The 288,358-nt window shown below is 43.3% G+C and overlaps 1 protein-coding gene across 3 annotated transcripts; it reads right to left on the bottom strand.

The window, feature by feature from the left end:
• Positions 1-107,041: 107,041 nt before the first annotated feature.
• On the bottom strand, positions 107,042-212,815 carry Tox3 (TOX high mobility group box family member 3). Of its 3 annotated transcripts, none has more exons than XM_041650771.1 (7): positions 212,559-212,815; positions 134,972-135,034; positions 130,566-130,817; positions 118,790-119,059; positions 114,511-114,738; positions 112,781-112,861; positions 107,042-109,106 (listed from the first exon to the last, which is right to left on the bottom strand). In XM_041650771.1, the coding sequence occupies exons 2-7, from the start codon at positions 135,014-135,016 to the stop codon at positions 108,354-108,356; spliced, it is 1,629 nt and encodes a 542-aa protein (XP_041506705.1). In that variant the 5' UTR covers positions 135,017-135,034; positions 212,559-212,815; the 3' UTR covers positions 107,042-108,353. The 3 variants fall into 3 exon arrangements, with proteins under 3 accessions (XP_041506705.1, XP_041506703.1, XP_041506704.1); XM_041650769.1 differs by lacking the exon at positions 212,559-212,815 and adding an exon at positions 211,574-212,087 and having other exon boundaries at positions 130,566-130,820; XM_041650770.1 differs by lacking the exon at positions 212,559-212,815 and adding an exon at positions 211,574-212,087.
• Between the last annotated feature and the right edge of the window lie 75,543 nt (positions 212,816-288,358).

Raw genomic sequence — 288,358 nt, 5'->3', positions numbered from 1 at the left:
CACCCAGGTAATAACATAAAGGATTTGGGGACTTTCCATCGCCAGCTCATAGGCGTGTCTGTTACTGCACTATAAGGACGGACAAAAAAAAAAAAAAAAAAAGACAGACGTTGAAAATTAGAACAAAATCTTTAGAAAAGATCTCAAAGTTACATGACTTTAACGTGGGCTTTTTAGTTAGAAGCCTGTGAGTGAACTGTGAGTCTCCAAAAATACAGTCCCTACTTGATTCTTCTCGAGTTCCATCTAGTTGTCATTCTGATTAAAGAAAGTGAAATAAATATCCTAGCTAATGTACAAAGCTGCATGGCTTAATGAAACCCTAATTGGAGAAGCCATAATTGATGAAAAGGCTCTGGTCCAGAGTGAAACCAGAGAAACAGAGCTCATGCATGTGAGCTTGGGAACAGGCCGGGTTTAGGGAAAAGGAAGACCTAAGTTCTCTAGGAATCTGCCGGTTTATGATTTCAGAATTTCCCATTTTTTTCAATTATCTGAAAAACTTAAGAGAGCTTTCTACAGCCAATTAACCCAAGAAAGTCCGTGTGTCTGTTTACTCAGTGAAGTTCCCTGCAATGCTGCCTTTGTACAGTGAGCTACCCATCTGATCATATTTCCACCCAGAACCTGCCCCAGCTTGCTTTCTGTTGCTGTGATAAACACCCTGGCCAGAAGCAACTGAGCCAAGCGTGTCCGTTTCTAGATAACAAGCCACTCATCACAGGAAGCCAAGGCAGGAACTTGGGGCAGAGACCTCAGAGGAACACTGTTTATTGCTTTCCGAGTAACCTTTCTTATAGAACCCAGCTGCCACCACCCACGGTGAGCCGGTCCTTCCTACATCTATTATAGTCAGTAAAGTGTCCCCAACAGACATTCCGCAGACCAATCTATGGTGGCAATTTTTCGGAGGAGGTTCTCTCTTCCCAGGTTCAACTTGACACGCAAGGTTAGCCATCTGAATAATTTTTCCCATCCTCTTTTCCATCTAGTAACAAAGAATTAAGTGGTGGAGGGGGTAAGGATTGTTACTAAGGAAATTTCTCTAGTACTAGAAATGCCTATTAAAGAACCGGTATTATATATGATGTTCTTGTTTTAATTATTTTCCATATGCGGGAATTAGGGTCAGCATATTATATACTTTTATTTCCTTATTCTTTTAGACATTATCCCCATTTTACAGTCAGGTTCCCAGATTTGAAATGTGTGTGTTCTTCAATGCAGGATTACTTAAAATAACTCTTTTGAAATAATTATGTTCCTGTTTCCATTTTATGAGAATAACAACATCATAATTTATCATCTTAAAGTATTTGTTTTTTTTCATATTTATATATTCAGGTGGTAAGATAAATCCAGATAGGGTATAGAGCAATGACTTGCCTTGGTCCTACAGCTGGGATCTCCTTCGGCTGAGAGTTTCTGGTGCCTTTGAGGTGACCTGATGGTTGAAGTGAAACCTGAAATCAACTACAGATATCTTCACTTTAGTCTGACAGCTCCTGATGGTTGCTAGCTGGGCCCTGGGGTGAGGTTGTTGACCTTCGAGCCTATTCAAGGTATTGTGAGCTTCCCACAACATGGAAATCTCAGGTTGTCGGAACTGCCTATTGGCAGCTGTAGACTCCCAAGTTACTTCTAGCCAATTCTTTTGGTTTTAACCGGTTCTCAAATCTTCCCAGATTCCAAAAGGATGTGGATGACGAAGAGACATGGGCCATTCCTTTCGCTGCGAGGAGAGTCAGCTGTTGACATTCACAATTCGAAATCACCACAAGCTAGAAGGGAGCAAGCTCCTTGACTCCTGTGATGGTTTGAATCTGAAATATCCCCCACAGGTTCATAACTTGAGCGCTTGCGTTATTTTGGGAGTGTGGAATCTTTAGAGATGGGAGCCTGGCTGCTAACAGTCAACGCTCAGCCCAGACCTTTGCAGCTCATACGTGGCCCCTAGTCCATGTCTTGCTTTCTACTTTCTCGTCTGCTGCAATATGAACAGTCTCTGCCTCTCGCTCCTGCCCTCAGGAACTTGTCTGCTCCACCATGCCTTCCCTACCCTTATGGCTTGAAATTGTGAAGTGGAATATGACTTTTCCTCCCTAAGTTGTTTGGAGATATCAGGGTCACAACAACATAGAAGTAACTAACGCCTGTAGGTTACCATAAAAAGAAAAACACTGTAAGTGAAAAACACATTTAACATATTTGACTGAGAGGTGGTGCTAGGAATGCATGTGAAAGAGATGATGTGGTATTTGCCTCTTATGCCACTGAGTGTGATCACTTCTAGCTCTTTCCTTTTACCTGCCAATTTCATTTCTCTTTCTAGCTGAGTTATATTCCATTGCACATATACACCACATTTTTAGTATCCACTCATGGTTGAAGAGCACTTAGGTTGTTCCCATTTCCTAGCTGTTGTGAACAGAGTAGTGATGACCATGGCCGAGCAAGTAAGTGTCTGGAGAGTAGGATGTTGAATTCTTTGGGCATTTGCCAAGGCGTGGTAGAGCTGAATCATATGGCAGATTATTTTTAGTTTTCTGAAGATTCCATATACTGATATCCATGGCAATATCTGTGGGCTTGTTAACACGGAAAAGGGGAAATTTTGCAGGGTTCCAGCCCTAGACAAAGAACCACAGGCAACTACCAATGTCTGGGAGAATGAGAATTAGCCTCTCCCACTTGAAGCATGATTAATAAAAACCCAGAGAGAGAAATTGGGCTTCAACCTGAAGATCCAAAAAGCAAATTAGCCAGCCATCGGCTCTTACCTCAACCTCAGTCTGAAATGATGATTATGTCTCTTGGAATCTCAGAATGAGACTGTGTCTGAGAACTGTTTCTTCCTAGCTCTAGAGAGGGGATTAAAGGCATGCTGGCCAGGTTTCTATAGCAACTAGTGTGGCTACTGGGATTAAAGGTGTGTGTTACTACTGCCTGACTGTAAGGCACACCAGTATGGCTGCTTTACTCTACCAATCCGTAGGCAAGCTTTATTTATTAAAATACAATTTAAATTCCTTTTAAATTAAAGGGGAAATAAATAAATTCTAAAATAAAAAAGGCTATAACTAATATAAGAAAAACTATATATAATAAGTACAAACTATATACAATATATATAGGCAATAAATGCATCAACAGTGCCTAGTCTATTTGCATATGACAAATTCAGAGAAAATACGCCGTATCTATCCTCTCTTGGTGAGTCCAAAGTATTGTACCTAATTTACTTTCTATCATAACTTGCATTACCACCCAAAACTATCTTTTGATATCTCTCAACCTCATATACTTTCCATTTCTTTTCTGAGTTTCGTAAACAATGGAGACAAAAACTATAACTATCTAGTCCTCAACTCCCTCAGAGACCCAAGGAAAAAAAAAAAAAACAGTATTAACTGAGTAAATAGGGAATGCAAGCAAGCAACTTCCCAAAAAATGTGAGTAATGACACAAGCAGCTGGCTGCCTGGACAGTCACCCAAAGAGTCTCTGCAATGTTGGGGTATCCTATTTAGACAAGCAGGACACAAAATATCCTGCTTCACAGAAAAGTCTGTCGAATATGCTAGGCCTGTAGGCCAAAGATGAGGGTGAGAACCAGGCTCAAAAGAGCAGGCAGGGATTGATTGAGGAGGATAGTAGACTCTCCTAGCCTCTGCACATGTGCACAGGCTCACATACCCACACATACAAATGCACATACACTCACACAGATAGGCACACATAAACAAAATATTTTTTAAAAGGAGATTGCAAACTCCAAACAATGCACAGGCCATATAGCTGATATAAACAGATAAAAGGTATCAAGAATGCTAAAAGGAAGATTTTTTTTAATCAAAAAGAATCTGAACAAGCTGAATTTTTATGTGCACTCACTTAACAAGTGTAAACAGGAAGGATACTGCACACCAGTTTGCTCTTTCTGTAACCGACAGCTGCTTGATTATCAGATGGAAATTCATTAACATGATGACCACATCTATGGAACTTTCCTAGCCCTCATAGTTAGTGATAGGCCCACTCCATGTCTGTAAGGATTGATGCAATTTAAAATTCCCCATACAATAAGTAAAATTCCCTGGGTTAGGCGAAAATGGGTTATTCCTTTTCAAATATTTTATTAATTCTTTTTTATTTGTTTGTGTTTTGAGACAGGGTTTCTCTGTGTTGCTTTGGAATCTATCCTGAAACACCCTCTGTAGCCAGGCTGGCCTTGAACTTACAGAGATCTGCCTGTCTCTGCCTCCTGAGTGCTGGGATTAAAGGCATACACTACCATCACCCTGCTATTAATCCTTAAAAACAAAAATTCAATTAAAATTAAGTTTAAAATACCACCCTCCCACCATCAACGGCTGAGGCAGGTAGAAGAGCTGGCCGTGAGATCATAACAGCAGCAGGAGAGCTGTCCCTGCCCCTCATCAGTTGCAGTGCTTTGGAGAGTGGCCCCTTCACCTCCCCTGGACAACTCAGTAGAGCTGGCCCAGCAAGAGTGTGGGAGAGCTGATCTGGAGGATGTGAAAGCAAGAGAACTGTCCCCCCCCCCCCCACCCCTTTGCTCATAGCTGCAAGGGGTGGACTAGCCAGGGCAATGCTGGAGAGCTCACCCTGACGGTGAAGACAGGTGAGAGCTGGCAGACTGACCAACCCTGGTGATTACCCAGGCCCAGAATCAGGGTTATGTGTTGGCCTACCCCAACATCCACCCCATCTGGGATCTGCTGGAGCACAGGGATGGGGGTGTGTCAGCCCTGTGGACCTGGGTCTGCAGGATCTTCATGACACAGGGCAGTAATAGGATGCCCAAGGAAAGTACGAGTGAGAGCCCAGCATCGATGGTGTAGCAGAGACCAAGGACCTTGAGCCAGACCAATGTATAAAAATGTATGGATACATTTTTCATATGGATAATATAAACTAAAGGCTCAAGACCGTGATGTCCCCACAGAATCAGCTAGTGGTTCTGACCCAGCTAGTGGGAGCTCACTGACTCCAGACTGACACCTGGGGAACCTGCATGAGACCGAACTAGGCTCCCTGAATGCAGGTGACAATGGTGTGGCTTGCGCAGTTTGTGGAGCCACAGGTAGTGGGATCAGAACCTAACCCTAAAGCGTGAACTGACTGTGTGGAGCCCATTCTCTATAGAAAGATACCATAGTCAGCCTAGGCAGGAGCGGGGTGGGATGCGGTGGGGTGGGGTGGGGTGGGGTGGGGGTGGGGGCTTGGGCCTGCCTCAATGAGGCGATAGGACAAACTTAACTGACTTCCCAGGGGAGGCCTTACCCTCTCTGAGTAGCAGATGGGAGGTGGGGTGGAGAGAAGGTGGGGAGAGTGGGTGGAGAAGAGGGAGGGGCAACTGGGATTGGTATGGAAAAAAATGAATAAATAAATAAAATGTATGAATGAAGGGAGTTTACTGCATGACTCACTATGTCACACTGCAGCTTCCATTAGGAGATGTTCCCTTTCTTTTTTATTTTTCCTTTTAAATTTTATTTCGTTTTATTCTGGGGCGGGGGGAGGCAGATAGGGGAGATCAGGAAACATGATGTGAAAGACACAAAGAATAAATAAAAGGAAAGTTAAAAAATAAAGAAGTGATGATTCAAATTCATTTAAAAAGGTGTGTGTGTGTGTGTGTGTGTGTGTGTGTGTGTGTGTGTGTTTTGTCTGCATGGATATAAGTACCCATGCAGAGGGCACTGGATCCCTTGGAACTGGACGTGCACATGGTTGTGAACTGCCATGCAAGTACTGGGAATTGAACCAACATCCTCAAGAAGGGCAGCAAGTGTTCTTAACCACTGAGCCATCTCTCCAGCCCTTGAGATGGGCTTATTTTTATTTTGAGCATCACCTGATCAGAATAGAAACAACTGTCCCTCTGTCCTAGGACTTTACATATTCATTGTTCTGTTACTACCATGAATGATCTATCGTCAGCCATTGTCCTGTAGCCTGGGGATATCTTTCACAGACTTCATGGTAAGTTTAACACTCGGAGCTCTGAAAGACGAATCAGGATTCCCATACTTAATTGCCGCATGGACATGTTAACACTTCAGATCATCTTTAAATTGAAATGTTCTTTATCTTTTGTAACAGATGTGAATGATTATGCCATTACTGTGCTACGTCATCCCAAGAGATCTGAACCCCAAGTGGATCACCAAATGATTAGGGATCTCTATAGCTATGACGAGTCAATCATTAAGTATAATCTTCAGGACACTGCTTTCCAGGCACAATAGAGCAATGGGTATCTTTGTTCCTATTTTTCCATATTTTTCAGGAGGTTGGATGTTTGTCAATAAGGATGGTTGTCCCTGGAAGGTGGGAAACAAGTAGAGTCTCCAAGTTAGCCTGGCTTACTCCACTGATAAAATTCTGAGCCTGGAGAACAAAAGCCGGAAACTCTGGTAGAACTGGGTAGATTCCCTGATGGAGAATATAGATGCCCCAGTCCAAGAAAGGAACACAGCAGAGTTCACAGAGCAAGACACCAAAGGAGTTAGACAGAGGTCCTTCTAAAATATTCATCATGTCGCTGGTTAACAGTTTGTTTTTTAATTGTTTTTTTTTTTAATAATTTTTTTATTAAGAAAAGAAGAAAAAAAACATAAACAAAAAACAAGTTTCCACCTCCTCCCAGCCTCCCATTTCCCTCCCCCTCCTCCCACCCTTCTCCCCCTCCTCCCACCCTTGTACCCCTCCCCCCACTCCTCTCCCCCTCCCTCTCCAGTCCACAGAGCAGTCCAGGTTCCCTGCCCTGTGGTAAGTCCTAGGTCCTCCCCCCTCCGTCCATATCTAGGAAGGTGAACATCCAAACTGGCTAGGCTTCCACAAAGCCAGCACATTAAGTAGGATCAAAACCCCGTGCCATTGTCCTTGGCGTCTCATCAGCCCTCATTGTTCGCCATGTTCAGAGAGTCCGGTTTTATCCCATGCTTTTTCGGTCACAGTCCAGCTGGCCTTGGTGAGCTCCCAGTAGATCAGCTCCACTGTCTCAGTGGGTGGGTGCACGCCTCGTGGTCCCGACTTCTTTGCTCATGTTCTCCCTCCTTCTGCTCCTCATTGGGACCTTGGGAGCTCAGTCCAGTGCTCCAGTGTGGGTCTCTGTCTCTGTCTCCATCCATCACCAGATGAAGGTTCTATGATGATATGCAAGATATTCGTCAGTATTGCTCTGGGATAGGGTCATTTCAGGTTCCCAATCCTCAGCTACCCAAGGAACTAACTGGGAACCTCATGTTGGGCACTTGGGAGCCCCTCTAGGGTCAAATCTCTTGCTCACCCTAAAGTGGTTCCCTTAACTAAGAATTGTGGTTCCGTGCTCCCCTATCCACCTTTCCTTTATCCCAATTCTCCTGATTCCCCAAATCCCCCCTCCTTCCCTTCTACCTTTTCTCTCCCCATCTCCCCTTACCCCCATCCCACCCCACCCCCAAGATCCTAATTTTCTCCCCGGCAATTGGGTCTACTTCCCTTAGCCAAGAGGATAACTATATGTTTTTCCTTGGGTTCACCTTCTTACTTAGCTTCTTTAGGTTCACCTATTGTAGACTCCGTGGCCCTAATTTATGGCTAGAAACCAATTATGAGCGAGTACATCCCATGTTCATCTTTTTGGGTCTGGGACACCTCACTCAGGATAGTGTTTTCTATTTCCATCCATTTGCCTGCAAAATTCGAGAAGTCATTGTTTTTTACCGCAGCGTAGTACTCTAGCGTGTATATATTCCATACTTTCTTCATCCATTCTTCCATTGAAGGGCATCTAGGTTGTTTCCAGGTTCTGGCTATTACAAATAATACTGCTATGAACATAGTTGAACAAATGCTTTTGTCATATGATAGAGCATCTCTTGGGTATATTCCCAGGAGTGGTATTGCTGGGTCCAGGGGTAAGTTGATCCCGAATTTCCTGAGAAACCGAAACACTGACTTCCACAGTGGTTGCACAAGATGGCATTCCCACCAGCAATGGATGAGGGTACCCGTTCCTCCACAGCCTCTCCAGCAAAGGTTATCCTTGGTGTTTTTGACTTTAGCCATTCTGACAGGTGTAAGATGATATCTCAAAGTTGTTTTGATTTGCATTTCCCTGATTGCTAAGGAAGTTGAGCACGACTTTAAGTGTCTTTTGGCCATTTGAACTTCTTCTGCTGAGAATTCTCTGTTCAGTTCAGTGCCCCATTTTTTAATTGGGTTAATTAGCATTTTAAAGTCTAGTTTCTTGAGTTCTTTATATATTTTGGAGATCAGACCTTTGTCTGTTGTGGGGTTGGTGAAGATCTTCTCCCAATCAGTAGGTTGCCTTTGTGTCTTATTGACTATGTCCTTTGCTTTACAGAAGCTTCTCAGTTTAAGTAGGTCCCATTTATTCAATGTTGCCCTTAATGTCTGTGCTTCTGGGGTTATACATAGGAAGCGATCTCCTGTGCCCAGCTCCTGTAGGGTACTTCCCACTTTCTCTTCTATCAGGTTCAGTGTGTTCGGGCTGATATTGAGGTCTTTAATCCATTTGGACTTGAGTTTTGTGCACGGTGATAGATAAGGGTCTATTTTCATTCTTCTACAAGATGACATCCAGTTGTGCCAGCACCATTTGTTGAAGATGCTTTCTTTCTTCCATTTTATACTTTTAGCTCCTTTACCGAAAATCAGGTGTTCATAGGTTTGTGGGATAAAATCCGGGTCTTCTATACGATTCCATTGGTCGACTTCTCTGTTTTTATGCCAGTACCACACTGTTTTCATTACTGTAGCTCTGTAATAGAGTTTGAAGTCAGGGATGGTAATGCCTCCAGAAGATCCTTTATTGTATAGGATTGTTTTGGCTATCCTGGGTTTTTTGTTTTTCCATATAAAGTTGATTATTGTCCTCTCCAGATCTGTGAAGAATTTTGATGCGATCTTGATGGGGATTGCATTGAATCTATAAATAGCCTTTGGTAGAATTGCCATTTTTACTATGTTGATCCTCCCAATCCAAGAGCAAGGGAGGTCCATCCATTTTTTGGTATCCTCTTCAATTTCTTTCTTCAATGCCTTAAAGTTCTTGTCAAATAGATCTTTCACTTCCTTGGTTAGATGTACCCCAAGATATTTTATGCTGTTTTTGGCTATTGTGAATGGTGAAGCTTCTCTGATTTCCCTCTCTGCTTCCATATCCTTTGTGTATAAGAGGGCGACTGATTTTTTGGAGTTGATCTTGTATCCTGCCACATTACTAAAGCTGTTTATCAGCTGTAGGAGTTCTTTGGTGGAGTTATTGGGGTCGCTTATGTACACTATCATATCATCTGCAAATAACGAAAGTTTAACTTCTTCCTTTCCAATTCGAATCCCCTTGATTCCATTGTTTTGTCTTATTGCTATTGCTAGAACTTCAAGCACTATATTGAAGAGGTATGGGGAGAGTGGACAGCCTTGTCGTGTTCCTGAGTTAAGTGGGATGGCTTTGAGTTTCTCTCCGTTTAATTTGATGTTAGCTGTCGGCTTGCTGTATATAGCTTTTATTATATTTAGGTATGACCCTTGTATCCCTAATCTCTCCAAGACTTTTAACATAAATGGATGTTGAATTTTGTCAAATGCTTTTTCAGCATCTAATGAAATGATCATATGGTTTTTTTCTTTCAGTTTATTTATATGCTGGATTACATTGATAGATTTTCGTATGTTGAACCAGCCCTGCATCTCAGGAATGAAGCCTACTTGATCATAATGGATAATTTTTCGGATGTGTTCTTGGATTCGATTTGCCAGTATTTTGTTGAGGATTTTTGCGTCGATATTCATGAGTGAGATTGGCCTGTAGTTCTCTTTCCTGGTTGAGTCTTTGAGTGGTTTTGGTATCAGAGTAATTGTGGCTTCATAAAAGGAGTTTGGTAATGACCCTTCTGTTTCTATCTTGTGGAATACATTAAGGAGTATAGGTATTAGATCTTCTTGGAAGATCTGGTAGAATTCCGCATTGAAACCATCTGGTCCTGGGCTTTTTTTGGTAGGGAGGTTTTTGATAACCTCTTCTAATTCTTCGCGACTAACAGGTCTATTTAGATTGTTCACCAGGTCCTGATTTAACTTTGGTATATGATATTTATCTAAAAAAGTATCCATTTCCTTTACATTTTCCAGTTTTGTGGCATATAGGCTTTTGTAGTAAGATCTAATGATTCTCTGAATTTCCTCTGTGTCTGTGGTTATGTCCCCCTTTTCATTTCTGATCTTATTAATTTGCAAATTCTCTCTCTGCCGTTTGATTAGCTTGGATAGTGGTTTGTCAATCTTGTTGATTTTCTCCAGGAACCAGCTTTTTGTTTCATTGATTTTTTGTATTGTTTTCTGTGTTTCTATTTTGTTGATTTCAGCCCTCATTTTGATTATTTCCAGTCTTCTACTCCTCCTAGGTGAGTCTGCTTCTTTTTTTTCTAGAGCTTTCAGGTGGGCTGTTAAGTCTCCAATGTGAGCTTTCTCTGTTTTCTTTAAGTGGGCACTTAGTGCTATGAACTTTCCTCTTAGGACTGCTTTCATAGTGTCCCATAAGTTTGAGTATGTTGTTTCTTTATTTTCATTGAATTCAAGGAAGACTTTAATTTCTTTCTTTATTTCTTCCTTAATCCAGCTATGGTTCAATAGTTGACTGTTCAGTTTCCATGACTTTGTATGCTTTCTGGGGGTAGCATTATTGTTGAATTCTAACTTTAATCCATGGTGATCTGATAAGACACAGGTGGTTACTAATATTTTTTTGTAACTGTGGATGTTTGCTTTGTTACCGACTATGTGGTCGATTTTCGAGAAGGTTCCATGAGCTGCAGAGAAGAAGGTATATTCTTTCCTATTTGGATGGAATGTTCTAAAGATGTCTGTTAAGTCCATTTGATTCATTACCTCCACTAATTCTCTTATTTCTCTGTTAGGTTCCTGTCTGATTGACCTGTCCATTGGTGAGAGAGGAGTGTTGAAGTCTCCTACTATTAGTGTGTGCGGTTTGATGGCTGCCTTGAATTTTAGCAATGTTTCTTTTATGTACGTGGGTGCTTTTATATTAGGGGCATAGATGTTCAGGATTGAGACTTCATCCTGATGAACTGTTCCTGTTATGAGTATAAAATGCCCCTCTCCATCTCTTCTGATTGATTTAAGTTTAAAGTCAACTTTGTTAGAGATTAGTATGGCCACACCTGCCTGTTTCTTAGGTCCATTTGCTTGATAGGCCTTTTCCCAGCCCTTTACTCTGAGTAGGTGCCTGTCTTTGTGGTTGAGGTGTGTTTCTTGTAAACAGCAGAATGTTGGATCCTGTTTTCTTATCCAATCTCTTAGCCTGTGCCTTTTTATAGGTGAGTTGAGTCCATTGACATTAAGTGATATTAATGACCAGTGGTTGTTAACTCCGGTCATTTTTTTTAGTCGTAGAGTTTGTGTGTTTCCCTTCTTTGTTTTGTGTTGGTGAAGGGTCTCTAGATGTCTGAGTTATTGTGGTCATTGTTGGACTCCTTGGTTAGTGATTTTCCTTCAATTACTTTCTGTAAGGCTGGATTTGTGGCTGCGTATTGTTTAAATTTGTTTTTATCCTGGAAAATTTTATTTTCTCCATTTATAGTGAATGAAAGCTTGGCTGGGTATAGTAATCTGGGCTTGCACCCATGGTCTCTCAGTTTCTGCAGTACATCTATCCAGGACCTTCTGGCTTTCATGGTTTCCATGGAGAAGTCAGGTGTAAGTCTGATAGGTTTACCTTTATAAGTAATTTGGCCTTTTTCCTTTGCAGCTCTTAATATTCTTTCCTTATTCTGTATGCTTTGTGTTTTGATAATTATATGGCGAGGGGATGTTTTTTTTTGATCCAGCCTATTCGGTGTTCTGTATGCTTCTTGCACCTTCATAGGAAAATCTTTCCTTAGGTTGGGAAAGTTTTCTTCTATAATTTTATTAAATAGATTTTCTGGACCATTGAGCTGCCCTTCTTCTCCTTCTTCTACTCCTATTATTCTTAGGTTTGGTCTTTTTATTGTGTCCCATATTTCCTGAATGTTTTGTGATGAGAGTTTGTTGGACTTGCTGTTTTCTTTGATCAGTGTGTTTATTTTCTCTATGGTATCTTCAGAATCCGAGAGTCTTTCTTCTATCTCTTGTATTCTGCTGGTTATGCTTGTTTCTGTAGTCTCTATTCGTTTACCTAGATTTTCCATGTCCAGACGGCCCTCTGTTTGTGTTTTCTTCTTTGCCTCCATTTCAGTTTTCAGGTCTTGAACTGTTTCCATTATCTGTTTGATTGTTTTTCCTTGGTTTTCTAGGGTATCATTCACTGATTTATTCAATTCTTCAAACTTTCTGTTATATTTCTCATCCATTTCTATAAGGGCGTTTTTTACATGCTGTTTAAGGGTGTCAATCACTTTCATGAAGTCAATCTTTTCTCCTTCCTCTTGATTAAGGGGTTCTTGTCCTCCCGTTGAGAGGTCGCTTGTTTCTGGTAGCTTCATGTTGCTTTTCAGCTTGTTGGGCGAATTCTTGCCTTGACGTCGGCCCATCTCTTCTTTCAAATGCTCCCTATGGATCTTCTTTTACCGGATTAGGTCTCCTTGCCTTCCAAACGCTGTCTCTCCCCAATGTTGGCTCTCCCAATGCTGGGTCTCCCCAATGCTGGGTCTCCTGGCACCGAAAGATCAGGCCTCCGTGCTGGTTGGGCAGCTCGCAGACAAAGCGCCTACCCCGCTTGGTGCAGGCAGGCCACAGAAACAAAGGAACTGCTGCCCGCCCGGGAGCCCCGGGTACTTGGACCCAGCGCCCAGATAGGCTGCGCTGGGCGATGCCACGCGCCAAAAGAGGGCAGTGGGGGCGAAGTGGGGAGGGCTCTGGACGGAAGCTGGATGGGCCAGGAAGAAAGAGGCAGCACCCGGGGAGTAGAGGCCCTGCAGAGAGCCCAAGCAGGACAGGGGGCCAAGAAACCCCCGAGCTCCCCGTCCCAGGCTGGCGCCGTGGGCCAGAAACTCACCCCAATGCTGGGTCTCCTGGCGCCGAAAGATCAGGCCTCCGTGCTGGTTGGGCAGCTCGCAGACAAAGCGCCTACCCCGCCCAATGCTGGGTCTCCTGGCGCCGAAAGATCAGGCCTCCGTGCTGGTTGGGCAGCTCGCAGACAAAGCGCCTACCCCGCTTGGTGCAGGCAGGCCACAGAGACAAAGGAACTGCTGCCCGCCCGGGAGCCCCGGGTACTCCTAATTGTTTTTTTTTTAAGCCACACATATAGCCAGTAAGATGGCTCAGCAAGTTAAAGTACGTACTGCCAAGCTTGAGGACTTGAGTTCGAGCCCCAGGACCCACATGGTAGGAAGAGAGAACTGGCTCCTACAAGTTGTCATCCATACAAGCACCATAGAGCATTCTCCACTCTCCCAAATTAATAAATATAATTTAATTTTTTTCAGACACACAAATAAATGGAAAAAATGGCTGAAAGAAGTTAAATTGTCTCTGGTGTTAGAATGAATAGAAAGGGTTTCAACATTCTTATGATTTCATTAGATATTCAAAAAATAAATAAATATAAAAAAGATAGGCATCTTAAAAAAAAAAGCAATGGGGACCATTAAAATCTCTGTATAAGTGAAGCATACAATAAAAACAGCACAAAGACCGAAGGCTTGAGATAAAAATGTAGTTGCTACAGTTTGAATGCATTTCCACACTAGGTCGAAGTAGAGTCTTACTGGGCAGAGTGATCCCTGGGGTTGGACCTTGAAGTTTTATATGACCCAGCTGCGTGCTGTGTTTGTTCTCTGCTTAGAGGCTGCTGATACAATGTGATAGTCCAGCCTCCGGTTCCTGATGCCATCCCTTCCACCCGCCCCCACCCATGATGGACTGTATCCCTCCGAACTGTGAACCAGAACATGCTATTTCTCCCTGAAATAGTTTTTGTTAGTATATTTTATTACAGCAGCAGAAGAGAAAATAAGATAACAGTATAAGATTTCTGTAGTATATATGAAGTGATAACACTTGAGGGTCAATACAGATATGTTAAAGTATATACTAAGGTTTGAAGCAAACCATTAAGACACTAGAACAAGGAATTTGAGTCAATCCTCCAGCAAGGAGATAAAATAGAGCCAATAGAAAAACAAAAAGAAGCAAAAAAAAAATGAGTGAAATAATAAAAAATAAGTAAAGACAGGAAGGAATAAATGTAGTCACATTGATAAATCAAATATAAACGATCTAAATTTCTATAAAAGAAGCATTATCAGATTAGATTTTTAAAAAGTAAGATCTAAGCCTTGCTGTTTGTAACAGAAAATAGGAATATGTAAAAAAGCTACAAAGTAAAAGAATAGATTAACATGTTATCCTAATAAAAGTCAAAGAAACCTAAAGTTGCTGTACTAACTTCCAGCAAGATGTCAGAGCATAGATGCTGCAAAGGATAAGTTTATACACAATGAGAAAAATCAATTCAAGAAAAGGATATAACATCCTTAAATATTTATAAACATATCAACTAAGTTTCAAAATACAGGAAGTAAAAAAAAGAAAGGTCTCAAAACTCCAAGAAGAGAGAAGCAAACCCACAGCCTCAGTTAGAAGCTGCACCCCTTCTTCTTCCAGTGTCAAAGGAAAAGCAATTAGAGAGTCAGCGAGGGTGGAAAGGGTGCAACTGCCCAGCAGAGGGTCAGCAAGGGTGGAGAGGGCACAGTTGGCATCAGCCAGCCTAACTGGACTTACATTTTCGTGGTACTGAGGGAAACAGCAGCAAAATTGCATTTTTTCCAACCTCACACAGAGTTTACTGTTGGCCATAAAAAATACACGACTTATAAAGGATTCAAGCCAATGTATGTCCTCAGATTCCAATAGTGTTAAATAAGAAAATTAATAACAGACTAACATAAGAAAAACTCCAAAAACTTAGAAACTAATGCATTGCTAAATAACCTGAGGTCAAAAATTAAAGCATGTATTAGAATATATTTCAAAATTAATGAAAATAAAACCACACATTTTAAAATTTAATGTGATGCCAATAAAGCATTGCTTAAGAAAAAATTAATAGTTCCAAATGGCTATATTGGACAAAAAATGTCTTGAATCAATAACCTTACATTTTTACCTTAGGCAAGTAAAAGAGAATTACAAAAAGAAGCCCAAAATAAGAAAATAAAGATAAAAGTGAGAATCAATGTCACAGAAAAAAGATAAAAATGGAAAAATCAATGAAACCAAAAGCCAGTACTTTGTGAAGATCAATAAAACTGAGCAATCTCTTTCCGGATTGATCAAGTAAAAGAGAAGACACAGATTACCAATAGCAGTTATAAAAATGACATCATTATTGAGTCTACAGATTTTAAGAGAATTATAAGGGCTTTGCATAAATAATTACATGCTAATAATGTCACAATTTAAATGAAATGGAGAAAATCCCCCAAAGACATCAATCCACAAAGCTCAAGGAACTGGATATCCTGACTGCTGTTCACATAGGCATTTGTGGTCCACTGTGCATCCAGACTGTAGCTAACAACCACACCAAGGAAAGGTCAAGCCCAAGGACTTTGTTGGAGAATTTACCAAACGTTTAATGGGAAAAAAAATTGACACAAGCTCTTCTTCTGACGAGACACACCTTCCAACCTGCTCCAGGACTGGCGTTTCTCACGCACCAAAATCCAGACAACGACGTATGAGGAGAGAAAACCACACAGCAGACTTTTTCTTGAACACAGACACAAAACATTTTTACTAAATTTTACCAAGCAGAGTTAAATAGTACATGAAAAGTGACCATTGCATCATGATTCTGGAGAGGCAATCCCAGGCATACCTTTTGGGTTTCTGCATGGAAAACAATGACTGTAATTCACCATGTTTATGATGATGAAGATGTATAGCTGCCGATAATCATCTTAAGATATTGCAAGAAAAAAGTGACAAAAACCACATAGTCAGTCCTAATTAAAATCACATAGTAAGTCCTGATTAAAATCATATAGTCATTCCTAATTAAAACCACATAGTCAGTCCTAATTTAAAATGCTCAGCACATTAGTCATAGACAGGAAATGCATCATTTGGATAAAGTCAGCTTTTCCTCTTTACTAACAAGAGTCAGTAAGAGACTGAAAATGGAAAAATAGCATTTACAATAACATCATAAAGATTAAACATGTGCATATAAATATAAAATGAAAGACTTGTCATATTTTAAAAAGTCATAAAACATGATTGTAGTTGTTTTTGTTTTATTTTTCTTTTTACTCTTTTACTCTGTTCTTTTGGAAGCTTTGCCACCCAGTTCCCAAATAAATTACACATGGAGTCTTATTCTTACTAATGAATGCCCAGCCTTAGCTTGGCTTGTTGCTAGCCTACTTTTCTTAAGTTAAATTACCCCATCTACCTTTTGCCTCTGCACTTTTTCCTTTTCTTACTTCTGTATATCGGTCTCACTTTCGCTCTTACTCGGTGGCTGGGTGTCTGGGTGTCTGGGTGTCTGGGTGTCTGGGTGCCTGGGTGGCTGGGTGGCTGGTGTCTGCCTCCCCCACTCCCCACCCCGTGTCCTTCTTTCCTCTTTCTCCTTTCTCTTCTCCTCCCATATTTTTCCTATTTATTCACTTTGCCTGCCAGTCCTGCCTTTCCTTGCTCCTGCCTCGCTATTGGCCATTCAACTCTTTATTAGACCATCAGGTGTTTTAGACAGGCAAAGTAAGACAACTTCACAGAGTTAAACTAATGCAACATGAAAGGAAGTAATACATCTTTGCATCGTTCAACAGATATTCCACAGCATGAACAAATGTAGCACATCTTAAAATAATATTCTACAATATGTGATCGAGAAACATTAAGGAAGGCCTGAATGAATGGAGAAAGTGCTCAGTGTTCATGGATCGGAAGAATCCATCAACAGGTTAAAGTGAAAAATCTCATCAACTTCTGTTTAAAAAAAAAAAAAAAAAAAAAACGTCCAAAATGATACAATGACAACGTAACAAGAATTCTAGAACCTTAAAAACTGATTGTAAATTATTTTTTTTGAAAATGAAGAAGCAGTTGAGGCATCCAGGCCACCCATTTCAAGTACTTTTCATTAAGATGGTGTCATCAGGACAGCATGCATCACACAAAGACATAAGTCATTGCGCAGAAGAAAAAAATCCAAAGTCCTTGCTTGTGTATGGGCAACTGACTTTCAAGAAGGTGACAGCAATAATAAATAAAGGTTCATTTCCAGTAAATAGTATCCGGCAGTCAGATACCCAAATGCACAACAAATAGCCTCAATCCAAAATACACAACATGCATAAGATTAGCTATGGATGTCTCACAGAGTACAATGTGAACCCTAAACCTAGAGGCTGTATATATATATATGGGATTCGGGTGAGAATTCCTTAGACACACACTAAAAGCATGGTCCAGGAAAAGTTGATAAATTAGACCGCCTCAAAATAGAAACCTTTGTTCTTCAAAGAAAGGTAAGAGTAGAAAAACAGGCGATGAACGAAGGAAAAGTGATCAGTAGTCGTGTGTGATGTAAGATTTTTATCTAGAATACAGGGCTCTCAGAACAGCATTTTTAAGATAACAATCATAACAATATCACATCCACATCTCCTCCTTGCCTCTCTATCCCCACTCTCCTCTTGAGAGTGCTCACCATGTCTCACCAAGAGTGATGGCCTCAGCTGTGCTTGGTATCTTCAGAGCCCATGTGTAGAGGTCTTTGGGGTGTGCTTTTCACAAGGACTCTGTTCTCATAAATGGGGTCGATGTCCTCATAAAAGATGCGGAAGAGGACACCCCGGTTTTCTTCTTCCCTTCTGCCAGGTGAGGACGCAGCAATTGACAGCCTCTTGTAGGCAGAGGTTACTCTCAGACACGGGTCGGTGCCTTGGGCTCTGCAGCCTCTGCAGCTGTGTTGTTACACACCTGCCGACTCCACATGAAGAAAGAAGAGGTGACTGGAGGAAAAGAGAGGGAGGAAAAGACATAGGATGGGGTAGGATGGATACAATCAAAACACAGTATATTCTGGTATACAAATGTGGATATGAAAACCACTGAAAATTCATAATTAATATGCTTTAATATTTTAAGGGGCTGGGAAAGTAGCTGAGTGGTAGAGAATTTACCTAGTTTGTGTAAGGCCTTGGGTTCGAGTCTCAGTACTGAAAGAAATTATGGGGAAAATAGAAAATAAATGAATTAAAACAAATAAATACATTTCCCAGTCACAAGGAAAATTCTTTTTCTTACCTGCAAGAGCAGAACAGACAGTTCCCAATAGTCTTCTTGACTGGGGTTATCCCTCAAAAATCTATGCTCCAAACAGTAACCAACAAGACCATTTGTTTATACATTAAGTAGGGTGATGTCAAGCCTGGGCTGGTGAGCCTGCCTGAGCCTCCACATTCTTTCTCCAACTTCCTCTCACTCTGCCTTCCCCCTCTCTGGCTGCTCTACAGTCGCTCTGGTCTTCCTTCCCCCTTTCAGACATGTCGAGCTCGTCTTTTGGAAATCTGCTCTCTGAAGGGCCCCATCCACGCCTCACCTACTGACCCTTTCTGTTAGATTCTCATATAACCCAGTCGAGAGAGCCTGTCTGTTCCATGACCTGTTTCACTGAGCAGAGCAGTGGATTGTCACTGAACATTTGTTTGCCTATTTGTTTCTATTCATTAGTGTCTTCATCCTAAGATGTAAGGTCCAGGAGCCAAGGACCAAGGAATCAAGGACCAAGCTGGACAATGCTACATTGTCCAGCAGCCACTTGGGAGCCTGCCCAAGACAGATGCTCAGCTGCCATTGGTACAAGAGAGAAATGCAAGTCCCCTGCAGTGAACAATCTCCATGGAAATACAAACTTTGGGTCTGTCCATCGATGTCTGTTACAGGACTGTGAGAAGGAGTTTTCAAGCTCCCAACTTCCTTTCAAAGAAGCCTCTCAGGTGCCTCAAGTCCACCCGGCACCATGGTGACATGAGCTGAAAAGCCTGTTGGGAGTGGGGGAAAGCACACAGGACATCCGCGAGAGAAACGGCCCTGTGCTTTCCCTTGTAGAGATAGGGATTTTCTTCCATAGGTCCACACAGTGGCTCATTTGCTGGTGTTTACCACAGAAGCACAGAGGCCTCATTTCAGGGTCCTCAGAGCCATGTGAAAAGGTGGGTGCACTATAATCCTGGGGAGGTGGGAGTGGAGAATCCTTGGGGCTGGCTCTCCAGCCATTCTAGTCAAATATTAAGTTCCATGTTCAATGAGAAGCCTTGTTTCAAAAAATAAGGTGGAAAGCGATTATAGTAGTCATCTGACATTTACCATGGCCCCTCTACACACACACACACACACACACACACACACACACACACACACACACAAATGCACAAACAGAAAAAAAGAGACAGGGAGAGAGAATAACTGTACACTATCCAACAAGAGTCAAGATCACTTTCCTAAGATGTCTATGACATTCACGAACATGCTATGCAATTTCATATATGGAGTGTGGAGGTGTCATGTTTGAAATTGTGGGTCCACTTTAGACCTCCTAGGATTAAATGACAGCCATCCTGTCCTGATTGACAAACTACAGAGGCCGATCAAATGGGATGCATGGGCCATCAACAATGCGTGTAAAACTTATCACAGATTCCAGGCTATAGTTCAGTGTCCAAGAGATAATAATAACAATGATTCAAGGTATAATTACTAAGATGAAAATTATGAGAGATGCCAACACCTTTTTGTTTCTTCTACTGACTCTGCCTCTCTTGGGGCTGGGGATTACAGGGTATGTAAACTAATACACAGTGCTTGTATTTATGGTTTTCAGTTTAGGGCGTGGAAAGGTACATGTGTGTGTGAAGGAATTATGGAGTGGATATTCACAAGTGTGGTTCTGTCCTCCAAACATTCTTTCTGTTTGTCACAGGAAGGGAAGCTCACCTGGCACAGGTACCAGCATACGTTTGAGCCAGACAGGCATCTCACTGCTTTGCCCCTGCTCTTCCTTTTTGCCTGTCCTGACGAAAGGACTGCACACCAGATGAAAACCTACCCGCCCCTATGAGGTACCTAGAACAAGGTACCTGAATCACTCTTCCGAGAGCGGTGCCAGGACCCTCCTGTAACTCTGGATCTCTCCGTGTGACCTGAGTATGAGCATTGTCTTTCCTCTGCGCCAGAAAAGCAGCATGCCCGAGCCCCCAAAGCTTTCTCATGGCACGAGAAGAAAGGGAAGCGGTCCACTTAAGTAGCTCAGCACAGCAAGTTCAGCCAGCACACAGCCCCTTCGTTCAAGTAACATGAGACCTGGGAGCAGAGGAAAAGAGAAAGGCTAGAGCCCGGTCAGGGTTTTGTCTTCTTTTTTTTGCCAACGCTCTTATGGGGTGTGGGGGGAGTGAGAAAGAAAAGGGAGTTATTACCCAACATAAAAACGATGACGCAGAACCAATGCCAAGCTGGTAACTTAGAATGGCTGAGCTGAATTGGGGAGGGCGAGAGCCTCTTCCCAGTAGAAGAGGGAAAAGTTCTCCCGCAAAGCCCATTCCTCAGCAGAGCACTCCATGACGAATGGCTGGCTGCCTGGGTCGCGTGTGTTTGCTGCGTTGAGACAGGGGACTAGTAATGAAATTCTCAAATGGAAAAGAAACACTAAGGGCGTAAAAAACAGCTGGCAGAAAAGAAGTGAGCTCGCCGTTCAGCAGCTGGAAGGGCTTTTCCTGGAGTGGACTGTACTAGCAAGCAGTGTATGGCTCCGGGCTGCCGCACGTGGAAGGTCTGTAGGACAACGCTGAACTCAGAAGCGGGTTTAACGCCTTTGCACAGGAAGTGGGCACAATGCATAACTGGACAGGGCTATGGGAAGGGGACAAGGGCCCTAAGGGAGGCAAAGGCGTAGGACAAGCAGTGGCCATTGTCTATTTTAAGGTTTTACAGCTACTATGCACATTTAAGCTGACATTTGAAGCTGCTAGCACCTCTTGCCTCTCAGACTCGAACAAGATCTTAACAGTACAGGCATGGGGAGCCGAGTTTTCAGTGGTCAAGGGCACGGAGCACACTCATGTCCCAGAAACAGAAAGAAAGTTAGGTCAGATGTGATGTGTGGATATGGGGAAGGCCACTAAGGCCAGTGCCCCACCCCCAAAGAAGCTTCAGTCTGCCTCCTTTTCCTTTGCCTCCGACCCTGCCCACATGAGCAGATCCCCTTCCATCTGCATGGGGGGGGGGGGGGGCGGGTTTCACTGATTTTATTTAAATCTAAAAAACAAAATGATTCCACTAAAAATTTTTAAGTCAAATTGATTATCACACGGAGCAAAATTTAGTTACACACACCGAGGGATAGGAGAGAAACATATGTGTGCACGCACACAACCTTGTAATCTCAGGAAGCCAAACCAAAGAAAGGGTGTTTGGGAAGTAATTTCAGCACTGATTATACTCAGGAAATCAAATATCATAGGCCTCACCTCCCATCTGTGGCTCTCTATGGGTCACGTCATTCTCTCCTACCACCTAGAGAGCTTTCCTTTAGTCTTCCATGTTGGTTTCAGGACAAACATGATTTGCCTAAAGCAACAAAATACACTTAGGAATAGGAAAAATATTAGAGGATATTATATTATTAACTGTATTCCTGGAGTCTGATATCCAACTTTCTGATTGTCATCCATGAGAAGCTACTGATCCATCCTGGGAGCCAAGAGGAGGTAAGCTTAGAAGACATTCAGTCTAAGCAAAGCCAAGCTTAGAGACACACATGGAGACCACATGCTGCTCCCCACATGGGACAATCGCCAGGTACTATTTTTTTCTACATAAATCTACTCCCACAGTTTTACCTCTCCATCGCAAAACCAGATTAGAACACTCCGTCAAGGAGGTCATAGAATTAGGGGAATCTGAACACTGTTGCTTAGAAAATCAATGTGTCAAACTGCCTTCTAAATATTTATGTTCTCACCCTTACCCCGAGAAGATTCTCTTTCCAATGAAGCAGAGACCCATGATTGCACAGAGTTCCAAGAATAAGTGACAGATGGGTTCTCATCCCTGAATGTCCTCTTTGAGACTCAGGGAGCATTGCGAAAGAATGAGTAGAAGGAATGTAAGAGCATGTATCTGTGTGTGGGTGTGCTGTGTCACACATGAAGGAACTGGTTCTCTTTCCACTATGTGGACCCCAGGGATTGAACTCAGATGATCAGGCTTGGCAGCAAGCGCCCTCACAGGCTGAGTCATTTAACCTACCCTGAGGGTACTTACAAATGCATGTGTCTCATCATGACAACTGAACCATTTCCATGGAGACCTAGGTGATGGGTTCCATGTGCTTATCATTCTCTGCTACACGTAGTACCAAACACCAAATGACTCCTGACACAAACAGTGTTGGCAACATCTCTATGAGAAAGTAAGAGGCAGTTGTCCCCTCTGAAAAATGACATGGGCTCAGCCATAAAGGCAGTTAGCATTCTCTGTGTGAGGAATGGTTTTCTATGGTAGTTAGCCCAATAAGGGTGCATAATTCCTGAACTTCCCCCTTCCTCTTTGTGCAAATTAGCCAATTACTTTAGACCATAAAGCCACACTCCCATCAATGGGATGAGATGCAGTTACCACAAACATCATGGGTAAAAGACAGAGACCATAGACTGTACTTGCTAGTCCTGTTTGGGTTCTGGCTCACTCTTTTTTGAAAACATCAAGTGCCTTGCCAAATCACTATCACTTTGCAAAACACTAAGATAATGCTTTCCAACACCTATAAAGAGAAAATGTTGTTAACGCACTAGAAATTACAGACTATTAATGCCACAAAACCCTGCATACAAACTTCACGCAGCAGCTAGTTAAGTTCACTTTCTGGATCATTAAGAAGTGTCATCTAGGACGTGGACTCCAGGCTGAAGGAAAGATCTAGTCTTGCCTAAGGCTCTGATTTTTGGACTTCATGTGCTGACTCAGAAGCTCCCACCAATGCCTCTTTGTTTACCAAGTGAAGAGTCAAGATTTCAACTCTCACCAAAGTTTTTCCCAGTCGTCTCTCTGGAAGATAGCAAGATATTCATCGCTATTTCCCTTAAGCCAAGATGGCTTCCTCTGTTCTGTGTTTTATTTTAGAGAATCCTAAGGGGCTCTGTCCCCAGTGCAGTAGCCAATCAACAGCTTTGGGATGGGGTGAGCATGGAGCAGGAAGGAAGCAGTATTTCCAGGCCACAAAGGTCTTTCTTAGTCCCACAGTTTGCTCTCTCTGCTCCAAACCATTTGCCATTATTGCTAATGTCTAAGCGTGATGATTTGCATTGAAGTTTCAGTGAGGTAAGAACTATTGTGCTAATTTTTCATCGAGAACATTGAAACACCTGGAGATTATATAATATGTTGAAGATCACAGAGGTAGCAAGTAATAAGCCCAGGTCCTGTGCTAGACAATGGTGAATTTAATAGCAATATGTCTCAGTATGATATTCGTCACTTTGTACTTGTCCATATCTGCCCAGCTATGCTAGGGGTGGAAGAGACGTCTTCTCTTCTTCCTGCACTGCACATCTTAGCTTTGGTCATGCTCTGCTTCAGGGCCAAGGATGCCAAGGCACCAGGTGAGATGCGATCCGAGTGCCTGCCAAGGAAGGAACAGATGGTTCTGCTAAGTGGTGAGATCAAGTCCTTGCCACAGTAATGGCAATAGGCATCCCACATAAAATAATTACTTCCAGTTTGCCTGGCAGGTTGGATGAAGTCCGAGGGAAAGCTCATTCTTCTCTCACAGCTTTGAGCTTTCAAGCTGTGTTTTCCCCCATTGAAAAGGATCTCTTTGCTGTGATTCTTTGCAAGATCCATTTAGTCACGACAGAACAACCTCCATGACTGACACAGTCTATTTGGAGTTCCTCTGCTGGATGGGGACCAAGATTGGGGGGTGATTAAGTTTCAGGGAGATTTAAATCTACAGCCAAGGTCCTGGGACAGTCAGAAAAAATACAGTTCTGCCTGTGGAGGTCAGGACATGTTACTAGAAGTCTTTTTTTCTCCTCGCATCACGTGGAACATGGGTAGTGGTTAGGCTTGGCAGGAAACACTTTTATCCATAAACCATTTCTCAGCCCTAAGAATACTTTAAAAAAAAAGATTTCTTTGTTTATTGTATATACAGTGTTCTGTCTGTCTGTATGTCTGCAGGCTAGAAGAAGGTACCAGATCTCATTACGGGTGGTTGTGGGCCACCATGGGGTTGCTGGGAATTGAACTCAGGATCTCTGGAAGAACAGCCAGTGCTTTTACCCACTGAGCCATCTCTCTAGTCCCCTATGAGTACTTTTAAAGGTGTATTCCTCATCACAATAACAGAGTCACCTCCACAGAGACGTCTGTGACATATGTTTTTTTTTTTTTTTAATTTGGAACACCTAGAGGCCTTGTGACCTGGTCAAGTTCTTTAAGTTGGTTAGCTACAACCTATAAAATTATGCAGGGATTTTCCCATCTGTGGAATGGTGAGAATCATGTGTGGCTGATCTGCCGAAGGAATGCAAGAAACATTAAAGGAGACAGAGAACACAGAACACAGAGGAAATGTTCACAACAGAATGAGGCACCAATGGACTCCCTCAACTTATGTTCATTTGCAGAGTCACCTGTTGTCCCAACTTGTTAAGGCTTCTGTCCTTTGTCTTCACCTGTCTTCAGAGGCCCTGGCTCCTCCCTGGCCCCATGGTTAGTTTTCTTGGTTGTGGGACTCAGAAGAAACAATTGCCGTGCCTGTCTGTCTCTCATCTCTGTATATGTGTATGTTCAGTAAACAAATATTTACATTGAATGGTGAAAGTTTATTATGATGCAACTTTGATATCATGACTATGAAAATTTAACCCAACTCAATTCAATCTTCCTTTCTAAGATTCTTGACTTCCTATGGCAGTTCCAAAGAGAGTGCAGGGATCTCATACCCCCCAAGATGCCTTCTCTGATGCCCCCAAAGAAAAATTCCTTCCTGTCATTCCCATCCCTTGCTTATTCAGCCTGGATCAGAAACTATACCCCAGTAGGGACAGAGAAGGCCATGTACCATGATGACAAGTGAAGCATACACTGTTAAACGCTGTGAGATTTGTCAGGGATGGAAGGCATCCAAAACTCATTCTAAAAAAGTAGCAAAGCTGTCATAATAGGAAAAGAAATAAAGAGGAGAGCTGTTTTAATGACTCTACCCCTTATATTCTCCGAGGGCACATCTCATCTCCCGGTAGCTGCCCTCGGTCGGGGAGCTGTATGTTCTGTGCATGGCTCCTGTCCTCTGGGCCATGGAGTTTGCTGCATATAGAATTTATAGCTGAAATTTCCTTTATTTCTGTATTGGAGACAGGTGCCATCATTCTGACCTCCACTGGCTCGATGGAAAATCCACTGGTTTTCAACTTGACCAACCCACAGAAGAATGCCTTGCATCTCTGGGGCTGCTTTCAAGGTTTTTCTCAACAACTAGTTTTAAGACATGAACTCTGACGTGCCTGTCTAGGGACTCCTTTGTATTTATTCCGTTTAGCAGGCAGCTGGGCTCACCACTCTCCCACCAACGCAGTGTTCACCTAGTTGATAATTAGTTTAGCTTCTTGAATATCTTGACTTCCAATGTCTACCCAATGTGGAAGGTCTTCAGACATTTTTCCCCAAAATGCTTCTTCTGTATCGCCTTCTGGTACCCCAAAGATGCAAATGTTTGCTGTTTTGTTATCACGGTACAGGTTGTCTTTTTAAAAGCTTGTGTGGGCTCCATTGCTTGCAATGGTCAGTCCTCAAGCATATGTCATCCTATCTACTCTGTAATTAACCTAGTTAGGGAGTTTCTCAGTTATGACATTCTGATTCTATAATTTCCGTTTTATTCTTCCTACAGCCTTATTTTGATGAGATCTATTGCTTTTTCCTCTGTTTTAAGAAAAACCATGATTACGTTCTAAAACCTTTTTAAGAAGTCTGCTCTAAAACCCAACATTTCATTCATTGTGGTTTTGACATCCGTTGATAGTCTTTTTCACTCGACTTGTAAGTTTCCATATCATGGCGAATGATGAATTTCTTGTATTTCAGACATCTTCATCAGACTCCATGGGGCTCAGGAACCTATTTTCTCATCTATCTTTTAAAATCTGAGACACGTGCTGCATTACACACGTGGAGGTCGGAGCACAACTTTCAGGAGGCCGTTCTCTTGCCCCACTATGTAAGTTCTGAAGATCAAACTCAGGTGGGCAGGCTTAGCAGCAAGTGCCTTTACCCCCTGAGCCATTCTACTAGCCTGTATTTTACTATCTTTTTTAAAGCAAGACAGTCTTTTTCTGTGCTATAGTGCAAGAACTGGCTAAGTGTGTTTGTTTGACTTCCTATTGGATGCCCCTGCCATCACCCCAGATACATGACACAGGACTTCCACTGCCTCGTTACAGATGAGCAGGACTGAATTTCAATCTGCCCAGTCCTTGAGCTTTCTAGAAAAAAAATAGGCTCCAACTAAGTCTCTAAGTTCAAGTATAAGCTCAGATCCTCATGGGGCTAAGAAGAGGTAGAGGCAGAGAGTTCACATTACTTTGTGATAACTGAATAAGGCTAAATGCTCAGCTACCTACTTGCCCCTTCTCGGGAGGGTGAAGCCTGCTCTGTCCACTAGTTCCTCTGTGTGTCACTCTGTGTCACCCATTCATCTTGTTGATGTGAATTGGTGGCAGAGACTCAACAGAAAGGACCAGAAACTCTAGGGCTGACTTGTTCTGGTTTGCATTGCCTTACTTAGTCTTCTTTCCTACTTGAGAATGGGGGTTTGCCTCTCCTCTGTATCCCACTGAGCAGTTGGGGAAAGTAGAAGGGAGATGCTAACTGACTTCTGTTCATGCTACCTGTTCAGCCTCAACAACACTGGCTGTGAATGGTTAGGCTCAGTGCTGTGCTTAGTGACCATTACTCAAGAAAGAACTAACAATCCTCAAGAACTGATTATGGGTCTTTTGTAGGAACAACTGAGAAATACAGGATGATTGAAAGAAATACTTGCTTGAAACGTATGGGGATGCCATCTAGGGATTAGAGAGTATAGGTTCGTGTATACAGTAAGCACATTGAGTGCTATAATTAACTGTATTTAGCTGTGACCAATATGCTTGAAAGAACATTCAAACTCACAGTTTGGGATGCTGGCCCCATACACATGAGCAGAGCATCTTTGTAGTGGGAATGTATAGTGAAGGTTGCTCATCAATTCTTGGCAAATAAAAAGCAGAGAGAAGGGTAAACAAGAGGAGGCCATGACAAGACATATCCCCAAGCATATGTACTCAATAGCCAACTTCCTTCAAATAGGCAAGGAGATCTACCACCTCCCAATAATTGATTAAACTTTCTAATTTGTCAGTGATTTAAACAGTACCTTAGATCAGGTCCCTAATTATATCTAGGATCGTCCTCATAGACACACACAGAGGTGTGTGTGTGTGTGTGTGTGTGTGTCACAGATCTTTAAGGTATATCTTAATCCAATCAAGCTAAAAAATCAAGACCAGCCACCACAGTGATTCATAGGTGCACACTACTCCTCGCTCAGGTCTGAGCTTTGGGCTCAAATAATTCTCTACTCAGTGGAAAAGATGAGTGCAAACTTGTGTCAGGCAGGTAAAGAAGTTCTATCAGAGCTACACCTGTTGCGAGATCTCCCTACACAGAGAAAATGATGAGTAGCCGTATAAGCAGTGTTTGCTCTAGTACAGAGATGAGCACAGGAGGACCGATTGCATTCTCATAGTGCACCGTCCTAGAGCACGGTATTCACTCTTCTTCATCCATCTCTCCAGGGATTCCTGTATCAAACACACTTTCCCATGGGGCTGAGAGCCTCTGTCCACAGAATAACAACCATGGCTCTCAGTGACGCTCAGTGTCTTTCCTTCTTCCGAGCCAGTCTCCTCCTGACTCTTTAAAAAATGATCCCAGTGGAACCTGGGCTTGAGGAGCCAAAGATATAAGGAATTATTGATAACAGCATCAGTATTGCACTTAAGCACTCACAGGAAGGGTTTTTAAAGCAGTTATGGAAAGGAATGCTGACAGATTAATGGTTCTACGTATTCACATCTGCAGTAAAACCTACCCCTGCCTGCCAGGATGTCAGGACCAAGCAGAGAGACTCTGCAATAAGTTTATTGGCAGAAACCATGTTGAAAAATCTCTTCTAGATTCTAATTGTCAGCATGACTCACAATAATGACCATGTGTGGCCCTCTATCTCACGGTCTTGTCAAACTGCTTCATTCTCTATTTGTTACAGAAATTAATACATCTAAATGGTGTTTGTATTTATGTCAATGATTATTCAGTTGTCAAGGTGCTTATTTTTCTTTTATTTTAACACTGAATAATCTATTTGTTGAGTGTGACAACAGTTTAGTCCTGTTTCTGTTCCATCCCAACATGCCCTTCTATCCCTTAGAAAATTACTTCTCAGATGGAAGACTTATGCCTCCAAGTAGATATTTTGCAATGACTGACTAGTAACATTTCCAATTGTCACGGCCTGTGGTGGGGCTGATTCTATTGGCATCCACATGTGCAAGTAATGGATGCATCTAAATATAATACAGCATCACCCAAGAGCCTCCTCACCTCAACAATGAAGTGTCTGGTCTAAAATTTCTATAGTGTTGCATTTGAGAACCTTTTCCTAAAGGACACAAAGCAGAATTCTACTTACAGTTCACAGGGGATCAGAAGTGAGATTTGTGCAACCTTCAGTTGTATATTTCTCTTGTAAATACATAGGCAAAGGGGTTCAGTTCTCTGCCATAGAGTGACCCCAGTCCTAGCGTTCATGCCTAGCTTCCTGGCGTCAAGTGTTAAACAGTTCATCAAGCTCCTGCTGGCTGGTTTCCATTCCGCACATGATTGGCTTATTCTTTGTCCCTTTCCTGACAACTGTGTTCAATCTTGCTTTGATGCCCCATGTAGAAATTTTTGCAAGTAACTTAATTCCCAATAATAACTCTTTTTTTTTGCTCCAACTAGTTAATCTATACTGTTTACAATCAAGATATCAACATAATTCAGCAATTATTTGAAGAGAACCAATCTTCAGTAAAATGGAATATGGGAATGGTAAGTCTGAAGTCAGAGCCGACCACTGAACACGAGGAGCTAGGACCCTTAGATGGGTTTTGAAGATAAGCTGGCTGCATCTCTACAGCATCAAGATGTGCAAAGAATTAAAAGACTTGAAATGGTTTATTCAGCATGTTGGATTAAAGGTGGCCCAAAACTGTTTGTCACTATCTACCTACCCCCGACACACACACACACACACCTGAACCTGAGTTTTTCTTTTGTTCTTACTCAATGAATAGAAATGTAGCTGATTCTATATAACTTCAGAAACTGCATCTAAGAAATCTAGTTTCCAACTTTGCCTCTTGGAATGTTTCTTTTTGGTATCCAAGCACTATGGTGTGAAGAAACCCAAGAAGCTATGTTCAGGAGCTAAATCACAAGATCAGTATTAGTCTGGGTTCTCTAAAAAATTTTCCAATAGAATGAATATTTTATATATTTTATATATATACACACATAGACACACCATATACAAAGAAGACCTTTTAGAATGGCTTCCAGGTTTTGGTTCAGATGATCCAAGAATGGTTGTCTCTTGATTGAAAGGAAGCCAAGATCTGGTAGTGGTTCAGTCCCCAAGGCTGGGAGTCTCAGTGTCCCAATCTGGTGCAGGAGTCCTGGAGGATTCCTAGAGACCCGCTGGGCTTTAGTCTCTTTTGGAATCCTGAAGAAACAGATTGCAATGTCAGTGAAGGAATGCCTCATTAACAGAATCAATAAACTTGCCCACAACAGTAAAGACATAAAGCCAAAAAACAAAAGCTTCCTTATCCCAAGTCTTTTATGTGAGCTGCTACCAGAAGGTGTGGCCTAGATTGAGGGTGTGTGTCTTCCTCTTTCAGATAATCCAATCAAGAAAATCGCTTACAGGCATGTCCAGCTACTTGCACTGAAGTTGATTCCAGATTAGTCAAGTTGGCCACCAAGGTAAGTAATCTTAGTGCCCTTGGCTGACAACCCAACTTGAATATTTAACTGTTGATTGCCTGGTGGGCTACTTAGTCTAGGGTTAGTAACCCACCTAGCAGTTCAGTTATTCCAGGGTCACGGAGAGGCACCACCTGGAAGATAATGGGCTAGGAAAGCGGAAGGAGGCTAAGCGAGAATTCTTGTCAAAGCCTCAGTTTATTAGAGACGGGGTACAACTTTTATAGGGTAAAGAGTTGGGGGGTGGGCATAGGGGCCTGGGCTCTTGCCGCGTGGTTCACGTTGGTCACATGGTCCGAGTTGGTCACGTAGGCAGGAGGTTGTCTTCGGTCAGGTCACTGTAGGCCAAGAAGTCGCGAGTTAACACACCTAGATCCCTAGATAGTTTGGAATGTGGGGTAGGTTCCGCTAACAGATAGCTCTCATTAACAGCCAATTTGGGTGTGGGGTAGGCTCTGTCAATAGAACTATTCCTAACACAATTAAGGGTGTGGGGTTCTCTGTAGACTCCCCAGGGTGATGGTTCCTGTAATGATTTTAGGAGGAAATTGGCTCCTAACATTTAACCAACATCCAGAGGTAACTGTCATACCTCTGCATATTTTCATCTGTCTTAAACAACCGAGGCCCTGCTATCCTTGGATAATTGTAGTCTTCAGCAGTGACCTAGAAAGCTTGTCAATATATTTGTGTGTGATGGTAATAGTTACTGTTTTAAGTCACTACTTTTCAGGTAGCAATACATAACTAAAACAACCCAGTCACTGCAGTGGCAAGCTTAGGAGCTAGCATGCTAAGAACTGGGCAAGGCGGCTAGTACCCTAGCTCTCCGGAGGCTGAGGCAGGAAGAACATGAGTTGTGAGAAGTCTGAGCTACATGGAGAAACCCAGTATAAAGCAAAACAAATAAAAACAATAAAATCCATACAAGGTCAATTAAAACTTTTCTTTCCAAGGTATAGTCAGAAACATTCAAGAGTTTTTGTCATTATTCTGAAAGAGTGTGGCTATAAAAATAAGATTCTGAGTCTAACCCTGTGGTTTGCTTAAATGAATAACCCAATCAGATCTTTTGAATGCCAGTTGGAGAACTAGATAGGAAGAAATAGCATGCTGAGAATTGTGGGAAGTGAATATACTACTATATGAGTCCATGTCAAGGATGTTATGGCCTCAGACTCATGAAAATGGCAAGACCTTCCCCTGGTCCAAGTATGGATGCTGATGTATAGACCCCTGCTTCCTAGTCCCTCATGACTGTAATACTGCAGCCCCCAGAGACTGCTCTTCTGCAAGACTCTCCACTGAGATTATCTCACCCACTTCTTCTTTCACGTTGTAGATAATAATTGTGCGGAGTATCTGGCTTGCTGGTGCAAAGTGCACAGCTCAGCCGAGCACACAAAACCAGAGTCAGAACTCAACATGCTACAGGGCACAGCTGTAGAGAACCTGGAAACCAGGAACACACTAAAAGAGCTGAAAGTGTTCACTAAATTAAGTCAATGAAACTAGGGAACATATTTGAGAAAATCATGGATCAAAACATGGACGCAATACAACTCTGAATGAAAATAAACTCAGTGATGTTCCCCAGAGATTCTAACATGGATGGGTTCAAGAAGCTGAGACTTGTTCTAAATGGATGATGGGAACCTGGACTCAGTAGGGGCTCTTGTAAATACATTCCATAGGGACGCAATTCAAAGATTCAGGGGTTCCATTAGACTTGTCATTACTATGGGATGACAAGAGACTATCCAAGGGAAAGTAATTTGAAAGGTGGAAAAAAAAATATTTGTTTTAGCTCACACTTTCAGAGGATGGCTAGCTGCCTTTCACACTCCACGGCCAGCTTCACTGTTATGAGGTAGAGTCATGGTAGGCTGGCAGTCAGAACGAAGTTTCTTACCTCCTGGTGGCCCCGAAGCAGAGGATGTAGGGAGCACAAAGAGCAAGGGACTAGGACAAGACACATTCCTCAGAGTCACTCTCCCAGTCACTTACTCCATGGTGTCAACCTCAGCCAGACTGTATCTTTCACCATCTTCCCTAAAGGTGCCCTTCACACACTCGAGAGTGCTTCTCTGGTCTCCATGTCATGGGAATGTCCAATCCAATGGGGCTGGCAATCAAGATGAACCACTGCAGAGATGAAGGGTTTGAGCAAGTTGATTCTCCCCTATCACACCCTCTTCACCAAAACACTGAGACTTTAATGAGAGAAGCTTGAACGTTAAAAAGCATCATATTCACTGCACTCTGTAAGCTAAACCTAATCATGCAAGATGCTGCAGGGGTGGCAGAAGAGTCCACGCGAAGGTGGAGCGAGTACAGTCGCAGGCACGATGGTTGGCTGATTCACAGGAATCGCTGGTAATGGCTAACAGATCATAGGGTCCTTAAGGTAGCTCACAAACGCCAACCTGACCTGCATCAAAACAATTGCTAGAGTTATAAATAGCAGCTTAATTTGTGTCCGTGTTACAAATTCACAGTTCTTATCCAATTCTGAGACTCTATTTGGTTCACACAATGAGAACCCCTTGCCTAACCGAAACTCAGATCGTTCAAAGAAAGAGCCTGCAATTACATTGCAAGAATTACTGCTAGGTTCTTTCTTCCTATTCACCTCCAAAGAAAATTATAACCCCATGCATGGTAACTATGCACTGGGGGAAAAAAGATATGTGGACTTTGAGGGTGTCGTTGGGCTACATGACTCCGAGTTATCAACAATTTCTGGGAGATGACAACACAGTTGTGAACCAACGGTTAGATGGGCCTAATAAATGAGATACAGCATGAGCCATGTAGGTACAGTTCTCCATCTGGGTTATTTTTCTAGTTCCCAAGTTCATGATAGAAGACACATTCTCCAAATACCTCTAAGTGAGAGACTTCCAGGAGTAATACCAAAGGGGAAATTCCTGCAGCTTTCTTCCATACAGAAACAACAAATTAAATCAAAACAAACAATCAAATGGCAGAGCAAACCCCAAACAATACTAATCCCTGTAGAAATAAAGATGTTGCAGCTAAATTTAGGTAACTCTGTCCTATCCCATTTGCTTTGGTAGGCTAATCTGTGCACAAGAAGGCTGGGTGCATCGTAGAGTCATAGTGAGTATTCTAAGCATAATCAAGGGTTGATTTCAATTATAGCTACCATTCCAGATGTAGACTGTGTCAGTAAGTCTCCTCCAGGAAAACAAACACAGTAGATGACGTTGTGACTGTGGCCTTACAGTATTTAAGCTATGAGGCATTAGCCAAGAAGGGTGCGTGTCACTCAGCAACTTCATTTCCCTATTGGAGAAGAGATTGATGCACTCAAAGCAGTACACATGCTAGTTGCCTGAAGTTGCCTTTCTGTGGCCGCCTTCTCCTGGGGAGACGCAACAGGCACACATCTGTCCACTCTGCTAAAGGAACTCACACCAGACCAAACTAACGATGGTGACAATGTCTGACTTGGTGAGCCAGTGAGGTTTGATTGGGGTGGTTGACAGGACTATGGGTGAAGGATTATTTATTAGGAGCAGAAATGACTCAAAAGCAGCTACTTTAAAAATCACCCCTGAACGCTGGTGGTAGCTCATGTAAGCAGCAACCCTGGAGCTCTGTGCACTTTGTAGACCATTCTGAGAGGCAGTATCGCAATGTTCTCCTTTGCAGCATGACTCATCAGAATTTCCTGTACCCTGACAGTGGTTTTCTCTTTTGACTGAAGCCAGGAAGGGGCCTTTGAGACTCTTTGAAGTATCTGTTCTCCCTGACATGCGATCTTCGGTTCACTTCCTGAGTCTTACCCTCCCTCCTGAAGGGGAGGTTCCCATCAGAGGAACCGCCCACAACATATGCAGATGGTGACTTTGCTATTTGTATGTAGTGATCGAGCACTGTTTAAGAGACAAGCAAGTGCCACGTTGACAAGTGGTGGGCCAGATTAACTTCATGTATCATTTTGATTGTATCACCTGATGTCCCCATAGTTAAGCATTGCTTCTGAGTGGATCTGACTGTTTCCAAAAGAGCCTAACATTGGACTTGGTATATTGAGTAAAACAGATTATCCTCCAGAGGGGCAGCATCATCTGATCAGTTGGAAGTCTGAGTGGAACAGAAGGTTAAAGTAGGGAAGCTTCTCTACCTGGCTTCTTGAGCTGGGCGTCAGTTTCCTCCTGTCGTTGATACTGTTGGTCCTCAGGCCTTCAGACTGAACATGGTGTGACATCACTCTCCATTCAGATCACAGGCCTTTATGCTCTATATACAATCGACCTTCCTGGGTCCCTAGTCTACAGAGGACAAGTCCTGATATTTCCTCAGCAATAATTCAAAGAAAAGACGTGTTGCTAGGGGTTTTTTGGTATATGTGCATGTATATATGCATACACACATACATATTATAGAGAGATGGTGTAGGAGGTACTTCTGTCTATGTGTTGCTTTTATTGATTAATGAATAAAGAAACTGCTTTGGACCTACAGCAGGGCAGAACTGGAGAGAAGCCATGGAGTCGCCAGAGTCAGACATGCCAAACTTTAGCCAGTAAGCCACAGCCTTGTGGCAATACACAGATTAATAGAAATGGGTTAAATTAAGATATGAGTTAGCTAATAGAAAGCTACAGTTAATGGGACAAGCAGTGATTTAATTAATACACGGCTTGTTTGCTATTATAAGCTCCCAACTGGAGAGGCATTTTGCCTGACAATAAATTGTGTAGCAAGTTTCATCTGTACTTGAGTAATATAGCAGTTCAATGGGACTCTGGATTAACAGCCAGATGGAGTGCTAGAGCAGGATACCTATCGGGGTGTGTCAAGATAAAATGGGTCTATTTTTCACGTAATAAAGATTGAACTCTAAAAGACCAATGGTAAAATGTTATAAATTATGTATTTTTTTCCTTTTCTTCCAACCACTTCATGTAAAATGTGACCTCAGGTAGAATAACGTTATGATGAGAGTCTTAGAAGGTAATTACGTTGAGATGATGTCATGAGATCCATCCACGTGGTAAGAAAGCAATTAGGATGCCTACTGTGAACCATGTGTGTAGACCTCATCTCTCGAGATGAACAATGAAGAGGTGAATGTCTGCAAGCCAGAAATCAAGCTTTCACCAGACACTAATCCGAGAGCACCTGACCTTGGATTTCTCAACCTCCAGGAGGATGACTAACAAGTGTTTGCTCTGTAAGCCACCAGCTCTTGGGTATGTTTGTTATAGCAGACTAAAGTAAGAAGGACTCTTTTCAATGGGATGAATCAATACAGACCCTGGCACCTAATGTACAGATATTGATTTATCTAATGCATTTTGCTTCATTGCAATCATCTAAAACACAAGGAGAAGTGACTACGTCTCCCATAAAGCAGTCAGTTTAGAAGGATACCTGGGAGCAAGTGGAGGCTCTTGGGCTGATCCAGCTCAAAATCAGTTGGCCTTTTTGATCCCTTTGATCCCGGATGCCTGATGGTGTTTGGTTGCCGTTCATCAGAGTACTACAGGAGAATCAAGAAAAGAGGAAATCGGGGGAATCCCAGTTCCAATCCCTAAGGATTAGTAATAAAGCCAAGTCCTCCTCAGAAGTTAGACAATCTCCCTTGAAGAAGCAGCTCATTCTCAGCACACCCAAGTACCAAGTAGTTGTGCAAACTGAGTTGCTGTTCAGAAAGTGCCATGTGTTGGACCCACTAATTCAGTGTCAGAAAGCCCCCAACACCATCTCTTTATGTGGATGAAGTATGTATAGAATCGGGCTCAAGGAGCTCCTTCACACTTAGGTTGTTGGCAGGAGCCCCACACTCCCAGCATAAAGACCAGCACGTTGATTGACAAGGAAGTTCAAGGCTGACATACTGTGTCCATCACTATTGCAGCCTCATTCAAGGATGGCCTTGCAAAGACAGTAGGGGAAAAAGAGAGTTGTTCCCTGGGTAAGAGTCTAAGCTTTTGTTCTCATTATGCAAGTTCGGGAATTTAAGAAGTAGGATTAGAGGATTAGTAACAAAGAGGATCCAGAACACCAAGGCTGTTGTGTCCCATGGGAGTGTTCAACAAAAGACCCCATCGTCTAGAAAATTCTCAGGATCTTGTGCAAATCGTGTCTGTGAGTGCCCATTGTTATTACCTAGACACGTGCCCCGGTGAATGAGTTTGTGGACAGTGAGGCCACTGTAGCCTTTCCTGTGTCTATGTGTCTGTTGCCCGCCGGCATAGCCCACGTGGCGCGTGCCCTCCCGCTGGTGGGAAACTGTAGCCGCTTGTCGCATGGCGGGTGCCAGGGGATCTTGCAGGTACAGACAACTGTTTCTTCGGGGCTAGCAGCTGCACCGCAAACATCTTAGAAACATCTTTAGGAATAAGAGTCATAGCATCTCACACAACACTGCCTGCTGGGAAATAGTGTTTTAAGGTGTGCTACTTTTGTTCATGGTGTGGAACAGTTGTAAAACCATGTAACCATGTGTTGCTTTTGTTTATGCTGCATTTGTTTAACTCTGTGAATCTGTGATTCTTTTCCTGTCTAAACCACCTGATGGTCCTAATAAAGAGCTGAATGTTCAGAAGCAAGGCAGGAGCAAGGATAGGCGGGGCTAGCAGGCGGAGAGTATAGAGAAAAGGAGAAATGAGGAAGAAGAGGAGGAGGAAAGAACAAAGAGAGGACGATGCTGGGGGTCAGCTAATCAGCCAGCCACAGAATAAGAGTGAAAGTAAGATACATGGAAGGAAGAAAAGGAAAAAGTCCAGAGGCAAAAGGCAGACAGAATAATTTAAGAAAAGCTGGCTAGAAACAAGCCAAGCTAAGTCGGGGCATTTGTAAGTAATAATAAGTCTGTCCATGTGTGATTTATTTGGGTGCTGGATGGTAGGCCCCCAAAAGAGCAAAAGAGTCAAAAGAATAAAGGGAAAACCAACAACTGCCTCTTCTTTAAATGGCAAAAGTAGAAAGGTTGAATCTACTGCTCATAATATTACCTTACCGCTCTGTGTACCTAATAACTTAGAAGTTATTCACCTTGCAAAACAATGGAGTGGCCTACCAGAAGAATATCAGCAGCCAGAAACAGCATCTTGAAAAAGTAGGTAACTGTCCTATCTGCACACACCAAAGACTGATACGGTGATGGCATTTCTCTCGGGCAGTTTGCAAGGGAGCTAGGGAAAAAAGAACAAGGAGAGAACTTTGCTTACCAGCACAACTAGTAGCCTAAAAGCCTTTCCTCCATACTTCGGTATTCTGGGCTTTGCTTGGCTGAGGAATGCTGATACACAGAGAGGAACGCATTCCTCTACAAAGGACACAATCAATCCATTGAATACCAGGTGAGACTTCCTTTTGCAACTTAAAAGAAAGAAGTCTTTGGTCTTTTATAAATGCTAAAGAAAAAATGGTAAATGACCGAAACCTAAACTGGTTATAGCAGAAACGTGTAGTTGTGAAAGGCCACCCAATGGGCCCCATGAGCTGGTTTCTGACGGAGGCCGGAGACTAGCATCTGAGAGGTGGAAGAAAATGTCATGAACCATTATCGAAGCGAAGATTGAAGATGCTACCTAATGCTACTTCTTACTCAAGTATGTAGATGTCTATTTATGTCAACTAGCTTCATTTTCTTTTCTATATTATATATTGCCTGTCCGAAGCTCATGGTAATTTTCTTTGCAATTATGCTATAGATGTCTGGGGTGGAATTCAGTGTAGAGTGCTTGCTAAGAGTGTACAAACCCTTGGGATCAATCCCTAGTGTACATACACACATACACATATTTATACAATTTCACCAAAATAAAATTAAAACCGCATGAATATATTTTGGAGATGGATATAATGACTTGAGGGTGAACCTTCTATTTGGAAGGGAGGGCTAGCTAGTCAGCACTGCCAGCTTGTTATTTATTTACGTTGTATTTGATTCTGGGGGGTGGAGAGGAAGCACGCTATAGTGCACTTGTGGAGTTGAGAGAACAACTTGCCAAGCTGGTTCTCTACCTTCACCATACAGGTTCTAGGGATTGAACTCAGGTCATCAGGCCTGGCAGCAAGTGCCCTCACCTGCTGAGCCCTCTCATGGACTCATTTTTAGTTTTTTAAGAAGGAGGTTCTATTTTATTAAGCAAAATCATATTATTAATGCCATTCTTTTCTTCTGGGTTTAAGTAAAACACCAGGAGTAGGGATGGTGTTGTATGACTTACAGGGTAGAATGTCTCAATGCGCGCACACACACATACCACACAAATGCAGAATGGCTCACCGTCTACTGTGAGGAAAGAATTCCTCACAAAGCTAGGGGCAGCATTCCTCACACCCTGCAGCTCTTATGATCCTAAGAGGAATCGTGTTCCATTGAGGAACTCCATACACCCATCTGCATTAAACTGAATTTGATGAATGAGCAAACATTACATGGTTCTCCTGGCAAGCACAAGGTAGGCATGGCTCTCTTTTGTGGTAATTTTATCAACGTTTATCTTGTTTGTTCCCTAGCTCCATGGGTACTGAGATAAAAATCAGTGACAGAAGCAGAGTTCCAGCTGGGACAAAAATGCAGCCATAAGACATTTGTCCTATTGTACAGCATCCATGCTTGGCTTTCCAGATCTTCCAGATGTTAAATAAACATCGTGTCATATACCGTACCAGAGTGGATTCATTGTCAGCTGCTGAAGCGCCCATCTGTGGGTGGAGAAGGGCAAACACTCAAATGCGAACTTTGAGCTGAGCTGTAATCCCTCTTTGGTAATCCCTTCCTGTTCTCTTGTTCACTCCCCTTCTGCTTCTTCCTCAAACTCTATCATTTTCGTCACCATAATATTTAATGTTCTTGATCTATTTCCTCCTCTCCTGGTAGAATATTCTAGCCACAACCTCCTATAATCTGCCTGTGCTGTTTCCTGGAAAACTGGTCCTCTCCCTCTCGGTCCATGAAGTCTCCACATGTGGCCCACGCCTGGCCAATGGGCAGATTCCACAGCAAGGACGAGAGTAATTAGATGAGGAGTGGCCCGCGATACAAAATTGGACCAATGAGAATATGTTGGGGACTCTGAGTTTAAAATCATTACTAACATGGTGTTCTTGCCCTTTGTCTGCTAAGTGACAGAATGTAAGCCTGCCCTAGCTTGCCTTTGCCAGTGTCACCTGAGGAACAGTTAACTGAGAAGGAGAGCAGCTGAAGACAGGGTCCAGAGATGGAGAAAAGTTGAGCCATTTTGACAATACGATCTCTGCACACCATGAGAAACAAATCAGTACGACCAATGTTGACGTCACCTAAAGTCACACCATTTGCAGGTGATCTTGGTCTTCATGTCAGCATGTTTTCATGGGTGTTCTTTCCTAAGTACATACATGGACAGTTTTCCCTCAGTCGAATAATGCATACTGATTTATTATGAACATTTTCTTTGTTTTCTATGATTGAATTTTACTAACATCCTTCTTCGCTTCTCTTTCTCTCCCCACATTTTCTTTTTCCATTCCATACACAAGCAGGAAAAAATTACGGGTTGAGTGTTTCTATTTCTACCCATTTCTTCATGATCAAGCAAATGTGTACAGCCAGCAACATACTACTTAGAATTACATTGCAGTTGGTAGTTATAGAAACAGCATCCCACTGCGTCTCTATCCCAGTGTACACAGCAGTTTTTCTCACAACATTGGAGCAGTGTACACTGTGGCAATCTTCTAAAGAGAAATGATAAAAATTTAATTCATTTCCTTCACTGACTGTAAAACTTTATAGGCTATGGATCCATTAGGTCTCATCTAGACATCCCTTCATTCCTTGCTATTCAGTTGACTTTGTTTCTTTGGTATTCTTTGCTATTCTGCCTCAATGTCAACCACGCTAGAGTAAAGGTAATATTGGACGCTGCTGCATTTTTTTTTTAAATCATCAGATTCCTAAGAAATGAAGTTAGGGATCAAAACATCCATGGTTGACTCAAAATGAGTGTTACCACATTGCTTTCCAAAGGCTGAGATGATTTCCGGCTCCTACAGCAGTGCCTGAGCCCCCTCCCCTCGCTCTTGGCATTTTACCAGCTCTGAGTGCTAATGTGCTCACAAGCTTTCATTTGGTGTTGAGTTGGAAATACTCCTGACAAGCACGGGTGTCAGGCATTTTTCATATGCTTCTTGACCGCTCAGAGTCTCCTTCACTAAGTAGGATACGATGCATTCTTTTCTATGTATTTTTAGTATGAATTTGATCATGTACAATATACAGTCAAAAATCACACAATAAATGTTATTTTAAGAAAACCTGCAATAACCATGCATGTGTGTGATAAGTGGTTGATTTCTGTAACAGGATAGGACGAGCTCATGTTTACAGACTTTTGCCCTCAGACAATAGAGCAAGGCATTGTGAAGACGGAAAAGCCTGTCGGTTTGCTAGACATTGTGATGGTTGATTTTCATTATGAGTTTGACAGGATTTAAAATTGCCATGGAAATACACATATGGGGTGTCTGTGATAGTGTTTGCAAGAATGTTTGTCTGAATGGGGACATCCAGGATCCACAAGAAGTCCTGGTGTTGCTGGTACCACCCCATGCCTTAGGGTCTCAGTGAATAAAAGGAAAGAGAGCCAAACTTCAGAATTCAGCACCTCTGCTTTCCGTCTACTCCACGCTTCTCCTGCCACGCCTTCTCCTGCATGGTGGACTGGCCCCATAAACTGTAAGTTCAAACAAACCCTTCTGGCCTTAGCTTGTTTTTTGTTGGATGTTGGTAGCAGCATTAAAAAGTTAACTAATTTAGAAATTTGTAGCTCTTGCCTCCACACATAGCATATCTGAAATGAATTATCCCCCTCGAAAAAGAAAGGAAGAGGAAAGGAACGTGGGGAAAACTACCAGAGACGATGAAGTGTTGTTCATTCCAAACATAATGAGGGAAAAGGAAGCCTGTGCCTTTAACTAATAGTGAGGTGGGCGTGAATCTGCCTGATGAAGGTTGCCATCACCCTCCTCTTCTGTGTTTCCATTTCAGTCATGGCTTTTAGCCATGATGTAGGCATCTCATTACCCGTACCATGCAGAGGTCTGGTCTTTAACCCCTGGGAGATACAGTGCCTTTGTGGTCTGTACAGAGGGAAAGAAGACCAGGGACACGGGAACTGATTGCAATGGCTGTGAGAGCCTAGCCCACTCCCTGCCGCAACAGTCAAGCAGTGGCCATTATCAGTCTGTCTTGTATTGTTCAGTTGCCATAACAACCTGCTATTCTTAAATGATCACCGTACTCATGCACACACTAAAAGAATGCTTCAGCCTGTTTCTTGCATCTAGAATGGGTCTGTGATACATAACCAGAGGACATTTGGTAACGCCAAAACTCAGAAAAGGAATGATTGTTATACCTGGGTGTGCATATTCGTTCTTCTCCCATCCTTGTCAGACATCCCCAATCAGCCATAGAAATCTTTGATTTTGAGCCTGGGCACAACTTCTAATTTTCCAGCATTAATTGCCTTTTAAGGATGAATTCAAGCTGATAATTGAGATGAATGCAATATGATGTCTGTAAGTCTCTTCATTTAGAGATGGAAAAGATGAATCCCCGAGGACGAGTCCGATTGTCTAATACAAAAGAAGTCAACGACAGAGTCCAGGAGCATGAGGCAGGGAGAGTCTGGAAAAGTGATGACACTCAGTTGAGGCCCCGTGTTACCTGGGGTGCTGCGCCTTCTGCTTTCCACACCGTTGTCTCAGAACCGAACCCAGATCTCCTGAGTGCTTTGCCGCAGAAATCCCTTTGCCAGTTCCCTTTATGGACAACAGCTCTGCTTATACAAAATAGCCAACATGACTCCAGCTGTGGCCGGAGTCTGAGTGATGCTAAGCAGGCCCCGTGACCCTCATGATGAAAGCCACAGACTCATTCTCCTTACCTTTATCTTCTCATCAGCTGCTTCCACTGAAGCCTCACTTAAGAACGGGGACGATGATCATTGTAAGGGCAGCTGTTAGGCAGTCTTATTGAATGATTCTCTCTGCCATGTTTGGGAACCTGTTTTCTGTACCCCAAGAAAGCTTGCTCCAAGGCCATGAACTGGGATGGCAGGATTGGGTGCATACAGATGGTACCCCATGATATCTATGAGCTGATTTGCAATTTGCCAACTTTTCATGGTGCGACGCATGGCAAATAGAAACAACATCTTTGGATCTGGATATTTTCAGGGCATTCATGACACTGGGCAGTGGCAGGGAGCCAAGGCTCCCGGGCAGCTATGAGATCCCAAAGGGTACAAGAGATGCAACATGCTAGCGTGCTGTGTGGCTAAGCTGTGATGTTCAGCAGGGAGGAGAGTTCAATAACGTTCTCAACTGCCAAAATACTAGCCGCTTAGTATGTCCTCCACCAGGCACAGGCTGGTTCTCCCCGGGTGTACTCCATCCCCCGCATCACTACGGCTGGCACTCAGGGAGATGGTGGTGGAGATGGGAGGTGACCTTGCTGCTGATGAGGGCATTCAACTTCTCTACTGCACATGATGCTGCTCCTTCCCTGTTCCACGCACTTCAATCAGCCTCTGCCATATGCTCGGGGCTGTCAGAGAGAAAGACTGGAGGGTGCAAATTCAACAGCTTGTCTCCAGGAGAGCTTCGTGTAACACACCTTGGACCCAGAGGTCAGGTAGACCAGATGCGAGTTCGTGTCCTGGCTCAGCCACTTAATTGTGTTACCTTGAACAAATTACTGAAGATCTCTGAGCCCATGTTCCTTCGGCTGTGGAATAAACTCCAGACAATACTGAGAGGCTAGAGAGGAACTATTTAACTCGCTTGACACATGACAAGCTCTTAATAAATGCTTGTTATTAGATATTATAATACTAAGAGCTGTAAGTAATAGATAGGAATAATATCTCTCAGGCCTCTGCCAATAGAGGTCCATGCATCTTCCTTAGCCCACTGGCTTTCCACCCCCTTCTTCTCATGCACCCTGCAAAGCCCCCCCCTCACAAAAGCTTTAAATCCGTTTTCAGTTCTCAGTAGAAAACCTTGCCTATTTACTTACCTGAGAGATTTGTCTACCAGGCCACACTAAATGCCTCTTCCGGGAAGTCGGCTGTCCTCTCTTGGAGTCATCTGTCCTGGACTGGCTGTCCTGTGCACCATGGCATCCATCCATTCCAGTCGGCCTATGTATATGTCCTGCTTCCATTATACCCGCTTTTCCTAGCACTCCTTCTTGTCCCACATGACTGCATTTGAGTTTCATATCTCTCAGTTCCCCTCATCGTCCCTGCTTCCCCCACAACTACACAGAACCAGATGCTTTTCTCTCATAGAGGTCAGGACCCAGCACTGTGCCTGCAGAGCCATCTTCCCCCTATTAGGCCCTTCCGGTAGCACCCCATCTCCCACCAGTTCATTTTCATCTGTTTTCTTAATTATTTATTCATTTTCCTATATCCCTCTCCTACTGGTAGGCGAACGCCATCCCAACAAGGATCTGCCTATCTGAATTCAATGCTGTACCCACAGGACATAGACCAGTACTTAGCAAATAAGTGCTCAGTAAATGCTGAGTGAATAATGCTTCCCCTTTCCTCCGATGATACTGAGATGATACCAGAAGCTTCTGGTTAATACCTTTCAGAGTAGACATTCATTCACAGTCACTTTATTGTGCCTGAGACAGTGATTACTCAGAGATCGAACACAGCAGCTGGTTACTCAAAGGGTATTGATATTGGAAGGTGTGTCCTCGTTTCGTCTTTTCTGGATGGTAAGCTGCTTTGGGGTAAGAGCTGCCTCTCTTTCAGGGTTGCGCTTCCTGCAGTGCCATGCAAGCACCAGGAGATGCCTACACACGACAAGAGCTTAGCTATGGGGAACGGAATTTAACAGACTCACGTGGCTGGCTGCTGCAACGTTCAAAGGTGGGCAAGAAGAAACAATAAAACTGCAGACTCACAGCTTGCTTGTTCCTCTGCAGCCTCGGCTGGGATCTTAGAAAAGCATTGTGTACATAGTTAGGCTTTTGTTCTTTTTCCACCAGAGGATGAGAAAGGAGATTTGACTTGCTGCGTGGCTGGGGATGCAAGAAAGAAACCACAGTCTGAAACGGAGCAAAGATGCTTCGAGACTCCATTTTATCGTGTGAATTCTGATGAAATGGCCAGTCTGAGAATATTCTTTCTTCAACAGACTATCTACTCTACACTAGCTCCAACATACCTGCCCAAGGCTGGGTTGGTGATGAGAGATGTGTTCCTGTCTGGGAAGCACGGTGGCTCATCTGTGGTTAAGAACTCTCTCTTCATTGGTTTGTATTCTAACCAGGGTGAGGGTGGCCAGCATTCATTGAATGCATGTGACATGGTCACTGTCAGTAGGATATGATGTGGGTCATTTGCACTATGTTATGTGGTCCCTAAACTCTAGGAGTAGTTAGTCGTAGTTCATATGTGTGTTGTCTGAAAGGCCACAATAGAGGCTACCAAAATCTGAACTCGGCTCACCGTTTTCTGGGTAATGTGGTAATGCCATGCTGGTTTGTGATTGCAATAATACATTATTATACACAGATACCATTGCTGAGGAAGCCAGGGAGAAACCTAGTTTTGATAACTACTTTTGGAGGGGGTGGGGTGTGGAACTAAGGTCTTGCCACCTGACCCAAGCTGACCTTGAATTCCCAATCCTCCTTCCTCAGCCTCCCTAGTGCTAGCATCATAGATGGACACCATACACAGACTGATGATGTTCAGAGAGTTTTAAGCTATACCCCAGTGAAGTTCTTGGTTGGTTGGTTGGTTTGATGGCTGAGGAGCTTGCCTACATCACACGTGTTTTGAATATGGAGGCATCAGCTTGAAGCTTTGTTCACTGCTTGCTTGAACAAACACATGTATTGTGTTTAACCTCTCACTCTTCCTGACTCAGATATGAACACGTTAGCTCTGTGTTGCCCTCCCTTTGACTGCCAGGAAACTCCGGGCCAGGTGGTACCAAGCCACAGTGTTTGTTGAGTGTTACCAGGATATCTGTTTTCTTGGATCAGTTTCCCCTTTGCCTCTATGGACCTTGGACTTTCTTAGGTTCATTTTCTCTTTTATCTAAACTTTTTTTTTAATCTTTTGATGAGTCGCTCAAGTTCTTTCCGAAAGGAAAGGATCCCAGGTTACAATTAAGGTTAAGGCTCTCCTCTGCCCCCACCCAAGTCTAAAAGCAAGCTTGCTTACTCTGAACCAAGAGATGATCCCTTGTTCTCCGTGCAGCTGCAGCGGTGATCCTGGCTGGGGACATTGGAGCCCCAGTGCCTGGGTTCAAAGCAATGGTTCTCAGGTTACAGAGGTGACAGTACTCGCCTGTCTTCATTTCATTTTCTGAAAATTAAATACTTGGCAGGCTCTTCCTTGAGCTAATTAGCATCCCTTCTTAACATTTTAAGTAACTGCTCATTTAGAGCAGTGAATGATTGCTCTGAGCTTAGCGTGCAGGAAGCGCTTCTGTTGGGAATAATCTACTTACTCGGCTGTTTGTTTGAAGCAGGGATATAAACAGATTTTTTTTTCTTTTCAACATGTCAGGCGTAAGTGAGAACAGGGCGATTATTGAAACTGCTGCTTCTCACCAATAAAGTTTTGACTTTAGATACAAGCTTCTTCCTTTTAAACCCGTAGGAAACAAAGGAAAACAACCCACTCCCGTTCGAGAGGCCGTTTCAATCTGTTACACTGCGGAGTATTTTGGGTTCTTAAAATGGTCTAGGTAATTTTTCATTGGCTCTCCTGGGAATGCCACTTTGTGCTGTTATTTATAATCTACTGAAATTAATTACGCTGCTAATTAACAGCTTGCAAACACATTATTGCTCAAGGAGTTATTTATTCAGTTATGAAAGCACAACTTCAGGGTTCTCTGTGATTCTTCATGACAGCTCTTTTGTCTCTTGCTCTTGTTGCTGGGTTTTTACGCAGCTAAGTTTCCTTGAAACCCTGCGTGGAGGAGTGGTGATTATTCAGAATCTCAGAGGCCTTGGAGTGCATCAGCTGCTCTCCTGGGGACAGGAGGAAGTCAAGGAGGCACGGCATCGTCGGTGTGTGCCTGGGAGTGGTTAAAGAAATTCCTGGGGCAAGTTACAGATCTTGATGAGCAGAGCCCCTGCTAGCACACATGCTCCAGGTGCCCGCCCCAGCACTGCCAGAAACTGGATGTGGTAGTGTTTGCCTGTAATCCCAGCCAGAGGGAGGTGGAGGTGAAAGGATCCGAAGTTTAATATCATCCTCAGGAACATAAGTATCTGCCTGACCAAAAAAGAAATAAAGAAAGAGAGAGAGAGGGAGGGAGGGAGGGAGGGAGGGAGGAAGGAAGGAAGGAAGGAAGGAAGGAAGACAGGTGGAAAGGAAGGAAGGAAAGAAGGAAGGAAGGGAAGGAGGGAGGAAGGAAGGAAGGAGTTTCTTACTGTGCAGTAGGCCTTACAATAGCCACACAAGTCTTCAAATATGGACTTTTGTATCTCTAAGACTCTTAGGAGCACCCTGAAGCCAATATTGTCATCAAAGAGGAAGGCAGGACTGGAAACCCTCCTGGGCTCTGCCTCTACATACCCATGCCGGGGGCAGACAGCAACAGTGGAACACAGTCTCCTGGCTTCTGAATCCATCTCAACACAGCCATCTGAGGCACTGGAAACTGATACCCTCCAGGAGAAGAAGGCTAACCACGTGGTTGTTTTGATATTCCCACTTCATACAATCTGCCATTCCTAACCATCCACTGGGCCAGGCCAATATGATGGGAAGAGCTGTAGATTAAAATCTAAAGCAAGTAAGCAAACAAACCCCACATTTTGTAGGGCTTTGTAGAGATAGGTTGGTAGAGCTAAAGGTGGGGCAGGGTCTAGTCACCTGTCTCTGGATGCCTGTGTGTCATTTGATTGTCATAGGACCTAAGTAAGTAGCGTTCCTCTCTAGTCTTCAGTCCTCTGTTTTCTGAGTGAGGGAAGTAGCTCAGGGCCTCTAAGATCTTCTAGCTTTGATAACCTCAATGCTGCTGCAGATCTGGGTACGCATGGAATCACCCAAGTCTCTGTCAACAGGCCAACTCTAGTGCTTTGCCTAGGGTGATGGCTCAGAGTACTTGTCACCCAAGCAAGGAAGCCTACACTTGGATCTCTAACACCCATGCATGCCAAACTGGGCGTGGTGAAATACATCTATAATTGCAGCCCTGGGGAGGCAGAGACAGGAAGATCCCTAGGGCTTGTTAGCTAGTTGGCATCGCTGAATGTGAAAGCTACAGGTTCGGTGAGAGGCTGTGTCTCAAATAAAAGGGGGGGGCTAAAGACACCTCCAATTGATGATTGATACCCCACCACACACACATCTATGGACTCACTAAGCTAGTCCCATACTTTGCTAATGGTGGCATGCTGGCTACAAGGGCAAACCCAAGGATTCAGGAGAGAGTAACAGAAAGAAGCAAGTATGACGGGTGCTTTGATGGTAGGCATACACTACTCAGCATCACTCCCAAGTTCAAAGGAAGCCAGCCCACCTTGTGCTACTGGAGACATCCCTTCCCTCAATCTGCTTCCATTCAGCAACCCCACTGCTTGTACCATGGCTGCCTTTGCCTCTACAGCCAAATGTAGTTTTTAACTAAGTTTCTATCATTCTATTCCACCAATAAAGATTCAGAAATCCGATATTTGGGATGAAAACCTGCTAGGTCAGAGAGGCAGAGGAGCAACCAGTTGACCTTCCTTTTTAGCTGACATCCACCAAGAGAAAGCTCATCTGCCATCCCAAACAAACAAACAAAAAAGCAAAGCAAACGAACAAAAAAAAAACCATTTTAGAGACAACACTCACAGACATGAAACAACAAACCCTAGGTTACAAAGTCAGGAGGTAGCAAAGCTGAACCTTGGTCCTATAAGATGACTCCCCCTACATAACGTCACACTTGCCTGGAGCTAAGAAGGTCATGGCAGTCTAATTTGATGGGGCATCCATGAATCTACCCCTCCCATCTCTCCCTAAGCGGGGAACTCCTCATCCAGAAAGCCATTTGGCCTGGCAAGAAGCTAAAAACAGCAAAGAAAATAACATGACAAATTTCTGAGTTCTGACCCTCACCTAAGACACCCCTAAAACCAGAAGAGTCCTATAAAAGTCTGGTCAGATTTTTGCTAATTTGATGCAAGCTAGAGGGATCTGGAACAAGGGAACCATAGTTGAAGAAACACCTCCATATGATTTATCTGTCAATAAGTCTGTCAAGCTTCTTTCTCAATTAATGATTGATATGAGAGGGCGCAGCTCATTGTGGGTGACTCCATCCTTGTGCAGGTAGTCCACGGATTGTATGAAAAAGCTGTGGGGACCAAGGTAGGAAACAGTAACCTCCGTGTCTACTTCAATTCCTGCCTTGGGCTACTCAGCTAAGGTGAAATAAACCCTTTCCTCCCCAAGTTGCTTCGGATCACGGTGTTTATCACATCCACAGTAGAAAGCAAAGCAGAATAGAAGAGACCACATGGGATCACTAATGTCATGCAACGTCATTCATGCCACATTCTACTGGTCAGAAGTCAGAATGCCAATTTGGCTTTAAGGGTAGTGAGCCTTGATTCTACAGATTTCTGGAAATCTGAGCAATAACTTGACAGCCATCTTGCCCACCACTTGCCTAGGTGACTAGCCCAGGAGCAACTGTGTCCCAAGTTTTTCTTTGAGGAATTAGCCATAGTCATTACCAGGGTAAAATCTTGAGACAGCCCTGTGGGAAGGACTTTCAAAAGACACTTCATTTATTTTCTTTGCACACAGTTTTTCACTTTTATTAACCTGGACTCTTCTAAAGTTAGTTGATCCCAGGTCCTCTGTTCATTCCCAGAGTGGCCAGAGCCTTTGTGTAGCCATTCTGAGAAATGATTGTTCTGAATGAAGGAGATTTCTGAGATCAGAGTTACTTAAAACAGAGTCCAAATGGCAGCTATCCGATGTTCCTTGGAGAAAAAGTTCTCTGCAAAAGTCAGAAAAAGAGGTAAACACAGTGAGACAGCGGACTTGACACAGCCCAGGCCTGAGCCAGGGAAGGAGGACCAGAGAGATCTGGGCTATGTCATTTGTTTGGGCTCCCCAGACCTTTCCCATTTCTGTGTTAATTCTTCTTGCCTAGGAATGACAAACCAGAGAACTTAATTTGCATCTAAAATAAAAAAATTTGCAAGTAAAATGCCATCAACCTGGATTAGTACAGCCACCTGGACAATTATTAGAGACGAACTGCTGTGACCATCACGACTGACCAAAATGCCCCTCTTGAACACCATCGAGCATCCAGCAGACAGGCTGTGATGTTCGGCAGCCTGGGCGGCCATGTTACAATTGAGTTACAGGAGGGAAAACAGCTCTGAGCTGACTTCATAATTATCATGATCTACTATTATGATCCATCGCAGAGCAAGCAGTCAGCAGAGCAACAATAAATCACTGTTATTTACATCGCAACAAATCATGAGGAGCTATCATTGGGAATCATAACTCACACGAGCCTCGGTTCATAATTACCCATCTATGACTGTTTAGGTACATCACAAAGGTATCTCAGAAGGGAAAAAAATTGCACGCTGCATCCTCATGAAGACTTGGCTTCTCCAGACAGGCTTCCAAGCTTTACAAAGGTAAAAAATGCCAAGTCTAACTGCGTCTCCCTTAGTGTCTGACAGAAGTGGCTGAGCCTTGGGGGTCCGCCTGTAGAATGACTTCAGTTAACCAGACAGCCCAGGAACCTTCGCTCTGCCGTGGGGTGGATAGGCTGGAGCCTCGCAGGTTAGTCCACTACTCTAACACTATAGAGAGGTGAGTGAATCCCCAGGGCACCGAACTCATTGGTGGATGAACCCATGATGAGTTCACGGCTGAATGGGTCGCTAGTCAGTGAGGACGGAAGTGACTAGAGGCATGCCTTCTTAGGGGGATCCATCTCTGCCCCCTAGCCGCTGAGAGACAAGCAGCTTTGCTCTCCCGACATGGCCTATCCCACCGCAGACTCAGAAGCGCAGAGGAAGTAACCAGGGAGAGAAAACTCTGACAGAAATCTTTCCTCAGCGATTGTTCTAGGGCATCTGGTCTCAACCATTGAAGAGCTGACGAATGGAAAGCTGTCTATGTGGGAACCAGCTTACCTAGGACAAAGTAAGACTCCAGGAAATGAAACAGTCAAGGACTGTCTCGCAGCTGTTCTACCTCAAGACAATCCCCGCCCTGACCCCTGTGGGCAGAGGCCAGGCACTCGTGTGGCTCCGGCAGGACAGCGGTAATAGATGGACGTTTGATTAAAGTAGACATTTCCAATTGTCCTTTAGGCATCAAATTCTTAGGACCAACGTTGTGCCAACCATTTTGGGGAATGAAGACAAAAAAAAAATGTTCTTGTCTTTATTTAAAATTGTGTTATGTTGTTCATCAAAGCGCTCTGTCAGAGGGGAGCGGGTCAGGGATCGGATAAGTCGGTGTGACTGGCAGCCTCCTGACCAGTACACATAAACTGCTCATTTAAGACACTAAGTTCCAATTTATCTGGGATCCAAACCCCAGCTCCTATTTCCTGACATTTTCATTCAAATAGGAACCAAGGGGAACCTTTCAATTGAAGAACCTACTGCGGGTGCAGAGGCTTCCTCTAACTTGGGATCTGGATGGAATAGCTCGTACCTTGCTCCACTCCCCAGTATTTTGTGACACCCTCCTCTCTCTTTATAAATTAGTGCATGATAATTTATAAGGAATTTCTCTTTGATGTACACAGTGGTGATTATTCTTTAAAAATAAAGAGAATCTGGGTCTGGAGAGGACATGGGAAGCCCGGTCTCATAAATTGTAAATAGTCTCATTTGTTAATACAAGGGCTTTAAAGCAAGATGCTTCAATAATTAAAGCAAGCAAAGAGGAGTGGAGCTAAGTGGGGCAGGATTGGGCAGAGGAGCTTCTGTGGGATCACAGGTAACAAGAAATAGAAAGGGTTTAATCAGGTAGAAGATGGTTGTTAAGCACCGATGAGCATCCTCAAGAATTTTAAAAAGAAACTGTGGTTTACACAGCAGCCTGCCATATTCAAACTCTATGGGAACCAGAAACTAACGGGTACCCAGAGCCTCTGTCCTCAAGGAATTCATAGTCATAGTGTAGGATAGCATGGAGAGGAACTGTAACATCAGTGGAGGGCCTTGTATAGCATTGGAGCCCTTGCTCAGAGCACGTGAGGCCCAGGGTACTGGAAAGCAAGCAAGACAGCAAGAGGGCTGAGTCTGGAGAGACGATGCGGTGGGTGAAAAGCATTCACTCTTGCCGAGTACCCGGGCTTCATTTCCACACTCACATGGTCGTTCACAACCAGTTCCAGAGATCCAACGCCCTCTTCTGGCCTCCAGGGCACTAAATGCATGTGGTACATAGTCATACATGTACACAAAATACCCGCACACACAAAAATAAAATATTGAGAGAGAAGGAGAGAGAGAGAGAGAGAGAGAGAGAGAAGAAAAGACTAAGGAAGAGAAGGTATTCAATTGTTGCAAGAGTGAGATGAAGGTGAGGTCAAAATGAGTATAGAAAAGATTCCTGTGGGAGAGTTACTGAAAACCCCACCCAGCAAGGCTGCCATGTGACAGACAGCACATGAGTAACTGTTGGATAATGTGTTCTATGCAAATGACCTGTAGAGGTCCCTGTCTGCTGAGAACGGAAGCCCCTGAGCTTTCAACCCCCTTCAGCTCTGGCCCACTTACACCCCGGTGCTTTTCGCTCATTAGAAACTATCCCTATTTCCACTCTACCCATAAATGTCTTTGTCCAGTTCCTTGTTTTGGGATATAAGAACCTGGGCATAAGGAGGTGTCCACAGAACTCCCATGCTCGCCTACAGCACAGTTAAACCTAATGTAATAGGATGGAATCGGGACATCTCTGGTCCAGCTGTCTCTGCATTCCATCACAGTCCAACAGAGGCTTCTAGAATCATACTAATTCAAGATCACTTCATTGCCCATCCAAAGGCCACAACGGCAGTAAGTACGCCAGAAGGTCAATGTTTTCTAAGTATGTGGTAGATCGCACAAAGTCACAGGGAGGACAGTAGATAGTCAGAGTTGTGGTAAACTTCTTCCTCGGATTCGTTGAGAAAATGAAGGAAACTCAAAAAATAAGTGTATGCCCAAAGCATGGAGTCACTTGCCCTCTTTCCTGAGGATGCCCCTGACCCACACATTCCTGGAAGCTCTTTTACCATGGAGCTTACAGCTGGAGTTCCATTGACTGGGAACAATGCTTTCCATGCATTTTATCCTCACAGAGATCCATACAACAAAGACAGGGAGCGGAAAACACTCCAGAGTTCATAGGTAGCGGGTGTGTCTACATCCACAGGAACCTCATTGGAAACAGCAAAAGAGGAAAGTGACCCCTCCTCTCCCTCCCAGGCATACCCAGTAAAGTAGCCCCAAGTGTCAAATACAAGGAGCCTGTTACCCACTTCACCTCCATAACTGAGGGAGGAAACACACATCTACAAACCTACACACCTCCTACGATTAGGACATTTACACGTTGTGAACATCTCTTTAACCTAAACCTAGACTTTGTCCACACACGCATCCCTCTCATTAAGTAGGAGTAGCTTTCAAATGTGAAGCTCTCCCCTCCTCAAGTTCTCTACCCTGCTATCCAGATCCTCCCTGAGCGATGCTAGTCACCTGGCAGATCATTCCAGAGCTCCACCTGCCCACTAGAAAGGCTCTTCCCCGGTGCTGAGACCCAGAGCCAACACTGCACCGGCAGAGAGGAGAGCAGCTCATGTTCCTGACCATTGATCTACCATCAATTTTTTCCAGGCCTGAGGCATGCGATTATCTGCGAAGCTGACTTACAAGATAAAATCCCCAGGCCTCTCCCCGTCTCCCTCCCCTTTCAACAAGCAGACATTGATTTTACACAGAATGTGCATGGCTTTGATGGTGTTATTGCAATCAACATGAAAAATACCACCAGAGCCTTATCCGGATGTCTCTCCCTTGTTTTGCCTCATAGCGCAAGTGATTGTTTAAAGAGGCTTGACACTGCTGGAGTCTTTTGTTTTATGGATTTTGCAAAGCAGGGCTCTTTGTCTCCTGGGCTGGCAGAGGAGAAAGCTCCTTTTTCAAGGCAATGGGCAGTGCTTTAGAAAAAAGGATCCAAGGTGTGGGCTGTTTGGAGTTCTTCAGTTCCCACGTTTTTAAATCTGCGCTTTCTCCAGGAGAGGTTACAGATACCTTACTGGCCTGGGCTTTCCATTCCCCTCCTCTCTGCCATCTGAGCTCCCCAAATATGTGGTCCATGAGGTTCTACTACCCCAAAGTTCATGCTGTTTCGAAGTAGCTATTCTGCCCCCCTCAATTCTACCTCCATCCCTCTGTCACAGATAGATGGCTAAGTGCTTGCCATAGCAAGAATCACAATGAAATACGACATGCTCACTCTTCGTGTGCTACCACTCCAAGGTAAGACGCCAGAAGCCTAGATGCTCCCAGCTCCTCCTCCTTTGTCTGTATGGCAGTCCCTTGTGCAATCCAGTTTACCTAACTCCCCGATCAGAATGGGAGACCATTCTGAATGTTCAACACGTTTGCTGTTAGCTCTGTGTTTGGATTATTTTGAAAAATGGGAGGGACACAGAGACTGAACGGGGTGAGACCACACGCTTGAACGCTAGGGATAAATTCTCAAGGGTGTTGTTTCCAGGCGGGCATTAGCATCATCTGACATTTGGCAATTCAGATAAATTTTTATCGGGGAAGTTGTCCTGTTCATTGTAGATTGTTTAGCAATATCCAAATATACTTTCAGGTGTCAACTCTCCCCTGGAGGGGGGTGGGTGTCACAGTGACCCCTGTTGAAAGATAGTCTCCAAAGCATTGTAGGTTATAAAATGATCAATAATTAGCAACACATGCATAGGGAGGCCAGCCTCAAAGGGCAAGCTTTGAACATGGGCCCAGTTAACACCCTGCCTTCCCCATGTCTAGGCCCCACGTCTACCTCATGATTTCAGCAATGTAGAGAAGGTTTTACTCTCCCAAGTATCCATCCAAAGCTGAACATTCCTGTCGACTCATCAGGCCTGATGCCTCTCAAATGGGGTTCCTGGATTGATGAGTCTATGTTCAATCCCAACTTAAATTGTCACTTGCCTAGAGTAAGTGACATTTCTGGATGACTGTCTTCCAAATGCTTGTTCTCAACATTAGGGCAAACATATGGGTTTGTAGCCCAGATCTGCCACCAGACATTGAGCAACTCTACACCCTAACACAGAAATGTTTCTTGGCTGAACTTTCATTCCATCGAAAACAGCAGAAAAAGTCAAGGCCAGGCCATGGATCTTCTAACTCAGCAATTCTCAACCTTCCTTATTCTGAGACCTTTGACTACAGTTCCTCATGTTGTAGTGACCCCCAAGCATAAAATTATTTTGTTGCTACTTCATATCTGTAACTTTTTTGCTGGTATGAGTCATAATGTAAATATCTGATATGCAGATGGTCTTAGGTGACCCCTGTGAAAGGGTCATTTGACCCCCCCCTCCAAAAGAGGTGACAACCCACTGGTTGAGAACCATTATTCTGACTGTTACATGGATCCCCAGAGTTTGATAGCTGTATCTCAGCAACTACCAGAGGAAACAGTAATGAGGGATTTCAGGCTGCCCCCAAGATGCTAAAGCAGACTAAAGGAATTTTCGTCCAACCTTCTATGTACTGTATGTATTATGTGTTATGGGCAGCATGGTATTATGTGTTGAATTTCTTCCCCATCCAAAATAATGTTTTAAAATCAAACAAATATGTGTATGCACATCACCCACTTATATATATGTACACAAGAACATGTATATATGTACATAAATATGCATGCATGTAAATATATAATATACAAACACACATACTTGCTATTATCATAGTTAAGTTTTTAAACCCCAGTGAACTCTCCTATTCCTAACAGCTTAAAACAATCTCCCACACAGAAGTAACTTTATGAACAAAAATATTTCAAAGGCCATTGGGAGTGAGACTTAGAGAGGACAATAGTTTGACCCATTCCTCCTTCACCTCACCTGTAGTCACAGAATCCCCAGGAGTCCCCACAGAGAGAGTCCCAGATAGGGCGCACTTTAGAAAGCCCAGATTCAAAGGATCAGCAAGTGTTAGCAAGGGGAAGAACAGAGGGCTGGTTTTCCTTTCTCCATGCAACCTCCTTTCTGTCAGCCCCTTGCCTCAGCACCTGGAGCTCCTATCTCCTGGTGCTGCCGCCATTTCCACTAACTTGGCCACTTGGAGCTTTTCACAGCAGGCCAGCCCCACAGGCTTGGTTCTGGAACATTCTCCTCAGCCCCATACAACTGCTTTCGCACACATCAGGGAGAGAAGCAGGCTGAGAGGCAGCCCCAAAGATGCTACCTCCCAACGCATGACCTTTGATCACAGCAGAGGTTTGCAGCAGGATAGCATATAATCCTAAATTTAAATCCCTCTGAATTTCAGAGGTCCCAGTATTAAAATCCTTTTAGAATTTTTTCCCAACATGTATAAGTATAATCTATTCAGAATTTTTTAAAAATCTCCAACACATTCTTCTTCCAAAATAGGCCCACTTCCACACTTAACTTTCCTTTAGAAAGTACGAAATGTCTATTTTAATGAACTACCTGTGTTGTTTATTTGACTAAGGGGCAGTTGTCTCTAAGCCATGCAGTGGGACAGTCTTTCTGAAATAAGGCACAACATCTTTCAATGACTGCAAATAAACCCAGAAAAGCCATTTATTTAAAAAAGGATTAATGAGGGAGGGGAGACACTACAGCAAGAAGAAACAATTGGAGGTACACAAGAAAGCCCATTTCCCTAACCTCACCACAAGGCTGGCGGCTTATTATAATATAGATTAGAGGGTGGAGAACACGTGTTCTTTTAAGCCCAGGGGGTGGTGGGTGGGAGGGAGGAAGGAGGGGAGAGACAGAGTGAAGATAGAAGAGCCTAGGAGGATGGGAAGGTGTCAGAGCAAGCTAGGTATCTGAGCACAGCTTGCTCCCCCCTCCCTCTGGCGAAGACCTGGGATCTTTGCAGGGCTTGAATAAAGGTCGAAGTGAGAGAAAGGTCCCCAAAGACAGCCTAAGGTAGAGCTTTCCTTGGGGTGGCCGTGCCTCACAGACAAGTTTTCCATGTGATTTCCATTCCATTCTCATCATCTGTTATAACGTAAAATTTCATCAACTGTAAATGTCAGTTCTTCCCTTTATTATTTGCTAATGTCATAAAAATCTGAATTGTTTGCTTTGTTAAAGGGCTTGCTGGGCATTGACTTTTCCTTATTTGTACTTTACTACCCCAAATGTGTGGGGTTTATTTATTTTTATTTTTTTTAAATAACATCCCTTTTGAAATGGGATTTAAATAACAGAGCAAGGTTTGCCATTATCATAAATGTGTAAAGTGCTTTGCGAGTAATAAAATGGATCATGGATTCAGGATAATTCAAACTGAAATGTTATGTTCAGTATCAAGATTAGATTACATTAATGCAGTTCATTTTAAATGGTTTAAAGGCCATCAGATGCATGTGAAAAGAAGCTGTATCATAACTTAGAATAAATAGACTGAGACATTTGTTTATAATGTCAGTGCTAAACAAATCTATTACTGCATTTCTGCATGTAGTGTTATGTTACCACTGCTATTAAACAAACAGAGCATGAAGATAAATTATAGCTTTAATTATAAACATTACCTTTGCGTATTTATTAATTTAAAATGGAACAATGTTCAATAACCTTAGGTTATTTATATCAGCTAACATTTTAATTAACTTTGTTGTATTTATGTGACTTGGTAATTGTTGCTACCAGGCGCATGTAGCTCCTTGAATAATGGAGACCATCGGACCTATCCCTGTGCACATTACCAGTTAAATGAGATGGTGGCTTTGTCACTCCTGACAGAGACGGTATGCGGCACAGGCTCCCTAAGTGAGGATCCCAAGGTTCCCAGATTACCTTTCTCCTGGGGATCCTCCAGTAGGGCATGCCTGAATTCTTGGACAGACTTCTTTTTAATTAAGAAGTAGTGTCGCTCAAAGTGTCTGAGCTAGAGACTCGTAGCTGAGCACATGACCAGAGGCTATGGCCCTTTCTCAACAGTGATCTGCATAAAATGCACACAGTTCATCACTTAAGATGCTTCAACGTGAAGGTTTCTGACTTCGCGATCAGACAAGGTTATACTCACAAGAGGACAGTGCTTTGCAGTTTCAAAACAGGGTTCAACGCTTCCTAATTGTGCCTACTTTTGAGCTCGCATGATGCTCCGAGCTGCTTTAAGGTAATAAGCTATGCAGATTTAAGTGTACTCAGAATTCCCCGTGTATGGTGACTTTGGATAGCCCCACTGTAAACTGAGGAGCACCTGTGTGCACCCCAGGGGCTTGAGCCTCGGTTGTGAAGCAGACAGGCAACACCTACCACAAGACTCCATATTGTCATTTGTTCATCAGATTACTATTATTAAGCAACCTCTGTTGCATGAGGTTGGTGGGAAAACCCTTCTATCTTTGTTGGGATTATACCACAGTTCAGAATAGAGACCAGAAAGAGGACCGAGCTCTGACTCCGCCCACTATGTTGTCTGCTCAAAAGCTGTTTCCCATTGGTTTCTTAGAACCTAGTGTCTTCCAACTTTTACTCCATGAGAAAGGTCTGGGCAGGTTGGGCAATGCCTGTGAACTCCCTCCTTGCTACTTAAGAGTTGTGGCCTTTGCTCTGAGGCCTAGCCCCTTCAGGAGGCTAGGCCGAAGCAGTACTGAGAGAAACCTTCTCAGGGCACTCACAGGCTCTCCCTCCTCCGCACAAACCACAGGAATCTTGAGATCTTTCCTCCTGCATCCCCATAGCTTTCTTCTCCCTTTTCTACACTACCATTTACTTTTATCGATTTTGTGATAGACTGTTAACCCATTTTACCCAAATGCTAAAATATTCAAAACACAAACAAGTGTCCCCCTCTTGGGTGGCCAAGGGGACTTAATCTTCATATGCTATCTCAAACTTGAAGACATTACAGAGAAGCGTGACTCTGACAGGTCAGAGTCCTGAAAACAGGGATATTTCAAACCTGGCTCTCTTATATTCATGTGCTCATTGTATAGTTTCCTCTCCCACCAGGTATCACTCTGTTGATAGGGTCCCTACATTAAGAGGGACCTTCTTTCTCAAGAGTCTGCCCACCTGTAGACACACACATAGCTAAGCAAAATGAAAAGTTATAAACTCAAGTGCTGAAAACTCCAAGGGACAAGAAGGAATAATGTTTGACACCAAAACATATCAATGCAAAAAAGGAAGAAGAAGAAGAAGAAGAAGAAGAAGAAGAAGAAGAAGAAGAAGAAGGAAGAAGAAGAGAATAGATGTTTCTCCAAAGAAGATACACAGGAGAAGCATGAAGTTGAATACAACAGGGTATCTTCCCATAGCCATTAGGATGGCCACTCTCTCAAAAACACCCAGGGAATGGTGCATTATAAAGACCCTGGAACCATGGTAACCATTGAGGAGCTTTGTAAGATGATGCCACCAACCACCAGTTCCACAAATCCTTACAACCAGTCTTGCCTCAGATGCAGTCATGGGGTAACATGCCCCAGAGAACCGAAAGCAGGGTTTAGAGGAAATAATAAGCCCCGAGTTTTATAATAGCTTTTTTCCCCACAAAAACCAAAATAAGAGAGCAACCATGATAGATGAATAGACAAGCAAAATGCAGTCTACAATGACAACGGAATAGTCTTCCTTTAAAAGAGAAGGAATTCAGAAACATGGCTACAGTAAGCCTATTGCAAAGGCAAATCCCATATGATCCCACATATATGGGAAAATTAGAGTAGTCAAGTTTATGGACACAGAAAGCAGAATGAGATGACCAGGGACTGGAGGGATAGGGAATGGGAAGGTATTGTCTCAAGAATATGGAGTTTCAGTTTTATAAAATGCAAATGGCTCTGAAAACAAATGGTTCCACAATGTACTTAATAACTATGTATCATTATACATAACTATGTATCATTAAATGGTTACTATTGTTTTTATGTGTATTTGTGGTGTGTGTGTGTGCATGCATATATGTGTGTGTGTGTGTGTGTGTGTGTGTGTGTGTGTAAAGAAGTCTAAAATAGATATCCACCAACCTTGTTAATATAATATGCTTTGCACTAGGTCATTGTCTCCACATTCAGGAAGCAAAGTGGGTCAATCCTAAGACTTGGGACCCTCTCCAGAACTTTCCTGGTCCTCACAATAATCCTGATGTTGCAATAAGGTCAGAGAGGCCCAAATGTCCAAATTTCTATTACAAAACTGTGAAGGAAACAAATGAGAATTTGTTTATAATAAACACACAAAACAGTCCCCTAGATGAGCTTTCTTCTTTCTTCCTTTATTCATTGCCTTTCATCACCTTCTTACAAAAATCATAGTCAAATAATAAACTTATACATACCCCATTTTATACTTCTGGGCCTTCTTCCCCTTCTGGCTCTCATACTATCACCTCCGTCCCAAAGATCTGGGTTCCTCTCTTGCCCCCTTCAGGCAGTTGAAGAACTGTTGAGCCACTTCTGGTCTCTAAAATTCTACTTCCTTACCCAGAACACAGGTCAACGGTTTTGTCATCAAATGTGGTGGTTTGAGCACTAAGTGTCTCCCATAGGCTCACGTATTTTAACACTAGCTTCTCAGCTGGTGGAACTCTTTGGGAGGGTTATGGAACCTTTAGGAGTTCCAGTGTGTAGGTTGCTAGAGGAGGAACATCTTAGGCACAGGCTTTTAGGTTTTATAGCCTGACCCCACTTCCTGTTTTCTCTTGCGTGTGCTTCCTGTGTATGATCTTCCTGTTCCTGCCACCATGCCTCCCCTGTTTGTTGCCCTGTCTTCCAGGACATGGTAGACTCAATCCCTTTAGAACTCTAAGCCAAAATTAGCCCCTTTTTCCTTGAACTGTTTTTGGTCTGAGTATTCTACCACCTTTACCATCCTCACAGACTTCACCAGAATAATCAACAGCACAGTGCACTGAAGACACTGGGGAAGAAATAATGTCTCACCTGAGTAAAGGGATCCATTTTATTTAAAAGAAAACTACTGTTTTCAAATTTGCAAAGGATGATGGATGACAAGAGAGACCGATGGGGTCTTTTATATTCTACATTATTAGGATACATTTAGACTCCATATTGAGTAAGATATCTACACACATTATAAGCATCTCAACCCATACACACAGTCAACATTTTCATTGTTTTGAATTAACCACCTAGACCAGATAGTAACCTGAAACCACATAGGAATGATACTGGTAGACACAGACAGACACTAGCCAAAGCCAGCTGTCCAGAGAAACAATAATAAGAAAGACATGCAGGAGATGATGACGATAGAGGCACCAACACAGTGAATCTCAGGGACAAAGAGATCACCTGACAAGAGGACAGGGCTGAGATCTGGAAGGACTGGCTGCCTTTGTTTCCCTGTCCCCCATAAACCTATTGGTTAGGGACAAGGTGTCAAGCTGTTTTCTAAGCTGTGGCTTACTGCCTTCTCAGATTGACAGGTCTCTCAATAAACTAGAACTAACAGGTTCACTTCCTGTCTCTGCTTACTCGTGTTTAAGGTGAGAGGCATCATGACCTCCACCGTTCCAGTTCCGGTGACATCTCTAGCAGTGGTCACATCTGTCTCTAGGGAGCTTCATGCCCCTTAGACAGCTCCAGCTCAAGACTTTGGCACTGCCACCTGTTCTTGCCTCCTCCTGCCCAGGCAGAACTGGTATTTTTCTGTTGTTTCCACTTCCTAGGTTGCCTAAATGTCCCGTTTGACTTTGTAGTTCTTCCAGCCCCATTATAAGCAGTCACCCTTCCGGACTCCTTCAGTTTATCCAATGGGCCCTGTATCTACTTTCTAAGTAAAACTTTATGTCAATCTCTCTGCCAAGTGTTGTGTTACGGAGCGGCGGGCTGTGTCCCGCCACCCGGCTAGCTTTACCTGAAATAATTACACGGAAACTGTATTCTTTTAAACACTGCCTGACCCATTAGTTTCGGTTTCTTATTGGCTAGCTTTTACATATTGATCTAACCCATTTCTATTAATCTGTGTAGCCCACGAGCTGGCTTACCAGGAATGATCTTAACCTGCGTCTGTCTGGAGTGGGAGAATCATGGCGACTCCCTGACTCAGCTTCTTTTTCCCAGCATTCCGTTCTGTTTACTCCGCCTACCTAAGGGTTGGCCTATCAAATGGGTCTAGGCAGTTTCTTTATTAATAAGAAATCACTCCCACATCATTTCCCCTTTTTCTGTTTAAACAAAAAAGAAAGGCTTTAACTTTAACATAGTAAAATTACATATAGCAAAACAGTTATCAAACAAGAATTACAGTTACAATATTTATATCTATTTTATCTTTTATCATAACTAAGGAAAACTATAACTATCTATTCATTCTTCAACTCCATCAAAGACTCCAGAAGGATATAATACTACCTAAGTAAACAAGAAATAAGAAAACTCTAGAAATGACAGAGACATCTCGCTGCCTGGACAGTCACCCAAAGTTCTTTTGTACGGTTGGGGCATCCATCTTCAGCCTTCAGGCCCATAGTATCCAGCAGACATTTCCATGAAGCAGGAAATTTTAAAGACAGTTCAGTCACTATCTGCTGTGTCCTGCAGAATGTTTCGCAGACTCTTTCATGAGTCATGAACCCCAAAAGACCATCTCACCTTTAGGCAAGTTCAGCAGTCCTCTCTCTGCGGGTTCTCTGTGTCCATTTTATGCAACAGTCCAGGCAAGAGCAGTTTCTTGCCCAAATGGCTATCCAACTCCATAAGGATCCTCTTCGATGCCCATCTTCCTCTCGAAGTAGATTGGTGTCACCAGGAGCAGATATGTCTCATTGTCATGAAAAGTCCTAAGTTATTAAAACATTAAATGCCATATTCTGCAGTCTTTGAAAGATATGAAGAATGTCTATCTAACTGAAATGTATCTCTATATATCTAGAAAATCTAACTAACATGACTACAAGCTTGACTATTATTGATGATTAACCATTAACCTATATTTCTTAATTATACATTACATTTTTAAATGAACTACACAATCACACCTTATTCAAGATCAAAAATACATATACATATAACAAAATTGACCTTAAAATCCATACCAATGCAAATTATTCATACCTATATCATATCCCCCTTTAAATGTAAAAGAACATTTATAAACAATATTTTGGGAACATGGGCGCAGTTTTTTCTCTCCAAACTGCTTCCTGCTGAATGGGGGCGCTGTTAATCAGATCGTTTAGGGTGTAACCTGTGTGTCAGGTTCATCTCAGTTGGCAGTTGAGTGAAGTAATTTTGTGAAGATGTTCACAGCAACTTTTCAGGAGGTCGTGGTCTATCATACCAAATTGGGATAGAAGAAATCCACAGGGTCTGGTCCTCTGTGAAAACAAAAGACCCTTTCCAAAGTATCATATCCTTAGACCCAAATTTTGAAATCGTAATACCTTTATATCCATTATGGTTTAGCTTGGCAGCCCATGTAATGAAATGTCTGTCTGTACTTAGCTCCTTTACAGTCAAAAATTTTAAAGAAAACACAATGTACATAATCCAGACTCTCTGTGAATTTTTCATTTTTACGTGGCTTATTTTTTATTTCTTTTAATCTCTTAACTATCTGTACTCTGTCTCTTTAAAGACTTTACCCTTTTTTTAAGACATTTGTTTTATTCTCTATATTTTTATTCTTCTCTCTCTCAAGCCTATGTACATTCATCCAACGCTGTGATCCACTGAGGTCTGTTATGTCTGAATCTGTTTTATTGTGAATCTGTAATATTTTTACTATCCAGGAGCATTTCTTAAAATGTTAAGCACTTCTTAAAAACTTAAGTTGCACCATGTACAGGTAATACGGTACCACCTGTGTCCTGCCCAGTCTAAACCTTAACTGTGCTGTTATTATGGTAATTACGGTAGTTCCTTCCAACCAGCACAGTTCAGCAAGGAGCAGCCACTCCTGCCTCAGATCCATTTGGTGCCCCTGAGCTGTGCACAGTTCCAGGCACACAGCAAGTCCTCATTGGAGCCGCACTCAGTAGTTTAATTTTGAGACTGAGCATGCAGCACAGAAACTCTTTTTATCCAAGTTACAACCAAATCTGACACGCAGAGCACTGCGCAGTCTGAAAACACGTCTCTTTCACCATGCTCTTCCGCCTGCCTAAGCCTGATTCTGCCATCTGCCCAGGTGCAGGCGGGGAGCGCTGAGAGCACTCTCCTTCCAATCCCAAGCGGGAACACAAACATCCAGTCCCATAAAATCCATTGAAATGCTTTAAAGCCAGAGTTTGCACTGGCGGCACAGTCCCAAGAAGCCACACTTTAAAATGACGCAGCTTTTTTTTCTGTTGCTGTTGCCGAATCAGGAAATCTCTCTACAGCACGCCACCAACAAACAGCAAAAATCTGTGTTAAAGTCTCTCCCTTATTTTTAAGCCTTCTCAGGTTTTTAAGTGGATTTAGTCCATCACATCGGGCGCCATTCTGTTGTGTTACGGAGCGGCGGGCTGTGTCCCGCCACCCGGCTAGCTTTACCTGAAATAATTACACGGAAACTGTATTCTTTTAAACACTGCCTGACCCATTAGTTTCGGTTTCTTATTGGCTAGCTTTTACATATTGATCTAACCCATTTCTATTAATCTGTGTAGCCCACGAGCTGGCTTACCAGGAATGATCTTAACCTGCGTCTGTCTGGTGTGGGAGAATCATGGCGACTCCCTGACTCAGCTTCTTTTTCCCAGCATTCCGTTCTGTTTACTCCGCCTACCTAAGGGTTGGCCTATCAAATGGGTCTAGGCAGTTTCTTTATTAATAAGAAATCACTCCCACATCAGCCAAGCAAGAAGTTGAGAGCACAATCCTGGGGTGTCTGTGACCAAGGCTTAGAATAAAAAGAATCTTGGAAGAAAATGAAAAAGTGTTCCCAGGAAGGCAGGAAAATTAAAACAAAACAAACAACAGCAAAACCAATTCCATCCAACGTGTCTGTGATCCCTCTTCTTTTTCCTCAGAACAGATTTATGTTCAAATCAGATCATCCAAGAAAAGTAATGTTTAGGAGATGTGATGGGTGATCTTGATTGGCAGCTTGACAGAATGGTAAATCACCTGTGGACATACCGCTGGGTACACCTGAGAGTGTTTCTAGGCAAGGAGAATTGAGGTGGGAAGACCCACCATGAATGTCAGAGGCATATTCCATAGGGTCCTGGACTGAATGAAAATGAGAAACAAGTAGGGCCCCTCTTTCTGAGTTCTTCCTGAAGGCACAGGGTGCCTAGGTGCCCCACATTCTGCTGCCTTATATCTGGTTTTTCTTTTCTTTCCTTTTTTTTTTCAAAGAAATTTGTCTTTTTGTTTTGTTTTTGTTCTTTTGATTGTTTTGTTTTTTGTTTTTTGAAACAGGGTTTCTCTATGTAGCTTTGGTGCCTATCCTGGAACTAGCTCTGATAGACCAGCCTGGCCTTGAGCTCACAGAGATCTGCCTGCCTCTGCCTCCCTGAGTGCTGGGATTAAAGATATGCGCCACCACCTGCTGGTTTTTCTTCTTATGTGTCTATGTATCTGTGTGGATATGTGCATGAGAGTATAGGTGCCTGCAGTGGCCAGAAGGGGGCATAAGGCACTGTTACAGACAACAGTGAGCCACTCAACAAGTGCTTTTAACTGCTGAGCCAACTCTCCAGCCCCTGGCCATCATATTCCCCATGTCATGAAGGGCCATGTCCTGAGAGGCAAAACGAGCCCTTCCTTCCTGCAGCTGCTTTCATCAGTTATCCTTTTCTTACAGCACTGAGTAAAGTAACCATTGTAGGTAGCAAAGATGTGCACAGCTGGGCGGAAAGTAGGGATCTAAAGACGTCTCTCAAAGGCCTTTCCAGGAACATGGTTGTCTGCCAGCAACCCAAGCACTTGCTTTCGCTTGGAAATGGCAGGGTGAGGGACATCAGAGAGAACACTTCACCCAGCGGCTGGAGGGGCTGTGTTTGTAATCTTCCTGGCACGCCAGCTTAATCAAGCTAGTCTCACTATTTAACTATCATTTAATTGCCTGTGGTTTATATCTTGCATATCCAGTGGCTATGTGATTGAAAATTTAATGATTGAAACACTTAAGTAAAGAAAAAAAGTCAAATATTAATATGCATTGCATGAGAAAGTCAGACTAAATGGAGTAATTTTGCATTTCATCAGATTTTCTTTTGCTCGGGCATACACAACGGGGAGAATTCTCGCCCTCTGCAGACTGAGCCATTTTTCTCTCCCATTGATAAATCCACATAGCCGTACTTAGAACATTCTCTAAGTGTGCCTCATTAACCTATATTTGCCTGCTTTAAGCACCTAGTGATCGCTGGTATTTTGGAATTGACTCCCTCCAGGTGTGTCTCAGAGAACCCTGAGCTGAGGAGATTTTAATGGATCCATTGACATTTTCAAAGGATTTTAAACTCCACTCCTTCTTTCCTGACCACTCTTTCCCATCCATTTTCTTTGCTCCTATGGTCATTTCAAATCACTTTACCTTTGCCCCCAAGCAGAAGTTGTGACCTAACCCTTGACCTCCCCAGAACTTCTGCAGCCCATCGAAGTGGTGTAGTGGTCCCGGTGACAGATGACACTTAACAGCAATGAGGAAGTGAGGGGAAATTAATTGTGTTTTCAGAAGTGGGGTCTCTGAAGGGTGAGGAGTGGACCACAGCAGTACAGTCCACAGGGCAAACAGCACTCCAGGGCCCCCGGGGCTTCCTGAGGTCAGGCACCCCATGCTCCTCCTCACAGTTACACAGAAATCACTTACTGAATGAAGTCTAGCGTCATTGACCTAGCGTGCTGATCCCTCCCAGTCAAGTCTGAGACTCAGGCAATACGATGGACGCTTAGTAGAAGAACAAACAGCACTTGCAGCAGATCACAAAGCAAGCTTAGGATCCAGGGCTCCACTTCTGTTGCATCCAGAATCACAAACCTGGAAGGGCCCTAGAGAGTGACCAGCTATGCCCTCTCCTGTATAATGTCCCTTGCTGGTATCCGACATCCACACATATACAGGGAAGCCAAGGGTGATGAGCACATCATTTCCTTGAAACGAAGGAAATGACGACAAGTATTCCAGCTCAGACGAACCTTGAGGACTCTGGGCGAAGAGCATCACCGAGTCACCGTCTGGCTGCACCTGTATATGTGCACAAGCTTTCATAGATGCAGACATTAGAGTACACACTGCCAGGAGCCTGGCGAGGGAAGTCATTTCTTAGTGAGTGTGATACTTCATTTTGAAAAGATGAACGATATGAAGTGTTGATTTTCCACCCCCAGCACTACAGTGTGTGGTGGGGGATGAGCGCCTACCAATAAACAGCTACATTTCTACATTTCGGTTGGCGTTAAGAGATTGGATGAAATGGAAGAGGACACCAGACACCCCACATATACTGACCCATGGGTCCTTAAGAAACATGAGCGGCAGGAGCCTTTTCTGATAATAATAAACCAGCAGTCCACTGAGCCACAACCACAGTCCCACCAGTGAAAGCCATAGAGTGACTTCCTTCTCCCTGTGTGGGCTGGTTTTTATCATTCCTGGTCCGCAGCTATGCAGGGGCAACAGCGGGATCAACCGGCAACCATTTTCCCTTGTTTATCCTGATAGGTTGTTTCTCAGGCAGGTACAGAACAGGCAACCTCTGCTGAGACCTTTTACAGGGACCGAGTCTCACATGCACCATCTCTTCATTGTGAGTCTCGGTTATGATCTTTCCACCAGCAAGTCAAATACGAAACCAGGAGTGCTAATCTTAGCACTAGAGGAAGGAGAGAGGAATTTAAGGCTAGCCTGGGCTACCTCACAGGATCTTGTTTCTGTCATAAAGAAAACAAAAATAGATACAATGCCCTATTTAATTGAAATCTTTTTAAAACTAAAAGAGTTGCTATGGTAGGAAATGTTATGGTTTTCTTTTAATAATTTTTTAAAAGTGTTTATTTTAATTTGTATGAAAATTTTGTCTGCATGGATGTATGTGTATCACACATGTGCTTGGTACCCACAGAGCTCAGAAGGGAACACGATCTCTGGAACTGGAGTTACAAAGGTTGTGAACCTCCTTGTGAGTGCTGAGAACTGAGCCCAGGTCCTCTGCAAGAGCAGCCAGTGCTCTTAACCACCGAACCATCTCTCCAGCCCCCAAAAGAAAAGAATTTATTTTTACTCTATGCATCTGACTGTTAACCTGCATGTATGTATGTGCACCAGGGGAATGCACTGCCCATGGAGGCCAGAAGAGGGCATCAGAGTTAGAGTTAAAGGTGGTTGTGAACAGCTCATGAGTGTGGGAAACTGGACTCTGGTTCTCAGAGCTGCTGGTACTTTTAACTGCTAAGCCATCTCTCCTGTCCCTTTCTGGCTTTCATGTAAGCACCTTGCATATTAACTTCTTGATGCTTATTATCTTTTCTAATCTTGGTTATTTCAACTACTTTGCCATTTTGTAAAATACAAGATGATATTCATATTTGACTGATATTTTTACTGCCCTGTTATTGGTATTAATATTTTTAATTGCTTTATTTTTGTACTTTTTAATAAAAGTAGTCATAATTGAGGTGATGACCGTAGTCTCCCAAATATTTATACCTCATGTTTTGTTGTTCCTTGCCTTGTTTGACCATGAAGGCTCCCCAATACTGAACGTCAATGATGACAGTAAACAGAATTTCTTATTCTTCACACTAATAGAGCTATCTAGTATCAAGCTGTGGAAGCATTTTTATTATTTAAATTTATTGTTAAATTGATGGGGAAAAATGAAAATTGTAGCCAAGAGTGAGACACAATCTGAGGTGATCTATGTGCATATTGTATAAGGTTTAAACTGAGTTTGAAATATCTGTGTCTTCATTTCTTTGTGGGAAAAGTCCTTCTACCATTCTGAGATGTGCAGCGTGTTATATCATCTGTAAGAACACTGCTGTGCATCCCACTCCTCCCTCTTACCTAACACACACAGAGCTGCTGGCCACCCTTTCTCCATCCCCTACGCCTCCCATCATAAGCTTTTGAAAGCAAACATTCTATTTTTCACTTCCATGAAATGAAATCTTCCATTCTATGTGTGGATGAGATTGTATGGTACTTACCTTTCTTCCTCCAGATTGTCTCCTGTAACATGATCACCTCCAGTCAGGACTTCATTCTTTTTGTGGTGGCATCCTAGTATCACGTCATCTACATGCACCATTTTCTTCCCCTCTTCTTCCTTCCCTTCCTTTTTCTCTTTCTCCTCTTCCTATCCCCCTTCTCCTCCCTTTCCTTCTCCATTTTCTGGGAAAGATTAGTACAAACCCCTGCCTCAATATCCTTAGTGATAAGAGTATAGACATATGTTACCATACCTGGCCTTGTATCTATTTTCCATATTCATACATAAGCTGATATAGGCAGGCTATTTCTGACTCCTGATTATTGGGAGAGGAATGTGAAACACAGAAGTGCTGGTATCGAGATTATTCTCTTTCTTTTGGCTTGGCTTGCTTTATTTATTATTTATTTATCTGTTATTTTAGGGCTTCTACTGTTGTGAAGAGATGCCTTGACCATGGCAACTTCTATAAAGGAAAACATTTAATTGGGGTTGGCTTACAGTTCAGAGGTTTAGTCCATTATCGTCATGCTGAGAAGCATGGCATTATGCCAGCAGACATAGTGCTGGAGAAGGAGCTGAGAGTTCTACATCTTGATCCACAGGCAGCAGAAGGAGACTGTGTGTCACACTGGGCATAGCTTGAGCATATTGACATCTCAAAGCCTGCCTCCACAGTGACACACTTCCTCCAAGAAGGTCATACCAACTCCAACAAAGCCACACCTCCTAATAGTGCCACTCTCTATGAGCCAAGCACTCAAACACAGTAGTGTATGGGAGCCATACCTATTCAAACCACCACATCTATTATTACGATGCTGGGAATAAGACATAGAATACACGTGGAATACTTGTACACACTGACTGAGCATTTTACCGCTCAGTGGCATTCCAAGTCCTATAGATACCTATGGGTAAATTTTGATCTGATACTGATATTCCCTCTTTTCTCTCTTTCCACTCCCTTCTCTCCTTTTTTCCTTCCATGAATCCACTCTTCCTTTAGTTAAAATCAGAATCTCATGATGTAGTCCAGTTGGCCTTGAATGCATGATCCTCCTGCCTCAGCATCTTAGGTACTAGAATTATAGACATATGCTACCATGCCTCACCTCATCTTTGTTTCTCATAAATGTGCTTCCCTGAGTGAAGACTGTGAATCTAAAGACTTTCTAAAGATCTCACTGTGGATTGCCCAACTGTACGAACATGGAATAGCCCTGTGAGACTCATTTCCAAAGGGCACATGGATACGAGGCTCCTACATTTGATAAAGTGTAAAAGCAGCTTTACACGCCTTTGAAAACTTTTTCAAATATAAAAATTGAAAAGCAAAGAGATTTTTCACATTATCTTTATTTAAATCGGAAATTAAAAGTACGCAGAATTAGCCAGCTGCTGATGCTACCAATAAAGACAGAATTGTGTCCTTGAGCAAATTACCCAGATTCTCTGAATGGGAATATTTTCACAATTGACAATAAGGACTATTACCCACCTCCTATGATTGTTTTTAAGATTAAGTGAAATGTAAGACATCTGTTATAATTCCTAGTACAATGCAAAACACTCAATACATCTTCATTCTCTTCTTTTCCTTTAGTCAAACTCCATGTACATAATAAGCACTCTATGAATATGTATGGAGAGAAACAGGATTTACCATTCAATACATTTACCCTTAACTTCCCTTCTTTAATAGAATCTAATCACGTACCATCCTCTTTTTTTTTTCTACAAATGATTTGGACAGAGCGCCCACTTTTCTGAGCAGCTGTTATATTCCAGCTACACTGTGCTAGGCCATTTCCCACGTGTTCCCCAGGAACACAATGACAGGAGATTTCAGACTATACCTTCAGAATGCTCTGCTTGCTGCCTTCGGTGCTCTGCTCGGCACTGCCCCATCCACAGTGGAGCAATCAATATCTTTTTGACTTAGGATGCCCAGTTAGGAGGCTCGGAGAACCCAAGTTTACAAGAACTAAAGCAAAGCCTTGAGAGAAATTAAGATTGTGAATGAGCTATTTTTTAAGTGCGCCTATTTTTTCACATAAAAATATATTAAGCATGTGTTATATTTTGGTTATTAAATGCCTCTCTAAAGCACATATATTGAAAGCTGGGTTCCCAGCTCATGGCACTATTCTAGAAGGTGGTAAAAACTATAGGGCAGAGGGCCCAGTTGGGAGAAGTAGGTCATGGGGGGCCTGTCTTTGGGTGTTATACCTCCTCCCCTTCCCTTTCCTTCCTGAGCAAACCCCCTTAGCCCAAATCCCATGCTTCTGCCACCTCCTCGTGTCCCAAAGAAGGATAGACCCTACCAATCATGGACTGAGACCATGAGCCAAGACAAATCCTCCTTCCTTTAAACTGTCCCCTCAGGTGTTTGTCACAATGGTGGAAACAGTATGACATTTGTTATGTGCCTGGCAATGTCTAGACACTGGACACGTAGCATTAATTAAGACTGACATGGTGTCTGCTTTCACAGAGCTCGGTTCTTATACAAGAGACGTTAAAAGCTGCCTAAAGAATGAAACAAGACAATGTAGATAGTAGTTTTGAAGGACACGAAATGGGTTTGTGGTGAAGGGTACCTAAGCATGCGAGGATGCTTTCTGTGGTCCAGCGCGTCCTCTGAAAGGTGAGCCCTGAGAAGAGGCCATAGGAAAGTAACCCCTGAAGCACTGGAAGAAAATCTGACTCAAGGATGAGAAGTAGACCCTAATGGGCCCGGAGAGATCTCAGCAGTTAACAGGATCAGAGTTGAGTCCCAGCACTCCTGTCTGGAAGATCACCGCTTCCTATGACTCCAGTTCCCAGGAACCTGACACCCTTCTGGCCTCAGAGAGCACCTGAATGCAGCAGTGTGTGTCTACACACAGGCGCATACACATACTTAAAACTGGAATATATAAAAAGAAAAGAGAAAAATAAATTATAGGGGTGGAAAGACGCAAGCATCAGAATATATAAAGAGGGCTGGAGAAACAGGTCAGTGGTTAAGAGCACTGACTGCTCGCTCTTCCAGAGGACCCAGTTTTGATTCCCAGCACCCCTGTTAGGTAGCTCACAACCATCTATAACTACAGTTCCAGAGTACCTGAACCTTTTCCTGGTCTCTGAAGGCACCATAAATGCATGTGACGCACAGACACGCATGCAGACAAAACACCCATATACCCGAAATTTTAAAGACTGTATAAAGGGCTGGTGCATCCTTGAGAAGAACGCCAAGCTGTGAGTGGTTTGGGGCTAGACTCGGTCAGGCTTTGCTCAAAGCCCTGAAGAGCATCTTCTTCCACACAGTGTAAAGACCGCAGGTCCTTCAGACTCTCCGCATGACTTGCTCCCTGCTCTCTTCCCCACCTCTCATTCTCTGGGTTTGCCCTCCTGATCACAGTACAGAAGCCACACTACTTCTTTCTGCTTTTTTAAGGCATCCGACAAGCATCCACCGGAAGGGCTTCGCACTCTCTGCCCTTGACATCTGGAAATCCTCTCGAGATACCGATTTGGTTCCCTCTTTGTCTCCTGTAGGTCTCTACCCAGAAATGACACCTCTGAGAGATCTTTCTATTTCAACTCCAGGCGCTTATGTCTGAATCCAGTCTTAGTCAACAGGCACAACTTCTGCAGCATGGCATTTTGTTCCTTTTAAACCTAGAGGCAGCCCAAACTCTTGCTATGAAGGACTTCCAGCCTCGGGCAATACCACTCTCTGACCTGGGGGCCCTGAGGAAGCTCACTGTTGATCCTTTCACCTTGGTTTGCAGCAGCTGTCTGCATAACACAGTTTCATTGCTCCAGCATAATACTGTGCTGTCTTTCATGTGGGATGTTGATAACGCCAAATGAACACCATGAAAGCACGTGTGCCAGCTTTCTGTTGCTATGATAAAATCCCACGACCCAGGCAACCTAGAGAAGAAAAAAATTGGCTTGTGATTCTAGAGGGACAAAATTCTGTCATGGAAGGGAGGCATGACGGCAGGCAGGTATGACAGCCAGAGACGGAAGCTGAGAGTTCACATCTTCCACCTCATGCAGGAGGCAGAGACAGCAAACAGGAAGTGGTACAACTCTCAAAGCATGCTTCCTGCAACAAGGCCACACCCCTTAAATCTCCCAGAATAACACCACCAACCAGGACCAAGGGTTCTAACATCTGAGTCTATGAAGGATATTTTCATTCAAACTACAACATGTGGATTGGGGAGGCAGGTTATTAAGCGTAGAGCAGGCTAGTCCTATGGCAATCCTGGGTGACGTCACAAAGAGCTTATCCACACTCTTCAGAAAAATATTTTTAACCGACAATGTTATCACCATCTGCATGGTACTTAAGTCCTAGGCCTCTATCTCAAATTTTGGGGACTTTTATCAGTTTATCAAGCTGCTTCTTTGGTATTTCCACTTGAGTATTTTGAAATTGCCTCAGTCTGAACTCACCCAGAAGCTCCCTCCTCGTTCCTCCTCTGTGTCAATAAAAAATTAGTCCCACAGTATAGTGGGTAGGGGCGAAAGCTAGGAATTACTGTTGTTTTCTCTTTTTTTCTAATCCAATTCAGTCCATCACCAAGTCTGTCATGGTGAGTTACACTTAAAGGTGTCACAAACTCACACACTTCTTTCCTGGCCTTTGCTGCCACCAGGCTGACATATTTCATAGAAAGAGAAGCCTTACCTATTCCCTTCCTGTTGTGTTGGCTGGGTGGGTCTGCACTCAACACAGCAACTGGTGGTGATAAACAAAGCCAACACAACAATTCCAGCTTCTTGCTGGAAACCCTTCTGTGGCTTCATATCTACAACCATATTAAAATTCACATCCTTACCTTACCCAGTCTAGACTCCCTCTGCCTTCATCCCTCCCCATGCTCTGTACCCTCTGACCCTCTTAATTCCCATGGCATCCCCCAAAACAAGCAAGCCTACTCCTTCTTTTTTGGTCTTTCTGTCAGTCAGGCCCTCTGTATTTTGTTCCTATTCTGTATCTGTGTGGCTTCCCTTTGCATTCAGATGCCAGCTTTTACAATCGTTCCTTTAGAAGTTTTCCCTGACCATCCAGTAGCCAATTCATTTGCGTCAACCCCCTCATTTACACGAATTTTCTTCCATAGAGGGAATGACACAATTATATAAACTCATTTGTTTGAGTTTGGCGTCCACTGCCCTGCACCCCAGATCAGATCCTTGAGGACCGAAAACTTGCCTCTCTTGTTTAATCCATGCTCATCTTGGAGGACATCAGTCATATGCAAACTCTCAACAAATGTCAATGATAAAAAGCACTTACCAGTTTACAGGTTCCCAACTGGTCTGAAAGAGTGCCAGTTGAACCAGGCCAAAGTATGTTAAGACAGACCAGTGTATTTTAGTCCCCTCCTAACTACCATTCTAGGGATTATATTTTGAAGAGAGAACAAAATGATATTACTCTCCAGAGTTTGTTAGCTCCCGGATCATTGCATGCTTTACTCTATGCTAGTAAGCTGTTTAGTAATCTGTTTCCCTTTTGTTGATTTTCTTTACACATGCTCAATGAAAGGAGGTCAATGGGATGGCTCAGAGGTTCAGAGTACTCAGTGCTCATGCGAGAGGACCTGGGTTCAGTTCCCAGCACCCACACAGCAGCTCACATCTGGCACCGCTCTCTGACTTCCAGAAGCTCCTGGACACACATGCGGCACATACTCACACACTCAGGCACACACGCACACACATGCACACCCGTAAAAGAAATAAGCACATATTTTAAAATACTTTGATTTTTTAAAAGATATGAAATTCTAAACTCTCAGAGACTAAAAGAAAAACAAAAACTGTCAGAACACAAGAACATTTTTAATAAAGTAATCTAACCTTCCTTCCCTTCCCCACTTCCCAGAAGTAACCTCTGACAGAAGCTTGATGAGTCTCTTTCCTTCCTTTATGCTATGACTTTATGTAGAAATATATTCCAATACATACATAATTTTAAGTCAAAACTATAAAGTGTAATGTGTTCAATTTTCATATGATTTACTTAACACCCTTTCTGAGTTCAGGAATAATGTGGAGGTACCTAATGTTATTACTTATATTTAACATCATGATGAAGGTCCAAGATAAGAAAATCAGAGGTACGAAGACTAAAAAGGAAAATATAAAAAGTTATTATTCATTCATGACATGCTTTCATATAAGAAAAGTTCAACGATATCTACAAAATGTTACAATTAATTATTGAATTGAGGCCACGTATTGTAGGGCACATTTTTAATCCCAGCACTCAGGAAACAGAGGTAGGCAGATCTTTGTGAGTTAAGACCACCCTGGCCCACAGAGTGAGTTCCAGACTAGTCAGAGCTACATAGTAAGAACCTTTCTCAAAGATTATTAAAATATTAGATTGAACAAAAGTTGCTAGGATATATCTAAAGTGCACAAATTAGTTGTATTAACATAGGTCAGCCATAGAAACAAAAAATTAATTTAAATAAATATTGGAGATATCAAACACTTAGAGGAAATGGAATTAAAAATAAGAGTTTCGTAATGAAAACTGTGTAACATTGAAGGAACTTAAAAAATAATCTAAAGCGAATTTCTTTTCCCTAGATTTTCTTTTAAGGTTTATAGACGCTTGCCTGAATTACATCTGTGTACCACAAAGTACCTGGTGCCCACAGATGCCAGAAGACTTCAGAGCATCCTATACCTGGAGTTATAGATGGTTGAGTGCCACCATATGGGTACTGGGAATCACACTTCAGTCTTCAGTGGAAGGGCAGCCACTGTTCTTAACTGCTGAGCCATCTCTCCAGCCTAAAAGCAATTTCTTAATAAGCACTGTTGTATTCATAGACCCTTCAGTTACTAAGGCTAAGAGGACAGGGATACATAAACGCCGAGCTTGCAATGGGAGGATAACTGCTGTTTCTCAGAATCCCTTGCAAACGGATGGGATGCAGCCAATGTGAAAAGAATTACAGGCAAGAGTTACAAGGCCACAAGTTTGAAAATCACGTTTGGCCCAATCAAAGACCATGGGAAGGCTTCTTGAACGGGAAAAGTAGAAAAGCTAAAACAGATGAAAAGGAGCATTTTTGCAAAGATTTTTATGTGAACAGGAAGTATGGGTTTTAAGTGAACCTGCCACTCTTGGTATTGATGTCTTCTTAGGTTATGTGGCTAATTGTCCACCAAAGAGGCTGCAAAAATTCTTGTCTCTTAGACAATCTTTGGGATTTTCAAGCACAGTATCCTAGTTAGCATCTCTGTTGCTGTGACAAAACTCTGGTTAAAAGCATTTAGGCAGTCCCTTGAGTAGGGGTGGTGCTGGCTTATAGGTTAAGGTCCATCATCGAGGAATGCCAAGGCAGAAACTCAAGTCAGGAGCTTAAAGCAGAAATCATAGAGGATTGTTGCCTACTGCCTACTCCCAGGCTCATAGTCAGCTACCATGCCTAGAGATGACACCACCTACCATGAGCTGGGGCCATCTACAACTAGTCAGAAAACGATGCCTAATAGAATTATCAATGGCTATTTGATGGAGTTAGTTCTTGGCCCTCTTCCTGAGTACATTTAGCTGGTATGAAGTCTACCAGTACTACATGAAGCCTACATAGATGTCAGGAGCTCTGCATGGTCTCCATAAATCTGACATGGATGCTCCAGGACACTGGACTAAGTCAAGTAACTTGATTTGGCCTATTGTATGATACTGATTGTTGGTACAAACAGAGATCATTGCTGTACACTGGAGTTCTCTCCAGCTTGCTACAGTTGGAATCTTGGGACCACTTTTTAAAGCAGTCTCAGGTTAGCCCACTAGCACATGAGAGACTGTGTAGGCTAGTAATGAGGTAGACCAGCTGGAGTTTCTCTCAATCATTCAGCTGTTCAACTACTAGATACACAAAGAAGGCTCTCCTAGACCATGAATCTAGAAACCCAAATACCACGAGCTTCGGATGTAAGAGAGCCAGACAGACCAGCCAAACTCTCTCAGAGGGAAAGAAGCCCCAACTGAAATGGTTAGTGTTTAAACCACTACATTGGCAGTCATTCTTAAGCAGGCCAAACTAAGGCAGGCAGGCAGATGGTGGCAGGTTTCTGGTCCCACCGCAGGGTTTTAGAAAATGACTTTGTACACTTGCCTGGCAGCAAGCCTCTTGGGATTGGCCCAATTATCATTAAGACTGCTAGGAAGTTGTGCAGGGGAAACTGAGACCAAGCTAAATTAAACTGAAATATTAAACTTCGAGGTGCAGGAGGAGCTCTTTGGAATTAGTAACTAATCCTTCAAATTCTGATTCAAGTCATTAAAACCACAATCTTTTTTATCCTATTAATAGAGAAGAGACAGTACTTTTTTTTTCAAAGTCAAAAATCAAAAGACTTTCAAATTCAGGTTTGGGGGTTATATCTAGCCTGTATATATTTTTTTCCTTCTCCTTGCTCTTTAATCTCAACAACAAACTAGAACAAAAAAAAGTTCTTGCAAAAGAGACCCCTGAGAAAGAAGGAAGGGTTTCCATACAGAGATATTGCTGTCTCTAGGGAAGCACACTTTTAACGACCTCACCAGTCCACGATCATGATGAGTTAAACAAAAGCTGCATACTCCCTACAGCAGGGAACAGTAAAGTTTGTTTATTTGCCTAGTTTGGTGAATTATGAAACTATCATTTTCCCAGAACTTGGAAAGAGAGTTCGGCAGACAATATGAATTCCAGGAAAATATTTTTGCCATTAATTATGTCATAAGCAAAAGAGTAAAATAAACTGTTTATTATCACATGTAAAATGCTTTTGATCAGTCAACTGAAAAACTAATTTCATTTTCTCATTACACTGCCTCCGGCATCCTTTAATGTCAATTTTTATTATAGTAAAAGCAAGGAAATTAAAATGATCAGTTACAGGGCAGAGGGAAACATTTGCTATAGAATTTTTAAAAGTAAGCATAATAAAGCGCCGAACCTCTTTATCATTCATAATAATCACAACTTATCTGCTGATGGGAGGGGCTCTGCTTCAAGGACCCAGAGTGCCTTTCCACGTACACCGTCTCCTTTAGCCCGCTGACCCCTCAGAGCTGGTCAGTACCATAGCGAGACATGCTAGGGGTTCTGCTCCTGTGCCTGGAAGAATGTTAAATTTGATCTCAATGGGGTCAAAATTCCACAGCTAGGTCAGCACAGAGTTGTGTATCTGCCAAGGGAAACCAAAGGAGAAAACTATACAGTGGGGAAAGAAGGAGGGTTGAACTTGATCTCACTCTTCCGACTCAGTGGTTTATATGATGGAGAGGAAATTTATTTCAAAATCAAAAATCTGGTGATGTTTCTGCCAAGGACGGCCCCACCCATGACAAACTCTGTGATCACAGTTCCCTGTGATGGCTAAGCTTCCCGATTATTGGACTGGATGTAGAAGCTCTGTAGACGCTTGGCACTCGAGTGTCTATAAGGCTGCTTTGCTGAAGAGAGAACTCAAGGTTAGAAGTTCACCCTAAATGTGAGAAGTACCATACCACGAACTGGAGACTTAAGACTGAGTCAGAAGGAAAAGGGGAATTGGGCACAGTCATATCTCTCTCTATCTCTCTCTCTCTCTCTCTCTCTCTCTCTCTCCTTTCTCTCTCTGTCTCTCTCTCTGTCTCTCTCTCTCTCTCTATCACACACACACACACACATACACACACACACACACACACACACACACACACACACACACTACAGGCAGGGTTCAGAGAACATGGAGAAAGGAGAGGCATAAAGAACCTGAGAGCAGAATGGGGAAGAATACCATGAAATCCTACCCTCTGGACAAGAGATGGTGTTTGCACACATGACCTGACAGCAGCTGTGGTTACCTGCATGAGATGAAGCCAGTTCATTTCAGCATAGAAGCAACAAGCCTCACCGTACCTGAGGAGCTACTGGCAGTTGTTGGTTGCTGGGATAGAGTTGCTTCTCTTTGAGGGGTGGTGATGATTGGTGGGTTGCCCTTGCCTCAGTAGGTCATCCCATGCCTGTGTAACTCCAGAGAGCACTAACTGAAATCATAAGATAATAAAACAGCAGAAAAGAAGACATGAAGTTGAGAGAGAGACGTGTTACAGCTACCCAAGGTGAAGTGGAGGAAGTGGTCAGTATTCTGACTTTCCTTCTCTCAAGAGTGAGTAGGATGGTTAACAAGAACTCCAGTCTCATGTCTGCCTATGATCCAAATAATCTTCTCATGGTTTACACACCAGTCCTAGAACTGAGTCTCTTGGCCTTTGTGGTGTTAGAAAGAGAATGGCTCCAATAGGCTCATATGTTTGAATGTTTGGTCCCCAGTTGGTGGAACTGTTTAGGAAGGATTAGGGGGTATTGCTTTGTTAAAGGAGGTATTGTCACTTTTGATGTTTCAAAAGCCCACACCATTCCCAGTTATCTCTCTCTCTCTCTCTCTCTCTCTGTATCCAGCTCTGTCTCTCTCTGTGCTTTCCATTTTTAGGTCAGATGTAAACTTTTAGTTACTACTCCAGTGCCTGTATGCCTGCTTGTCTACCTGCCTGCTGACATGCTTTCTACCATTGATGGTCAAGAACTTACCCTCTTGAAACAGTCCATTGGTTTCTTCTATGAGATGCCTGGATCATGTTGTCTCCTCACAACAATAGAGAAGCAACTAAGATAAGATGATTTGACTTGGGTCATGTACCCACCGGAACCAGCGGTTTACTCGGGATAATTTTTTTTAATTAATTAATTTATTTATTAAAGATTTCTGCCTCCTCCCCGTCACCGCCTCCCATTTCCATCCCCCTCCCCCGATCAAGCCCCCTCCCTCATCAGCTCGAAGAGCAATCAGGGTTCCCTGACATGTGGGAAGTCCAAGGACCACCCATCTCCATCCAGGTCTAGTAAGGTGAGCATCCAAACTGCCTAGGCTCCCCCAAAGCCAGTACGTGCAGTAGGATCACCCATTGCCATTGTTCTTGAGTTCTCAGTAGTCCTCATTGTCCGCTATGTTCAGCAAGTCCAGTTTTATCCCATGCTTTTTCAGACCCAGGCCAGCTGGCCTTACTGGGTTCCTGATAGAACATCCCCATTGTCTCAGTGTGTGGGTGCACCCCTCGCGTACTCGGGATAATCTTATCTGAGCATTTGTGTATAGCAGGATATCTATTGGGAGTCCAGAAACTAGTGTCTCAAAAATATAGAGGGATGTCTGTTCGCTCATTGGCCATGTTTGGGTCATATGACATTTTCTGGTACCTCCAGATAGACATGGACTAACATGGTGAGCAAGAATGTGAGGAAAATAGGTGTCTTTACTAGAAAGAGATGATGCAAAAGCAAAACTCAACAGATGGTTCTATAAGCAACATCATCTAGGTTTAATGCTTTCCAAGATCTCAACAGGGATGGGTTGGGAAGAGGGATGAGATCTGAGAGCAGGGCCCAGGACTTGCATACCTGTGGGGTTCGGCAGGCACACACAGGTACTGGGTGAGCATAAGACAACCTTGTTTTCGTCCAGCCAAGATCACCCAGCCTGATGAAAAGGACGATTAATCGGCCTGCCTTTCAGTAATCCTCCAGCCCATTTGGTAGCCATCTGTATCCCTCATTCCACAAGGCAGCCCAAATTAAAGAGGTCTGTATTTGTTTTTTCTGGAAAATATTATGATTTTTCAAGTAAACAGTAGAAACTTCATAAAGCCACGAGATTTATTGAAACTGCCAAACTGTCTGGACTTGATCAAACTGGTTTATGCTGGTCCCAGCGTGTGCTCTCTTCTCTCCGTTCCACTACTATAAATACTGTTTTTATTTGTTTGCACAGGGCTCGAAAACCTTCACTTTCTATCGATCATTCAGTATTCCTCCTGCAACTGCTCCCCATTTACGGGTGGGGTCACTGGTCACCTAAGTGCCCAAGGGTCCCAGCAGGGCTATTGTTGCATGTGGGGTTGTGAGCCTAGCCATTCCAGTTGAAGACTATGTTCATCCTGGTGGTGTGTGCCTTGGCTCAACTTACACTATGGATCTCCTACCCTGTTACCTAATCTGTCATGGCTCCTTTGTTAAAAGGTGAAAGATTTATACTATCTGAAGAGAAACCAGAAAATACCACTTCATCATTAAAAAACACAATAAATGAAAGAATTATTTAGCTCCCTTCCCTGCTTATGATTTGTACCTACTATATGACTGGCCAAATCAGTATCAATTCTATTCAACTTACACACTTCCTGTATCTATTGGAAAAGAAAACAGATTTAAAACCCCCAAACTGCCTTAGAAACTCCAGAAATACACATAAATGAATAAGGAATGTTCCTTTATCTTCAAAATCTAGATGTATAGTTATGAACAGAAAAAATTCATAAAGGAAGTTTATTAAAATTTAGATAGATGGATGAATGGATAGATAGATACATACATACATAGATGTATAGATACATAGACACATATATAGATAGTTTTATAGATACATACATAATTACATAGATGCATAAATAGATAGATAGCTAGATACATACATGCATAGTTACAAAGATAGATAGATAGATAGATAGATAGATAGATAGATAGATGACAGACAGAGAGACAGATGAAAGAGCTTAAGTTAAAATAAAGGAAAACATGGCCCTATACTGCCTGTTCTAGAACTTTACATAATCTGTACATTATGCGAATCGATGGAAAGATAGTATCTGATAGAGCATTCTTTAACAGCCTGCCTTCCCAGTCTCTTCTGGTTTGGTTCAGGGTTTTCTCTAAGAGGGGTCAAGACAAGCATCCTCCTGGGCCATTATAAACTCTACCCTTTAAGCCATTGTGGATAGTTAGATGTCGTTATTAAGAAGTTAAATCATGATGTTCTGAAACTTTCTAAAATTCATAACTGCACAGGCTTGCTCTGCCATAACTTGCTCACCGGGGCAGAAACTTTGCTCTCTGCCTTTTTGTTCCCACCCTTTTCTTGCCCATCAAAAGTCTGGATCCTCAGCAAAAGCTGACTACAAGACCGGTAGTGAAACAAATCTATTTTCACTAATAGACCCTACATACACAGCTGATCTAACCACGCGGGGTTCGGGGGAAACTTTTCCTTCCCTAAGGTCACAATGAAGCATGGAAATGGGCAGGGAACTCAGACTACAGGGGAACTAGGATCCCATCAGATCAGGCTCCAGTCAGGAGCAACTTTTCACTCAGTCTTCTTTCTGTCTTCCCGTCCAGCTCACCATGGGTCGGTTTAGAAGAAAAGGACCAATGAATGGCCTAGCTGAACGAAAAGCACCCTTAGTCCTCAGGGTTTAGGTTCTTTTTAACAGCACTCAGTGACTTCTGTATCCTAGTGGTCTGAGCCTTGCACATTTGAATTGCACAAGGACCCATTACCCATGGACAAAAATTCAAAGCTGATATTGAGCATTGGGAGAGGGGGGAAGATGTACCTGAATGGGAGGTAGCACACAGAATAAATAACCAGGGCCTTTCTTTTTTTAATCCCATGCTTCTAATGCTTTAGATCCCCCCTCTTTTCCCCTGTCAAATGCCTCTGCTTGTACTTGTAAGCCCCTTGCTGAAACAGTCCTAATAAATTATTTCTATCTGAGCAGAGACTTCTTGACGAAGCCTTGTTTGGCTCATCTGTTACAACACATCACAGCCTCCCATAATTACTCTTTTATTTAATTCCACACATTCTGATTAGCTGTGTCTGTTCCAGGAAAGCACTAGGAAGGCGGTAAGTGCCCTTCATTCAGAAGGAGTTCTTCAGCACACTGCGGAGTGAAATTAAAGTAATTATTAAGTCATAGAGACTAAACGCAATTCCGTGATAGGCCGAAGGGCTGGCACACAGCTAGCATGCCACAGATGGGGACTACGCAAGGCTGTTTTCTAGATAATTCCTGGTGTCTGCCTTTGGTAATGACACACACCAAACGAAGAGGCAGGGAACCCACTCTGGGTGCAGAAGGAGGCCTTTCCCAAACCCGTTGTTTTGATGTGGCGGTGACAGGATGCATGGGATAACATGTCTGGCTAAGCCTGTCTTCCTTAGCAGTTCTCTTTAGCTCTCATGAATATTCTATACGCCGAGAAGCTTTTAGTATGGAAGAGACAATTAAATTCAAGCTCTTCACCACTGTAGCTCCTGCAGCAGAGTGAGCAGTAGGGCATAGGGCAATAGACTGAAATTAGATTGTAGCAGAACATGTGTATTGACCTTTCTCAAAACGCATCTATTTACTTTCTAATGTAGTTCAGCTCAGAGGAGCCGATGGACTCAGAGCAGGAGGAAAGGTTAAGAAGCATGTGCATCTTAATTCATCTGGACTGCAGCTCAGCTCCGGTTTCCTGCGTCCTGTGTGTAAACTACAACATGGATCGCCAGCAACCAAGCCAGAAGGCAGCATCCTTTGGAAGCAAGTTCTACACAGGCTTCTGGACTGTGTAGCGGGCTTAGTCTTTAAAGTGTGGGTTGGGGCAGCAGCGTCAGAACTACCTGGGATCTTGTTAGAGATGCAGATGTTGAGGTTCTTTGAGCTATGTTTCAACAAGCTCTTTTGGCACCTGAGGCACCTCATATTTGAGGTGTGTGTGTGTGTGTGTAGTGTGTGTGTGTGTAGCACCCTTAGAGGCAGATGCTTTTGCTGCTGAGACTGAGTTGCTAGCTCCTGATGCAGTTGGCTAGTGTAGTAAGCTGCGTGGTGTCACACCTGATGGAGATGTATGATCAACTCCTGAGATGGCTAAGGCCTGATCTATGCTAGGATCACGCAATGATTATCAGCTGCCTGCATATGCGTGGGCCTATGGGCAGTGCCCACCTGGCAGTTCGTGGTTGGCAGCCCATGCCTACTTAAGGGCTGGGAGAGGTTTGCCCGAGGAGAGGGAGGAAAGAGAGAGAGAGAGAGAGAGAGAGAGAGAGAGAGAGAGAGAGGAAAGAGAGAAAGAGAGAAAGAGAAGGAGCTAGATTGCTGTGAATAAAGTCCTGAAAACTGCTGCAAGAAGAGCTCCGGATGTTGCGTTTTCCTTGCTGGTCGAGGGTGGATGCAACAGGCTAGTTCTTTGTTTTCTAAGATGTAACTGCAGTAGGTACCCCAAAGACACATGCATGTTAAGTGGTAGATGGGTCACTTTGCATGGTCTTCAGAATGAGTTTTAACTGCAGTACATAGTGATGTTAAATAATATTGGCTCTATTAGCAAGAAAAAAGACTCCTTTCTTTCCTTGCTATGCAAGTAGACTGAGTTCAGTGCTAACAGTTTCTCTAGCATCTTCCCAGCACTCATTAATCTCTCTCTTCAAAAAGATACAGCAAGAAGTATTAGGCTTACAATCTGTAGCTCTCACCAATATCAAGGCAGAATATGATTCATGTAATTAAACTTGTATTTGGGTTATGCTTATAGGGTGTTTTTATTTATGCCAAGTGGCACGAGTTTTCATTATATGATAGTGATATAAATTTTCCTTTTAATTAATTTTTTCTCAGAGAAGAGTAAGCCAATTTACAAAGAAATATTTAATAAATCACTCAAATAACAAATTACAGACGGCTCTCGGGAACTCAGTCAAGGCCAGGACTCGGTCATTGTGCATCAAGCCTGATTTCCAGTCCTGGCATAGCCTTCTTCTCCAGGTCTTGACCTTCAGAAAGATGACCTACAGGCTGAGACATTTGCCATCAGTAAAGAAAAATTCCATTATGGTTACTACACAATTTACTAACATAGACGAGTGAGTCATGCATTTTGGAACAATTTCTCATCACAACATTTGAAATGAGAAAGGGTTCTGAATTACCCAGATAATTAAAATGTCAAAAATAGCCCATTCTTCAAAATTCAGGGTAATTGAATTTGGGTTGGTTTTTGAAAAGAGAACTTAGGTTTTTCTAACTTTTAGAAAAGCAATCAGATTTTCCAATAAAACCTTTGAAAGGAAAAAATAGCAGAAAGAAGAAAAATATCACATCATCCATAGTTCTGTCCTTTAAAAGAACTGTTTAGATAGTCACGATTAAGTCTATACTTCCCAAAGTTTTTCTTCATGTAATTATTATACACATGCATACACATACACACATAAACACACACACAATATACACACACATATATATGTACATGTGCACATACAGACATACAAATATACACACATACACATGTGCACACACAGGTGTATACACACATACATGCATATACACTCACACACATTACACACACAAGTGCACACATATGATTATACAAACATACCGTGCACAGACACACATGCATGTGCACATGATTGCTTCTGTGCCTTACTTTTTAGAATGGAGTTTTTATTTTATATTTCAGATATAATTTTTAGCCAGGCAGTTGTAGCACACATCTTTAATTCCAGCACTCAAAAGGCTGAGTCAGGTGGATCTCTGTAAGTTCAGGGCCAGCATAGTCTACAGAACATACTCCAGGACAGCTAGAGATACACAGAGAAACTGTGTCTCAAAAAAACCCAAACCTATTGGGGGGCTTGAGCACTAGACTCCGTACCCACTCAGGGCTCCGAATTGAATGTCTATGGCAGACAAGGATCTGAGGGTAAAAAATTAACTCAAATACATTACCTCTGCATGTTCTTTATTTTCCCTGCAAGGGGAAAAAGTGAAGTGAAAGAGTGCAGAGAAGAAGAAGGGGAAGAAGAAGAAAGAAGGAGGAGAGTAAAGAGAAGAAGTAGAAGAAGTAGTGAGGAGAAGAAGAGTAAGACTGATCTCCACGAGGTTTCTAGCTTTAACAGACATAGTTGAAAAATTCCATAGGCAAGGACAATGATAATATGCATACCAAAATCACAAAAAGGGCTGATAGAACCTGACAAAGCAGTACTCTGGAACAGGTGGCACCACTCAGGAAAGAACTAGCATCCAAGGGGAAATACCTGACATTCCAAACCATTAGATAAAGTAATCCCACACTAGCTCAGAATTGAGTATAATAGAGGGTTATTTATTTAGGGGTAGACTCACAGATCATAGTCCTCTGTACAAACAGAGAACAGGAACCCAATCCAGCAGCTCGGGGGGGGGGGGGGGGGAGAGAGAGAGAGAGAGAGAGAGAGAGAGAGAGAGCATGTGCACAAGCTTTACAGCTGCATTTATAGTATAAGAGACCATGCCCAAGTGGGCTGGTATCTTTAAGGTTATTAGCTGAAAGAGTTCCCACAGCACCTCCCCATTTTGTCTAAATAAGAGAGTTCTAAGCCTAATACAAAACTATACACAACAAGAGCAAACATCAAGTATAAAATTTAAGATTATAACCAGCATAAACAATATCAAGCAAGAAACATATGCTAAATGTTTCAATAATTATCCTATCCTAAGGAGTCTAAGTCTTGTTTAGAAATAGCTTGGCCAAGTAATGAGAGGAAAGTAACTATGACTATATAGTCTTCAACCCCATCAAAGACCTGAGAAAAGAAATAATGTTACTTGAATAAACAGGAAGTGCAAGCAAACAACTTTCAAAATATGCAACAAATGACAGAGACAACTGGCTACCTGGGCAATCACCCGAAGTCTCATTTGCAATGTTGGAGCAACCAACTTTGGCTAAAGCCTAGAATAACTGACAGACCATTTTCAGAGGCAGGAAAAAATTTTCAAAACCATCTTACTCTGTCTTGGCAAGGTTTTACACTTTTTTTTTGTATCCTATTTGTCTGGTCCAGACACCATGCATTTTGTCAGTGGTGGAGGCATGTGCAGTTCCTTGCCCAAAGGCCAGTTTTGTCAAAAAGAAAACAAGCTCCAAGTGGAGTGTCTTTGGCGCTCAACATTCTCTTGGGAATAGATTAGTACTGCTATCAGTGCAATTGTATCTCATGTCAACAGAATCCTAATTTATTTAAATGCCATATTCTACAGTTCTTTGAAGTGGTTGAAGATTACCTATCTACGCAGAATACAATCTCTGTGCATCTAAAGAACCTGATTAGTCTAATTATAATGGGTGAATCCTGGATTCGCCCATTCTCCTCATCCAATCTCTTTTGTGATAACCAGCTATAAGGACGCCCAGATTTGTTTGTAAGCAAAGGTGGGGCATGCAGCCTTCCTGCTCAGTGCCTGTCTTCTATAGAAATTTCTGTGTGGTCTGTTAGCAGGTAATTTTGTGGGATTGACTCTGCAAATTTGACTGCTAGAACAAAGAGTGAATGCCATGGCTTCAAGATCTTGTGGTGTGGGGGAATAAAGCAAGATCATTCTGTTGCCCGTGTAGAAGTCACACTGCTGAGATGTTTTAGGAATGAATCCCATTTTGAAGGGAAGAATTATGACTTCACAAGGTTTTTGCAGATATGACTATTCCAAAAGACAAGTGTTCCTGCAACTCTGCAAAACAGGATCTTTCATAAGTTGTACACTTGGGGATCTGCCTTTATAAATCTGTCAGCTGTGCATTTATTGTATAGTCTTGTGGGCTCCAACACAAACCTCCCCAGCCCACCCTCTAAAAAAGATTTTAGTGTGCAGACAACAAAAACAAAAAAATAAATGAATTACTTAATAAGGATTTTTATGTCTGTGCTTTCAGTATAGAAAGTATCCCTCTCAAGTTATGTTTGGCTACAAATGACAGAAAATTCAAATCTAGTGAAGATATGTATCATTATACATAATAGAAATCCCAAAGTAAAACAGACATCGGGATCCACCAGATGACAGGGTAAATCAGTTTCTTGCATCTTCCTGGCATGAGCTCCCACCTCAGACTATCAACTTAAAAAACAAACAAACAACTCTAGGTATCAAGGCCAGCTTCGCACCAAACAGTCCCCTCATCTAAAGCTTTCATAGAAAAGAGAAACTTGGAGAAATTCTCCCACAGATTTCCTCTTGCCTTTCATGGGGTGGATTAAATGATGTCTTCTTCTGACCCATCACAGGTCAAGGGGGCAGAGCTGACCCTGATATGCCTGAGTTCCTCAGAAGAAGGTGTGCTGGCCACTCAACTGACTTTCTTTCCAGAAACGGAAGCTATAACAGAGGTTATTTCAGTATATTGGCAAGGCAGCCAGTCTCTCTCTCAGTAGCTAATGGCTTTTGCATATGCATAAAATCTATCGAGCATCAGCTTGGCACTTTGGTACTTTGATCTACTTTGCTTTTCTGGTCTTAAGTATTTACCATTTCCAAGATAATTTTGCATTCTAACTGTTGCTTTCCCCTGTTCCACAAACACAGCATTTTCTCCCCCAGGAAGGCTTTACTCCAACTTGTCCCATACCCAACCCCTAGATTCCTTATATTTAAGCACTCTGTACACAGCATTACCCTCTATAATTGCATGTTAAGCTCATACATGTTTTACATTTGCCTACCCAACATCTATTTCCCATGGACCTTGCAGATGTATCCCATGTTTCCATGGAGAAACATGAGTGCAGTCAATCCATGCATCTGTCGTGTCAACAGATCATTAAGATCAAATAGCTGCAGTGGCTACTTCAGGGATGGACAGATAACCCATTCACAGCCCATTAGGTTGAATTCTAGGACTTTCAGAGTTATCAGGATAGGAGAATTCCATTTCTATGTGTGTTGAATGTGAGTTTTAAATCTTAAAATCCCAGTAGTCCTTTATCATCAAGGAGATAGCCAGCCTAAGAAGAAAGTATTGATAAAGCAAATGTAAACTCAGCAGAGAGACCCATCTCCGAGGAAAATATTGATATCCCAGATACCATTATACAGAAGCCCAGTGCTACTTCTAGATATTTTAGCTGTGAGGCCAAGTGTTTCCTTTCTCACTTAGGCCAGTTTGAATTACATGCTTCACAACTAAGACAACCATGACTGGCATGGCTCTTTCATGATTCTAAATTCACTCATACTCAATGGCTCAGTTCAGGTCACGTGTTCTTCAGGACATCTCTTGCATTACCTGCAGTCCTCCTTCACTTCCTCCCCTTTTTCTGCTCCTCCCTCATTGCCATAACCCATCTCTTGGGTACAATTTCATCAGTTTGTGAACTATTTAATTTTTAAATTTTTTTTTAGTGTTAAGAACAGATGTTCTGTTGGAGGTTCTGTTTCATAGGTGTCTTATATTCATCTCAAAGTCAAGAGCTCCTTGATTTGTTGTATGTAATTCCTTAGAAAATGAACTAGAGATGGTTATTATTTATAAGGGCCATGGAATGAGGCTAATGCTTTTGGGTTTCAAATATAAAGTAAGTTTTTCTCACCTATCTGCTATGATTTACCTGCTTGGGTCTCTGAAGTAGATCCCCCAAATTAGATACCCTATACACACATACTATACACATCTCTATACACACATACTTAAGAAACAAGATGAAGGCCAAAATATTCCTCATTGAATTAATGGAAGTCAGGGTGGAATACTCACTGGAATTATACTCATGTGAACCCACAAACACAACCCCAGACTGGGAAGATTTAATTGTCTAGTCATGGCTACACTGGACCAGAGAAGCTTCCTTTGTAGAGCTAAAGGTGAAAGGCACAGAATATGCTTCTTATGGATATTTTATTTCCAAGAGGAACATAGAACTACATTGAGTAACTTCCCTTCATAATTAGCCGAATGTTATTCTACTTCCCCAATCAATGGACAGAGGAAGAGATTTTAAGAAGCTCACCTGAAGGGTTCCCTCTGCCTTGATGGAAACACCCTTGGGAAGAAGCTTTAACACATACTCCCAGGCACTCGACTGAGCTTTGTCTTGGAAGCCTGCAATTTCTTAGGGTCCTAAAACAGAAAAGAATTCCCAAAATTGCATGGAACTGGCCTAAGAGGACGAGTGATAGCATTCAAGAGAATTTGGACATGCACAGGGTGAATTTCTGCCATCATTTCAGGCCTAACTTTTTCTCCTCCAAAGTTTTCTTTTCCAAATGTTTCCTTTTCTTATATTTTGAGGACTGTGCTGAAGTGGAATTTTATGCTTCAAGAAGAGAGCTGATGAATCATGGAAAGTGGAGTTGACAAAGAATCGGCATGTTTTTCACTTCGCTTTTTTCTGCATCAACTGAATAAGATTAGTGTCTTACATGGATTATTTTTTCAATAAAAGGGAAGGCTGTGTTGGCAACAAAATTTGCAAAACAGCAACATCATAAGCTTACCTAACCATCCAGCGGAAGAGAATTTTCAACTTGAAAAACGCTCTTGGTTCAGCAAACCAAGAACCCGAGTAACAATTACAAATGCAATCATTAAACAGCCACGTTTCTCTCCTATAGAGAAATCGGATTCTCTAGGGTTCTTAGAGGGAAAGGCAGAAGCATTAGGGGAGACCTTACATAATAACCTTTCTGTAAAGCTTGGATGGCACAAATGATTTTTTAAGACATTCAAGTCACATGTCATTAATCAGAAATGACAGTCTTTATTCACATATATTTGACTGAGCTGCATAATTTTAGACTCCAATAGGTCTAGATAAATGACCCTAAGTATTGTACTTTTTCAAATTGACAATGATTGATGATAGAGCAAAAAATAAGAATTCTGAAAAGGGAGCCTGAGGTAAACACTGAAAATCAGTTGCACAGTTTCAGGGAGGAAGTTAGAAGACTTTCTTCTTCAATGCTTTTTGGTCTTCCTATCTCTGACTGCTGAATTCTCTGTTTTATCTATTAGTCATTCCCAAACCCTGCATATTATAACTCATATTTTAGTGAAAAACTGAGGTATCTTTGTCATGTTTGTTCAAAAAAGCAGGGAGAAGAGTTGTCCGTCAACCTGAATGACCTAAGCTCAATCCATGGAACACACATAATGGAAGAGAGAACCAGCATCTATGAGTTGTCCTCTGACTGCCACACATGCTCCATGACAGATGTGCTCATCCCCCCACATAGATATCAAGATAGATAGATAGATGATAGATATCAAGATAGATAGATGGATGGATGGATCGATGGATAGATAGATAGATGAGTTCTTTTTTAGAGGCAGGAAGAAATGTGATATAAATGTCTTATTTATGGTGAGCACTCTGCAGAGATTTGATCTCTTTACTCTCAGTTGTGAGTCTCTATCTCTACTATAAAAAGTCTCTGATGAGGACTTAGAATTGCACTAATTTCTGGGTACAGAGATACATACTTGGAAGGCAATTTGATACTGTGTCCATTTAGCAAAATAGTAATAGCAGGTTCTCTCTCCTAGAGCCTATGAGCTCTCCAGCCATTGGATCTTGACCAGGTTTATAGTGCCTGGCATGAACTTCTTCCCATGGAGCAGGCCAGTTTTAGAGAGAGGTTGGTTACATTGTTAACTTTCATGCCACTATGGTACCCATAGGCATATCTTGCCAAGCTGGTCAAAATTGTAGCTCACAGGATTCATAGCTTGGTTAGACTACTGATGCCTTTTCATCACTAGGAGTCCCCTTTGCACTCTTCAGGATTATGAAAGCTAGTGAGTAGATGGGAATTTTTCTAGTAAGTATCAATTTGATATCTTCATGTCCTCTGACCAGAGTATATGCTGTCTTCATAGACAGGGTCTTAAAAAATTCTTGTGGGCAACCAAAACCAATGCAAAGCCCTGATTTTTGCAAAACCCTGATTTGTTTTCAGGTTCTTTGGGACTCCTCTGACAAACAATTCAAAGGGAGGTATCTCATATCTGGCACTGGGGTTTTGTTTGATAAAGCAAAACTATGGCTTTTGGAAGGATTGATTATAAAAATACACTCATATTCTACTGTCCCACTTAGGAAATGCTGCTCAGGAGACACATGGATGATTTCACTATTTCCTAAGAAAGTGGAAGTACTCACTGCCTTCCAAAAGCAGCCATTTTAAAAATGTGGACAACACCCAAGGCACAGATGCACCGGAAAGCTTACAAATGGAACTATAACATTGCATGTTGCTAGAGGAAGTCGGGGAAGATACTTCTAGGAACTGGGGCACATGTGTTCAATCTTAGATGATGAAGAGACCTAACAGAAGAGTGGGACATACAGGAAATCAGACTGAAGAAGGAAAGAAAAAAGGAAGGAAGGAAGGAAGGAAGGAAGGAAGGAAGGAAGGAAACAAACAGGACAAGATGGTAACACACCTGACGGTAGCTTCACACAGCTAGAGCTGATATGATATCCAATAGCAAACTGACACTGAACTGGGCCTGCTTGAGGTTCAGTTGCTCAGTACTTGGGAGACTTAATAGGAGGTTAACAAACTACAGCTGCCGCAATGCTGGTAAGCCCTGGCAGAGCTGCTATGGAGATGCGAGCATTGCCTAATAAAGGGACTCACTTTTGCTGATTTATAGCCAGCTAATTACCTGACAAATACCCAGGCTGTGTTTCCCCCTGCTGTAGAGCAGGATGTCAATATAAGGTAGGACAAAGGAAGTCACTGGATGAAGGATTGAAAGGTCTGATACCTTCCCATGGACACTGGTACTCTGAATCAGGTTATCGTGGACTGCCTGGAGTCACTGTAACTCACGCCCAAACGGCTATTTTTAAGGACATCTAGAGTGACTCAGAATGTCATTCACATTCCAGATGTCGGGAACTTGGGACCAGAGCTGTGGAAATCCAAGGATGAGACAGTTCTTTGCCCACAGCCTCTACTCTGGGGCTCTAAAAGACCCATGAGCAGCAAATGTCCAGTGGGAATCCTCTGCTTGTCACATTTCTTATCAGTTTGGGGACCAGTGAGTTGTAAAGCTCTGAATGCTCAGTACTGAGCATGATAAAAGACCATCCAAGTGACACAACCTGCCTCCCTGCAGGAGGCAGAAGCTATCAGCTAGGGCCTAAGCATTAGGAGACCACGAATGAAAACAGGCCAACCCTGTGTTCAAGGAAAAACATGTGTGACCTGCTGAATTTTCTTGACCCAGCTGTCAAAGAGTTTATACACATGTCACCCTTACAAATCAAGCTCACACCCCAAGATGGACATTTATGCACCAAGGGGATACTGAGCAAAACAGCCCAGGGCATCAGCTAATCCTAGCAACTAGATTGGTAGAAAAACAAGAGACATGAGACATAACAGGTCACAGACGTCTACAAAAGTCATGGCTCCTGTTGGTTAACTTTTGTGAAGAATCAGGTCCCCACGCGGATGCCATGTTTCTCCTCCCCCATGCAAATGAATATGGCTCAAGAAAACTGACCTCACCCCAGCCAGCTAGCTAGTGGCTTCATTCAGTGACCTCATCGTGGCCTTGCCATGTTTGTAGACTACTTCTTCTAGTCTCTGATTTCAATAGGTAATACTTTGGCTAGAGACTCAACGGTGTTTTTAAAGTTAGAATTCTATTATCATAAGTAACAGAAACCAACTCTAGTAAGTTTATGAAAGCTTTTGTTTTTCAGTTCTGGGAACTGAACTCAGGGCCTTGAAGAGGCTAGGTAAGTGCTCTGCTTCCCTGCCAACTCTGGGAAAGAGAATTCCCTGCGAAGGGAATTCAGTAGGGTTCTATGGAAGAAAGAATTGTCTCCCATAATGGACCCAAGAAGGAAGCGCTAAGCCTGCTCCAAAGATGCCATGGTTGAGATTCTCAGGCCATCTTGAATGAGTGTTTTCCAAAATCAACACAATGGCAACAGTCATACTGGGATGCTTGGTGAAACATTGATTCCTGAGTCATACCCAGGGAACCTGAGTTTTGGGAGGAGAAGCCTGGAATTTATATCCTTAGTTGGAAAGATCAGAACCATTACAGATAGTAACACATTAACTTCATTCCACTGGAAGTCAGTCTCTGTTTCAATTGGAAAACCCCAGGGTGGGCTAAACTGATTGGCTCACTCAGGGACAAGTGTCTGTTCTGAGACTATCAGCTTGAGTTGGGAGAGCTACATTGAAGAATACTGTCCATGTGTCAGGAGCCAGTCCTAGAGAGAGAGAAACCACCAAGAGCAGAAGTCCATTGCTGTGTACTGTTGTCTATTGTTAATAAATAAGCCAAACTATGCAGATTTCATTGTCCAGTTCTTAAAACTCACCTGAAGTTCGGAAGTGCCGTATCAATCATATTTTAATTTTCTGCAAAATTGGAGGGAGTCCCCCAGAACAGATCCAACCTGGATCTGGAGTTTGCACAGAGCAATTGTGAAGCAGCCAACTGCCTCCCAGAGACAAATGCTGTGTCCCCAGCTGCCAGCGACTACTCTTTCTCCCAGCCACAGATTGTATCCTGACATGTCCCAAACTGGCAGTGTGTCCCCCAACCCCACACCACACACACCCTGTGCTCTTTGAAAAGCATCAAATCTCGAGCCTGGGGAAGCCCCAGCACCCACCCTCTCCAGGCTGGCCTTTGGGGGTCACTTTCTATGTGTTCTGCTATCCCTCCAGGAGGCCCCAGGAGGATTGATTTTTGCCAAATGATGGCAGCTTAACAGATAGTCTTCTTTGTCCACAAGGTCTTAGTCACAGTAAAAATTCAATAGATGGTTTTGCTGCAGGCATATTTTCAAATGCCAGGAAAGCATCTGACAGTGTTGGATGTTTGGGGCGCTATTGTTAGGAAGATTAAACAGTGTCCCGTGTTCAATCATTTATTCAACAGCCACACAGGGACGCTAACAAGAGGAGGCAAGTGCAGCAGGAGCGCTCGGTGCATTCTGCAGAGAAGAATTTGTCTTCTTCTTTTAAGCATAAAACCAAAGACAGGAATCTGAGCAACAGGCAGGGTATAGAGCCTCACTGGAGACTGACTGTGGGCGTCGCCTGCAGGCACCATGAAAGGCAGACTGAGAGTAGCGGGGTGAACGCGTTACCAAAGCCACAAAACTAATTATTTTGGCACACACCTAAGACAAGTTTCCCTCTTTCCCAGGTTCCTACTGGCTGCTTTATTATCAGTCATCAACCTGAAAAGGATTTCGACAGAAAATGGGTCATGTGTATTGTTGTTCCTTTGCGGAACTACAGTTCCCAGCGTTCTCCTGGATACGGACATATTCCCAGAAGCCTTTGTATTCCTCGTTAAAAAGCGAGGGTCCTACGACCCCTCTCTCTCTCTCTCTCTCTCTCTCTCTCTCTCTTCTCTCCTCTCTCTCTCTCCCCGCCTTTCCCATCGTGTTTGCACACCTTTTACCTGCCTGTTACCCCTCCCCATTAAAGTGCACCCACGTGGGACCGCCGCGTGTCTGTGTCTTCTTCCTCTCCTAACGTCTTTACCCTCTAATCCGCAGACAAGAAAGCCAGCCAAAAATTAAGAACAACATGTATGATTACTGCCTCTGGCATCTCCTTGTTCTTCTGACAACGATGCTTTGCTTTCCCACAGAGGAAGAAGCTCTCCCCAAACTCAGTTCACGCTTCCGTGGTGGTCTGGAGTCACTTATCAGTTCTATGCATGGACAGGTGACTTGAGTCTACACAATCACATCGATACATTACACTAGCCAACAGACTGACTCCGAGCTTGGGAGCAAGACCTCATCAGAATCGATTTAAAGTGGTGGGGTTATCACTAAGATGGTGAAATAAAAGGACCGTTCTCTTTTAGGCTGGGGATGTTAGCAATAGGAGTATTGTGAGCTGGGCTTCTAGGAGGCATTGACTGAGATCCAAGGATGAAAAATAGCATTGAAGAAATCGGAGCAAAGACATGGACAGAAAATGAGTCCTGATCACTTGTTTGTGCTGTTGGCACAGCTGCGCCTGAAGCTAGTCCTGTCCCTGGACTTTTCAGTTATACAAGCAAATAAATTCCCTTATTCTCCCTAAGCCAATTTGATGTGGGTTTTTATCTCTGGCAATTGAGAGTCCTAATTAAAGCAGGAATGGACAGAATAATGTGTTTTGTTAATTTTGTTTTCTTTAAAAACCGCCTATCGAGCACCTGCTGTGGGCTTCTAAAGAATTAGAAAGCATTGTCCTCCCAAGTAGCCGAAGACATCTGAGCAGCAAGGTGCAGAACCACTTCAACTTAGAGCAAGAAAAGGCATTTGATCCTCATAGGATATTCCAAAAGGGCTGAAATGATGCCAGAGAAAGATAATTGTGGGGGATAGGGGTGGGTTTTCTTGAGGGTAAGGAAAGCTGGGTCAGGCCTACTATGTTTGGCATTTCTTCCCACTAGTGAGAAGGAGCTGGGCCTAAGTGTATAAGTTCAAGACACTCTTGAGAATTGTGGCCAATACTGTGACCATTTCAGGGGGGCCATCATGGGAAATATAAACAATTCAATTCTCCTTTCCCATCTTCTTTCCATCTGGTTGCATTTGGGGGACTAACTAGATGCTTCTGAGGCTGGGTCAGACTGGTTGCAGTCACTGTCATTTCCCCCGACAAAGCTGCTAAGAAATGCCTGGCTCTGGAGCTACGTGTAGTATTATCGATGTTACATAAAGAGAATCCATAAATCTTAAAAGCATCTGTTGTGGGCCCAGCTTGTGCGTTAAAGGGACACAAATCTGAGAACTGGACTTGGTATTCCCTGGATCTGAAGTCAGCCCAGACTAACATAACGAATTACACAGCCATCAAGTGCTTATTTGTGAATTCATTGACCTGCCATGGCTGGCTCAAGAAGAGAGGAGATCAGAGTGTATGAACCCTAAAACTGCTCGCATCCTGAACAACCTGTTCCTCATTAGGCCAGCAGGAGGCCAGATGGCAAGTCCATCCAAGAGAGAGCTATGGATTAGCGAGGACTTGCTGAAGAAGGATATCTAGGAATTACATTGGGAGATGCAGCCCAGGGGGCTGGGGATGGCTCTGCTTCTCATACTTGAAAGATTTGATCATCTCGGGCAACTGCTAGGACTACCTTTGGAAGTTGGGAGGTGACTGGGGAGGCTAGAGTTCCATAACCTTCCAAATATTCACAAGGTATTGAAACATGAGATGCTAAGCTTCTGTATACTGAACAAAAAGCAATCTTTTCTAACTTTCTTAGGCTTCCCTGTTGAGAAATTGGGACAGCAAGATGACTCAGCAGGTAAAAACATTTGCCATGTATCTGAATTATTTTTCTACTGCTGTGATAAAACACCAAGACCAAGGGAACTTATAAAAGACAGTGTTTGGTTTGGCTCATGGTTTCAGAAGGTTAAAGTCCATGATGGCAGGGTAATAGGGATAGCTGAGAGTTCACATCTTGATCTACAAGCCTGAGACAGAGAGAGAGAGAGAGAGAGAGAGAGAGAGAGAGAGAGAGAGAGAGAGAGAATATTGATGACCTCGTTTTAGCCACATTGTATGGAGACTGCCCCTAAAGGATGTGCAGCTGTTGGGGACCACTATAGAGCTCCACCCCCCACAGTATTCCTTTCAGTCTCCCACCTGGATCTTGTTCACTTTTGTTCCCACCTTTGCCTTCCAGCGACCCTGGCTGCCTTGCAGGGCCTCAAACTGGACACCAGGAAACCCTAGAGTCAGATCTCCTTGCCTGGAGTGTTCTACCCCCGGCAGACGGGGGACTTGGTCCCTCTTCCGTAGCACTTTCTCATTGAGCCCTTCACTGACTACCCCATTCAAGCTAGTTCTCAGTTCTGTCGGCACTCCTGGACCCTCCCTATAGCCCTGCTTATTTCTATTTCTAACATTTCACCGAGTCCTCAAATACAGAAATAAGGGAACTGCACGTTCTATCAGAATCTAACACTGTAAAAAAGAGAGCCAGGTAAATATTTGCTGAGTGGATGTAAGAGTGAATGACTCGTTTGAGGAACATTATGCTTATATATGAGCCAATGAGATGATGGGGATAAAGGGGAAGAAGTCAGATAAATAATCTATTTCATAGAGCCTACACAGAAGCCACAATATTAAGAAGCCTGAAAAGATGAGAATATTAATAGGTAAGGCATTCACGGTGAACTAATAGTGGAAGCTGCAGTGTTTAAAAGAAACCCCTAAATACTGCAGTTCCATCAGAGAGGACACTGTTTCCTTTTATTAACAGTCCCTTGGGCTGCTTGTACCCTGGAATGAAGTCAGGTTGGTGGGACGGCACAGTTACAATCAAACACTTGCAATACATAGGCCAGATACATCCGTTCCTAAATACGTATGCATATGTTAGCGTGTGTTAGCAAGGAAAAAAAAAAGAATGTCAGACATCAGCGTGAAGCCTAAATGGGCAAAATCCCAAGCATCCTTGCTCACTAAGCCATCCCATGCTCCTCACGGGGAGCTGATTCTGGAGTTCATTGTACGCGTTGCTGTTCTCATCAAATCAGAAGCATTGCTGGCCGTTTTCCAAGCACAGAAGACAGTGAGACAGCCGAGAATCTCTGAAAGGCCAAAGCTACACAGTCAGGCAGAAAACCATACTTCACGACCTTCCTCCTCCAGAACCAGAAGGCCGCATGGAAGCATTCCCTTCCAGAAGCCTATCGAAAACGGGTTGTTTCCATCAGGGTTTGGGACATTGATCACTAGACTCCCACATGACTAGGGAGCTTACTGTCACTCTCTCACATCCAAGGCACAAGATGCTCTGTCTGCTGTGGCCTGGTCAAGGGCATTGCCATGAGAACACTGGGAGGCAGACTTGGACTAGTAACATTCTCCAGGTGGTCCTGCATTCCTCTGCATCAGAAATCATTGAAACGACAGCAATGCTCGGAGAGTGAGCACACTTCACACCTCATAGCGAAAATCAGAATGTTAGTCAAGACTGGATAAAGCCTCTAGTTGTCAACTCTTCTCAATTGTCCTAGGTCTCAAGCAGAGTTCAGCTGAGGAAGAGGGACCAAGTGGCAGCGAGGATTGCTGTGACCATCCATGTGATTCTAGAGAAAAAGACCAGGAACAAGGAAGATGGCTCAGGGCTAAAGTAAGCAGCGTTTGACTGCCCAGCACGCAGCCAGAAGACCAAGCAGCTATGCTTGTCGTGAGACTCACTAGGGAGGGAGAGCCAGGAAGAACACTGTGGCTTTCTGGACAACTAGTCCAGCCCAGTTTATAAATTCCAGGATCAGAGACCTGGTCTCACAAAGAACTAAGAGAAGAAGTGGTTGAGGAAGACATGAAAAGGACCCCTGACCTAAACACACACATCCATATGTGCATATGGCACATACAAGTTGAAAGGCTGCCACTGAAGCCATTTATTCATATGTTCTACTGTCCCCTGCTGTGTCCAAGAACAAAGAGCTCTTTTATGAACACAATTAAAGGGAATTTTTCAAAACTTAAAAAAAGAGGGTTTTTTTTTTTTTTACCTGTTTGCACTCCCACCAACAATGGAGGAGTGTTTCCTTTATCCCACATCCTCTCCAGCATAAGCTGTTATTAGTGTTTTTGATCTTGACCATTCTTACAGGTGTAAGATGGAATCTCAGAAATGTTTTGATTTGCATTTCTCTGATGGCTAAGGATGTTGAATATTTCTTTAAGTGTCTTTCAGCCATTTTAGATTCACCTGTTGAGAGTTCTCTGTTTAGGTCTGTACCCCCTTTTTTTATTGGATTATTTGTTCTTTTGATGACCAGTTTCATGAGTTCTTTGCATATTTTGGAGATCAGCCCTCTGTCTGATGTGGGGTTTATGAAGATCCTCCATTGCTGGTGGGAGTGCAAAATGGTACAGCTGCTTTGGAAAATGGTATGGCGACTTCTCAGAAAATTAGAGAACAACCTGCCTCAAGACCCAGCAATGCCACTTTTGGGTATATACTCAATGGATGCTCAATCATACCACAAGGACATGGGCTCAACTATGTTCACTATATGCTCAACTATATGCTATGCATATAGCATATTTGCTATATGCAAATAGCAGCACTATTTGCAATATCCAGAACCTGGAAACAACCTAAATGTCCCTTGACAAAAGAATGTATAAAGAAAATGTGGCACATTTACACAATTGAATACTACATAGTGAAAAACAATAATGACATCTTGAAATTTGAGGGCAAATGGATAAATCTAGAAAATATCATATTAAGTGAGGTAACCCAGACCCAGAAAGACAAATATAATATGTACTCACTCAGGAGTGGCTTTTAGATATAAAGCAAAGCAAAACTAGCCTACAATTCACAACCCCAGAGAACCTAGACAACAAAAGACTCTAAGAGAGACATACATGGATCTAATCTACATGGGAAGTAAAAAAAGACAAGATCTCCTGAGTAAATTGGGAGTGTGGGGATCATAGAAGACGGTAGAAGGGAAGGCGGGAGGAAGGGAGGGAAGCAGAGAAAACTATATAGCTTAATAAAAAGAATAAAACAGTGAGTTTTTGAATGGCTGTTTTGTAGCGAGCTGGACCATGAGGGACATACATTCACCCCTTTCTCCTAGTAGGAAGAATAATCGTATCTGATGATAAGATCTTCTAAATTCATCATCTTTACCCAGAAAGATTCTAGTGAGCACGTGCAGATGTGACATCTGTCACAGTTCAGGCCAGTGTAAGCACTCCACAGAGTGGCCTGCACTTCCTGTCTTCTATAAATGATAAATATTGCTATGCACATCCACCTGTTCATGTGGGTGCCTGATGAGGTTGGCTTCTGAGGTCTCATGGGTGACTCCAGAGCCTGTTACCAAACCTAAGGGAAACTGTTTTCACCAAGAGTGCAAGAAAGCAAACCCAGACAAGGTTTGCAATTCTGCCAAACCTCGAATAAGTTTGTAAACATCATCATAAAATGTGTTACGATGTTTACATCACATCTCTTATTATTAAGGACTACTGTGGAAGTATGAGCAGAGCTTACTTCTTAAAATATTTTCCTATAATAGCTATGGCATTCAATTATACAATAGTAATTGTGCCTAACTGTACCAAACCCCAGTCTGTTTTACGACTGCTCCTCACGCTGAGCTCGCAAACTCTACATAAACACCATCTGCATGAAACATAAAACCCTTAGCTGTTCTAAGAACACAGACATACCAAATGTAGTTGATTCATTCCGGGGCCATTTTCACGGCTGATGTTAGAGTCCCTACCCACCACCTCTCCCAGATGATCTTCCATGTTGTGTGTGCTCCATCTTGGACTTCTCGCTTGGGTACCAGGGTAGAAAGACTCACTGCGGGCACCATGCCCCAGGTGCCCAGAATGCTGGCCCACATTTGCAGAGTCTTTGTTTTGCATGGAATGGATTTTGTGCTGCAAAGTGTTTGGGGCGTGAGGGAAGAGCCAGGGAGCTAAGCACTTAAAGCTGGCCAGGGGTGCTGCATCCTCAGGGTCCCTTTGCGGAGTGCTGGCAAGGCTGTACCTCCAGAAGTATCAGATGGAGCTTGCTCCTCGTCCTCACCACATAAATTTTTTTTAAAAAAGAGGGTAATATCTAAAACAAAATTCTGAAAAGTTCTTGTCTGAGATAACTCGGAACCTCATTCAAGAGGCTGGTCCAGAGAAGAACTGAGCCAAGTGTTTTGTTTTGCTTGTTTTTCCTTTTCCTTTTTCTTTTTGTCCAACAATCAGATAGCATACAGATGTAGGCACAATCTACAAATAAACAGAAACATCTTAGCAGGAAGCAAGCCAGTTGAATCCACCAAACATCATTTGTGCCCATTCTCAAAAGGTATTGTGTTTGGATTGACTGTTTGTGTCTAGCAGCTAATGGGGAACCCAGGTTACTCTTTCTGGGCTTTTGATGATCTAGAAGCAAATACGGTCACCAAAATTTAGCATATTTAGATCTTGTAATATTTTGTTGACAGAGTTCTGATCTCCCTACCAATCAATATTTTTAGGAGTTAAGCTAGGTAGCTCTTTTGCTTCTTTTTTGGGGGGAGGGGAGCAGGGTAGAGAGATGGTAGAGTTAAGGCAAAGCTGGTTTTACTTGCTTCCTGAGGATATGGTACCCATGCATGGAATTAGGCTCTGCTTTGGGAAGAACTGCACTTGAACTCATGTTTATTGGCCAGAATATTCTGAACATCATAACAAGTTGCCAGCTAGGTATGCCAGCACTTGGGCATGGTTTACAAATATGTTATTATGGACAAAATGGTGCCTTCTCTCTTCCAGGTACTGTCCCAATGTTCAAAGATGGATGTCTTCATTCGGCATCCAAAAGTGCACAAGAGGTCAGCCTGTAGGTAGGCAATTTCGTCAGATGCTGTTATTTGTCCCTGGGGGCTCCACATGCTCAATACCAATTACAGAGGAGAGGATTAAGGATGGGGAGTGGGGGTGAGTCGTAGCACAGCAGGCCTGAGTAATTTGGACTAAGATCTTGTGTCAAATTTGCAAATTACCAATTAAGGCAGGTTTAGGACATGGCACCATTCTCGCTCATTGTGACAAACTGAGAATGAAGGCTCTCTCTGCGTGTCATAGGGAAGACAGAAGTGACATGTAACAGGGAATGCTATCAAAGAGCATCTTTCTGGGTAACAATATATCCTTGGATGCAAGGCAAACTGACTGGAAAGAAAATGTAGGGCAGAAATCTGAAAATAAACCCAAGACCCAGATCTCAAAATAACAGCTACGGTGTTGAGTCTAGATAAGTCACTCAAAGACCGTGTAAGTGAAGGCCCAGAAAATTTGCTCACAGAGTGCTCAGGGCTGGCATTCCATGGTGGCATGTTTAGAATTCAAGTCTACTCAGTCTTGGCAAGTGACCAGTTGCGAGGTAGTTTTAGTGCTTTATTTTAAATCAAGGCAATAATAAAATTTGCTGACAAGAGACATCTTGCCTTTGACAAGTAGCTGGGTCAAAGTCACCAGACCCAGCAAAGGCACATGTTTCTCAGAGATGGAGGGGAAACTCAGGAAGGGTGGTACCGGGTGGTTGCTGCACCGTTCTCAGGAACACCTACCCCCCAACACCCCTACTCTCTCCACATGGAGCAGATCAATTCCCTGAGCTCCTTAAAACCCACTTGACTTTCCATCTTTGACTTTCTCCTTGCCGTCTTCCTCAATACTCACTCTTTCGTATACATGTGAAGCAAGAAACCCTCTGCCCTGGCATTGGCACCTAGTGCCCTAATACCTGAACACAAGTCAAAGCCATTTGCCAGAATACAAGACAATGATAGAAAGACCCTGTGGCAGTGAGGACAATCAGACTGGAAAGTATTCACACCAAAATAAGGTGCCATGTGGCACAGTGCCCCATTGAGAACATGGGTTAGGTGGCACTTGCTCTGGCTTGCTGCTTGCCTAGCCATGGGGAAAGCATGGATTAATTACTCTTGTTTAGTGTTGTGATGGATTCCTGTCACCCATTTTCACCCACAAGCACACATTAGACACCCTACACCCTCACACATAAATACACATACAAATGCCATGGGTATTCAGGTGTTTGAAAGAGAATGAAATTGACAGGCCACTGCAGTGAACTTATTCTATTCTAGTTCTGCTTCTGCCTCTTGTGAATGGATATGGGAACAAGCCATGGTTCCTCTCTGTGCCTCAGTTTCCTCATTTGTTATGCATCAACTCCCACCTCACCTGGCTGAGAGATGGAAGGAGTTGGCACTCATGGTAAAGGATATACAAGCGCTAAAAAGAAGGCATTTTACAAAAGAGCATTATTCGGTTTGCTAAGGGGTGCACATCCACACGCCATCCTCTCTCTGTGAAGGTTCTCTTTTGAAACCAAATTGACCCCATAACCACCCCCCACCCCCCCATACATAAACCCCTAGTGCTGCCTGAGGTTTGACTTAGCAACAAAGCCAGGGTTGCTTTTCATCGTTTGTCATGTTGGAGTTCAAGCGAGAGGGACTTTTACCAGTAGGGAAAATAGCTTTCTTTCCACAGCAGACTCGGAAGATGAACTCTCTCTATGCTTACTAACATAAGGGTAAGGGACTGTGGCCACCAAAAGCTTGCCTTGATCTGGCTTTTGTGGTGGAGGTGATGCACCTTGAAGAAGAGGGTGTGGTAGGAGGGAGCATGGAGCAATGTGAATTACCAAATATTGAGGTACGCTCTCAAATGGGGATCCCGATCAATTCTTCTTTCAGGTTTTAATGCCAATTGGATCACACCCTTTTTGTATCTAAGCCTGCCTTTGTCACTCGAACACCTTTAAAGCCCGAGTCCAACAAAATGCCTCAGCAAATCAACAAATGCCAAACCCATCTCCCTTTCCAGTTCTTTCTCCTGCTCACCTTCGCAAGAACAGCACGTGTCCAATTCTGCCGCTCTGAAGTACCTGGATTTCCGGTTCCTACCTGGACTTCCGGTTCCTCTTCCATCGCTGTTAAGTACCAGTTACTTCCAACCTGAGTCTTCTCTCCCCTCCCACCTCCTCCCACCCCCAGGCTGGAGATGTCTCCTCTTTTAGGTCAAGACTTCCATCTTGCCGTCTGACAGCCCCACCCCCACCCCAAGATGCCTCCTAAGCACCACAGATTCCATGCAGCTTTCTCCAGTACCTGCCGCCTGCCCAGCGCCATCTCTCCTTCTAGTGAGAATTTTCCTCTTCTCAGATTAAAGAGGAAATCACACACATTCGTTTTTCGGCTCCTGTTGGCACACCTAATCAGTCGGTGCCGTGGGACCTTCTCTGCCCCAAGGAGGGAAAAGGAAAACTCCATTGAAGGACGACGGCCTGTTAGGATTTTTTTAAGTCTTTATTAGGGGAAATTTTAAACATGTACCAAGTAAACAGAAGGTGCTCTTTATCTCTGCCTTTCCTCTGGGACCCATCACAGAGCTCTGCATGCTGCGGAAGTAAATTTAAGTAATTAGGGCCCAAGGCAAATGGAGCTGTCTGCCTGCATATCTGATTCCACATCTCCCAGGTGGCTTAGGGGTTCCTCAGGAACACCCACAACCACACACCTGTAGGCTCGTAGTCTACACAGATAAAACTCACCCACCAGCTTTAGCACTCAGGGAACACGCGTGTCCTTGAGCTTAGTTTGAAGGCTACAGAGCAAAACTCATGGGGTTAAGGGTGTTTTCTGAAGAAAAAAACAAACAAAAAAAAAAAACCCCTCCAAGTCTGGTTGAGTAGTACCCATGCAGCACTCCAGGGAGAACCTACCCTTCTGAGAACTTCTGCATCAAGAGTGTAGGTTTCTTCACGATGTATCCCTGCTGACAAAAATCACTTTTCAAGTGTCTTAAACCACACCCCCGTCCCTGCACCAACCTCAGCCTCAGAGTCTTAAGCCTGTCTGTTACACTTTAGAAAATTCTTTTAACCTTGTGCTGATTCACTCTCTCTTCCCACTCTTGCTTGTGTGCACGCATGCGCACGTGTGTGTGTGCGTGTGTGTGCATGTATATGTGTGTGAAGGAGCAATGAGGTCCTTAAAGTGAAGCAGAATTCTAGGGTGATGAATTACATGTCCGTGCTGTGTCCCATGCAATTAACTCAAATGGACTGTACAGTACATTATTCTGTGAGTGCATGGAAGATCAATAAATACGGGGGAACCCTCCACCCCAGCTCGCCACTTTCCCGTCTGAGTCTAGTAGGTCTGAGACAGATCACGCTACCGTGATGTGTATACCCCAGCTAAGGCAGGCAGGTGGTGCATAGACACCATTCAAACTTGGCCTATTCAGTCCCAACTCCTCTAATGCTCCATTCATGCATAGCAAAACACCATCTGGTCCTATTTTGCCTCCAGCAATCACAGCTGACCAAAAACGATAATAACAGCTGTTGCAAAACAAAAGCCAAACAAAGGGGGTGGGTGAGGGGGGGAGGAAAGGTTAGATTGAAGTCCAGCGCTGAAAATGCTCTGTGAAGTGAGAGCGGGGAAGAGGCCATTCAGATGTCTGGAGCCCGCTGAGTGGACAGCGCAGGACTCCTACTTCAACTTGAGATATTAATCCATCTGTCTCGAAAGCCTTCAGACCGCCGTCAGGTGGTAATATATTGCAGAAATTATGCTGCACGAAGGCATTTAAAGTTCCTGTTCTTTGAGTCAGGAACTAATGACCCCGTGTCAGCTGAAAATGAAAAAGTCCTTATGCACTTTCCTCAGACGAGGCCGTACAGGTGAACACAGGAAGGGAACGCAGTCAGCTAAAGTGATCAAATAATGTCCCCACAACAAGGGAGAGATGAGGTGCGTGTGATGGAGATGGGGCTTGGGGAGGGGAGATTCTTAACGTCCCTGGAGCACTTAAGGAGTCTCCCCAAGAGGGCACCATGCTTCTTGTACTGATTTTCACCACCCAGACGGATTCATTTCTGACCTACTAAAGAGAGAGGTACCAAAACCTTATTTCGTTGCGGGGCCAGAAACCAGTCCCTCGTGTCAACTGAAGTACAACAGCAGTCATATTGTGAAGCCTGATTAAAACAAGTTGGTAACGAGAGTGGGGGACTCGTTACACCATCCCAGTCTTTTGATGTTTTCAATACACAGTTTTGCCTGGTGATTAATTTTTCTAACTGTAGTAATTAAACTATCTTTTTCTTCCCCTGGAACGGACCATCAGTAGCTTTATATAATTTGACAAAATGTGATAAAAATCTAAGATTTATAGGGGAAAAAAAGCTCCTGCAGTAGCTGCGGTGACACCTGCCTCAAACGGAAACAGTTGCAAACAGACTTCGTGTGCAATTAAGGCTCATCACTGGCGACATTTTTTTCTCCAGCAATACTTCATGGGTTTTCAAAATGACAATTATAGAACTAAGACACAATTACTGTCACATGTAGTCTAGCAATTAATTTTGAAGGCATTTGTCTAAAGGTCCCACAACAGAATATCAAATGCTTCTTATTGCTATGTAATGTTGATTTCCATTCAGAGAGGCTCTGAGCACTGGCTTTGGCCCTGATGGGTCTCCGGCAGGCAGCTCACTGCTTTGTGGAGCACAATTGGGCCCTTGTAGATGCGGTCAGGCATCTTTCTAGGACTGTTTGAACACTGATACCTGTCAACTAATACATCTTATGAAAAGCTTCAATTTAGACATAAATTTTTCTACAGCAAGAAGCCTATAAATTTATAATCAGAATCTCTCGCTGTTCAATATTTGTACATAATACAGAGTATGAGAGGATTATGAAATATTGAAAGAAAAATTCATTATTCATAACCCACAACATACAGTAAATAATCTTTGAAGTACAACAACTTGGAGGAATCCATATTCTATTATTTCTGAACATCTTGCACACAGTAGCAATGGAGGCTGCCATGCACACACTCCCTTTCCAGGTTAGGATTCCAGTCAGGGCTGACACTGCTGTTTTTAATTTTCATTTTATCATAAGCAGTTGAAGACTGTTGCCAGTGGTAATTTGCAATTTTTATCAAGACCTCTTCATTACAGCTTCAGACAGGACAGATGCTGTAATTAATCATGCAAGACAATTGGGGATCCTGGTCACACAGCTCAGGGAGAAGCCACCACGGAGCGGAGGAAAAGGGGGGAAATGGGCATCGAAATCCTTATTTTGGCCTCAAAATGAGGACCAACCATTCATTTTAATAGAAATAACAGTACAATGGCAGCCAGTGCTAGCCCTGAACTGCTTTTCCCCTTACATAAATATATTTGTATCTTACCTGTATTTTATATGGAAATAATTTGTATCACATTTACATATCAACAAAAATATAATTACCAAAAAAAAAAAACCCCAAACAGTTCCCATCTTTTTTTGAGGGCCCTGGTGTTTGGCTGTAAAATCCGAATTCTTGGTCATGAATATTGTGTTTCCAGATGAAAATGGAGGACAGTGCTCCGCTCAAGCAGGACTGGTTGGTGCCATGTTCCCCATCTTAATGTATTCAAGGGACCAAAAGTAAAATTTGACATTCCATTTTATTTGAAAAGTGAACAGTGTCCTTGTCGTTGCATCAAAATACAGTCCACAGATTTTACTGAAATGTGTTTATTCTATAGCAAGATAAAAGCATTTTGTTTTAGTTAAGCAAAATACAAACAACTTAATTGCTGCTATCATAACTCATAAAAAAGTATAAAACAGCATAAAAACACAATAAGCAATGTAGCGGTGAATGGTGTATGTCACCAGTGTTTACGTTAAAGCCTGGTTTAGGAAAAACTTTACAACACATGATATGAAAACTTACAACTCGGAAAGAAAATATTTACATTGATTATTTCAGATGTAGTGTGCCTTTTAAATATTCAATATTCTACTGGTATTACATCATAATAAAAACTCTTGCTTTTTCTTTTTAAATCTTAACTTTTGTAATAACTGTTTCATTTAAGTGCATTTCCCTTTTAAAAATACAGTGTTTTTATTTTTTGAAACTTGTCACTCAAAACACGTAATATAGTATTCACATTTCTTCTAATTGGAATGAACATAACGGGCTAACAGTGGCCATAGATATCCTTCACAACATCTACTGTGGCTTGAGTCAGAGAAGTCATGGATACAAATGAGAAGTAAGTAAATAAGTCAATAATTGAATCTAGTCGCTTGCATTTTTTTTTTCTGGAGAGATTTAGAAAAAAAATAAGAGCTTTGGCAAAAGTCTGTGATTTACATTATTTTTTTCATGACAAAAAAATGCCATCAACTATTCACATCATACAAATTTTTGTATGAAACAGGATCTTCATATTTCAGGTAGTTACAACTGTGCTTTGTACTTAGTATTTATTTTAGGGCTTCAGAAGTTCAAACAGCCTGAAAGCGTGGTTCACTCCCTTCTGGAGAAATAAGGCCATTGTTTCTCTCTATGACTCGGAAAGGCCAGTTTACAGTCATCAGGATGTCCGAGACTCATTAAACGGTTTGATTCACATATTGTAGGTATAGCCTGAATAAATTAAAAAAGGCAGCACATGACAGAGCGCAGCTTTCTTGTTTAAAAACAAAGGGATGTACAGTCAGCTAAAAGACGCTTCCCAGCTACACTGCAGTTCTTATTGCCTATCTAATAGACACTTGAGAGGACCGTTGGATCTGTTACACACTGCTGCATCACAAGAGTCAGCTTACAAGTTCCAGTCTGCACACCTTCCCTCCTCTGTGCACTCAAATCCGTGTGCCGCGCCTTAGAAAATACTGACCTGCGGTAATACTTGAGTCTGTGTCTGCGACTGGATTTGAGGCTGGTGCTGCTGAGAGGCTGGCTGGGGGCTGCCGATGGCAGGGATGGGGGATGTGATCTGGGAGGTGACCGGGGAGTGCTGCCGGGGAGAAGGCTGAGACTGGTGCTGCATGTGCTGCAGTTGCTGCAGCTGAAGATGCTGCTGCAGCTGCTGCTGCAGCTGTTGTTGGTTGATCTGCTGCTGGAGATGCTGCTGCTGCTGCTGCAGGTGCTGCTGCATGTGGTGCTGGAAATGCTGCTGTTGCATCTGCTGCTGAATCTGCTGATGCATTTGGTGTTGCTGCAACTGCTGCTGTTGCATCTGCTGCATCTGCTGTTGCTGCTGCTGCTGCTGCTGTTGCTGTTGCTGCAGCTGTAGCTGATGCTGCTGGGTTTGCACTGAAGGACTCACCTGGGTGGAAGCTGCTGAGCCAACCATGGTCGTCCCCATGGAGCTTATCAGTGGAGCCCCAATGTTCGCGGGCATGTTGGCTGCGATGGTGACTGATGTGACGATCTGGCTCATGGGCAGTCTCATGGTTAAGGGTTTGGGAGCGATGGACCTGGGGAGCGACTGTGGGAGAGTCTGAGGTGAGGCTGGGACTGTCCCATGCTGAGACAGTGGTGTGTTCAGAAGGAGGGATGACGTCAGGTTGGTCGATGCCAGAGTCTGCTGGACAGAACGGATAGTCTGGGCCTCCGCTGATTCAGCAGCAGCCTGCACAGACAGGGATAAAGTTCCAGAATGTTAAAATCTACAAATATATACTATGAACTGACTCAGAAAATAGCCACCACTATTCAAGCTGCTCGGTCTCCACGGCCTTTGTCATGTGACTGTTTAAGCAGAGTCAAATCTGCTCCGCTCCACAGTGAGCCTTGGCTGGTGTGGTGTCTTTGCCTGGTTACCGGAACGGGATGAGAGCGAAACTATTCCAGTTCCATGTTGGTGCCCTAAGGGACAGCACCCCTTTGCTCTCACTCTCTATACCTAGCGCTATCACAGAAGGACAGACCTATGGTCGTGCCTCACAGCCCACTGTCCGCATCCAACCACAGGTGTGCTACTCCTTCAATCAGACAGAAGACAGGACTCCATCTGAAGGACCAGCCAGCTACCTGGCTTTCTCTGATATGGCTTATCTTTGTATGTTACTGGGGATTGGGATTGTTTGTTACACAGCATTAACTGGGGTCAAAGATAACTGACGCACATTCTAGAAGCAACAATTCTTCATTATTCTAACCATTATAGCAACCCATGTGGAAAGACAATGGATTACAGCTCGACCAATGGACATCTCCAGATACCGGAGCATGTTTACCCGCTCATGTATCTCTCAGTTCCCCTTCGACAATACAGCATCACGTGGTACTGAACATGTGTTGAAGTTATGACAGGAGAACTAACTTGTGCACTCTGCATTCAGCACAGTATCGACTAACAACAAACACCACGAGAGACCAAACTGCTAGAAAATGTCAAGACCCCATTTGCATAACTATTTTCCAGAGTAGCCACTCAAACACAAGAAAACATAGCTACAGTCTTCAAAGACCCCAAATAGAAACCTCTCGTGATGTTAGAAGTGTTTTGGGTTCAACAACTATGTCAAAAGGCTTCCAGAATGTACCAATGAAATCTGAACAGATGAAGAGAGAACACTAAAACTTCATATAATGTAATAACCCAGTAAACAATGTATGTGCCCCAAATACAAACTTCTGCAAAATAATTTTTTTTAATTTTTTTTTTTTGAGACAGGGTTTCTCCGTAGCTTTTTTGGTTCCTGTCCTGGAACTAGCTCTTGTAGACCAGGGTGGCCTCGAAATCACAGAGATCCGCCTGCCTCTGCCTCCCGAGTGCTGGGATTAAAGGCGTGCGCCACCACCGCCCGGCCAAAATAATTTTTTTTACACATGCACAAGTGGCTGTAATATTTCACCCTAAAAACTGCTTCGCCCTTTGTTTTTCATGAAATCGGTAGTTTTCTACTTTACTTGCTTGCCTTGACTTGTTTTTGGTGGTGCTGAAGGCACCAGCGAGGCAGGTACACCACCACTGAGCTATTTCCCCATCCTTTGGGTTTGTTCTTTGAAATGGTGGGGGGGTAGTAGAGGACACTGTGGTACAATCACGTATCATCAGACATCTTTAATGATTTTAAATATTTACTTGTGCATCTTTGTGACTCAGACTTATGAAACTGTATGACAACTGTTAACACTGGACAGTGGCATCAGGGAGCCTTAAGGTGATACTTCAGTGGTAAATGAAGCAGGGCTGGTGACTGTGGAGGTGCTTGCCTGATTTACTTCCTGAAAATCTAATTGTACACTTCTAGTAACTTCTGTGAAAATTTAAATTCGGTAGACATTATATTTATGGACTGGGGTGGGGGTTCTGGGCTCTGCACACAGAGGCACACATTCTAGAGGAATATTCAAACCCATTGCCAGTCTCTTTCATTGCAGCCCTTATATTTGAAGACCAAGATCTCATGCCTCCAAATTCTCATGAACCAGGGTCTCTTACTACCAGGATTTGGTTTGCATCCATCCTCACCATGAAGGCAAGTCTGGTAGTCTTCAACTCATCATTTCCCACAAACAGTCAATTCTTCTAAGGAGTACCCCTCTGTACCACTGGATGCTGCCTCCCGGGAGGCCACCATGTCGTTGACTACTTCACTCCTTGGTCCAGGCTGAAATTCTTCTGAACTCGGACCTCACCTATTACTTAATTCCTTTCAATCTCTCTAACTATAAATCCTAGGTCCCTGTGAACATCATTTACCAAATTTAAGAAAGTAAACTGAGCTTTAAATTTACCCTTTTGAAATTCTTTTGGTGAAAGGTAATTAAAGTACATTTGGAAACTCTAGTTCCAATATTTTAAGTTATCCCTTCTAAGTTGGTCACAGATCCTAGTTGTACTTGCTATTTCCCTTTCAGATAGTGATTCTCGGTTTAGACTCACACATGGTCACTTGCTGACACTCTCACTCACGAGGGTCACCTATCCTTGCCTCTGGGCAAACCAAAGGCAGACTCGTCCACTTGAGAAGTACACACTGCTGTTTTACCCACCTGTTAATCAACCATACCTTTATGTGCTTGCATACACCCCAATACCCATAGCCCATGGAGCCTACTCTCCATCCACTGCACACCTGAGTTCAGACTCAGTGTATTTGCCTGTGTGCATCTTCCAGAATCTCAGGGAAGAGGTTTCGCTATTGCCCTGATAAACGATTTCTCTCTAATGAAGTGGGAAGTGTCCTGAGAGCCGTCAACAAAGGCGGGAGGCCCTCTGTTGATCCCATTCAGCAGAGCTGCCAGTGGTGGCTCGTCTTACAAAAAAGAAACAGCTCGGGTGAACAAGAGAAGAAAGGGAGGAAGCCCTTTCAACGTGGCTTTGAGGCCTTATGGACTTGAGAGAACAATAAGGATGAAATAGAACGGGCTTCTTAGAAGAGAGGAGTCCAGTGCGAAAGCCCACTAGTCTGAACTGTTTACCCCAGAACCCGTCTCAATTCTAGAAAGGCAAAACACCTCAGTAACTAATTGGCAACATAATATGGAGGCTTAGGTCTGGTGGTGGGATTCCAACAATAGAGTGCTTGCTTGGTGTGTGTGAGGTTCTAGGTTCAATCACTAGGACTGCCAGATAGATGAGTAGATTTTGTGTGTGTGTGTGTCTGTCTGTCTGTATGTATGTATGTAGGGGTGGACAGAGAGATGATGATGATGATAGGTAGACTGATTGATAATGATGATAGGAAGACTGATAGACATAATGATGATGACAGATCAATAATAATGATGATAAAGATAGATAGACAGACAGACAGAGAGAGTACACATTCCTTTTGGATCAAGGGAATAATGACCTAGAAGAGAGCTGCTCTGGAATATTAGTGCCTTTTAAAATACATCACTGCATATTCTATACATAATGCATATACTTTGTGTCTTAGTACTTGGAACATGATTTTATTTTAAATAATCATGAGACTTATTTATTTATATGATGTGAAACAAATGGCCAAAAATGCACCAGTGCTGATTACGATAATGTAACCATCAGAGAACTTATGGTAGGTTCAGAGATGCCTGACAAGCACACCTCCAGATACAAACCCGGGACCTTAACCTAGGTCCAACTCCTGACACAGGGGAAGCACAAGGGGCTGTTTAAAAGGTATCTATATGGCTACAAACACAAACAGAAAGAACAGCAAATCGGTCAGCAGTAATTCGGCCTCGGCAGCTTACAGGAGCTCCTGTTGTTCACACCATCAGGTGAATAGTGTCTAATGGAAAACTCTTAGGGAGCCACACAGAAGTTTCCAGCACACAAGGATGACTCCCACACTGCAGCAGGCTTACCTTGGAAACCAGGCTGGCCCGGTAGGCAGCCAGGGCCTTCAAGTATTCTTTCTTGGCAGCTTCTGTTTTCCTTTTATATACCTATTAAAATAAGACCACAATTAGCACCACCCTCAGGCTATAAATTCTTAGCTATAAACCTGCTGTACAAATTAGGTCACATAAACAGACCTCACCTAAAAACCTGGTCTCCCTGGCTTTGGTTTTTCAAATGTTTCACACACACACACACACACACACACACACACACACACACACTGAAGTATCAAGCCCTGTCACCTACATCCAAGCCCAAGTTTAGCGTTTACAGTTGAAAGGGAGAATGATCTCAAGTTGCTACTGAAAGCGTCGCGCTAGGCTATCAACAAGCACCAACAAATGTCTCAAATTCTAGTAAAACTCGGTTTCTCCCCACAGGTCCTCCTAAACTGCATCAAATCAAAGCTTTATTGACAAACTCTAGGGGCTGATAAGATGGCTCAGCCGGTGGAGGCGTCTTCTGCTCACCCTGACAGAGCTCAGTCTTTGGAACCCATACACGGGAAGGAGAGAAGTGCGTCCTGAAAGCTGGCCCTGATCTCTACACACATGCTGTGGTCTCCGGCACAAACTAAACATACATGCACATACATAATACATACATACACACACATACATACACACACAACTTATTTCATTAGACAAAAGGGAAAAAAAGATGGAGGCATCTCAATCCTGGGCTTCTTTTGGAGAAACAAAGAGAAGTAGAAGCCATAAATAATAAAAGATGGAAGACTGGCGGACTGAGATAAGGGAGTTTACTCAGTATTGGAACATTACACAAGATTTGGGCTTCATTTTTCTTAAATAGTCTGATGGCTGGCCTTTAGAACCAAGTAGAACCCTTTCTTTAGAATATGGTAAGTTTGCGGTGCAGGCTCCTGGTTCCTTAGAATTGTATTTGGGGGACAGAATGTACTGTGCATGCCAGACAAACAGGCACAGTCAGCGGTCACGTCACTGCCACGGACAAGCTAACAAGGAGTTCGTGGTGTGCGTTTCTCCACTCCTCCCTTCTGAAGCAATCGCTCTGTTTTAGCACTGATAGAAGTCTATTCTTCCATAGATACATAAAAGTCCTGTTAAAGGTAATTGGAGTTTTATGCAAGCAGGGGAGGACCAACTCCAAAGGACTCCATTCTTCCCTTCATTTGTGTTGAGGAGCTGAAGAGGGGAGCAGGCCCCTGAGGAAGTATCTCCCACCAGCATGGCTAATCTTTGAATACCTCTCGCACTACCTAGTTTAAAAAATGAACTTGGAATAAAATTTCAAATGCCCAGTGACAATAATGAGACATGCAGAGGCAGCTTCAAAGTTTAGAAACACACCAGGATAGCATGAGGGTTCAGAACGATGATCAATGGGAAAGCAAGCAGGATGGATCTAATCCCTTTGTAGGGCCCTTTCTGAACAAAGGGGAAAATTCCACATTATTTAAAATGAAAAGATTATCATCAAAAGTTTAGGCTTGCAGGCTACTGCCTGGATTTCTTCCAAGTCTTCTGTGAGCAAATTTTGAACATGTACCCATAAGTCGACTAGAAAGCAATATAAGTAGAGCTGTTTGCATTTATCTGTGTGTGTTTCAGTTCATAGCTTAGACGGGCTTTCTTAAGAAGCAATCCTATCAGACGTAAGAAATAATCTGGTAGCTTTTTAAATATTTGCCCATGATGGACGCTTGCCTTACCTGCTTTTGCTCCTCTCCAAGGCTGTCCCACATAGATGCTACAATTTTTGAGACCTCTCCAAAGGTTGCATTGGGGTTTTGACCTTTAATTGCAGCCTGTGTGTCTCTGAAAAACAGGGCATATGCTGACACTGGCTTCTGAGGCTCATTGGGATCTTTCTTTTTCTTTTTCTTTGGAGTCTTGGGCTTCTTGCCAGCATCTGGGGCCGTTCTTTTCTCTCCAATGGCCTGTAAAGCAGGAAGAGAATTCACTGCCTGGAATGAACTTGCAGAGAATACAGCAAGACTTACTCCAAGCCCCAGTTGCTCTTTGAAGGTTTTGTTAAGGACCATCAACAGATGAATCACCACCAAAGGCGGGGGAGGGGCGAACTTGCTTAGAGTTAACTGGACAGCCGAGATTAGCATTTAGAACACTGATTAATGAGACCCGGAAGTAGCTTCAGTATATTCGCAACATATGCTTTCCATGGTAATTATGAGTAATGAAAGCCAGAACACTCTGCACCAGGCTACGCTATCTATATACAATGCTGCACCCACACGCATGAGCACAACAGTTCAGTCAGAGTGGTTAGAAGGAAAACCTAATAACATCTTGGATGTGGATCATATTCCGATATTTTAAACAAGGTCCCCTGCCACAGTTATGTGCCATCTGTATGACTGGTCAGAATTGATTTTTGTATGGCTGATTGTTTTTTTTTTTTTTTTCCTTTTTTACAAGAAGGTTGCTGTGCTAACGAGCCTCTGGAAGTGCAAACAGAAATTAGCTGTAATCACTACACTTGCACAATAAGAGGAAAGGTCACCTTTATTTTCTAAAACAGTAACTTTCTAAAGGCCAAGATAACGAGAAATAAAAAAAATGTCACTTTAACTAGCGCTACGAAAGAAATGAATATGCTTCGTAACATTAACAGCGTGTAAAAGAACACCAGCTGATATGTACGATCACCATGACTAACAGGGGAGCTACAAGAAAGCTACGCATTATACAAGGTAAGCAACCCTGAACCCAACAGCACTACAGAGACGTGGCCACAGTATGGACTCTCAAATTAGAAGCCTACATGTGATGCGGGTAGACATTCAAATGTATACACAGACACACTTGGTGCTCATCTGTGGCTATCAGCCCCTGTTTATTTACTCGCTTATTTTTCTGTAACACGTATGGGTGTTTTACCTACATGTAGGTTTACCCACCACATATACACGCACTGCTCATGGGAGCCAGAAGAGGGCACTGGGTCCCCGAAACGGGAGTTACAGAAGGTTGTGAGCAGTCATGTGAGTGCTGGGAACCAAACCCAGGTCTTCTGCAAGAGCAAGTGCTCTTGACCACCCAGCTTTCCCTGCAGGTCCTATGGCCGGCTTCTTATTGACCACATCATAGCCACTGGTGAAGGAAGGTCAATGACCCACCAACCTCAGCTATCTCAGGTCTAGATCACAGGGCAAGCACAGTCAAGACATCGTCTGTGCTTAGTTTCATCAAGAATCCTCACGTGTTTGGCAAAAATCTGTTTAAAAGCCAGGGTTGGACCCGATGAACAATAATTGATCCAAGTTACTAAAAGATTAGGTTTTAATGATCTCGAATCTTAATTCAGATATTACAAGAGTTTTAAAACTTTCTAAATGGGGGTCATTTGGGATTTAATTCAGTTACTATAAATTCTTAGGGAGGAACAGAATAAACAGTAACTTTTCTTGGAGAACGCTGAATATTTAAACATTTGAGAACCACTGGCTGCCTTCCAGACTGTACTGCTTTTGAGTGACAGCCACATCTATAAAGCAATACAAATGGACTCGCTTCCCTTCCTACTAAAAGACCAGTCCCCATAACTTACACAGTTAGTTTGATAATTCTGTAGACTCCATAATCTTTTTTCTAAATTTTCAGAATAAGCGAGACTTGCTTAATTCTACCCAATGACCTAAAGCTTGCTGGGGAAGCAGACATCTTTCACTTGGACACTTTAGGGAAGCCGGATTTTCTTTCAATGCAATGAGGATAAAGCAACGCAGCTTCAAATGGAGTCAAGTTTATTTCCTTCCCAGAGCAAAGTCTGGCAGTGCTGGTACTCACAGTATGCGGGTTTCCCATGCAGCTCTTCCTCTGTGAGGAGAGCTGGATCATGTCCTCTGTAGAGCCATATTCAAAAGTTGGCAGGTTCTGAGGCCTCTCTTGGCAAAGTACAATTACAATTTGTCCTAACCATCATTGCTTTCTAAGACCAAACTAGAAATGGAGACTCCCACAGTTTAAACAACTCATCAGGACACAGCCTCAAAAACCCCAAATAAGACAAAACCAAACCTCTTATATAGCTGACTTCAAAAGGCTGAGAATGCTAGAAAAATACCTTCACCAAAGAGTTATATGGTGATTACTTGAATCCTCCTTTTTCAGATAATTGGACTAAAATCTAACAAATTGGATTCTTAGTCTTCACATAAACCCAGACCCTCACTTAAAATGGAGTAAGGCAGGGAGCGGTCTTCTGGACAATTTCTGTTAGACACAGGACCTGAGTGCATGCAAGTGGAGAGGATTCCAGCTGGCCATGAAAAGACAGATTTACCTGGCTGAGCAGTCACAGCCTGTGCCTCTTTCCCACCAGTCAAGCCTCCATGAAGAAGCATATCACTAACTCTGCACCAGTCAGCTCTGTACTCGGCTGGGTGCTGATGGGACACTGTACAACCAAACCCCCCACTTTAAATCCCTGTGCCTTCTGCAATATCATCCTGGCTTCCCTCCTCTTCTCCCCGTCTCTCGTTCTTCTCTAGCTCCTCTTCTTTCCTTTGCTAGTTAAGATAACGATGCTCAGAGTTCCGGTCGTGACTTACTCCTTACATTGTCTGACACGTGGTCTCCAACTCCAAAGTTCCAACTCCGAAGGACTGGGGCCCAGTCTCAAATGTAAGCACCTTGAACTCCCCCGACTGTAGGCCAAACCCATCTACGCTGGCTCTCAGACCAAAATCCAGTTTCTCGTTTCCACTGTAGTACCACACCCCATCAGCACTAACCTGTTTTGCCATGCCCATTCTCTCCTCGGATGAGAACAAACAAGCAAGCATAACAGTCTCTCCTAACTCATCTCCTTTTTCTCCTGACCTCATTGTGTACTGTGTTCCACAGCAGGCCAAAGTGCTTCTTCTAAAGCATCAGTCTAATTACATCATCCCTGTGTACAAATGATCAGTCTTCAATTACTACGCCACCACACGCCCAAGCCATTTCTTCTCTTTCTGTCCTTTCCTATATCAAACTTCATGGCACTCATAAATGGACACACAGAATGCTGGCCCCTCTCCTCTGGCTCACAAACCTTTATGCATCCTCCCAGACCTAATTCAAATACAATTTCCTTAATAAAGTCTTCCTTAATTCACTATCCCAAACAGAAGTGATTAAAATCTCCGCACACTTGGGGGCATCAATCACGCCACTAATCACACTGAGAGCTAGTCTTAACGTTGGTATTCAGAACCAGAAGAGGAGTCCTTTGGGCAACATTGCTTTCTTTTTTCTTTCTTTTTCTTTTTCTTTCAGTGGTGCAGGGATTGAGCTCAGAGCCTTGCACACACACACACACACACACACACACACACACCCCACTTCTTAAAAATCTGTACACCACTAAAACCAAGAAAACCGACACACAGAGAATAGATCTAGAACGCACCATTAGTAAAAGCGTAATGGGTAAGCACACATCACAGTGCTCATTTTCATTGACGATACCTGTTTGGGCACCCAGAGAAGTCACACCTACAATCTGTGTGTACTCAAAAGTGTATTCTCCAGTAAAAGGAAAGGCACAGAATAAGTCAAACCCACCAAGCGGCCCTCCCTGAGATACGGCACTACTGAAATGGGGCCTGCCAACAAAGGGATGAAACTTGCTCATATCAGCAACAGAACCTGAACACTTTTGAATTCCTGAAGTGTCTAGAGTATCTGGAAAAGGAGTATAGGCCCTCATTTGCAGGGCAGAACAGTTAAGCCTAAAAAGACTTAAGGGATTTGTCTTATAGCTCTTGGAAACCTGGTCTCCCAACTTCTGTTCCAGGACCCTTTCCCCAAAAGTAGTGTGAAGAAAAACAACATCAACAGACCCCAAAACTTGAACCACCACCAATAGAAAGGTCTCTCCAAATGCATGAAGAAAAAGGTGGTACCATGAATGTGATCTGTAATAGAAGCAGGCACTTGGCTCAACTGTCCGCTAGGCTCCACACTAGGCCACCTCTGACTTACTCTGTTTGCTTCATCAGCATCCTCCTCGTTGATGGAGCTGGAAGGGGAAGGAGTGGCCGATTTGCTTGCTGGAGGGGAAGGAGACGTGTGGGGCACACTGGCCCCTCCCAAATTCAAGCCCAGCTGCGCACTGAGCTGAGACTGGTTGATGGTGGTCAGCTGGGCAGGAGGCATGATCCCGGAGCGAGCAGCATCGGTCATGTGGACAATGGACCTCATGATCATGGAGGGACCCTGGCGGTACTGCGGCACTTGTGTGTGGCCCTGGTCCTACGAAGAGAAGAGCAAAGGGGAAAGGAGTTTAGTTTTCCCAAAGAGCAATGACCTTGCAAGGCTAGCGACTATGTAGGTGGGTCAGAGCCACTGCAGCTTTGACAAGACGTTTGGATACACGCCACGAAGATGAAAAGTCAGAAGCACAAAATGCGAAGATGCAACCCAGCTGTCTTGCTGTAAGCCGGTCCTTGGATGACTTTCCTTAAAACACAGTTTTCCAAAGGAGACCAACCCTCTAGGGGTTCAGCAATGAGTCTGCATCCTTTTCACACCCAACAGTGGTCCCATGACCTTCTAGCCCACTGTGTGCGAGGAGGACCCTTGTGGAAATGTAAATTCCCAGCAGAGAGCAACCAGAGAGACATGGATCTGTGGTTTCACAGAACAGACTCTGTAGGCGGTGTAGAGAATCCCTTCTGTGCAGTCTCGAGCTAACCAAGGTCCTCGTGGTTCCGAATTACATGGCCAAGGGCATTTGGAAGTCATTCAGTGTCTTGGCTCCTACATCGGTGCTTTCATTTAAACCCACTTTGTTTTTATTTACTTTGGATAACCAACCATGATTTAATGTTCTAATACTTCTAAAAATATTTGGGACGAGCAGGTGGGGACATCCCCGTCAACATTAGTTTTCTGTGAAAATTATTTCCCTGACTTCAGAAGTAGCCTTCCTTGTTTGGGGAAGTTATGTAAAACCATTAAGGCTATTTCTGCCTTGTTCTATTTCCTTCCTTTTTAATACCAAAGAAAGCGAAATAAAGACATGCCTTTCTGGCCACTTCTTTCAGACTCGTCATTTGCAGTGAGCCTTTGATTTTACTAAAACCTAATTCTCCTGACTCCCAGGGACCTAGAATCTCACTTTATAGACAAGGTGAAGGTTTCCTTCCTGTTCCTCTTTGGATTCTTTCTGGTAAGGTTTTTTTTTTCTTCTAAAATAAGCAAACGAATTGTCAGTAGCTACATTGAGCAGTCTCAATTACACAGTCTTCCTGCTACTAAGCAAGAAGCCATGTCACAGAAAACTGGCTGCATAAATGATGACCTCACCATGCTACAGAGCATTAGGAAGCTTTTAAAGCAGGGATTTAGAGTGGTGTGTACAGAGCTAAAGCTGGGTTTCTCAATCTCGGCTCTACTGACACCCTGGACCAGGTAACTGGAGGTGTCGGCTGTGTCCTCTGGGTTCTGGGGTACCTCTGCAGCATCCTCAGCCTCCGCCCACTAGAAGTTAGCAGCCCCCCTCCCCTATAGAAATGGTTTGGGGGGGGGACAAAATCACTTCCATGTAGTGTCTATTGGGCTAGAGTGGCATCCAAGATGGGAAAAGATAAACTAGGGTATAACTGTAGAAAGTCCCTTTTTATGTTTTAAAAAGTAACCTTAACTGTTAATACTGGTCACACTATAAGAGAGGATTGGAGGGGCTGGAGAGATGGCTCAGAGGTTAAGAGCATTGCCTGCTCTTCCAAAGGTCCTGAGTTCAATTCCCAGCAACCACATGGTGGCTCACAACCATCTGCAATGGGATCTGGTGCCCTCTTCTGGCCTGCAGACATATACACAGACAGAATATTGTGTACATAATAAATGAAAGAAAGAAAGAAAGAAAGAAAGAAAGAAAGAAAGAGAGGGAGGATTGGAGCAACAAGAAGAGGTCTTAGCTTTTCCTCAGAAATATAAAATAAATACATAAATATAAACACAACAAACAAAACAAGTGGAAACTAAAGCACGACTCGGGCAAAACAGAATAGAAGAGAGCACAAAAGATTAAATCGAAGTTTAATAATTTTTGTTTTGTTTGAAACAAGGTCTCGTGTAGCCCAGGCTGGCTTTAAACGTAGCCATGGCTGGCTGTGAACTCCTGATTTTGTTTGAAACAGGGTCTCAAAATTACTATGTAACCAAGGCTAGTCCCAAACGTTTAATCCTCCTTGACTCTGTCTTCAAGTGTTGGGGTTACAAGACATTTTCCCCCCAGAAATCCCGAGCTATTGACCAGTCTTTCATGTTCTTTTGAGGTTCTACCATTGTTCATTGTTACTACTACTCTCAGTCATAGTTTATTGATTCATGTTATTTTAATATCTTCTGGGATGTTTTCTTACTCTTTTCAGATTTACCTCTGAACATTTTAAAGCTGTCACAAAGCAACTTCCAGAGTATATACTTAAATACATTTAATTTTGACTGGGCAATAATGCCACAGTTAACTGCCATGGTCATGTTAACTAAGTCTGAGTATAAGGCTTCAGCCTCCACAGAGGAGTGACCTGACTCTCATTGTTCCAAAGTCTGCCAAAATCAGCCCAGATAGGTGCTTACTGGCTGGCCACCAAACGCAGCATTTCAGATGGATTCTCATCAGCAAAATGGCAGCCAAGAACCAAGCCCTCCAGACAGAGGTCACCTGCCACTCATATCTTTATTATGGAGCTGGCTGCTCTGGGGCTCTCTTGATGGGGGACTGGCAAGGAACCCTCTCTGGGTGTTTCCTGGATGCTGTGATCTGGGCTAACCTCAGCATGTGCTTCCTCATTTAACCCCTGGGACTGGGTACTAATACTGCTCCAGTCCTTAGACAGACATGGCTGAGTCCATGGGTCACTCCTCACTGACTGGTGACTCTTGCTCAATAGAAAAATGGGGCTCTAATGAGCCATGCTACCCTAAGGGCAGATGTGCCAGCAGAAAGAAAGAGAACGGACCCCGGGCTTTCCACCGCCACCGTCCATTTGCTTTCTAAACTGAGTTCTCTAACTCATTATATTTCATTTAAAAAGGCAGTGCTTGCCTGCAGTTGGGGAATTATTGTGAAGCAAATTGGTGGCAAGGCCAAAGCTTTGCCAAAATAAAGTCTCCGAACCCAAAAAGTTGTCAACCCCATTCTCCCATCCTTTGTATTTCCCAAAGGACAAGATATCCGCAACTCTCTGGAATACATTCAAGGAAACTTCCATACACATAATCTACTCATCGGAATGTGCCAATATTCCTCATGGCTCACGGTCACCCTGTCACAGCTTCCTATGTTGGAAGACTATCATTAAGATGAATGGACATAGTGCCTATAGACTACACTACAGATTTTATAGCATAGAGGTTCAAGCTTCTGTAGAGCCACCCATTAACTCAGAAGCACTTGAACTCGTCAGTTCCCATCATTTTCTATTACAGAAGTAATCTTTAAAAGATATAGGGAGTTCTTAGGACTCCCTATTATTTTCCCCGAAGAAGGTCAGTTCCTCTTCCAAAGTTCATACTGAGCATCTAACAGGCACCCATTCTCAATCTTTGGAAACTAAAACCAGTCAAACATGATTCTCTGAAATATCCTACAGATGTGAAGATGGCACGTCATATGTTTACTGTAATCAAGCAAGGGACAGAAGACCTCACAGCTTTTCCCAGTAGGAATAACAAAGAAACACACAACCAAATCCAAAGCCCAAAGAAACATAACTGGTTTTTATAAATCATTTCCTCTATGCAAAATTAGGTCTTGAAAGACCTTTCGGCAGTAACTTTCATGGGCAAGCAAGTCCTGGGCAGGAAGAGACCTCTGTAAGCTACACGATTTGAATGGTAGGCACCCTTACATTTATTTATTCATTTGTTCATCTGTTTATTTAATTTTATATTTGTGGTTCTGGGTTCAAACCTAGGATCTCACTCACGTTAAGCAAGGACCATAACAATAGGTTAATGTGTTCATTCAACACTTGAGAAAAAAACTCATGATCCAAGCCAAGGGAGCTTCATGTGCAAGTTGAGGGTGACAGTACAGAGTGTCACAGGTGCTGGGGGCAGAATTAGTCAGGGGAGGAAAAACAGGACAGGAGTGGACAGATGGCAAAGGGCCAGAGGAGACAAGGTAGAGAGATAACAGTATATTTCCTTCACAAAAAGTCCCAAGAGCTAAGGCACAAAATGTTCAGGTAACCAGCCAATCAATGTCTGAAGAGAACTCAAGGATTAATATCCAACTGCTGAAGGTCACTGGGGATGGGCAGACTTGGGTCCTCATGATCTTTCATGGGCAAGTATTGCTGGCCATCTCTGGGCCTGGGAGTACCACACATCTACATGTCCCCAAGAAAAGGGTCGCTGCTATGAGGGTTGCTCCTCCCTGTATTTGGTCAAAGGGTCTCTTCATTTTTAAACAAGAAGCTTAATCAATGGCCATTTCTGGAAGTAGTTCCATGTTTCCTTAATTTGCCCAAAGCCCTGCCTATTATTAGATATTAAACATTTAACTGCATTTTATTTAAACTGTGTGTGTGCACGCGCAGGCATGTGTGTTTAGCTATGCACACATGAGCACAGGTACCTGGGCAGGCCGGAAGAGGGCACTGGATCCCCTGAAGCTCTAGTTACAAGCTTTTGTGAGTTTGCAATCTAGTGTGGGTGCTGAGAACCAAATTCCAGTAATCTGCAAGAGCAGCAGACAATCTTAACCACTGAGCCATCTTTCCTGACCCCAAATCGAATTGTTAACATGTGGACAATTTTGTATTAGTAAACAAACATCTCATCACTAAAATAATGAAAGACTAAGCCCATAGGTGGTGAGCCAAACACCAGATAATTACTCAGAGGAAGAAGTCATAACCTGGTGGTCTATGAACCCTGAGAGCTGCCTAAGTTTACAGCCCAAGGTCTGCTTTCCTTTATGTAGAGACAAAAGAAAGGTGTGAAAGAAACATTATCTCCCAACATGATTTTCTCCTTGACTTGCCAACACTAAAAGACCACTGAGAAAAAAACCTTCCTGACCATGTAAGTCCCCACTACACAACCATGATCGCAAATGGCACATAAGACTAGGGGCAGGGGCAGGTCTGTACAGTGTGCTCTCATTGCCTGAGCCAGGAAAACTCGAATCTCCTTCATATTGAAATCCTTGTCACGCTTGAGTACTGAGCAGCAGTTCATCTCGACAGAGAGAAATATTCCCACTAGCATTTCTCCCCAAATGGAAACTATAGGCCTTTACTTTTATTTTTTTCCTTTAAATATTACATATTATTTTTCTGTTTCTTACAGTCATTAGATAAAGCTTCCTCCCATCTGGGTTGATCTCATCATAAGAGGCATTTTAAATTTCATATGCAAATGTATTTACGTGCCTTCTACTTGCGGTGTCGAGGAAATTTTCTCTCTAACAACCCAACATCAGGTTTTCACACTGGAGGACAACATCTAATTAAGAAGCAAATAACCCAAATATGAGAGAGTGTGACTAAATAGATTTTCACCAAGGCAGTTTTTAATCAATATTTCCCGAGAACTGGAATAATTAAACAATTATCTGTAATAAATATTACATTGTATTAAAAATACCCGAGTAGCTGCAAATAAGAAATATAGGCCAGCAATTTTATGCTCAATTATTCAATCATGTCCTATAGCAATGTTAAAATTTTATTTATAAATTAACAACAATCATGCAAACAGTTATGCTTACCCAGTAATACTTCCAATCCCTAGACCATGTAGCAGACGCCACTAAGCAAGCCAGCAAGAATCACAGACTCCTATTGGACCAATTGTATTTCTAATATTTACTTTTCTATACTCAGTTGTGTGTGTGTGTATGTTGTGGTGGGGTACAGCCACATGAGTACAGGTGCCTATGGAAGCCAGAGGCAGTCATTCCCCTGGAATTGGAATTAGAGGTGGTTGTGAGCCACCCAATGTGAGTGTGGAGGAAAAAGGGACCAAATTCGGCTCTTCAGCAAGAGCAGTCTGAGCTAAGCACTGAGTCATCTCTCCAACCCCCATTCCACCAACTTCCCATTCAAAGTATCTGCGCTGGTCAATGTTCCTTAATCGCGACTCTCAGGTTTATGATCTCATACATGATCTCCTGTTTATGATTTACCCACAGGGAATTTTATACAGAATCATCTCACTTTAATTAGCAGTTTCTCTGCAAAATGAAAGCTCCCAGTTTGTTATCAAGCACTCAATGGCTTGTCACTCACATCTCCATGATGCTTCTTCGTCTTAGCAGAGTCAGCACCATGATTATTTCCTATATTAGGAGGAATCCCAGCTTTCCAACTGTTTATTCTCTAAGTTTCCTTCCCTTCGATTTGGAGTAGCAGTCAAGTATGCCTTATAATGAACAAATACGCTTTCCCCGTCCTTCCCTCCCTTCATTCAGATATCGGAGAGATGAGATAGCCCCAGACCCAGGCCAGCCCCCGATGCCAATAAGTAGCAGCAGGCAAGCTCCCTGCCCTCCTGGAGCTTCTAGATTCTTGTGAGGGTAGGGGAGGGAGTGGTGGCAATCTGTCAAGTGCTGCGGCAGTCAGGATCTGGGACCAGCACCCAGAGTGACCTCCCTTCAACACATACTGTGCCATCACGTCAGGCTGTATCCAGGAGCCTGGACTTTCTAAGATGGTGCCTCTGTAGTTCCCCAGCACTGACTGACAAGGTCTGGAGACAACTAACTATAAAAGACACAGGCTCCAGAGAAGACACATGATACTAAGGTGACCATGTCACCGTTGAAGAAGAGCTCCCTTCAAAACTCCCTTCAAAACTCACCAAGTCTGCTGCCATGCACGCCACTGCTAACTGAGATTATTAGTTCTGAGCACGTGCCTGCTTTTCTAGATAACCCTGACTCTGACCTTAAAGGCAGCACAGCACCCCCGTGAGACGGCCAGGATATCTACAGGCCAAGCAGAAAGAATATTTCAAGCATCGAGTGGTTCGAGGCTATCTGCTCCATTGAGAAGGGCGACAGGAGGGAGTGTGTCTGGTGTATTTGGCAGTCAGTCCAACAGAGCAAACTACGTGAAAGGTGTCTTTGATGATAACCATCTCTAGGCATTCAGACTGTGAGTTTTGATACTCTAGAGAGGATGCACTGATTGTAAAACAAACAAACAAACAATGCCGTAAGTAATAATATAATCCATTTCTGATAATTAATCGCCCACAGTGCTTAGTAGGTGCTAGCTTTTGCTAGTGGTTAATGGGCTTGGATTTCATAATTCAGACTTGGCTTAGTGGAGGCCTTGCCCACTGAAAGTGAGGGATTTGCTTCTTTTTCATTGTTAACCAACAGTGTAAATGGTTTTGACAGCAACCTGACTTAAAATACACAGGCACAGCAATCATTCAATCTGTATGAGAACTCGCCAGTCCCCGATGGCTGAGCGGTAACCATCCTATGGAGTTCAGCGGCACAGCCTCTGTTGACAATGGCAATGAACATGTTCATAATAATAATAAGGGCTTGTTTTAATAGAACGTTCCACACATTAAACACATTAATGACCCATGAAATAACTGTTTTATCTGTAACACATTAAGCGACATTACTAAAAACAATGTATTAATTGGCAGTGGGCTATTTCTTTGAATGTAAGCTTTTTTTTTTCCTTTGAAAGTATAAGAGAGCAGGAAAATCATTTCAGAGAGACAAAAATAACTTAATCAAAATTAGAACCATGCCGACTGTGTAAAGAAAGAAAAACTTGTAAAATACGTCACACTGCAATAAACTCCCACTTTTCTGATTATAAATACTATCTCCCTGGACTGCAGGTTAAACATGATATTTGCATGTGAAGTGCTCAGACTCCGAGGCCTCAGTCCTTTTCTCTCTCTCTCCTGAACTTATCTAGACACTTCACACTCAAATGTGCTTCCTTTAACCCCCTTCTCAATTTTCGACCACCACCTCTGATGCGCTCGCTACAGCACCAACACACCATGTACACACACACACACACACACACACACACACACGCGCGCGCGCGCACGCGCGCGCTACCACAAATAAATCCAAAGCAACATCAAACAGAACACACAGACCCTCTACACAGGAAATATAATGCAGGCAGAAAACGTGTGTGAATTATCAGTGTGTTTTATAAATTCTCTTTTGGGGGGGTGACATACAAAATATCAAACTAGAGACAACTACTTCACTGTCTGTTTCGCAGATATCAAAGCGAATTTTGAAATTCATCAAAGCTAACCTTCTGTTATGTACAACAGGCTGAGCTGAAAGGAATGTTAACAAGTTCAATTTTCATTCAATCAGCAGTACTGCTCTCCGAAATGTTTCATTGCAGGACAGAAATAAAAATAATCTATATGGTAATTATGAGAATGAATCCCCCAGTAACTTTCAGCTACATGAAAGGTCAGTTCTATTCAAGATATTTTATCAGCCCCCTGCACATACTCCTGTCCTGTCATTTTAAATCTGAACAGCATTTTATTTTCCCATTTACAGCTACCTGCAGAATTAAGTACTTAAGCCAAATAAGAAAAAAAAAGAGGGGGGAAAAAAAGAATAAGAAATGTTGAATGCTGGCAAAGGCTATAATAGCATAGAGATAAATCGTTCATCTGCTCTCTCTCAAGCCTCTGGGGCTGCAGATTTTTCTTCTCCTGGTGCACTGTGGGTATTCAAAACTTGTTCAACATGATTTCATTTCATTTCAGGCACTGCCTGAGAAAACTAAATTACAGAATCAATCATACAGAAGGTCAGAGTGAGACTTCATTACAAGTATTGCATGCTTGCATGAATATCTTTCATTTATGACTGACCCAATATGTCACAATAGCTGTCTAGTAAAAATAATCCACTTTCTGAAATTGATGTACTACTGATGTCGGTGCTACTCAGCAGGCTGGGCAGATTATGGAGAGGTGTTACAGAAAAAAAAAAAGAGAGAGAGAAAACCTTTGGAGCTTCATTGTCGGTTTTCAGAACTGCTATCTTTTGTAGATTAAAATAACTTCCAGATGATCAGCCAAACTGACAATAATGCTTAAAGGTAACAAATTTTTAAGTAAAATCTACTGTTGCTTTCGATCTGCCCAACCACATCCTGTTTTAAAACCTCCGTGCCCCCTACAAGCAAATCAAGGTTCTCCTTTGAAGCTCCAAATGCAGGGACCTTCGGTTTTTCAGCAGTTCTCTTTTGAATAGCAGAGGGGGATTTGCATACTCTGAAATGGGAATGCTAATCACTGCACTCTCCTTACTCTCTTCCTCTTCGCTCCTGCTTTCTGTTTTTAAATATAATGGCACAAATTTTAGGAAGAGAACCGTGTTGTGCTTGCTGCCAGCAATAATGCCGCTGATCAGCCCGGTGACAAACTGTCAGTCTCCCTTTTAAAGCAAAGGCGATGGAGCTCTGAGGAAAAGCTGGTACGATGTGACATAAACAAACTGGCTTTTCTTCTTATATGATAGACTTAATTCACCATAGCAATCCCGCACAGACAGCCATATTCTTTTGGATAATAAAACATGTTACTTGCATAAGGTATGGACTATCCCACGTGCACTAGGATGCTGGGTGTATATATACAGTATTATCTATTATTTCTGTGTTGACCTTCCTACTGGAAATCTCCGAGGAGGCTTCTGTAGAGTATTATGATGTAGCCAGCAACTCGGTACCCAGAGGGAGATAGAGAAGAACCTTGACATAACCTATTTTTAACCATGCCTCTGGCGATTCTGAATTCAAGTTTACAGGTGAACATGCCAGGAGTCTACAGAAAAAAGTCTACGACACATTGTATTCATCATAATTCTGTCCTGGTACATTTTATTTTTCCCAATATTTGTGATTTAAAATCCCATGACATTTTTCAAGGTGAAATTCTACTAGAATTTCCAACAAGATTAGTTTGCTTCAAGCCAGAATAAATAGCATTCGGGTTGAGCGGAACTTCAAACCAGTACCCATGGCTGTGATGAGGTCCATGTAAACACAAGAGCCTGTACTTAAAGTACCAATACTTAAAAAAAAAAAAAATCAATGGAATAATTGAACTGCTTTAATGATTAGCCATATATACAAAGAAAGCATTAAAAATTGAGTCCTTGATTCCAGCGGCAGCCCGGGAAAGCATTGTCTTTAAGTGTATGTGAATATCATAATTATTTTATGATTCCATCTTTAGTTCTTTCCAATATAGTAAATTCAATTGACCATGAAATGAAATTTCATAGTCAAAATGCCTCCTTTACACTTTTTTATAGCAGCAATAACAAGTTTTACAGCTCTGAGGCAAGGTAATTCATCAGATGTTTAATTTAAAGGCAGATTCTTATATTACTAATAAATATTTACCAATTTAATAAAGTACACATTTTAGCATATATTATATGGTCTTTTAAGTATTTTTGCAACTTGAATGAGCCTGGCTGAGCATCTCTGACTATGGCCAGCCACAGTAAACCCCCTTGGTGACTAAACACCCTTTTTATCTTTATTATTTTCCAAGTACATTACAAGCTAGACTGTAGAGGAAGATAGAATCCTCCATTCTGTATCAAAGGGACAAAAATGTAAGAAAGTCCACAGGAAACAATTATCTGTGATGTCAGGGAACATTTATGAATACTTAATGACTATTTCCTGCCTGCTCACTGCCTTCTTCCCTCACCAAAAAAAAAAAAAAAAAAAAAAGTAAAAATGAAAACCTTAGGTTTAGCTCAAACACAAAAGATCACAGGCAAAGAAAATTATATTGCCGAAATCCTATTTGGAAAAGTAATCTTACATTTCAGAAAGCACACTGAATCTTTGCACTGTTAATCCACTACATATTTCGCAATCATACACTGTTATCTGGGGAATTAAAAATGAAACCAATAAACATCGCTACAGCACAGAGAAATATGTAAACAAGCAGTAGGATTTGTTTTTGTTATACCAACACATCTGTCTCGTTTTATCAGGGTTTTAAAGAAAGGGCCCTATACACTATTAATCTTGTTTTAAGATGCCTGGTTAGTACCTTACCTCCACAGGCACAAATGCACTATGAACTGTGCTGAAATACAAAGACACAATCCCAGCAGAAGAGTGTAAAATACTTAAGCAGATTTACTCCGGTGATTGCTGACTATAATTGCACACTAAGAAAAATAGAAATAAAATTATCGCATTAGTAATCTTTGCTCTCTGGAGTGTCTTATTCGATGTTTGTGACAATGAATAACACAATTAGGTATCTTTCCCACAGTAACTCAGGCCGTATTTTCCTCTGCTGGTTACAAGCAGACTTTCCCCTGTCTTCTGTATCACAGTTTGGTGTTTGATTCAAGCGGAGAACAAACTATGTATCATACACATTATGCTTTAACTCAAGTTCAAAAACCCTGGGCACGTAAGACAGGCTTGCACATTTAAAGGCTCGCCTGAGTAAACTCTCACTACCAGCTCACCTCCCCATTGAAACAAAGGCAGGAGAAGACCAGCTAGCTTCAAAAAGCAGTGAGCAGCCTCCCTAAAGTTCATTTCCTATGGGATGACTCTTCTTGGCCATCGTCTATGGCTGTCAATCACCCAATACCAGAGAGTAACCTAGTACTACCTATGTCTAAAGGGTAATCAGAGTATAATCTGACCGGCATTATTTGTAAACACAGCCCCTCAGGTCCTCACCGCGTGAGGACACACGATAAAGAGCAGTCCCAGGTAACAGGTGGTGTGCTTACCATCTGCAGCCCATTGCTATGCAGGACGCCATCTTGCTCCACCAGATTTCTTGAGATGGTAATGGAAGGAAGATCCAGGCTTTGTGGGGGAAACTGGGGTGTGAACTCATTTCCCTGGGAAGGCAACGGATCGCTGAGAGCCTGAAAGGGTAGCAGTACATCAGGCATGCCCAGGGTGGGGTCCGACTCCGGAGGAGGCGTGATTGGTGGAATTTCAAACTCTTCATCCCCAAGGCTTGGTGTGTGGAATGTCTGCTAAAAAAAAAAAACAAAATGCAGACACCCTCACATGCGGTTCCTGTGTTTTATCCCTCCTTAGAGACGAAGAGAGACTTACCGTGAAAACATTACATATCTAGACCAAATATTTATTTCTCAGATGAAAACATTTTAAACACAGATTTCCATATATAAAGTTTTGCTGATCATTCTGATTAAAGATTTAAGTCTCATTATCATATGGTTTTAATGGAGTATCAGTATTAACAGTTTTTTAATGCGTACTTAATTAGCAACATCTGTCTTTGTTGTTAGCTGGAGCATCGGCGACATTAGATTTGGCTATATAACAAATTGCCACTTTATTGATATGTTAGCGAAACAGCTAAAATCGCTTACGCGATCCACATGCTTCATAAAACGCCGGCGATTTTGTGGCACGCATGCACACACAACATTAACCCAGAAGTGAACGTTACACGTGTTTACTTTCTGCCACAACCTATAAAACAAGTAATATTAAATTTGTGGTTTGGCTTTTAAATTTTTCTTTATTGGCATATTCCCAAGTGGAATAAATGCCTGTATGGAGATTGTTATTGTCTCATGCAACGGTTTCTGTCAGGACTATTGTGGCTCATATTAAAAGATGCCGGTGCTTTTATTGAAACTATAAGGAGAATGGTGTCCTTTTGCATGAACATTTCCATATGCATTTATAGGAACACCATCTACCAGGCTGCAGCTTCTAAAGACTACCCAGAGAGTGCAAAGCCATACTGACAGAGCTACACTAAGCATATGGGCTCTGTCTAGTCACTTAGTTAGATAATGCTATGTTTTAGAACCTATGAAATCTTAGCGTGTTGTTTTTAATGAACGGTACTGACGTTCATACAGGCTGTGTTTTAAAGTGGGGTCTTTGGAGAATTATCAGGGCTGCCTTGCATTCCAACTACATGAAACATCTTTCTTGTACCATGTAGTTCATGTGGGGAGGGAAGAGAACAAAGATCCAGGATTATTATAACTATATATACGTATATACACCTACATTTTGGTGAGGTATGGGATTTGGGGGGATGTTCAGATATCTTTTTTTTTTATTATTCCTAGCTAAGAGGGTCACAGATGCAGTTCATTTATTATTAATAGTATTTGAAAGACTGAACTGGCATGGGGTAATCGGACTCTGCTATTATTGATAAAGAGAGCTAATTAAGAGCTGAAATCATCATTCTTCAAACTCTTAATTACGATGCTATAGAATAACTACTACCTGAAAGGGATAGAGAAGCAAGGTCCACATAGGGGTGGGGTTCAAACAGAAGCATTTTTTGCACCTCACCAAAGTTTCATGAACCAAAGGACTTTATAGCAGGGCAAGTGGCCACCTTGAGGACCTTGGTAGACTCAATAAATGGAAAACCACTGCAACCTCATAAAGCATTTTAGAGCCAGAATGAAGCATTTGATACTCTGACATGGGCATTCTTGCAAGGATACCTCCCCCCACCCCCCCACCGCAACGTCAGCCTCTTACTGTGATACCCTGCGTTCTTAGCAACAAAGGGATGAATTGGCCACAAACGCGGTTGGCTAATGAACGTAACCCTATGGCTGCGTTCACTGTTATTTTGGCACTAATGTGGTCTAGTAACAGATGCAACTGTAATTTGTGACTCATTTGCTACTCCATTACTGCTTAATGAAATCTAACATATCACATTAACAATACGGATAAACACTCATTCTTGATATGTGGCATTTGGCTGTTTTCATTACCACTGTAATTAACACTTGAAATATTATTTCAATAAATATTTAAAGTACTTTAAAAATGGTCAGAGTAATCACGACACAGAGAGAAAACATGGCGCTAATGTGTGAATTTCAAACCTAGATCGCCCTGGTCCCTGCAGTGTTATTTGCAGGACACTGCCCACGTGAAGGAAACTGGTTTCAGGCACTATTGAGGCTTTACAGCGTGCCAAGCTAAAGTCCTCCTGAATTAGTTCGCACTCATTAAAATGTTTAAAAGAATACAGATAAATTTACTTTGAATGTAGTGATTGGGAAATCAGATGAACACTATCATGGGGCGCATTAGCATTTACTCTGCTTTATATTTTTGATCACGGAAAGTTGCACCGTGAAGCCGTTACACAAGATCTTAAACTCCAATAGAAAGCATACCTCAGGCTAGGCACTCAAAATTAAAGAGGTTTTCAATTTTTATTTTTGCTAAGGAATATAGAGAGACATGTTATATATAATATCTCCCCGTGGCATAATCCTTTTTAAAGACACATTAATTTTAAGTTAGAAGCTATATATGTCTACATTGACCTAATAAAACAATGTAATGAAATAACATTGTAATATGTAACCAAGGAGATGCTAAAATCTTAACTGCGTTTAAAGAGAGGTAAAATATTACATATGAAGTCTTCCACGGAGAAAGGAGAGATAAACGTCAAATTTAATATTAAGTACTGCAAATCCCAAACGTTGTTTTCTGAAAGAATACAAGTCACCACAAATTCCCATCAACAATGAAAAGGCATGGCCTTTCGATTAAATTAATCATTTAGCATTTATGTGATCAATTTCGACAGATATTGACTTTCCAGTGTTTACCTGGAACATGTTAAAGTAGTATGTGCATGTTTAAATACCATCTGTACTGAAATGTTCAAAACATTTGTTCCTTTTGATAAGAATGCAAATCTGGAGAACTGTTGTATCAACACATAACAGCCGACGTCTGACACGGTGAATTATCACAGCTGGAATTAAATTGTTTCTGAACAGCTGCTAGCGGCACAGCTTTCATCAATGTTTGATTCAAATGTAGAGGGGAGAAAAAAATCCCCCAGAATGAAACATCATGTTGTCCTTACAGATGGGGTTTGTGTTCATTATCCCAAACAGCACAGCAGCCAGTGCCAAACCGTATTCCTGTATCTAAGCTCTCTTCTGGCTGGAGAGATGATGGCCACCAGAAAATGATTAATTGACAAAGACCCTTACTTTTCGAGTCTCCACTTCCGCTCAGAATTTTTAGACATTAATTTCTCTCATATCACTTGCTCCCCTGTACCAAGATCATTTGCAAAGCCATTATTATTTTCGGTCTCTGGGGTCAAGCTAGTTCACTCTCCAATATCTGAATGTATTTGGAAGATGAAGACTTTTTATTGCCCGAGCCGCAGAGGAACTGTTCCATTTGGATCCATTTCATCCTTCTGTTAGTTCTTGTTTGAAAATGTTCAATCTCACACCATCTACCCTTTTAGGAAACCGTTTTTCCTGATCTAATCAAGTACCTTGAGGTGGGTTGTTTTTGTTTTTGGAAGGTATGCCAATGAGACCACACAAAAGTGGGAGGTCACTGGTAAGGAAATAGTATGAACAGCAGTTAAGACAATACTTATCCCATGGATCGCCACAGACCAGCACAGAGCAGGAGTTGAAAGGGCACTGTGTGGAGAGCCCATCACCCCGAACCCCAGCTACACCCAGCGACAATCACAGGCTGACCATGTCTATCCATAGAGACAGACACTAAATCGTCTCTAGTTGAACATCTACTATTTGAGCATTGTGGTAGGTGGTGGGGCTCTAACAATAAAATACTCATTGCACATCACTCTGGAAACCTAACACTGTCTGCCACACCTCCCTGAGCCACGAGACTCAGGAAGCTATCCTTAGAAAGCTAGGAAGCAAAATACTTTCTATTAAAGTCTCCAAACTTAAGTTCTCTGTTTAGACAGTCAGGAAGGTAGGTAAGTAGGTGTGTGTGTGTGTGTGTGTGTGTGTGTGTGTGTGTGTGTGTGTGTTTGTGTGTGTATGTGTGCGCGCGCGCATGTGTCTGCATGCGCATGTGTGAGCGTGCATGCGCACACTGTCTATTACATATTTATTACTGCTCGGGCATGTCTTTTTTTCCATCAAGAGATTCTCTTATGCTCCAAATGTTAACCACAGCCTGTGGATAGCTATAAAGCCTGGCTGGGTTATTTTCTTTTCCAATTGGCTTTTCTCATTTTCCTCCAAAGTTGTTACCCTGTGCCACAGGAGAGAAGAGAGAGAAATCTGATACCATGCTTTTCCCTTCAAGCCTATTAAATTATCTACACAAAACATAAAACATGGACAGACACGGTAAGACAGACACCTACCTCGCTGGCAGCAAAGAAGGCATTGTTTGCCTCAGCCATGTTCATGTAGTTATTATTTCCAAACTGAAAAAAAAATTGATTTATGTTAATGGGGAGCGAAGTAGAACCTGTAGTTGTTTATGTAATACTCAGAAGTGATTTGGAAAGAAGGCTGGGATAATGGGGCTCATGGGCCAAACTAGGAATGTGAACCAGTTCCTGTCGCCACTAGAGCATGGAGCTCTGCTGTCGATAATTCTAGAAAATAGTTGCATTTCTCCCCATGACTGAGAGTGAAGGGAGACAATTAGAAACATGTGGCTGTCTGGTCACTAGTGTGCCATTTATTAAACTGGCATTTGTCAGAGATTGGGGAGCCAAGGCATTCCCAAGAAAACCACTGGGCCATGTTTTAAAGGAAGTTGGAATTTTCTATCTTACTTTTCAAGGACAGGTGTCACAAGTATGGGCAGGCTGAAAATGTGAAGTAAAGGGAATACAATTCAATTTCTAGGACTCAAATTCTATGGGCTGGTGAGTGGGGTGTGGTATTAATATAAATAAATAAGACGAAAGACTATTTCTAAAATCTCCCAGCGGAGCTTAGCGTTCTATCTAGCTCTATCAGAGTGACTGAAAGCCGTGCCATTTGATCTCTCCTTGTAACATTAAGTGTAAAGAGGTTTAGAAAATAAGCAGGATGCAATGAATGCAGCCATTTTTATTTCATTCCCTAACACAATGGCCTGTTCATATCATCACAAATAAGACTGTATCAGCATTTCAGACATAAGCTCTTTACTTCCAGGGACCCGTTACCAAAATGTAAAACTTGGATTTGGGCAGAAATGTATTTTTAGGTTCAAATGGTCTAGGTAGGCACATTTCATTGCTTTCAACATTCTGCTATCTGTCTGGCAATATGGGAAGGCTCTGTGGGCATAATTATCTGGACTTGTGTTATTTTCATGATGTTTAAATGGTAAGAGAATGTCCCTGTATCAATTTTGATTAATTTCATTTAGTGCATCAAAAGAAGCACAGGTGTGGTCTCCAAGGGGAGAAATGTATATAGTTATTTTCTAATATATATTAAAGCTAGCAGTTACAGTACAGTAAAAAGTATAATTTCCCCAAGAGATTAAGTAGGTGGATCAATGGATGGTTGAATGAATGGATGGTTGGTTGGGTGAACGGAAGGACAGGGTTAGAAATATGTACATAGATATTCAGATACATATGTAGGTTGATAAAAGGAGAAAATAGTTAAGCAGATATGGAGAACCCACGTCATCCTCCCCTCAGTACCACTTATTTCAGAGAGGCTCTCTCCAACTCTGAGCCCACAGGAAGCAGGACTGACATGGTACATGTCATATGTCAGGGACCCAGGAACAAAGCAAGACTTACAGGAAAAACACTAATGACTCCAGAGTGTTGCTAAGGTTTACAGAGGCAGCGTCAACCACCACCCAACACTTCAATACACACAATGAGCTACCAGACAGGCTCTCCTCTAGTCCTCCTACTCATCTGGGTGGATGTCTTTAAGCATTTCTGAAAGATGTACTCATTAGCCCTTAAAGAAGACCTTTATCTGGCTTGTCTGAAGGCATGTGATTTCAAAACGTACGCAAGGGTGCAGAGGTTTGCATACACGCACACACACACACACACACACACACATGCATGCATGCAAGCACGCACGCACATGCACATACATTTCTCCATTTTCCATGTGTTAAAAATACGTCAGAACAAAACCCCACAGGCTTCTGCTGCACAATTTTTTTCATGAAATGTTCAGGCCTATAATCAAATATGACCCATATCTTAATCTATATACTTCATGTTCCAATCCTGCCCCGCCCCACCCGCAAACTGCCTGGCAGCCAGTATCACAACTTTAACATTATTTAAATGTAGGCTTTGTTGAGGAATTAGAAATCCATTTAAGGCAAAGAGCTCATTATCAGAGAGTATTTTTTTTTAAGATTAAACTCACTTATTATCTAATAGCACCTAGAACAACAAAGGAAAATAAAATGGCCATTAAACTAAAGGCCTAAACAATTCAAAAAAAAAAAAACCCAAAAAACAAATTAAGCTCAGAGTGAAATAAGAACTGGGTTAGAAATCCTCTTCAGAACAGTTAGTATGCGAATGTAATTACTGAAGAAACTACAGCTAATCAGCTGTGAATTGTATCCATTAATTAGTATTTGCCCTGGAGGAATGAGAAAAATCAGTAACAACACTGGCACCCGCACAGCTCTGAGGAGCTGCACGCGGCTGAGCCGCTGCGTTTAGTCAAGCAGGTGGCTCCAGCGGCCCACATAATTTGAAAAGCTCTCACCTGGAGGGGGGGACTTGGAGCGGACAGAACCCTCCTTGCCTATCTCTTGTATCTGCATAAGGCCTTAATTAATGGCTTTTAATTTGGAAGCACTTGATGATCGGGAGGGAAGAGTTATAAATCATTTCAAATAGAAGCAAGGGTTTCTCTTCCACCTGGGGTAGAATATGTCCTGCTTAAAAGCAACCTCCAGACGCCGGCTGGTGGCAGGAGATTGTTTTTCTTCTGCACATGGGACTGTGGGGGTATAGTTATACCAACAACAAAAACAAGACAAACAAACCAAAAAACCAACAATTCTTTATCTGGAACCCACATTTTATTGAGTGCTGTGTATTCCTTATGGGCTACGTCCAGTCATTCTAGGAGTCAGAAGGAAAGGAGTGGCCCTTTGAGATTTTGTTTTTTGTTTGCTTATTTGTTTGAGACACCATCTTGCTATGGAGTCCAGGCCCTCAGAACAGTTCCTACTCATCTTGTGTCTGCCTCTTGAATGCTCAGCCTCCAGGAGTTAGCTCCTGTGCCCCCTGTTTATTTCATGTTCAAGTGTGGTCCTCCTTCGGTTGTCTGGTGTTTAAGAACACAGACCGGATTCTGAAAGGAAAAGCACTCCTTTGGGGTAGAGCGCGAATATAATGACCTAAGAACAATTAACTTTGAGTTGTGTACAATTAAACTTAGTTTATCTTCTAGAAGGCTGTGTGATAGTAAAAGCATTATACTACACACAGGCTCCAAGTCTAGGGGAAAGGGCCTTAACTGGGCTCCCCACTAACTGTAGGACTAACTGCCTGGCATATCAGAAGCAGTTCGGTATTTGTTGAAAGGATGAAGAGTTGATCCCATCAACCTGAAGTAACCCATAATCACCGCTGCTCCCCAACGTCACCTGTCAATATTTTAATGGTAACTAATAATGAGTGGTACCCGTGGAAGCCTTCTGTACATATTTTTTCTTTTCATTTCCAAAAGTGGGACTAAATGCAATCCGTTTTTCCTAACAGCCAACAAGACAGAGGTATTATCATACTTATTTGCTCTAGATCATCTAACCAAGGGTCCCAGGGGTCAAGCCACCCACCCCAGATGACTTGAGCATGCATCCTCCAGCCTCACTCCCTGCATCCCTCCCGTGCCAGGACCCATATACACTTGCTTGACTCTTCCACTTGGCGATCAATTCAAATTTCAAACATTAGCGTTCACTCTCTGATTCCTAGCTGGACTTTCCCGGAGGGTATTCTGGTATTCCAAGTCCATTATGATGTTCCTCAAGGAAAGGGTTCCACAGTCCCACATATCTCAGAAAGGGTTTGTGATGAGCCCCAGTGTTTTCTATTAATCTAAAGGCTGTTGGTTTGTTCAATCTGCAAATGACTATATGCCACTGTTTAAGCTGCTACGCTAGGCCTGGAGACACAAGGGTGACACAGACTAGGTTGCCATTGACTACTTGGTTTTTTTTAATGGAGCCCACAGATACCTTGCACCCTCCAGCCCACACCACCAAAAAGAATAATAACCCTGTGGACCTCTCCTTTTGTTTACCTCATAGTAACCAAGCTCTTAGGGAAGCCTTGCTGCAAAGACACTGGCAATAACCCGCCCCCCCCATCACATACCTAAAAGCCCATCTTAAATATACACTGTACCAACATCTACACACTTAAAATATACACTGTATATACTCTGTATACACTGTATCAACATCTACACACTTAAAAACCAATCACAAGTTTCTAACGTTCCCATCCTATGTCACCTTAACTTGGTCTAGCTCCAAATTTCTGACATTCCTCCAAAGACCCCTACTCAGTCATATAAAGGTCTTCATGCATTCTCAAAGACTCAAAGCAAAATATTCTAAACAAGTACAATGCATGAGGGGGCACTTAATTACTGTGAAGGACACACAGAAACACCATCCAAGAGAACATCTCAGTTCCTACGTCTTAACGAGAACACATATGTGGGGCTTTTAACCTTCACAAGGAGCACACAAGCGGTAACACGTCCTTATTCACAATGACAAACTCCAATAGATGCTATCCCAAAGACTCCACCCCTGAATACGCCATTACAAAGAACCCTTTGCACGTGGAGCCCGTCTCCTAACGGGTTCATGCAAGAACATCCCCGCTGTATGCAGAGATGCATGTGCTTTAGCTGCATGGTGAGCAAGTACGGCTTCAGCAAACACAATTTCTGAAGGACATCAATTGAAAAGGAACGGTGTGGGGTTTTGTAAAAATGCACCTAAGAACATCATGCCCGTGGCCTATGTGACGGTGGGAAGTGCCACAGTGAATTCATGAGGATTGCAACGTCTGGCTCAGCTAGCAACAGGCTTGGGACAAAATAGAACTGCAGAGACAAAATCCCATCTGTAAGCAGAAGGTGGACACTTGGGGTTGGCCAGGCCGCAGCATCATCGTCACTGAAACTATTGTGACACCCCTGTGAAGAACTGTATAGACCTCGAATAAAGCAGCATTAACAATGGGATCTCAAACAGCTAAAGGGCACAAATTTAATAGTTTAAAAAGGTAACCCTTCAAATTCTCCTCGTTCCTCATTAAATTTGTTAGCAGACACCATCCAGTTTGATGCCTCACCCAGGCTCTGTCGAGTTATTTCCACAAACTATGTAGTTACTGACCACGAGTGCCAGGCCACGAGTGCCAGGCCGCCTGGCCGTGGGATGGAGAGGACAGCAGGTGGAGGCCACTCCCTCTTGATGGCTCTGATAACTATATTCTAGGAAAGGGCTGATGACGCCAAGCTGCAAACCCACTGAGGACCAGAAGTCCACAGGGAAGCAAGGCTGACATGAAACATGGGGGCAGTGCTGAGGGCGGCCATGGGCAGATCCAGGGCACCCTACTAAGAAACGAAGGATGATGTGAGCTCGAAGACCATCTACGGTGTCACCCAAGGTTGGGGGTCCAAAGGGAATCTGGGAAAACACTTGATCACAGGTGTGGGAGTGGTGTGTATTACACATACACTGTACACCCCTTAGAGTTTGAGTTCTGATCCCAGGCTAGGTTTGTGAGAATTCTTGTACCTATGAATAAGTTATCTGACAGGATAACCCGAGGCAAGAGTGACTGATTTGGGCTCCTGGTTTCAGACCATGAGGGTAAGAAGTGGAAGAGCAGAACAGATCAAATTACCATGGTCCAGAAACACTAAGGTACAGGAGACACAGGAAGTCGCTACTCACAAGGGCCTGCCTCCAGTGTCCTGCTTCCTCCTGCTAGATCCCACTTCCTAGGGTTCCTAGAATGTTCAAAGGAAGTGGCACACAATGGGGTACCACGTGGGCAAAACATGAGCCCATGGGCAATACTTCCTATTCAAAGCATAAAAGCATTTGCAGTATGCTTACTAGGCGGGGATGTTTGGTAGGCTTGATGTCTTAATTGCATTTTCAATTTAGGATATCCAAATTGAGATATTTTTGATCTATGATATTTTCCAACGTAAGTTTTACCAGCAAAGAGCATTTAACTATATATATATATAGTTAAATATATATGCTGTTAATTAAGTATACACAAGTATATGTGCATATATGCAGAGAATCATACACATATGCATAATTATACGAACACACATATGTACGTGCCTTTTGACAAACTAAAATTGCCCATGTCTTCTGCTGAACCTTAAAAAGTATGACTCATATATTCAACTAATATATTCTGACTTGGATGGCAGCAGGCATTTCAAGCATATAACCAATGCTGAGCCCCTCGTTTGCTGCCTCAAGCCTGACTTTTGCGGTCTTTTTCATCACCTTCCATAGGGAGCTGCCTCAAGTCAAGTCATTCTTGAATCTATGCCTTTTATCCCTTTGTCCCATCAAATTATTAGTAGATCCTATTGGCTCACTTTTCTAGTTAAATTCGAGCAAACCACTTGTATCCACCTTCTATGTCTCCTTCCACAGAAGACCATCTGTGCCCACTTCCTACGTCCACCTCCATGAGACCCAGCCCTGCCTAAGTCCACTGTCTTTTGGCTGCAGGAACCTCCTAGCAGGTTAATTCTACTCCACCAAACTTTCAACAGACACTGCCACAGAGGCCTGGGTCACCTGACCCTGGTTCAAAACTTCCCAGGACCTTCGCATTGGCTCAGGCGAGAGGACACATCCTTGTGATAGCTCTTGCTTCCTTCCTAGCATCATGCAAACATTCTTATTGCTCTTGTTAATTTATCCTGATGACCTCCTTGCTGTCCCAGCAACACCCCCAGACCCATACCTACCTCAGGGCCTTTGCACTGACTGGTCCTTTCATCTGGATCACTGTCCCTCCAAATAGCCCCACAGCTTATTCATCCCCTCCTTCTGGGTCTCTGGATGCCACTGTTCAATGACAATCACATTTCTGCACAGCCTCCTTCTCCAATGCTCTTGATCCTTCTTTTCCCACTCTACCTTATCCATTAACACTTTATCTTGCATCATCTATTTATTTACTTATTCATTTATTATGTATGCAGCATTCTGTCTGCATTCCAGAAGAGGAGACCTGATCAAATTACAGATTTTTGTAAGTCATCATATGGTTGCTGGGAATTGAACTCAGGACCTCTGGAAGAACAGCCAGTGCTCTTAACCTCTGAGCCATCTCTCCAGCCCCGCCCCCTCCCATTAACACTTTCAATATTATACAGTACAGCCATCATTTTCCTCCGGTTATGATGTAGGAGGGTCTTTTATCTATCTATTGCTTTCATTGGTTAATTAATAAAGAAAACTGCTTGGCCTGATAGGTCAGAACATAGGTAGGTAGGGAAGACAGAACAGAATTGTGGGAGAAAGAAAGCATAGTCAGGCAGACACCATGAAGCTTCGGCCCAAGATGGATGCAGGTTAGGATCTTTCTCCTTAAGCCACCATCTCGTGGTGCTACACAGATTACTAAATATGGGTTAAAGCAAGATGTGAGAGTTAGCCAATAAGAGGCTGGAACTAATGGGCCAGGCAGTGTTTAAATGAATACAGTTTCCGTGTAATTATTTCGGTAAAGCTAGCCGGGAGCCGGGCCGCAGCCCACAGCTCCTTTCACTACACGGCTACCAGAATATAAATTCAGTGAGGGGACCATTTTGTCCCTTTGCTACACGAAGCCCTGATGTCAAAAAATGGTAAATAGTAGATGCTCAGCAGATCTGTTCTGAATGACCCAATGAACTTCTGCATGAGAAGCCACAGTTTTCTCCAAGTCCCTTGGACTCCCGAAATTCAAACGACAAGGAGGACCTACCACCACTGTTGTCCCTGCACAATATCTATGAACAAAAAGAAAAAAAACAGAAAGAGGGAAACATACATTCTAAGAAGTACTGCCGCAACCTCTAGAGACATCCATCTGGAGAAACACTGTACCCTGAAAGAACTATGGGGCAAATCTGGAGCCACACTTAGCAACAACTGGGTGCATTTCTGAGAAGCTAGCAGGGAGTATTTAGAATACTCAAAATGTAAAGAGATAATGCATGCATGCTGGGACAGAGGTGCAATCAGGGTCATCCTAGACCTGACCATTACAAGGTGAACTGAAATGCCATACTGTGCCTGTGAGTATGGACAATTACTGAGTCCACTGAACAGAAAAGATCCATGTGTTTAAAGAAAGGAAAGGTTCGGAGGTTTAGGAGGGTAGGGTGGGCTATTGGGGATGGACCCATTGGTGGCAAAATACAGACGGCTATGACCAGGTGCACTCAGACAGGCAGAGTGCTGAGAGAAAGAGACCATGAGATGTCAAAGCGGAAAGGCTTCAGATATTCAACTTAATGACTGATTTTTTTTTTCTAATTTGAAATACTTTCTTTTAAAGAAATGATCTTCGGTCTAAATCAGTGTTATTCAAAATGTATAGCCAAGGACCAGAGACTAACTCAATGCCTGCCCAAGCATGCAATTACCTGACCCCACCATGGACTGACTGTATCAGATTTTAAGTCCATGGGACTCTAATTTAATGTTTTATGCTTTTCTCAGGAACTGTACAACATGCCAATATTTGTCCAGTTTGTTTTTGACTAATACTTTGAATTTAAAAGAGGAAGAGGGAGGGAGGAACAAACAAATCTTTTTTTCATCTCCCTCCTAACATTTTGGTTTTTGTTTTGAGATGGGATGCCAATGCATAGTATAGACTGGCCCCAAGTTGGCCATTCTCCTGCCTCAAGACTCTTGAATACTGGGCTAACAAGTGTGCCTCACCATTCTGGCTTTAAAGGAGATTTTCTAAGCCTCTAGAATGATCTAAGGGAGATGCTGAGGTTACATAGTATTTTATTATTGTTTACAGTGATACAGGAGTTTGTCATCTCTCACTTTTCTCACTCACAGGAAAAGGTCACCGTTCATGAGGCAGACATTCATCTAACTCTCTTACCCTCATCATCAGGACAGCCAGAAACACCCATAGCTGTATCAAGAAGGCAATGTAAGATCTGCTGTCGGAGTTTTAGCAAGTGGTGTGGTCACACAAGTAACAGCAAAACCTAAACATATGGACGCAACTCAAACACAGAGGCCTTCGGATTCTCATGATCCGGATGCATTTGAGTTTGTGAATTGTACAACCATCTGGACAAGTTAACAGTGGTGGGGAAAGAGACACTTGTTTAATATAAAATACATACATCTATATATGCATATATATACACACACACATATGTGAGCAAAGGGTTTCAGAATCAAGAGAGCTAGATGCCAGTTAATAAGACTTATCTGGAGGAATCTATTCTTTCTCTGCAGAGGGTATCAAAGATGCAGCTGCTGCTTTCGGAGGAATGGCAGTGTGGTAGAGACAACGGGCAAGAAAAATAAGGCAATGTAAGGACCAAGTTGGCAACAAATAGTCCTCAAAGATAGGGAAGAAAGAATCAAAAAGAAATGGCTGCGCAGGAGAACAGGTCTTGAACTCAGGAAGTGGGAAAGGGGACAGAGAACAGGTGAGTGAGGTGGGCACAGCTGTGGACCTAACCATGCACAGGGATTGGTTAAAAATCTAGATAGGCAAGTGAGCAGGGAAAAGGAAGACAGGCAGGGGCAAATGAGGGCCAAATGGTGTGGAAAGTCTTTCTGTATATGTGTTGTTTTTATTGGTTAATAAATAAAGATGCTGCTTTGGCCTGCAGCAGGGCAGAATAGAGCTAGGAGGGGAAAAACTAAACTGAATGCTGGGAGAAAGTAGGCAGAGTCAGTGAGAAACCATATAGCAGCCACAGGAGACAGATGCCTCCACCAGAGCCTGCCAAAACCTTGCTGGTAGGTCAAGAAGCCGTGCGTAACTCTGTTCTTTTGTATCTGGAATTCCTTTCCAAGCTTTCTCACGTTTTACATGGATTTAACTGGATACATTGGCATGACATTCTGTTGACAGAGGTTTCTTCTGCAGCCATTCAATCCCAATGAAACACACAGAGGCCTAAATTAATTATAAACTGGCTGGCCTATTAGCTCGGGCATCTTTTTAACTAACTCTTACATCTTAAAATAAACCATTTCTATTAATCTGTGTATCGCCATGTGGCTGTGTCTTACCAGCAATGATCTGGTGCATCTCTCTCCTGTAGGCGGCTACATGGTGTCTCACTGGCTCTGCCTACTTTCTCCCAGCATTCAGTTTAGTTCTCCCCACTAGCTCTATTCTGCCCTGCTGCCAGCCAAGGCAGCTTCTTTATCCATTAACCAATAAAAGCAAAACATATACAGAAGGACTTCCCACACAATTTCTCCTTTTCTGTTAAATAAAAAGGAAGGTTTTAACTTTAACGGAGTAAAATTACATATAATAAAACAGGTATCAAGCAAGAATTACAGTTACAATATTTATATCTACTTTATCTCCTATGATAACTAAGGAAATCTATAATTATAACTATCCATTCTTCAACTCCATCAAAGACCCAGAAGGATATATTACCACCTAAGTTAACAGGAAGTGCACTGTAAGCAACTTCCAAAACCTTAGAATTCAGAGTCATCTTGCTGTCTGGACAGTCACCCAAAGTTCTTCTGTAATATTTCAGCATCCATCTTCAGCCTACAGGCCCACAGCGTCCAGCAGTTTCTTGCTCTGTTTACTTGTAGAAAGCATAAATGTAGCTCCTTTAAAGAGGTTTCCTGACTCCGTTTTGGCAGTAAAAACTATAATGTATAATTAAGAAATATATGTTAATATATAATTATCTATAATACTCAATCTTGTAATCATGTTAGTTAGGTTTTCCAGATACATAGAGATATATTTCAGTTAGATACACAATCTTCAAACCTTTGAAAAACTTAACAGAATATGGCATTTAAAATGTTTTAAGAACTTAAGACGTTTCATGACAATGAGACACAACTGCTCCTGGCATCACCAATTACTTCAAGAGGAAGATTGGCATTGAAGAGGATCCTTATAGAGTTTGTTAGCCATTTGGACAAAAAACTGTTCCTTCCTAAACTCCTTGATGTTATGTTATATGAACTGGACATGCAGGACTCACAGAAAAATGACTGCTGATCTTGCCTAAAGGTGAGACAGTCCTTCAGTGTTCCTGATTCATGAAAGAGTCTGCCAGACATTCTGCAGGACACAGAAGAAAGCAACTGATGGACTTTGCTATTACAAGGCAGAACAGATTTTCAAATTTCCTGCTTCATGGAAAAGTCTGCTGGATACTATGGGCCTGTAAGCTGAACATTAGATGCCCCAATGTTACAGGAGAACTTTGGGTGACTGTCCAGGCAGCAAGATGTCTTTGTCAATTCTAGAGTTTTGGAAGTTGCTTACAATGCCCTTCCTGTTTACTTAGGTAATATTATATTCTCCTGTGGTCTTTGATAGAGTTGAAGAATAGACAGTTATAATTATAGATTTCCTTATTTATGATAAGAGCTAATGTAAATATAAATATTGTAACTGTAATTCTTGCTTGATACCTGTTTTGTTATATGTAATTTCACTTTGTTAAAGTTAAAACCTTCCTTTTTATTTAACAGAAAAGGAGAAATTGTGTGGGAAGTCCTTCTGTATATGTTTTGCTTTTATTGGTTAATGGATAAAAAAGCTGCCTTGGCTGGCAGCAGGGCAGAATAGAGCTAGTGGGGAGAACTAAACTGAATGCTGGGAGAAAGTAGGCAGAGCCAGTGAGACACCATGTAGCCGCCTACAGGAGAGAGATGCACCAGATCATTGCTGGTAAGACACAGCCACATGGCGATACACCAATTAATAAAAATGGGCTAATTTAAGATGCAAGAGTTAGGCAATAAGAAGAAGCTAGAGCTAATAGGCCAAGCATTGATTTAATTAATATAGTTTCTATGTGGTTATTCTGAGTCTGGGCAGCCAAGGAATGGATGTGATGCTTCTGCCAACAGCCAACTTTTTATTCTTAAATGTATTCACAAGGGGAGGCCTATAAAAGAGTCTGCTGGGAGGGGAAGATATCTCTCTATAAATGCATACTTGCATATATATGCCAATAATCTGAGGCACACAGAAGTCATATTGAAAGAGACCATGAGTGCTGGGGATGTGGCTCAATGGGAGATATCTTCCTACCATATGCAAAGGCCTAGATTCTATTCTTAGTGCTATACACACAGAGACACACACACACAAAAAAACCAAAACATGGAAATTTCCAAGTTGGGCATGAGGGTGCACATGTCCATACTACACACAGACAGGTGGAAGGGAGGATGGAACATAGGAAACACTTTATCATGAGACTGTCGTATCCTAGGCCCACCAAACTAGCTGGGGGATGAGTTCAAGATCCTAGCCGAGGTACAGACAACCAGGTACTGGTACCATCCATGTAATTCAATTCTCTGACCTGTAATACCAAGATAAAAGGTCAAGAGCCTTGTGAGACATTGAGAATTAAAGGGGTTAATGCATAAAATGCCAACTCTTTAAAATCATGTTAGTAGTCAGGGGAAAAGTCCAAGATAGATCAAGACTGACTGCTGTGGGCCCTGTGACAGTCAAAGAGAGCTCATTACTTAAAAACCCCAATGGCAAGGCTGGGGAGACGGCGTTTCAGGAGAGTACTTGCTGCTTGGGCTCAAGCAATAATGGTTCTAAGTATTGATCTCTTAGGAAGCAAGGCAGTGGGGGAGGCGGAGTAAAGGCACCTGGAATCCCAGCATGCAGGAGGTTGAGACAAGGGATCCGTGGAGCAAGGTAACTAGCCAGACTAGCCAGGATGTTGAGTTCCAGCTGCAGCAAGGGAACCTCCCCCAGAATAACTCAGAGAAGAAACCCAGTATCAACTTCAGGCCTCCACACATGCACCAGAGCACACACGTGCCCACACACATACATACCACATACATATACTTATGCAAAAACAAACAAACAAGACAACAAAAAAATAGACAAGGCTTCCCTGTGATATCCAGATCAAAATGCAAATCTTTTTCCAGAGTAACAAGTTACCACACACCCTAGCTGATCGAGCCTCCCTGAACTCCCAAGAGGGCTGTTCTTGCCACTAGGCTTCAACCACTTTGCCCTGGATGTCTCCTGGGCCCTTCCTTGAATCACTGGATCAGAGGTCCTGGCCTGGTCCATTCTGCCGTTTCCTTTTTGTAAGTTTCTGTATGTTCATTCCTCAGCAAGGCCTCTCTCTGCTGAAGTCACCTACATCCTGCACACCCACCTTCACTACACTTCCCACAATCCCATTTTCTGTCTTGTTGGGATCACAGCTCACTCATCACAAACTGCCTTTCCTGCGCTGACGTTTGTTTACTGTTGGCGAGGTCGGTGATGACAAGCATTTCTTTTGGCTCAGTGATGTTTCTTTTCACCACGAGATAATTATGTCTGGCCCACAATTGGCGCTCGGTGCATATATAGGATAGATGAACAAATAGGTGAACAAGAGAGATCTCAGTTCAAATCCCAACTCTGCCTTGTCAAGTTGAGCATCGTCAGGTGAGTCCTGCCCTGATATCTTTGATTTCCTCCTTTGTAAGGATGAAAGGACAGAATTTTGTGTGAATGGACTGTGTCAGGGGAAGCAGAGCGATGCCAAACCGCCAGCCAAGGACCCCATGAAGAAAGAGCCACCGAAGAGGAGAAATCCTGGAATGAAGGAACTCAATAACATGGGTAAAAGGAGGTCTCGTTGAGGGGCTTTATGTAATATTTATAACTAGCCCATTATATAATAGAGTGTAATAGATACTATGCTAAAAATAGGTTCTGATTTCTGCCCAAGACTCTGCTAATGGGAAAGCAAGATACAATTCTCCGTGATGGGAACAGCATTGGGTATGTATGAAAGAACTCTCCCTGGAAAGCCAGACAGCTCTGAGAGGAGTCATGTGAGAGAAGTCTTGAGGGGCTGTGGAAATTTGCCTGGATAGTAGAGCATACTGGGAGAGAAAGATACTAAGGAGAAGTCCAGTGTCATAGCGGTGGGTGGGGCACACCAAGAGACACGAAGACAGCATTCATGGCAGAAGCAGTGATGGTCCAGGAACATGCACATGTGTACTAATGGGGAAGATTGAGCCTCAACATCAACAAGGATAACAGGAGCCATGTGCATGTCTGTGGAAGCAGAAAGACTGAACATGGACCATCTGGACTGTAATCTATTACCATGCCTGTCTCTCTGCTGGACTCCTTGGGGGCAGGGGCTGAGCCCATCAGAGCCTGGCCCACAGGAAGTCCTCAAATGATAATGCCCCAGCCTCAGAGTGGTTAGGGATGTGTTACCAAGCCATTTAATATTTTCCATTTTCATCAAATGTCAAGGATGAGTCAGTCCACACTGAAGTCAGGTGAACCACTGTTCCTGCGATTCAAGGAAGCCATAAAACAGAGTAGAAATGTAAAGTCAGAGAAGATAAAAGTCCAGGTTGTTTTCCTTGTACTGTCAGACTTTGTAGTTTTATCAAATGATTAAGGAGCTCCAGCACTCAGAAGGCAAGGCAGGTGGATCTCTGTGAGTTCAAGGCCAGCCTGGTCTACAGAGGGAGTTTCAGGACAGCCAGGGCTACACAGAGAAACTCTGTCTCAAAAAAAAAAAAAAAAACAAACTCCCAAAGGGTCTCTGAAAGCATATTTATACCGAAGACCTTTATTTCCTAAAGGACATGAAGTTAAGTAAAATGAACCTCTTATGTTTACATGAAGAGCTTTTGACTAGTTACAAATGTCTTTAATTCAGTGATTAAACTCTAGTAACCAATGGAAAAGTGTCTAATTATGATTTACTATGAGTGCCAGAAAAAAAAATTAATGCCTCCTATAAGGTCTCCTGGCATTAACTTACAAAGTCTAAGATTTTATGTTCTATAAACTTCATATGTTCAGCCATCTAAACTAAACATAGATAAACATGTAAGCAATAAGTAGTAGATAAAATTATGCGCACAAGTATATAGATTAGTGACTTTCAACCAGGAGCAATAGTGTTCCCCAGAAAGTGTGATCATGTCTGCTGTTTACCCAGAGGGTAGGGACCCAAGATGCTGCAGGAAGGGCCTCAGTAGAACCATCGTACCCAGATCAAGAGTGGCTGAGAAACCCAGACTCCTCCACCCAACAAGCACAAATAAAAGACGAAAGGCAAAGTATTAAAAAGATAAAAAGCACAGAGCTATTGCCTCTACTCCACCTGAGCACCAGTATGCTTTCTCAGGGAGGCGATCAGGCCAATTCTGAATATCTCTATGCACAAGCTTATTGATCGCAATCAAGGTGAATGTGTTTCAAATCTGTATCGATAAGTGGGTTGTCAGCTATGAGCTTTATGTGTATAAATATCCACTGGCTTTTATTTTCTTTCTGATGAGAATAAGTCCAGAAATAGAAATAGTCAAAATGTCCTTCTAAGGCTAACATTTTCCCCAGAAGATCAATAAGCCCATAAATCCTTCATGTAATATTTTAAGTGACTCAGTGTGTTTATTCTCCAGACTTAATCACATCTGATAAACCAGAGATCTAAGGCTTCCTTAACTGAAAAAACACCAATGACAAGCTCACAAGCATATATAATACAGACTGATGTATAATCATTTAAGTCCAGCAGGATTATACCAGCTCCAGGAATGTCTATAATTCATGACCATGACTTCTGAGAGCAAGCCTCAGAAACTTGCTTAGAAATTTTCAGAATCTGAGCAGGCATAGGTACCACTCTGGTCAGGGAGATCAGGCCGGGGCGCCACTGCATGGCTGAGGAGCCCCCTTTGCACACACCACAAGAACACCTCGGTGCCATACATCTTCTTGCAGTTTTAGGATGACCCAAATACTGGAAGACAACTTTTTCTTTTTACCAGATGGCAGATGGTACAGCCCGTACTATCACCTTTCTCTATGTGACCAGTGATGTTTGTTTGTCTAAAACCTTTACATCAGGAAGGCTCACCCGAGACAACAAATCCACTTCTGATATGGTCTTGGGACATATGGGGGCAATCACATTCCTCTCAACCAACCATTCCCAAATGTATGAGTTAAGAATTTATAGCTTATATTTATTTTTAAAGGCGGGCTTTTTGAAAAGCAGTTTTTGAGTATGAGGCTAATTTTTTCTTAAACATCACTATAAAAATAAAATCTCTTCAAAGCAGGGCCACTGGCTTCCATCTTGAAGACAAATAATGAAATTCGGCCAAGTTGTCCAGTGTTAATCTGGTACACAGCTCAAAATTATTTTAGCGTTTTGTATAAATAACTGTGAAAATAAGTATTTCTAAATAAAAGGCTTTTTTTTCTTCTTAGGCTCCCAGGCACGGCATACTAATACATTCAAGATTACCTTCACGTTTCCTTACATGAATCCAAAGGATGTGATTATCTGGCAATTTGTGAGCCGCTCTTCCTAAGTCACCTATCAAATGTACTCACCTCAGCAAAAACTCAATTCTATTCCACAAGAGCGCCTCAACCGGATGGAGGCACCTGAAGGAAGCTGCGGGTGCTCACGCACCCAAAGGGAAGGAAAACACAGGAAAAAGCACAAAGCATTTCAGAAGACTATCGGTGGTGATGCTGCCTTTGAGTCCAAGGCTATGAACACTACCTTTAAAATACTGTCATATTATCTCTATTATATTATGGCTACATTGAAACATTTTTAGGAAAACATTCCTGCTTAGGAAACAAGGGCGAGCTCCTTGGCTCGTCAATAAAAGGTGACTTCTTTGTTTAGAGCGACTTCTCTGTAGCCCGTAGCTACCACTTATTCTTAACAAAAGGAACTATTTTTCTTGTTGTGACTAGTGGAACAGTACATGCATACACACACACACACACACACACACACACACAGACAATATATGCATATGTATGTGTGTATAGATATATGCATATGTGTGTATGTGTGTGTACAGATATATGCATATGCGTGTATGTGTGTGTATAGATATAGGCATATGTGTGTATGTGTGTGTATAGATATATGCATATGTGTGTATGTGTGTGTATAGATATATGCATATGTGTGTATGTGTGTGTGTATAGATATATGCATATGTGTGTATGTGTGTGTATAGATATATGCATATGCGTGTATGTGTGTATAGATATATGCATGTGCGTGTATAGATATATGCATATGCGTGTATGTGTGTGTATAGATATATGCATATGTGTGTGTATAGATATATGCATATGCGTGTACAGATATATGGCACATAGAAAAATTACTGCACATTCCAAGGTGCTGGCTAATAACTGAAGGAAAAGCTGAAGTCATCTATTAAAGCCAAACTATAAAATTCCTTGGCCATAATAAAAATAAGTTAGAGGTATAATATTTTTAAGAACAGCAGCTGCCTTCATATCAAGATTAATATTGAAAGTAACCCCCATCTAATGGGGCCCCTGGGATCTGTAGCAGATTCCACGAGGGAGATCCATCTGGCACTGGCCGTAAGCTGCTCCCCGTGACTCCAGCACACATGCCACTCCAAAAATACACCCCTGCTGATAAACCAGGCCCCGGGGACCACGCTGACTGCCCACGGCATCTCACTTGTATGTTTTAATGACTGTATCGAGCATATAAAAGCTGAGTCTGAGTATCAAAACACTGAAGAACTCCATCAAACAGGTGTGGAACCGCGGAGGTCTCCACAGAAGGCATCAGGGTTCTCCACAGGTGGGGACCACTCTTGGGGTAAGTCAGAGTTCTTCACCAGACTGTGAGGAAGGCACCAAGAGCGGAGGGTGCCTCCCTCCAGCTCTGCTGTCACCTCCCTACAGGTGCTTTTGGGGTGAGAAAGAAACCTTCACAGTCCAGTGTACTCATGCTAGACACGATGCCAAACTGCCAAACGATGGGAAAAATCAGACATAGCTGGGTTTTGTTTTGTCTGGAGATTTATTTTTACGTGTGTGTGTATGAGTGTGCATGTCTACAAAGATGAGGGAAGGTACTGGACCTACTGGAAATAGAATTACCAGTGACTGTGAGTTGCCTAATGTGGAAGCTGGGAGTTGAACTTGGATCCTCCGGAAGAGCAGCAAGGCCCTTAACTGCTGAGCTATCTCTCCAACCCACAGGCTTAAATACAAATTTGTTTTCTTTCATCAAAGAGATGGGATTTAGTTCCTCGTGAGGGAAGCTGAAGCTACTATTCTGTGTGTCACGTAGAACAATATAGAGTGTGACTTTGTGACAAGAACTGAGCAAGAAATCTTCAAGGCAGCCTTAAGAAAGATGACGGGAGGTCCAGGTAACAACACGGAGTTTCTGGAAGCAGCCACGTTACTCAAGAAGAAAATGGCTTTGACACTAAACCAAATGTAACACATTGTGAACAAAACCTCGGGGTCATCAGGCCTTACAGACTCAGATCCCATAAGAAGTCTCTCCTAGAAGAGCTCTTTCCCGAGAGTTAGCCCCCATAAAAGCTAAGCAAACGCTCAAAAAAAAAGTTTATCTTCAGTATGTTAATTTTATTTTGAATCATTCCAAAAGGGTCGTCTGTAAGACATAAGAAAATGGTCATGATGTAATGGAGAGGCAGATTCAAAGCCATATATGATAATCTATTTCCTTCCTCTTTTGCTTTTCTGTTCTATGCTTTCTAAAATTAACACTTATCTGTCACCAGGAAAATGTGTCTAAAGTGGGTCTTCCCAGAAAGGATATGCTTAAACTCCACCCGCTGGAAGCAAGGAAGTAAACACCAGTTCTGAAGACAAAAGCAACCCAGACTTTACCGTCCTTCATTTCCTCATCTTAGGACACATACATCCTAAGGAGCTCGCTGCAGTTGACAATACAAAAGGAGCCCCCAAAAGATGGCTGCTGACTTCCGACACATCAACGCAGTCAGTACGGAGAAATCAGGCAGGGATGAATGAGTACCTTCACCTGTAAAGTGCGCCATGAAGCCAGGGAGGAGAGTGAAGCAGACTGGCTAAGAACAGGGAAACTGAAGGCTCCACCATGGAGCCTGCATTCAGAGGACACCGGGGTGAAATGAGAGGAAAGGGAAAGGACCACAGAGGTTTTCTTGGGGACTTAGGGGGTGCAGAGAGGGGCGGGGGAGGGACTGTCAGCAAGACTTCTAGGTTTGGGGCTCCAGAACCTATTGTGTGTTAAAGTCACTCAAAAAGCAGGAAGCTGGGGTCTGGTGCATTTTAAACTTATTAGAACTGAGAGATCTTTGCAGTTCATCAGAAAGTTCTAGATTCGCTTTTCCATGTGAGACTACTGCAAGATTCACAGGGACAGAGCTTCCACGAAGCCTCCAATGTAAGTAGTGCTGAGAACTGGGATCTCCCAGAAGCCCCAGCAGATCCTCTGTGAACTCCAGTAGTTCATAGCTGCAGGCTTGAGCTCGGGGAAGAGTAGCCAGAGCTCTAAGGAAAACCTAGGAAGGTGGTGTTCCTGCTGCCAAGAGGAACATAAGGAAAGAGCAGCGATGCTAAGTGCCGCAAATTCCGAAGAACAAGGAGATTGACATATGCCTGCCAGACACCATGATGCCGAGGACATGGACCTATCCAGGAGCAAGGAGCAGGGATACAAGGAAGTAGCTGCAACCACTGCCTCCGGGGAACTGTGAGACAAGATGTCCACACAAAACCAGATCCACAAGAAACCATGCAAATACTCAGCTCTGGTTTTGCTGGAACAGCAGAGAGTCCCTTGGGGCAAAAGAAGTTTGTGCATAAAGAAAATACAAACTTCTCCCAGGAAGCCCTGATTCTGACAAGGGAACAGATTATAAACATTATGCCCTTAGTGTACAAATTGTGTCTCAATAGAGAAACAAGCCAAGATTTTACAAAAGAAAATCCCCAAGACCAACTGGGCAAACTGATCTTCTTATATTTCAGTTGAAGATCTAACATGTGGGATTAGTGAGGGGGCTTGGTCACCAATGAGACAGGACAATGGGTATACAGCCTACAAATTGCTGATTTGGGGAGGTAAGTGCAGAGTGGGACTCCAGGCCTGCTCCTCCATGCTATACCCCCCCCCCCACACACACACAATAGCTCAGAGGCTACCAGAGCAGCTGAGCCACAGGATAAACTCAAACCACATACACACACAGGAAAGAAAGGAGGTCTACTTCATCGTGATATGGAAACGCATGCTTCCTTGTGCCCTTCCACAGCCAGGAAACACAGTGTTTCGTAAGGCAATGTGGATCCATGTCACCTCATATAAGTATAGTCCAAAATTAAAAGCATGTGCACTGAGCAAGAAACACCTCTGGTCCCTGATTTTATACATGTGTGGTCTTCAAGTATGAGAGCTGTAAGGATGTGTTCATAAGAAAATGACACTGGGCTGGGCAGTGGTGGTGCACACCTTTAATCCCAGCACTCAGGAGGCAGAGGCAGGTGGATCTCTGTGAGTTTGAGGTCAGCATGGTCTACAGAGCAAGTTCCTGAACAACCAAAGCTACACACAAAGAAACCCTGCCGAAGGAGGAGGAGGAGGAGGAGGAGGAGGAGGAGGAGGAGGAGGAGGAGGAGGAGGAGGAGAGAAAGAGAGAGAAAGGAAGGGAGGGACGTTAGCTCAAATTAATGGAACTAAAGGATTCCTTCAGTGGCTGGGGCACAAATGTGTACGTTGGAAAAGGACAGTGTCCTACATTTCAGTATTGCTCTGAAAACAGGGGTGATGGGAGGGGAGGGAAGACTATCAGACTGGATTTTACAGTGAAAGCTAATACATAAAATGTTAACTAGAAATTTGAGAATACTTCAAGTAAAATTTGAAAGCATTTTTCACAAAACAATGGGCTTAGATAAGCAATGTCTGGTCACTTTCAAATGACCGGTTTTATCTGTGGAGCAATGAGAACTCCTACAAGCCTATGGTATTTGGAATCAAATAATAAACAACTACTAGGGAAAGTCTCTCTCCATTCTGAAAGTTGGAATAGAGAAAATTCACCCACATCAAATCCTTGCCCTATTCCTGGAAAAAAAAAATCAACAAAAGGTAAAGCTTCTAGGGGACAAACTCCAAAGGGAGCTCACTGTGGTCCTCTCTGCATGTGACTTATCTGGATATGGAGTCTTGCGTTTATTTCAGATGTTAAATACATCCCACACCTCCTCAACTTCAGCCATGGCCTCCATCGGAACCTCTTCCTATTCCCACATCCCAGCATGTGTCTGCCTTCTACCAGTGGCCTCCTCTGAAGGGCCAAGCAACCATCCCAGTCCAGGACTGGCCAACTCTTCCATCAGCTCATATGGGCAATTATCCCACCTTTCTGCAGAATCTTCAAATCTTTCTTCCTCTCTATCACGCCAGACCATGTTAATAAAGTAACTTTCCCCATTATTACATCCCCCACACTGGAATCTAAGAGCCAGGAGCATCACAGCCCCAAAGATGCTCCTCAGAACTAATAGCATGTAATGTGGAGACGGTGTAAGTATCTGGGTTTCACGTGTCATTCCATCACAAACTCGAAGAAACAAATTTACTGGGAGAGAAAATGCAAACTTTAGGGAAAACAAAACAAAGCAAAAAGACCACACCCAGGAAAGCAAAAGACAGAAAAAAGGCCCTAAAGTTGGGATATTACTTGGTTCTATCTAGAAAAAGAGGAAAATCATATGGTTTAAAAATCTATAGCTGACTATACTATTAAGCAAACGGGAACTGGACTCTTACGAAATAGCATACATGTAAACAAACATCCATCTGCCCTACCACACACACACAGAGAAACATACACTTAGTGATCCTTGGAGGTGTAAGCACCAGAAATAAATATTCCCCCTCCTGAAGGCCCCGTTTTCTCATCATGAGGTCTCTAATTTCAGCGGAGCCTCTTGGGCACCCAGCAACCCCGTAACTGCCTCCAATGGCTTCCATCCTGCACAAAGGTGCTTGGCTCCAATTCCTACCCAACCCATCAACAAAATCTCAGCTCTTCGCATCCAGACTACATGTGCAAACATACATGAAGTCTCTGACTGTCGCCCCAACTACTTCAATTGTCTCTTCTTCCTTCACCAGGGGAAATGCCCTCTTCTGCCTCGATTTACCCTCCAGGGTCTACAGTCAGCCCCGTCCTCACTTCTCACCTAATTCCCTCTGATTATCAAAATCCCATTCAACCTTAAGTTAAAGCAGGTGAGTAGCATGGTGCCTCATGCCTGCAATCCTAGCACTCAGGTAGCTGAGACAAGAGGGTTCCCAGGAGTCCAAAGCCAACTTAGGCTTCACACCACGGTTCAAACCAGCCTGTGCTAGTGTTAAGATCCTGTCTCAAAACAAAAGAAAGGTGTAGGGGAATAAAAATGGCGGAGTCTCTCTCAAGTTCATCTCCGAACTCCTTTCCCCCAGACCAACTACTCCTTTTCCTCCATCTCTACAACCCGACTTCCCTTCCCTCCTCATGTTCCTCTTACCTGTGTCCCTGTATGTAATAATGGGTTATCATTAGTTTCACTGGGGACCGCTCCCTAGAAAATCTCACAGACACCTTCCCCTTGCAGCTCCATCTCAACAAAGACCCTTCTTCCTCTGACGCTTTCAATCATCTGCTTTGAAGAAATGTTTTCACTTGGACGCTGACACTCAGTGTTCTTGAAAAGTTCCTTCTATTCTTAACACAGACTCTGGTAACCCACCCCCCTGTGCCTCACCTGCCAACAACACTTAGCCAGTCCACGCAACTTTCAAGACACTAGGTTTCAACCTTCAACACCTCACACCCCTCTACGCACCCAGAGCTTATTCCTTCCAATCTGCGGCATGTTCCTCTCAAGCAACCCATTACTATCTTTTAAATATTTCATCTAAATGGCAAGCAACCTCTTTCTTGTCTCTCCTGCACATAAAGTCATTCCATTTTGCTGTTGTCACAAAGAAGTCCCAAGGTTGTAGCTGGTGTCTTTTTGTTGGTTGGTTTAGTTGACTGGCTTGGTTCATTGAGACAGAGTCTCACTACATAACCTAGGCTAGTCTTGAACTCCTAAATCTCTTGTCTCAATCTCCTGGGCACTGAAACTAGAAATGTGTGCCACCTCCATAGGTCCTTCATTCATTTGTAATAAACCTCATCATCCTAACTTGCCTTCCTATTAGTTTATCTTCTTCTTATCTACTGCAAGTGCAGCTGTCTTTCCAGTTATCATCTAAATAACATTTCATTATGCCTTAAGAAATAGGTATTACTGAAAAGGTGGAGAGCATAAAACCCTTTTCATCCCAAATGTGACCATTCAGTATTTTGATATTAACCTTCCCATATATGCATCTTCCCAACCCTCTCTCTCCCCATCCTCTCTCCCACTCTTTTCCCTTGCCCTCTCCCTGCAGTATAAATAATCTTAAAGATATTTATAATCTCAAAACCTTAAAATGTTTATACTCTTAGAGCAAGCCTGGGATGAAAGTGTCAGCCGGGTATACTTTTCATGGCATTTCACAACTGTTCTCCTCAGCAAGGCCTTCTAGCTATCCAGTTGCCATGACATGGCTACAGAGTAACTGACTTTACTTTCGTAGGGTTAGCCAACCACACTGGAGACCTGATCATGCCCATCCCTGTAACTGTAATGCAAGCATTGATCACAAACTCCCTTTCTTATTTGGGAAAGGACATCACCATACCTTCTCAGCCCAGTTCCTCCCATATATTATCAACCTCATCATCTCTACTCCCAGGGCCCTTCACTGCTTAGTCCTGTGTCTTCTGTCTCAAATTTGTGTTCAAGGATGAATGAGTTTGCTTCTTAATTTAGATATGCAGTCAGAAAAGGACTTACTGTGTGCTATTTCTAACAAGAGCCCACATTTATAAAGAGCTGACTGTCAATGGATGCAGCCTTGTTTATTCCTCCAGGGTTGTGACTTTACATGCATCTGCAGCATTGTAGTTTGATTGTTTGCCCCACCCATCAATTATAAATGGTAAATGTCACAAAGAAGTTGCATTTCTTTCTGTTTAGTCTTTTGTTTCCAGTATTAGACATACTGTATAGAAGGTGTGTAGGTGCTAAATCAGAACTTCCTGCACAATGAACAGGTGACCCTTCACGTAACTAACAGTGTTAGGCCATCCCTGGAGAAGAGAAGTAGAACAAAAATTCTTTGGTTGGGGTTTTAAATCAAAGACCAGGACCTGACAGGTTTCAATATCCCACTATAACTTTTCTGAAAATTTCTAGCTTCTCACAAATGAAGGAACGCATAACCATGTGCCAAGCAGTGTTCAGAGCTATGCACCGTGTAACTAGGGGCAGAATCAAGCTGTTGGTCCATGAAGACCCCAATTTGAAGGACTGAGCCTTGCAACCTGACTGTCCACTTGTTCCTAGTCTACTAAATCAAATCTCTCAAAACAAATATGCACAATGAATCTCAGTATCAATAACTGTGCAGCATCTGGGGAAATTCGTGACGAGACTATCAGTGTGATCCCTGGAAATTACGGACAAATGTATCCCTTAGCTTCCACGTTCATGTAGAAACTAAATTTTCTACCAATTCCGGAGCCTGCGGCCAGCAGCCAATCAAAGTGAAGGCACTCTTCTCCCCTTCCGGTTCAGCCCACCTGGGCTCTATGGTCAGCAGGTAACAAAAGGCCTTTTCTTTATCTCTGATTGTGGGAAGATGAAAGCATCTTTGTTTAGCTCCCTCAACATAAGACTCTCCCAACTTCCAATTTCTTTTCATGAGTCATGAGAGACTTGGGGGAGGGGAGAATAAAGGGGTCACCCACCTTATTTTCTGTAAACCACTTTTTGTAAACAGTAAATCAAAACAATTTTTCTGAAGGCCAAACAGGAGTGTCTCCTCCTTGATAATCACAGGTAGGGTCCCACCTTCACACTCACCAGTGCAGCAAGTAGAACACCAAGTAGACAGAACCCAGCTTCTCTTTGCCTACTCAACATTCAGACTTGCAACCCACTCCAGTAGGTATCTGAAACCAATGACTTAAAACCAAGACAAGGATACCTGGGAACAGATACTGTGAAACAACCTGTGTGCAATTATGGCAGCTGGAGGATTGTTGAGTTCCAGGCCAGGCTAAGCCACATAATGAGAACCTGTGTCAGAGCAACAAAACAATAGTTGGTGCAAAATAAAGTGCAAGTGAGCAATAGGTATGAGACTGTCTAGAAACGTCACTTCGGACCCTCATGCACGTGCACGCAGAACCGCACCCCTGTGCACACACAGACACAGATCTACTTCCATATACACACTCACCTGCTTCCTGTCCAAAATCTACGTCTATGGGGGAAGAGCTACAATATTTACCTGAATTCAGCATATCTATACAGTCAACTATAAAATGGACGTAGTCATGGTGAGCTCCCAGGAAAGGTTGAAAAATAAATGGGTAAATAAACTGCTGATGAAAAGCAATAGAGCACATTTTGTAGCAAGGATCAGCCGAGGAGCACTGTCTACTGGGAAGGACAGAGACAGATGACTGGCTATAAATATTTGACAAGCCTACACACTCTCATCACTCCTTCCTAAACCCTCTTCCCCCAGAAGATGTCCCCAATGTCTCATCGTCCCCAAACCCACAGTATTTAGAGACAAGGCCTTCTCATCCAGGTGATCTCTGTCTTCACCTCTTGAAACCAAACCTTTCCTGAAAATTCTTCCAGTCTCTCTGGAAGAAAAGTGGTGATTATTTCCCAAACCCTGGCCAGCACTCAATTAGTCAGGCAGCTTCCCAGCCCCTACCACACCCTTGATGTTCAGCGTTAGTACAGGAGACACTTCCTCACTATAATTCTCCCTGTGAACACCTGTTGGCTAAACATTCATCACTGCCAACACCGAATGGCCTGAGTTTCATGTATTAGAAGAACAGAAGTTTTTCTGACTAATAATCCTACCCTACCCCACTAAGATCCATTCACCCACAACTCTTAAGAATAATTTTGACTTCGCTTCTCCCAGTTCCCCAAAGAATTCCTTAACTTTGACAAAGAAATGTACTTGTTATTGGAGCAGGTATGGCCTGCTCTTTTCTGAAAGGTGGCTCTGCTTTTTCTGGGTCTGTCCTGTCTCCAGAAGCTTTGCATCTGGGCCAGGCCATGAAACTAGGTCTTGCTGAACGCAAACTGAACACAAGAGGAATCTTACTGAGATGCTGAGAAGCAGGTGTGACCACTCTGGCTTCCATTTCTTCTTCCACTCAAGCTGGGCGTGGACACTCAACAAACAATCACAGATTTAATGCCGGTACTAGGGAGGCAGGGGCAGGCAAAGCTCTCTGAGTCTGAGGTCAGCCTAATAGAGATCATGAGTTCTGGGGCTAGAGTGAGACCTGTTTCTTATTGCAATCCTCACTCTTCACCAAGGAACTTCTCTTTGAAACACGTGAAGACCATTACAGAAAACCACAAGCCATCGAAATGCAGAACTGAAGAGCTCCACCCAACAGACACATCTCCAATAGAAACTCTGGACATCGGGCTTCAGAATCACTGCAGTAAGGTGGGGAGGAAGATTTAAGAGCCCAAAGAATAGGGCGTTTGCTGTGAAACTGTGTCTCCTAGAAACTGCAAAGGCAATACCCATGAAGTCTCATGAGTTTGACTGCTTAAACATGACCTGGACAGGAATGGTACCAGTAGACAAGCTATCAGGAAAGGGGAAAATCTCATGAGGCCTCAGAAAAGGTCTTCCCCAAGATAGAGGGACCAATTTGTCAACCATGAAAACAGAAACACACAAGAATACCACATTATACGGACTGAGCAGGCTGTGTACACACACACACACACACACACACACACGCACGCACGCACACACACGCACACACCAATTAAAGAGGAAATGAATTTGAAAGAGAGCGCAAATAGGAAGACCTGGTGGGGGAGTTGGAGAGATAAGAGGGAAGAAATAACATGATTATATTATAATGAAAAAAACATTTAAGATCAAGAGTAAGCCGTCATTTCTGTGCCTCCTCCCAAGATAACCAGAGCAACATTCACAGCTCTGAGAACACAAACATTACCCTTCCAGCACATTCCCTGGCCAAACACTGTGGGTCTCTTCACTACCAGTGGTGAATCTGAGCCACTGGCCTCTGTTTACCCTGTCCCACCTCTATTTCTGTAGTCATATATGTTCTATAAAACTCTGGATGCCTCTGTTTTCCTTGGCCTTCAAATTTCCCATCAAGTCCATTTCTCTAATCACCCCCCTACCCCTCCCCTCAGCACTTATGCGCTGGCCACGGCGAGCTGCTCTCACTGGCATTTAGTGACATCACTCCCTCCATCTGCACCAATCAATATTTATTCAGCAACTCTTGCACCAGGCAGTTACCTCACCAGCCTGAATGGGAGACACTGGAGGACAATGGTTTCCCCTTTGCATGTTATCTCGAGACAAGCCACCCACCTCGGTCCTGGGCTAGTGAGGAGACGTGAGATAGCTTTGCGGATTAATTATCTCATTTATTATCACACCGTCCTCATCATCCTACTGGTCGTCTTCGTAAGTGAACAAGAAACAGAAGTCAACTATATTTCCTACTGCCCTCTGGACTGCAAGTCCAAGGACCAGGGTTCAGATCCGACCTACCAGCTTCCTGATCCCTCAAGGTGCAATTCCTTGCTGCCTTTCCTTCAAGGGTTAAGAACGGCAATGTGGTTTCCCAACAATGATCACCTAGCAGTTTGCCAGGCAAAGACAAGAAGGGACAAAGTTGCATCTCTGGGCCCATTTTCCAGGCCTCAGGGCCCTAGCATAGAGTTGGAAAGACACGCTTCAGCAATGGCAGCAAATACGGCCCTCGCAGTTCACCTCACCTTGATGATGACCCCAGAGGGGAAGTATTACCTTCCCTCCCGTGTGCAGGTGCAGTGCCTCTGAGAGGCTGGATAGTTGCTTGTTCAAAACTCACCTAGCACATGAACCTGTGGTAGGTCCAGGATTTGAAGCCAAGGTGCCTGGTACCAGATGGTTAGCTTTTAACGACCCACGGCATGAGTGCACACCCATGCCCTTCCAGAGGACAGCTAACACACAGATACTCTCCAAATTCTTGCAGCGGGGTACTTGATCCTGAACCAAAATTCATCTAGAAATTACCCAATTTAAGTCACAAGAGGCAGAAGATTGCCTCCAACCTCCATCCGGTACACTGAAACTGTGTTTTCAATGAAAACTATGTTTTCTTTCATTTATTCATTACAGTTTTAGTAGAAGCAATTCTGAGCATGCTGTCACCCCCTCATCAATGATCAAACACGACCATCCCCAAGAGCCCCTATCCAGTTCCACTGGATGCTGCTCGCGCGGTATCACATTCTACCTATCGATTTCGCTCATTCTTTTCTGACTAAAGACATCTCTAAAAGCCTACATAAAATGGTAACGGGGAGCTTAAAAAACATGTAAAATACCATATAATCAAGATTGTTTAAATGTATAAAACTGTCAAGCAGATTATCCTTCATGCAATTCAAATGAGCCTTTGGGAGACAGAATTAACTGAGGGCAAACAAGAGCTTAACTCTAAAAGACAAAGAGTTGGCTTCTATCAAGTTGACACTTCCAGATAAGACACTGCATTACACCAGGTTACACTAGCAATAATAATTTTTGATTGGCATATCATTTGCCACTAACTACCGCTTGGCTCTCACTGAGCACAGGCAGCATACTATAAACTGTTATGAAAGATGTCTTTGTATTGTTCAATATTTACAGAATATCTTATTTTATAAATGCTCCAGTTGGCAGAGGTAAAAAAAAAAGCCCCCACCAACCAAAAACAAAACAAAAAAAAGCATTAAAGTATTTCAGATTAAAATGATCCCTTTGCCTTAAAAAAAAAATTGCTTTCGTAAGACAGGTGACCATTGTGTTCGGAGAATTTCACACCCAGACTCAGTAAAGGCTCGGTGGTAAGAACAGGATTGCTTTGTGCAGCTGCGCACACAGATTTCTACACCGCCTCTGTTTGTGGATCCCTCAATATCTTCTTTCAGACCCCATTTTCACGGAACGCAAAATCAATTTTCTTTTGGACAAAAAAAAAGTGCGATCTGGTCTAATGATTTTAATCTTTTAAATAAACATGAACTGAACTTGGACCACAAGCTCTTCTCTCAAGAAAAGATCTTTGTTCAGAAAGGTCTCTTTCATCATGTGAACAACTAGGGCCAGGGACACAGTCCAGCCTGGAAAACACGGCTAAAATACACATCTACACCCATGTTCCTTGAAAAGAAACAGCTAATGTTTATACACGTACACGAACACATGCAAAACCACAACCAAATGGTCTTGCCCCAAATGCTGACTGATGTTTACTTTAATTTTTGAAGCAAATTAGGTTCCCCAATTCAATTTTAAGCAAATGGAAAATGAGAAACAGAAAACTATAACATAAAACTTTTATGGCTACTAAGCTTTAAAAAAAATCATAAAAGAAGCACACTCGTGATTATGGAAGAGAAGTCTCTTAGCCTCAAAAGGAGAATCGTTCTAAACATCCCAATCCTTCAGGACACTCACAAACACCTCCTCGGCATGGCCCTTGCAGGCGGTTTCAGCCCTGCTAACAGTCATTGTTTGTAGCACTGTAACTAAGTACATTACCAACCAGTTGTTCAATCTATATAAATTTAAGAAACACACATTGCCAAGGAGTGACTCATACATCAGACTATTATATGGTCCAGGGCTGACTGTATTAAACAAATCACTCTGCCTACAGCTGAAGAATGGGAGCTATATTCAGAGCAGAGGTTATTGTCTAATTTAAATCTTGGCTCGCTTCCCAGTGCTGTACAAGATTCCAATTTGTGGAAATGTTGCTCTTTGCTACTGCCAGAAAGGCTGCAGAAAACGGCATTGGGAGCCTTCCAGAAATATGTCTGCAAAATGCCAATCAACAAGTCACTGAAGATTAACAGTATGACTGTACCAAATTAATTTAAATTATAGAAACATATGGCTAAGATGTTTGCTCTGCACTTAAGACAACACCTACTTCACAAAGAGCTACATTTGTTCCAGGGTATAAAATAATACCCCAACATCCAGATGACTGCAAAACGTGAACGTCGGCTGATAAACAGGAGCGAGCTGTTCTCACCGAGGCTATCTTTTTCAATATTTAGGGTCTTAGCTTGCATATATTCTAAACATGAGGGAAAATGCTTTCTGTAACAAGGTACTCAGTCCCACAAAAATACACAGAAAATAATCAACATTATTCACCTACTAAAACAATCTGCTCTTGACAATTTTAGCTTTCTTGAGATTCACCGTCGAGCCCAAAGGATGGAGCAATCCCTACAATACTCTCATTCTAAAGTATGATGTTAAGAGTAAGATACTGGATATACAGCCAAGAGAAATTCACCAATTATATGGCCAAATCATGAAATTCAAAAGACAACACAATTTATACCCTGCCAGCTGCTCTCGACCTATATTATATTCATGCTGCTTCCATTATTTTCATGGGACTCTTTAATATATACAATCGTGTCATCAGCCAAAAAAGGGGGGGGGGGTCGATGGCACTTGGGGCAGTAGTACCAGACCAGTGTGTGCTGTATTTCAACCAGGAAGGAGGGGAACTGTTTTATGTCTCTCTCCACTGCTTTTCTATTATTGCCTAGCTAATGGAAATACATCAAACAAATGTTCTACACGAGCAGTAAATATTAAAGTTGACCTATCCATCTGGGAAAAATGAGAACAATACTGCTCACTTTTAGCCCAAATATGACACTGATAAATGAAGCGATGAGATTCCATCACACTTCCAACAACCTGGGCTGGGAGCCCCTGCATGAACCTGGGCCTGGCAATCCTCTTCATTCATCTTCATTAGGCAGTCACTTGACCTGCCTCCCAACATCCCTGTCAAATCGGAGCCTTCGGGGGGTTTGGTAGCCTCTAATGATGTAGCCTAAATATGCTCTTCATGTTTAAAAAAAAAAACCAACAAACCAAGGAAACAAAGTAGATGAAGGCCTTGATGAGCAAGGGAGAAGGCACAATTCCTCTGCAAGCAATGAGACATCAAATGTTCCTCATGATTAAAAGAGAAACCACAGCATAAAACTGGTCCACACAGCAACCCTGTTGTCAGTGCATTGGCCACCGTGGCAGGGGGAGAAGCCTCCAGGTGTGCACACAAGTACCCAGAGCCATCAAAAGATAATTACGTATTCAAACGAAGGATGTTCGCGAGGCCTTATCACAGATGTAGAAATGCCTTCCATTTCCTTCCTCAATCACAGTTTCAAGTGAGCTGGAACAAGAAAGGAGGACATTCTTCCCCGAACACAATGAGCGAGTTTCATCACATTAGCCGTTTTACATTACAGTCCCATTATTTTCTATTTCGACGGCATAATAAGAGAGGTGCTGATTTGATTATTCCATAATAGTGAAAATGAATACCAATGCAATATAAAATTGCTATTATAACACAAAGCTACTAATAGGATTCACAAGACCCCTTGGAAATTAGGTTTTACAACTATGATCACAGGGGTAAAATTAGAAAGCCAGTAAGCAACAGAAGCGAATTAGGTGTTCCACACCAGAGTGCCCGTGATTCAGGCAGCTGCTCGAATGAAGCCAGGCAGCATTTACTTTAAAATGACCTGCAAAACCCAGACCTCGTGAATTACTAGCGAGACATCCCTTCAAGATATGTTTCTGGGTACCCGCAATGTTAAGTAAAGCATTGTTGAAGTGTGGCATTAATGCAAGATTTACTGATTTCAAAACAAAACCATAAATGAGCTGACGGTGGGGAGAGTATGAAGAATTCAATTGTTAAGGGGCAGACGGATTCTACAGATCAACAGCAAACAAAATGAGAAATAAAATGCCTGAGGATTTGGAAGGAAAGAGTCTCACATCCTTCGTCTCAAATAACAAGGATGCTAAGTCTCCTTGTGATTATTTCAACCTCCTCCCCAGGAGTCTGCAGGATCCATGGCCCACCTCGGGGTATGTTCAGCTGGCAGAACAGTGCACACCTGGGCTCTGCACTTATATCCACAAGAACGCATGCTTCCCCATGGCTTCAAACACATCCCTGTCCCAACAGGTAGAGGGGAGTGGGACGGCTGCTAAGTCCACAACCACCTCAGATACTGGCAAAGACGTACTACCTTTTCCAAAGGCTGTTTCCAAGATTGTCCTCCATCAAGTTCTGAGAGTGACCAATCTGAAACAGCAGGAAACAATGCGAAGCATCCACCTCTAGTCTTAAACACTAGACCCACTGGCTTAAAGTGACAGCTGAGACAGTCTGCATCCAGCACAAAGACAAGCAGTACACACGTGTTGACTCTCAGTCATCCACCTGAGCAGAGACAGAGCCCTCTATGACCGGCAAAGGGATAGCTGATCATGGTTGTCTCTTCCAAACAAAATGATGCCAAATTTTACAGAGTTCAACCCTGAACTTAATTAGTGTTTACTAGGTAAGAGAAGTCAGACATCATCATCACCATCGTTTACCTTTCGTATACACATCTCTTTCTTGCATGCATGCACCTTCATTACTGGAGGAGGTGGTATTGTGTGTCCAAGAGAAATGGCAGAGCGTACAAATGAGGTAGTTTTGTCCTGGACACATCACCTCAGCACAGATGTTGTCTCCTGGCACAGACTTACAATAACCAGGACTCCTCTGATTGACAGTTACTGGGGCCACTTCATCAGCACTCCATCATGTAAGCCAAGAGCACCACACTGTGATGCGTCCCAGAGACGTTTGAAGTGTTTCAAAACTCTGTCCTCTTTCTCAAGATGGGTACCACAGGGGTTCTTCTAAGAGGCATGAACGTCTGAAATCCTAGTTCTGTCAGGGCTGGTCTACAAAACCCTCCAACTCCTGTCGTGTTTTGCTTTCTCCCTTCCCTTTCTGAATAATGCAAAAGTCAACATGATGAGGAAGATGATGATAACATAATATCTATTAAGTAGCTTCTAGGCAGTAGGTATTCTCCTAATCCTTTCCCATTAATCACCCCTTATGTCCTCGAGAAGAACTTTATGAGGTAAAACAACTATAATATTTTATAAAACCTATGACCCCAAAGATCATAACATAGAATTCAACTTCAGCATGTTAAACTATGAAAATCCATATGCCCAAGTAAATGAAACATAGTATTGTTTTTACCAACCCTGTCTACAGCTATGGAATCAATGTCCAGAGGGCTTAAGTAACTAGCTGGTCCACAGTTATGAACAAGAGAGCCTGCACCCAAATTAAGAATGATTCTGGCTGAGCAGTGGTGGCACACACCTTTAATCCCAGTATTTCAGAGGGAGGCAGAGGCAGATGGATCTCTTGTGCGTTCAAGGCCAATCTGATCTACAAGCGCTAGTTCCAGGACAGCCTGGGCTGTTACACAGAGAAACTCTGTCTAGAAAAACAAAAACAAAACACAACAAAAATTATTCTGAAGTCTTAAACTTAACCAAGTAGTCTTCAGTAATGTTCACTACTGTGGAGGTCTGAACAGGAACTGCCTCCACAGACTCATGAACTTGAATGCTAGGCCTATAGGGAACAACACAATTAGGAGGTGTGGCCTTGCTGGACTAAATGTACCCCTGTTGGAGGAAGTGTGTCACTGTGGGGTTGGACTTTGAGGTCTCACATATGCTCAAGCTATACCCAGTGTGGGACAGTTCACTTCCTATTGCCCGAGGATCCAGATCTAGAACTCTCAGCTCCTTTTCCAGCACCACGTCTGCAAGCATGCTATGCTTTTCATCATGATAATGGGCTAAACCTCTGAGACTGTAAGCAAGCCTAATTAAATAATTTCCTTTATAAAGAGTTGCTGTGGTCCTGGTGTCTCTTCACAGCCACAGACCTAACTAAGACAACTAAATTATCTCAACTAAGGATTTTCATATACGCAGTGGTGATTAATGGCTGCATGTTTCCATGTGCCAGCAGAGTTCAAAGCACTTTCCATATTCACGAAAGCCCCTCAACAGCCAGTGAGCCGGGGCACCCACTACACGCATTCTGTAGAATAAAGAAGGGATTTGGCCGAGGCCACATAGTGATGCGGACGACAGGCTCTTCGGTCCACTACTGCACAGTCTTTCTAGAACTGCGAGTATCCACCTCCAGCGCACACAGGTTTGTCTACCGATGAAAAGAGAGACACAATCTAAGCCACTCCAATCTGTTATGCACGTGTCAGAACATACTAAAAAATGACGATAGCAAAAGAATTGCAGAAACATCAAATCATTAACATATTCTTCTCTGATTCTGATGAAAACTTGTAGAGCTGTGTGGACCAAGTTGGGGAGAGTATTGCCTCGCGTCACTAAGCTGAACAGGCCCCCTGTTAATGACCTTCCCTACCAAAGATGATCTTTGCAGGACAAACAGGTAAGCAACTAAGGCTCCCTCTGACACCTTCCTAAGGAAGCCTATGTGACACTATCTGAGGTGAAGGGGCCAGAGAAAAGGATAAGAGGGCATGGGAGCTTCCTGTCATTCAAACAGACAGCAAGCTGGACTTGCATCACTATTGGAGTCAGAACTTGCACTTTGCCGAGTGCCTCAGCAACACACAACTTCTCACACACTGCACATTTCTTTCTTACTAAAAGATAACTCCAAGCCCACCAGACAAATAAGCATCTACCGAGTACCTAGTACAGACCAGGAACACAGAAAAGAAAACCGCCGTCATCCAGGAACATTTATATTTCAGTGTAAAACCGTGTCCTGGTTAGTTGTTTGGCAACTTGACACCAACTGAGGTCATCTGAGAAGAAAGAACATCAGTTAAGAAAACGCCTCCGTTAGATTGGATGATGCTGTCCCTGGGCAGGTGGTCCTGGGTGGTACACTAAAGCAGGCTGGACAAGTGATGGGGAGCAAGCCAGTATGCAGCATTCCTCCATGGAGTCTGCTTCAACGTCTGCCTCCGAGTTCCTGCCTCGAGTTCCTGCCATGACTCACACAGCAATGGATTATAAACTGCAAGCTGAAATAAAGCTGCACATGGTGTTTGTTCACTGTGCTTATCACAGCAACAGAGCCCTAACTAGAACAGGGAAACACCTAAACTGGTTGGGGAAGTCCTTGTCTTTCCACGCTTTATGTTCCGCCTCCGTTTCTGGTCATCTTTTCCCTTTTCTGTGTCCAGAGATCCAGCTGCAGCACAACTGGCAACGTGACCGATGTAGGTCACACCTCCAAACGAGGGTCCTCAAGGAAAAAATAGTTCCTGTCAAAATATAAAAGCCTATTTCCACCAGAAGCACAGACTGAGAAATACCTCAAGAGCAAATGAAAATTACCACTGATTGACCTGGCTATATCTAACAAAAAGCAGAAAAGTTTTTTTTTTCCAGAAAATCTTTAAATTGAAGTTGAACCAAATTAATTAGTCAGAATGAAGAATTCTAGACATTTCTTTCAAATACAATTTCTAACAAAACCAAACAGGGTATTTTTTTAAGTGTAATAAAATATTTTCACGACAAACATGCTGATAAAGGACTGAACCTCAGAGCTCCACATCTAGATGTGGAGGTTCACACCTGTCATCTCAGGACTCATGAAGATGAGGCAGGAGAACTGCCATGAGTTTGAGGCCAGTTTAGGCTGCACAGTAAATACCAGACTAATCAGGGCTACAGAGTGAAACTCTGTCTCAAAACAACAAAAAGAGTCCTCAGTGTCTGGGAAACTTTTAAACACATTGTCAAATAATATGACTTCTGGCAATAAATAGAATTCTGGCATACCGGTAACATGGTCTCAGGTAGTCAGAGCTGCTCTCAAACTGTTGAACTTCCTGCTTCAGCCTCCCAAATGCTGGGGTCAAAGGCATACCCCATCACACCTGGCTCTCCAGTATACTTTAAACCAGAGGCTAAGAAACTTTGTCTTAAAGACCAGACAGTGACTTCTCCAGGATCTGTGGACCATCAGGTCTATGCTGCAACTATCATCGAGGCTTTATGAAAGCAACAGAGAAGACAGACAATGCATAACTGAGTGTGGCTGTGTCCTAATGAAACTGTATTTATAGAAACAGGCACCCATCCTTGAGCGAGTCTGCTGCCGTTGGTTTAAAATGCCCATTTTTCTAAAGATGGTATTCATTGTGGTCTATCGTGACAGTTCTGTTCGTTCATTAAAGAAAACCAGCAACCATGGAAATGAACAAGCGAAACACACACACCCAAGCAGAGCTGGGTTCCTAAACAGTGTGTGTTCTCCAGGTGTCCGCTTCTCCACTTGTAAAACCAAGACAAGATGGTCCCAACCCACGGGGTCTCCCTATCCGGGCTACACACATGAAGATGCATAGGGTACTTAGCGTAGGCACACGTAACCCACTAGCTCACACCCCACCCCAATTGCTGTGATTAACTTCTAGTTTCTAACCAGAGATATCACAAAATACCCAGCACAACCCCAGACTGAGCAGATAGTCACCCAAAGGAGTGAGGGAGATGGCAAAACGCGGCCGTAGTTTCCAGATTCAAGGATAATGAGTTACAAAATAAAAGGACGGCAGGCAGGAATAATCAGTATCTAAACTGTATTCATAGGTTTCTCTACAGGCAAGTCTATGTAGTCTCCACACCACAACTCCAAAGGAATAAGAATGAGAAGTGAATGAAGGGTGAAAGCTACTCTTTTTTTTTATTAAATTTTAAAATTTATTTACATACCAACCAGCTTCCCCTCCCTCCTCTGCTCTAGTTCCCTCCCCCAACCCCCATTTTACCTCCCCCCACCCACTCATTCTCCTTCTCCGTTCAGAAAGGGTAAGGCCTCCTCCCATGGGAGTCAACAAAGCATGCAAGTTGAGAGAGGACCACCTCCCCCACCACCACCCCGCATCGAGGCTGAGTGAACTATAGAGAACAGGTTTCAAAACGCCAGAGAGGTGAGAGCTACTCTTATCTGTGGGTCTAAGTATTTAGAATGCAGAGACCATTACAGGAACCATGACAGGACAAAATGCAGAGAACAACCAACCATGGGGTGCCCATCTTCAGTGGATACATGTATATCACAGCTCAGGAAACACCAGGAAGAAGGCAGAGAGACTATGAGAGCTGGGGAACCAAGAAGTCTGCTGTAAGATGGGTCTCCTAGAATTGCCAAAGAAGCTATACACAATACCTCAACAACACGGTTGCCTAAACAAGACCCTGAACAAGGACAACATCAATAGACAGGAGATTGTGGAAAGGGGGATTCACGCGGGCCCACCCCTAGATGAAGAACTACAGGAACTAGATGAACAGCTAAAGACAGCTGATGGAGGAGGGTCATCAGTCTATCTGTTGCTTTCATTGGTTAATCAATAAAGAAAGCTGCTTGGCCTGATAGGGCAGAATTTAGATAGGCAGAGTAGACCGAACAGAATGCTGGGAAGAAGGGAAGTAAGACAGTTGCCATAGCTCTCCTCTCCGAGATGGATGCAAGTTAAGAATATTCCCGGTAAGACACCACCTCGTGGTGCTATACTCATTAGAAATGGGTTAATCAAGATGTGAGGCCTAGCCAGTAAGAGGCTAGAGCTAATGGGCCAAGCAGTGTTTAAAAGAATACAATTTGTGTGTTGTTATTTCAGGTATAAAGCTAGCCATGCAGAGCCAGGAGGGACCCCGCCACTCCCTCAACAGACAGCTGAGATGGGGAAATTTGTCATCCACAGGGATGAGCCCTTTATAGTTATCCAATACCAAGTTATCGTCCCTGAAATACTGGGCACACATGCAACAATAAATGGACCCAGTAGGCTGTGTGTGTGTGTGTGTGTGTGTGTGTGTGTGTGTGTGTGTCTGTGGTATAACAATAATAATTAAAGAAAAAGAGACCATGAATTTGAGAGGTAGTGAGGGAGGGGAGTTACGAGAGGAGTTGGAAGGAAGAAGGGGAAGAGGAAATAGCATAATTGTATTTTAATTTAAAAAACTTAAAATTTTTAAAAAGAGATATTAACATTATTTGAACCAACAAAAAAGGCTTCAGCAACAACACACACACTGTAAATAAACTAGCCAGTTCTGATACTGTAATTCAACACTTCAAGAACAAGCATGTCATAGAATTCAAATAAGTTCGTCATGGAAGGTAATTTAAATAAATACATTTAAGAAACACATCACATAATACAGACATCGATCTGAGGTCAGCTTTTTTGTTGTTTCTCAAATCAAGGAGTCCTATTCTGGCATCTGTTCTCTCACAAAAACATCACCTCCTCATTCGTTACTGCACGAGATATTTAATAAATAATAGGTCATGATAATCCAAAGATTAAGACGCGTCTTTTAGAAAAATTGAACATGAGGGCAGCATATGCCAGCTACGCCTGGTTGTGCAAGCGTTAGTTGCTTGGAGATGTGGATGCTCAGTTTGTTCCTCTTAGAGGCTCACACTTAAAAATAAATGAGAAGTAGGAAAGAGCCACGCACAAATGGAGCTTCACCCTGCCAGCCGAGAGCAAAGTCATCTCTATACCGTTTCTGCTCATGCGACATGTCAAAGCCAAGATGAGGTCTAACAGCTGAAAGAAGGCTTTGGTTCACATCGCTGAGGACTGTGGATGCACGAGACTCTTAGTGACCGACGCAATGGACAAGTCAAGCATCAGTGACAGAAGGAAGGGTGAGGCGAAGGGATGGACCCAGGGAAGTGGCCTGAAGTGATTCCTACATAATCGTGCCTAAAGTACATGCAAAGGCCAACAGCTTCAAAGAAGGAAGGCAGGAAGACTAATTAAAGGAGAACCAGATGGGCTAGGGCAGGCATGGCCAGAGATCCCTGCCACTCCCTACATCCCTGTCCACCTCTCAGTAACGATACAGCCAGGAAGCAAAACCAAATGGAATAAAGCCCTGGGTGATTTGTCTCGGCCACTCTTGCAGCGAGAGTCCCCTTGCTAACCCCATCATGGGAGGGGTAACTTGTTTATTGGCGTGCTTCTTTCTCCAGCTATAACAACTTCCGGGTACCAGACTCCAAACTAAGCATTAAACACAAGTCATTGGCCATCTTGAAGCCCCAGAGTAATTCAGATTATGACAGACCACATGACCAGATAGGATTTGCATAGAGCTGACGGCTAGGTTTTGCCACCAAAAACAAACAAACAAACAAAAAAACCACTACTAACTGTTTTGGTTTCCATCCAATGAACTCAAGTTCTACCTGGAGACTACAGAGCAATAAAAACTGCACCAAACCAGTTCATGATTCTATATATAGTTAAGAACTCAAAACCTGTAGGACAAACCTCAGCCTTTCTTCTAGCCTATCTGTAACCTGGGAGATGAGTAAGAACCTATAATTGATGCTTCAGAATTCCAATCACTACCAGAGAAGAACCCCCGTGTTAAACTCTGAAGCTCTTTTACAAACAACCAAAAATTTGGGGAGCAGCAATTAATTTTTGTTTACAATGAACAATGCACAAAGGTCCTCTCGGTATCAAGTTCTCGACAGTATAATGTCTAAAACACAGTAAAGTTCCCGACCCATTGCCTGGGCATAGAAAGGTCCAGCTACCTGTGAGTGTTAATTCTGTCACCTTGATTGCATCAAAAACCACGCAGGGGATTCGTGGAGCACACCTCTGGGTGTATCTGTGATGTTTCCAGAAACAATTAGATCATGACAGCTGGAATGTAATCAGTAGATTAACCCCTTGAGGGATCCATGACATGATGACAATATTGAGAGGCTTTCTCTCTACGTCCTGTCTAGCATCAGGCAAAAATTTTCCCTCCAACACACATTCTTGTACCATGATGGTCTGCTCAAGAAGCCGCGGGCTCAACACTCTGGTTTTAAGGTAAACTGGAAATATAAATTCTTTGCCCCTTAGGTTGATTCTATCAGATAGGCCATCACAGAAACAGGAAACGTTGAATAATACACTGCTGGAAGACAAAATAAGTAAAGGAGATAAAGAACTGACCCAACCAGCCAGATCAAGTCCAGGGTGGAGAGAGAGCAGACAATGAAAAGGTAAGGTACAGTGGCTCACACCTACAGGCTCACTCTCTAGGAGAATCTCACTCTCTACAGGCTGATGCAGGACAGTCTCCAGTCAGACGCCAGCCTGGGTCGCAGCGTGAGATGATGTCTCAAAACAAAAGTCAACAGGAGACGCGCAGATGAGAAGTGAAAACACACACACACACATGCTCATTCATCATTCAGAGCCGCCATCTCCACGGGCGCCCTGCCAGTGATGGGGTGCAATGGACTACGTAGGGCCAGCTTGGCGACATTTAGAGGACTAAGCAAAAGGCTCAAGGAAGCAAGGCTATTCTTTTAATAAAAGTGAGTTTCTGAACAGTGATGTTCACAGAACCAGAGGCACTAGCCCCTTACCATAGATGATGCATCACCACAGGCACGCTGGTTATACACATCATCCAAACTCCGCAAAGGCTGTAAGTAAGGCACAGGACAGGAGATTCTCACTCTGAGAATATTAAAGAGGATTCCAACAACAACCTGTTACCTGTCCTCATCCCGGACACTAGAAGAGACGAGTAAACACATACGACACATATTCGTGATCTTTCGAAATCTCACTCTCCTTAGAATGTTTTCCTAAATGTACCACAGCTAAGTCCTAATTTTTTGTTGGTTTTTTTGTCTTTGGGTTTTTTTTCTTATTTTGGTCATTGTTGTTTTGAGGTTTTCTGATTGTTTAATTGGTTGGTTTTGGTTTTATGAAACAGGGTTTTCCTGTGTATTTCTGGCTATCCTGGAATTCCATCTGTAGACCATGCTGGCTCTGAACCCACAGAGATTCATCTGGCTCTGTCTCCCAAGTGCTGGGATTAAAGACATATACCGCCGCCGCCACCACAACAGAAGAAACTAGAAATAACTAGGGTTTTCAGAAGGTCGTTCTGTTGGTATTGACTTCACCAAAGTCACAAGGGCTAAAACCTTGGTTAAGTTAGACTTCCTCAGAGATATAAGTTTCCACCCAACAGTCCAAAACTTCCAACAAAGTCGTTATCAACTCACGGATTGAAGAAACTGTCCAGTTCACATTATTTAATGTTAAAATGCATGGTATTCCCTAATTTAAAACTGAGGTGCACATACACATGTACCATATGGGGAAAGAAAACTTTCCAGAATTAGGGAGTGACCTTGATGGTTTTTCAGCTCACGCATCTTACACTCGGAGAAAATGAGAGATGTGCCAGGACTCCCGCAGCAAACACGGAGTCACGGACATCTCCCATTGAATATCTACTTAACTACACATTTTAGTAAGCAAAATAAGTCACAAGAGGTGACTCCAAAACCTGATTTGAATAATACTAAATATACTTCATACTCGCAGATCAGTGAAGCAAAGGAATGCCACCAATTACTCAAAGTTCTGGTCAGTCTAAAAGTCATACACTAAGGATAGTGTTGGAAATTTTTTACCTAAGTCCATGATCTTAACTATATTTTACTAAGACTAATGCTTTTTTTTATTTTCCTTTTTTTGTTACTTCCAGATTAGACTATTTGGAAGTGGACAATGTCTTCAACTCTTGTTCAGTGGCAAAAGAAGGTCCAGGAAGAAACGAAAGTGAATCTATTGGCTGGACAACCTTACAACTAAGCTATGACATTAACCATTAACGTTACAAATGAATTTGAAGTTTATTAATGACTGTGCTTAGTTCTTGCTTAAAACTACCGAGACTGGGCACGTGTGATGAAGAAAAGCCTATGTAATCCCAGGATTTCTGTAAGTTTCCACTGCATGTTCCTGGTGATATAATTTGAGTTGGTTAATCATACAAATATCCGGAGATATTATCATAAAACCCAACTTGGAGAAAGTATGCAACACAGAGATTCAGTTCAGAAATGCAGATTAGCATCACCATGCCCTCTCCTAAAAAGGAGCAAGCAGAAGTTTCTGAACAAATGCTAAGGACATTTGCAACGCTAGTGCTCGTAACAGCAAAACACCAGCGACAAACCAGGAGTCCAGTGACAGAAGTGATCAAGAGCATAAAGCCCAGATGAACACGGTGGTGGCGCATGCCTTTAATCCCAGCACTCAGGAGGCAGAGGCAGGTGGATCTCTGAGTTCAAGGCCAGCCAGGACTACACTGTCACTAAAAAACAGCAAGGGGAGAGAGGCAGCAGAGGGCAGGGGTAATATACTACCAAGTACCAAAAACAAGAAATTTAGGCATGAGGTTAGGCTTAGACATGAATAAGACAGAAATAGTACTGAAGGAGGAAAGAAAACATACACACAGGATGGCCCCACTCCAACAGAGATCACATCCATGAAAAAAAATCAAAGAGGAACAAACACATATAAATGATAAAGAAAAATAAGAGAATGACAAATCTGAAAGTCAAGAAAATGACCCTTCCTAGAGGGAGGAAAGTTTTGAGTTACAAGTCAAGGGGCACAGGCAGAGATTCACAGTGACTGACAACGTGCACTGAAGCTGAGTGTTGGGCAAACGGGTGACCCCTCTGCTGTTCTTTCAACAATCTCACTAACTACACTGCTATAGCTAAAAGCTTTATCATTTAAATCCAAATTCATGTTACCATAGTTTGGATACCTAATGTCACCCAAAACTTCATGTGCTAAATGCTTGGTCCTTAATCTGTGCTACTATTGGGCAGTGACGGATATTTAAAATGAAGTAGGGCCAAGTGGGAAGAAGTAAAGTCACAGGCAACATGCCTTTGAGGGGATACTGGGAGTTTAGACCCTTTTCTTTCTCTCTGTCTCCCAGCTTCCATGAAGAGGGCCAGTTTTCTCTCGCATGCCTCATCAAAACAACAGGGCAAACCAACTTGACTGCACTCTCTGAAACCACAAGCCAAGTGAGATTGTTTCCTTATTATGTTTATACACACACATCCCACCTCCCTCCCCCATATACCACATCCCCCCCAACACACACACACACACCCTACCCCACACACAGCCACACACACATACACCCCACCCCAAAGAGAAACTCACACACACACACATATACCCAACCCCACATACAGATACTCACACATACATGCAGCACACACCCCATACACACATATTCTCTCTCTCTCTCTCTCTCTCTCTCTCTCTCTCACACACACACACACACACACACACATACACACACACACACACACACACCAGACACACATGCACACAGAGGGACTATGAAACACAGTATGAGGACGCATAAGCCCAACTCAGAAGCAAAAGAAGACTGTTTATCCATCGGGTATTTCATAATGGAATATTGGAGTATTTCCAGAAATCGTGATCATTGTGATATTCTTTCAAGCCAGGATAAACTTTCTGAAGGTTCCTCTCTGTGTGTTTTTTCATGTAAGCGTCAAATATGTGCAGTGTTTATGTGAACTGCCTGTGACTATGCTGGAAGCAAAGGCTCCAAGTCAAGCTATTTATATGGCTTCATCGCTGGTGTGAACACTCATTGCTGCAGCTTTATTACAAAGAACAGCTAAAAGACTTTTTTTTTATAAGCTAAGAAAAATCAGGGCTATAATAAGGTATCTTCCATTTGCGGGTAAAAATACTCCTTCTAGAGAACATAATATAATTAGTTTCTATTCCAAGTCTGTCAGTGTGCACTGTTAACCTCTGACAACTATCCTTGAACCTTCTCATTAGCATGGTATCTTTAGTGCAATTAATAACTTGTACCTCATGTTATAGGCAAATTAAAGTTTTCCCACTAAAACTAAATTCTTCAGCGTAGTTCTAAGTGTTTTGCCATTTAAATGAAATTTTAACATTCAGACCTCTTGTTCCAGTTTTTCCAAGGCTAGACAGCTTAGCACTATCAACATTCTTTCAAATATTTTACCTAAGACAGAGAATTTCATACTAAATTCAATTTCACACTTGCCAATCACACATGCCCACACACAGTTTTTCCAGGTGCCGTGGCCTAATGTGGATGCGTGTGTGTGTGTGTGTGTGTGTGAGTGTGTGTGTGTGTGAGTGTGCACACACAATGCTTAAATGCATATAATCATATTAGCTGCAAGGCACTGGTAACAACAAACTTTCAGCACACCAACTTAAATATATTAAACCTAATGACTAATAGTCAGAGATCTACTAATGTGATTAACTGGGAATCTAAGATCCACAGCAATGTCCCCAAGCCAGTACAGTAATGGCCAGGACCCGTGGTATTCAAGAGATGAGTCTAAAAGCCCTTGGGACTACCCTCCCACAAACCATAGATATTCCTACTTGTAATGCTGAAAGTGGTTTTTCTAAACACAAGATCTGTATATTCTTTCAATTCCTGCAGATATGACCATCCCTTGTTCCTTAAAATAAATATGGCTACACATTACCAAGGAAAGATGAAAGCCTTTGCATAGCACCATTTACATAAATGATGCTACTTAGGTATTAAAAAAAACAAAGTGTTTTGTTTTTTCTTCTCCCTAATGACAATCTCAGAATATTTACATCAATAAAGTAATTACAGTAATGGGCAAGAGGTAGAGATTAGAGAAGAGGACTCAACATAAAGTTTATGGTCTTAGGGAGCCAGAGTTAATGAAGGAATACACATATATGTGTGGTAACAACATAGTCACAGATTTGGGGTTGCTGGACTTAAATGTAAAATAGGTATTTGAATTTATGACCTAGTATCTAGATATACCTAATGATACATATATCCCTTTTCTAATTCTTTACCTGAAATGGCTTGACAAGAAGCCATTTCTTTCATCTAGAGGTCTTTGAAAAGGACTTCTAGTAGTCAATTGTTTTGTTCTGTGTGACTTTAATTCTATTCTCTAGTAAAAGGAACTGGGCCTCCTGGGAGAATTGCTGATTCCATGTGTAGAGATGAGAAGGAAAAAAACAAGATCTGCAAGAATGCGTGCGAGTCTCAGAAAACAAACATGCTGGAAGGAATGGCTGGAGAGTGACCCTAAGAACACCAAAGAACCAAGACCCACACACACGGGCTGTACTGGGACAGTCTAAGTATCCCCAGAAGGGCCCCAGTTATAATCTACGCGGACCAGCACAGCCTATGAAAGGCTGGGGGCCAATACAAAGATACAAACGGTATGGTATGTATGTTTTCTACAAAAGCATCCATGATACAAAAGAAGAGTGATGCAACCACTCTGGAAAGCAGTGTGGCGGTTTCTCAGGAAATTCGGGATCAACCTACCCCTGGACCCAGCAATACCACTCTTGGGAATATACCCAAAAGAAGCCCTATCATACAACAAAAGTATATGCTCAACTATGTTCATAGCAGCATTGTTTGTAATAGCCAGAACCTGGAAACAACCTAGATGCCCTTCAATAGAAGAATAGATGAAGAAAGTATGGAATATATACATATTAGAGTACTACTCAGCAGTAAAAAACAAGGACTTCTTGAATTTTGCATACAAATGGATGGAAATAGAAAACACTATCCTGAGTGAGGTAAGCCAGACCCAAAAAGAGGAACATGGGATGTACTCACTCATATTTGGTTTCTAGCCATAAATAAAGGACATTGAGCCTATAATTCGCGATCCTAGAGAAGCTAAATAAGAAGGTGAACCCAAAGAAAAACATATAGGCATCCTCCTGAATATTAACCTTCATCAGGCGATGAAAGGAGACAGAGACAGAGTCCCACATTGGAGCACAGGACTGAAATCTCAAGGTCCAAATCAGGAGCAGAGGGAGAGAGAGCACGAGCAAGGAACTCAGGACCGAGAGGGGTGCACCCACACACTGAGACAATGGGGATGTTCTATCGGGAACTCACCAAGGCCAGCTGGCCCGGGTCTGAAAAAGCCTGGGATAAAACCAGACTCACTGAACATAACGGACAATGAGGACTACTGAGAACTCAAGAACAATGGCACTGGGTTTTGATCCTACTGCATGTACTGGCTTTGGGGGAGCCTAGGCTGTTTGGATGCTCACCTTACTAGACCTGGATGGAGGTGGGTGGTCCTTGGACTTCCCACAGGGCAGGGAACCCTGATTGCTCTTTGGGCTGATGAGGAAGGGGGACTTGATGGGGGGAGGGGGAGGGAAATGGGAGGCGGTGGCGGGGAGAAGGCAGAAATCTTTAATAAATAAATAAACAAAAGAAGAGTGAGTGTAAAGAGGACACTCAAAGGCACACGTTAGCAGAAGCAAGGTGTTCAGATTTGGGCGTCCGGATCTCCTGTGCTTCTTTATGAACAGCAGGCTTGCACTGTTGTTCCTACTGTGTGTAGAAAGAATAAACACATGGAACCCAAATAGGTCCAGTGAAGTAAGAGGATGTGATGCATGGCCCTATGGCCTCAGGGAGTTTGACAACTCTAATCATTTAGAGTTCGGTGTGTTTGAAAACAAACCACTTTCGTGTGAAAGCAGTTCTGTCCTAACAAATTCAGAGAATTCTGAATTCACACCAAAAGAGTGACAGGTAACTGACAAGTGCCAGCATGAACTTGGACCTCCTGAGAGGTGGGTCCCCAGTAGAAAAGTGAGCTGGCAATGAGATGTCCCAGGTTCCAGCACCAGTCGGCCCAGTCCCTGATCTTAAACAATGATAACCCTGGTTCTCTCTCTACCCCAGGGCAGGGTGACGAATGGGCTGTGGTTTGCATTTGCTTGACTGTGCTTGGCAATTCATCTCTGACCACACAACATGCATCTGCCCACAGAAAGAACAAGATGCTTCTTACATGAACCCTCCAGAAATCGGGGTACATTTTAGAGAAGACACATAAATGACCCAAGTTGATTTTGTTTGAGCTGAATCGAAATGATAAAAAGAACTGTCCCAGACCAATGGTTGCCAAAGTGCCAGGAGGTTTCTATAGAGAAACAAAGGAAGCTGGTGGATTGAATATTCACCAGGCTTCCAAGGATTACTTCAAAGATGTCCCACCAATCTGAGCCTCTGTCTTCAATTTACCACACACATCGTTACTGCTCAACACATCCACTCACAGCACAAATGCCAACTATATGACCGCCTTCCGGGTACTACCGTGTGTGCCCGTATGCACCCAAAAAACTTGCCTTGATGAGTCAAGACAGCTGAAGGTAGAACATAAGAGTTCGGTAAAGGAATTAAGATTGTGTGACTATAAAAGTGACCCATTGGGTAAGACACTCTTGACAACACTTCCCAGGGAACGTTGCACCTTTGAACCGAGACACAGAAAACAGCATGCTAGCCTTACAAAAGAAGAGTCTACAAAGACCATTCCCCCCAGAAGAAAGGAAGTTCTGAGTCAGGACTATGCTGTCTTGTTAAATTTAAAAAACAAAACGTGTTGGGGGGCGGGGGTAGGTGGAGGGAGAGCATGGAAGAGAGATACAAGCAAGTAAGCAGTTAAGATGGCTTCTCCAAGGTGAATACCAGAGAATGTTTAAGAGGACCAGTGAAGGACGGAAGGGGCTGAAGAATACAGTACAAGGTGAGCCCCATTCATTCTTGGCACAGGTCAGCACAGCTAAGACTGACATTGTCCTCCACGCAACAGATGACGAGAAACTAACAATAATTCCCTATGCTCTGCATGGTTCAACTGCAGTGATGGAGGGACTATTTCTGTAGATTTAATGTACAGGCATTTCTAGGGTCTGCCCCACTCTTCCCAAACATTCAAATAACTGGAACTTTCACAAGGGTAATGGCATGAGATAAAATGTGCAAAAATACATTTGGAATGGAAGCAGAAAAATGCATGGAAAATGAAGCTTCTAGTAGTCACCGTGGGATAATCTGTGTGAGGTTTCCCAACCCAGATCATGCCCGCCCCAGTCAAGGTCAGCTCCCTCAGGAAATGTGGACATCTGGGGACTACTCTGAAACTACAGTTTCCCTCTAGTCCACTGACTACAGGTAGAGGATGGAATGTCCCATCTGCAAGGCAAGCATCTAAAACACAGACTTTGAAATACGAGGAGGTCCGCGACTCAGATCCTTTGACTCCTTACAAAATGCAAACCATTGTGGAAACTCTTACAGCTACACAAGTCATGATTTGTTGTCCATGTCATCCCTTGGCAAGAAGTGTCAAACAGGACAGGAAGCCCACTTCAGAGCATTTGCCCACACGCGTCTGGGCACACTGAGAACACCACAAGCTAAACATCTGAAGGGAAAATCTAGCTAGCAAACATGATTTACCACTACAGAAAAAAAAAGAAGCGAGGCTTTGCACGTGTTTTCAGATGTTTTTCATCTACTAACCTCACCAAGGCCTCAGGTTGGTAGTGCCATGCAGGTTTAGGTTAAGTGGGGAGAGCCATGCGATTGCCCTTGTCCTTGGTCCTGAAGACTGTTATTTGCTTAGATAGCTTGTGAGCCCATGTTCTGTGAGCTCTTGGTCTGAACTTTCCAGCCTTCGGCACTGCTTTGAGTGTCTGGTACGGTTTTGTTAGCATGGAACAGAGCATCCTGTGCGATTTTTTATGAGTTAGGTAACTAGCTGTGTGAACACTTCAATGACTTTGTTCTTTTTATCATTTGTCACACAAATATTTTCCCCTCTCTCTCCTGGAGTTTCTTGTCCTTCCTGATGATAAATTTCAGTTTGAAGGTAACAGTCATTACCCAGCTGTTGAGTGTAGTACCAGAGGCAAGAGGACTTTCTGAAGACCCTAAGGAATCTGTGAAGCTCAGTGACCCTGCTCCTCTGCCTAAAACAGGTCAGCCAGAAGAACATAAGCTCGTTTCCCCACTACTCTTCTGACTTCCTTTCTGTGGGTACTGAGGGGACCTACAGCAATAGACACTAGCTTTTGTTTTGTTTCCACTGGCATGGAGCAACTCAATTCTTCTTATAAATTATCAGCATCTTTCTTATGGCCACAGTCAAACTTCTCGACCAGGAGTTAACTTCTAATAATAGGGTCATTAACAGCAGGGTTTCCCCTTTTCCTTACCATTTAAAATCTGTATTTAAAAAAAAAAAAAACTTGTTTTTCAAAACTTTTATGATTGATTACACACATCCACACACACGTTTTACATATAATTCAAACACATACATTTAAAATGAAAGAACTCTCATGGATTACATATTTCAGATCTGAAAGGCTAAGTTCATCTAGTCTAAAGTTTTGGTACAAAGGTCAGATTATTCAAATTTCACAAGGATGAATGTCCGCCAGCCAAAAATTAGCATTAAGACACTAAGACTTAAAACCGTCTTATTTAATATTTTTAACTTACTATCAAGTTTGAGGAGCTATGTTGGCATGCTACTGTAGCTCTAACTAGCTGGACATCGAAGTAGGCCCTCATCACCGTAGACTCCAGTTAGCTGTGTGGAAGACGGATCACAGTGTTTCCTTCAAATACAGACAGACACAAATGCAAACCTTTAATTAACTACAAGAGAAAGGAAGTGGACCGATGACCTCAATGCACTTAGAAAGATCTAGCTCATGCAATGAGAACCACGAAGGAGAAAAAACTGCCAACAGCAATGAATTTCAACAAATCGTTTTCACTACAAATGATATAAAGTCTTATTCAACCCCAAATCCCTCACACCTCCTCGTCTTAACAATAACAGTAACAAATATTAGAATATTTAAAAGCAAAACATATATGCTACCCACTAAAAGCTTAATGGCCTACATAAGCACTTAGATAGTAATTGATTTAGCTTGGTTGACTTATGATAAAGGCTTATCGGGATCCGAGGACCAATAGCAAAAGAACACAAGGAAATGGTGATGATGGAAACGCCTTCCCAAACCGTGCACTCCAAAGTGGCAAATTGTAATGTGTGTAAATTACAACCAATATACTGGGCTCCTCTTCCCACCGCAGAATTTGAATCACTGACTCTTCAGAGTAACGGCTATGGAGTACCTACTGAGGTCATGAACTCTCAGAGAATATCAAAACCCAGCATACTATGAAGTGTTCACAAAGCAATGTTCCTAAAAACCCGCATACCATATGGATAGAGAGATGGCTACTTTTGCAGAGAACCTGGTTCTGCTCCCGGAGCCCACATGGCAGCTAACTACTGTCTGCAACTCCAGTTCCAGGGGATCCGATGCCCTTTGCTGACAAAGGGCACAGACATGGTACATATACATACATATATGTGCTCATACACAGAAAATAAAAATAAATACTAACTCTTTGAAAACACACATACCACAAAGTATTAGGGAAAATAAGTACAATATTCCAGTCTGGGGCTGGAGAGAGGCTCAGCAGTTGAGAGCACTGACTGCTCTTCCACAGGACCTAAATTCTATTCCCAGCACCCACGTGACAGCTCAAAATCACCTATAAGACCAGTTACATGGAGTTTACTGCCTTCTTAGGCATCTCAGGCACAAGGAATCATTCAGTTCACAGGCATACACTTAGACGCCACACCCATACACATAAAATAATAATTTATTAAAGAATCCAGTCTGACACCATCATATAGGACAAAAAACAGATTTGCCACCCCACCACACTACCAGTTACCAATTCTCTGTCTGATTCAGACTGGTACTGGGGGGACTTCCAGGCCTATCTTAGCTTATCACCTCTAGACACGACCACACAAACATGCCCTTGGTTTCTGGACACCTTGGCTTGGTCCACCTTGGCATGCATATTCTTTTAACTGAAAAGGAAAGGTGGCCTCCCCACCCATGCCTCTGTCTCTACAGCAGAGACAGGCAAAGCAACCAGAGCCAGAGGAGGACTTAGGGTGTGTGGTGTGCAATCATTTTCCTCCCGCCATATCCTCTTCCTGGTGGTGGCCAGGTTACCCTAACCTATAACTAGAGCAGGAAAAATGACTAAGATTGGCTACTGTTAACAGAATTTTTTAATTTTGAAGGAGGAACTACCAATGTTGTACATACTCCAAAAGAACAGACTACGTGTCTCGTTTTATATTTTTATTTGTGTATAGATGCAAGGCTCCATGAGCACATGTGTACCACATGTGTACGAGATTGGATGTCTCTTACCTCTGAGCTCAATATTAAATCCTAACTGTCCTTTGATGTGCCATCCTATCAAATCATGTAACAAATCAAAACCACCAAGACCTGACCACACACAACACACCAAGGCCACTGGGAAAGGATGAAGCAAAACACAAGAGTAAGAACAAATGGTGGTTGAAAATTAGGAACTTGTTTAAGAATATCAAAACATTCCTATTCAGGCCACCAATAGCCCCTTCTCCCAAAACCCTAACCAAAATACACATGGACTTCGGCATTAAAAAAAAAATTCTTGCACACAGAATAATACACGTGCTTCCAATTTGGTTTAATAAGAAAGTAGGACAAAGCAGGAAAGCAGGTGCCTGTGCAGATGGAGTATGCTAAACACATGTAACACTTCTGATAATGTTGAACCACCCCCTTTTTGGAATTTAAAACACTCCTTAAAACCTGCATTTTCAAACACTGCTAAATATTTGGAGTCTAAAAAGATGACATTCATTATTTTGCACAGTAACACATCTTCAAACATTCCAGGCTAGTTTTTGAAGAACTGCAATTGATATCTTTTCCATATATACTTAACCTCCTACAGATTTATTTGATTCTCAATAATTACTGCTCTCTGGTAAAAGGCATATGTTATTACAGTACGCTGCGCTCCCACAAGCTGTCCATTCAGTGTATTTTAATAAATCTCTGCCAGAGCTGTATAAATTTGATCCTGTTTAAATTTAATAAGGATCAGAATATATCAAAGCGCAAATACCCATGGGAGAAATAGATATTTTGCATAGTTATTGAATGGCCTATTCAGGGTTACAATATGTAAGACCCAGACCATCAACCTTGAATTAAAAAGAGAGATTAATGTGTTCAAAGCCAGCTACTTGTTAAATAACATATGAAATTAGTATTTAATAAAACATTTTCTCTACATTGTTGCTAATGGCATCTGTCCTAACAAAGTCACAATATCGGTATTATTCTCATACAGAATTCCAATATTTACAAGAATTGTCAGCAACATATCTTAAATGTCTACATTAATTTTGTTAAAATGTAATACTACACGGAAAGAGAATGAAGAGGAAGGAATAAGGCTGGAGTTGGGGGGATTAATGTGCATTTGAGCAAGACAAATAATAAGATTAAATAAATACTTCGCTTGATTTATTTCTCCAACAACAATGAACTGCTTCCTCCAAACATTCCCTTTCTGATAGGATGACATTTCTGATTTGAGTATGACGTCAATGATCTAAATTAATGGTCTATGGCTGGGCAAATTCTTTTGATTTTTCTCTCCCAAAATTTACACTTGAGTGTGACCACAAAGGACAGTGACTAATTAGCCTGGATTTAGAGGCTGAGGGAAGGTACAGAAGGGCATGATGTCGGTCACCAGGAAATCCTTCCTCATAGAGAGGATGAATTATGGGGCAGCTATTACACCAAGAAGATCAAAGGGGCTTGTCTCCGCCAAAGCACATAAAAACAACCTTCTTAAGTCCTGGCTGTACCGGGCAGACAGATGGGACTAAACTATCCTCTCTTATCTGCAAATATTTGGAGACCACAAATTTTTAAAGCCTATCATACCTACATTAGTCTGTGATGTCACATTCAAATCTACAACTACTTTTCCCCAACCACTTTCATCTTATTGAAACTAGAGGCATAATGGCCAGTCCATTCATCAAACAAACGGATAGAAAGACACCGTCGGGTGGCCCACCGGGATGCATTAACCAGCTTACCAAAAGATTAGGTCCTACTATCAGATAGGTGGCTATTCTGGTAATGACGACACTGACCAGCATGCTTGGCTCCCTGAGCGCGCCAGGCTCCAATCACACCTCACTGGATCATCTATGCATATCTGAGTCTTTCCTGTCCTCCCTCCCTCTGCCAGAAGGAGCGACAGAAGTAAATTCTAGTTGCACAAAAGATGAAGGAGATGAGATGGTTGGGAAACCACCCATCTCTCACAGCGAGAAGTGGTTCTTAGAGGGAAGAAGTGGCATAGTGGGGCACAGAAGCATTGTACCAATAAAGAAAGGAGTCTGCAACATAGACGAAGACATGGCCTGCCCAGTGTGCCCAATACTATGAAGGACTGGGAACAAAACCCTGGTAAACACAACCCGACTATGGAATGCAGACCCATGAGAGTAGATAGCGCAATGAAAGTTACTGATATAATTTCTAAACATACTTTTAGCCAACTAGCTCTTAATTGAATCCCTCTGATTTTACAGTGAAATAGTGAGCTTTATTGTGCTATCACTGTTCTGAGAAACTCTTTCTACAAAGATGCCAGGCAGCAGGCTTGTCCCTTATCATACGCAGGACAAAGAGTGTTGCCCCTCAGACAGCGATGCAAGGACTCCCGGCAGTTTACAGTGAGCAGGCGCCAGAAACACTGTTCTGAGCCTTGTGTGCTCTGCTTACGTTTCTATGCAGCTCTACCTTCAGATCAGTGCCCGTCAGTTTCCGTGACTGATAGACCACCTGCATGGAGTTGGTCACTGAGAGCAGACCCACACTCTTTTTACACAAAAACTTGGAGCCAGATATTTTGTTTGCCCTTGAGAGATTTTAAGATGCGAAGTGATAAAGGAGCATGAGCCAACCTCATATAATCTCTCTAGTTGATGCTTTTGCTGCAAAATGTCTAAATGCTAACACACAAAAACAAAAATAGTCTCACAGGCTGGCAGAGATGGCTCAGTAGGTAAAAATTTTGCCCACACAAGCCCGATGACTTGAGTTCGATTCCGTAGGTGCACACAAAGGCAGAAAGGGGAAAGAGACTCCACAAAGTTGCCTTCTGACCTCTACATGCATGGCATGGCATGTCTACTCCACCCACACATACATTACACGCTTACAAGATACTAATGGACAAATTATTATTTTTTAAAATTGTTTTTACTGCAAACATGATGCTATGGACTTTTTTCTTCAAAGCATTTATAATGTTAAAAAGATATTTTATAAAGGCCTTTATTTCTCTTTAACTCAGCCTCGTGAATCAAAACAAGTGTGCACTTTTACTCAGAAAAGGAAAGTTCGTACCGTGAGATGGAAAACCAATATGGCAAAGGCAACGTCGTTGATTTAATTCTAGCAAACCAGCAGCTGCAGCACTCCCCACCCCTCTCCCTGTAGCACAACCACTCTGTTAAAAAGGGAGATTAGCGAGTTGGTAGGTGTTAAAGACATGTTAGCACCAAACAGATCTTCTCACTGGTGTAGTAAGAGGCTGGAAGGGAAATGAAAAGTTGTCTGTGTGACTCGGTGTGGTTTAAAAACACACTGTATTTCAAATCTTAGCCAGGCCCTACTGACAGGAGAAAACTAGTACTGCCTAGCGTCCTCCAGTCCTACACTGCTTATCAGAGCCCCAGTTCCTCTGCTGGATATTTGGAAGCACACAGATGCCATCTGTGTTCGGCTGGAGGAAGATGTATCAATGGTGTAAGACCACAAGCCTCCAGGATATGTTTCATTGTATATGTGGTCTATTTACGATTTGGATGTGGTTAGTTCTCACTGAGCTTATATTCAGGTATGAGTGTCAGAGTAAAGATGTTGGTAGGAAAGGCCACTGAAATGTGATTAGGTCATAAGGGCTCTAAGACCTCAAGTGGGTTAGGATCTTTCTTGTGAGACTGGATTCCTTCCTACATAAGTAACTAGTTCTTACTCAGCAAGCCAATCACCACCCCTCCTGGTCATGTGCTCACTCCTTTCTTTCCACACTCACTTCCCTTCCATTCCCTGATAGGAGCTGAAGCAGCGTGCAGCCTTCCCTGGGAGCAACTGCTCCGTCTTTGCTCAGTCTAACAACTGAAACCATGGCAAGGCACATTTCTACCTAAGTCATCCAGTCTTGGATGTTCTATTGTAACAACAGAAAATCAACTAAGGCAAGAGCCACGAACGCACTGTCTCATCTCTGTCTAGGTATGCTAACCTCACCATTATCATTGGAGCGTGTGAGCGTAGAGGCCAACTAACCTACACAAGTTCCAGTGGGTACAACTGGTTCCTCAAGGACCCCTGGTCCCCTCAGACGTCTCTGGATGGTTCAGAACACTGAGACTCAAACTGTGGGACAGCATGGCAGCACCAGCACCCCTGGGAACTGGTAGGAAGTGTCAGTTCTTGACCTCTGCCCAGATCTACAGAATCAGAACTCAATGCCCCCAGCTTCTGTCATCTACCTTTAACAGCCCCTGAGACTCTGGAGAGCTCCAAGAAGAGCCTAGATAAGAGGCACATTGGGGCACAACCTGTGGAACGAGCCTAATGGCTGTAAAGCCCCAAACTATTCAACGATTTTGGTGTCTTCATATAAACATAGCCAAGCCTCTATTATCTCATTTGTTAACTGGGACATTCATAGTTGCTGAGTACTAAATTTATTAATACATACAAAGTACTTACAAGAGTTCCTAGAGACGTTCTACAAATACCAATAGCATTTCATCTAACTTAACTAAAGCATTTACCTTCTTTGTTGGGTGCTTAACGTAATCCTCATAGGCCTTATCTCCTAATGAGTCAGAATCCTGGGTCTACTTCAACCTATGTAGGCAAATGGGCCACAGGTCATATGCAATCCTCAGAATTTCCAGTTAGAGCCAACAATTTTTAAAATATTATCTGGGCATGGTAGTGTATACCTGTAATCCAAGCATATAGTGATATGGAGGCCAGAGGATGAGGAGTTACCGCCAGAATCCACTACACAGCGAGTTCAAAACCAGACTGGGCTATATGAGACCCTGTCTAAAAATAGAAACAGCAATAAATATGAAAAATATAACAGAAATCAAAATACCTGGTTCCCACTTTGCAAAGAAGCTCTTTATCTCAGGAAGTGAACAACTCAATGGCGTCAGGAAGTCCCTGAAACTTACCAGATTCACTAGGACTTTCCCTTTCCAAGTGTTTAGGAGAAGGACGAACCTCCCCACCCCACCCCCCAAGACGTTCTTAGGCAAGCTGAGCTGCCTAGAAGAGGCTCAGACCAGACAATACCATTTGCAAGATGCAGAGATCTGCCGAGCTACCTGGAAGAAGCTTAGGTAGACTGAGTCACCTGGGAATGATAACCTCCAGCCTGCTGAGCTGCCTCTAAGTTTTACAGTGCATTTAAGGTTTCCAGTTTTCATGATCTGTCACCCACGCTGAGGAGGGCATTTGGCAATGCATCTGTCTTTGAGTCATTGTAAATAACCCCTCACCCACATTCCTGTAAGCAGCCCCAATGAAACTCAATAGTTCACCAAATTTGGCTTTGGTCGGTCGTGGCTTCCCTATCTGGTATGAATCGACATTTGTCCACATCTCCCCAAGAACAGTATCACACAAGGAAGCCTGGCCCCTGTTTCAGACCACCATAAGCATACTGTCTTACAAATCCCAAGTGTGCCTCAGAGCATACATGCTTGTCATTCACTCATGCCCTGCAGACCCATCTGGAATGCCTCCTTTAGAAAACACGGTCCTGGGCTCTGGGGACTAATTAAAGCCCAAAGGAGGCAAGACTCTCTCTGAGAGGTTACCTGAGCCTTGGGGCGTCAACCAAGATAAATAAAAACACTAGGTTACCACAGAGCAAAGTGAAACAGGAAAATGGCTGAAACATACCAGGCAATGGAAAGGCTTCTATCGGAGACCCGCTGGTCCCTGAAAAAAAAAGGACACTGAAGAAGAGAGATGAAGGATCTAGAAAAACAGGCTGAGGGAGAGAGGAAAAACGTCAAAACCTGGAGGTGAGCTGCGGGATATTCTGAGTAATGGTAACAACGTGAGTCTGTCAGAAGCCAGCAAAGGCCCAGGGGGCACAACCAGATAATGGACTCACCTTGGATTTTCAGGGAGCCACAGAGGAGTTCTGAGCAGGATGGGGGGTGCACCAGGCTCGTGTATTCTAGAGACTAAGTACCTAGGCCTAGCTGTTTTCACTCTTATTCAAGTAGGTGAATGTAAGGCTAGAGTCTCCTCTCTTGATCATTTCAACCCTGTCACCAGATGCTGTGGTCAGCTGGGACAGACACTCAATCAGTGGAAGAGAAGACTCACCTCAGTTTACCTACGGAAATTTATGCACTGCAGGCTAATGTTCTAGTTCCCTAGAATATTTGTATTTATGAAGACATTGTAATGAATGATACTTTCTTTTTTAGTTCATGAAATTTTCAACATAAAAGAACTCTGAGTTCCTATTTTGAAATCCATTGTGCCATTTTTATTCTGCCTGTATTTTAATATAGCATCAATATTTAACTACTCATTAAATGAAGTGTGACTTTTATAGTGAAAATGTCAGTCTTTGCAGTTCATTAAATTCATTTAAAGTATAGCTGTTGGACTTTTTTTCCCCTGGAAGAATAAAGGACTATGCGCTGAAGGCATAAACTTTAAATTTAAGCATGTGTTTTCTTTAAAATTAACATTCAGGATCTGTGACATTATTCATAAGTCTGAGGGACTGTTTGCATTTTCCTGCATTTACTTAGTGACTGTCGTCTTTTATAGCGTAGAGAGCTGTTTATCACAGTTGGATATGACCAGTGGAATGTCACTGTGGACATTAAGATGTCATAAGCGATTATGAATCTCTGGAATTCTGCATGTAGTATTAAAAAAACATTATCTTGAACTATGGGCATCAGAAAAAAATAAGCCCTGGAAGATATGAAATTTAATAACTCGCAGAATCCAATAGGGCCTAAAAATGGTCATTTCGGTTCTAAAAAATAATTCTGATAAGACATTTGACTGCCTGAAAGAAATGGATATATTAAAGTGGAATTTGAGGAATGCGTTCAAATGAATTTTTTAGATGTTTGCAATTCTTTCTTCCTAAAATTACTATGATTTACACGGGCGAAGCAGTAAATGCAAATGACTTCCAATCACCACGGTACGGGTGCATGGTGACAGCGCCTCATAACAAGGACAGAGAAGATCCTGGCACTCCCAGAACTGGACTCAGGGAAATGCACACTTGCGTGGCCTCTCTCCCTTCACAGGAAGGAAAACACAACAGTTCTTATAAAAGCCTGGCCACTCCTTTTCTTCCTTAAACCAGCCTACCTCTCCCGCTGATTCCAGCAACCTCTCCAAACAGGGGGGAACACTTGAATCACAGGGTCTTTTATCTTGTTTTAAAAGGCCAAATGCTTAAAAAGCTCAAGTACTTGAGAGGCCGAGGCAGGATAGTTGGTTTTCCAGACCAGCCTGGTCTACACAGCAAGACTGTCAAAAAAAAAAAAAATCCAAAACAAAACAAACAAACCTGAAAGAGGAGGCCAAGGGAAAAGAAAAAGAGGAAGGAAGAGGAGAAGGGGGTGGGGCTGGTCTTCATAACAAGACACAAAGACTTTTGAAAATCTCAGTCACCTTCTATAGTTCTACTCTCTGAGGCCCTTTCTCAGCCTTCTGACCTTAGCATGGTGTTATTGCCTCTCCTTGGCATCGTCACCCCAAATATATTTCCATGCTATGGTAAAAATCTCCCAGGAAGTATCCATAGCTGGATTAATAAGCACAAAAGAAAAAAAATCCTACTTGTTTTATTCTTGCTTCAAAATCTTAAAACGCAAAGCAAGAATAAATGCATGAATCTGGATGATGCCACGCCGTGGTATCTTACCACATTACGGTTATCAGATTCAGTAGATAAAATGAACCAAGAGCCTTTTGAATGGTGCGAAACTCGGTGACTGTTCTGAAGGGCAGCTGTCCACATACACCCTTTGAATAAGACACGCTTAATGGGGGGGATCAGGGGGGCTCATTTTCCTCTTTCTCTTTTTCCCTTTTCTCTGAAATCAGTCAAGGAAATAGAGAACTTCTCTGGAGTCCAGAGTACCTACCAAAATTATTGAAGTCAAAGAGCACAAACAAAACAATATAATCAAATCCTACTCTAGGCACCTAAAGAGTGTACTTAGGCATCAATGACTTCACTGACGATATACAAAGGGAAACACTAACGTCTAGCAATGGCTATGATCAAGCTTTTATGAGTTAATCTTAGCTAATCTTTGCTATCAGAGATGGCGGGGGCATGTGCTAAGAAGACAGTAAGTAAGGGGAAGGCTTTTCTCATGACTTCACTGCTCTGTAGCTCCTGGCAGTCCACACGTCTGTCTTATGTATCATATGTAAATGCTCATGTTCTCTCAACAGCTTCCGATATTTTTTTATGTTCTTGCTTTAATCTAAATATCTCATCATTCTGCAGGACGATTCGTGTTGTCCTAAAGTAGCGAATGTTTGTAAGAATTTCCCACCGCTGGTTAAGTCATTCTCCAACATTCCCACTGACTGAAGTGGTCTCATATTTTTATACGTAAGCTTGTAGTTTCCCAAGTTTTAATTACCCCCAGAACAATCTGGTCTCAACAAGCAAGTAAGAGAGGAGGGTACCCCCTCCCCATAAATCTATTCATCAAGATTCCACCAAGCCTGGAATGTCTGGGGAAAGCTTCAATAATCAGGGGGAAAATGAGCTGCAGAAACTCAAAGAGAATGGAAGGACCAAGGCAGATTAGGAAGCGGGAGATGAGGGCACACTGACTTAAACATTCTTAAGCAGACTTACATACATAATGAATTGGTCAATTCTGCCCAATGTTTCTGAAAGAGATTACCCTTCCAACAAGCCAAATGAGTGCCCAAGGATGCTGGCTCAGATGGATTCCTGAACAAAATAAGTGTTAATCACTTTATCTCCCCCAAACTTTTTTTTTTTTTTTGTGAAGAAGAGCAACTTTTCATTTCCATAAAGCCTTGAAATCGTCCTCCGGCAGGGGGCCGGGGTGTGGGGCTGAGGGCCGGTTAGAGGATGCGGACAAAGAAGTCCCTGAAAGGGGGGATTTCCTGACAATAAAACCCTGATCAGAGCCAGAGAGGGGACACTGTTGTTGTCTTCGCGCTCCCCTTTCCTCTGCAAATTCCAGGCATAGTAGAGAGGGGAGGGTCACAGTGACGAGGGCTTGAGAAGGATCTAACAGGTATGCTAAGCAACTAACTTCTTGGGAGACAACTGGACCACTCCTTCTTGGAATTTGCTCTTTTGCATGCGTTGCTTTGGGCTTAAGACACCACATCAACTGTTCCTAATAATGTCCAAGTAGCTAATAAAAGCGGTAAGTAAAGAACTCTAAAGAATAGTGTAAAATTTTACACCTAGTTGTATACTGAAATTCTCCTGCATGCTGGGCACAGTGCACCAGGCAGAAAACCAAGTGTATGTGCTCAATGTTCCTGAAAATTCAGTTTCAGTGCTCTCCATGCCAAACACAGTGGGCATTCCGTGAACTTCTGGGGAACAAAAGAAGAATGAATGAAGCAAACCAAGTTTCCTGATCTTCCATGTGTATGCGATTCTTAAAATAAGAAAGTCGATAGCAAAAATTAATAGATATATTTAAAACCAACCATGCAAGTAATCAACTTGTGTGCTGATGTTAAAAAAATGCACAGGAAATTACAATTGATGCTATATTGCTCCTACTTAATATTTAGCTACAATCTATACACAGATTATTCATCCAAAATACCTTTGTAACTTAGTTTAAGCACCCAAAAATATAGGTGGGGCCCCAACTGAGTCAATTCCCCAAGGATAGGCAAACATTTCCTTTAGTGAACATCAACTTTCTCTTTCTTGATCCACTCTATTTGCACAGCTTTGTAAACCCAAGAGATATTTTTATTAACTCAGAGATGTTCCCAGAGAGAAAGAAAAAGGAAAAAGGGTAACATTTGGCAAATGTCAAGACAAAGGTAGATTATTTTAGTCAAACCAGTAGCCTCCTTCCCTGGGGACCATCTCATTGGAATGAGCAGTGGCCTTCTTGGCTATTCTGGAAACACACAATGATGGAGCCTCTTTTTTCTCCTTTAGACCCTAAAAGGATACCTGCCCTACATTTTGATAAATTCCCTTTGTAACAACAGAATAAAGCTTCCCAGCTAGTGCTTTCTTAATGACACTACCATTTCTCTCCCCCCACCCCCAAAAAACACTTAAAAATAAAATAGTGTTTCCAAATCAGCAGATGTCTGGCAGTGTTTAGAGACATTCTTGGTTGTCACAATGGAGGAAGGGAGGACTGGTCTCCAGTAGGTAGAGGCCAGGAATGTTACAGAACACTCTACTGTATACTCAAAGAAGTATCATCCCCAAATATCAAAACTGCTCAGGTTAAAAAACCTTACCCAAATGAAAGATTAAACAAGAGCACAGAGTTCATCTGTCATCTCAAGATGAAAATCCTCTAAACAGTTGCCCAAAATCTTGGGATATTGTGAAGCAAGGGGCCTCTGATGGTCTGTGTTAGCTGTGATCTATATGTAAAGACACTGAGTTGATGTTAGCATGTCACGGAGGAAATGTTGATAGTAGTTAACATCATCTTGGATATCTTGGGGTAATAATGATGGCAGTATTATCACCCACCAGTAGAGTCCTCCGTAAGAGTTACAGTCAATAGTCCAATAATCCTATGTTGTAAATACCAGTGGTTGTCTCTAGATGTGAGGGGACTCATCACAGGAACTCCAAGAAGAAGGTGTTCCTGGGAAATAAAGTGCCACGGAGCATCACAGAATCTGTTTTGGTCACCACTGTTTGTCCAGATCTAAATAGAATCTCTAGAAGACTCAGGGACATGCTAGAATCACCCCTACATGGTTGAACCCTGGATCCAGCTGGCAGCCTGTCTGGTTTTTCAGCCAGGTTCACACTCTGCCATCATCCCCATGATATCTATCCAGAGTCACTGGAATCCATTAGAAAACTCAGGTCTCACCTCTGATAAGCAAAACCAACAAGAACCTAAGGAGGGAGTCGGGCTGCTTTCCAGAGGTACAGAAGTTAAGTTTTCCAATTTTCAGAAAGCTGATTAAACAAAACAGTGACCCCCTGCCCCCAAAAATGGTCAAGTACATTTGCATTACCATGAGTCACTTGAAAGCAATCTAAGAGAGTGGCTGGCTGCAGAACACATCAACTCTTTCTCTTCAATTAACACCTGGCACCAGGCAGGGTACCTGAAGCCCTGGACAGCCCTTTCTCAAAGGGAAACTCTGGATCCTCAGAAGCCAATTTTTAGATCATGGAATCCACACGTGGCTCTGTCAATCCTTGATAACAGAACCTCAATGCCAGGCCCATCTTAGCACTGTCTTTAGGTAGAATCCAGACAGGTCCACTCTCAGGGATTAATAACTCCTGGATGATGTGAAGGTTCAAACATTTAAAACTCAGTAAAGGGATACCAGTTTGGACATTTTATTGCTGTAGAATATTCTTTTACACTAAGTGAATATAATTCACTGTGTTTGCTCTAATAAAGAAACTGATTGGCCAATAGTTGGACAGGATAAGGTTAGGTGGAAAAACCAAACTAACGACAGGGAAGAAGAAGGGAGGAATCTGGGGAGATACCAGCAGCCACTGAGTGAGCAAGAGATACTAGAGTAACAGGTAAAGCCACAAGTCATTTGGTTATACATAGATGAAAAAAATGCATTAATTTCAATGTAAGAGTTAGTTGGTAATAAGGCTGAGCTAGTGGTTGATCATTTACAATTAATATAAGCCTCTGTGTGGTAATTTGGAAGTGGCTCCCAGGATGGGAAAACTCCACCTATATTTTATCAGGCCAGTAGAGGCTAGAATTCTGAAGGAAACATCCAATAACAAACTTCTAGCAAATGTAACACACTGAGAATTGTATTATATTAATAAAGACACCAAACGAGGAATGAATAAAGTGGAATAGGAGACTTAGGTTCCTTCTCTGATGGGGAAATTTGGTTTTAGGAAGATGTAAGTGCATGTTTGTTTAATGTCAAGGATCTTACATCTTTATTAATATAATACATATGTGGTGACTCACAACCATCTCTAACTCCATTTCTGGGGGATCGGATTCTATCTTCTGACTTCTGCGGGCACCAGGTATACACATGGTGCACAAATATTACATTCAGGCAGAACACTCATACACACCAACAATTAGTTGCATTTAAAAAAAAAACTAATAAAAATCTAGACTGCCGGTCCATGGGAATGTATCTTACAGCATCCTAAACATCTACTACAGAGCTCTCCTATTTGTCTCCAGCTGGTTGGCAGCCAATGTAAAGACAGAAATGAAAATGACAAGGTCAACACACCCACAAGATAAAACTGAGTTCTCTCCAGATCCTCCTGTTGATGTTTTCTAAGAATAGTCTGTTGAGTCATCCTAAAGACTCGCTGAGATATAGAGAGCCACATTCGAAACCAAAGAGTGAAGGATGTTTAAGAGCCTGCTACACATACGTTCCCTCAAAGAGAAGAGAGCCCTGGCCCATGCACAACAATAAAGAAGTCCAGCGCATAGCCCACCACTGGCAGCAGTCGCCTCTGGAATTCTGTTATCTGGACACACGGACACAGCGTAACTTCTTCACACCACTGCTATTTCTTAAAGCAGACTTTTAAAAAATATGGTCTGGCCAGCAGAGATGTCAAAATTTCTGATAAGAGACTGAAGGACACAAATTCTGTGGCAATAATCACATGATGGCAAAATTTGTCATTAGAAAAAAAAGTTCTCAGAGCATTGAATTCTAGTGGATTGGAAATTCTGGTTAGTGGCTGTAATCAACCAACGAAATCTCATTTGTTATCAAAGGAATTAAACACTGTTGAACTAACCTGTGAAAACAGGCCAAGTCTTCCAAACTTCCTCTCAGCAACTAGATGCGATTCTTTGTCATTTTCTAGATCTTTATCATCCATTACTTCCTTTCGGTCTTTCCATTAACCCAACAGATTTTCTTCCTCTTTGACTTGAGGTCCCTCTACCTTGTCCCTACCTTGAACTTCCTCAAGCTCCACCCTCCACGGGCATGCAGGCTTTATTCAACACATGCAGCATAGGGAATGCTGACTGCTACCTGCCATTCGCATTTTCTGGAAGCTCTAGCATTGTCACAGTACCTGAAGAAGGAGAAGCCAGATGCCCAATACAGTGTCGTTATGACCACAGTGTTTTCCAAAAATCTGTGGTTGATAAGCCATAAAACCTGGCAGCTCCTGGTACATGATACGTCCCCACTGATAATCAGAAATTTAAGACAAAGCCAAGAATGGAGAAGACATCTGAAAAAAGCTACTAACACGAACGGGGCAAGAATATTACTTTCTGTAAATAAATGGGCTTGTAGGCAGAAGGATATTTGCTATTTCAAATTAATATTTTCAAAACCAACAAGATGTCTGAGCAAGGTGGAAATTATAAAGGCAGGTACCCCTGGCTTGTGGTGATGAAATGGCACCAACTGTGACCAAAATGACTCAAAGAGGTAAGAAAATTCACCAGCATCTTGCTGAGGACTTTGTGTCAGGCTTTCTGTGGTAAATTTGATGTTAAACATGTAACCTCTGCAATGACGAGTTGAAGACACAGCAGATTACCATGTTAGCCAATGTTCTCTGTAGCTATTATGCAAAAGCAGTACATAAACAAATGCTTAAAAACACAGCCGTTATAAATGTACTAAAAAACTGTTGTACATCACAGCAATGTCCGGTTGCCACATGCAACAAGGTACAAAGTAAATCAATATGTTAAGATGTTGGATATATAATACCACTGATAGGAAATACTGAAGGATGCAACTTAGAGGAAGCATTGCTATGAACAATGATAGCCAAGACTATCCTTGTGATGTCACTTGACAAGTAGAACACAGGTTTAGTCAGAGGGAGGGCGGGAGGAAAGGAGGGGGGGGAGGGAGGGAGAGGGGAATTGAGGGAGGGAGGGACGGAGGGAGGGAGGGACGGAGGGAGGGAGGGAGGGAGGGAGGGAGGAATTAATTCAGTGTAAAGAGGCAGAAAGGAATCTGAGGCTGAGCAGGAGATACAGATTTGATGCCTGAGGTAGATTACACAAGGGTCACGGTTCTGTACACTTTTGTAGCCGTGTTCTTGTGTAAGATAATTTTGTTTCTCTGTCAATCATAAATGGAATCTATTTCCTCTTCTCTGGAATCTGGGCTAGCCCAATGACTCACTCTGGTCCACAGAATATGACAGAAGGTATTACATGACATTTCTCAGCCCCAGCACCAGCCCTCTCAGGAAGCCACCATGAAAACAAGCCCAAACCATCACACAGTAGTAGGGGATAGCATGCCAGAAAAACAAGGTCCCTAGCAGACAGCCAGATGCCCTCCAAAAACAAAGTACCCTGGCAATTCCATAGTGAGTACACACAGAAAGCTCAGAGGAAATAAAACCTGCCCTGCTAAGCACAGCCTAGATGGCTGACCTGTAAGTCATAGTATACTTAGAAACTGTTTGTTACACAGTCAGAGATAACTGATGCAAGTATCAGAAAGGGACCAATGAAAAGCACAAAGATCCCTACAAAAGTTTTGCTGTTGTTGGTTTATTTTGTTTTTTAATACAGAGGCAAAGGAAAACAAAGCCAAGCTTGAGATGAACAGTCACAGTCTCTGGGAAGATGAGGAGAAACAGGAGACAAGTGGCAGAGAAGCAGTTACCAGAAGCATCCAGATATACAACATCAGGATCTAGGAATGAAGGAAGGGGACACAGAGGGACAATAAGACAAAAGAGGGTCTAAATTATCATAAGGTAGAACTCTAGGGTTTGAATAATACAGCCCCTGAGAGTGGCATTCCATGTTCTTGCAGGAATAAGGAAGACTGAAATAGCACTGAGAGATCACTGAAGGAGTCCCAGTTCCAACAACTTAGAAAGAAAGAGACGTGGTTCAGGAGGAGGCAGGGGATGGGGGTTCTGGGTGAGACTCTAGGCAAAGATTATTTGCTTGAAAAATTATTCATAGAAAAGATATTCAGGAGGGAGTCGACAGAGGCAGTTAGCTAGAAGGTAGGATGGCTAACAAGTATGGCAGTTACGTGTGCAGGGTCAAGATGAGAGGAAAGAACCATGAGGTTAAGTAGGGTGAAGGGACATTCAGGTCTGGGGGTTTCTGCAGAAAGGGGGTTTTGGTAGATATGTGGATACAGGAGTCAGCAGCAAACTGGGTTTGATAAAAATTTTCAAAATCTCAGGCTTCAAAACATCGAGAATGATTACTACTCAAAAGCTTGCTCACCTATACTGAGACTTGAGAAATAGCATTATAAAACTTGAAGACATATTTTGAAAAGAAGAGAAATGTGAGCCTGAAATATAGGTAATCAATTAAAATTAGGACATGATGATTTGCAGTTTCTGCGAAGAAGAACATAAATTGCTGGGTATTTTAAGCAGGCCCAAAATAAAATGCCCAAACTAAAGAAAGGACTCAAGAGCCTCCATCTTGGCACAATGCGCCTCTCACCACAGGTTTTCCAAGAAGCAAATGTCAACAAAAATGTGCAGAAACTGGACCACTGCACACAATCGCAATTTGGAACAACCCAAGAAGTAGGTCTAGGCCGTCACCTGGTACACATCCCCACACACCCACTAATCTCCATGTCTTCTCGTGCACTTACTCCTTCCATAAGGATGGGGTGCTTAGCTTGATCACATGGCCAGCAGCAGTAGAGACTTCTGGGAATTCAGTCACCACAGGTGGTCAACTGACTCAGTCTGGCCAGTGAACTATAAGCAAACTATTTATACGGCAGCTCCTGGAAGCTTCCTTTGGCCTCCTCCTTCCTGCTGGCCTGACCACTGGCAATTCCACCTTGAACTAGGAAGAAAAGACTCATGCTAGCCAGAGCACCCTGGTTCCTAGGCGCTATGAAGCCCCATAGGATCCCTGAACTATTTCCTCCTGGACTTGACTAAGATGGACAGAAGTAAATGCTTGGGTCACTTAATCCACTGCTATACAACTTTCGCTTCTGCTCCTTGGTTTTTCTGTTTACCTCCCCCTGGGAATGCACTGAGGCTACCCTTTCCTTGGTCTTTTCTTGGCCAGCTTCGTTTAAGATCAGTCTCTTTCATTCCTGCTTTTCTATTGTTGCTACCTCAGCAAGATCCACCATCAAGTCACCTTCATGTCCATTGCTCTGTCCCTGCCCTGAACTCTGAACAAATTACTGATACAGGAGATTATCAATAAGATTTGAATTTAGAAACTTTGAAGCAAATCATTACCATTGCAGACCAGCATCTCCTTAAAAACTAGACAAGCGGGTCTTCTCGTCTATGCTTCCATTGCCTAGAGCTTTCCAGCATGTGGTGGTTCCAATTCATGTACATTCCAAGATTAAAGTACAATCATATCTGCGCAACAGCATTTTTGTTCCTATCTTTCTCATGACTTACTACATTTTCTTTATTGTGAAAAGTGCTGTTCACAGACCCCCAACCTAAAGGAGTTCAAATTCCAATGAAAATAAATAGACAAGAATTCAAGCCATTAAATTACATATTAGAAATAAAATTATACAGAATCACTAGAGTCCTAACTGGAAGGATGAGAATGGGGTATTTTAGATGCTAGGGTATTTTCAGGTGGTTAGGCTATATTGGAGGCTACATTTGGCCATCAAAGGGTTGAGGAAGTGAAGAACGTCAAAGTCTAGAATGGGAAATGGTTCTAGATACAGTAAGAGGACATAAAGGCTGGTGTGGTCCAGGACACACAAAGCAAGAAGGACAATAGGGAAAGAAGTGAAACAGAATTAGGCAAAGATAGATCCTGAGCTTGTCAATCAGAACTCACAAGACAACCATATCCACTCTTCTGTCTGTCTTTGTGTCTGTCTTTGGGTATCTCTTCCTCCTTTCCTCTCATCATTTCTACTCAACTGGATGCGCAAATATGCTACATAAACCCCGCTGTCTTCCTTTTCTTCTCAGTGGTTAGCAAGCCTTTGTGCAAGGCTAAGCTCACTTTGACTCTTCACTCAACAATACCCTTTAAGGCTCACATCCTCCATCTTCTTCAGACATTCTCAGAGGCTGCCTTGAAAGTATCTTCTCATTAGGATCCCCTTTAAGTTTCATCCTCTGCCTGCATGCATGTCTATAAACACATAGGGATGTACATGCATGCATGCATGCATGCATACATACATACATATACATACATACTTTATTAGAACCTACCAAATGAAATCTTGGACTTTCCCCAGACATTCTAGTGCCTCCATAACCTGGTCATAACAAACCACATCTCCAACCTCCTCAGAAAGTTGAGAATCATCTCCACGTTTAGCCTGTGGACCCAACCTATGCAAGCCTCTAAACGGACTTTTGCCCATGTTTAGGTTCATGCAGCAGATTCTACCTGAAATTCTCTCACTCTCTCTTCTTCTCTCAAACCACATTTTACTCACTTATCCACTCTACACCTGAGAGCCCCCATGATCCCTTCGACCTGACTACAACGCCATGTCTATAGAACCTTCTTCCTCATTGTGCAGCCTAGAACCTCTGTCTTCTAAGTACATATTCACACACACATACTTTAGCACCTGCCCCCAGTCAGGCCAGAAACCTCTGGAAGGCAAGCCACATCTATTCTCAGTCCCTAACAAAAAGTTTACACCTAATACAAATGACATATATATGTGTGTGTATATATACACACAAATATACGTACAAATATATAATATGTACAAATAGCCAAGACGCACACATACTGCCTTACATAAGCACAGGCTCACTCTGGTCTCCAGGAACAACTACCAGCAGGATAACGCAAATCTTCTACTGCATCAAGTATCACCCGAGTTGGCATCTACACAACTTATTTTCACCCTATTTCCAATGCCAGTCTTGTGATAGATGCTCTTTGCTTTTTCACACAGGAATCAAGAAGGCTCCCCGCTCTTCAGCCATGTGGGTCACCACATGGTCTCAAGGGAAATGGTATGTGAACCCCCTCCTGAGATGCCACGTGACTCTGGGCCTGGGGCCAGAGTCCATCCAATGAGATTGGATCCATGAGCCACTGTTGGCCATCTTCACACTCCCTGCAGTCAGAATAGCAGACTTGAGAAGCCAACACATGAAAGCAGAAGTGATAAGAAAGTCCTCTGGTGTCCTTTGTGATTCTGGTTCTAACTATGCCCGAAACGTTAAGTGACAATTCCAGCTGCCTTAACTCAGCTGGGTAACTTCTTCTCACTTGCAACCCAAAGGATTTTTAAATAATACAATTCTTTTAACCATGTCTCCATTAAACTCTTTCATTAGAATTTTTTTTTTAAGAAGCCAAAAAGAAACTGCAAGTTCTTCATTAAAGAAGCAGACATGAAAGGGCAGAGATGTGCTGGGCATATCTGTTAATGGGTCAATACTTCTAGACTTCCTACCTTTTCTACAAGGAAAGCAGCCATGTATTGTAAAGGTATGCAAGTCAGCCAGTTTTTTTTTTGTTTTTGGTTTTGGTTTTTTTTTTTTTTTTTTTGACTTCTGTTATTGCTTCCTACAACAATTTTAAAGAAACCGTAGGACCTTTATCATTCCCGAGCAAATCCTTGGCCCGTTATAAATTAGCGGCAGGAATCATGGGGGGAAATCTCCCATTCTAGTATAACTATTTATGCTAAGTCAATTTTAAATCAGTTTGAAAAATCACCCACACCATCTTTAGTACAAATCTCCTATATAAACAACTGAGCTCATAAAGATGAGGTCACATTAAAACGACCATATTTGGAATAGAAGGGGCCAGTTTAAGATCTGGCACCTCTGAAAACATAAGTCCCACATTACTTAAGTATGTGGAACCCCAATGTGTCTTGATATTGGCCTATTGGTTTAATTTCTGGATTACCAGACATTCAAAGTATTCTTTAATAAGAAAAGTAAAATTAAATTAAGATTAAGGAGAATTTTTCAGTAGCTTATATGTCTTACATAGTCATGGAATACACTTTAAGAGACTATGGCCTCCCTGGGGAAGGGATTAAAGACACAAACCCAGGAAACAAAGGAAGCGAAATGATCTGCCACCCCAGGAGAAGATTTAAAAAAATACCAGAAGCTCAGGGACACCTTGAATAAAAGCCTCCAGTACTTATTTTTCAACATAATTTTTGTTCCTTTTCTAAGAGACCCTAATATACCTTCGAAACATATTTGAACTTATAAGCACACTTAGCAAAAAGGAAATCCTATCTCTCTTTAACAACCAATCTGAAAGATATTCTCTAAGACCCTTAAAATTCACCATTTATACCTCACAGAAATCCACTGTGAAAGTACATTTCATTACAAAATGAAATGTTTTCCTTCGTGGCTGATAGTGTTTTCAATTACTGCAGCTTTACATCACCGCTCATTAGTAGTAACTATTTAAAGGTGTTTCCCACCAAATAACGATCAAATGTATAAATGATGTGTCATCAGGCAGACACAACGCCTTAAGTACTCTGGTTTTCCCCCACAATTATTACAATAAAGAACTGGCTCATTGGGTAAAGGTGCTTATCACACAAGTTTGATGGCCTAAGTTCATGACTTCGGACCCCACATGGTTGACAGAGAGAATCAACTCCCACAGGCTGTCCTCGGAATTTCCATGTGCACAGCATGGACACGGACACACACACACACACACACACACACACAATGATTTTCTTCATTAACCATGAATTTGGCAGGATTTCTAAATGAGCATAGTTCACATTGTACTTCCTAAATGACCGCCTCACTAAGGGAAGGATTGTGTTAAAACTGCTTACCAGCCCTCAAGGTCACAGCATGTCCCATTCCTACCTCCTCACTTCCGAAGAAATCAAATCCATTTCCTCTACTTTTTTGCATAAAGATTCCCATTTTGGTTCCTCACCCTGAACTCTTTCTTGAATCCCAGCACATGTGTTGGTAGGAATATTCCACCAAAATATCCAATGCCAGCTTTATTTTTTCTCCAAAACTAGCCCATGAATCAGAGTTTCTAGGAGTGAAATCCCAAAGCCAGTTTCCTAACAAGTTCCTTGGATGATCCTGGTGTGGGGGAAGATAGAGGAATATTGCTCCACAAAATGGTCACACCACCCCTTCTACCATCTCCTCCACCACCTGACAACCATCTACCATTTCCTCCATCGCTTTATAAGCATGTACCATCTCCTCCACTGTCTGACAACATCTACCATCTCCTCCACCACCTAACAACCATCTACCATCTCCTCCACTGTCTGACAACATCTACCATCTCCTCCACTGTCTGACAACCATCTACCATCTCCACCACCTGACAACCATCTATCATCTCCTCCACCACCTGACAACCATCTACCATCTCCTCCACTGCCTGACAGCCATCTACCATCTCCTCCACCACCTGACAACCATCTATCATCTACTCCACCACCTGACAACCATCTATCATCTCCTCCACTGTCTGACAACCGTCTACCATCTCCTCTACCGCCTGATAACCATCTACCATCTACTCCACCACCTGACAACCATCTATCATCTACTCCACCACCTGACAACCATCTATCATCTCCTCCACTGTCTGACAACCATCTACCATCTCCTCCACCGCCTGATAACCATCTACCATCTCCTCCACCGCCTGATAACCATCTACCATCTCCTCCACTGCCTGACAGCCATCTACCATCTCCTCCACCACCTGACAACCACCTACCATCTCCTCCATCTGACAATATCTACCATCTCTTTCACTGTCTGACAACATCTACCATCTCTTCCACCGTCTGACAACATCTACCATCTCCTCTGCCGCTGACTAACCAAAAAATACTTTCAGTCTGTAATTTCTCCAATGGCAGTAACCTTATCTCACTTGATTTCTGTGCGAGTTCTCTCTTGTTTAATGAGATCTCCTTGCAATGAAAGCCTTCAAACACCAAGCCTCGTCTCACAGCACCTGAGAGGAATATGGAGGGGCACAAATACCCCCTCAGAAGTGCTTCCAGAAGATTCCTGGCCACAGACTGAGTGTTAACAAATCTGTGACTATTTCTAAAACACACAAACACACATAAAAAATTATATGCAACGATTTTTTAAAAACAGACAACTAATTGAGGGTGTTTTCTTTCTTTTAAATACTGTGGTGATTAAATAAAGTAACTCTTCAAGTGACTTGGACTTCCAGCTGAGCTTGTGCCCTGCAGGAGGATGGCACAGAAATAGCAACATTCTTTGAACACTGTGACCACATACATCCATCGGCTTAATCTAAAATCCCTAGATTAATTTTCCTGGCCTAACTATATGCTTGTCCCTACTGAGCAAAGGGTTCAGTTTATCTTCCCACTGTTTGGGGTGACCAGATGAAGAGTGTGTAGACCTCTACTTTGTGACCACTGGGCTACTTTATCCCTTAGTCACTATACACCAGACAACTTGGACTGTAAGCTTTTCAATGGCCTGTAAAAAAATGTTTAAAGTTTCAGGGAGGAGGATATCAAGCAAGCAATAAAATTAAAACAAGTACATAATCAAATGACTACAAAATGTACACATACTACAACTGATCAACATCAACCCAGATACACCACCGTACCATGACACGGAATTCGGGACAGGGTTGGTGTTAATGTCTGATATGGTGTAGAGAGTTGCCCAGACTGTAAGTGTACATACTAACACACACTCTGCACAAAGTCTAGTCAACTCCACAACTGTCACAATGCCCAGGTCTTTGCCCATGTCCACTCCAGCACTACACTGACCACACTGTTGGACAGGGGAATAAAATGTCCCATATAACTGAACATTAACGACAAAAGACTTACCAAGAAAAATAAAAAATTCTTTGAGTCCTATTCTGCTTATAAACCAGTCTAAGAGCAAAGGAACACAAAAGTAGACTCTGAGGGTTTGGCACAATTATTCTAATTACTTAATTTACTGTCATCTTTCAAAACTATGGATACAGTTTTAAAACTACGGTCATTTCACATAAAAATCCAGATTATCATTCTCTTATAAAGAGAACTGTAAACTATGGATTACAGGGCCCAAATGTTGCCATGGGGAGAGTCTAGCTGATGCTGAGCAAGGCTATGGCTTTACATGGTGGTGTTTTCAGCTTCTCACAAACCCTGTCCTCACATGGGTCCACCGTCTGCCCCTATAGACATCTACGTGTATGAGCCCTGAGAGGAACTCTTAAAAAAAAATCCACTTCTCTCCTATCATGTGGCTTTGATATCTCATTTTAAGACCTGTCATGGAAGGATATGGAAATATCTCAAGGAGTTTTCAAAATTCAACAGTCTTATACTCCAGATCCTAGAAATAAAGTAAGTTACCTCATGACAGGGTAAGATACTGATCTAAGAAATATCCATCAAAATCTCCTCTCAGTAAGTTTTCAGTTCAAAAACATGGTACCCAAGAAGAGAGGCAAAAAAAAAAAAAAAAAAAAAAAAAAACGAATTAGCCTTCAGTCTCTTACCCTTCAAGGTAGCCAGAATAGAGAGCCAATGAGATGGAATGAAAGGACGAGCAAGAGTATGTCTTAATTAAGTACGGGTGATCAATAAAAACATGCATAAAAAGGAGAAAGCAAGGCTTAGGGCTGAGGCCTTAATCTACATAAATGTAAAAAGCCCTGTTTTGCCAAGGAAACAAAATGCTAAAAGTATTAAGCAAATTAAGCAGAGGTCAGTCCGAGTTCACTATTAACCTGAATTATTTTATCTCACACCCATGTTAGATGTACGATCTTATTCAGAGACAGCAGACTCACAACAACTTCAACTGGTATTTTATGTGTTACTGTCTTGCTGGTGAAAAAAATTAACTAAACCCAAAGGAAAACTCCGGGTTAGTCAGTGGGTCACCAACTCACTTGAATAACATAATGACTTTTTTTCCCTTTTTAAAATACAGATTTTGGTTCAATTTGCTAGTCACATCATAAAAATAAATAAATAAACGTTCTAACAGTGGATTGAAATGAAAATGAAAACTAGTCCTTAGAAAACAGACATGGCTTTAAGTTTATACATCAGCGGTTGATTCATGAATTATTAACTGATTTTAATGATCCTGGCTATATTTTATTTGAAGTTATTCTCCTACTTGCAATGACTTTTGAATCCTCCAAAGCCTTTTATCCGTTTTCCATAGACAGTATAGTTTCCTGAGTACTGACATTTAAAAGGGACCCATATACTCACAGAATGTAAAGATAATACAGTCACATATAATTTATACAAAGGACTCTGGTCATCTGTTAAAAGGAGAAATGAATGGAGCCCTATTATTCACGGCTTGTAAATAAATGTAGAGATAAGCGCGGGGTTTCACTTGGGAAGCTCTGGCCCCGAGAGCTCGCTTTCTTCTCAAGTTTCCCAGATGGTCATTAAAACAAGAAAAGGCAGAAACATACTTTTTTGTAATCCATCATTTCTCATTCAGAAGGATAATACAGGTCTTCGAAAGTCAAGCCTTAAGAAAGATGAATGAATTCCAGGTACTTTCAGATGAAGTAAACGCCTGTCTTTGTACGCTGCTTTACGTCTTCAATAAATCTACTCTGTACGGCAAACACCACTTCAGATGCAAGTTAGCTGTGAAGCAAATGTTGTAACCCTTTAATTAGCTCTAGCTGCTCTGTGCTCATAAAGTTAATACTTCCTCTTCTGCTACATTCTCTGCACAAAGATAAATTGTGGGGAATAAAACTGGCTTTTTTTTTAAACTCCACTCCAGAAATGAAGAATACAGGAATACTATATCTGACCTGTGGCTCAGTCTAAAGGTACTTACATTTTTACCTGTAAACAAGTCAAAGCAAACACACCTTGAGAGTAAGTACAATTTGACCCCTCCCAAAGCTGAACCCAACTTCTAAGTAGTCTCCCTCCAGTCCTTCCTATCATCTGAATTCCCAAGAGCAGGTTATTTCAGGGCCATTGCAGAATTCAGAAAGGGACACCAAATGAGCTTGCTTCCCCACTGCTAAAGTTGACCCAGCAGCTAGACAAATACCGTCTGATTTCAGGCTTTATATGCCTGCCCTGAAATCAGCTTCGTGGTTTAAAATGACTCAAAATAACCCTTCTCAGAAAATAAAAGGAGATACACACACACACACACACACACACACAACCCACAATTTCGTCAGTCCCTTGAAACCCTTGGGATCCCAGTGAACAGAGATTTGCCATGCATGGCAGCGACTGGCTTAATACAATAGGTTTCTATTTGGATGTCATTCGAGTGTTGCTGATCTTAAATCAGAGAAAGTAGTTACATTAGACAAGGTAATGGCTTCCAAAAATAAGAGCATGCCCAGTCTACAGGAGGATTGCATACCCAGGCTGCGCTCCGAGGAGATAAGTAATAGCCCACTGGAACAATTAGGCGGATTCTCAGAAACAGTACATACTTAATTAGGCTGCCTAGGTCCCTGACTGAGCATACATGGGGGACTTTTTAAAGCATTTAATAACCTGAGTAAATCCAAAACCAGACGACAGAAACCGATCCTTTACTCTGGCTACAGCCTTCGGCCTTTTCTTGCCTTGCTTTCGACGCTTAAGGCATTGCATTCTCCTAAGATTTTGGAAGAGTATGAATGGGCACCGGCACCAACTGGACTAAAAACACTGAATAAAGTCCCTCGTCCTCCCTTACTGGAAGGGTCCTGAGTGCCCAGCTCAGGGGTACCCACCACGACAGGGGAGAGAGTCAGTGAGACTCTGATGGTCTTTTGCAAACTTTAGCACTGAAGTTGGGAGAGGGCCATAAACAATAAGGCACAGGACCTCCATGAGCCAGGGGCACAGCCAACTGTCCGGGCTCTAGACACAATCCCTCCTCTTCCTGTTATCTATTCATTACTTTTGTGTTGCACCTTTCTTTCAGCTGCCTCCGTATTTCCTCCTCCGTTATCCAAGCAATCATAAACAAACTAGGATTTGAAAGAAAAGTCGGAGGGGGAGGGAGGAGCGGGGGAAGGGAAAAGAAAAACACATTCAAAAGGCTCTTTCTCTGAATCTCGCCCTCGGGGTTACCGTCTCAAAGCTCTGTGGTGGGAGTTTAGGAAAGGTAGACAACCCCGGTTCCTCAAAGCCCACCGACTAGGTCCAAGGTCCGCCTATGGTCACCTGAATCTCTCGCTCCTGGAGTTAACGCGACGAGAGGTGCAAAAGATGGGGTGACCCTGGGGCGTGGTGTGAAGCTGCAACTCTGATCTCCCCCCCCGGGGGGCAGGGGGACCACCACCGCAAAAAAAAATAAAAATAAAATAAAACACGAGAAGCTCTTTGAGCTAACCCAGGAGAAGCGAGTACCTTCGTCTGTTAGACCAGAGAAAGCACCCTAGAGAGAAGGAAGTAAAGGGCACCTGCTGGGGTCCTACAACTTCAGGTTTCCCAGACCCAGACCCGGGACCGGGCACTCTCTAAAGTTTGTTCCTCTCTTTTCCTGAGAACCTGGGAGAAGCTTCTGACTGGGTGGGTTAAGTGAGATGGGCGGCAAGAAGAAGGTCCATGAGCTCTGGGACCCCTACGTGGCGTGCCGTCCATACATACACACATAGCAGAGGTGCTGCAATCGTGTTTACTAATAACATCTACAAGGACTCACGCGCGAGTCTCGGCTCAGTGCAGGGACTGAGCTTCGCACAGCTTTGGGGGGAGCGGGGGAGGGGACCAGAAGGGCAGAAGGAGCGCCAGCAGAGGGACAAAAAGGTGGGTGGGAAGGGGGACAGTAAGAGAAGACGAGTTGGTCAGAGACGAAGGCGCACCGAGAAACCAGCGTATGGGGAGAAAAGATAGAAAAGAAAGTGCAGCGGGCTAGGCGGGACGCGCCCGGGATGGAGAAGTGGCCCCCGCCCCCGGCCCGGTCACCTTGCTGTAGCCGTAGTACCCCAGGCACTGCGCGAAGTCCAGGCCAGCGGGGTCCCCGGCCGCCGCGGGGTAGAACCTCACATCCATGCCGGGGCCGGGGCCGGGGCCGGGGGCCGAGGCTGGAGCTCGCCGGGGCCGCTACCCGCCTCCTTGCGGCCGCGCGATCCACTGTCGAGGACGCCCGGCCGGGGGCGCCCAGGGACAGCGCACGGGTTGTGGGACTGGAGGGGTGTCGCGCGGGGGCCGCCGACGAGCCCGGGAGCTGCGGCCGCCGCACACAAAGGCGAGGCCACGCGAGCCGCGGGAGAGCGGGAGGCGGCCCGGGGGACGCGCCCCACCGGGACACCGAGGCTGGCTAAGCACGGGCCGGGCGCCCGGGGCACAGGGCGCAGCGCGGGGACCCGGGGCGGCCGGCGAGCTCAGGTGCGCGGAGAGGCTAGGACGGCGGCGGCGGCGGCTGGCCCCGCTCCTCCTCCCCGGGCGGACTGAGCCGAGGAGCCGCGGAGACAAGGGGCCCGGCCCCTCCCCTGCCGCTCCCCCTCCTGCCGCCGCCGGTCCCCTCCCCGCGCCTCCGCCGCTCCGCCCCTCCCACCCCGGGCAGCTGGCGCGCCGCCCGCCCCGCCGGTGCGCTCGGCTGCCGACCGCCTCCGGGCTCGCGCCCCGCCCCGCGCCCCGTGCAGCCCCGGCCACAGCGCGCCCTTCTCCCGGCCTCTCTCCGTCCCACCCCTTCCCTCTCCGGTCCTCTTTGTCCCCGCGGCCTCACCGCTCTCCTCGCTCCCCGGCCTCCCTCGGCCGCCCCGCCGCTTCCAGCACTGTCCCCTCTCGCGTCCCGCTCTCCTCCTGTGCGACCCTCGCTTCCCTCTGCCTTCGCATCCCCAAACCGTCCACTCCCAACCCAGTGCCTACCTTCCTGTCCCAATCCTTGCTGGTGGGGACCTATCCTTATGCCCGGTGTTCTGGGTGTAGACCCAGTCCAGAAACTAACCTGTTCAAGTAGCTCCTGGTAGCCAGGACCGGGAACCCCATGTACACCTGTGGTATTTTCCAGAAGGAGTGTTAGGGCCTGACCTTTCACAGGTAGGCAGACTTGAAGCTTCCCGGGTTAAGGCTCGCATCGGGTCTCTTTGTATTTTCTTTACTCTTGTTTGTTTTTGAAAGGCATTTGAGTAAGTGATCTAGGCGGGATCACTCGCCACTCTCTGAGAGAAAATGTCCCTCTTTTCCCAAAAGGTTCTGGGTGATTAACTTGCTCACGCTGCACCCACCCTCCCACCCCTCTTTATTTCTTTCTCTTTCTTTAATCTACGTTTCACCCTCCCCTCACTCTCCTCCCCCCCCCCCCCCCCCCGCAGTCTCCACCACCACCACCACCCTCGACTTTATTACTCTGAGTTAATTTGAAAGTTTGGCCTTCAGCCTTAGTGGTAGAAAACGTTGGTGGAGCTGTGAGATCTCCCTTTCCCGGCTCAGTTATCAGCGAACTACTTAGGGAAAGATGTTGATATATTTCGACTGACAAGTCTTTAATAGTGTGGTTCCTGATCACTTCCCTGGCCCCGGGGCCTAAACTTTTCCAGACATACACGGCTTTCTGTATGTTCTCCAAAGTAGACACTCCAGTTCGTAACACCTGTGTGTGTACCTTCGCTCAACACTGTATTCAGGAACCAAGCAGGGAAAAAACACACACACAAAAAAAACCTTTAATTAGGTGAAAGTGTGTGTGTGTGTGTGTGTGTGTGTGTGTGTGTATGAGGGGACTGAGAAAGTCATGTGTATTCAGGGAAGGAACAACTCCTCACATTGTCCCTGGGTTGACTCCGACTCCCCCCCTCCTGAAAATGCTTTGGTCTCCTCTCCTGAGTCTCCATTTAATGTTGACAACCCAGCGGCGCTCCCTAATGGCCCAGCGGGTTGCACAAATTGGCCGTGTGCTGAGATATTATCAGGACAAGACCCCATTGAGTAAGTTCTTGAAACTCAGAATTAGAGGCCCTTTCTCTGGGCCACTGGGCGCCGGTGGCCTTTCCACCAATCAGAACTGGAGGTTGCAGTGGCCACCTGTTGTCCCGAAAGAGAACATCTTTTAAGTCCTCACTAGGAGTATTTAACAATGGCGGCTAGTGCAGGGGTCCAACCAAGGGGCAGAAGCAGATTGCTGATCCAGGGTACCAGAAAAGAATTTTCCCACCACTGTAAGCCTTAAAAGGGAGCAAGCCTCAAAGGCCGGGAAGATGTGCTTTTCTCTGCACGCTCACATCCCTCTCCAATGCATCTGGAGCAATCTGAGCTTGATTATGGAGGACGAAGGAAAATATAATCAAAGTTACAGCAAGAGTAACAACCTGGAGTTGTAATCAGACCCCAGGATTAGGCACACACATACTCTGCGGTAGAAATCCCACTAGCTGCTGGAGCTGGAATTACATGCGCTGGTGGGTGGGTTGCACTGCCAGAAACTCTGAGAACCTTGCCCCGAGATGCCTGCTCACGTCCCATACCGCCCTTGGCCACTATTTTTAAACCGTTTCCCAGGAAGTCTCTCCCTGTCATGTAGAAACTAACTAGGAAAAGTTTTTGAGAGGAGGCAATACTCACAAGTCTGCGTATTTTTTGATAGTTTTAGGTTAAGAGGTAAGCAAAAAGTGTTGGGGGATTGGGTGGCTAGTGGGCCAGCGAGACCTGAGATGTGCTTGAGGCTTCAGAATGAGGAGTTACGGGTCATTTGGGGAGTCGTGCATTTGACCTTTCCCGTCTGTCTCCATGCATTTGAGAACATAGTACATGCCAGCCACTGTTGATACCCTTGCAAATAAGAACATAATCCTGGAAAAAGAGAAAAGATTTTAGAAGGGACCATGGACTGTACCATGCACACAAACACGTGTGCCCGCGCACACAGGTCTCATCTCATCCAACCACCTGGAGCTCCTGTCATGTTACAGCTACTGCCGCTATTGAGTGATCTGACAAATTCCCAAATAGCCAGCCTGGAGGGTGCTGGGGTCTAGGCCTTCAGAGTATTTGAATACGAGACTCCGCGGATGAGGTAGTATACATAGCAAGGTGCTGGGTACCCCCAGCACGGCAGACCATGCCTGGGACATACTTTGACATGAAGAAGAGGAAGTTTATAAGAAAAGCGAAAAGGAAGAAAGATGAAGAAAGGGAAGAAGAGCAAACACCTCAGTGTTGGAACATTTTTTGCAGGCCATCTGGCTAAGGTGGGATTTAAGACTACACAGGACCTCTGACTTGAATAATCTCCCTTGAGGAGACGCTAAGACACCCTGATGCCTTGGAGCTTTTGCATACCTAAGCACTAAAGTTATACTGTTTTGTTTAGAGCTGATTTGATTAAACTTTTCATTGCATTGATAATGACACCTCATTTTAGAAGTTCCGGGGGATGTAAATAAAGCCCATCCTCTAGAAACTAGACAGTGGCCTCTAAAGTACTGACAACAATTGCGAACATGATGTATTTTATAGGGTGTCCCTTTTCCTCGTCTATCTGTAGTTTCCATTCTGTATCCCATACCAAAGGTTTCCTGCTACCAGCTTAGCCTTGAACCTAACTAAAGAAGCTTCTTCAAAATTCCTCTTAAATGTGGTTTGAATTTATGTTGAACAGTGTTAGCATATATTAAGAAGGGCCACAGAGGACTAGAGTAGGAGATGGTTCCGTTGACCTGGCTCTTGAATTGCAAGCATGAAGACCTGAGTTCAATTCCTAGAGCCCACATGAAAATGCTGGACATTGTAGCAAAGCTTGTAACCACAGGGCTGGGAAGGTAGAGACAAGATCTTGGGACTTGGTAAGCAGCCAGTCTAACTTCATTGGTGAGCCTCGGGTCCATGAGACACCCTGTCAGAAAGAAAAAGGTAGATGGTCTTTCTGAAATACCCACGGTCTAAATTTCACAGAGATGGGCCTGCACACCCCCCCCCGTTAGCAGCACACATGAAAATATACATCCATGAAAAATACACACTTAAAAAATAGTAACAATAGAAGAATTCTTGTGAAGCCAAAATATAACTTCTGAGCATAAAGAAATTCCTTCAGGATTTGCCTATGACTTGGGTGATTACTGTTAATTTGATTAGCCTGTTGTCTCTATTTATCCAAGAATATATTTTTTAATGAAAAAAATAAACAAATGTTACAAAGTGTGAAAGCAACTTTAAATCTTAGCAGAACTGTGAAAAAATTTCCCCCTGCTTTCTGTGGCCTCAAATTAAGCAAGGACCAGAGAGGACTGTATTCAACCAAAACCTGCTGGATTTTGTAACCAGAAATCTGACTTTTAGGAATTTTTGAAAGTCACATAAGCCAGATGAAACAGATACTACTAGACATTATATATGGCTTAGTTCTCTTGCGTTGGGGTGATGAAAAGCCCTATCCAAATATTATGATCCCCGTTTGCAGTATGTAATGTAGCCAAATTAACAGCGGCTCCAAATTGAAATTAACAAGGCCAGAGTTTCTCAGGTCTCTGTTCCATTCCCACAGTAACAGCTAATGTATTATAAGTGTAAATGTCTGGTGGTTGGTTTTGTGTCTGAACTTGGCTTCGCATCATAAAGCACAGGGTCTCTAGCCAGCCTGGATTCGTAATCTATGTGTAAAACCCGTTGCCACAAACTTTAGGTTTCCTGTCAGAGAACAGGTCTCTCATATTCATAGTTGGGGTCCCAAGCAAATAAAATCAACTGGCCAACATTCTCACAACAGCCAACATGTAGGGGGCGGGCGGGGGTGCTAGGGGAGATCGGAATTACAAGTCATTATTAGCACAATACCCAAGTGAAGCCAGTTGACGGGCAAGGGTTTCACCAGGAATTACAACCTGAAAGTAACCTCCAAGCCCAGAGCGTTTTGTTTCATTTTTTAACAATTCCAAGCTTCTAGTGTAGAAATGCACATTAATTTTATATCTTTACTTCAATTAGAAATACAGAAACATAGGCAGATGGAAAAAAGCAAACCTTGCCTTCATAATAAATATATATTCAGTTGTGTACACGAGGTGACTTCTTGCATTACTAAGACAAATTTTGTTCATACTGATCTCTGTAACAGGAGATTCAGGAAGGACCGTCCGATGCTAACCAGTTCTCCTTCTGACTGTCACCTTCACTAAGAATAAAGCCACCCTTAGGTTCTGACAGAGTACAAGTAAGCTAGAAGCAAAGAGTATAAACAGAGAATTAATTCTTAGGAATAGGAACTGCATCACGCATTTGATTGTAGCTTAAGCAGTTCTTCAATGAAGCTATTTTAGAAGCCAATACACTCAATGCAATCAGGATTTCACTGTCTCTAGCTTTAAAAAACAATTCCATATTCGCAGAAATCCTAAGCTACTGGCCTGCCTGTTTTCAGAAACATACTCTATTTCTTCTAAAGTGAAAGACTGACCTCTTCTGCAGGAACAATTTTCAGAGACAGCGTGTTTATCAAATGGTTTCTCTGTTTTCATAAAAACAATTTATTTTCCCTGAACTCGTCAAGATAAGCATCAAAGCCAGGAAGAATGCACAATGAAGTTTATAATTACACTCTAGACACAAATCCTAGGTAGTTTTTATTTTGTTCAAGTGAAAAAGATTTTTTGTTTTTAGATTTTTGTCTTTTTTTTTTCCTTGAAGAGACAAAGGTAGTGATGGCTGGGGACGGGGGCGTCCACCCGCGTGGAAAGGAGAAAGCCCAGCCGGTTTACAGCAAGAGGCCCCGACAGGGCTTGCACAAAGCCCAGCTGAACTGTGGGAGCCCAAGACCCAGGACTTTCTCTGCAAATGGGTAGGGGTCAGTCCAGATTTTGTTTTTCGCTAAGGGGTAGCTACAGGGGCATGAAAGAGAGGAAATCCTTAGACAGATGTACCCTGAACCTTCTCATGGCAGATCTGAATAGCCTTGCATGTCAATGCATCTCCATGACATCCTTTCTTGGAAAAACACCCACATTCCTAGTCTCCGTTTATATGGAACGGTCTCTTTAAGAAGCAGAGAACAGTAAACTTGTAAAATAATAAACAAATAACTGAGAAGGACCTGAACCCAGTAATAACGAGTGCGTTTCTTCAGAAAGGAGAAACAATTGCCTTTGCTCAGAGAGCCACCGAGGACGAGCTGCAAAATCATCTCCCTTCATTTACATAGACCAGTGTTTGCTTTTCCGGAAATAGTGCAGGTGCGTCTCCTGCAGGGTCTGAATCTCTACCTCATCAAACCGTTTTGCCAGAGTGGGACATGCCCTCTTTCCTGGAACAGTTTTAAATTTTCCCCCCTAGCCTTCCAGCCACCTGTTTGTGGAGTTCATCCTGTGGACTCCATGCATGCAATCAGAAACAAGAGAATGAGAATAAATGACCTTGTTTGTTATTTATAACAAAGAAACTCAGCAAAATTAATGCTGTGGAGCTTGACCTCGTGACCTGGGAGAAAGGGCCACCTCATGGCTTTGTGGCCAGCACACAATAGCCTGGCAGCTCCCATTGTCCAGCCACCGTGACTTTTGGATGGTCATTAAAACCGTATATCCAAAATATTAAATGTTTTACAAGTTAGATTAGAGGATTTGCACTCATTTTAAAAAGCATGTTTAAAGAAGTGAGGCCAGTTAGCCCAACAGCTTTTCCTTTAAAGACAGCAAGGAAAATCACTTAGCTTTATCTGCTTACTCTGTACTGTGTCAACATGTTGAAGAAAAGGGAAATATTAAAAATTTTCAAATGAGGACCCTGGGAATTGAAGAGAGTTAAGCATCTAATAGAAGCCAAACAGAAGAATGATCACTGTAAGTGGTCCCGGGAAAACACTCTGTTTCCTTCCTGTTGAGGCTACTGCTGGGCAGGGAAGACACAGCTTCCTCCTTTTAGATAAACGGGATGTGGATGCTGCCCCAGGATGGAATAGCACCGCCATGTTCTTCCACCCCCCCCCCCCCATCCCCATGTATCCAACCACACACCCTACAAGTTCTCAACAGGAAGAAAATGACAAACACAAGGAAGGACCTAAAGGACTTTCAATACTGATCTTGAGATGAGGTGGCTCAGAAAAAGAGACAACTCTGCATTTAGGGTGATGAAGCTCAGACTTGCCGTGTCCCTACCTGTAACGGCGTAAATGAATGCAGACAGAGTGTAAAAATATATATATATATAGCTTTAATGTAGAAATAGACTTACAGAACCACCGTTCCCGCGGAGACCAGGAAAGCAGAAGCGAGAAGCTCGGAGCTTGCTCGCCAAATTTATAGGCAGACATTAGCCCGAGGCGAACACGCCCCTTAAGGGGCGGGACTTATCCCTACATCTCCCCTTTTTGTCTAAATAAGACAGAACTAAACCAAATACAACTACATACAATAACAACAAATAATAAATACAACAAACAATATTGAGAACAAAAGCTTTGCTAAACATTCTATCTCAAGAAGTCCAAATAATGTAAAGAGTAACTACAATTATATAATCTTCAACTCAGTCAAAGATCTGAGAAGGGAATAAACACTACTCAACAAACTAGATATATCCAAAATGTGCAACAATTGACAGAGACAACTGACTACCTGGGCAATCACCCAAAGTCTCGTTTGCAACGTTGAGTCAACCAATTTTGGCTAAGGCCTAACATAACTGACATACCATTATTAAAGGCAAGGAACTTTTCAAAACTATCTTACCCTGTCTTGGCAGGATATGACAGTCCTGTTTTATCCATTGATGCACGCTCTGTATCTGTGTCAGTGGTTGAGGTATGGGCATTTCTTTCCCCAAAGGCCAGTTCTGCCAAATAGAAAGGCTCCAGATGGAGTGTTTTTGGTGCTCAACATTCTCTCGGGAATAGAGCGGTGTTGCCAGGAGCAATTGTGTCTCACTATCACGAAACTCTGAGTTAGATTAAAGGCCATTTTCTACAGCTCTTTGAAGAGGTTGAAGATTATCTATCTATACTGAGTATAATCTCTATATATCTAAAGAACCTGATTAGTCTAATTATAAATGACAAACTTAGATGACAATTAGTCTATATAATTCTCAATATCTATCTAACTTAAAGAATAAGACAATAAACAACTGTGAAACAAATGAGGACAATGACCTCCAAATATAAACAATGTACAAATATACATTGCAGTAGGTAAATATATATCAATACACAAATATTATATAAGTATCTTAATCAGAGGTAGAAATGTACACTGCAATATGGTAAATATATACAATATATATATCAATACAATATATGTCAATACATAAAAATGTTTTAAACAGAGGTAGAAACATGCATGCGTACAATAGTCCATATAATTTAACTTTGTTTCATTATACAAGAATTGATACCAATATATTTGTCTAAAAGCAGTAACTCACAATTATAAATCTATTATCCCATCATTCCCTCTTTTTTTTTTTTTTTTCAAAATGATCCTTGAGCTTATAAAATTCCTCTCCCAACCCTCAATCATATACTAATTATAATCAACCCCTAAATGATGTCCCTAAACCCAAGGGCAAACTTTACTGGGAGAGGGGACGTCGTTCTCTAGAATTACTTCCTGCTGTCATAGGGGCGACGTTCTTTCTGGGGGATCCTGTGAAAGTAAAATGATGGTTAAATTTCAAGATAATGTCTTTTAAAATTGCAAATAGTCTCTGAGTATTTTCGTGCAGGTCTGGCCAAAATGTTGTATAAGATGTGCACCATTTCAGCTAACCAAGTTGGAACTGTCTTGTGCAGCTGGTATCAAAAGCAGGTCTTGTAGTAGCGCTATCAGTATCATGACGTCATATCAACCAGGTGGAGTTGTTGTTATGGGGCCCCATCTTCTTCCTGGAAACTTAAAATGTCACTTCAGGAAAAACTCATTGTTCATTATGAAAAACTTAAACATTAATCATATAGACATATATATATATATTCAATGAAAGACATGATAGATATATTCAATGAAAAGTATGATAGATATGAAGAGAAGCAAAGATGTTTTCTAAACTCATATTTCTTTCTGTCCCATATCATGGCTCTTGATATGAGACAGAAACTCCAGAAACTCTGGGTTTTTCTCTTACTAACAGGCTTGGAATTGGAGAGGGACTGAGCCAGAGTCCAACTTCAAAACCAGCTTTATAAATTTAGAAATATGGTTTAATATTACTTACACAACCCATTCAGTTGTCTTGATATTTCCTATTGGGCAGGTATTTTTCCATCTGTCAGTATCCAAACATCCAGGGTCCCTTGAATTTCTCAAAGATGAGTGTTTTCCTGTGGAGATAAGAACAGAACCCTGCCCCCATTCTATATGTTTTTCTTACCACCTGTATGAATATCATCGTTGTGGATGAGTTGTCATTTCTCCTTTCCAAGAGGTTTCTCCTCTTCAAATCGAAACTTTATTAATTTTGATGGTATCCACAATTTTTCTTCTCCTGTGGAAACAAGAGCAAAACCCCTTCCCCAACGTAGCACATCTCCTGGCTTCCACTGAGAGGTCAGCACATCTTTGAAATAAATCGGTTGATTTAGTTCAGCAGACTTTTCCATTATCCAATGTCTTTCTGCTGCTGTCGTTCCTTTCTCATTAGCGTTAAGAAAATTCAAGGTTAATAAAGCATTATGTAATCTATTTCTGGGGGTATTTTCAGTCCCTTTCTGTTTGTTCAGCATATCCTTTATAGTACGATTTGATCTTTCTATAACTGCCTGACCTGTAGGATTATTTGGTATACCTGTAATGTGTTTTATATTATAATAATCAAAAAAGCATTTCATTTTCTTAGATACATATGCTGGACCATTATCTGTCTTTATTTGCGCAGGTATACCCATGATGGCCATAACTTCCAATAAATGTGTGATTACTGAATCAGCCTTTTCTGAGCTCAGGGCAGTAGCCCATTGAAAACCTGAATACGTGTCTATGGTGTGGTGTACATATTTTAATTTGCCAAATTCTGCAAAGTGGAACACATCCATCTGCCAGATTTCATTCCTTTGGGTGCCCTTTGGATTAGCCCCTGCAGGCAGTGGCGTTTGGTTATAGAAAGAGCAAGTAGGGCATTTCTTTACAATCTCCTTAGCTTGTTGCCATGTAATTGAAAACTCTTTCTTCAAACCTTTGCTATTAACATGATGTTTTTTATGAAATTCAGAGGCTTGTAGCACACTACCAATCAATAATTGATCAATTTCTGCATTACCTTGTGCTAGAGGACCTGGCAGACCCGTATGGGATCGGATGTGTGTTATGTACATAGGGCAAAGCCTGTTCCTGATCAAATCTTGAACCTGGAGGAACAATGAGGTTAGTTCAGTATCATCAGGTATAAATTCAGCAGTTTCAATATGTAAAATAACTCTTTCTGCGTATTGTGAATCTGTAACTATATTAATAGGTTCTTTAAAATCCCTTAGCACCATAAGAATGGCATATAATTCCGCCTTCTGGACAGAATTATACGGACTTTGTTCCACCTTATCCAAGTCTTCTGATTTGTAACCTGCCTTCCCTGATTTATTGGCATCAGTATAGAATGTACGGGCTCCAGTTATTGGAGCATCACGGACGATTCGCGGAAGAATCCAAGAGGTTCTCTTTATGAAGTTAAGCCGCTTGCTTTTTGGATAGTTGTTATTAATGTCTCCCAAAAAATTAGCACAAGCTCTTTGCCATGGTTCATTATCTTCCCATAATTTCTTTAGTTCATCAGCAGTGAAAGGCACTATAATTTCTGCTGGGTCTATGCCTGCTAGTTGACGAAGTCTCAGCTTGCCTTTTATAATTAACTCAGAGACTTTTTCCACATAAGTTTTCAGTTTCTTACTTGGTTTATGTGGTAAAAAGATCCATTCCAAAATAATATCATCTCTCTGCATTAAAATTCCTGTAGGAGAAATTTTTGATGGTAGTATGACGAGAATACAATCGAGCTCTGGATTCACCCTGTCCACATGTGCCTGTTGTAATTTTTCCTCAATCATTGTCAGTTCCTTTTCTGCTTCAGCTGTTAATTCTCTGGGACTGTTTAAATCCTTATCACCATCCAAGGTTTTATTCAAATGAATTATTAGATCAGGTGTTATTCCAATAGCTGGTCGTAGACTGGAAATGTCTCCTAACAGTCTTTGAAAGTCATTAAGAGTCCGTAGGCGATCTCTCCTAATTTGTGCTTTTTGTGTCTTAATTTTTTGCAAACCTATTTTATAACCTAAATAATTAACAGAATCTCCCTTCTGAATCTTTTCAGGAGCTATTTGCAATCCCCATTTAGGTAAAAGTATCTTTATTTCTTCAAACAGTCTGTTCAAGGTATCCATGTTTGAATCGGATAACAAGATGTCGTCCATGTAATGGTATACTATAGATTTGGGAAATTTCTTGCGTATTATTTGCAATGGTTGGTTCACAAAATATTGGCACAGGGAGGGGCTATTTAACATACCCTGGGGGAGAACGGTCCAGTGGTACCTCCTCGAAGGTTGAGAATTGTTATAACTAGGCACTGTGAAGGCAAATTTTTCTCTATCTTCTTTTTGCAAAGGTATAGTGAAAAAACAATCCTTTAAATCAATAACTATGAGAGGCCATCCTTTTGGTAATAAAGAGGGCAAAGGAATTCCAGATTGCAGAGGGCCCATAGGTTGAATAACCTTGTTGATGGCCCTGAGATCTGTCACCATTCTCCATTTACCTGATTTTTTCTTAACCACAAATACAGGAGAATTCCAAGGGCTGGTAGATTCTTCTATATGTCCAGCATCTAATTGTTCTTGTACCAGCTGTTCTAAAGCCTGTAACTTTTCCTCAGCTAAAGGCCATTGCTTTGTCCATATTGGTTTCTCAGTCAACCATTTTAGAGGCAAGGCTGTTGGTATCTCTGAAGGGACATCAATTGCTTGTTCTTTTACAGCCCGAATGGCCGGTTTTCTCCGTTTGTAATATCTTTTAATATTATTCTCAGAAATATAGGCTCTAGATTTAGCAGGAATGTTAATTTCAGTATTCCATTGTTGTAATAGGTCACGACCCCATAAATTCATTGCGATATTGGCTACATATGGCTTTAATTTTCCTATTTGTCCCTCTGGCCCTATACATTCAACCCATCTCGTGCTCTGCCTTACTCGAGATAGGGTTCCAATTCCCAGGAGCTGAACATTTACATTCTGAAGAGGCCAATACGGATGCCAAGATTCTGGGGTAATGATACTTACATCAGCACCTGTGTCCAGCAGGCCAGTAATAAAAATGCCATTTACACACACTCTCAGTTTAGGTCTTTGATCATTTATAGAAGTTTGCCAAAACACACGTAACTTATCTTTCTGATCATTATTGCTTGTAACAGTAGGCATGGGGCTTCCTAATTGTCCTGATGAGGCACGTTCTCTGCAGAAACTGGATATGACTGAACCATGTTTGCCATGGGGGCCTGTGAGGCCCCCCCTCTCACGTTTCCCGACTGTATCAGGTTGCCTTGTCTATCTCTTGTAGACCTGCATTCATTCGTCCAATGTCTCCCCTTTCCACATCTTCTACATAAACCTGAAGGCTGAGTCCTCCTATTTCTGTTATTTCTATAAGATGCATTATTATTATTTCTGAAAGATGCATTATTATTATTATTATTATTATTATTATTATTTCTGAAAATCCGTTGTCTACAATTCCTTTTAATATGACCCATTTTTCCACAATTAAAACATTTGGTATTCTGGTGTCTCCTTTTACCATTGGAAATTGCTTCTTCTACCCATGCTTCAGTGCCATAATCAAATGTATCAACATTGAGTGTATGCAAGACCCATTCTTCCAACGGCGCTGATCTGAGCTTTAAAGGACCCAAAATCCTTTTGCATTCCACATTTGCATTTTCATAAGCCAAAGACTCAATCATTATACGTCTTGCTTCTGGGTCAGATATTCCTATTTGTACAGCCTTAGTTAATCTTTGTAAAAAGTCACTAAAGGGTTCTCTCTGACCCTGTTTAACTCTGACAAATGATTCCATTCTCTGTCCTGGGTCTTGTACCCTGTCCCAAGCCCTTAAGGCTGCTGTAGTACACATGGAGAGTGTGTTTTCATCCAAATTAGCTTGTTCCTGAGGATCAGAAAAGAGCCCTTCACCTAGAATTTGATCTAGGGAAATGTCAATTCCCTTCGCTTTTTCCTGCTGTTCTAAGAGTCTAGCCTCTTGCCTGAATAAGCATTTCCATTTCAATTGCGGTCCACTCTCCAGTACCGCAGAGCTCAGCTGGAGCCAGTCTGAGGGGGTTGCTCTGCTTGTCGTGGCCCAAGATCTTAGCATCTCTTTAACAAAAGAGGCTTGCATCCCAAAAGTCATGACAGCCTGTTTTATTTCCTTGAGATCATTCATACGCACAGGCTCCCATGTATCCTCCTTGATGACCCTAGGGTTTTTGGAACCAATCACCTTCTCTGTTGTTATTACTGGAAAGGCAGGTAGAGCTGTAGGTAGAGCTTTGTGGAAATTGTCCCGGAGAGACTTACCCACAGATGTAGTTAAAATTTGCCTTTCTACCCTTTGCTCTTCTTCATCAGAATTTAGAAATTCCTCAATCTTTTCAATTCTGTTCACCATTGCCTTCTGCAATGTCTGAAACTCCTGTCCAGAATTATGTTCCAAAGCCTTCATTGAGGATTCTAATGTATGAAGTTTGTCCGTTAGAGATAACATCTCATCTTTGGACATAATTTTTATGGCATAAACCGTGCCTTCTTGTATTGACAATCTTTCCGTCAATCTGTCATAAGCTTTAGACAAAATCCGATTGTCACATTCAGCAGTTTTGATTCTCTCAGTTAATGTTTCATTTCCTACAGAAAGGGACTGAATCTTATGGTCCAGATCAGCTGTTCCCTCTTCCATAGTAATGAATTTCTCCTTAACATCAGCCTGAAGAACTTCAACCTGATTCTTGAGAAGATTGTTATCAGCCTGGAGAACTTCAAACTGATTCTTGAGAAGATTGTTGTCATTCTCAATTGTTTTTAAGCGTTCAATCTCTGCCTTAAGAATCCTGGATTCGTCTCGTAAAGACTTTATCATATTTCTATTATCAAACCATTTGGTGCCAATGAAAACTACGAATCCCAGAAGGATCCATATATGTGGGGTGATAGACACCTCTTGTAAAATCTCCCACATGGTACAATTAAAAAAATCATTAAATTCTTGAACAGTAATGTGTTCAGACATTTTATTTATAAAAGAAAATTTTTTTACCTGCAAAGATCGGTTCCTGCCAGTGGTGGTCTCTGTGTTTTTGGAGCCTGTCCTAGAACTAGCTCTTGTAGACCAGGCTGGCCTTGAACTCACAGAGATCCGCCTGTCTCTGCCTCCCAAGTGCTGGGATAGAAGGCGTGCACTACCAAGGCCTGGCAGGCCTCAAACTCACAGAGATCTGCCTGCCTCTGCTTCCCAAGTGCTGGGATTAAAGGCGTGCTCTACCACTGCCTGGCCGGCCTCAAACTTGTGATCCTCCTGCCTCTGCCTCCTTCAGCAAATCCTACCGGCGTGGGCCACCACAACCGGCCAAGTCACTTTGTAACAGACCAAATCTGACGCTGTGGCAGCTTTTGTTGCAAAACCGCAAGTACTTGAGCTTCAGGCAGTGGGGTTCAGGCAGTGGGGTTCCGCTGCAAAACTTAGCCAAGGCAGGCAGAATGGGCCTGTGTCGCCGAGTGTGTCTCGGACTCGGCACTGGGGCCGGAGTCACGAACTGAAAAACAGCACCGGGGAGGGTGCTGTGTTAGCTAGTGGGCTACCCGCTTGAGTCGGGGGCAAAATAGCCCGACGTTGGACGCCAAAATGTAACGGCGTAAATGAATGCAGACAGAGTGTAAAAATATATATATATATAGCTTTAATGTAGAAATAGACTTACAGAACCACCGTTCCCGCGGAGACCAGGAAAGCAGAAGCGAGAAGCTCGGAGCTTGCTCGCCAAATTTATAGGCAGACATTAGCCCGAGGCGAACACGCCCCTTAAGGGGCGGGACTTATCCCTACACCTACCTGTCGGTCACCTTGCCTCCTTTTTGGTTTCTTCCCCAGTTAACACCAAGCAGTGTTGGCATTGCAGTATCGAATATTCAGACAAGACTGAATTTTCCGCATAAAACAAATCACGTGAATCCAACTTATTGGGTTTTGCTTTCATCTGTATGGAATGAGAAAATTATGTGACCCGCAAATTATTTTAAAATACCTTTTTTTATAATTTATTATCAACAAATGTTTGATTTGTATGTCCATTTAATAGACGTCAAATGAAAAAGTTTGGGGTATGAAAAAACTCCAATATGGAATAGTCTAGGAAGAGCTGCCATGATGCATGACTCTTCAGACATGTTGTGGTCATATGTTAGCATCTAAAGCAAGAAAAATGATAAATTATACTATGAAAGATTCAACCGCCTGGTGGACCTCTTTGAGACTAGCCAATTCCCAAGTGCCAAAAAATGACATTTTTGAATGTAACTAATCTAAAGAAACCCACTGGACAGACAAAGATGACATATCAAATTATAATTTGTCAGAAAATCTGAGCTATTTTTTATTTATTCTTTCATAACTTCATTCCCCCTACACACACACACACACACACACACACACACACACATACACACACACAATGTATTTGGATCACAACAGCCCTCTTTTTCACTCCAACTACTTTAGGACTCTATCTAGTCATGCCCCCCACACACAATACACACACACACACACACACACACACACACACACACCTTCTCAACTTCATGTCCTTCTTTTTTATTTTTTTCTTTTAAACTACTGGGTCTGATTATTGCTGCCCCATATGAACATGGATGTAGAGCCAACCACTGGCAAATGGGCAACCTACCAGGGACAATACTCCTGAAGAAGACTGACTCTCCCTCCCCCAGAATCTATCAACTTCTAATAGTTCCTCAGCTAAGAATGGGGTCTCATGAGCTCTTCCCCAGTCCCTGCCAGAATGTTTTATGTATGTATGAAGTCTTATATATGCAAATACAACCACGTATCATATAAATGAACGCAATTGCCATTTCCTGTCCAGAAGACACTGTTTCCTTCCTGTCTTCCCTGAACTCTGGATCTTACTGTCTTTCTGTCCCTTGTCCACATTCTTTGAGCAATGGGGGGGGGGGGGGGGAGGCAGTGTGACACTAATGTCCCAGTTATGGCTGAGCACTCCACAGATACTTTCTCTCTGCATTTTGACCAGTCAAGTATTAATCACTGTCTGTTGAAAAATGAAGGTTCTCTAATACATACTGAGAGCTGCACTAATCTATGGGTATATGCACTTAAGAAGCAATTTGATTCTATGTCCTTTTAGTGAAATAAGAGTCTGAGGTTCTCCTGTAGGTTCAGTGAGCTCCCCAGCCAAGGGTTCTTAGCCATATTGATAGCATGTGTTTCCTCTGGTGGACAGAGCCCAAGTCCAGTCAGAGAGCCCTTGGTTATCCCCATAATATTCATGGCCCTATTGCCCCCATGGGCATATCTTGCCAGGCCAGTAATGTTATTGTAGCTCACAGGTTCACAGCTGGATAAGACTGGTGATGACTTTCTCGCTGTAGCAAATTTTCTGTTGCTGCGATGAAACACCAAAATTAAGGCCACTTACAGAGGAAAGTTTATTTGGGCTGACGGTTCCAGACGGTTAGGGTCCATAAAGGCAGAGACAACTTGGCAGCAGGTTGCAGGTATGGCTGCAGAAGGAAGAAACTGAGAGCTCACACCTTGAGCCATGAGGATGGAGCACGGTGAACATACTGGAAATGATTTGAGGATTTAAACCCTCAAGGCCCACTTTCCCCCAGCAGGGCCATGTCTTCTAAACCTCCCCCAAACAGCACCATCAGCTGAGGACCCAGTGTTCCATGTCTGTGACTGGGGCTGGGGGAGAATTCTTAGTTAAACTACCCCCTCTCCAGCAACTTGTGCAATACCTTCTAGGATCATGAAAGTCAGCCAGCAGGAAGGGTTCTTCTAGGTCAATACTAGTTCAAGACCAAAGTGTGTTCCATCTGCAGCGATAGGGTCTTACATCAAGCACTGGTGGGCTACTCAACAGTGAGTGACAAGAGCTTGTATTGTTTCAGGAAAATCTCTGGTACCCCTACTGACCAACAACCTAAAGGGGAGCATCTTACCCCAGACACTGGGCTTTTTTCATTTGAAAACCTATGTTTTCTGGAAGGAATATTACCCTCCCTGTAGGGTAATTCCATTTGTGCTCTCCCCCATATATATTCACATATGTATATGGATGAATCAGAGAGCATACATACAAACTTACAAAACAGTAGCTTCCCATGTGGCTTTGCACACGTCATTCAATTATCTCTCCCTTACCCCGTCCTGCTTCATAGCGCCTGTGTCCCATTAACACTCACCCTGCAAGGTATTGCCTCCCCCACCTCCCAGCTAAGCCCTCTTACATGGAAACATCTTGGGGCTGTCACTCTGTTCTTTCCATGGCTGTGTTTCGGTGTAAGCAACAGGGCAGATAGGTAGGCATTTCATCTCGCCCAGAGCCAGAACCCACGCCAAGGAGTTTTTAAATATGCTGCTTTCATTGCATGTGAAACCAAGTATGTGGTTCCAAGGTACCAGAAGAAAAAAACTGATGACCCTGTCTGTACTGAAGATGACAAGACATGAGGAGAGTATCATAACGGTAAAATGATACAGTCACCATTCACTGGGAAAACATGCAGAAAACCTGTTTGCAGAAACTGTTACAGATAACATGTTGCATCTGCTTAGAGAAAGGAAAGGTCACCTAGGATCCTGGAAACAGAAAAGGGAAGACTCTGTCAAGAACACATAACAAAATAGCATTTTCAGGAGGCGACAGAGAAGAAAGAATGTGCTAATGAGAGAGTTTTTAAATAGTTGGAAAGAAGTCACTTGAGTGGTGGGGACCTGAGGTTCCATCAGTTGTCTCTTGGATAGATGATGCCTTAGTACAGGGTGTGACAACTAAAAAGGACAGCTTCTCACATCCATTCCTAGCAACCGATTCACCACCCGCAGCGCTTATTCTTCCGTGTGTTTTCATTTCAGAGTCCAAACCGAAGAAGAGGCTGTTGTGGGACAGACGCTTCTTAAGGAGCCCAGCCGCGATTCACACAGCTGCCCACCCCAGAGAGGGAGCTGGTGCTAGATCAAAGTATGGACACCACCGAAGTCCGACTTGGTAAAACAATGTGTTTTATTGGGCTTTCTCACAGGAATATGGGTAAAGGGTTACTAAGACAGCTCCATCACCAAAGTCCACCCTAGTGGAGTGGCAGTTCAGCCAAGGTGGGAACCTAGAGCACCCTGCATAGCCCCCAGACGGCTTATCAGGTTGGAAATTGTCTTTCTCAGCTGGCCCAATTGATCTGTACCTCTTCCCCAGCAGCTCTGCTGGTTTCTACTTTATCCAGGTAGCCTGGGTGGTCTCAGCGTCTTCTTTGCAGCTTGGGTTTTCTGAAAGTGACTTTCAGTAGTGTTTATTGTTTACTTTGGTGAGGGAGAGGCCTGGTGAATCTGGTCAGTTTCAGGGACTTCCTGGAGCTGTGTTGAGTTGTTTACTTTCTGTCTGAAGGGTGGAGCTTTTTAATCTTATGGGGTGGGAACAGAAAAGGATTGCTACACAACAGAGGCTTTTATACAGGTCCTGTTGGTCTTAGGGTAAAATAAAAATCAGTGCATGGAAGGATGCTGCATTGCTCAGTGTGCAGAAGCTGTGGGGCTCACAGTGCAGGTGCTGTGGTGCTCAAAAATTAGATATTGTGTTGCTCACAGGGTGGATGCTGAGGTTATCACAGTATGGATGCTGAGGTTATCACAGTGTGGATGCTGTGGTTCTCACAGTGTAGATGCTGAGGTTATCACAGTGTGGATGCTGAGGTGCTCACACTGTGGATGTTGTGGTTCTCACAGTGTTGATGCTGAGGTTATCACAGTGTGGATGCTGTGGTTCTCACAGTGTAAATGCTGAGGTTATCACAGTGTGGATGCTGAGGTTATCACAGTGTGGATGCTGTGATGCTCACAGTGTGGATGCTGAGGTTATCACAGTGTGGATGCTGAGGTTATCACAGTGTGGATGCTGTGGTTCTCACAGTGTAGATGCTGAGGTTATCACAGTGTGGATGCTGAGGTGCTCACACTGTGGATGTTGTGGTTCTCACAGTGTGGATGCTGTGGTTCTCACAGTGTGGATGCTGAGGTGCTCACACTGTGGATGTTGTGGTTCTCACAGTGTTGATGCTGAGGTTATCACAGTGTGGGTGCTGTGATGCTCACAGTGTAGATGCTGAGGTGCTTACAGTTTGGATCTTGATGTGCTCACACTGTGGATGCTGTGGTTTTCACAGTGTTTGCACATATCACTTCCATCCACCTTTTGTTGGTCAAAGCAGGTCAGACACATCTGATGTCAGTGAAGTAGAAAGTGTTGCTTTTCCAGAGGGACTGACCTAGTCAGGGAACCCTTAATACAATAATTGTGCAGTGACACTAAGTTTTAAAGATATTTATCAAAGTTCTCAAACAAGTAGAGGTTGTGCTGGAATAGTGACTTAAAGGATAATGCACTTGGCAGGGTTGGATGCTGGGAATCAAAGTATAAGGAAAAGGAATGGGGTGGGAAAGGGAAGCCTTATAGAATCTGGAGGCCGTGGCAAACAAGTCACACTGAAAACAAGAGGCTACGTGACGGATCACATGAAATCACAGCAGGAATTACACCCGAAAATCTGACCCTTATACAAAAGGCCCACTTAACATGAATAAATTTGGACTGCATGACAGCTGTGTTCTATAGATACACACACACACACACACATATCTTTATGACATCTCTCCAGGTAGATAAATATTGCTCCATTCTTTCATGTTGAGGAAGGGGTGTCACAGAGGTAAGATATCTTGCTTAGGGACAAAGAGTAGAATGGTGTGCTGGCTAGTTTTATGCCAACTGGACATAAGCTAAAGTCATCTTCAAGGAGGGAATCTCAGTTGAGAAGACACTCTCATAAGATGTGACTCTCGGCAAGTCTCCAGGGCATTTTCTTATTTAATGATTGGCAGGAGAGTGCCCAGCTCATTGTAGGTGGAGCCATCCCTGGGCTGCTCCTTGGTTTTATAAGAAAGCAGACTATGGCCCAATTGTCATCAGAGAGGCGTCATCTAGCAACTGACGGAGGCAGATGCAAAGACCCACAATCAAGGAATCCTGTGGAGGAGAAAAAAGGAGTGTAGGAGTCAGAGGGGTCAAGGACACCATGGGAAGGCTTGCAGAATCAACTAACTCGGGACTCACAGAGACTCAACCAACAACCAGGGAGCCTGCATGGTGTTGTGATCCAGCTGCCCTCACTCCCACTGACCGACAACAGAACTTCCTTGTGGTCTGTAATTGACAAGGATGTTTGTTTTCTTTCTGGCCGGTGGTTTTCCACAGAAGCAGTAGAGGTATAAAAGGCTTTAGCTTGGGGAAAAATAAAGGTTCCACCTGAAAAGAAGCCTTCGTGTCTCAATTCCGGCACCACCCCTCTCCACCCTCCCACCCCATCCCCACCCCCGCACTGGCTCGGCACATGGAACTGATCTAGGCACTCTGTATATATGATATGCTACAGTTGTGTAGCTTGGCCCTCTTATGGGACTCTTAACAGCAGGAACTGGGTCTGTCTTTGACTCTTTTACTGGCTTTTGGAACCCTACTTCTCATACTACATGGGGAGGTGCTTAGTCTTACTGCAACTTGATATAACATGTTTTATTGATACTTATATGAGACCTGCCTTTTCCTGAATGGAGATGGAAGAGGAGGGGATGGGTGAGGGGGGAATAGAGGAGAAAGACTGGGAGGGAAGGATGGTGGGGGGGCTATAGCTGGAATGTAAAATAAATAGATGAATATTTTTTTTAAAAAAAAAGGCTGAGCAAACCAGTAAGCAACACTCCTCTATGGGCTCTGCATCAGCTCCTGCCTCCAGGTTCCTGTCCTGTTTGAGTTCCTGTCCTGACTTCCTTCAGTGATGAGCAGCAGTGAGAAAGTGTAAGCCTTTCTTCCCAGTTACTGTGTTCGTGGTGTTTCATCACAGTAACAGTAACCCTAACTAAGACAAACAGCACTAAAAGTTCAGGGTCTTTCTTTCAATTCCATCACTGTGGGGCACAGAGGTAAACATGCCTCTTCTCTTCAGAAACAATGTCTTTGTCCTCTCAGAGTCACGGCCTGGAAGCAAGGGGATAAGCCACTCTGCACAGCCCCGAGCAGAGTTTGACATTAAGATGCATTTTCTATGAGCACGCCTTGCACAGTTCAGTATCCTAAGCGACAAGAAAGCAACACATTGTTCTTGAAGGTGTTCTCTAGAAAATCCTGTGGCAATACACAGACAGCTTTCCAAGAGTCTCTGCCATGCGCTGCCCAGCTTTTCCTGCTGTTACTGAGGCTCATGTGAGCAGTACTGGCCAGTGGGCTGTGCAACAGCATATGATATGACAATGGAGAATTCCTCAACCTCTTTCCTGTCCTACAGGGGTGCCCTTGGGCGACATTAGGTATCCCAAAGACATAAGTACAAGATGTAAAATGTCATGTATGCTTTGGGATGGATATGAGCAGCATCATATATCTTGATGGCATTCAGCTTTGAGGCAGCAAAGGTTGTTTGTTAGAGCAGCCTAGTCCTTCTAGTCTACCCTTGTTGGCAGCCACAGGACTCTACAATGAGTGCACAGCTGGCAGACCAATAGGCAGCTCCACGGGAAGTGTACATGCACACATAAAATAACCGTTTTGCAGAGCTACGGAACACTTCTGTCAACTTTTTGGAAAAGTTGCTGTCATATCTGTGGAAACCTTGTGAGGCTGTGATTCTCCCTTCAAGATGGGATTCCTTCCCAAAACACCTCTGCGGTGTAACTTCTGCACAGGCGATGGAATGACCTTTCCATTTCCCCCCACACCATGAGGCCTTAGAAGGACAACATTCACTCTTTCTTCTAACAGTCAAATTTGCATGGAGTCAATCCCATAAAGTTACTTGGTAACAGACCACATAAAAATGTCTAAAGAAGACAGGTATTAAGTGGGAAGGTAGTGTGCCCCACCTTTGCTAACAAACAAATCTGGGTGTTTCCAAAACTGGTGATCATAAAAGAGCTTGGATAAGGAGAATGGGTGGATCCAGGATTCAGGGATGTTTAGCAACTTTATCTAATGGTTTGGAGTATCAGGTATTTCCCCTTGGATACTGGCTCTTTCCTGGGTCCGGCCACCTGTTCCGGAGTACTGCTTTGTCAGGTTCTACCAGCCTTTTTTGTGATATTGCTATGCAAATTATCATTGTCTTCACCTATGGAGTTTCCCAACTATGTCTATAAAATCTAGAAACCTCAAGATCACCTTTTACTCTCCTTTCTTTTTCTTATTTTTCCCTTTCTTCTTCGTCCCCTCACCTGAAAAATAAAGAACACGCAGAGGTAGTGTGCTTGAGTTAATTTGTTTGCCATCAGATCTATGCTTGCCATAGACATCCTGTCCTGAGTCCGAGGGAGTACTGAGGCTGGTACTCAAGGCCCCCAGTCCACCCTCACTAACAAACATACTTCTGACCTTGTTTAATCTAAGAAATGACCATATTTGTCCTTCTCAGACACTCATTACCAATATTAAAGGTAAACCTAGGGCCTTTTATCCTATACACTAAACCTGTGGTGGGGATAAAATGAATGACTCTCAAGGTTAGCTTCCTCTTTGTAGGCTATCCACTTAAGCTACCCACGATCATCTTTGGAAACCAGTGATTGACACATCTTCCTCATGTATCGTTTCATGCTATTACCTCTAAGGTTAAGGTTTTATTTTTTTCACTGTGCCGGGAGCAAACACTCTGAGGTCTCGAGGAAGCTGTTTCAAGTGTCTCTGAACTTCTCGTGAGTGAGCTCCTCAGTCTCTGTAATTATCTGCCACAAATGAGATAACACATAGAAGTTACCCAGGAAGATAAAAATCCACACTCTTTTTGGTGTTTAGTTTTGTGAGGCTGTGTTAACAAGATGGATAAAGGACAGGAGTGACGGTTTAAAAGATACCTCTCTTCAGGCACACGTTGCTCAAACTTCCCTTGGCAATCTCATACATAAACTTGCAGTGTGAGGAGACACTGTTGATTACTTCCTCCAAATGCATGCTCATTTCTCTTGGTTTCATCTTTCCCATGGTGCACGCACTCACATCTTCCTCTTTAGGCAGCGGTGTCCGGCCAGAGTCCATCTTTCACCATTAGCGTTACGGCCTTGTTTTCATTACCAGGGGTTATCAGTGCACCACGGTGGCTAACCTTGGTTGTGAACTTGCTGGGATTGGAATGCGCCCTACAGGGTGCCTGTGAAGGTGTGTCCACAGACGACGGGTGTGAGTAGCACCACGTCATAGACTGGGGGTTGAGACACAACTTGAAGGAGGGAGAGGGAGAAAGTTAGACAGCGTGAGAATTATCGCCCTCTGCTTCCCAGCTGGAGAGCAGGGGTCCTCCACTCCACTCCTTCCCACCCCTCACTGCAAAACCTCTGCAACTGTGAGCAAAACCTATCCTGCTCTCACAACCTGGTTCCTGGGTGTGCCCTTGCCATGAGAAAGTGTGACTAACATAGTTAGCCACTGACCAGGATGTGTTTCCAGCCTGTGAGACCCGTATTAAAGAGTGCAAAGGCTGTATAACAAGGGTTTATTTGCTTTTATAGGAAATCAAGAAACAACAATTTCTTCTCCAGACAACGCCAATGCCACGCCCTAAAATTCCATGTCATATTATGACTCAATCCCCCCTGAGCTCGGAGCTACTGTGCTAACTAGAGGAAACAGAAACAGAAACACACAAAGAAAGATGCTCGGCGGTGCTGTGAGTTATCGATGGACCGAGCATGTGCCTCTTTTCATCCTGATTGCTGGTTCTGGGAAACAAAACGGGACTCCGCTTTTGATACGATTGATCCTATTTTCTGTTACACACAACTGAAGACAATGAACCTACTTAAACTCACTACTTCAGTCAGTTGGGGATGCTGTAACAAAATACCACAGTCTGAGTGGCTTTTGCAACAGAAATGTCTTGTGGGCTAGTTCTGGAGGCTGCAGTGCCAGAGAAAGGAGTTGGCAGGACACTGCTTTGCTTTGCATTTTGACCTCTTCTCTTGGCTTATGGATGGCTATCCTCTCAGTGTTTCTTCACGGATCCTTTTCTATGTGTCCATGTTCTCCGTGTCTCTCTGTTCTTTTGCCCCCCCCCCCTTTTAATAGCGTGCTGGTCAAATTGTTTTACAGCCCACCCTGCAGACCTCACTTAAAGGCTCTGTCTAAAGCAGACACTCTCTAAGGGACAGGGGATGATGTCTTCAGCATATGAATTTGGGAAAGATGCATCCAGCTTACAACATTTGCTTATGCACAAACTTTGGTTAGTTTTGTTGTGATCCAGCTGCCCTCACTCCCCCTGACTGAGGAACTTCCTAATGGTCTATAATTGACAAGGATGTTTGTGTTCTTTCTGGCCAGTGGGGCTCCACAGAAACAGTAGAGGTATAAAAGGTTGCTGGTCAAAATAAAGGTTGATGTTCTTCCACCTGAAAAGAAGCCTCCGTGTCTCAATCCCGGCACCCCACCACCAATCTCTGCTATCCAGGCTGCGCTGGCCGCAGCAAGGTTTAAACTACAGAAAACCCCTTAGAGAATTAAAGGTTGTTCTGCTAGTTTGTCTCCCTTTTGCAGTGATTGGACACTGACTGAAAGGGAAGGAAAAGATTTGTTTGACTTATAGGGTCCAGCACCGAAAGAAGCCAGAGCGGAAACACAAGGCAGGAACCTGATGGCAGGAACTGAAGCAGAGACCATGGAGGAATGAAGTTTACTGGCTTGTTTCCTCCAGCTTGTTCGTCTGCCTTTCTTATAGATCCCAGGACTACCTGTCCAGGAATGGCAGAACCCACAGTGGGCAGGCCCTCCACGTTGAACAGGAATCAAGAAATGCCCCCATAAGCCAGTCTGATGGAGGCAATTGAAACACAACTAATAAAAACTCAGAGACAGATATTGGGGTTCAACCTGAAGGTCAGAAAAGCAAAACAACCAACCACTGGCTCTTACCTCTACCCGAGTCTGAAAAGGTGACTCAGAGAGTAACGACCAATGGCTGACTATTTTACTTTTCTGATCCTCAGGCAAGCTTTACTTATTAAAATACAGATGAAATGTCACACAGGCAATATCTTAATTGAGTATCTAGGTTTGTGTGAAGTTGTCAAATCAGTTACGAAGTCTGGCTTCCTAGAAACAGAGGATCCCATAGACCACTGCTTGCTCCACCATCTTCCCCCATTTTGGTCTTGGTTTACAGCCAATGGCTGTTCCTTCACCAAGGAGATAGGAATGACAATAAGGTTTTTGGCAATTTCAGTGGCTTATGGACATGTATATACATTTATGTCATAGTTAAGGGTACTTAAGGCAAATTAATCCCACACAAAGTTGTTGGTTTAGGATTGATAAGATAGAAGAAAGTCTTTAGTGATGTCTCACTTTATTTTGCCATTAGTTCTGCATTATCTTTTAAAATTATAATATTTTAATATATAGATCAAGAAATAGAAGGCATGCTTCTGTAATTCTTAATTGATAGAATGACTGAAGAATGAGTTAATGTAGTTGGAAACAAAACTCAAAGTAATCTTTAAGGTCTAAAAATCTAGGTAGAATCAAAATGAAGGAAAATTAACTGAAATTAATATTAACTTCCAAATTTGGAAACACTGGCAGGATTGGCTGGCAGAATAATGCTGTGGAGATTAAATTAAGCCTTTCTGCAAATTACAGATCTCAGTGGAGATGTGCTTTTCTTTCTGAGACAGAAGCCCTTTTTAATTTGTTGTGTGTTAGTGTACAGTTGGCTGAATAAATGTCTTAGAAAAAAATATTTCTGTAATTTTGATTTCCCTTTTATTTAACACCAGGCACATAATGAGAAAATAATTTGGGTCCCTTTGGGTAATCCAACAACCTGGAAAATCCCTGAAGAAAGAGGCCCCTTTCTACTATAGTGTAGTGTGGTACAGCTACTGTAGGCCATGGTGTACGTCTACCTCAGACGCACTATCTTGCCCTGTATAGGTGATTTCCCTGAACACATTCCCTTTAAAGTATAAAAAAGAAAAATAGATATATCTGTGGGGGGTCATTTTTTATGTTATTTTTATTTCTTTGCTTTTTCAAAATAACCATATTACATTTTTCTTGCCCGAATAGATAAAAAATAGATCCTTATTCAGAACTGAAGCCCAAACATTGTAAAAAGAGAGAGGTGGGGGCTAATGCATACAGAAAATGAAACACTATATAATAAATAATCAACGTCACTATCTAGATGAGTCTTCTTTGGAGTTACAGTCCAGGGCTGAGTCACTTGCTTTTCCAATGTAACAATACACTCTGCTGTATGTAATGGTAGATTTGTTTATTATAGAAAACCTATCAGCTATGAGCAACTAGAAAAGCAGGATAACATATTTGATTGATTTCATTTGAAGACAACGTAGATCCACCAAAGGCAGCAAGGAGGTGAGGGACTAAGATCTCTAAGAAGAGCAAGTACAGAGTAGTGAGTTCAACTCTCAGACAGCTGCTTCCCTTAAGTCCTTGATTAGATTCATAACTGGTATTCAAAACATTAAAATCTATATGTCAATACTAGGGAGGAAATGGCAATTCAGAACTTGATGCGGTTTGTATACGCTGGGAACTTGATCCTCAATGGCACTGTATTGGTAGGTGTGGCCTAATGAGAGATGATTAGATATAAGGGCTACCACCTGGTGAATGAAAAATATCTTCATTACTGGAACAGATTAGATATCAAAAGAATGAGATGTTTAATACAGAGGATAGCCTTCCTCTTACTTGGTTATGTTTCTTGTCTTGGTTTTCCGCCAGGGGAGAACATGGCACGGAAACCCTCACAAGAAGCCAGCATCTTTGTATTGGGCTTCCCGGCTTCCAGGATGCTAAGCAATGAATCTCATCCTTTGTGAGTTTTCCAGCCTGTACCTTTGGGTTGTAGCAGCACAAGATGGACTACAGTAAAACCTACCAAGGAAAAGATACCATGCCAAGCATCCTAGGTTTTCGGTTGCCATCCACAAAGGGTTATGCCCTAGGAGGAGGAGTAGACGAGAAATAGACCAGTTCTAAGGAAAACAAAGTCTAGATCTGAGCAGTCTCAATCCCTGATCATCTTAGTGATCTGCCTCTACACTGCTTACAGGGTGGGGCCGGGTATTGGGAGGGGGAAGGGGAGAGAAAAACCTTTATGAAAGTACTCAGACTCTCAAATTATCTTGATTTCGTTTTGGTTTGTGTTTGGTTTTGTTGTTGTTTTGGTTTGGTTTTCACTACAGGATTTCTCTTTGTACTTTGGCTGTCCTGGAACTTACTCTATCTATAGATCAGACTGGCCTTGAATGCACAGAGATTTTCCTGCTTCTGCCTCCCAAATGCTGGGATCAAATGTGTGCACTTCCATTGCCTGACTTGATTTTGTTTTTATTTACACCTGAAATCCATTCCTATACCTAATATCTGGCTACCTAATATCCAGAGACAAGACCATATGACTGGAGATACAGATGTTGGTGGCATATCTAAAGTATGTCCAAATGTTGGACTTATTACATGTGGGCCTTTAAAAGCCAGTAGTCAACAACTCGACCATTAGTCAAGAGACACAGGTGCTCCTTAGTCACAGTGAGGTCATGTCCTGATAAATCCATTGTAAGTACAAAAACCAAACAAACAAAAAACCACATTGCAATTCAAACTTCTGTATACTTAGTATTAACAAGCATCCTAACTTAGCTTACCCTGTCTGGAATATACTCAGAATACAGATATTTACCAACAGCCAGCCAAAATCATCTGATCCAACACCTGTTTTATAATAAAGTGCTTGCTATATCATGTAATTTATTAACTGCCCATATTTTCCAATTCTGTCAATATGGTACCTTGCAGGTCACCTTCTTGTTTACCCTGGTGATTCCACAGCTGGGTGGGATATGCGGCTTGCCTCTGTCCGGCATCATTGGAAAGTGTCACGGCTAGCCTGGGAGAGGATTAAAATTCAAAAGTCCAAGTATACTTCCTAATAACTTATAGCACTTTTATAACATGAACAGATCCCAAAAAAAATGTTAGCCCCAACTATTATGAGTTGTGGGCTCCCTGAATTTAATACCCAAGCTTTTTCCGGTATGTTTCCTCATGTGCACTTAGTGCACAGGCTCTGCTCGGTGTGTTTCCTCGTCTGTACCCAGTACACAGGCTTTTCCTGGTGTGTTTCCTCATCTGTACCCAGTACACAGGCTTTGATCGGTGTGTTTCATCTGCACTCAGTACACAGGCTTTTGCTCAGTGTGTTTCCCTAGGAAATACTTAGTGATATGTACTAGCAAATTAATCCAAAAGAATGGCACCGGTATACTGACAATTTAACCCGAAATAATTTAATATGTACTTTAACTGAGATTTCTAGAGAACCTACCATAAACCAAAATGATTTAATGTGGTCCACAGGCACTAAATTACATGGAGAAAGTCATTCACTTGTCTGTGAACATTTAGTCTGATGATTATGTCATGGAGAAAGTTTCAGCTTACTGCTGACTGTCTCCCATAGTAGCCTAACACAGGTAGATTTTCTAAGAAGAAAACAAGGGCCTTCAGACTGGCCCATTGGATAGACCGGTGTCGATGCTTTCTTTATTTTGAGGTTGTTTAGGAAGACATCATGGGCTTCTTTGGCATCTAGCCTGGCTAGGACCTTTTATCAGAAAATGAATGCCTAAGACAAAAGGGGACAAATACAATGAGCTGGAATTCTACCCACAATTCCCTTTGTTCTGAGGTCTGTGACCATCATTAGGCGTCCTCTTGTGACGACTTCTTATTCTGTGGAGAGTGTTTTCGATTTCTGTCATGAACGGACCCTACCATTATAATTTTCACGTTTCTTTGAAATGAACCGAAGTGAATTAAAGAAGCAATATGTAAGAGTAAGAATGTGAAAAAGACTGTACGAGAGTAACTCATGGCAGAGGACAGGTTGCTGTCCAAACCCAGAGAGATGAGGTTAGCTACGGAGCTACAGGCTATGTGCCAGGCTTGCAGAAAGCCTCACGCGTCCATCAGTCAGCATTCATTATTGGACAGCAACGCCAGACACAGACACTTTTCCAGTTGTGGAGATAGGGCACCAAACAAGACGAGTCACTGTCAAGACATTGACAGTGTGACCTAAGGACACAGACATCATGTAGGCCAAATTTCCTCAGTAATAAGTTGGTATTTCTCCAGGAAGGTGACTGAAGAGCCAATGATTTGAACAAAGAGTGGAGGAGCAAACCTGGGCATCTTGCTTGAGGCTGGGGCAGAAAGAGACCAGCTTCCTACTCGAAGGGTGCCTGGAAAAATGCAGAGTGACAGCTGGGCGCTCCTTACCATTACTGGGAGCAAAGGCGGAAGTGCGAGTCCCCTCAGCTGCTCCTCTTGACACCTGGGCCAATGGTTGTTTACACAGGCAGATCACCCAGCCGCTCCCTGAAGGGTAAACAGCTGCTTCCTGCCTTCTTAGCTGGCACAGATTGGGGCCCTGACACTGTGTGCCCGCCAGAAATAGGGGTCCTCCACTCACTTTCATTCGGTGGTTCAAGCAAGACAGATTGGGTTTCTCCTAAGGACAAGGAAGGAGGTGGGTACTCGAAATCAAGTAAGGATAAGTAAGTGGCCACCCACCCCTCACCTGGTCTCCCACTCCACTTAGAACCCAGGGCTGTCCAAGTTACAAGCGCCTGAGTCCTCAGCCTGCCCAACTACATATGAGAAGATCACAATAAGCTGAAGAGGCAAAGAGACGTTCCCAAGATCCGGATCAATGTGGTTCTATATTCAAGAAAGTCAGGTGTCCTAGCTCCCTTGTCAACTGTATTCAATGCCCCCTGCCTCTCAGTTTGTCAATCTGGGAAGAATTTGGATGGATGGATTCCTCTTAATTTTCCTTTTACCAAACTCTCATGGTTGAGCGAAGAGCATGAGTTCACTTCTGTAAGCACACCAAAATTTAATACAGCATAAATCCCTAAGTTACCACGAGGACCCGTTGGACTGCTGACCGAGTCTTATGTCCGTCAGCCTTTCTTTCCAGGTGACACCCCCTAATCTTACTGAAATCATTACAGCCTGTAGTTAAGGCAAAGGCACGTTGTACTTGATCACGTATCTATTTGCACAACATGTTGTATTTCCCAGTGCTCCTTCTCTCTGTTAAATCCACAAGTATTCATGAGCACCCAATGGGGCTTAATGGCTGTCGAAGTCAAAGACACCGCCAGATAGGATCTCTGCCCTATAGTCTAGTCTAAGAGTGGGTCAAATGATCGCATATAAAATTCCTCGGCACAGGAGATGCTCCTGTTACTTTAGCTTCTCCAAGAGTCATGCTAAAGCAGGGATAGCATAAGGAGGTTGAGTGGAAGAGATCCAAGTGGGTGAAAGGGGGTCTGGAGAAAACTGGCGAAGACAGCAGGTGAAGGACAGAGGATGGGGCAGGGGGTTCCATTTTATGCGGTCATACAAAGTGCCTGACACTGTATAACTTACAAAGAAAAAAGGTCTGGCTAATGATTTTAGTGTCTTGAGAGTCCAAAGAGTCATAGGCTGTATCACAGAAGACAGCAGAAAGGAAAATGGCCACAGATAAGGAAGCAAGAGACCATGGAGGTGACAGCCTGCTCTTTCTTTGTAGGGCAATTCTTTCTTGAGAACTTACCTACTCCTAGCTAGATCTGAACCAGTCATCCCAAACAACATTAATACCCTCCTGAGATTGGAACCTCTGTGGCCAGATTGCTTTCTGTGACCCTACCTGTTAATGATTCTGGCTCGAGGGCCAAGCCTCCAGTATATGAACCTCTGGGGGACCAGCCACATCTAGACCTTTGTTTGTGGTGTCAGACCTCAGGGTGGCTCTGAGGAAGTCCTAGAAAGGTCACATTTGAAGAGCTGGTTTTCCTTCTGTGCCCGGTGATGGGCTGTCAGCAAGACTGGACCTTGAGATGTGGCATAAATGGTGAAGGGGCTGATTGCGAATGAAGGAATGGGAGTTAGGCCAGTAGGAGCCTGACCAGAGCTGACCTCAGCCTGGAGGAAGATTGACGTAAAACCAAGACCAGAGTGTGCTAGTAAGACTTCCACAACCAGCTCCTCGGGGATAGAAAGCCCGCATTTGTAGGGTGTGCTGATTTTCATAATAAAACTGAAAGCCTCCCACACTGGTGGGGCTCAGATTTCAGCCTGCTGTGCTGAAGCAGAGCATTGGGAGATACATGTGTAACCGCACCTTGTGAGGTGGCAAGGCCGGCACCAGCTCACCACGGCTGTGTGTGAGGCTGGAATGACTAAATTAGTGGAATTGGGACCTTCTGGACCAGTGCCTGGCGCATAGCAGGTGCTCGGCAAATGGTTGTTTACCCAGGAGCCATGTGCACTGAAGGCCACCGATGGGAAATCAGTGAGCAGCGGGGGAGGGCTGGGAGGAAGATGGGGTGTTGACCCTGGGACCATAAGTCAGGGAGAGGTTGTGATTCTTTTGAGCTTCTAGGTGCTTTTAGACTTCCAGACCCCAAGTGGGACAAATGGCGAGCAGGGGTGGTGGCGGTCTCTCTAACTCCTCTTATTACCCTATAACTGAAAATAACAGTTTCCAATCCTCGTTTTAGAAATGCAATTATCCTTCCAAACAAAATACTGCAAACAAAACTGATGAAGAGAAATGCCCTTCCTGCTGGGGGCCCTGTTCAGTCTTCCTTGAAAGCCCCTCTAGCAAAACATTGGCTCCACTACTCCCGGCACACGCCTTCCTGTGTCCACGCCCTGTGAAGGTTCTACTCCCTTAGCTTTCGGTCTGGCCTGAGGCCGGGTGCACCTGAGGTGAAGAGCTGCTGACCTCCCTGCCTCCAGCTACCCTGCTGGAGAGGCCAAGCAGGGAGGCCACAAAGAAATACGAACATGCTGAGACCACTCGGAGCCAGAGAGAAGAACAGAGTCGTAGGTAATCAGTGTCCCAGATGGACCCAGGCCTAAATCATGCAGAAAGATTACAAAAATCACGAGTAAATAAGACAGTTGTTGTTTTAGGGCTTCCGAGTATGTCAGTTGGGACTTAGATTATGGCAGAAAAACAAAATTATCTGAAAAGGGTGTTGGAGGGATGGCTTGCTGTTAATGGCACTGGCTGCTCTTCCGAGAACCGGAATGTGGTTCTCAGTGCCCATACGGTGGCTTTCAACCATTTGTAACTCTAGTTCCAGGGAATTCAATGCCCTCTTCTGACCTCCTCAGGCAGCAGGCACATATGTGGTACACAGGCACAGACTCAAACAGAACATCTCTACACATAAAACAGCAGCAGCAGCAACAACCACAACAATAATAATAAAGGGGAGCTGAGCATGGGAACACATACTGTAAACCTAGCAGGGGAGAGATTGAAGGAGGAGGATCCCTAAAGTGAAAAAGGGGGAAAGAGGAGGAAAGGAAGCCGATGAAGAGTGTCAATCAATGGCTTAGTACTGGGTCCCAGTCCCACCGGGGACCTCTGAAGAAAAGTGTAGAGCATTCTTGGGAGTTTTCCCACCCAAAGAGGGAAGAATCGGAGCTATTTATCTTCTGCCTCTGGGCTCGTCAATTCTGTAGGATTTCTAGTGAGCCTCACTTAAAGGCTGCAATACAGAAAAGGTGGGGGCACAGAAGTTGGAGTTCTGAGAGCTACAGGCAGGGCTCTAGTGTTTGCTCAGCTATAAAGCAAAGCCTTTGGCCAAAGCTCACGTACTCACAGGGTGAGGAAAAAGAGGGAACCAGAGAGGACTATGCACCACACTTGATAGGATGACTACTTACTCTTTTTCCCCTCCCTTTGGTTTTTTGAGACAGGGTTTCTCTGTGCAACAGTCCTGGCTATCCTGGAACTCTCTCTGTAGACTAGGTTGGGTTTGAACTCACTGAGATTCACCTGCCTCTGCCTCCTAAGTGCTGGGATTGAAGGTGTACTTACTCTTAATGGGTGTTTTCTTGGAGAACATGGGAAGTTACCTGTTCACCCCACCATGCCTATGAGAGGAGGAAGAAGAATTTCTTAGTCCTTGATTACACTGATAACAGTAAATCTAGGGCTGGTTAGTGAGTGAGAGGCTCGTGATACCTGACTAGAGAAGAGGTACCTAGTAACTCTGGGAGTCCAGGAGCTGCTACCCCAGCAAGTCCTTCCATCTCTCCTACCACCTGCAGAAGCTAAGATCTTCAGGACACCCAGGAGGAAGATGCATATTTGCATCCAGGATTAGGATAGATCTTCTAAGACAAAATCAGGTGGGGTGTCCTGATGATTCACATCATGAAGTACAATGGATCACATCCCAGGGCTTCACCAATGAGAAGGTTCATAAAAAGCCTTTACAGGTTGACTCTCAAGGCTGGAGACACTATCTCAGTATTGCTTCCTGATAATTATAAAGCAAAGGATATTAAAGGATGTTAATGAACATACACAAGAGCAAAAGGAGACTGCTAAGACCAAGTCTAGTTCCCCCAGAATATCATGTTGTACCAAATGTTCATTCTTGATAAAATTATTGCAGTTACAAAGTTTGACCAAAGCAATGAATCTTTCCGACCATATCACTGATAATGTTCTTTTCAAGAATAGACCAAAACCCAGGAGCCCAGCAGCACAGTTCAAAGTGGGTTTGTGGTTCTTTGCAACCAACAAACAGTGCTCACTTTTCCAGAGCTCTTGTTTCTGCTCATGGGTTGCCCAGTGTATTTTCTCTGATCCTGTGAAAGAAGAGAGAACTGCCACGTTCACCAGACTCTCAGATGGTCTCAGTGAATATGGAGCAGTTGTGTCGGATGGCAGAACTGGGGCTCAGCTTACATTGATAGGCTGTGACATTAGGTGACATCAGGTTGGCTCAATATTTAAGAATAATAGAATCTGTATTCAACAATACAAATAAGAATCAACCATGTCCAGCCAGGGTTTGGGAGCTGGATTGATAGCCAATAAGTCACAGAAGACCTGAGGGTTTTAATTAACCCAAGACTCCGCAAGATCTACCAGCAGAACACTTATTTTTAAAAGCCATTCCAGGCGGCAGCAATAGGTCTTCTTTTCAGCAGAAAGGCAGTGACGATCCTCATAGATTCTGTGCAGGCACACTACAGCTGGAGCGGTGTGTGTTCAGTTCTGGGTGAAAGAGTAAGCAATTAGATGCAGGCAGGATTTCAAACACATGTCACGCAAGGAACGGTTATCAGCACCAGGGATAAATGAGAACAAAATGATAACATTTTACAGGAATAATAGTGGCCTCCATCTATCTGACGAGCACTCAGGTGCAAAAGGGAGTCAACATATCCTCCTTATTCTGCCTTTTAGTCAGCTGTGGCCGCGTTAATGCTGTGAGGGCCACAGCGATGTCTGTTTATCTTGTGTGGATCTACAGGTGAGCAGATTTCTCTGGCCTGATGGAAGGAGCTGATCTCAGGCTCAAGCAGTAATCTGTGTTTTCAAATGTGCTCTGTGTGTTTCTCCTCCTCCTCCTCTTCCTCCTCCTCCTCCTCCTCCTTCTCCTCCTCCTCTTCCTCCTCCTTCCTTTTTTCTTTCTTTCTTCTTTCTTTTTTGGAATTGATGTGCCTCTGGGAATAGTCTTCTCATGGTAATGTAAGAAGCACATGAAGGCATGCATTTTTAAAACCCTCTGCAGGCTTCATCTTGACCAAGATTAAGCCATCCAAAGTCAAAAGGCAGGGAGCTAGCTATACAGTGTCCGCTCTGAGAGACCCCCCAGAAGAAAACAAACATGCTAATCACAGTAGACTGGAACCAATGGTCCTATTTTCCCTCTTGAAACTTGTAAGATAAACTAGAGCCCATGGTCTGAAGCTGCAGGAAGGCAGGTTTGGGTATGGGGCAGCGGGCAACTAAATGGTTGTTAGAAAGGGCCCAAGGAGGGAGAAGCATGGAGCAGAAGTTGAGCAGAACAGAGTCCATCAGCTCATTCCTAAAAAGTTCAGGGTACACTCCTGAACAAGGAAGCAGGGTTCGTGGTAGCTGAGTCAAGGAAGCATGTAGGTTAATCTCTGTAGATGCAGCCCCTGTATGGGAATAGCAGGGGAGAAAGCTATCATGATGGTGCGTTCTGCACACAACACATGGACCACAGGAAGCGTTAGCATCCCTCTGAGCCTGACCTAGGGAAGGTTTTGCCATTCCCGTGGGTTGGAGGCGTTGGGTTCTGGGCATGCCCATGTCAACAGCACACGTTCACTCAGGACTTCACTCACTCCCCGTGCATTTGTCTTTGCTAACCTGTGACTGTAACCGCCGTTTACTGAGCTGCCCCTATGGAGCAAGCTTGCTGAGGACGGGCTTATGTCCAGACACCACGCAGAGGTTTCACAGGTCTTCAGAGGCTCCCCAGCACGGGCGCAGTCACTGGGCCAATGCTACCTTAAAGTGCGCAGGTCCGAGTTCCCCTCACCTCGTTTCTGAAGCTGTGCTTCTCTCCAGGACCTCCAGGAGAGTTTGGTTTTCACTGAAGCTGAGGACTCAGAGGTGTAGTAGTCCTAGCAAGACAAACTGAGTATTTAGGTTCCCAGGGCAACATGTCTCAGGAAAGGAGCTCTGAGTTAAGCACAGCTATTGTCTAGGCTTTTATTGCCTGCCATAAGGCAGGATGGGGTGTGAACATATGAGATAAATGAGAGGCCAAACCCCAATCCTAGCACCTAGTACCCGTGTGCTGTGGTTTGTTCATGTGAAAAGATGAGCCTTTCGCTAGGATGATGACCAAGGCTAATAATGACTGCGTACCAGACCCTATTCTAGATGTCTGAGTTCAAAGTCACTTCTAGAATATGTCAATCGCTCCATACTTGTCAGTCAATTGCCCTCTCTCCTGTCACCTGATGCTCTCAATGGTTCCCAAAGGCATTCCTTGAATGTCAGGTTGTCATTCTCTTTCTGATAGTCTTCTTCTGTCTCTAGGCAAATTGGCAAATCTTTCTTTCTAATAAATGACCATATACTGAAAAGATCCCTGGGGATATACCCTCTCTTGATAATCATGCTCCATTCAGGAAGCAGAGGAGTGGGGGGGAGAGAAAAAGAAAGGCCTCAAATGGCCTTTTCAGCCTCTCTGTTTTCACTTCAGAATGGTGTGTCACTGGGGAGTCTCCTCTCCTTCCCTGAATACCAGCCTCCGTTCACTTCCCCATTAAAGTGATTGTGGACTTTGTGCCCTGCCACTGTGGCTGCCTTGCTTTGGCCTCACCAATGGCGTGCTGTCCTTATCATCAGGATTCCAAAATGACACCATGAAATTTTGTACCCAGCCGGTCACATTCATCAGAGATGCCACAAAAGTCTACAGTCTCCTGGATCTTCCCTCCCACATTTCTCCTCTTATGAGAGACCAGTTTCTGTTTCTACTCTGCCTCCTAAGAACTAGGATCATGCTGTCCCCAGTCCTGTGGCTGCTGTTTTCAGTCTTTGCCAGTTCCCATTTTTGTGGGATGTGAGTTCCCCAGGATGCCCTCCCGGGACTGGAAAGCCTGTTCTGCATGTATTTCTATACAACTGCTGGGCACACACACACAGACACACACACAGACACACACACAGACACACACACAGACACACACACACACACACACACACACACACCCTCTTCCTGCTTCAGGACAATCCATGGCACATCCCAGTCTTTCTTTGGGGACTGCAAGTGTTTTCTGCCACCATAAAAGCAGACATTCTTACTTCTGGCCAGTTAGACTCACATCAAACGCAGTTTGGCTTGAATGCAGAGTGCATATGCTCTGGAAGTTTAGAACAAATGGTATCATAAAAATCCCGATAGGATTTTTTTTCTTCTGAAATATGAGCATAGCAAAGAAATCTGAGATAAGACTACAATCAGCTTCTTATTGCTTAACTGTGTGCAGGTGCATGCAGAAATAAATAGTATTGCTGATCGAATCCACGGTGCTGAGCAGTATCCTCAATATGTCCTACACGTGAGGCCATTTGTCTGTCAGGTCTCAAAGCAATACATATTGGGCCATCTCAGATTTTCCTTAAAAGATAAGACGGAGGAAGGCTAAGCTATGTATGGACAACCACATCATCAGTGTATGTCAGAGGGATCTGAACCCAAGCCTTGGCTGCCTTCCAGCTCCCCTTGCATCTTGTTCTACGTACTGCTGCTCAATGATGCTTCCGTATTGACCTTCTGGTTAATGTTTACTCCCTTCGCCCTGGTACATCATGTCAAGGGTGTGGCACGAGCCTTCCACTTCCTGAATGGTCGCTGCTCAGGTTAAGCGAGGTTCCACAGGGGCATTGAAAGTGGCAGCCCTGAGCTTGTGAAGAACGGAGAGCTGCCTGCAAAACACAGCCAACTAGTAGGCAGGGGCTGTCCTCTCCTTTTCTGTAGCGGGGGGGCCTCTTGAATGGCAAAATGGCCCAAGCACCTTCCAACCTTCAGATAATCCCAGACAACATATGGAAAACTGTCTAGCAGACAAGAAAACTTCATGGGGGGATAAAGAGATTCAGGAACTCTGGTGGGATGGGATTATTGGAACAGTGGGAGCTTGAGCAGGGGAAATTACAATGTTCCCCCCATCCTTTCAGTGTGGTGGAGAGAATGTAAGCCTTGAGCCCCAAGCCTGTGGAGTGACCTCATCAGAATTCTGGCCATGCTTGGTTGGCACCTCAGCCTCCTCCCTGGTGAAATGAAGAGAATGATACACAAGGAGCAGATCTGGCAGGAATTGCGATATTTTGTATATAAGGTACTCTGTAGACACTTAGAACACTGTAGGTATTCCCCAAACCAAAGCAGCTGTTATTCATGGAGACAGCTCAGGTCTCACTGGCATAGCAGGGGTCTGGGCACTGTGGTCAGCCTTTTTCTAAGCCATTGGGGGAAAGTAGTCTTGTTGTTCTACTACCACGTCCAGGCTCCAAGCTTGAACAGTGGAAGTCCTCGTTCCAATATCCTGTCTTCTCGTGTGTTCAGATGAGAATCACTGAGAAGCCTGTGGAACATTCTGAACGTCTAGAACACCATAGGGTTGTTCTCTGTTTACTTTGTAGAAAGGAAGAATGAAGGAAAGGAGAAATAGAGAAGAAGTGAATCCAAGACAGATGTTTCCAGATTTGCAAAGTGAGCAAGATTAGGGTTTGTTGCGCTTTGATATCCTATCTTTCCCCCTTACAAAAGTGGGAGTATGTTCAAATAACCTCGTATGAGACCTTAAGAGAGATTGGTAGAGAGAGAGAGAGAGAAACACAGAGACAGAAAGAGTCAAAGAAAGATCCCTTCCATTTCCATTTAATTAAACCCCAGAGTAAACTGCCTTCTTCTGTCAGTGACCCCACGGCCTCCATTTTCTCATCCACTGGGCCATAGATTTAGCTAGAGCTGCCCTGACATCCAGACTGGGAGAGGAGCATTCGCAGAGGTGGTTGGGAGACACGAGCAGTGTTCACCTCTAGGTGAAAAGACTCCCCAGTAGAGAAGGAGGAGCCCCTGGCCAAAAGGAGCAAATATGAACTGGAAGAGACTTCCTCTGGTTATCTCTGGTTCAGAGAACCCAGGGAGATCCCTCGGTGAGGTCATCTTGCAGATTCCATGCCCAGGACACATCTCCTCTGCCATCTTCTAAGGTCTGATCTTTCATAAATGTGCCTGTCTTTCCCACACAGTAAAAACACAGGCATGTAAATTCTTTAGTTGTCTGCATTTTAGAAGCTCATCTGTGAGGGATTGCCTTGATTGTTAATTGGGAAAGATGGTTCCAGCCCATCATGGGTAGCACCATTCCCTGGGCAAGGTGGTCCTGGGTTATTTGGGAAAGCTAGCTAAGCATAGGTCTGCAAGTAGTAGGCAGCATTTCTTCATGGTTTCAGCTTCAAGTTCCTGCTAGAGTATCTGAATTCCCTCAATAATGAACCGTGACCCGGAAGTGTAAGTCAAACAAATCTGTTCTTCCCTGAAATTGTTTTTGTTCAGAGTGATTTATTACAGTGCCAGAAAAGAAGCAGGAGGAAACCTCAAAGCAAGCTGAGTGTGGGACAAACCAAACACGGGCAGTGAGTTCCTAATGCAAGCCTGTCCTAGCAGGAGCAGCTGGAACCCAGTACCAGTAGATAATGGCTGTGAAAGAGAAGGGGTTCAAGGTGTCCACATCTGATTTTCAAAGATTTCCATTGCTCTCACGATCTTCAAATACAAAATCTGCTGTCAAAACAAACAAACAAACAAAAACACACATGCTAAGTAATTATAAACACTATGTAGGGTAAATGTTTGCATCATCTGGTACAGTTGCCCTTGGTTGGAGGCCCAAAAGCCAGCTAGTAGTGAAGGTTGCTTGGCTGGTCCCCAAGCAAGAGCTGGAGCCACCTTTGCCAAGTGCAGCCTTTGTTCTTCTCTGCTGGTCACAGTCAGGTGTCCTAGGCAGCCTTTGTTTATGACTCTGTGCTTCCTTCCTACAAAGGAAACGAAAGAAGTGCTTGACAAGAGTAAGGGGGAAAGGAAGGTAGTGAAGGAAAGAGGAGATAGGCTCCTATCTGGACCACCTACTGTGTTCCCAGAGTGCCTTTCAGAGGAGCAAAGGTGGCCTCCTCTTTCCCGCCTGCTTCAGCACACCCTTGGATTTGCTAATGCCTAGTGTAACTACTGATCTCCAGAATCCAACTAGCAGGACACTAGCCGGACATCATGTTAGTCTTGGACTTGAAGGGACGTTTTTCAAGAGAGACTTGGAGGAATGGCCTCTAAAAGGCCAGTGGAGTTGGCTTCATTCCTGCGTCCCTGCTATTGTGCCAAGTGAGGGGGAAATCGATTGCAAAGTACTTTGAATTTTATCACGGTTACACAGCCACCAACCACCGCAGCGGATTGCACTAGGCTTGTGATAGGGGGCTGGAGGCATGGTTCTTGATATCCCAAATGATCCTCCACTCTTGACTGGCCCTTGCTCCACCTGCTTTCTCTGGGGCGAGTTAAGAATACACTTTCCTCACTTCTTTCATCCACTGTCTATCCCCTGCTTCAGAGGCCAGGTTAGAAAGGGTAGCATCCTGTAGCCAGCCTCAGTGACTGGTGTCAGGAAGGGTCAGAGCTTGGGCAGAGCCATTTCTGAGCTGTGTGGTTTGTTATCTCTGAATCTTGATGTCTTTAGCACCAACCTCAATCTAAGTAACTGAATTTAAGTGCCCGACCCAGGACGAAACATGCAGGAAATATTCAACAAAGGGTGGTTCTAACAAGGGAGGACGTCTCTAGCCTTCCACACTCAGGTTCTAAACAGAGATCTGTGTGAGATAGTCAAGGCTCTGCTGCCAAGCTGCCTGGATTTAAAAAAAAAAAAATCTTATTCTTCACTCTAGCAGGTTAAGATGCAAGGTGGAGTTTGTGGCAGGGTCGTTCTCGTGGGCTTGTTGAGCCAACTGAGACATAACTTACCCTGTTCTTAGCCCCACACTGGGCCATGTGCCAGGTCATCCGTGTGATAAAGGAGTTAATCAGGTGGTAATTACAAATACAGGCTGATACACTAGCTCCCTCTCGTCCTTGGGGCCCCTATAGTATGGAAAAGAAGACTTGATGTCCATCGCATTTTGCGAGACCAAGCTGTGTCTGCCTGTCTCGTCCCAGGCCTCACCTCAACAGCTAACTGGTGACTCAAGGAGGTGGCTGACATTGGCTGACATTGGATTGACCCAGCTCTCTTGCTGGTGTCTCTGCACTTCACTTCTCCAACAGCTTTAGCCTGCTCTTTGTTCACCAGAGTGGAATCAGGCAGGTTAATGTTCCTGCAGGAGCCACTTTACCAACAGCTGGTGGGAGCTGCTCGGTAAACAGCCTGCTGATGCCCTTCACCCTAGTGAGGGGGGTTCTGAGCTGGGTGTTCTTCACTGTTCTCAGTGGTCCCTAACAGGCTGGAGCCCAGATATGAAGGGCTTGAGAACACACCATCCACTGGCCTACTTGCCTTGTCTTAGCCCTTATTCTTCACCTAGGAGCTACTGGTATCCTGGTTTTCAGAGCTCTCAAATTATTTTTAAGTTCTGCTTGCTGAGAGACATATTGGGATGGTGGGTGAGTTACAGTCCTAGTTGCTGTGAGAAAATGCCCAGCGAAAGCACCAGAAGACAAGGAGGCTCCAGTTGAAGGGGTTGCAGTGCACAATGGAGACACGGCAGCAGGTGACTCCATGGTGGCTTGGGCATAGGTCAACTACATGTTACATACATGGTCCCTAACAGGAAGTAGAAAACTTGGCTGAAATCTGGTGGCTAGAAATCTTCTAGCCCTGTCCCCATAGCCCTGTCTGCTAGCTAGGTCCCATGTCCAGAAGGTTCCACTTTGTCCCCAAATGGTACCAGCACCAGTAGTGGGGACCGAGTGTTCAAACACATGAACAGATGGACAGATTGAAGGGCCGAGCTGATCCCCCCTACACACACAGAGTACAATGATGTCTGGTAAGTCTACAGGAACATGCAGTCTTCTGTCAGCACCAGGGGAAGAGACCATGGCCCCGTTTCCCCTATGTTCCATGAAACTGTTCCATGAGTTCTTGTTTGGAAGCCAGCTTCCTTGGTGATGCCCCCAGAGGCCAGGAGCCATGGGTGGGCTGATGCAAGAATCTGAAGTTGTGTCTCTAGGCTGTGACCACATCTCAGCTGTGGGCTTCTTAATTTAAACACAGTATCTGTGAGCAAGAGGAAACATACTCCTTCCAGGCCAACTGGGGCTCTCTTTCTGTTTCCTTTTTAAACAGGGGTGATTGTAAAAACACTTAACTCTGGGCCCTTTATCTGTGTTAATAATAATAATAATTAGAACAGTAGGTCCAACTGAGAGGAGTTCATCTCACAATAATGAGAGAGATGAAAACATACTCCAAACAAATCAGGAGAACAGTATGCCAAAAAAAAAAAAAAAATCAACCTCAGAAGGGCTGCTTCTGAACTGGGTAATTGGTATGTGAGTGGGTCAAGTTCTAGCCTAATCTTCTAGAAAAAGTAAAAATCGGAGAGGAGAAGAAAATGGAGGCAGGATACTAGATGCCAGCTATGGCACTCAAGTACTCCCTGGAAAAAATTAATAGGCCAAAGACAAACCTGCCTACTCCAAAATGTTGACCGGCTCATAAAAAGCCTTCTCCTTGTGATGTCATGTTGGCATGACTCAGAAGTGCAGCAGTGACGACCATGTGTGTATGCGGGGCTTGTGGCGGCATGCTGGCATGATTTGGAAATGTGACCGTACCCACCATGTGTGTATGCAGGTCTGGGGAAAGAGTGGGAGGAGGAAAGAAGGGGCTTCTCTCCCAGGAAATTGGACTTTAGCAAAACTTCCGAATCTGGACAGGTCAATGCGCACTAAGAACACATAGCTGACTCCCCTCGTTCAGCCCCTCCAAAATACATATGGTGGTTTTCAGCCACTCACAGATGTTCCTGCTCCCAAAACAAACACAGAAACAAATATTTACAGAGCTCTGAAAAGTCAACAGAAGTCACCTGGGCACAAGGTTTCCTTGCCTGGGCTCGAGATCTCTGGCCTGGGATTATTAAACAGAATGTCACAGCTAGTTTCTACTGCAGGACAGGAAACCCTTGCACCCAAAGGGAATTAGTTCCCAGAGTGTATTCATGAACATAAAGACCACGTCTTCCCAAGGCAGGTGTTTGCAGTCCTGAGGAAGAATGGACAAGAGACAAAGATAATGCTGGTAACATTTCCTCCTCTGCCCACGTGTGCAGAAAAAGACTCAAGAGAGCTCGTGACCCTACCATGAATTGACCCGCCGTGGTTACCAGCGGCACAGTGCCCACCTTGAATAATCTCTCATTCAGTCATTTGTGGGAAAGGCTCCCGCTTGCTTTTCCTGAATGTTTCAGATGTGAATGGGTCTCCACATTAGAAAACAGGGCAATTGCTGTCCACGGTCTCATTTCATTGTGGTGCTTTCTTCCACAGGGCTAGAAAACCTGACAAGAATAGACTGACCGTGAGTGGCGTTATGGAAGGAAGGTGGTCTGGAGAAGGAAGGAAAAGGAAAAGGAGGAAGGGAGGGAGGGAATAAAGGAAGAAGAGGGGGAGGGAAGGAAGGTGGTCAGGAGAAGGAAGGAAAAGGAAATGGAGGGAGGGAGGGAAGGAAGGAGACTGGTAGGGAGGGAAGGAGATGGTGTAAGAGGAGAAAGAAGGAGAAAGGAAGGGAACGGGGAGGGAAAGAAGCAGCCAGGTACAGAAAGGAAGAATGAGAGAGACAGAGACAGTCCTGCTGTTCTCAGACACTGGCTGGTTTACACAGAGGGGCCAGATAGCTTCTCAGTGAAAAGCTGAGATTAAGTCCACAACATAATTTCCATTATGTTAATGTTGCTTTAAAATATATTGCGCAGAGTGCTGCAACAATCAAATTATCAATTATAATGTCTACTCAGAGTAGAAAAGTGTTACAAACAGAGGCCTGATTACTGCTTCAGTACATCCAATCTGCATACTCATTGTTCAGTACGGAGAAAACAAATTATCTTGTGTTGGCCCCAGTTCAAATTTAATTAAATGAGTGCAAAGCAATTATAATAAAGTACAATAGTGTAGTAATGAAAGGAAAATAACTCATTAACCTATTAATCTTTATTTATGTTCCTCTCAAATAACTATGTAATTTCTTTATCACCACATCCCATAAGAAAACGCAGGGTCTCACTGCTCGTGGCCTGCTTTAAAGATTCTATTTGGTTAAGATTTTTTGTGGCTGTCATTTATATCAACTTCCCTTACCTTCAGGGCCCACCCTTCCTTTCTCTCCCGTCATGCTCTGTCCACATGCTCACTTACATTGTCGGGATTTAGGCTCCTCTCCTCCTTGCCTCTGATGCTTTTCAGTTGTACAAGGCAGAGCTCTCTGGAAGTTGAGCTGTGGTTAGCACAGCAAACAAGAGAGAGGTACCCTCTGCCAGCTACTGCGTAAGGCAAAGAGAGCAAGAGAGGAGGGGCCCTTCTTGGGTAGAAGGGCTTACCAGAGGATGGTAAGTATGGCCTCGCATCTTACTAAATCACTTGTGAGGGGATCTGACTGACAGATGAGAAATGGTGTCTTGGAGTGAAGAAGTGTTTTGCCCAAGCCTTGTAAGACTCTGAGTCCTAGCTATAGCCTCTACCTACCCTCTCATAGACTTCATTTAGACCCTAAGTCATATCTATAGCCTCTGTCTACACTCTCATAGACTTCCTTTAAAAGCTCTCTAATCAAAGTGCCATCTGAGAAATGACAGCTCTGGGGTCAACCAGAAGCAGCTCAGAATCTTGCCCCTGTGGTGTTAAGGTTTGAACAGCATCATCCTGCAGGGTGCAGCCATACAACTTCTCGTGGAGGGCAGGACTCAGGGAAGTCCTCAGGGAAACGATCTTCGGAGCACTCTACTGCCTGGCTAAGGATTTTCTGGTGACATGTAATGACACCTAGAGACAACTTCTGGAAGTCAGGCCTGACTCCGACTTCCCTTGAATATCATATGAGGATAAGGCTATAAGTGAAAATATTAGACAATTATAAGAATAGAGTATTTGCTCTTTCCAGCCTAATACCTGGCTCTAAAGCCTTCACCCTTCCCTTCAAGGAGAACAGGGAATCACCAAAAAGAGAAGATACCTTGATAGATTGACAAGTCAAACCCTGACATGGTTTTTAAAGAGGTCCCCTGTATTATCTAATTTAGTCCCCAAACCACTCCTTTTAAGGTGAGATTTAAGTGTTGTGGCTGAATATGTCTACCCAGCTGATAACAAGAATATGCTTGGTTTCAATGCCAGCACATTTTCAATGCTAAAAGGAGTTGGGTGGAGAGGGGAGGAATGGAAGGGAGAGAGGGGGGGGAGGAGACTAGAAAGATTAGGGAGGAGGAGGAGAGGAGAAGGAGAGACTAAGGTAAAAAGTAAAAGGTGGTATGGAAGTCACAGGGGATTTTAACAAAAATCTGTATTTCGTACTCTTTTATTAGGCACCCTGAGGATTGTACGTCCTCCTTCTGTGGCACTAGGTGAGACTGCGCGAATAGCTTTGACCAATGAAATGCCAGCAGGTTTCATCTTTAGATCAAATACTTAATTGCTTGTGGGCTGTCTCTCTGCTTCAGAGGTCAACAGCACTCAACATATTGGCGGTGCCATCAGCCTGTGTTTCCAAGTGAATGAGGATCCTGCCCAAGGGTCCCATGTTCACCTATGACAGCCATGGTGTGAATGAAAAACTAAACTTTGGATTTTTTTTCAAGCCACTCAGGCTAGAGGTTGTTTGTCACCGCAGCACAGCTGAGCCTACACTGACTCTACAAACGCTACTCTTCACACACAAGACGACGGGGTGAGTAGTATTGATTTTGTATTGACTACTTGCTATTTATTTTCCAGGTGATTTAATAAAGACCTAGAATAAAGTTCCCTCCCTACTCAAAGTCACAGAACTCCTAAGTGGCAGGGCTTGGTCTGGAGTTCAAGTCTCCCCAGGACTCTTTCTCAGTCCAGAACTCCTTCACCAAGGAAGGTCTAGAGTCCGCTCCCCTCTCTGCAGTCCAAGGATTCTCCAAGTTCCTGGGTTTAGCTTTGTACTTAGGTTTCTTTCCCCTCAACTCTCTGGAGGAACACAAATTATCTAGCACACACACACACACACACACACACACACAGAGAGAGAGAGAGAGAGCGAGAGAGAGAGAGAGAGAGAGAGAGAGAGAAACATACACATAGGGAGAGATACACACAAAGCCAGACAGAAGCACATACAGAGAGAGATACAGACACAGAGAGATACACACAGAGAGAGATAGAAAAACAGACAGACACATACAGAGACATACAGAGGGAGATAGAAACACACAGAGAGGCAGACACACACTAACACATACAGGCACACACACATGCACACACAGAGACATTACACAGAAAGAGTGATAATTTGTACACAGGAGGCTCTCTTTTCGATAACATCCACTTAACCAGCCCAGTAAATTTACTGAAGCTCTCCCTGCCTCCTCTAAAGCACCTCTGCCACCTCCCACCCAGGCTGAACACTCCTGGCAAGTGGGTTCCTTTGCAGCGCAGTGTGCCCTCGGCCAGGCTCTTGAATTCTTCGGGCGATAATGTGACTAAGAGTCCTTTAGGATTTATTCCCAATCTGTTTGCTTCGGCTGCACTCATTAGTATAATCACGGACATTAACGGGAGTGGGAAAGGAAAGAGAGCTGTTTCTGTGGAAATGAGAGTGCACTGGGAAGAGTCTATAAAGGAAATGCGAAAAACAAACAGAGGGAACTTGTGACAACTTAGAAGCAAACTGCCCGAGAATATTACTTCAGTCTCTTGAGGTTGCGCATCTTATTCTAAAGAAGCTCAACCTTCTAGGTAGGGTGTCGTGAATGTAATTTATACGAGGAAGAGAAGCTACAGGTCTCCCCAGCATAAAAAAAGTCAGAAGCCTTCATCAAGTAATGCATTCTTGGTAGTAAAATAAAAGGTGCTAATCTCTCTCTCTCTCTCTCTCTCTCTGTGTGTGTGTGTGTGTGTGTGTGTGTGTGTGTGTGTGTAGGCATGAATAGGTGTGCTAGCCTATTCATGCACCGTGGAGGCTGGACCTTGACGTCAGGGTCTTCCTCTGTGTTTCTTTCTTTCTTGAATGGGGGCGGGGGCAGGGTTTCCCACTTGCTGCACTACTCAGGGTTTGTCCTGACACAGGCAACAAAGGACTGAAGAAAGGACAGACACACAGACACAAAACAGAAAAGTTGGGCTTGGATGGACCATGCATGTTCTGCTGAAGCTGCACCAGCAACAATAGTAGCCTAGACACTCGGAGAGTCCATTTTGTAAGTCTGAGTCAAGGGGGCAGGTTTATTGTACACAGCTGATCACGGAGACCAGTTTACGGTCTACAGCTGAGCGGGGGGGGGGGGGGGGGGTTAGCTAATCTGGGTAGGATGTCTCTGGAGGGATGAAGTCTCAGACTGCAGCGTTCCAGAGAAGGACTCTATGATCGGCAGCTTCTGCCTAACTGTCCATATTCTCACTCGGACCAAAAAGGCTTTGCGATCCCTCTGAGCCTCACCCACGCTTTGCCACACCCATGGGTCCTGGGCAAGGCTGTGCTCATGTCAACAGCTCCCATTCACTCAGGACCTCTCTGCTCTGCTCTTTAGTCACTCGGGGCATCTTCTGCCCCTCCCACTGAACCGTAAGCGGCACTGATGAGCTAGCTGAGAGGCTAGTAGTGGTGAGCCCTACAATCCAGTTTCTACTGCCCCAGTGCTGGGATCACAGGCATTGCTATCACATCCAGCATTTTGCATGGGTTCTGGGGACCCGATACTCATGCGTATGCAGCAAGTGCATTACCTGTTAAGCATCTCCCCAGCTCCAGTATGCATCAAGTCTGGTTTCAACCTTCCTTGTGTAGTTTCTTTGGATGAGGATTTTATGCTATTACCTTAGTCGCTTGCACCCTCCTCTCACACAGACTCATTGCACAGTGTTCACTGTAATTGTTCACATGCTCTTTATTAAATTAGCTAATTCAAGAAGCATTTATGCAGTAAGTACCAAGCGTCGGGATGGGTGCTAGGGAGGGATCAAGAAACTCTAGAGTCATATAAAACATTAAATCATCACAGAATTCTTACCTGATGGAGGTTGTGATGTATTGTGGAAGGTCCGGACCCATTCTTTCTCAGGGTAACTCAGACCTGGGATGATTTTACTACTTCTGAACCAATGGTCCATGCCCTCCTCTCCTTATGTCCAATGTTGCCCAGTGTTTCCAGGGGCTAAATGGTCAATGGTCACTCTCATCCCTAGTATCCAAGACTGTAGTTCCTTAAGTGGTTGGAGCACCTCGGAATTTGGAGAATTCGCCCCAAAACCCTCTTCCCTTCATATCCTCTTTTCTTCTGCTTTGGGGGATGCTCTTCTCTCCTTTCCCACTCCACTCTGTCCATGCTATTGACTCCATAAACTTCCTCTCTCTGTGACTTAAAGTGGAGGAGGTGAGGGCTCCTTAGGAGGCAGGAGACTAAGGCTATGGTTTTTATCCCCCATCTCCATATCTGCCAAGTCACCCTGGGTCGGTGTCCAGCAAATTAGGCCCATACTGGAGGGCACAAGCGAGCTGGCAGGATTAGAGGTGATGCTCATTCTCAGGGCTGTGCAAGGCCACGCTGAGAGGCAGCAGGTTCTTTAAGTTTTTCCCAAACACACCTGGTTTCCATACCCTTGTCCTGGCCTTGACATGAATACCTTTTGTAAAGGCTACATGATGAACATTTAAGCTTCATAAGCCATGCAGTCCTCTGTAGCTATATTCAACACTGTCTCTGGAATATGTGTGCCCGTGTTGCAATAAAACTTTATTTTCATAGACAAGTAGCAGACCTGATCTGCTGCGTGTCCTGCAGCTTGCCAACCCTCATTCTATGGGAGACAGTGGCTGCCTCTGGGGCATGGCAGCATCCTGGTTTCCTGTAACCCCACACACATCTTCACACACAAAAAAAGTCCCTTTACTAAACCCCCCTTCAAATTACCCACATTGAATGTGCCATCTGGTTCTTGCTAGGACTTAATTGATGCACTTGGCTTTGCCTTTCTCCGACACAGGCTTTAAATGCAAAGTAACAACAATAACAACAAGGAAAACAGACTGCGACCAATTACTGTGTGATGGGGACCCAGTTCTTACCTCACACACACCCATTCCCAAATATGACAGAACATGTCGCCAGCCGCGACACACTCACAGAGAGGACCAGAGGTGAACTAAGCAAACCCCCTTTCTTAGAGCCTGTAGAGTCTGCCATCCTGCTGCCTGGTGTGTTGTCGTCTAAAGGAACAGAGGTCTAGTCTAATTAAACAAGAAAACACATCTTTTCACAAGGGGAAACTGAAGGCATTGTGCTCTGTGCCTCCAAGAAGGCATGCTTTAATAAGAATTCTTTTGTAATCCCTGCTTTTATTTGGAGCTTCCCCAGGCTTTTGCTGCTAATAAAAGGATTGTAAAGTTGACAAATATAAGCAGGGACAAAGAAGTTTGGGGAGATAATGCCTTGGTGAATGGGCAAGGCTTGAAAGTGTATTGATTCCACAACTCGGAGATGGTTGTGAGGCGCCAAACCTGCCGTCGGTTAATGTGATATTTCTATTACAAAATAAAAGTCTCTATAGGCTGGCTCCCATGTCTCTCATGTCACGTCAAATTATGCTCTGTGTTGAGGAAAGCAGTCCAGGACAAAGATATCTGAAGATCTGTTTTCAAATCTGGGCTCATAGCTCCTCCCACATCCCAACCTGTTATCGTATGTCCTTGGCAAATGGAATTCCAGCCAGTGTTGTCAGCTTGTCTGAGTTTGTCACGGGGCTCTGTAGTCCTTCCTTCTACACGTATGACAAGCTGCAGTAACTGTTTCTCCTTCCAGTGAGAGCTCCCAGTTTTCCCTGGAGGTTCCTTCATTCCTACATTCAAAGCTTGACATTCCCTGCGAGACCCCATTCGTGCGCTTGTGACTAAATCCAAGCCAATTCTTACACGGTGTCCTTTGACCATAGAGATTGGTTTGATCACACCGGCACATAACATGGTCTAGTGATGAAAAAGTGGGCTTTCTAGGAAAGTGAGCAGATGGACTTTCTTTCCCTACTGATCTTGCTTGTGGGGGCTGGAACTATTTTAGCTGTTTCAGTGGCGCAAGGAGTCTGAAGATGAAGTCAATGGAGTAGGACGGTGAAGAAGACTAAGCTCTAAATACAGCCTTGACTAAAGCCAGCCATGAAGACACTGATGGGAAATAGGAAAACACACAGGCACCTTGCCACGCTTTCCACCCATAAAACCTTGCTAATACCGCTTTTCGGATTCTTTACCAAAAGCAGTGAGAGAGGGAAACCATTCCCTGCCCCCTTAAGTGTGAGCAGAAACTCCTCTTGGCAATGTAGTGAATTGGCGATATGTGTTTTCAGTTTTTCTCAGACTCCTATCACCATACAGAAAAACCTGGACTAACTCGAGGGAGCGCAAGACAGAATGGAAAAGAACTAAATCAAGCCAGCAAACAACCAGCCTGCTGCCAGAAGCAGGACTGCGCAGTTTGCCCACAGCTCCTGCTGGGGAAATCAAAAGGACCCAGAAGAGATGCCCAAGTGAGGCCAGCTTCAGCTGCTAACTTAGAGAAGCTGGGCGGTGGTGGCGCACACATTTAATCCCAGCACTCGGGAGGCAGAGGCACATGGATTTCTGTGAGTTCAAGCCAGCCTGGTCTACAAGAGCTAGTTCCAGGATGACCCTGTCTCTTTTATGTTTATGAGCTAATAATATGCCCTTAGTTTTAGTAAAAATTGGATTTCTGCCTCACAGTGGTGGTGGTGCACACCATTAATCCCAGCACTCAGGAGGCAGAAGTCAGCAGATCTCTCTGAGTTTGAAGCCAACCTGGTCTACAAGAGCTAGTTCTAGGACAGGCTCCAAAGCTACAGAAAAACCCTGTTTCGAAAAACAACCAAACCAAACCAAAAACAATTGGATTTAAATTTTAAAAGCATGTGCCTTCATTCTCCAACAAGCAATACTCCCAGGCGCCTTATTTTGTCTGTATCCTCAAGTAAGTGACTTATAATAGTACTATGGAATTATATAATATTGATGGATTCACAAGTCACATTTTGAAGAGCGAGGGAGATAATCACTGGAGTCTCTAGACCCATCTCTTGGAGAACGTGGTTTGCACAGTTTAGCTTGTTGCCCCCTGTTACTATCGACAAAATACCCATGGAAGGATAACTTACCAAGGAAAGAAATGTGGTTTAGCTCACGGTTCTAGAGGACCAAGACTGTAGCCAATAGTTTGCTTGGCTTTTTATGATGTCCTCATCCCCCATTGCATCGCAGTGGAGAAGCAGACAGAGGAACCTGATACATCTGAAAGAGACAGGCACGTGAGAAAGGTATTGGACTTGCTTTATAGCAACCCGCCATTGTAAAAACTCATCCATCCTACTAGAACTAATCCAACAGTCTCGAGAGAACTGTGCCAGTCTCTGGAGAAAAGCATTAGCTCAGTTTGAGGGCAATAGTCCTGTGAACGCCCCTCCTCTTCCAGGGCCTGCCACCTCTCAGCACCGTGACACTGGGGACTTCGTCTCTAGCACAGGAATTGGGGTGGGAAAGGACAAAGCAGATTCAAGCCATCGCCCTTCTAAATAAGCCTAAAAGACGTGGCTCACCTCTCTAACCAACACAATAGATGAAAACAGGCGCTTCTGAGAACCAGATTCAAGGGACCATGCTCAGCCATTGCCCTGAAAGGAATCCAGAAAAATCCAGGCCTCAGCTACAGAAACCCGAAATTAGGAAACAATCCTTTTTTCTTTCTAAAAACAGGCAGGCAAGAAGCCCAGATCTATCTGCCCTCTCCTCTCCCGAATACTAGCTATTTACTGCTGTAACATACAGCACTATTCCTATAATTACATCCTTACTTATTTTTTTTTTTTTTTTTTTTTTTTTTTTTAATTTATTTATTTATTAAGGATTTCTGCCTCGTCCCCACAACCACTTCCCATTTCCCTCCCCCTCCCCCGATCAAGTCCCCCCCCCCCTCATCTGCTCGAAGAGCAATCAGGGTTCCCTGACCTGTGGGAAGCCCAAGGACTGCCCACCTCTATCCAGGTCTCGTAAGGTGAGCATTCAAACTGCCTAGGCTCCCACAAAGCCAGTACGTGCAGTAGGATCAAAAACCCACTGCAATTGTTCTTGAATTCTCAGTATTCCTCATTGTCCGCTATGTTCAGCTAGTCCAGATTTATCCCATGCTTTTTCAGACCTAGGCCAGCTGGCCTTGGTGAGATCCCAATAGAACATCCCCATTGTCTTAGTGTGTGGGTGCACCCCTCGTGGTCCTGAGTTCCTTGCTCGTGCTCCGTCTCCTTCTGCTCCTGATTTGGACCTTGAGATTTCTGTCCGGTGCTCCCGTGTGGGTCTCTGTCTCTGTCTCCTTTCATCGCCTGATGAAGGTTAATATTCCTGAGGATGCCTATGTGTTTGTCTTTGGATTCGCCTTATTTAGCTTCTCTAGGAACATGAATTATAGGCTCAATGTCCTTTATTTATGGCTAGAAACCAAATATGAGTGAGTACATCCCATGTTCCTCTTTTTGGGTCTGGCTTACCTCACTCAGGATAGTGTTTTCTATTTCCATCCATTTGTATGCAAAATTCAAGAAGTCCTTGTTTTTTACTGCTGAGTAATACTCTAATATGTATATATTCCATACTTTCTTCATCCATTCTTCCGTTGAAGGGCATCTAGGTTGTTTCCAGGTTCTGGCTATTACAAACAATGCTGCCATGAACATAGTTGAGCATATACTTTTGTTGTATGATAGGGCCTCTCTTGGGTATATTCCCAAGAGTGGTATTGCTGGATCCAGGGGTAGGTTGATCCCGAATTTCCTGAGAAACCGAAACACTGCTTTCCAGAGTGGTTGCACAAGTTTGCATTCCCACCAGCAATGGGTGAGTGTACCCCTTTCTCCACAACCTCTCCAGCAAAGGCTATCATTGGTGTTTTTTATTTTAGCCATTCTGACAGGTGTAAGGTGGTATCTTAAAGTTGTCTTGATTTGCATTTCCCTGATCGCTAAGGAAGTTGAGCATGACCTTAAGTGTCTTTTGGCCATTTGAAGTTCTTCTGTTGAGAATTCTCTGTTCAGATCAGTGCCCCATTTTATAATTGGGTTGATTAGCCTTTTACGGTCTAGTTTCTTGAGTTCTTTATATATTTTGGAGATCAAACCTTTGTCAGTTGCAGGGTTGGTGAAGATCTTCTCCCAGTCAGTGGGTTGTCTTTTTGTCTTAGTGACAGTGTCCTTTGCTTTACAGAAGCTTCTCAGCCTCAGGAAGTCCCATTTATTCAATGATGCCCTTAGTGTCTGTGCTGCTGGGGTTATACATAGGAAGTGGTCTCCTGTGCCCATGTGCTGTAGAGTACTTCCCACTTTCTCTTCTATCAGGTTCAGTGTGTTCGGACTGATATTGAGGTCTTTAATCCATTTGGATTTGAGTTTTGTGCATGGTGATAGATATGGATCTATTTTCATTCTTCTACAGATTGACATCCAGTTTTGCCAGCACCATTTGTTGAAGATGCTCTCTTTTTTCCATTGTATACTTTTAGCTCCTTTATCGAAGATCAGGTGTTCATAGGTTTGTGGGTTAATGTCAGGGTCTTCTATTCGATTCCATTGGTCGACTTCTCTGTTTTTATGCCAATACCAAGCTGTTTTCAATACTGTAGCTCTGTAATAGAGTTTGAAGTCAGGGATGGTAATGCCTCCAGACAAACCTTTATTGTATAAGATTGTTTTGGCTATCCTGGGTTTTTTGTTTTTCCATATAAAGTTGATTATTGTCTTCTCCAGATCTGTGAAGAATTTTGATGGGATTTTGATGGGGATTGCATTGAATCTATAGATTGCTTTTGGTAGAATTGCCATTTTTACTATGTTGGTCCTCCCAATCCAAGAGCAAGGGAGGTCTTTCCATTTTCTGGTGTCTTCTTCAATTTCTTTCTTCAAAGACTTATAGTTCTTGTCAAGTAGATCTTTCACTTCCTTGGTCAGGGTTACCCCAAGGTATTTTATGCTATTTGTGGCTATCGTGAAAGGTGATGCTTCTCTGATTTCCCTCTCTGCTTCCTTATCCTTGGTGTATAGGAAGGCAACTGATTTTTTGGAGTTGATCTTGTATCCTGCCACGTTACTAAAGCTGTTTATCAGCTGTAGGAGTTCTTTGGTAGAATTTTTGGGGTCGCTTATGTACACTATCATATCATCTGCAAATAACGAAAGCTTAACTTCTTCCTTTCCAATACGAATCCCCTTGATCTCCTTATGTTGTCTTATTGCTATTGCTAGAATTTCAAGCACTATATTGAAGAGGTATGGCGAGAGTGGACATCCTTGTCGTGTTCCTGATTTTAGTGGGATGGCTTTGAGTTTTTCTCCGTTTAATTTAATGTTAGCTGTTGGCTTACTGTAAATAGCTTTTATTATATTTAGGTAGGACCCTTGTATCCCTATTCTCTCCAAGACCTTTATCATAAAGGGGTGTTGAATTTTGTCGAATGCTTTTTCCGCATCTAGTGAAATGATCATATGGTTTTTTTCTTTCAGTTTATTTATATGGTGGATTACATTGATAGATTTGCGTATGTTGAACCAGCCCTGCATCTCTGGGATGAAGCCTACTTGATCATAATGGATAATTTTTCTTATGTGTTCTTGGATTCGGTTTGCCAGTATTTTATTGAAGATTTTTGCGTCGATGTTCATGAGTGAGATCGGTCTGTAATTCTCTTTCTTGGTTGGGTCTTTTTGTGGTTTTGGTATCAGGGTAACTGTAGCTTCATAAAAGGAATTTGGCAATGACTCTTCTGATTCTATATTGTGAAATACCTTAAGGAGTATAGGTATTAATTCTTCTTGGAAGTTCTGGTAGAATTCTGCATTGAAACCATCTGGTCCTGGGCTTTTTTTCGAAGGGAGATTTTTGATAACCATTTCCAATTCTTCGCGAGAAACCGGTCTATTTAGATCATTCACCTGGTCTTGGTTTAGCTTTGGTATATGATACTTATTTAAAAAAATGTCCATTTCTTTTGTATTTTCCAGTTTTGTGGCATACAGGCTTTTGTAGTAAGATCTAATGATTCTCTGAATTTCCTCTGTGTCTGTGGTTATGTCCCCCTTTTCATTTCTGATCTTATTTATTTGCGTGTTCTCTCTCTGTCGTTTAATTAGTTTGGATAGGGGTTTGTCGATCTTGTTGATTTTCTCCAAGAACCAGCTTTTTGTTTCATTGATTCTTTGGACTGTTTTCTGTGTTTCTATTTTGTTGATTTCAGCCCTCAGTTTGATTATTTCCAGTCTTCTACTTCTCCTGGGCGCGTCTGCTTCTTTTTTTTCTAGAGCTTTCAGGTGTGTTTTTAAGTCCCCAATGTATGCATTCTCCGTTTTCTTTAAGTGGGCACTTAGTGCTATGAACTTTCCTCTTAGCACTGCTTTCATTGTGTCCCATAGGTTTGAGTATGTTGTCCCTTTATTTTCATTAAATTCAAGGAAGACTTTAATTTCTTTCTTGATTTCTTCCTTGACCCAGGTGTGGTTCAGTAGTTGACTGTTCAGTTTCCATGAGTTTGTCGGTTTTTTGAGGGCAGCGTGGTTGTTGCCTTCTAACTTTAATCCGTGATGATCTGATAAGACACAGGTGGACACTGATATTTTTTTGTATCTGTGGAGGTTTCCTTTGTTTCCGAGTATGTGGTCAATTTTTGAGAAGGTTCCATGAGCTGCAGAGAAGAAGGTATATTCTTTCCTATTTGGGTGGAATGTTCTATAGATGTCTGTTAAGTCCATTTGCTTCATTACCTCCAATAATTCTCTTAATTCTCTATTAGGTTTCTGTCTGATTGACCTGTCCCTTGGAGAGAGAGGTGTGTTGAAGTCTCCTACTACTAGTGTGTGTGGTTTGATGTCTGCCTTGAGTTCTAGTAATATTTCTTTTACATAAGTAGGTGCTTTTATATTGGGGGCGTATATATTCAGGATTGAGACGTCCTCCTGATGAATTGTTCCTGTTATGAGTATAAAGTGACCGTCTCGGTCTCTTCTGATTGATTTTAGTTTGAAGTCAGTTTTGTTAGAAATTAGTATGGCCACACCTGCTTTTTTCTTAGGACCATTTGCTTGAAACACCTTTTCCCAACCCTTTACTCTGAGTAGGTGCCTGTCTTTGTGGTTGAGATGCGTTTCTTGCAAACAGCAGAATGTTGGATCCTGTTTTCGTATCCAATCTTTTAGCCTGTGCCTTTTTATCATCCTTACTTATTTTTAAAAAGGCCTGAAGCCAGGTACCCACAGGGGTCATGCCCCAGATGATCTATTTTCTGTATCAGAGTGGAAGCCAACAACCAGCTCTCGCCAACCGCTGACAAATTGTGTGTTTATGTGTGGGAAGAAGGGAAGGATACTTGCTATTATTTTCATTCTTAGAAGTATCCAAGCTGTCTCTACCTGTTAGCTTACAACTTAAGTTCTTAGCTATCCCCTTCTCATCTCTGCAGGGGGAGGTCAGAAACCCCTGCTGAAGTGGAAAAGGATGAACATCCTCAATGGACAGAATACACCCGAGTACTACCCGTGCATTCCACAGCTTACTTCCTTGGTCTGCACATCCTGCACACACTCATCCCACTCTGAGCAGTGCGCCTAGCAACCAGTTAGCAACCTAAGACCCACACCTACGTCAGGCTACATATAGACCCTCCCAATAGTGGGCTCATAATGACCACCATTCTTAGCTTCTATTCAAAAGTACTTGCAATACACCCTGGTACAGGGTGGGAGAGCTGATCCAGTCAGAACTAGTTTGGATACAGGTGGAGTAAGACAAAATTACATTCTCAAATGAACTTTTAATGAGAATTCCTTATTTAACATGCTTATGTATAATTAGGTGTACATATGATTAAAATCAAATTCCTTATGGAAAGGGACATGTGCGATAGAAAAATGATGACCGAATCTGTCAATCAAAACACAGAAACACTCTCATTACAACCCTTAGTAGCCAAACTCCCCTTGAGCCCCATAAAAGGTGGCCCCAAACAATAATCAGGAGAAGCTTCACTTGTGTGGTCCGCTGCCCTCTTACAGTGTGTTTTGATATTTTTTTTATTGCTATGCTTGAAATGAAGTTTCCTTGATACTTTTGGAAATCTCTGTGAGCCTTTAATTCTTTACATTAGAAGCTAAGAATCTGGCAAGACCCAGGGCCCACCCCAGGACACAGGTACCTGATATCCCTCCCAACACACTCTTGGTACATAGTAGAAATCCAGGACTTTCTTAATAGAAACAAATGGAACACAAAATTAGTATTTGAGAAGACAACAGCTGTTAAGCTACTAATTTAATAAAATATGTATTTATTTTATTAGCCATCAACTTGTTTCTTAAAATAAAATATTCATTACCTTATAACAATTATGTCCTTAGTTTTATGCTTTGGAATTGCTGAAATACAGATATAAAATAAAAACCCATGATGGTTAGTCTTGATAGTCAATTTGATGGGAATTAGAATCACCATGGAAATAAATCTCTAGCCATGTCTGTAAGAGATAATCTAGGTTGGACTGAGGTGGGAAACCACAGTCTAAATATTGGTGGTAGAATTCCACGATCTGTCGGGGTGGTCCCAGACTAAGTGAAAAGGAGACAGAAGGTGCACAAGTCACTTTTCTGTTGGGGAGATGAACTACCATGACCAAGGCAAGGCAACTTAGAGAAGGGGGGAATTATTTGGGTTTATAGTTCCACAGGGAGCGTTGACAATGTCAGGGAAGACACGGCAGCAGGTAGCTGGAGAAGGGAGCTGGAGGCTCACCTCTTGGAACCACGAATAAGCAAGGAGTGAAGTGGAAGTGGGGTGAGGCTATGAACTTTCAAAGCCTGCTCCCATGGAAGTACTTCCTCCGACAAGGCTGCACCTCCTGGGCATCCCATACTGTTCTCCCAAATAGCACCTCTGACAGGGAGACATGTGCTTAAATATCTGAGTCTCTTCAGATCACAACAGAAGCCCAGCTGCAGGCACGATGTGGTCAGCTGTCTAAAGTTCCCACCATGAGGGGCTGCATCACCTGGAACTATAGGCCAAAATAAGTCATTTTGTCCCAGAGGCGAGACAAGTAACTAGTGAGACCACTATGGGTCGTTTTTGATTCTCCGCAAACTCTACCCCTCTCACTCCTACACACTGTGTGGACTGGTCCCTCCTTCCTTTCTCATTTGCATGGCACTAGATTCATCTCTGTTTTAAATGCATTCACTGTGAGAGTAGGTGTCCTGAAGGCACCCACAGGGCCAGCCCCATGCCAGTCAGCACATCCTCAAACACAGGCAGAGGGGACATAGCAATGAGAATCCTCACTCTGGCTGCTGGGATCTGTGTGTTGGGCCACTGAAGCATCTTGGGAGTTTGTCTGATGACTCCAACTTTCCCTGCCCCGAGCAGGTGCCCCTTCCCTTGCCCATGACTCTGAAGGGCCAGCAGCTCTATTAATGTCCAAGAGTCAGCCTAAGCCAGGGTGGAGAGTATCCCACTTCCACAGAGCTGTGTGGGCAAAAGATACAGGTGGGGTAAGTCACAAACGGGACATGAGCTAGACTCTGTCAGCACTGTGAGCCTCAAGATAGTGAGGGACTCCAGCATTAATATTATTTGCTTCTTGTGTCTATTCCAGTTCTTTCTGCACTCAGCAAACAGTGACCATCAGTGCATTGAAGCCATGAACTGCGGACCTGTCGCCTTGCTTCTGACCTCCGGTCACTCACGACCCAACGTCCGTAGTGTGTCTTAGTCACAGCAACAATCTACACAGTGTGCCACCGCCAGTCCTGGGTCCCTTTTCCGTATTCCTACTTCTCTTGATGACGAGCCTTTTAGAAGATTGTAAGGAATCACAGTGTATAAATCCAAGTCATTTTTCCTCGGTCTTGACACGGAATTCGTGCTGCTTCTCAAAGACTGTGTTGACCGTTTTCACCCTTGACCACAGTCCTCATTCATTAGGGGCCTCTCCAAATGTCCTCAACCCATGCTGAGTTGAGTGTGTGAGAAACACAAGGCTCTTGGTGTTCTGTGCCCTGTCACCTTTATTCTTGAGGACACGTGGCTGCCTTCGTTCACTACAGGACAGCCCACCCAAATGATGTGCCCTCCACTTAAAGGACGAAGATAACTGAGCATCATTTCAACTACACGAAGGGACGCCTCGAGAGACTGGAGAGCTGTATGACTCAACATTGTATTACTGGCCTCACTTCAGGGCTTATCAGTAGCAGTGCATATAATCCCTTCCCAGAATTACATGCTGGCCAGTTCAGATAAATAACCCAGATCTCCACCGCTCATAATCCCAAGTGTTAACAATTAATTTCCAAAACCCGTCCTGAAAGACCCTAGACAGGCCCTGCTTGGTGACTCTCTCACTAGTCAACATTCAAACCTCAAGACTTGAAGCTGTTGTCAAGACACCACTGGCTTAGGCAATCAAGATCACAATAGTCAGCAATAACCCGGGTAAGGCAGGGACTAAGTGTGAATTAATAAGTCAGCTGACACCGGGCCCCAGATGTTTCCAGCACAGGCAATATGCTCGAAGTGATGCTAAGCAGATTTACATACTTAACTAATATGTTTATTTAAAGAAAATTTCCAAATCCCAAATACCATCCAGATTTCTTCTTTGGCGGCAGATCAAAAGACCGCCTATCAATAAAGACAGACTCCAGCATGAACCTTCCAACATCTGCTTCCAACCACCAAACAACAGATTTGAGGGTTTTGAAAAGCTTAATTGCAGACAAATTTCACCGCCTCTTACATAAATATATATGTTCTCATCCCTCGGGGTGGTTCTGACCTCATCCTTTTTCATATGCTGGCAGCACTCAACTGCGCAGTCACCAGCACCAGCGAGCGCTTCCACCAGCACAGAGAAATCTGAGAGTCTGGTTCTTACAGATAAACGGACCTTCTTCTCTGCCAGAAGACATGGGCATTTGAACATGGAATGTTGTCAAAAAGAAGGCTCCTCCCTCTACCTGCTCTGTTTGTCACTGATTGCCAGGGAAGGTTTGCTTGGTCTGGAGGTCCTGTATGTTGGGGTGGAGGGTTAGAAGTAGTGGTGAGTCTGATTATCAAGATGTCTGCTATTGTTGTCAGTCACTCCTCAAATAAAAGCTCAACAACTAAATAAAAGGGACCATGGACAAGAGAGTGTTGGCTTCGTGATAGCTCTTTTCCCTTGAATTAATTCGTTCAATTTATTAATTTAATTGAACGAATTAATTCATGTCCCATAGGTGGTAACTGCCTGGAACTGGACTGTGATTGCTGAGTGCAGAGGTATTCTTCCTACCCAACAGCCATGGCTGCAATTGAAGAAAGGACTTGGTCCAGAAAGTCCCTTTGGGCATCTGTTTAATGCAGGGACTGGTATTCATAAGGTGGACACGGGGCGAGGTGGTTTAGAGAGAAAGTAGATAGCTCATCCTGTTGGCTTCTGCTTCGTTCTTTGAACTCAGTCATGTTGAACTTGTAGAGACAACCCTAACCCAGCCATGATAGTTATAGTTAGCGCCATGATAACTTCTATAACTGAGCATGCTCAAACACTTTCTTGTCATTATCCCCTAAGCAACTTTTAACAGCACTCTCAGATTGTATCAGATGTGACAGGTACCTTAGACCCAATAGAAAGTCTCCAGAAGTCCATGCCTAGTGACAGGTAAGTGCTGTGACATTTTAAATGAGGAATTTGAGGATTCCGGAATGTGGTATCTTCAGGGGGTCTTGGAACCAACTCTTCAGAAATGCGGAGGGGCTGCTATAGCCTGATAGTCAAAAAGTCTGATTAAGAAAATCCTTCCTCCTTCCTTTGTCCTTCCTTCCTCCTTCCTTTGTCCTTCCTTCCTCTTTTCCTCCCTCCCTCCCTCCCTCCCTCCCTCCCTCCCTCTCTTCCTTCGTTCCTTCCTCCTCCCTCCCTCTTTTCCTCCCTTTCTTCCTTCCCTAATTACTTAATTTCTATCTTAGTACTAGCTTCAGTCAAATATGCCAGAAAACACAAATATCAGTGGTTGGAACAAGATAGAACTTTTCCTCTGAGACAAGAAATACAATGACATTTGTCTCAAAGCTGGTATGGTATGAGCTGGAGTCTATGAGAAAAGGTTTCTGTGGTCTTTGACTGCCAATAACAATTGTCAGAACACTTTTACCCATGTCAAGATGTGAAAGTCAGTGAAGTATTCACTGACAGATGAATATGTAGAGAAAATGTGGTACATAAACATAATGGAATATTACTCAGCCATAAAATGCTGAATTGTCAATTGTGGCAAAATGGATAGAAATAGAGGTGGGCAGTGGTGATACACACCTTTAATCCCAGCGCTCAGGAGGCAGAGGCAGGCGGATCTCCGAATTCAAGGCCAGCCTGGTCTATAAATGAGTTCCAGAAAGGCCAGACCACACAGAGAAACTTTGTCTTGAAAACAAAGAAAAAAGGAAAAGGAAAAGGACATTGAGTTTATTGTGCCAAATTAAATAAGTTAAAGACGTTAGAATCAGTAAGACAGAGACCACTTGTTCTCACTTAAATGTAACATAAAATATTGATTTCATAAAGGTAGGAATTAGAACAGCAGTTCCCAGAGCCTGTGAAGAGAGAAAGAGATGGAAAGAGGGTGGTTAATGGGAACAGAAGTGCCCTGAATGAAAGGAATGGCTCTCCGTGTTCTATTTTTTAAGGAATTGCTTTGGTCAGTAATGGGCATCAGACCCACAGCCCTGCCTGCCCGTTAGTCTAATGTTCTACTGCTGAGCTCTGTCCCTAGTCCACTTCAGCTTTTAAAATCTCAAAGTAAGTCTGAGTGTGTGTGTGTGTGTGTGTGTGTGTGTGTGTGTGTGTGTGTGCGGTGTGTCTTCTTTTCACTTACTCTGCTAGAACTTGTTCAGGGTCTTTCATTCTGATGATTAATGTCCTGCAGTTCTTGGAAATTTTCATGCACGATTTCTTAAATAATTACCTCCCATCCGTTTCTATGTTCTTTCTTTCTGAACTCCCTCCCCGCCCCCACTTCTAATGTTCTACGGCACAGTAGAGTAATGATGGTTGACAACAATTAATTGTATACTACAAAAGAGCTAGTAGGGAGGATTTTAGATGTTTCCACACAGAGATGACAGATGTTTATGGTGGCAGATACACTAATTACTCTGGACCGATCACTACACTTGGTGTTCCAATGCTGAAATATCAGACTTCATGCTTTCTGCATATGCATCATTATTTGCAATTAATTTTTAAAAATATTTTTAAAAACAAAGCAGTTAGGAAACATGCTGTCCTTCTTCACAGAGTTGGGACTGTCTTCCTCTACTACAGGTACCCCCTCTACAGGCAGGGAAAGCCCTTTCTCCTCTATTCAGCTCCTTAGTGTTCAGTGGAAGCCCAGCAACACCAGATGCCTAGCAGACCAAGCCAACACGGTGTTCCCGCTGAAAATTGACCTGTCACTTAAACCATTGGGCACAACAGTAAGCAGGACCTCTGAGCTGAACCTAAACAGAGCAACTGACTTGGAAGATAAAAGATTAAAGTGGGCCAAGAGTCACCTATCATAATAACCAAAATGTCCAGGATACAATCAAAACTCATCATATCAAAAGCCAGGAAAATCATAACTTGATGAGCAAAGATAATCAACAGACCTAAGGCTGAATCAGATGCTGGCCTTGTCTAGAAAATATTTTAAAGCAGTCTTCATAAAAATACTTCAACAATCACTTACAAATTCTCTTGAAACAAATAAGGAGGACTAGATATTCTCAACAAAGAAATAAAAGATTTTTTTTAAAAGAACCAAATGGAAGTTGCAAAAAAACATAACAGAAATAGGAAAGGACATATCCTCAGGCAGGGTCAGACTCTTCAAAGAACTGTGGAAGGACAATTCAATGATTCTCATGTAACCACATTGCTATTTCCTAGCTGCAAGGGAGGCTGGAACACAAAAGCCTTGAACTTGGAATACCAGGGTCAGATTGGAGCTTTTGCTCTTGAGTGAAAGGAAAGAATAAGTTATTTATGTCCAAGTCTGCCATTGGGATGAAGGTGTGGTGAGAGTGACAATGGGGCTCTGGTGTGTAAACTGGAAAATGCACTTACTTGCTACTTGCCAGAGAAATCAAACGCCCACCCATGAGATTGGTGTCACTTTGGGTTCAGGCTGGCACGATCCACAGTTACCATGGTTTCTCTGTCTTGTATAGAGGCAAGTTGATGTGACCTGATGTCACAAACACCTTGGCAGGCTCACCTTCTGGGAGACGGCCACTTGATTACCTGATTAATTTGCTCATCTTAATTAACTTGTCCCTATTGTTGATAACCTTATATTGATTGTTCGGCTGTTAGTAATTAGAAAAGTAGTGAAGAAATAAATAGAGAAGCCATGGAAAGGGTGGGGGAGCACAGACTCCTGTCTTTCTGGAATCTACTATCTATGTAATACTTTGGCTTCTCCTGCTTGGTGAATATATTAGAGATACTGCTAATCATTTCTGTCTACTCCTCATTCCCCCCTGTGGAATGTTCCCTTTTTACTTCCCCAGAAACTCTAGTCTCAAACTCCAACATGGCCTAGTCACTCCATCACAGCTGTTCAGAGAATGGATGAGCACTTGATGTGGGACAACCGTGTTTTGATTTATCAATAGGAGCGTGAAGATACAGAATCAGGCCATTCTGGGTGTTGAGACTACTGGATAATGTGGGTGAGGAGAGTAACCCAAGCAAGCATTTTACAGAGCCATGATGAACCTGTTGCCCTGTCAGCAATCAGAGGACAGGCTATTTAAGTTCATCAGACTCGTGGCTCCCTTGTCCCTAGTCTCCTGATCCATGTTTCTTACTCCAGGGTTTACAGAGCACCACTGGTTCTTTTAAAAAGTTTCCCATATAAAATAGATCACTCAAGTCAGTGGCCACTTCTTGTGACCTAAAGGTCCCTAATATAATCAATCACTCTTGTGATTGACATCTGCTTCAGCTTTAAACACTTCTAGTGAAAATAAAAAATCTATGGGATCTATTTTAAAACCGGCAAAGGGAGAGTTGCCTTTTAAGCCATAACCACTGGGCAAGTGCTCGGACCTCCCTCAGGAGCGTTCTACCTCTCTCCCATCTAGTGAGTCGGAACTCTCCTGCCTATTACTAACCATTCCCCCATTGACCTCAGTCCTATGGGATCCTCCGATGCTCGGACTCCACCAGTTTCCCAAACCCTTCTTGAAGTAATCACTGCCAATCCTTACTGCTAGTTACCTTGGCTGGGGGCCATGGCTTGCAAAGCTGGGACTGAAGTGAAATTTGTCTATCTAATGTGACTGAAAGGAGAATTCCTGTAAGACTGGGGATGTGCTCTTGTTTTGGGTCCATAGGAATGAGCCAAGGCTGCCTGCCTCACTTCCACAGGGGGCTTTAAATAAGGGCTTGTAAGGAAAAATTTTACAAACACTTCTGGGTGTCTCTGAACTCACACAACATGGACACACATGGACATATGCTGGGAGATTCTAAAATAAACCTGATTCATCCTCTTTGTTAAGTTTCTCGTTTACAATTTGTGATATTGTTCACATGTGTGCATGCGTGTGTGTGTGTGTGCGTGCGTGCATGCGTGCGTGTGTGTGTGTGTGTGTTTCTCAAATGAAGTTGAAACCACCAACTAAAAGCCATGGTCCTCCAGAGTCCCACGCTCATGCCTTGTCTGGAGTCCTCAACGCACTGCCTGAGACTTCTCATGCCAACCTAACTAGAACAGCCCTGAACCTGGTGGAGACACAGGGACCTCTGTGAAGCAGGAACAAGGCAGTGTAGAGACTCAATGCTCAGCTCTTTATGGCTTCCCTGTGCCAAAGATTCTGCACTTCTCACAGAACTGGAATCTGGAAACTCCATTCTCGATGGACTAGCCTGATGATAGCTCAGATTCACAGAAGAGAGATGCTAGCTTCATCCGTCTTGGGTCCCCATGACAAAATTCCTTAAGGCAAATCACTTGCATTCAACAGAATTCCAGACAATCTGGAGGCTGGGGAGGAAGGGCAAGGTCAAAGCTCTAAGTCCCAGCATCTGTTGAAGGTCTTATTTCCAAGTCAACCATGGCAGGAGTCAGAAGGCCAAGAGGAGGCAAACGTGAAAGAGCAACCTCACTCTTCTATAAGGAACCCACTCTCATGAAAATGGCATTGACCTAGCCATGAAATCCTGAAAGAGGCCATTCTCACAGACCAGTAACCTCCAAAAACCATGCTGTTCCACAGAAAGTTGTTTTCCTGAATGTAGTTCTTCAGATCTATGGAGTATTCTAGATTGAACACGTGTGCACGAGCACACACACAGACACACACGTGTGAGACTTTTACAGCATGTGACACTTTTCTTTTCTATTACTTGTAGCCTAGCCTACTTCTACTAAATGCAAAAATGTCTATGCTAAGAAATATGTATCAATGGCTACATGGCATTACAGGGTATGAAAGGACCCCATTTACTTTGCCAGCTAATATTGTGAGGGTGTTAAAGCTATTTTCAAATGTATCTGTCTGTTAAAGTATTAGTGCCCATGCCAGCTCTTTCCTTAGAATAACATTCTGAGCAAAATTTTGACTCCCGTGTTTAGCTGGACCTCGCTAATGAATGAATCTATTTAAATCTTTTGACGCTTATGCTCAATAGGCTTCTTCTGATAGGTGGTATAAAATTAAGCTTTCAGACCTTTCTGGGCATTGCCTCTTCATTCATATTCTCAAGCACAGGTGAATTTTATTTTGTAGCATTGGCAATTCGATTCATGCTGGGGTTTTGCTACCAAGTCTGGAATCATGAATCAAATCATTTCTCTGCTGCCCGTTACCATTCTGAGCGCTACTCTTTCCTCTGCCACGGGGATAGCAATGTCAACACTTACTTCATTTTGGGCAGAAAAATTTACAACCTCTGTCCATGCATTCATTCCGTCAATGAGGACCCCCTTTTATGGAGCACACACTTGGATGTGGGTGATATACTGATCGGTGACATTGACAAGATCCTTATCTTCATGGAGCAGAAAGTCTCTGCCACCTTCCACACCACAGCTTACCTTGAGTCGGCCATCTGCTCCCATCTCAGCATATTGGAAGCAGTTTTCATTCCAGGCCCTACCTACTTCCCCACTATGTGCTTACTACATTCACAGAACTTCATGGACATTTCCTTCTTTTTCCTTCTTGGCCTTGATGAGAAGCAATCACTATGACTCACTGACCACCACAATGGGCTACAGGTGAATAATTTGATGGTGAGCCATCTCAGAGTGGTCCTCACATCCCAGAGAGGAGACTCAGCCAACCATCCCATAGAAGGTTGCTAGTTCCTCATATTCTGAAATGTTCCATGAATTGTGCAATCTTTAATGCGGATGATGCAGATGGAATTTTAGAAGAAGAGGAATGTAATCTTCCTATTTATTTTATTTACTTTTCACCTGTCCTGATTCTGATCAGCCACTCTCCATCATTGAGATATTCCAAAGTAGGTACATAGGGACAGGACCAGAAGTCACAACTCTTTCCCAGATGCAAAAAGAGTCAACAGCAATAACAAAATGCTCAGATGTTCTTATAAGGCACCCTAAACAGCCCAGGGTGTCTCAGGACCTTTTACAAGACTGGTTAGTTTGTGACATCATGACACAAAGTCACCTGGTAAGAGGGAAACCTCAGTTGAGGAATTTCCTCCATTAGATCAACCTGTGGGCATTTGTGGGCAGTGCCACCCTGGGCAGGTAGTCCTGGGAGATATGAAAATGATAACTAAGCAAGCCACAGGAAGCAAGCAAATAAACACCATTCCTTCATGGTCTTTGCTTCAGTTCCTGCCTCCAGGTTCCTGCTTGAGTTCCTGCTCAGGCTTTCCTCAGTGACAGACTGTGGCATAGAAATGCAAACTAAATAAACCCTTTTCTCCCCAAGCTGATTTTGGTCAGCATTTTATCACAGTGACAGAAAGGCAAATCAAGGAGATTGCCATGCTTCTCTTTAGCGCCTGTTTGTCTAGCTCTTGCAGGTTTTGCAAAAAATAAATGTATAGTTTAAGAGCATCCCATGGGCAAGAGGAAGGCATGTGTACATGTGAGTGTAGATTGTGCATATTGAGTGTACGTTCATGTGTTCCTGCGTGTGTGTGTGTGTGTGTGTGTGTGTGTGTGTGTTAGAGGTATGTTGGGAAATCCACCACATTCAGATGGAAGAGTCTCATCTAATACATGTTTCCTCGACTTTGTTATGTTCCACAGGATCAAGAGAAGGTAGAAAAGGTTGATCTCCAAAATGCAAGATCATCTTCCGTCTTCGCTCAATCCAGTAGCTTCAGGGGCCTGAAATACCTCAGGAGATGAGAATGTATCCCTGATAGCAAATTGCAAAATTGAGGTAGAATTCCATAGCTCCCGGAAATTCTGCATAGAACCAGAGAGGGCTGTTACCATAGGATCAGACAGCAACAATTTGGAGAGGAAAGATTTTTCTTCGTGCCCGGTTTCAGAGGAGCTCAGTCCAGATTGGCCAGAAGAAAGGATAGAGCAGCTTAAATTATGGTGCTGGGAGTGTGGCAAGATTGTTCTCTCAGGCCAGCCAGGAAGTATAGCATGACGAGAACCAAAGGCCTGCCCCTAGTGACCTACCTGGGACTTCTAAGCCTAACCTCCTTAAGATTCCATAGCCTTCTAAAATGGTGTCCCAGCTGGAGATCAAATCTTCAAACAGGAGCTTGCGGTGACATCTCAGATTTAAATAGCCGAAGGCAATAGAAACAGTTAATTTATGGCCAACACTGTAGGTGGCTCTGTCTCCTTTCCCTAACCCACCACACTGTTACAGATGTGAGGGGGTGTAACACCCCTGACCATATACACATCCCCTCTACTCCCATGCAAGCGGGTGGAATCACGCCCAGTACAAACATAGTCCTCAATTTTACCATCCCCAAATATTGAGTCTCAGCTATGATTGGATTCCAAGGAAAAATTTTTCTCATCCCACCCTGAAGATCCTTTAAGAGAGGGGAAGGTAAAGATGCTACTGGCCTCAGCCTTCTCAAGGGGAGGTGGAGAGCAGGGTCCCTAGAAGATAGTCTGCTGAAGCAGCTTGTTGGTGATTGGCGGCGAGGTTTAATGGACCAGGCTTGGTGCCATACTGACAGATGGGCTCACGCGTAGCTAGCCAACAGATAATGTATGAGCAACAAATGTGTTTGTTGAGAGCAGTTTTCCCAGGTAAGAGCCTTAAAGCGGCCTCATCTGGAGTCGCCATACCTGCGCGTCTCTTTGTGTCTGGGACGCTGTGGGACTGTGGTTCCCGGTACAGACACCACCCGGGTTATGCCGGAGTAGGCTCCAGTGGGAGGAAGGGGTGATCTTGAGGTGCACAGGAGATGCCTGAGGAGCAACAGGAGCTGCTGCTGCTGCTGCTGTTTATTTCGGGGTGGGGGTGGGGGTCGGGAAGGAAGGGAACTTGACATAGCAGAATCCCCATGCACCTGTCAGTGTTTCTCAACTCTCACAGATGGAAAACTGTGAAAACCTATTCTGTGGCAATCATGGAGTCATGATGGGCTGTGAGGAAATAAATGAAATGTTTGAAGAATTGACCGCTGGCCTGAGGTCATTTCCCTGGAAATAACCAGCTCCACTTCCATGAGATATAAATTAGGAATGTCAGGACAAGATTCCTGAGGTAACCAGTGTCAGCCTGAAGTCACCTTCTATTCCCATGGCGGTCACTATTCACCAAATGCCACATAGTTAGCATTTCCATAAGAACCTAAGGCCATGTTTCAGAACCCTTCAGTAGGTGGTATACTTACCAAACGCAGAAACTATGAACGTATATACCTTGGAAACCTCCTCCCACCCCAACCCCACTCACATAGTTGTGCCCCCACTGAGACAGAGATACCCTGTCTCTGAATTTGGGGGAGAATCCAATAGCTTTGAGAGGATGTGGGTCAGGAGTTCAATGGATCAACTTCAGAATCTACACTTTTCATATCAGAAAAGTGACTGGCTCATTAGTACTTTCAAATGTATTTTATTTATATATTCTTTGAGATTGCACACACATATATATATATTGCATTATATATATTATTTTATATATATATAAAATAAATGCTCTGACAGCTCTCTGCTCCTCTCCTAGCTTCACAATCCTTTTTTTTTTAATTGTTCTAGTTAGTATTTTTCCATTCCAGACTAGCTCAGTGACAATGATCTAGGTACATGAAAACAGTTTTGCAAGTATAGATGGTTCTGTGGGTGGCCATGATGAATCAACTTGGATGGTACAGCATGGTGGGTAATGGGAGGCAGGAATGGGAGGTAGGAATGGGAGGCAGGAAAGGGAGGCAGGAAAGGGAGGCAGGAAAGGGAGGCAGGAAAGGGAGGCAGGAAAGGGAGGCAGGAATGGGAGGCAGGAAAGGGAGGCAGGAAAGGGAGGCAGGAAAGGGAGGCAGGAAAGGGAGGCAGGAATGGGAGGCAGGAATGGGAGACAGGAAAGGGAGGCAGTTGGTCACATAGCATCCCTATGAGTGGGATGCAGTGCTCAGTTCTTTCCTCCCGTTTTACTCACTCTGGGCTTCCAGCCCAGCCCATAGGACATTGGTGTTCACATGCAGGATGGGTCTGAGACATCTCAGACACCCTCACAGATACTCTCAAAGGTGTTTTCTAGGCGGTTCTAAATCCAGGCAAGTCTGTAATCCAGATTAACCACAGCTGAAGATGGAAAAATATCTCAGTGGCTAAGGACTCTTCAGCCTCTGTCAGAGGACCAGAGTTAGGTCATCAGCAACCTCATCAGATGGCTTAACCATCTGTAATTTCTGCTCCGAGGGATCTGATGCCCTCTGTGGGCATGATGTATGCACTTGCTTGCCAGTGTGCATGCGTGAGCGTACACACAAAGTGATTATTAAAATAAAAACATCAGTCACCACAGCTATCAATGACCCTGGTTGCTAAGTGACTGGAAACTCTTCCGTTGGCTGCTACTCACATGCTTCAAAGGCAGGGCTACCGGCTGGCTGTCACATTTAACTGATTTAATACGAATGTGTTGATAATGTTAGATGCTTTTATGAAGACCAAGCTTCCACTTGAACATCAAAACATCACGTTAGCTGACAAAGAAACACGAAAGCGAGCTATTTACTATGAGCTCTTGGCTTTTGTCCTCAGTAGACAAAATGTCAAAGTTGCGTTTGAGCTGCTCTAAAACTCTTGCCCTGGGGAGGTGTTAATGCCTCGAGTGAGGACTGTGTTGCTCTGGCCCCACCCAGAAGACATGCACCCTTCATGATAGGCACATGATTTTGCATGTCATGTAACTGTAATCAGCAATGACCTCGGTTGTAGGACGCACCATTACTGTGTGTGACATTAAGGCAGCTTCTGCTAATTAGCTCTGACTAACAATGGTAGAGAACCACTACACAGTCTCAAAGATACTAAACTTAAAAAAAAAGTGCCTTAGAGATGGTGAAAAATGGCAAATGTTTGAGTAATAATGATCTTACATATAATTCTGATCTATAAAATAATCTAACCCTTATGAAGACCAACACAGAAGCGTCGGCACTGACCACAGACTAGGTTCGAGGACTGTTAGGTCCTCACGCGTACAGAGTGGGAAGAGGGCTGAGGGGATAGGTCAGGCCAACGTCTCTGTACCGGAGGACCTTTGGACCATTTCCAAGGTTCCTAACAGTAGTAGACAGTGAACGTCACACCAGCAGAAGCCAGAGCGCTGAATGATCATGTGGTCCACTGAATTCCCCAGCTTTTGTTTGGATGCACTTTCAGGGGAGATCCTTGCCTTACCCTCCTCTTTTTGGAGTGCTTCAACGCAGGCAGTGAGGGACCTGAAGTTCAGTGAAGTTCACTGCATTGACCAAGGTCAACAAGTAATTAGTATCATATCTAAGATCCAAACAAGTTCTCCAACTGATGCCGATGATTGACCCAGACTAATGAATAGGCATGTATTTACACACTTGTTTAATAGAATTGAACCATAGTGACATTCTGTGATGAACATTCTTGAACATTCTAGAAACGCTGGACTCTCCACCCAAGATAGCATATCCTGAGTCCAGGTGTTGTTTTACATGAACAAGTTACTGAGTCAATGTGGTAGGAGAGGGCTCTGGGCTCCTTTGGGGGTGCATTTGGAAATAATTTGTTGTTTTCTTAAAGCGAGGGGAAGAGTAGGCAGTGATCAATAGTGAAATCTGAGGCTGGACGAAGGTGGTTTTGAAGCCCATCACAGCGCTTGATTTCCTATTATTTAGTGCCAAGAGTTATTACTTCAGCAGCAGCCTGATGTCTAATTTATAGTAAATTGTTAGCCGAAATCTATTAAAGTTTATTAGCACCATCTCAGAATACAGTAACGTCTTGCAGTTCTGTGCCTGTTGAAATTGACCAGCTGGTTTAACTCTATTAGCTTGGAGACTGAGACAAACTAGCATTCGTGGGAGCCATCCACAGCACTGAGGGAGGAGCCGCGCAGATGAGGTCTGGGTATTGGGGACAACCACTGCTATTGGATCGCTGCTGTCTCCCTGGATGTGGGCTTTAACCTGGTGGTTCACATCTAACAAGATGAGACACTGTCCTTAGAATGCAGAAAGCAGCTGCTGATGTGGTGGGGCTCCGTGGAGGAAGACACTCCCAGAACCAAGGCAATGTCAGTCCACAAGGGGGACAGGGAGCAACTTGATTGTCTGAAAGGTGGAATTGATCTTTCAAGATACTTTCCCCAGATTGCTAGTGGATCTGTGTCTTCTCAGGGTCACCTCCAAGTGGAGAGAGCAAGAACAACAGATCTGGTGTATCGAAGAGTGAGGCTCTGACCAGTCTGAGGACAGGACTTACCCTGAGTCAACCCATAAACACATGGAAGTATTTATGTCTAGCCAAATGAACTGCTGTAATGCAGCACAATGCTTGGTTGTTGGGGATACCCTGGAGCCATAAAAACATTGCCCTTAAAAGTCACCCAAATCTGGTCTAGAAATGACCCCAGTGCCTAGTGGCTGCCATTTTGGAAAAACTGGCAGAGCTTCCTGGGTCCTCTGGAAACCATGGGGCTCGGGTAAGAGTTTAGAGAAGTTACACACTCAGCGTCTAGCCAAGCCAAGGCACAGCCTCTCTACTCAACACTGGTTCCCAATTTTTCCCCATGTGGCCCTCTGTGGTCATAACTGTGTCATTGTTTTGACCTCTAGTTCTCCTAAGTTACCTTTCTCCTATCTGACAGGAACTCAGAGTATAACGTGTTGGTGGCCCTGTGTCACGTTAGAAAGTCCCTCACGTAGAGGCAAAGAAGCCCCTGAGACACCACAGCACTGAGACAGAAAGCAGTACAATAGCATGAGTCCCAAGTTCTGCTCCAGATTCTCCCTGCCTCAGTCACTTCAAGAAAGGCAACCAGCACGGTGAGTCCCAAGACTGGGGGCAAAGCTTAACTCAACAGAATCGCCAACAACTTAGAAGAGCTTGGATTCATGCTTGGTGCACGGTAGGTGTTTATCTGAGCTGGTTGTCTCCATGAGGACTCCGGAGGGAAAGAAAGCAGGAAGACTTGTGACATGTAAGAGACAAAGGAGGGCAAGGACAGAAAGCATCAGATTTACTTAGCCGCCTGTGATCATTCAAGAAGCACACGGAAAGTACACCCCATTCTAAGTCAAAGACAGACCGACTCCAGGGGCAAGGTGCAGAGGCACTTAAAGCACTGAGTTGGTAGTGCCTAAGGGGTGAGCTCTCCAGGAGGTCAGGCATCTCTTTCCACACCTTCTGCCTAGGAGATAACAGCTGCCTCCCAGTACCCCAGCTTCTTCGGGACCCTCTGAACTTGTCTGGATACACTTTGCCTCCTTGTCTCTAGCACTGTTCCTAACTGCAGACCACCCTTGCAAGGCTTTTTCCATGGGAAATGATAAGGTCAGGGATGGCAGGTTTTATTACCTCTGCTTTATGGCTAAGGTAAGGACAGTCAGAAAATTTGCCCAGTGGGAGGTCATCCCTTTTTAACAAATATATTTAAATCATTAATAATCTATTTGACAGAAGTGCTGTCCCAGTGTCAGGGATGACATAGTGAAGTCACTCTCGGGGAGACAACATTCTAGAGAAGGGAACTAAAGAGAACGTGTGTCTACATTATACCACTGAGTGGAAAATTCAACCAAAAGTGGAGGCAGAGCATAGTGTGTCCAGGGAAATCTAACTGAAACAGGACAGTCAGAAAGCTGATCTGAAGTACGAGAAGGGAAAGACTAAAAAAACCAAAACACAGAAGAAAGAGGAGTAGGAGGAAGAGGAAGAAGGACAGAAGAAGTATCTAGAAGAAAAATTAACTGTAAAAATGGCAAAAAGTAGAACCAAGAGCTCATTGCAAAACCTAATGGGGAAGAGCTGGGACAGTTGAAGGAAACAAAATGAAAGCCAGGGAGTCCTCTTGGGGGACAAGAGAAAGCAAAGACAGGATGGAACAGTGAGGTAGAGAGGCTGGAAGGCCATGGATTTTATCATAAATATAGTTGAAACCACAATCAATGGAACAGAGATAATGACATTAACTTGTAACTCGAGGCTGCCTTCTACTGTGGGGGAACATGGATGAGGGCGAAGACCAAGAACAGAAGGTGGCTGGCCAGCTGGGACCCTTTCCTGGTGGGATGAAGAAGAGTGATGGCTGAAAGGAGGATTTGAACAGAATCAGAAAGTTAGCTAATACCAAAGCCAGCTGAGTGAGGTGGTACAATCCTGTAGTCTTAGCCCTCAGGAGGCTGAAGCAGGAGAGTTGCCAGTGCTATGTCAACCTGGACTATATAGCAAATTCAAGGCCAGACTGATCTAGATAATGAGACCTTTATTTAAAACAAACAAACAAGGATTGTGCATGTAACTCAGTGGAAGAGTACTTGCCTGCCATGATTGAAGCCTGGGTTCTATCCTTGGCCCTGAAGGAGAAAGGGTCTGCAGCCATCTTCTTGGTTGTCTTTCAAATGAACCGTACTCTTTTACATTTGAATTTGTCTTTATTGCGTGTCTGTAATCCTTTTCTGACCAGGACTGCTTCTCAGAATGCTAAACAGCATGGCTAGGACTAAGGCTGTTTTGCCTTTTGGTTCTGCCCAGTCCAATATGGCGGAGGTCCATTTAGTGCCATCTTTACGAGCCATGCTCATCAGCCCCATTTTAGGCACACAGCGGATCTAAATTGCCATTAACCAAGTTGTAGCACTTTGCTCACACACCCCATTCAAACACTCAGACTTCTGAAAGAGCCAGAGCTGTTCATGCAACTAGCATGAAACAGGAAGCTTTCTCTTTAAAAAGTCTCACAACCTTTGCTGCCAATGCTGAGTCAGGAAGACCTCTCTTAAAGGAGCCATGTCACACATTTGCCGCCAGCAAACAGAGCCCATCCAAACAAACAAACAGAAAAAAATGCAGCTAAACTTTGTGTGTGTGTGTGTGTGTGTGTGTGTGTGTGTGTCTAGAATTCCTTTCCAAGCTTCCTCAGGTTTTATGTGAATGTAGTTGCCCACGTTGTAGTGCCAATATGTAGTCAGAGGCTGCTAGTTCATCTTCCAGCCACCCAGACCCAAAATAATTACACATACACTGTATTAATTAAACCACTGCTTGACCTATTAGCTTATGCATTTTTTATCTAGCTCTTGTATCTTAAATTAACCTATCTCTATTCATTTGTGCGTCACCACGAGGTAGTAGCCTACTGGCAAAGTTTCTTAAAAAATTACACTTAGAACACTATATTCAAGCTCTTGAGCCCTCCCGTTGGGTCTATACACAATATACTCTGAAAGGAAATCCTACGGTCACTACAGAGTTCAACAACAATAGTAATGGATAGACACATATGGAATCATTTGGGCGAACATCTAATGAATGCAGCCACACCGACTAAAAATGGATTCTGCTGATTTCTATGCCTATCCTGCAAGCAGCAAACACTGCTTCCCAGGTTTTTTTTTTTTTTCAGAAAAGGCTTAAAAACCCATTGTATAGATTCATAAGTTATGATAATTCTATACCAAGTGATGGGAAATATAGTAGAAAGAAAGAATCCATGCCGGTACATGGTGGCCTTGGTCCTTACTCCAAGAGTGCCTGTATCCAAACCAAAGAACATAGTCCTACTTAAAGAGGCAACTCCACTCCCAAGAACATCAGCTTTTCATTGTTGTAATGAAATACTTGACCCACTTAACTCATAGTTTTGTTTTTAACTTTTTGCACTTATTTTTATTTATTTGTGTACATGTATTTGTGTGTGTGCTTGCATACTTCCATAAATTCATGCATGCCTTGCATGCCTAGACATACATGTGGAAGCCAGAGGACAGCTCTTAGGAGTTGGGTTTCTCCTTCTACTATGTGGTCTTGATGACTGGACTCATGTCAGGCTAAGTCAGCTCAGTAGCCCCTTAACTCATATTTTTGAGGCTTCGGAGTCCAAATCAGACAACCCCACTTGTTTGATTTCTGGGGAGGGTTAAAGATGGCAGAACATCATAGCAGTAGCACAAGTCAAAGCCAGGGGTTGCATCTCAAACAGAAAAGAGAGAGGCCCAAATCTCACAATCCCAACAGTGAACAAGAGCCCCAGTGGCCTAAGAAACTTCCACTAGGCCTAATTCTTAAAAGCCCCAAAACTAATCACTACTTCAACTACGGTAACAAACACAAGTGACTGTGTTTATTTAATAGTATTGATGCCACTTTCCTTGAATCAGCAGTGATGTTTATATTTAACTTTCTCTTTGTTTTAGTTTCACCAGCACAGTTACTTTACAATTTCTTTCATGTTTATATCTATCACCATCTTAATAAAAATCTTTCAGAACCTCATTAGGGTCCATGATGATTTCCCCCTTCTCAATAGTCTACACATTACTCAAGTTTGAGGAATCCCACTCTCGGTCACATGAAGAAGTAGGTCATAGGGGAACGCGCAGGGCTACTCCAGACTGCCTGACTCAGGGTTTGGGTGGTATAGGTGGGAAGACAGAACACCATAGGAAGGAATCATTTTCCTTCCTGGTACAACTCTCGGAAGGTGTAGGATCTGCCAAAAGTTAAGGTGTAAAGAGTGGGCTTCTAGAATGATGGGATACTGAGCCTTCCTCATGGCTGGAACTGGCTCCTAGCTCTTCAAATGAGAAAGCAGGTCATTGTTCTCCAAATCCCAGCATCAGAAGCTCCCTCAGCTCAACCAAGCAAGTTTGTCCTCCTACACTAGGACAAATGTAGATCCTGCTCACTCCTAAGGAAGAAGTTGCTGTGGAACCAAGGGCTGTGCTCCAAGGAAACGCTGTGTCTTCAAACCTGAAACCTTGCATTTAGCAGCAGAGAGTGCAGCTCAAGCTCGAGGGCCTACCAGTCTCTCAGATCCGGACATACACTAATCCCTAGGTGACTGGGCAAATAGTAACTATAACACCTGAAAATACCGGAGCCCAGGGCAGGAAAGTGGGCTTAGGATGTAAGAGCAGATGGGGGTTGATGTCTTTATGATGCTCCAGGGTAGGATAAATAGTCTATTCCAAAATTCAAGAGAGGGTAAAAGCCCAGTGTTTCAGCCTGTTGAGAGATGTGTCAATAAAAGAGGTTTCCCCCCCTTTTTTTGAGGATCACCACTTCCCTCTGCCACTCATCCATCCCAAGACACACACAGCACCTACTTTCCCCGTTGCTGTTTAGTAAACATTAAATACCACTGGG

The sequence above is a fragment of the Microtus oregoni genome, unplaced genomic scaffold (genome assembly GCF_018167655.1).
Source record: "Microtus oregoni isolate MIOR12 unplaced genomic scaffold, Mior012 000004F_ref0000308, whole genome shotgun sequence".
In the NCBI taxonomy this organism is placed as follows: Eukaryota; Metazoa; Chordata; class Mammalia; order Rodentia; family Cricetidae; genus Microtus; species Microtus oregoni.
This window is presented reverse-complemented; position numbering and strand designations above follow the sequence as displayed.

Bases quoted from the DNA above. Each gene is read 5' to 3' on its own strand.
- Tox3 (XM_041650769.1), bottom strand. From the start codon at position 211,660: ATGGATGTGAGGTTCTACCCCGCGGCGGCCGGGGACCCCGCTGGCCTG. The intron at 130,821-134,971 runs GTAGGTGTCTGT...TTTTTTTTTTAG, and splicing joins CCTTCTTTGCTGCCAGCGAG to CAGACATTCCACACACCAAG. The intron at 114,739-118,789 runs GTAAGTCAGAGG...CCTGCTTTACAG, and splicing joins ATGCTGATGAAGCAAACAGA to GCCATTGGAGAGAAAAGAAC.